This window comes from Pinus tabuliformis, chromosome 1_2 (assembly GCF_031772625.1).
Source record: "Pinus tabuliformis cultivar Carrire ecotype Pingquan chromosome 1_2, CPIR1, whole genome shotgun sequence".
Lineage (NCBI taxonomy): Eukaryota > Viridiplantae > Streptophyta > Pinopsida > Pinales > Pinaceae > Pinus > Pinus tabuliformis.
In genome coordinates, this window is record NC_142298.1 from 70,544,901 (window position 1) to 70,833,258 (window position 288,358).

A 288,358-nucleotide genomic window follows, 5' to 3' on the forward strand; every position below is an offset into this window, starting at 1 on the left:
TAAGTTATGTTATATTTTACACATGTTGTAGAGGTGTGGGATTTGTGACCATAGGCGGTATATAGATCCAAGGTTTCCACGAGCTTCTTTGTCTAGCTTATGTAGGTAGTAATAGGTAAGGTATATCCTTCAATGGCTTTTATCGGAAGGGAAAACTAGTTAGGTGCCTACTAATATTTGCACTTGCTTGTAGTGATCCTTAATGGCTACATTGGTCTGGCTTTTGTCAAGAATTATGTTTTAGATTAACGCCACATATTGAAATTTAAATGAGGCCCATGCATTTTCCTAGACATGTACATTATCATTTTAAATAGTTTAATGGCTTACTAAAAATATGCTAAAACTCTTACTGTAATTTAATATATAAAAATAAATCATCGTGACTCACCTAGAGCCTGGAGGTATAAGTTTAGGTAAAATTGATTACCATATTAAAAATATCTTATTTTTCTATGACCACTCTACAATAGTGGTTAACATAGTGTTCAATTAACGTGCCATCAATTTCTTTGCATCCCTGCACCACAACGTGTCAATGAATTTAGCAAACATAATTTGAATTGAAATTGACTATAATAGGTTTAATGTAGCTCAATCCTAAAAATAAATCTAGATGCATTACAAAATTATAGAAATTTAAATTGCTTTGTTTTCAAAGAGGGAGGTTATCGGATTTCATTTAAATAAATTATCCTATGTAACAAAGCCTTTATAAAAGGCTAATAACAATTGTATTAATAATCTTAATTAAAATGATGATAGCATTGTTTACTTATTTTGTAATAGAATAGGCCAATGTCAAATAATTCATATGATATAATTAACATATACAAGTCAGCATCTTGGAACCTACCTCCTTTGAAACATACTAGGATTCAAGCTCACAGGAAGACATTGAAAACATATAAGACAATTGCCTTCTCTAGATCATCAATAATAGAGGAATTTGATTTTTAATCTCGAATAAACTCAATGCTGATATAATTACAACTAACAACATGTACTCACCTACAAAAATGGGTTTTTCCACGACTTATTCCCTTTGTAACAATGTATTTATAATGGTTTCCATATGGATTATGGTATTTATTACTGAAAAGAAGATGCGACCACATTCTATAGGAGGAGAAAACAGTGTGTGTCAGTGCACTACTACACCAATAATTATACAGGTGGTAAACACTACATGATTTTAAAGAATAAGTTGTATATGTGTATAATATTAAGGTTCAATTTATCCACACAAATGTAGATGAATACTTGAGAGCTAACTAACTCATAATTATTGGTATAAAGATATGTTGATTGATTTTATAAGAATATATTTAGAAATTTGTGACTTTGGTTAAACTCTAACTTTGCATTAGATTATCTCTGAAACAAGAAGGATCTTTGTTATTAAATAAAAGAGCTTCATAATCTAATTTGACTTTGCCCTCAAGCTAAACGAAAAGGGTATTTTATAATAATAAAGTGAAATACAAAATTAAATTAACGTAAAATATAAAATGTATATTATAGTGGGTGCAGTACTTGTTTATTTGCAACATTTGATACCGGACCAATTTGTTTACATAGCTCATTGGTGTTAGTGGACTTCAGTGTTCACTTGAAGTTAGTGCTCACTTTATATTCCTTCTCTTACTACAACAGTTAGAGTTATATAATGTATTTTTTTTAAACAATTTGAAATAACAATAACTATTTTTACTTTTATAATAATAATTAGAATTTATAAAAAAAATTAAGAATTTTTTTATATATATATATATATATATATATATTCACATTCAGAATATTTTGTTTTTCAAAACTACATTAATTATAATTACATTAATGAACTATTTAAGAAAGGATATCTAATCTAAATTTTAAGGTTTGCATACAAATTTTTAGGATAAAATTTAATGGAGATAGTTTTTTCAGATAGTTTATGAAAATAAAATTAATGCATAAAATTATTTAGTGTATCTAATTATGGATAAAGATAATGTATATGTAGCTTTGAGGGTTAGGTTAATTGGTCAAGTACCTATTATATAAGCACCTCACTATGAGAGGTCATGAGGTCAATTCTCTTTGACACCCTTGGGGTTAGGCTCCAAAATGAGCTAGAGAGACTGATCCCTTCGACGATCTATCCATGGCCCTTTCCAAGGACATAGTGGTCACCAATCCCTAGTGTAGCCTATTTTTCCCATGGTAGTCTTAACTCATGGTAATCTTCTCTAATAGCCTATTTAAAGGCTAATAATTAAACCAACCTAGATCTAGAATTAAGATAGGATCTACCCATGGCCCTTTCCAAAGACATAGTGGTCACCAATCCCTAGTGTAGCCTATTTTTCCCATGATATTTTTAACTCATGGTAATCTTCTCTAATAACCTATTTAAAAGCTAATAATTAAACCAACCTAGATCTAGAATTAAGATAGATCTATACTAGCATTAATATAATTAAAATTTCATATATAATTAAATATAGTTTATATAAATAAAATTTACTCATTTATATTTATAAATGAATTCTACACAGTGAAAAAACTTATTATATAAATAAATATAAATGAAATATATTTACGTATAAATGAAATACTTAAATTAATATAATTTAATATTTTATAAAATTTAAAATATATAATTCAAGTTTTCATAATATTATAATAATAGTATGTTTGATTTAAAAAAAAACAAAAAAAAATCAAATTTTGTACATTATAATTAATACCAAAAATTACTTAATTATTCTAAATTATGTTTGATTTTCATTGCAAAAAATCAACATTTTTAACCTATTTTACAGAAAGATTTTTTAATGGTTACTAATTAGCAACTCTTTTGCCAAGATGTTTGGTTCATGATAGAGTTTCATATAATATTTATATACAAATTTTGGATAAATATAATCACTATTTGCATCAATATTATTAATTCATTACCATTATGATTTTGATGTCACTTTGATGATCGTATGTGGAGTAAGAAATACTTTCTCATTCCTTGATGGATTATTAAAAACTGCCAATAGCATTTAATTCGCGTCTTTTTAAGAAAGCACATGATACAAATGCTCTTATATTTCTTATTACTTATCATTTGCATTATATGCAATCTAGACATTAGATATATAGATAATTTATATATTGAAAGAAAAAATATTTGATATATATTAGATAAATAGGTATCTAATATATATTTTTAGGGGATTTTTAGAATCACAATTTTTTTGTTTTTTTAGAGTTGTTGTTTTATCTTTGTTATGTTTCCAGAAACTTTGCTTATGTAGGCACGTTTGTGCTTTCTCTAGTCATGCATCACCAAAATGCTTTTCATAGATGGTAAGATTAATTCTGCTAGGTCTCTATAATACTAGTGTATCCTCTTTATTGTTATTATTAGTGTATCCCCTTACTGTTATTGTTGTGCCCATGTATCCCCCATATTGTTATTGTTGTGCCCTATAGAAGCCCATTATTTTTATTGTTTTGCCCTTATATTATTATGCTTATGTAGGCTCTAATTATATTGTGACCCCTTAGACTCCTATATATGCCAAGAGGTCTTATCATTTGTATCATCCAAGAATTGTTCATTTATGTAATATAAAGAAGGTTGCCCCCTTGAAGAGGATAATTTTTAAGTCGTTGATATATCTTTTGTTTTGTTTTGTGAGTTGGTTGGATAACATTTGGTATCAAAGGAAAGTATTTACAAAAACCTATTTATGAGAAAGAAATGTTGGCAATACTACACGCACTAAAGCAGTGGCGGATTTATCTAATGGGAAGACACTTCAAGGTAAAAACATATCATGATAGTCTTAGGTACTTTTTGGAACAAATATTATCTTCAGAAGAGTAGCAAAAATGGGTCACAAAGATGTTGGGTTATGACTTTGAAATCATCTACAAAAAAGGGAAGCAAAATGTTGTTACAGATGCACTCTTAAGAAAGGATGAGGAGGTGGAAGCATTTCTTTGTGCCATTTCTATTATCCAACCCGATTGATTAACTTAAGCAAGGGATTAATCGAAGAATGATGAAGTGGTGTGGACACTCATTCAAAAGTTGTAGCAAGATCCCAGTACATATGATACATTCAGCTGGAAAAATGATTCATTATGGTACAAAGATAACTTATATATTTGTAAGAATTTCCAACTCAAACAAATGATTCTTTTGGAATTGCACACCTCCCCCTTAGGAGGGAACTCAGGGTTTTTAAAAACTTACCACATGGTCAAGAAAGGATTTTTTTGGGATGACCTTAAATCTGATATTTAGAAGTTTGTGGCAGAATGTTTGGTTTGCCAACAAAATAAAGTTGAGACAATTAAGACCTCAGGTCTGTTACAACCTTTATCCATTCTAAGTCAGTGTTGGGAGCAGGTCATAGGTTTACCCAAGTCTAAAATAAAGAGTGTCATCATGGTGGTAGTTGATAGACTTACCAAGTATGCACACTTTTTTGCATTATCTCATCCTTTTAAAGCGAGTATAGTTGCTACTGCATTTCTTTAAACAATTCAAAAGCTACATGGAAACCCAAAGATTATTGTAAGTGACAGAGATGCCATTTTCACTGGAAATTTTTGGATGAAATTATTTTCTTTTCTTGGTACTCAATTAGCTCATAGCTCATCTTATCATCCTCAATCTGACGGGAAAATTGAGATACTGAAAAAATGTTTGGAAGGATATCTCCATTTCTTTTTATCTTATAAACAAAACCAATGGGTCAAGTGGCTACCTCTAGCTGAATAGTGGTATAACACTTCCTTCCATACTGCAGCAAAAATTACCCCATTTATGGAACTTTATGGATATCATCTAGCATCCATCACATTGTTTTTAAGAGAAAACTCTAAGGTTCAAACAATGAAAAATCACATCGAGCATCAACAACAAGTCCTCCAACTCTTAAAGGATAACCCCACTCTAGCGCAGAATCGAATGAAACAACAGGCATATCAACATCGCAGTGAAAGAAGTTTTGATGTAGGGGACTGGGTATTTTTACGGTTACAACAATGCAAAAAATTTCCCTCAAGCAAGCTAAGAAGGATAATAAATGATCACTCAAGTATTATGGTCCTTACAAGGTGTTGCAAAAGATTGGTACTATGGCATACAAATTGGAGTTGCATGCATCTTCCCAAGTACACCCAGTTTTCCATGTTTCATGCTTAAAGAAGGTTATTAGTGACAAGCTCCCAGTTCAAACAATGTTTCCAGGACTTGATGAATAAGGAAAAATCATATTTGAGCCTAAAGAATTCATGGAAACAAGAACCAAAAATCTACAGAATCGATTAATTTCAGAGTATCTCATTAAGTGGAAGAACTTACCCGCTGAAGATTCCACATGGGAGGATGATAATTTTATACAAAAACATCCAAAACTACTCAAGCATTGAGGACAACACTTTTTTGAAGGACAGGGACATGTTAGGTCCCTATAATATTAGTGTATCCCCCTTATTGTTATTGCTAGTGTAACCCCTATTGTTATTGTTGTGCCCCATAGAAGCACACTATTGTTATTGTTGTGTCATTACATTATTATTATTATGTAGGCTCTGATTATATTTTGACCCCTTAGACTCCTATATATATCAAGGAGGTCTTATAATGTGTATCATCCAAGTATTGTTAATTTATTTAATGTAAAAGAAGTTTTCCCCTTGAAGAGGATAATTTTTAAGTTGTTGATCTATATTTTCTTTTGTTTTGTGAGCTGGATGCATAACAAAATTGGTTTTAATTTACCTAAATTACATCTCATAATTTTAACACTTAGAATTATTTGTCTTAGTTAATTTATATAGTGGAAATAATCCTTAACCAAAACCAAGTGCACCATTGTCCATCAAATTTCATAATTAACATCCTCATATACTTAGACCAAATTTACAATTGATAAAAGAATTAAGAGACTCATACCACACATATATAACATATGAAAACCCAATTTAGGTGGAGTAGACCATGGCTTAACACTCTATGGAAACATTTTACACATGCTCAAAATACAATACAATGATCCATAAGGTTTTAGGGCACTGTACAACCCTCCCTTTCCTCAAACACCAAAATCAAATCCTACCTGGGTCAAGCTACCCAATTGTAGCAACCCGCATGGTATGTGAAGGCTTGCGACTCTTCAGATCACTCAAGTTGAAGTGTGGTGTAGATATGGTCAGGCTTACCATTCCTATGCCAGGTCAACACTCATAAGATGTCATTGCACCATAATCGAGGTCTTGTTCCATGTGGTGGGGGCACACCAATAATCAATCATGGTTGTCGCGAGGGATAATGCCAATAAATGATCACTTCCAATATCTTCTCGAGCAAATTCCAATAATCAATCATGCCCAATGCCTTATCAAGAACACACCAATAATCAAACTCGCTTATTCCAGTCATGCTAATGCATGCACTCATCTAGGAGTGATGATGCATTGTGACACTTTGTAGTCTAGTCAATCATGTTATGTTCAGGTGCATGTGGTGCTCGGTTGGGTTGAAGAGGTGCATCATGTGAGAAGTGCGCACACCTGAGCACTTAGAGGCATTACATCATCCCCCACCATTTATGTTCTAATATAGAGTTAATGAATCGGGGGTTTATGAATGCTTCGACATGTATAAAATGTATTGTAACATTAAAAAGAATAACAATGAAAAATCAATTTGGTTTTCTCGGTTTTGGGTTCAAGGAGAAAAATATATGTGTGTATTTTTTGTTCTTTCCATTGTATAATTTCTATTTTTTAAGAATTCGTTTGTAGGTATTATCTTTACAGGTTTAAAACCTACAATTCTCCCATCTCCATATTGACGTTTGTGTCTCATGATCCATTCTCCTCTTATGCAGCATCTTTCCATAAAATAAAATACTCTCTCTTCCCATTTTTCCGATCCTCTGAACTATGTAAGCCAAGATCTCACCTAGCTCCCCTCTGGATGATCAACAAACAAGGTTGGTGCATGTAATGGGTCAAATTTTCTTGAGTCATCTGTGTCCAACCAACAAGAATTTAATTGACTAATATGAAAGACAAGGTGGTGAGCCCACAAGTGGAAATTCAACTCCAATCTATAGGTGACATCATTGGTTCTCTCAAGAATCCTCAATGGCCCCTCAAACCTTCGTACTAGAAATCTAGAAATCCCAATCAATGGTGGGAATTTCTCCTCGTTCATCTTGATGAAGGCCAAATCACCACATTGAACTCTACATCTCTCTTTTCCTGGTCTACCCACTTCTTCATCTTGTTTGTGACTTTTGTCAAATGCACTCGAACAAATGCACCTATCTCTTGCCAAGTAGTCATGAATGTAAAATCATAGGGACTCCCCCATAATAGCCTCGCATCATTAAATATGGCACGATGGGAATATTATCATTGGTAAGCTTGAATGGATTGTATCCTATAGTTTTTCTCTTATTTAGATTATAGCTGCATTGTGTTGCGTCTAACAAATCTAGCCAATTATCTTAATTGCCTGCCAAAAAATGTCTCAAGTAGTCCTCCAACGAAGAGGTGATACTCTTTGTCTATCCATTTATTTGCAGATGAAATATTAAACTAGTAAGAACAATGTCCCCACAAGCTTGAACAACGAATTGCAAAAACTTCTGTGTAAACCTCATATCTTTATTTGATACAATACTTATTGGAAGACCCCTGTTGAGAGATTTAATAGGTGTATTAATTCTCCTGCATCTATATGTCAATTCGAGATCGTAAACACAAGTTGTACTGCGCTTTCTAAATTTGGCTCTTAGTCAGAGTTCTAATGGTTTCCTTTATGAAATGAATTAGCTGAATCTAGCACACAATTCATCAAACCCTAGCTAGCAAAATCAATAATCAAATTCTAACTTGAAACTCTTAATGAATCTATACTTAAATGAAATCCCAATCTAAATCACAAGATATATGCTAAGCAAAAACTTCCAATTAAAACACTTTATCAAATAACTCAGATCTCATGAAAACCCTAAGAAACCCTAATTCTGTTACCTATGCTACTCTTGAATGAAAAGTTGCAAATTCTAATCTACTTCAAGCATGTTCGGAAGGCAAGTAAACTTGAAACTAAACTTTCCAAAGGTAACTTCAAATTTGTGATAAGCTTCACTCTTGGACACAACTCAGAAGAATCTCTAACTAAAAACCTATTCAATCCTCTTGCTTGTTTAACTAAGTACAAATCTAAATCCTGTGCCTAAAATTAAAAAGACACAATAACTTCAAATCAAAATATAATCTTATAGCATTTAACCATCATGAAAGGAAAACTTAACTCAATGAAATACCAACTCTCCTTGTCAAACCAATGAAAGCTTGTATGTAAACTGATAAACTTAAACCTATACTCTATTTCACACCCTTAACCAGGCAACTTGATCTCTCACACTAATACATATTCCTAATCTATCATAACCTTAAGAACAAGATTCAAGGCTTAACTCTATTCTTAAGGATGGCAACAAATAAAACAACTATAAATTGGTATCGGGAACACAAAACTGTACTCTGGAAACTTTCCTACAGTTGCATAAATCTCAAATTAAACTCAAGAAAACTTATTCAAAATCTTAGCAAACCAACACTCTGCAACCTAACTTCAAAATCAAATCAAGCACACCTTTGATGGAAACTATCTTAGGTTGGAAGCTCAACACTCAAAACGAAGTAAAGGAAATTGCACTTGAAACTAAAACTAAATTGTTTACCAAAATCGATCTGTGATTTTATTAAGGAACTGAGAATCTATTTGAGAAACAAGACAAGATCAAATGATGTTAAGCTAACTTAATCAATCAATCTGGAAAGCAATATTTCTATGGCACACACATCTATGAAAATAATTCGGCAGGAAACCAACCAATTTGATCACTGAAAGAAATAAGCAAATGTGATTTATTCAGAATCAAATGAAATCCACTTCAATGCATAATTAAACTCACACCAGATCAATCCCGATTACTCAATGAATTATCTCAACTTATGTTCGAGGGTTTCTCTGCATTTTCATCAGATGGACCGACTTACCACAAGCATTTAGTTTCTGATATGATTAAAACAAGTTTTGATATAACTACGACAGCACATTCAGAGTAATACGGTTTGTGGTTTTAGAGAACAGAGTATGAATTTGCCTTAGAAGTAGGAGCGCCAATCACACGAGAACCATACATTCAAATTGTTGGAGTAAAGGATCTGAAAACGCATCACATAGTTAGCATACTAAAATCATTTCAAATTCAATAGAAACCTCACGCAGCATATAAACAATTGAAAAACCAGAGATAAACGAAAAGCAGTTATGACTATCACACAGCTATGTTCCTAAGAAATGATACAAAGCTGATCCCAGATAGTGGTGGGCCCGACCACACCTGGGGAGCTTACTTACCTACAGGAAACGAAAAGCTTCAATCACAGCTAATTCATGAATTCACAGTGAACCATCCAACAAATTGATCTAAACTCAATACATCGCCATCATAACAGTCTTTTAATTAAAAATATATGTCTGGAGATAAAAGATACAAATGACAATATATCCTTCTGTTCGCTACCTTCCTAACTATTACAGAGCAGCCTTTATAGGCATCGACTTGGTTAAAAACAAACTGAACCATACATAGCAAATTCTAAAAGCTTGGTTAGATCAAACTTCCAGATTAGATCGCTGGAACAACCCATTCGATTTAGCATAACAACCCTCAACTAACCCCAAGATTGGTACCAGTTGAATTCACTGAGGATAGTGGAGATCTTTATTGTGGTAGAAGTTGAACTTGTTCAAGCATAGCTGGAGGTGGCTCGCTCATCTAGAAGTATGCGACCTATCCATCCTTTGCATTGTTAAGTACTGATCCCGAAATGGTTGTTGAGTACAAAAATGGGGGAACATGGTTCATGGACCAGCACTCTCCTAATTTCATCCTGCTCAGCTACTATAATATCCACACTCGACCATATTGATTAGTTAGTTCCTTGGTAACAACTCAAATTCACTTAAATTTAACTAATAAACAACAAAATGACACAATGAAATGCTTTACCTCTTAATAGGATTTTGATAGTTTTGGAGCAATAAAAATGGCAGTAGAGTAGGTATAGGAGTACAAAAAAGACAAGAATGGAGGTGGAAAATAGTGGCAGTGGGGACAAAACAGGGTACCAACATCCTCCCACGCCAATTTTGATGCATGTCCCCATGCATCTATTACATCTGCCAAAAAGGAAAATTGTGCTAAAAAAAAAGAGACTATGGTTAGAGACCAACAGTCTTAATCAATACTTCTATCCCATGTTTTATTGGTGGGGAGCACTTCTGGAACTGGAGAGCTAACCCTTTCGCATTCAACATTTTAACAGGTCTATACCTTGCTGCTTTCCACCGCATCAGCTGCTTGTTCTTTCTCTTCAAGGCATCGTTATGAGCATATAACTTTAGGTTGGAATCTCTCACCTGATGATTTACTTCTTTGACAAAATGAAATAATACCTTATACTTGTTAGCCTATTCTCTGAGCCTGGCAATCATCTTTTGTAGCTTGATGAGTCGGATATTTAGATTTTCCTCTGCATCATCAGTGGGAGCCTTGGTAGGTGTCGTTGACTGATGGGATGCATTGCCTTTGGGTGATCTCCCTATGCGTCCTCTTGGTGAAGAAAGGTGCTAACTGGCCTTGGTAACACTCCTACTTACTGAAGGTCAGACGGGAGATAAAGTTTCCATGTCTCGTGCAATATCCGCAGGGATATTTTCTTCGGATGTGGCCATGGGGGCTCTCTCAAGGGATACTTCAAATTGCTGAGCATCAATATCATGAGATGAAAAAATGTGGATGCGCTCTGAGCTTGCGCCCTCAACCTTGGACCGTTGGACTTCAACCATGCTCCGAGTTTGTCGTCGGCTGTGGGAAGAGGTCTTGGCAGGAGAAGCTAGGGGTTTACTGATGGGAAAAATGGGTCGCTTACATTTTGACTTTGGCGTTGTGCTCTCGGGGATCTGGGAAGGCTCCGATAGGGGTTCTAATGCTTCACCCTTTGTTATGGGGCTCAACTTAGGTTGGTTTGGCTCGGCCTTTTCTCTTTTCCTTTTTTGTTTTGTGGCCACCTGGGTTTCCACAAAAACTGCTTCTTTGCTATCCTTCAAGATGTTATCAGCTATCTAAGGGAGTTCATGAATAGGAGTGTGGGAGTGGGTAGGAGAGGCCAATGTGGATTCATATTTAGACATGGGAGTGACGTCATTTAGTTTCAGTGAGCGGCCTACTAATCGTTGCCTTCCTTTGGTTTGGGTTTCCTGCCTAGGAAACTCCGCAACTAGGAAATATTCCCACGACCTTTTCCTCTTCTTAAGCTCAATGACCAACAAGATTTTGATGAGGCTATGGTGATACAACGTGGTCTCAGGTTTCCTGCCCTGTGACTGCACCCCTCGAGCCATCTTATGCAAACTCATTTTTAAGAAGTGAGGAAAGTTCAATTGTCTGTCCTCTGTAAAATGAGTCATTAACCGAATATGGTAAAGGAACACGGCAGCATACCTCCCCTCACAAGTTATAAAATGCTGCAGCATCGTGAGCAATGGGTGCCATCGCTCCTCGATACAATTTCTTAACACTCCTTTTGCCCAATTGATAGATCTATAGGCAGGCTTTAAAAACATGGCACAATTCGGAATGTCCAATTACCCTCCTTTAAAGAAATGTTCATCCTCGGCTGGTAGCCTGATGGCTCTGCTCACGCACTCTTATGTGACTCTAAAATTCAAGTTGCTCACTTGGACATGCTCTCCATCAAAACTCCGCGTGAATGCCAGGGCAACCTCATCGTTGAAACCTTGGAATTTTTGAAGAAAGGTTGTCCAACCTTTCTCCTCCAATACACCACTACACTGTTGATATTTCGGGCTACGTGCGAACTGGCCGAAGGTGGGTTCGTGGCGATCAGCCCCCATTCTTCTCGGTGCCTGTGTTCAACTGAAATTTTTCTCCTCCCAACTCTTTGCTGCCCTTTAGTCGCTGATTGATTTTATAACCATGGTCTTGGACACCCCTCGTATTAAAATTTGGATGAATGATCACCCAATCATCATGATGAATTGGGAGTGTGATACTGATCATCATCATGATGATCATCCTATCCATATTTGGTGTAGAGTGCGAGCATCTGATGTAGAGTGCGAACATCATGTTGTAGAGTGCGAGCATCATGGCCGAGAGTTGACACACCCATCTCATGATTGTTGCGAGGTGTCATGAAGCGATGACTAGGGCAGATATCAACACACAACAAGTAGGAATTATGAGCGGATCTCATTGGTGATTGTGGTTCGTGTCTCATCGAACATGCCAGGATGTAGTCGATGTGGGATTGGGAATAGACAGGTTAGGAGGATATGGCATAGGATTATGAGCGAAATTTAGAATGAAGGATAGGTTCAGAGGCGCATTTTCACAGTGTACATTTTAACCATTCACTAATCAAATTCAAGAAAAATAAGAGTGCATACCTGAACCACTTAAGATATTAGTGATTTCATGTCGATCTCCTGATTCTGATGTAGCCTCCAAGAACCTGAATAAAAACGATGGTGGTAGGAATAACGCTGAGGCTGTAACTATGCTCTGTGATCCAAATTCTGGAAATGAAATTCAAATGACAAGAACTTTGACCTCTACAAGTTAAGTACGGTTCTTGTGGATCTGTACTTGTGCAAATCAATTAGTAAACATGATCACCCTTGACTACTAGTAAAGATGAGTACTGATTAGGAAACATTCTTATAGAGGAAAATATAATCCCTTCATGATTCCAGAAAGGCTTCTTCACACACAACTGTGACAATTTTTTTTCAATTTGACAGAGTATGGGACACAGAGTGTTTGGCCATAATTTCTGAATCCTCTTACTTGATGCCATATGTCATGTTGCTTACTTCTCTTCAGGAAAACTATTTATCAATCCATGGATTTTTAACCAGGTCTGGAATGATGACTGCCTAGGTCATTTCTTATTTAGGGAGTTGTAAATGTCCGGAAAGAGAGCTCCAAGGGGGCTTCTTTTCCGTACTTATTCCCTTGGGCCCGGAAAATAATAATTCAATGCCGAAAGGATCCCTAAACTACCACTACTTTATTGTTTTAATGAGCCTAAAGTAGTTGGTGCTCAAGGCATTCATGTTTAGAGAGTATGAATTGCCCATAGTAGACTCCAGGGGGTTTCCTTTCTGTAATCATTTCCTTGAGCCCGGAAAATAACAACCCTTTACTCAAGGAATCCCTAGACTAATACTGGTCCATTTCATTTTGCGAGCCTGGATCAGTCAATGCTCGGGAGTTTCATATTTAGAGAGTCTGAAGGCCTCCAAAGAAGACTCCACAGGTTCCTTTTCCATTAGTAATCCACCAAGCCTAGATAAAGGAATAAACTTTCTCCTGGTAAATTCCTCCTTTATTCTACATGGGCTATGGGGAGAACCAATTGTAGATATGAAAAATAACAGCCCATATATATATATATATATATATATATATATATATATATATATATCAGTTGAACCAGCAAGGGGTTGGTCATTTGCATGAATTAGCTCCAACCTTGGATCTTTCGTACTTCCTGCAAAAATTGATCACGTGAAAGTGGTTTGTGATAAACTTTAAGCCGATGACCATTTACTACAAAAGAAGTCTTATCATCATCGATAGTACAAATATGAACTGAACCGTTATCAAATACTTCAATTACTTCATATGGTCCTAACCATCTGGTAGAGAATTTACCTTTAAAATGCTTAAACTTACTATCATATAACAAGGCCCAATCACCTGGGCGAAAGACTCTCTTCTTGATAAATTTGTCATGCCATCGGGCTCTTTGGTTCTGCACCAACGCAGTTCTATGGTTGGCATCTTGTCGGATTTTATCAAGCTCATTCAATTGCATTTAGTCACATTTATCCAATTGATCCAGTAATTATAGAAATTAGCACTGCACTGCACTATATTATGCTTCTCTCCGACCGACATGTTTTGAGGTAGTTTTCTTGATACCAGATAATTGGCGACATCAATGAACCAAGGAGTAATTGTGAAATGGAAAATAATGCTTCATCTGGAAATTCATCAGGCACTGGTGTTGGCATGCTTCCTTGCGCAAGATTCAAACAAGATAAGAAATTAGCTACCAAGTTATCCCTTCCAAACCTATCAATTACAGTTATATTGAATTCTTGTAGAGGCAACAACCATCTAGTTATCCTACTATTAGTAATAGGTTTATTCATTAAAAATATAACAGCAAAATGGTCGGTATGGACAAATGTCTCATAACCAAAAATATAATGCCTAAACTTTCCTATAGCATGCACAACTACTAACAGCTCTTTTTCAGTAACCATATAATTTAATTCAGCGGGAGAGATATTTTTGCTGACAAAATAAATGGCATAGGGAAATTTATCCTCCCTTTGTCCCAAAACCGCTCCTAGTGTAGTATCCGAAGCATCTGTACAAATATGAAAAGGTAAGGACCAATTTGGCCCTCTTAGTACCGGAGTTGTGGATAACTTTTCCTTCAGTACTTGGAAAGCTTGTTGACAGTCAACATTCCATACAAAGTTAGCATCTTTAGTTAACAATTTAAATAATGGTGCTGCAATTCTAGTGAAATTCTCAATAAATCGCCGATAATATCTTGCGTGCCCTAAAAAAATTCTTACCTCTTTTTGCGATCTAGGAATAAGGATACGCGAGATTACCTCGATTTTTTTTTGGTTAACTTGAATCCCTTCAAATGACACATGGTGGTCTAGAACAATTCCCTTAGTTTGCATCATCCTACATTTATTGCTACTAAGGGCTAGATCAACTTCTTGACAACGAATCAATACCTTCTCTAGATTTGCCAAGGCCTGTGAAAATCCATCCCCATAAACTGTGAAGTCATCCACATAGACTTCCACACAGTCATGGATCAGATTAGAGAAAATGGCAAGTATAGCTCTCTGAAAAGTGGCGGGAGCGTTACAAAGACCAAAGGGGAGGAATCTATATGCATAAGTACCACAAGGGCATGTAAAGGTAGTCTTAACTTTGTCTTATTAGGCTATTTGTATTTGATTGTAACTGTTGTACCCATCTAGAAAAGAAAAATATTTCTTACCTGAAAGCGTGTCGAGGACTTGATCAATGAAGGGCAGTGGAAAATAGTCACGCAATGTGGCCTTGTTTAATTCTTTGTAGTCAACACAGATCCACCACTTGCTGTTCTTATTTGGAACCACTACCAAAGGTGACACCCACTTACTGTTAGAAATGGGGTAAATGAAATCTGCAGCCAAAAGTTTCTGAAGCTCATCTTTGACAATGTCTTTTAATGCTAGGTTCATACGCCTTTGTGGCTGCCGAACAGGTCTCATTTCTTCATTTGTATAGATATGGTGGATGCAGGTGTCTAGATGTATGCCCCTCATATCCAAGTAATCCCAGGCGAAAGCTCCAGTTTGTTCGCGAATCATACTCATCAACTATTGCCTTTGTTCTGCAGTCAATCTTGTACCGATATGTAAGATTTTTCCTTCAAAAATTTCCACAGGTTCTGTGGTGAGCTCATGGCTTTCCTCCATTGCTGCAAAAGAGGCGAAGACAGCTGGGTGGCAGGTTTCCTGAAACTCATCACTAAACACATGTTGATAACCATTAAAAGAGATGGGATAATCGATACAAGAGCTATCAGCTAAAAACTGCTGCAAAACATGTTCATCAGAATGCTCCTAGAGACCTCTAGACTGATCTAATGACAACAGAGGAAACATATAGTCTTCGTCTCCATATGGGTTTTCGAGCCATAATGGTACTTCAGCAGTTGTCTGAGCAGGTGGAAAAATAGACAAAGTTTGATTGTGGGGACCATTAGAAATAATCATTTCTCCATTTCTGCATCCTATGACAGCATCAACAGTTGCTAACCATGGTCACCCTAGAACCACAGGGTGTCTAGGCCTAGAGGTTTTTGGAGAAATAACTACAAAGTCTATGGGATATTGCCAAGAGGCAATAATGAATACTATTTCCTTTAGGGTTCCCAATGGTCTGACAACGGATTTGTCTGCCATTTCTAAAAGGATAGGGATGGATTTAAGTCTAGGTAGCTATAATGATGTCATTATTTCATAGGTCATTGCATTTATTGTTTCCCCAAGATCCACGAGGGTGTTTGGCAGAAGTACTCTGTTTATCTCAATGGTGACAATGGGGTTCCCAGGGTCGTTGTATTTTGCAGGAAAAGCAGAAATCATAGTGGACATTTGGATTATGATTTTGACTTTCTGTTTCATATGCCCCTTCCTTCCCATTTCTTAATGCATATATTTTTGACAATTTTGGTGTAAATGGGAATCTCTCTAATTGCTTGTAAGAGGAGTATTTTAATGTAGAAAATCATAAGTTCATTTTCCAAATCATATTCAAGCGGGTTCTCTTCTTTCTTTACAATTAGTCTTTCTGGGTACGGTGGTTCATCTGATTTTTCTTTTTGTGATTGTTGTTTTTCGTTTCGCAAATGGTTTTCGGATGATGTGGAGGGCACCTCTTCTTGGATAACAACAACCGGTTTTCCTTTATCAATTGTCTTCCTTGATCATAATTGAATTTCGTTCATAGGAACAAAAATGATCATGTATGTAGGAAAAGGCTGAATATCAATGTTTTGCACTGGTTAAGGTAGCCTATTTTGACTTGGGTTAGGTACATGTTGTGCAGGAACACTGTAGATTGGGATGGGTTCAAGGTAGCAAGTGCCTGCGAAGATGATAGGTTAGCAGGTGCAAGTAACAACTGATGCAAAGGAGGTGGTGGTAGCATAGGTTGTTGATACATGTTGGGGTTATACCCTTGTTGATAGGATTGCATGGTTGGATTATATGAGGTACTTGGCATATTTGGGTAAGGCGCATAGAATTGGGGTTGGGGTTGATATGTGTTGGTATAGGGGTTTGTCCTCCAATTCTGGCTCCAGGAAGTGTTTTGTGGTTGCTGAGCAGCCCAAGGAGGGTAAGATGCAGGGAAGGTCCAAGGCTGAGTCTGGCCATAACCTTGGGAATTTGGGTCTGAAAACATATTCTGATTCTGGCCTCTCCAGGTGGGTCTTTTGGTGGCTTGAGATTGGTCAATGGTTTCAACGCTCCCCTTGTAGATGGCCTGTAAGCCGGGAAGTGATGGGCACTTCTTGGTTGGGTGTTCTAGAGTGCAGATTCCACAGATCTCAATGGAATTTAAAGGACATTCCCTTTCTGCATGTTTGTGCCTACACTTGGAACAAAAGACTGCCATGGCTGCTTTTTCGGCCTCTTGTTTTTGTTTGATTTTCATAGTGTCTAGCTGGTCACTGATTATGTTGAGTATATCAATTTTAAAGTTTTCTAATAGGTTTCCCAGCTCGACTCTGGTAACAACATTAGCCACAATTTTCTTTTGCACATAGTCTCTAGAATTTTCTTTAAGTTCACGAAGATTTTTGCCTACTTTAGCTTGGCTCCTAGAATAGGTACGACAAAGCTCGATTACTTCAGCAAATGGCTTCTTATAGATGTCTCCACCACTAAGAAGGTTTAATGTTTCAATGCAATCATCTCTCAACCCTTTTAGGAACACAGTTCTGATAATATTTTCATCTAAGTTTGACCCACGAGATTTGTGAAAATTGTATAGGAATCGTTCAAGATACTCCTCTAGGTTTTTGTCTTCTATTTGTTGCATCCTAAGGATATCATTGATGTCCCTACTTTTACAAAAATCTTGATACTTTTTAAGGAAGACTGATTTCATGTCATCCCATGAGTATATCGTGTGTTGCCCTAGACTCATGAACCACCTAAGGGTTGCATCTTTTAATGTGGTGGGAAACAATTTAAGTTTATGTGCATCCTCATAGTAATTATAACTGTGACATAAAATATCGAATTCAAAAAGAAATGCATCGGGGTCCTCAGATGATTTACCGTAGAACAACAGAAGAGATGCCATCAGAATGTTTTTCATGTTGATGTCACGAGTCACATCTAGGATAGGGAACCCGAAGGTAACTTCCTCTTTGTCTTCCTGGTTGTTTCCTCCAAAGAGGTTACCATTGCGTCGAGGGCCTTCTCCCTCTTCCTGGCGTTCTTCGTTGTGTCTGTCCTCCCCATCTTGGTGATCCATATCTGCAACGGGCACCCGAAGGGGTTTTTTGATTATGGTGTGAACAGGAGGTATTGGAACACAGTTGATATTAGTTGATTGCTCGTCCACGTTGTCTTGTAGTTTTACTGGTTCTTCTACAGGGTTGTCAAAGACAACCTATCGAATGGTCTTTCCCCTTTGATCTAAGAATTCTTGATCCGAAACCAAGTTGGTATCAACACTTCCTCCTTCTTGTCTCAGTCCTGCATATCGATTAGCCGCCATAAGAATGGGTATATTAACTGATCCAAAAGTTGCAGGGAATTTAGAACTGGAAATAAATCTACCCCTGCTATCTCTAAGTCTACCTGTACGCCTACGCATAAAGATAAAGGAAATAAAAACTCAATAACAAGCAATGATTGGTCAGACTTTGGAGCAACCCCACAAAAGTGGATGTGTGGATCTTCACTCATGTCTTACCGTATACTCTCCACCCTTTGACAGTCCTGCGAGATCCTGAAACTCAAATAATAATAGTTGCCTGAATAAGATATTACAACTTCCCTGGCAACGACGCCAAAATGTTGAGAGATTTAATAGGTGTATTAATTCTCCTACATCTATATGTCAATTCGGGCTCATAAACACGAGTTGTACTGCGCTTTCTAAATTCAGTTCTTGGTCAGAGTTCTAATGGTTTCCTTTATGAAATGAGTTAGTTGAATCTAGCACACAATTCATCAAACCCTAGCTAGCAGAATCAATAATCAAATTCTAACTTGAAACTCTTAATGAATCTATACTTAAATGAAATCCCAATCTGAATCACAAGATATATGCTAAGAAAAAACTTCCAATTAAAACACTTTATCAAATAACTCAGATCTCATGAAAACCCTAAGAAACCCTAATTCTATTACCTATGCTACTCTTGAATGAAAAGTTGCAAATTCTAATATACTTCAAGCATGTTCGGAAGGTAAGTAAACTTGAAACTAAACTTTCCAAAGGTAACTTCAAATTTGTGATAAGCTTCACTCTTAGACACAACTCAGAAGAATCTCTGACTAAAAACCTATTCAATCCTCTTGCTTGTTTAATTAAGTACGAATCTAAATCCTGTACCTGAAATTAAAAAGACACAATAACTTCAAATCAAAATACAATCTTCTAGCATTCAACCATCATGAAAGGAAAACTTAACTCAATGAAATACCAACTCTCCTTGTCAAACCAATGAAAGCTTGTTTGTAAACTGATAAACTTAAACCTATACTCTATTTCACACCCTTAACCGAGCAACTTGATCTCTCACACTAATACATATTCCTAATCTATCATAACCTTAAGAACAAGCTTCAAGCCTTAACTCTATTCTTAAGAATGACAACAAATAAAACAACTATAAATTGGTATCAGGCACACAAAACTGTACTCAGGAAACTATCCTATAGTTGCATAAATCTCAAATTAAACTCAAGCAAACTTATTCAAAATCTCAGCAAACCAACACTCTACAACCTAACTTCAAAATCAAATCAAGCACACCTTTGATGGAAACTATCTTAGGCTGGAAGCTCAACACTCAAAACGAAGTAAGGGAAATCACACTGGAAACTAAAACTAAATCGTTTACTAAAATTGATCTGTGATTTTATTAAGGAACTGAGAATCTATTTGAGAAACAAGACAAGATCAAACGATGTTAAGCTAACTTAATCGATCAATCTAGAATGCAATCTTTCTATGGCACACGCATCTATGAAAATAATTTGGCAGGAAACCAACCAATTTGATCACTGAAAGAAATAAGCAAATGCGATTTATTCGGAATCAAATGAAATCCACTTCAATGCATAATTAAACTCACACCAGATCAATCTTGATTACTCAATGAATTATCTCGACTTATGTTCGAGGGTTGCTCTGTGTTTTCATCAGATGGACCAACTTACCACAAGCATTCAGTTTATAATATGATTAAAACAAGTTTTTATATAACTACGACAACACAGTCAGGGCAATACGGTTTGTGGCTTTAGAGAACAGAGTATGACTCTGCCTTAGAAGTAGGAGCACTAATCACACGAGAACCATACATTCAAATTGCTGGAGTAAAGGATCTGAAAACGCATCACATAGTCAACATACTAAAATTGTTTCAAATTCAATAGAAACCTCACACAACATATAAACAATTGAAAAACCAAAGATAAACGAAAAGCAGTTATGATTAGCACACAACTATGTTCCTAATAAATTATATAATGCTGATCCCAGATAGTGGTGGGCCCAGCCACACCCGGGGAGCTTACTTACCTACAGGAAACAAAAAGCTTCAATCACAACTAATTCATGAATTCACAGTGAGCCATACAACAAATTGATCTGAACTCAATACATTGCCATCATAACAGTCTTCTAATTAAAAATATATGTTTGGAGATAAAATATACAAATGACAGTATATCCTTCTGTTTGCTACTTCCTAACTATTACAGAGCAACCTTTATAGGCATAGACCTGGTTAAAAACAAACTGAACCATACATAGCAAATTCTAACAGCTCGGCTAAATCGAACTTCCAGATTAGATCATTGGAACAACCTATTCGATTTAGCATAACCCTCAACTAACCCCAGGATTGGTACCAGCTAAATTCAGTGAGGATAGTGGAGATCTTTATCGTGGTAGAAGTTGAACTTGTTCGAGCATAGCTGGAGGTGGCTCGCTCATCTAGAAGTATGCGGCCTATCCATCCTTTGCATTGTTAAGTACTGATCCCGAAATGGTTGTTGAGTACAAAAATGGGGGAACATGGTTCATGGACCAGCACTCTCCTAATTTCATCCTGCTTAGTTGCTGCAATATCCACACTCGACCATATTGATTAGTTAGTTCCTTGGTAACAACTCAAATTCACTTAAATTTAACTAATAAACAACAAAATGACATAATGAAATGCTTCACCTCTTAATAGGATTTTGACAATTTTGGAGCAATAAAAATGGCAGTATAGGAGTACAAAAAGGACAAGATTGGAGGTGGAAAATAGTGGCAGTGGGAACAAAACGGGGTACCAACAACCCCAATACTCCACCATATTCTTGAAGAAATTCTCTACCACCTCTTCCCCTTTGCATGGTACCTTTTTCAGCATGAATACATCATACTTGCAAAATTGGTCAACAATAACCAAAATCCCATTATGTCCCTGCACCATAGGACCTTGTGATATCAAATCCATCAAGGCACTTGACCATAGTTTATCTGGAATTGGTAAAGCTTGTAATAGGCCTACCTATAATATAGTATTTGACTTGTCTTTTGAAAAATAATACAATGTTGAACGTAATTTTCCATGTATCACCTCATACACTCACAAAAGTATCCTCTCACAAATAATGCCAATGTCCTACATTGTCCTAGGTGGCTAGTCCAAGACGAGTCATGAAATTCCTTTAAGAGATCCCTTCAAAGACAACTCATATTAGGAACATAGATACACTCACCAAAAATTGAGAGACCATCACACATCAAGAATCTTCTTGTCTTTCCTTCCTTGACTTGTTTCATAATGCTCTTTGTTATTATATCATTTTACAAGCCCTCTTGGATCCTCCTATAAAACTCCTTAATCACACTAATTTTATTCTCACCTAGCATAGGTAGGTACTCTTCCTCCTTAAGTGTAGCTAATTGTGCCATTCTGCTCAAGGAATCTACCACAACAATGATTTTCCCTGGCCTATACTCAATGGCCATGTTAAATTCCACCAAGAAATCCTACCACCGAGCTTGCTTCAAAGACAACTTCAAATGAGTCGCAAAGTAACTCGTCGCAATGTTATCCATCTTGACCACAAATGGATTGCTCACCAAGTAATGTCTCCAAACCTGTAGACTATGTACGACTTCAATCATCTCCTTCTCATGCATGGGATATATCCTTTCTCGATCATGTAACTTCCTACTTTTGAAAGGTACGAGATGCCCATCCTACATCAAAATTCCTCCAAAGAATACACAAACTCCAATGCATAAAAGAGCTCTAAGTCTACTTTTTTTTCGGGGGAAAAAGGACGTAATTTTATTCATATGAAGAAAATTACATGTTGTAGATGCAAAAAGCATATGCAGATTGGTTGTCCATAAAGAGGACAAAAATTACAATAAAATGAAAAATAAACTTCAACAGGCCTATGCTTTTCTACCCTTCTTCTTCTCCACCCTCCTCCAACCTTCTGAGTCGGGCGAGGGTGTAATAGTGGTCAGCTGGATTTTCAGTGCGTTTGATGGAAGTTCCTTATCGGATTCAGATCCTTCAAATCCATGTGTTCTTTTTATGCCGCTTACTTCCATCAGAGGTTCTTGATGCTGTTGTATATTGTCTGGCCCCAGATGAGAGACTAGGGTAATTTCCTCCTGAGTATTTTTCTGCTCTGGATATATATCAGTTTGTGTTTGGTTCTCTGTAGGTTCTGTCTGCATGTCCTCTTCTTCCATCAAGTTGGTCTGCTGCCACCCTTTTGGCCTTTTTTGTTGTTTCTTTTTTCCTTTTGGGTCCTTTCTGGACAGTGGATAGTTGAATTGGAGATGACCAGTTTGCATGCAATTGCGGCATCTGAATGCAATGTTCTCATAGTTGAGTGGTTGTGTCCTCAGTGTATTGTTGTAGTTCAATATGATGTGTTCAGGCAGTCCCTGACTCAGGTCCACTTCAACGCAAACCCTGGCAAAAGTGAAAATTCCCCTGCTTACTCTATCTTCATCAATTTTTAGGAATTTTCCCAAAGTATTTCCAATGGCTGATAAAACTTTTTGATGCCAAAAATGTAGAGGGAGATTATGGAGTTTCACCCATACAAGCATAGTATAAATTTTCATAATGTTTGTATCAAATTCAACAAACCAAGGAGTGATGAAGAGGCCAACATTTCCCCAAAACCATGGCCCCTGATTGATAATACTGTCACGTTCTTGTTCTGTGTAGAAGCTAACTATAAAAAATCATTTTGAGCATAGGTGTATATCACAGTCTGGTGTCCATGAGGAGTAAATCCATTGATGCAGAGCATCGGATTTTGGCCAGTATCCATTAAATCTACAGATGACAACAGTTTTTGATAGATCTGTGTGTAGTTCAGTTACCTCTGTTAGAGATACTTGGATCGTTGGGGATTCCAGTTTTTGTTCCACTATATAGGGGCCTGGAACCTCTGGTGCTGGTGTTGGTTTATGCTGCATTTTTTCTTTTCCCTTGACTGCGTCTCTAAAGGAGCCTGTGTTTTTTGAGCTGTCTCCATTACACCCTCCACGCAGTCTCAAATTTAGAAAAATGGTTGAATCATTGCTGATGCCATATTCCTGAAGAGAGAGGAGATCCTGTAGACTACGACCAGAGAATATCAGGTTTTGATATTTCGTGGGTGTTCCAAGTTGATTATGTATTTCCTTCTTTACCTCTTGAATATTCAGCCCCTTTCTGATTCTCATGTAATGATGGATGCCCTCTGTCTTTTTGATGAAGATTTGAATCAGTTCTTCACCCACGCAGTTAGTATCAGTCATTTTGGTACCACAGTCCGATGATTTGGGCTGGTTCTCTGCAAACCTTGATTCACCCCTCATGTTTATTTTTTCCCCCATCCTAGTGCCTCTAGATTTGGATTATGAGGGCCATATTTTGAGTACTCTGTCATTGCGCCAGGATAAATTGGGTCCGCTGTATTCCGTCCTCTTTCATTTACTTGGGCTTTCTCCAGTTCAGATGTGAACCAGGACACTCAAAGCCCCAGTTCACTTTTCCACACACGCGGCGGCTTGTTAGTGGCGGGACTGTAGCCAGGGGTTGTCGTAGGTCTGACAGAAAGAGTTATAATGACGACCTCGCGCAACAAGTCAGGAGCCCAAGCCACTGCTACTCCGACCAGAGGCAAGAGAGGTTGAGGTTCATGCCCAGGAGCAGTAATCAGGTATATTTTGTCGCCACCGAGGAGATCAGGAGCGTGCAGGTGTGGTTGTAATAAAAGAAACCCATTTTGCAAAAATAAGAACTGTAATGTTACCTCTTCCGAGCATGTTTCCTTTCTCAGATGAGTGAAGACACCATCCGGCTCGTGCACGCCCTCAACCGGTCTGTTTTGAACCTGTGGGAAGGTCCCTGCATGATGAAGAAGAGAGATCGCCATTGGAGTTGCAGAGCACAGTTCCCGCCTTTCACTTCTCTTCAATGCAACAGTCGAGCTCTAAGTCTACTTATATAAACGAATACTCTGATTTCTATAATTTAAAGAACAAACACATACACACAATTTATAATAATAAAGAACAAATTGATTTTGTAATTACTTTAAGTACGCCTATAAATGTGTCTATTTTGGAATAGGGCTTCCAAAATTTTAATATAATTATCTATATGAGTAGGTGGATGATAGGGATTTAACCTTCATATAACATTATAGAATGTTCTCAGTAGTAGTCACATATCAAAGGTTGAAATTTATTTTAAAGGTAGTTGTGCCCTTTTTGCTTCTTTTTTTTCCTTTTAGTGGAATACAATTTTTATTTCCTTCAGAACAAGAAATTACATGATAAAAATGAAGGTTTTAGATTGGTCAATCACTAAGGAAACCCGCCCATATCCAAAAATGTACTCTCCAAAGAGAGGAAGAAGGCACAAAGTTGCCCAGAAGTTCAAAATATACCAACATATGCTTGAATATACGAGTCTTTGAGGCCACGAGAGAAAACCAAGTAAACATGAAATTGAGAAACTAAGGCATAATAGCAACACAACCCTTTCTGCCTTTTTAGTTAAATTTATTAATTAAAAAATGATGCATATGAACATGAGTTATGGTTTTTTGGGTATGTGGTATTAGTAAGCCATGATCTTGTAACAAATCCTATTAAATGAGGATGAATCTCCATGGTAAAGTGGGAATGTATCTCCAACAGTGAAAAAACTTGTTACATGTTTTTTTAAATGTGTGTGAGTGAGCCTCGAAGGTTAGCTGAATTGGTTGAGTCCCCATCATTAAAACATCTTTGCTATTGAGAGGTCATGGGTTCAATTCTCTTGACACCCTCGGGGTCAAGCTCCGCGATTGAGCCAGTAGGAAGTGATCCCTCCGGGTAGATCTGCCTAGTACAAATATTTGGTGGACGTAGTGGTCACTGATCTCTAGGGCCCTCCGGGCAGATTTGCATGGTACAAATATTTAGTGGACGTAATGGTCATCGATCTCTAGGGCCATCCGGGCAAATTTTCCTAGTACAAATATTTGGTGGACGTAGTGGTCACCGATCTCTAGGGCCCTCCAGGCAGATCTGCCTAGTACAAATATTTGGTGGCATAGTGTTCACCAATCTCTAGGGTCCATGAAACGCATAGAAATATATGTATGTGTGTGCTTAATTCATACATTAATTCTTTTTATAATTAATAATAATAATAATAATTTATAATTAAGTATAGAAATATCGTGCAAGACTAAAACAACAAATTTCTCTAAGTAGAAGAATGGTGTTGAATATGACATCTATAGTTTTGGGTTTTTGCATCTGCATCTGTCCACGAGTCGAATGTTCTCTCTGTACAACTTCGGTGACTTCACTCCCCTACATCATTAAGAGTAACCTTCAAAACCAACTCTAGTAGCAACAAACTCGAGCTTCTAGAAATCCTACAAGATAGAGGTGGTTTTCCAATAGATTGATGGTGTTACAGGTATCATTCTTTATACGGGATCTCCTCACGACCTCGCCCAACTACCAACACGATTTTGTTGGCTTTGATGTTGTGCCACCAGTGTTAGGTGGACTCTAAAGCACATGCGAGCTAATAGGGATGTCAAACACAAGAATGCAAAGGATACTCATGAAGTGTTTGACCTTGAATCTCCTCACAACCTCGTCCACCTACTTGTGCAAGTTCATAGGCTCCGATGTTGTGCCACCGATATCAAGTGGACTCTAGAGTATGCACCTGCTAATAGGGATTCCAAATGCGAGAATGAAAAGGATGCTCATTAAGTGTTTGATGATTTGCATGAATGAGATATACGCCTATGGATGGTGATAAATGCAACTTATGGAGGTAGAATAGAAAGAGCAAGCGAATTGTTTGAAAAATTGCACCATCAAAGCATGGAATCTTGGATTGTAAGTATTACAGTCGATACTCAGAATGGGTAGAATCCTGTAGTTGTCGTCTCCCTTCACAAAGAAGGGATTGCATGGCTACATGAACCCGTAATCAATCATACTACTATAATCTCCACAAGTTACAATCATATTGTCCACACAGACTCGAGGAATTACAATAAAATAGAAATCTAAATAGAAATAGCCCACCAAGCAAGGGCATCAACAAAAAACATCTAATAACAATTTTTCTAAGAACCAAAAAGATTCAAGTTATAGACAAGCTTTGAAGGAAGCAAGGTCCCCAGACTCAAAGGATACCAAAAAATAGAAGGCTCCCACAAAGACCTTTTAACGAGATCAACAACATGCCAAGAATAGACAGAAACTTAGGGAATTAATACAATAAGCCATGAAAAAAGTTACTCATTTATAACAGTAAAGAAGATCCAAGACTTAGCAAGTCAGAGAGCTAGAGCCTAAATTCTACCCTGCACAACTCCACAATCCACCCAATGAATTGCTACCATTTCCATCTTTTGCCTTGTTGTCTCCACATCTCCTATCTAAAACCCACCTCCCACAATCAGCCAAAGAACCAGGGAACTGGTGCCACAATGAATCACAACTCCCACTATCAGCGAGAGAACCAGGGAACTGGTGCCACAATGAATCACAATTGTTACAGAACCTTCGACATGCCAATTTGAATCCAGAAAAACCCACTTTTCATTCAATTTCATTATGTAATTGTCAAAGCAGCTCAAAACTACCAAATTCTGAAGGGGAAGGAAAATCCCACTTGCTACATGGAAATTCCACACGGGGCACAAAAGTAAGCGACTATGCAGAGAAAAAACACAAGAATACTCCAAAATGCAGCCAACCATAACAGATAAAATAATCCTTCACACACTTCATGCATGAGGCCATGCCACGCCCCTCTTAATTACTTTGTTGTTCAGGTGGTGGGCAGCCCTCCGCCCCTGATTTCAATTTCCAAGTGTTTGAAAACCACCATTAGGGAGAGATTTATCTCAAATATAGTTATATTTTTTCAATATAATTAAATAATTGTCATATTCATAAGTGTTATTGAACTTAATTTTTAATGGGAGCGATTTGTTTTAGAGAATTAGTAGCTTTTAAAGATCCGCTGCCACTATTACACTGGATACAACTATTTCATAAAATACTACAAATGAGTCAATTAAACATGTCTCTAGAGATTTGAACACCAAATCACTCAAGCTAAGACCCTTCGACCACAAGTGTTACTTAACTTTTATTACTTAATGTTGCTTTACTATATTTTTCTTGTTACATGTTTTTTTAAATGTATATATATGTTTAATTCATGTATTAATTTTTTTTAATAATAATAATAATAATATAGTTAAATTTTGTGATTTTTTCAATTTTGGTAATATGAGATGTATTGATTCATGCTTATTGACATTTACTAGGCATTTAATTTATATCAATGCTCTAGTATAATAATTGATTGATTGTGGTTTGAATTGTCAAAGAAATAATAATTCCTATTAATCATGGTTAGTTGATTAGGATGTAAGAATAATTGATGTTTGACTTTCTAACTTTTAATTAAACTCATTTAAAAATACTCAATTTTAATAATCAACTTCAAATACAACCAAAACATAATCACACAAATTTTGAGGAAATGTTTGCACCTAGAGATATTTGATCCCTCTTAGTACTTGTTAGAAAGTAACTTTACAACATCTCTTCCATATTCCATATTAAGATGGAGAACGCATATCAATACAAAGAAATGTGAAAATAAGAATAAAATAAAAACATGTGAAAATAAGAATTAAATAAAAACAAGTGCAATTGTCATTAAGAAATGAGAGTAATGTAAAATACAAATAAGAATAAATAAAAACCAGTACAAATTGCCATTAAGAAATGAAAGTAAATGTAAAAATATGGTAAAAGAGTTATTGATAACATTCTTGAGACTTGTTGTTCCAAATATTATGAACCTTGACTTGCAACTTGGTAGTTTCACCTCTTAAGTTTGAGCCCATGAACTCTTTTGTGAATTCTCCAAACATAGATTGCATTATGCAACATTGCTTACAATTCACCATTTAAAAACTTACTTGACTTGCAACTTGGTAATTTCACCTCTTAAGTTTGAGCCCATGAACTCTTTTGTGAATTCTCCAAACATAGATTGCATTATGCAACATTGCTTACAATTCACCATTTAAAAACTTACTTATTCTGTAATTTAAAGTGTTAAGTGGCATTGAAGTTAAAAGGTTTATGAGTTCAGCATTGTTGAGCACGATCAATGTTAAATTTTTTTATTACCAATGCTAATATTTGTTTAAAAAATCTTTAAAAAAAATTCGCCTAAATCATAAAAATTCTTAATAAAACACATTTCCCAAAAACAATAATCACTAATTAATTAAATACGATCTAATGAAAGGTTTATGCTTTCATTTTCTTTACGCATATTCCAAAGATAAGGATCACATATTGGTTCAATACAATACAATGCGATGAAATACCTCTTCCAAAGACAAGAAATAACTAACTGATTCAATAGTTAATATCCGTTGCATTTTTTTCTCCTTTCCAAATAGTGTTTCTAATTTTAATTAATAAAATTCAAAATTATGTATAATTTTTTTTATAATCAATTGTTGAATATCTATTTTTAAATAATATATTTTTTTATTAGATTATATTAATCGTAAACTATTTTTATAAAAAAATATAAGATAATTATATTTATTAGTAATAATTTTATCACTTTTTCAATTGTATTATAAATGTTTATTCTACACTTTGATGTGATCTATGTACTTTTGATTAATTAATAAAGGTAATGGGCAAATTCATAGAGGCAAAAGGCAATAACATGTTCAATTTGATAGCCAGTTAAATGAACATAAATAAATTAAATTATTCTTAAAAAACCATATATTTTAACATGCAATGTTATATTATAGAATTTTTTGCAATTTTTTTTTATCAAACCCAAACTAATATGGATTTGACCAAAAAACCATTACAATATCTACTTCTTTGGGGCAAGGATAATAAGATGCGATGACACTAACCCTTAGTTCAATTGGGCCACAATTTTACTTATTTTTTGCTATGAGAAATATTTTTTCCAAATTTTTACAAAAATTTTGGAAAATCTAAATTACAATTAAAAGCCTCAAAGATTAATCTCAAAATATTATCAAGATTTTAATCCTGAATTTATTTGCATCATTAAAAAAAATCAAACAATCTCACGTTCAGTATTTTTTGAAAAACAAAAAAAAACTCAAAAAGACAAGGACACTGGAACAACGCCAAATTTAAATACAGCCATCTCTTGTGTTTTTTTGGCTTTACGTCACCATTCTATATGTAGTTTTTAGAACGACAGCGGCCTGGAATATTTCAACTCGGTAATAGTAATAGATTCTTTAAAAAAACAAAATAGTAAATAGATTAAGTCTTCTGGTTTCCGCAAGCAAATTTATATCCTACCTATACTGATGAAGCCGGCTTCACATATTTTTCCATCTTCATTTGATTGTGCATAATTCACATGCACAACAATATACACAAGTATAAACATAATTTCTGATATCATTAGCCCCCAAAATATAGAAAATCTAACTTTCAGTGCTGTGACATATTTAAAGGAATTATGCATTCAACAATGTTCATGTACAACCATATACAAGATTTCGAAGCCTTGCGTTCGCTTCATATACCATGCTGCTTACTGAATCTGTTCTCCCATTTAGCTTAGAATGTAAAAAAATAAACAGAAAACCAAAAGCGGGAACACGGAAAGAAATAAGAAAAAGAGTTCCCAGTAATCCAGCGAACAGATTATTAATAAGTGAGTGTATGTTTTTAAGAAAAAGGGTTCCCAGCAATCCAACGAACAGACTATTAATGAGTGAGTGTATATTTTTTTTAGCGTGGTTCACGGGAAGGCACGGTTTTTAACCAACTGAGCTAACCCTTGGAGCTGTGAGTGAGTGTATGTTATATGTTGAAGCTGACATTTAATCAAATTATGTTTTTTTTAAAGAGGTCTAACCTCTAAAGTCTAGACATCTCCTTTATAGCCTAGACATCTCTTCTATACTAAAGCTTAAAGCCTAGACATAGAGCCTCTTAGGCACAATAACTTATTTAAAGTGAAACAAATGATAAAAATGACAATGTTCGTATTAATAAAATGAAACCCAGTGGTCAGCTCTACAAAAGAGAGTCTGACCCATGAGAGCCTGGCTCTGCAGAACGCTCTACATTGTTCATGCACATTACACATTAAATAGAAAACATGGTTTTAGGGAGGTTAGAACAACATCCTAAGAAATAGAAACTAATTCCTATCCTGAGGTTACGTGAACCAACTCTAATTATTCTAGGATATTCTCCACTATCTTCAACACTCCCCCTTAATGGAGATTGGGTTCACAAATATGCCTAACATCTCCCTAAACATTTGAAACTTAATTGTTTCAATAGGCTTAGTGAAAATGTCTGCAACATTATCACATGTATTACAATACTCCAAATGGATTTCTTTAGATTGCACTTTCTCCCTGACAAAGTGGAATTGTGTATCAATATGTTTAGTGTTTTTGTGAAACACCGGATTATTGGCAAGTTTGATTGAACTCTTAGACATAAATTGGCTTAGCACACTAACTGCATAAGCCAAATCAGGTCTAGTGGTGGTTAGGTAGATTAGACTCCCAACCAACTGTGTAAAGTGTTGCATCCGCCGCTTTTGAGCCATCCTCACATTGCAATTTGATGTTCTGTTGTAATGGTACCGCTGCAAGCTTACACTGATCCATTCTAAACTTTTCTAACAGGATTTTAACATACTTTGCTTGGGACATAAATGTTTGACCTGAATCTCTCCAGATCTCAAGACCTAAACAGTATCTGAGTTCACCGAGGTGCTTCATTTCAAACACCTGTGACATCTGTTGCTTGATTTCATCGATTAGATATGTAGCATCACCTGTAATTATCAAATCATCTACATATAATGAAATCAACACTACGCACCCTTGTTCATCTTTCATGGTGTAAAGATTAGGGTCATTCTTACTTCTATTGTAGCTAGCTTGCAGAAAAAATGAATCAATCTTTTCATACCACGACTTGGGAGCTTGTTTTAGTCCATAAAGTGCTTTCTTCAACCTACAGACTAAATGTTCTTTTCCTTTCTGGACAAACCCTTCTAGTTGCTCTAGATAAACCTCTTCTTTTAGTTCTCCATTAAAAAATGCAGACTTTACATCTAGTTGGTGCATCATCTAATGTTTCTTAGTAGCTAAAGCGATTAACATTCTAATAGTGTTCAATTTAGCTACAGGGGCAAAGGTTTATTCATAGTCTATCCCTTCCTTTTGTGAATACCCCTTTGCTACCAACCTAGCTTTTATTTTTTCTATGGTTCCATCTGCATTAATCTTCGGTTTATATAACCATTTACAACCTATGGTTTGTATTCCTCTAGAAAGTTCAACCAATTCCCAAGTGTTATTTCTGATTATTGAATCATATCCCTGTTCCATGGCTATTTTCCATTGACTACTTTCATTTGCTTCTTTATAACTAGACGAAGCAACCACATTCATCACTAGTTATAAAAGGATTTTTCCTATATCTTGCATGCATTTGAGCTTTCTTATCTAATCTCCTGAGTGGTGGGGTGGTGGTTTCAAACCTTATTTGATCATCATTTATTTCTCCTTGCTACTGTTGTTGTTGCTGTTGTTACTACTGCTGCTGCTGTTGTTGTTGTTGCCGCTGTTGTTGTTCATCCTCTGCCTTTGTCTGTTGCTGATCCTGATTGTTCTCTGCTTCTTCTTCCACAAAGTACGGAATGTCCCATTCCTCATAGTGCTCATCAGGTTCTTCATGATCCTGCTCATGGAATTTAACATCTCTACTGACAAAAATCTTGTGAGTAGAGGGATTAAATAATCTGTATGCTTTATATGATGAACAATACCCTATAAAAGTACATCTGATGGCTTTTGAATCTAATTTTCTTCTATATTCCTTTGGAATGTGGGCAAATGCTTTAGATTCAAATATTCTTAAGTGTTTCATTGCATGCTTATATCCATATAATGTTTCAAAAGGAGTTTTAGACTCAAGACTTTTTGTAGGACTCCTATTTTTCAAATAAATTGCAGTATTCACTGCTTCAGCCCAAAAACCATTCGAAAGATTCTTACCTTTCAGCATACTTCTAGCACATTCCACCAGTGTTCTGTTCTTTCTTTCTGTTACTCCATTCTGCTATGGAGTATGGAGTAATGTGAATCGCTGCACAATTCCATGATCTTTAGAATATCTGATAAGCTCATCCTTCCTATATTCTCCCCTTTGATTAGAACGGAGAATTTTTATCTGTTTCCCTGTTTGTCTTTCAATCATATTTTTAAATTGCTTAAAGTATTCGAATGTATGGCTCTTCTTACTTAAGAAATACACCCAAGAAAACTTCGTACAGTCATCAATAAACAATAGAAAATATAGTGCACCTCCTAATGATTTTGTCTGCATGGGTCCACAAAGGTCTGTGTGCACTAATTCCAGTATATCTCTCTGTTTCTTTTCTACTCGAACATGGAATTCTTCTCTATGCATTTTTCCTAATGTACAGGCACCACAATCATTATGAACTTGCTTTAGCATAGGAAGATCTCTTACCATGTCCTTCTTTTGTAGTAACAGCAAATCATTATAGTTGATGTGGCCAAATCTCTGATGCCAAAGCTCTTTTGTAGTCAGGCTCGCTGTTGTCAATGCTCGAACTGGTGCAGGTCTCACATCCAACTTGTACAGTCCTCCTATTCGGATTCCTATAGCAATTGTCTTCATGCCATCTAACAGATCTTTAATATAACACTTAGATTTTAAAAATTCAACTTTCAAATCTTGATCTGTAATCATGGATACAGAAATCAAGTTCTTTGTTATACCATGCACATACATAACATTATAAATTTGTTTGATATTACCATTAGGTAGAATGACAAAAACTTTCCCACATCTTTTGATTTGACAACTTCTGCCCTCACCTAAGTAAATCTGGGTGCCTTCGTTGATTTATTTAAAATCTTTGAACCAGTGCTTATTCCCTGTCATGTGTGTTAATGCTCCTGAATTTACACACTAGATGTCTGCATCAACATTTTCATCACGATCTGCGATGAACAATCTGAAATTCTGCACCTGATCACCATTCGCGAGATGACCTGCATGTCTTTTCGGCTTCTGCTGTTCTTCATGATATTTATTTTTTCTACACTCCCTGACAATATAACCCAATTTTCCGAAATAAAAACATTTAGTTTCAGAGTAGTTTTTATTCGGATGCATACCTTGGGTCTGATTTGGCTGTTTCTGTGAACTTGCTCCGTTTTGTTGTTGTGAACTTCCTCTCCCTTTGAAGAAGTTTTTCTTCGCCATCAATGCAAGATCGACACTTTGGGGCTTCAGAGTCTATCTTCTTTCTTCTTCCCGCATCAATATTCCTATCAGCTCTTCGAATTTCGGGATCTTCTCTCTGGCATTTATCCCAGTGATAAACATTTGGTAATCATTAGTGACACCATTCATTGTAATGGTTACAAGATCTGTATCGTCAATTGTATGACCAATGTCTGCTAATTTGTTCTTCAGATCCTTGATCCTTGCTACGAATGAAGCAATTGTTTCATTCTCCTCCATCTTCAGGGATAGGATCTTACTCTTGAGAAACAAAAGACGATTTGAATTCCTGATCTCATACAACTCCTTCAGAATTCCTCAGATCTCGTTAGCTGTCTTACATTCTCTAATGTGAGGTATGATGTAGTCTTTCACTGACATCTTCAATAGTGTCCTTGCTCTACCTTCTCGCTTCTCCCAATCTAGGATCGATGTTGATCCAGCCGTGGGCCTCGGCTCATCCCCATTCGCGATCGTCCAAGCACTCTGCACTTCTAGCAGAGTCTGCATCTTGAATTTCCAATTTGCATAATTGGAACCATCGAGCTTGTTATGCTCATTCAAGCATGCTTCAAACATATTGTTATTCATCTTGGCAATTTAGAAGAAAAAAATTCGACAGGTAAAAGATGTTAAATTTACCCCAAATTTGTGACAGAGACAGATCACTGTTCTTCCATGTTGTTTGATCTCGCAGCACACCCGCTGATCACTGTGGCTTCTTCTCAGCCTCCAGACAACCTTTTGTTGTCAGCTACAGCCTTGCTCTTGGCTTCCCCACGCAGCTTCTCTGACAGCTACAACCTTGTTCTTGGCTTCCCCACACAACTTCTTTGATTTACACGATCGTCGCAGATATACGCCCAATATCCGAGACTGTCGCAGATATACATCAATTTTCTGAGACGTCATCGCAGATGTACGCCCAATATCTGAGACTGTTGCAGATATACATCAATTTTCTGAGATTGTCGCAGATGTACACTTAAAACTTGCGACGGTTGAAAAATAAAATTCGCGAGAAGTGTAGTAGTGCTATCATCACGCTTATCCACTCAAAACCTGCAACGATTTCGGTTTAATAGCACCCACCAAACAGCATATAGGTTCCTCAGCCCTGATGCTCTAATACCATGAAAAAAATGACAATGTTTGTATTAATAAAATGAAATCCACTGGTCAACTCTACGAAAGAGAGTCTGAACCAGGAGAGTTTGACTCTGCATAACGCTCTACATTGTTCATGCACAATACACATTAAATAGAAAACATGGTTTTAGGGAAATTAGCACAACATTCTAAGAAATAGAAACTAATTCCTATCTTGAGATTACGTGAACCAACTCTACCTGTTCTAGGATATTCTCCATTATCTTCAACAACAAAACATTATGCAAAACATAATAATGTATTGCAATATAATATCTTGAATATAACCTGTTTGATCTTGAATAATAAACTAATATACCATCAAAATGTTTCTCTAACATAAATAAAACTGTAAGACTCTTAACTCCACTGTATGTAAGTCACGAAAATGTAAGACTCTTAACTTCACTGTTTGTAAGGCATGAAAACGTTAGTCACCATAACAGTAAGACTCATATCATTACCCCATTCTAAAGATAGTTTGATGAAGGAATGCACCCCATTCTAAAGATAGTTTGATGAAGGAATGCATAACTCTATCAAAACAGAATATGGAGACAAATAAAATATGATTCAGCTTGCCCTAAGAGACAATTGATGAAACATATAAATATATGAGGGATAAACATGCATAAGAGACAATTGATGAACATACAAATATATAAGGGATTTCATTTTTAGAAAAGATAACTGTATTATCCTGTTAAAATTGTCCAGGACTTCGTAAATGTGAAGAAACCGACAGTTGGTGATACAGTATCATTCTTATCCATGAACATACTTGAACAAATTACTCTCGAGACAAACATTAAGTTTCAAAAAACACAAAGAAAGTTTTCAACTTGTCCTCTTCAAAGTGACCAATCTAGGTCGTTAACTTCAATTTTCGATTGTTGTTTAGGTCCTGAACTGGACTGTGACTTCCATAACCTACCATGGAACGACTTGGGTTTACTACAGAAGTCTTAATTTTCTCATGTGACACCGAAACATGTGCACTTTTTACATTTCTTTCTTTCGTTTATATCCACGGTCGTTATGGAGTCCACGCTTAATGACATGGACCTCAAATTTGTACGGTAGCTCATCTAACAACTTAAAAACACATGTATCTCCTTTTTGCAGTCCATTACTAATAACAAAGGCTTTCCACCCAGACAAAAATCCGCGGAATCGCTGATACGTTGCAAACCTAACCTGCCAACTTTCGTATTTCTTCTCATACAAAAGTCTTACTTGAAACGATGTTTCCACGTTTTCTTTCCTCATCCAACGATCAGCAAATGCTTTTGGAACGCTCTGCAAACGTATCATAAAGGAATCCATTAACTTGTTTCAAAACTTTGTAATTTCTGACTGACCAGCAAAAACTATAGAATGGAAGGGAAAGTACGCATACATTAGTTAGAAGTATATGAAAAGAACCAAAAGGTTATAAGCCTAAGCTTTGAAGGTTACAACATACTAAAGAAAGGATTATCATTCATTGGCATAAAAGCATAAAAGGGTCTAAATCAAAATCATTAAAAACATTAAGAACAAATGCACCGCTACAAACCATTAGACATAATAAGTCTTGAGTTCCAGTCTCAGAGCCACTTATTATTGTTGTGGTAATCCATATCCCTAGCTTTTATCACATGCCTAAGACCAATAGTTATTATTTAAGACTTTGCGATTGGGCTACTGTATATGTATCTAGTTATGGATACAGCCTGTGCTTTGTACTGTAAACAGAACTTTCAACAAAAACTTAAAAATAACTTTCTACAAAAACGTAATAATTAGTGAGGTTAAATGCAATAATGAATCAAAGTTAATTATCCATAAATCATGTGCACAAACTGTCCTTGAATAGGAAAGCAAAGTTTACATGATGAAAAAAAATTAAATTAAGATAAGGGATTGCAAAACACTGAAAACAAATGGATGAATATTAAATATCCATAAATCATGTGCACAAACTATCGTTGAATAGGAAAACAAAGTGTACAGGATGAAGAAAATTATATTAAGATAAGGGATTGCAAAACACTGAAAACAAATGGATGAATATACGCAAGAAGATATTGACAAAATCAAAATGCTTGTGATAAACAGACTGTTTAAATAAATAGAGATGCCAATTATGTGTAATTTAAATAGTGATTAAATTAGGTGTAATTTAAATAGTAAGTTGTTATCTTCTTTTTTTCGAATTTAAATATCCTTAGAATTCAAAGATCACTTGAGAGGAGGTCTACTTTCTTATTCAACTAATTATGGCTTATTTTTCATATTAATATACAAATAGAAAAAAAATCAAAACAAACATTATATCAATTATTATTATTTTATGATACATTTCAAATTGTTAAAATTAAAAAATCATAAAAACTAATTAAATTATATTTTTATTTTAAATTATTATTATTCTTATTAATTATCATATATATATATATATATAACATGGAACAAGATTCATGAAGATTTATTTCCACTTTATATTTTACTATGGAGATTTTTAATATGAGCATGCCGAAAAAACCAGAGTTCACTTCATATGATATTTTTTAATTAATAAATTTAATTAAAATATTAAAAAGAGCATGACTACTTTGGAAATAAATCTCAACCATTATGTATACTATTAATGTTTCATGGAGGTTAAATTCCAATCATCCGCCTAATAATTATTGATAATTAAATTAAAATTCTGGAAACCAATGTTACACGACTCATACTCGTATAAGACTCGTCTGGTGATTCGTATAAGACTCGGGAATGACCCATATAAGACTCGTCAAAATACAAAAAACCTTAAAATATGGTAAATTTTAAGCACAAAAAAGAAACTAATGACAATTTCAATACTTATAAAAACCACAATATATGCAATAATTCATAACATAGTCTCATATCTATAAAAGCACAACATAACATATTTGATTTTTGTAAGAAAAACATTTAGATAGTGAATAAGAAAAAGACTCATGATTCCATAATTAAAATAAAAAATGTTAGCAAGTTCAAAATTCAAATACATATGTCATAAATGATAAATGGTTGTCTCATAACAATCTTGAGTCTCATCACTCATGGATGACTACGCTTACAATAAGCCCTCGTGGAGCTAGTGCTAACATCGGAAGTCTAAAGCAATTGCGAGGTAGATATATTTGGAGTCTCCATTTGATATGACAAACTAGAGAGATCCTCGGTCTCTTCATCAAGCCAACTCAAATCAGGGGACTCCTCCTCCACAACCCAATTAGACTCTAAATCAATAGTATCCAATAAAATTGTATCTGTATCCTTTGATTGCACTTGTTTCGTGACCATTCGAAGGTTGTAGTAGATGAAAACCAACTTCTCCAACCTCTCATGCTCCAACTTGTTTCTCTTTTTGTTGTGGATATGCTCAAACATTGATCAATTGTGCTCACAAGAAGAAGCATTGCAGGGTTGACTCAGAATTATGATGGCGAATTCTTGTAATTGTGGTACCTCAGTGCCACAATCTAACCACCAATGAGCTGTAAAAAATAGCAACAAAGATTATCAGTTTGCAATGCCAAACATATAAAAGAGAACTAGCAAAATTACAAGCTAAGTTCTAACAATTTTCACTTACAAGGCATTTTCTTGTTCTTGGGATATTGGCTTGAGTTGAATCCAAACATGCCAGATGCTTCCTTGTACATAACTTGTTGCATGTTGATTTTGTCTTGAATATCTTGATTTGGCAACATCTTCTCAATGCATATCATGACACCTCTCATCACCTCAGGGTCTATTTGAATGTTAGACCCCTTATTATAGAATAAGCTCGAATTGAGATATGCTCCTGCTGCATGCAATGGTGAATGTAGTTGCATGTCCCACCCGGAATCAATAATTTTTCATATAAGGAGATATTTAGATTCATTTCCCTTATAGAAAGTCTTGATGGCCTCTTGTCCTTGTCCATGCCCTCATAAATATATCCCATTGCAGGTTTCTCTCCATACATCAATCTCAATACTTTCACAAGGGGCTCAATGAATCTGACAATCTCAATGACTTTGTCCCACAAACTATCACCAAAGACAGATGCTTCACAGACAATGCTTCTGGTTTTGTGCTATCTTTCCAAAATACCCATTGCAGGCTACAAAACATTCTTCTCAAAGCTTGGTACTCATACAAAAGGCTTTGGAGGGAAAGAAAATTTGTAGCAAACCATGTGACAGCAGGGTGACTAAGCTCACCCTGTGTGAATTCCCTCATAAGGTTCAACACCCAAGCATGATTATAAATATAGTTGGTAATTTTCTTGCATTCTTGCACAACATCTTGCACCCACTCCAACTTCCCAATGTCCTCTAGTATCAAGTCTATGTAATGGGTAGCGCATGGAGTCCAAAAAATGGTGGGATATTTAGCACCAAGCAACCTTCCAACTTGTTGACGGTGTTGGACCTACTAACAAAGGGGATCTCCCCGGTATGAGGTCCCAACTAGACCTCACACCATTTAGTGTAGGAGTCTCATCCTGTATGATGACCCAGTTTCCATTATCTTAAAAATCTACCTTGGCTCTAGTTGTCATCACATGAGAGTGTTACACTGGTATCTTCAAACAACAAGGTACGTGTTCCTAGTGAGTGTGTAATGTAACTCGTGTCTAGGTTCTCTTACTGTAAAAGGGGAGAGTGAAGTGAGCCTCTTGATGAGAGGGAGTAGTCCCAACCCATGAAGAAACACACGCAAAAACAAGGGTTTGTCTAGCATCCAGAGGAATAGACCAGAGCAGATGCAACAGTTGTTAAAACCAAAGTTCAAGGGAAAACACGTATGTCGTCTAGCAGAATAGTCCACACGAAGGTGACGCTCGTTCAAATAAAGAAAACACAAGGATGGTTTGTCTAATGTCTAGCAGAGTAGTCCACACAGACGGGACAATAGTGATAAATAATACAACACATCTTCAACAATGTAATTACTAAAATAACCGAAGTAGTTCAACTATCTTAGTACAATTTAAGCAAACATGCATTACAAACGTTTAAATAATAGTCTTACAAATGGATAAAAAAAATGCGTGAAAACGTGTTGGCCTGAGATAACCTTTTGAATTAAGCAAAAGATCCAAGACACATCTGTACTCCATACATCACTAGTCATAGTAGTGGGAAATTGGAGCTACTCCTCGCTCCTCAAAGAATAGACTACAGACTCTCAAGGCTATGTGGGAGGAGCCAAGGTGAAAAGTCCCTTGCTCATACAATGAGGGGGTATATATAGCCAAGGGGGGATAACTGACCCTTGTGACTCTTCGACTTCCCTCATGACTGTTTGACTTCTTATGAATTTTTGACTTTACATGACTCTTCAACTTCATATGTGGGTCTCTTGGACTTCCACTTTACATTACATTGATTACAACAAGTATGGCCCATAGTAGTGATGTGGTCGAGACAACTCATGACACAATTCGACATGACACTGCTGACATGTACTGGCTGACTGTGGTGTCCGTGTCGAGCTGCTGTTGTTAATTTTAGGTCTGTTCTATGCTAGAGCAATTTAATTCAATTTTCGAATATCTTTTCTAGATTAGCAATCACATCAGCATTAAAGTAAACTATAGATAGAACATACATATAAATCGCAGAAGACAAGTCAAGACAAGAGGAAACAAGATGTGGCGCTAGCCAGGGACAAACCCTAATGTGGGGAAACCCTTGATCAATTCTTCTTTTATGTTCTTCAAAGTTCAGCAGAGAAAGAGAGAGAGATAGTACATTTACAATAGAAGTCAATATATTGACTTTTGATATCGCATGAGATCAGTTGAAGACATATTGTTTCAACTGATTCTCTAAGGTGACTCCTTCACCTATCCTAGTGCTGCCTTTCATCCATTTGCTGCACATAACCGTGTGACACCATGCTGTACTGCCACAGTGTTGAACCTTGATGACTGAGTTGCTCTCATCATCATGTTGCTCATTATTTATCATGCCCATTGTGCTGCACCTTTTATCATTATGTAGCCCTATTCATCATCATTCATCACTGCTTTGATGAGAGGATTATACACCATGATTGTTCCTAGAGGTTGAGATGATCTTTGTACCTTGAGATCATAACTGCACCTTACTGTACTGTAAGATTATGATCCTGTCTCTTACCTTTGATGAGACTGACACACTTTGCAGAGGTGATCACTATCACTGCATATAGGAACATCATCTAATACTTCAAGTCACTGTTGTACAAGATGTATGTCACTGAGATCTTCTTCATCCAACCGAAACCAAAATCAGTTGTGATCATAGCACATCAAGACTGCTGCAAGTATGCCGAGGGTTTCTATTATCATGTAGACTACCAACGTGAAGATAGATGTGCCTAGATCACATACATTCTTCTCTGCTACACAGGTATGCTGAGTCTGTGGCTAAGCTTGACTGCAGTTATGACTGCGTATAAATATCTCTATATTGTGCATATAAATGTCTTTATGAACAGCATATAAAGTGTCATATGAACAGCGTATAAAGGTAACCATGACTGCGTATGATTATAGCGTTTAGGGCCACGTGGCTGTAGTTTAGGGCTGCATAATGGTGACACCTTCACCCTACGTTTGGCAGCTACAGGTCTCCTCTTAACTGCGGCTAGATCTCCTTGACATTATTGCGGCTTCTTCCATGCTTGACTGTTGTTATGTTTGCGGCTCTTCCATATGACAATGGAGCAAATTAGGGCATCACGCTGACTATGTATGAATGTCTTTCTGAACTGCGTGTAAGTTCTATGCCCTGCGTATAAAAGTCTTCAGGACAGTGAGTGAGTGCATGTAGACTGCGACTTCCTTCATATCACTGCAGCTACCCTTTATGACTGCATTACAGGAGCCTCCTTGAATGCATAGATTAGGGCCTGCGTATAAGGCTTTTTGGACAGCATAATAGGTCTCTGTTTGCTGCGTAGATCATCCTCATATGCCTACGGCTTACTGCGGTTAGGGCATCACCTTTGGGCCAGCGTATATTCATTGTGTCTCTCCTTCACCAGAACCCAAAGACATGGAGAGGAAGAGACCACACATGAAGAGGATGTGTCTCCAAATGATTTCAAGTCCTCTATATTTATACTAAAACGTAAATGATGAATAGACATGACTATTGGGCTTCTGAGCCTACATAGGACGCTGGCTGACTTGACAATATGTCTTATAATACAAATAAATTCATAACTCCATGAATACTTATCGAAATCGGATGATCTTTAAATCAATCTTACACCTCTTGATGAGAGGGATCCAATAAAAATATCAGTTGCCATAAATAGATGACCCACATGGATTTTGGCCCTAGTTTCCAATTTAACACTCCCTCTCAACTAGAGAGAACTCCATCTGCTGATCCATGTGTCCGAATGTACTATCTCTGTCATTAGTGCTTTGCACTACTCTGCTCAGCTTAGCACTGCTCTGATGATCTTTAGATCAATCCTACACCTCTCGATGAGAGGGATCCAATAAAAATATCAGCTACCATAAATAAGATGACCCACATGGAGTTTGGCCCTAGTTGCCAATTTAACACTCCCTCTCAACTAGGGAGAACTCCATCCATTGATCCATATGTCCGACTATACTATCTCTGCCATCAGTGCCCTGCAATACATTGCTCTGAACCAAGAAGAAGAAGAATTGATCGAGAATGTCTCATACCATTCTCCACTGACCCGAAGTCAGTCTCAGAGTGCGTACCACTGGTCCCAGACCAGTCTCAACCGACCCAAGTCAGTGTCATAGTGGGTACCACTCCTGCTACGGATCCCAGACCAGTATCATCAGTCTCAGAGAGTGTACCACTGGTCCCAGATCAGTCTCAACCGACCCGAAGTCAGCGTCATAGTATGTACCACTCTCACTAGTCCCAGACCAGTCCTCCACTAACCCAAAGTCAGTCTTAGAGTATGTACCACTGGTCCCAGACCAGTCTCAACCGACCCGAAGTCAGTGTCATAGTGGGTACAACTCCTACAACTGGTCCCAGACCAGTATCATTGATCCCAGATCAATGAAGGTCATCCTAGCATAGGGAGTACGATAGATACAACGATGCGTCCATCGGTACTACTATGGTCCCTATCCTCATTTCCCTGCTCATTGATCAAATGAGAGGTACTTCCCATGAGTCCCAGACTGCATGGGTAGGATGCCTCGACAGGAGAACTAATCAATCATGTCCTCACAAGAGAACTAATCATCCTGCTACACAATCGTCATGGAGAACACATCATCCAGACCTCACAGGAGAACTAATCATTCTGCTACAAAGTCGTCATGGAGAACACATCATCCAGACCTCACAAGAGAACTAATCATCTTGCTACATAGTCGTCATGGAGAACACATCATCCAGACCTCACAGGTGGCCATGCTAGCAGCAATATACTCTGCCTCGACGGTGCTCAAAGCCACCAACTTCTGCTTCCTGCTCATCCAGGATATCGACGCAGATCCCAAGGAGAACCAGCACTGAGAAGTGCTCTAGCGACCCTCCACACTGTCTGCCCACTCAACATTCGAATAATCATGTGGTTTCATACTTTCGGCAGTGTATCTCAATCCACGAGAGATTGTGCCTCGAAGATATCTCAAAAGATTCTTAGCACCAATCTAGTGAGGCTCAACCAAATATGAGCTCATCATGCTAGCTGCAATACATATGTCCGGACAGAAGTTTACCAAGAACATCAACATAAATGACTTTATGAAACTCAGAGGCATTTCCCAAATCTGGTCTGACATCACTACCATATAACTTCTGAAAGTTAAGATTCCCGAGGTAGTCACAGGCTTGCAGTTTATTATTCCACATCCAGAATCCAACTCCCTCTTACTTTTGCAAATGAGAGGATCTGCACGTCAGAAATTGGTCATCCTCATAAGGTGTTGGTATGAGATGTCTATCATCCACAACCTTCGGATGGTTTGGAACAGTTTCACCCCTAGTGAATCTCAGCTTCATCAGACAGCTATTGATCCTCTCATACTACGCCCGAGGTGTTTTGCTTCAAGCCATAAAGGGCACTCTTCCATCTGCATACGTGAGATTCCTAATTATCAATCTCAAACCCCTCAGGTTGTTCTACACCTATGGACTTGCCCATTGATGAGTGCCACCCTGTACCTTTCGACTTCCATTGCTGAAATGGAAACCAGGTTCTTCTTGCGATTAGGTACATAAAAGAGATTCTGTAAATGAATCGAGTTACCCTCATCCAATTGAGGGGTAACATTCCCTACACCCTTTCCAGGATAGGTGGCATCGGCTCCAAGTATGATCCCACGATTGTTTCTATCTCTACCAAATTAGAGAGTGCACCCTACTATCTGATGAAGTGCCTTGAAGCACTACAATCAATAAGCCAGATTCCCAAATAATTTGAAGGAGAGGGCCAATACAAGATAATGCTACTTTATCTTATCAGAAACAACATTAGATTCTTCATACTTGGGGTTCCTTGCTTCCTTTGAAGAGTCGGCCTTTTCCTTGATGACCTGCATTACCTCTCATTCCATCCCAGGAATGATTGTTATCTTTATCAAGTGATGTGTCCCTTCCATTTGGACACTCCTTCGCATAATGGCTAAACTTATTGCAACCAAGGCATCCACCTTTTCTTCCACCCTTAGATCAGAACTTCCCAATGAAGTGATCTTTAGGTAGGCCATCAGAAACTTCTGCTGCGTTATTCTAATAATATTCTCTGCTTCGGCTTCACCCTTGGTGAATTGGAAAAGGGATGAGGAACCCATTGATCATTTTGTCATGTCCCAACTGTCTTCGGTGATTTCTCTTTCACTCTTGCTTGGGCATTGTCTTCACCTCAGCTCTGATACCATGTTAATTTCAGGTATGTTCTATGCTAGAGCAATTTAATTCAATTTTCAAATATCTTTTCTAGATTAGCAATCACTTAAGCATTAAAGTAAACTGCAGATAGAACATAAATATAAATCACAGAAAACAAGCCAAGACAAGAGTTAACAAGATGTGGCGCTAGCCAGGGACAAACCCCAATGTGGGGAAACCCTTGATCAATTCTTCTTTTATGTTCTTCAAAGTTCAGCAGAGAAAGAGAGAGAGATAGTACATTTACAATAGAAGTCAATACTTTGACTTTTGATATCGCATGAGATCAGTTGAAGACATATTGCTTCCACTGATTCTCTAAGGTGACTCCTTCACCTATCCTAGTGCTGCCTTTCGTCCATTTGCTGCACATAACCGTGTGACACCATGCTATACTGTCACAATGTTGAACCTTGATGACTAAGCTACTCTCATATGCTCCCATCATCATGCTACTCATTATTTATCATGCCCATTGTGCTGCACCTTCTATCATTATGCAACCCTATTCATCATCATTCATCACTGCTTTGATGAGAGGATTATACACCATGACTGTTCCTAGAGGTTGAGATGATCTTTGTACCTTGAGATCATAACTGCACCTTACTGTATTGTAAGATTATGATCCTGTCTCTTACCTTTGATGAGACTAACACTCTTTGCAGAGGTGATCACTATCACTGCATATAGGAACATCATCTAATACTTCAAGTCACTGTTGTACAAGATGTATGTCTCTGAGATCTTCTTCATCCAACCGAAACCAAAATCTGTTGTGATCATAGCACATCAACACTGCTGCAAGTACGCTGAGGGTTTCTATTATCATGTACACTACCAACGTGAAGATAGATGTGCCCAAATCACATACATTCTTCTCTGCTACATAGGTATGCTGAGTCTGCGGCTAAGCTTGACTGCAGTTATGATTGCGTATAAATATCTCTGTATTCTGCATATAAATGTCTTTATGAACAACCTATAAAGTGTCATATGAGCAACGTATAAAGGTAACCATGACTGCGTATGATTACAACGTTTAGGGCCACATGGCTGTAGTTTAAGGCCGCGTAATGGTGACACCTTCACCCTACGTTTGGCAGCGACATGTCTCCTTTTAACTGCAACCAGATCTCCTTGCGGCTTCTTCCATGCTTGACTGCTGTTATGTCTACGGCTCTTCCATATGACAACGGAGCAGATTATGGCATCACGTTGATTGTGTATGAATGTATTTATGAACTACGAGTAAGGTCTATGCCCTGCGTATAAAAGTCTTCAAGACTGCGAATTCCTTCATATCACTGCGGCTACCCTTTATGATTGCGTTATAGGAGCCTCCTTGACTGCGTAGATTAGGCCCTGCGTATAAGGATTTTTGGACAGCATATTAGGTCTTTGTTTTCTATGTAGATCATCCTCATATGCCTACGACTTACTGCGGTTAGGGCATCACCTTTGGGCCAACGTATCTTCATTGTGTCTCTCCTTTACCAGAACCCAAAGACGTGGAGAGGAGGAGACCACACATGAAGAGGATGTGTCTCCAAATGATTTCAAGTCCTCTATATTTATACTAAAACGTAGATGATGAATATACACGACTATTGGGCTTCTAAGCCTACATAGGATGCTGGCTGACTTGACAATATGTCTTATAATACAAATAAATTCATAACTCCATGAATACTTATCGGAATCGGATGATCTTTAGATCAATCCTACACCTCTCAATGAGAGGGATCCAATAAAAATATTAGCTTCCATAAATAAGATGACCCACATGGAGTTTGGCCCTAGTTTCCAATTTAACAGTTGTGCTACTAAGTGATGGTGTGCTCTCGGTGTAACATGTCTTTACCTCTGCATGGCAAAGTGCGTGGGGTGTTCGATGGTCTTGGTCTTCGCTTGATGGTGCATCTGTATGTGTCCCTTTCGCTCGCTGCTCGATGTGCTTCATGTGTTTGTTCAATTGCGAGCAAGTCTTCTAGCATGCGTTCCTTCTCCATCTCGTTTGTCGCCGCGCCATGTTTCATTGGTGTACCTGTTCCTGCAATCACTCATGACAAGACGACATCAAATCTAAAAATATCCTAGTCTAACATGATGCATTGTCTTCTATATCAGTGTAGGTGACCTGGAGAGGGGCAAGGCACTGAAACTGCACAAAGCACAACTCAGGCTGGGATGTGAGGCTTTAGAGCATTGTCGGGAAAAACTACACAAATGTCACTAGGAGACAGATTTGCGCAATCTAGGACAATAGTGACAACTGCGGGAAAAAACCTAGCTGGGAGGCAAAATTGTGTTGTTTCCGGGATTAAGGCCAGGTGGAGTGTCAGGGAACCACTGGGCCAATCTGCACAATTTTCAAGGGATGAAATGGGCAGGTCATCCAATTGGGATTTGTGTAGTTTCTCCGGGGAAGACAGTGCGGGTAGCAGGAAGCACTAGCAAGAAAATTTGCGCAATTTTCCAAAGGAGGAAAGTATCGAGCTGCAGGAGTTGTTGATCAACATGGTGCAATTCTAGGAGACAATCCAAGCCCGGACATCGCTGTGCAATTTCTGAGTTGATTGCAGAGCAGGACAGAAGGGCAGGTGACAGACAAAACTGTGCAATTTTTTGAGCGAGACCAGGGCAGGCCGACAGGGAAGCCTGCTTGTCAGATCTGTGCAATTTCTGGGTTGATTGCAAAGCAGGGTAGTAGGGCAGGTGACAGACAACTCTACGCAATTTTTGAGCAGATGACAGAGTAGACCAACCGGGAAGCCTTCCTGTCAGATCTGTGCAATTTCCCAGGACAATGCAGTGACATGCATCAGAGGCTTGTCCCACGTGTCTGCAGGTAGTTCAAGGCAGTCAAGCTGGACAAGTTCTGCATAGTTTTGGAGATCAGTGCAACCCTCAACTCAATTCATTTTTCCAGTTGACCAGCGGGAGGCTTGATGGAAGGCCTTGCGGGAAGCACAGACTGGATCGGGGTCTGGGACATCTTCTGCACAGTTCTAGGAGACAATCCGCTGGCTCATTTCCGAAATTGCGCAGTGCAAGCTGCCCAGAGGATAACCTCAAGCTCTGCGCAGTTCTGGGCAGCAGTGCAAGGTCACTGAGATCGGGGTTCGGTTGAAGGAGGGTTGTTCGATCGACATATTTTCAGGAAAATGACTAAGTGTGAAAGAAAGTGTACTTGTGCATACATGACAATGTGATCACACACTTAGCACGACTCGACAACAAGACACCTCAAACCAACAAGACAACATGTGCTTAGTGAGATTGACTCAAAGGTTAAGAGCGACAAGTGTGACAGTTGAGATATGTCTTCGAACGACCGTGACGACACTTGCGCGACAGTGTTTATAACTTTGTGTGCGAGTGCGACCGATGCCGAAAGAGTGAAAGCAATTCATACACACAAAGACAAACCTCAAAATGCTAGAACAAACTTGCAAGCATGACATAGAGATCAACATGCCAAAAGACAACTAGTGGTCAATCAAGTGAAAAGGGTGTGAGGACTCGACAAGAGCTCGAGTGTTTGTGACCATCAAGGGGAAAAACCAAGGCTTTGAAATTTGGATGCAGGCAAAAATTTTGGAGGGTGTTGCTGCCGCTACAACACTTGACAACACACTGGTAGAATACTAACTTCTTTGTTTCGGTTCATTTACATCATAGTAGCTCGGTGGAGTTGCCTACTTCACCTCTTTGTGCAGGAAGCCTTTCCCTTCTTTTGCCTTTTTAATTTTTTGAAAGAGGACTGTGCATAGGAACTTATTATTTTTGGGGCGGAAGAGGGATCCCGACTTATTGAGAGCAGAAGAGGTTGTTCCTTCAGAGAAGCATGTAAGACCTCTGATTCAGGTTTGCTTGTTTAGATTTTTCCCCTTCTCCATTTCTACTAGTTGGATTAAGCTTGAACACATAGAGCAAAAGACTGAGTACAAGCATGGGGTTTCTGAGTTTGGACACAAGTTCATGGTTTGACCAGAGCTTCCCTTACAGACGGATCGTGTTTCCCGTCCAAGCTTCATCAACCAACAGTTACAACCAAACACAGAGAAGACGGACACAAGACTGGCCAACAGCTGCAATGTCACAAGACTCTTTAAAGTCAACCGCATACTTATTCAAAAGCCAGAACACAATATAGGACAACACTTATGCGCGTAGCAAAAACAAAAGGAAAACTCAACACAAAAGGGAAAAACAAGACAAGGAAATGAGTACACAACAAGTAAACAAAACCAGAAGACAAGAAAGAAAAATGACTAAAGAAAACATAATGAAAATAAGAAAACCATGACGGACTACGAGTGCAAGACGAGTGCAAGGAAGGAAAACTAAGATGCAACTAATCCTACTCCTATCCTAACAGCTAAACAGTCGGGATTATGTGACATGAAATTTCTAGTGAAGCCACCGTAGTCGTTCCCGACCTGCAACCACAAAGATACAAGCGATTAAAACAAATAACAAATAGTGTGCAACAGAAAATACAAAAGCTTGAAAATCTTGCACACAGAAAGGAAGGTCTTGCCTATGGGCAGAAAAATGTGTCACAACCACCCAATACACATGCTTACCTTTTCGATGGATACTATTATTCAACAAACCTCGAAAGCCTCTTGCGAGTGTGTGTTCATCTACAACGAGCTTCTTAGCGAGCGTGAGGAAGGATTGAAGCTTGTTTCCTGCAACATGGCTCACCAAGTAAGATTGTTCCAGCCATTGAGTGATTGGATCGTGAAATTCATAATGGTTGTTTGGAAGGTCTTGTGACCTGTGAAAAGATGGCTTTCTAATTGGAGAGACGAGATCATGATGGGAATCTTGTACAAAAAAATAAATCTGATCATTCTCATCAGTCATGCCAAGACAGTGAGGACCTGTCATAACCATCAGTGCAGGCTAAAGTGCCTCACCCGCTTGACAGAAATCTGAGGAGAAAGATGCTAAACAATGAAGATCAGAGAGCACGAAGTAACTGTCATTGAATGTACTGTTGGGAAAATGATAAGCTGCATGATAGTCACCCGAGATGGGGAAATGATCAGATGAGTTTGTTAAAATATCAGATTCCCAGTTTGAAATGAACAAAGACAAATTCATTTGAACAATCTTGCGAACGCTCTGATCAATGGAACCAAGTTTGCCGTGAGCTAGACATGACGGACCACCCCCCTGCAACTGGTGAAAAATTGCGTAGGCATCATGGTCATCACAGGAATGTAAAAGGGATGCCAACATTGTGAATGCGTGAAACCAGTTGGGGTGTGGTGAAATGAAAGGAACTTGATTCACATGATAGCTTGTGCGCTCATCATCACACAGGGGGATTGTTGGTGTGATGAGCAAGCAGATTTGAAGTACAAGGTTCGCAAGGAGACTGAGGAGTTGATCATGAGATGGAAAATCCGATAAGTATGATCGCGGACAAAGACAGTATTTGAGATGATCAACTTCATAATTCCATGATTTCATGAGGGACGAACATTCCCACCCCGAGTTTGATGCAAGAGATGTGCATGAAGACATATGCACTGCGATAGATTTGTGAATTCGACCATCAGTGAAATTTTGCAAATTTGAGAGATCACATCCGGAACACCAAACATTTTTTATACGTGAATTCACATTGAGTGCAACCATGTATATCGATGGATTATGTGTGAGAAACCAGATCTGATTGGGTTCTAGAGGCTTACCAGAGTCGCGAGGTCTTGAAATAACCATCGACATACGTTGAAGTGCCTCGAATCCATGGCATGTCCCGGAACTTTCCAGAATTGCAGAATCATATTTTGAAGTTTGAACCAGATCATGCATGTGTTGAAGATGGCTTTGGTTGCTGATTTCAAAATTTCTCTCAGGATGGCAACCATCTCTGTCACAGGTTGCACTAGATTTTTCAGCTTCAGCAAGCTGACTTGAAGAGTTGTCTTCATGCAAGAGAAGATATGATGGGGAATGGGAAGTACGCTCTATGATTAAACTGTTTTCAACTTCATCATGGAAAACCTCACTGCCTTGTGTCAATTGAGGAGATAACTCATTGGATGAAGAAGTAAGAGAACATGGAGTATCTCTGATGCATGTGGGTGCGTTGTGAATGGTAGGACACACGGGCGAGTGAGGTGAAGAGGAAGTTTCGATATGAACGTCTTCTTTGACCGAAGGAAATTCTAGATCTGAGTTAGAGTATTCATGATAAAATGGAAGATCACATGATGTGCTTGGGTGTTCGTCACGGTATATGGAAGCATGGGAGTGATGACTTCCCAAGACTGGGGGTTGATCAAAAGGATTAATTATACAAGATGTTTCACCGAGATTAGCAGATTGAGAATTGTTAGAGAATAGAATGGAGTGAGTCTTGGCTATAAGCTCTCTGAGCCATTCTGGAACTTCCTCCATGGAAGTGGGAGACAAATGAGAAGATGGGTTGGGGACATGTTGCGTAAATTCCTCAGCTTTGCAATCACCGCAAGGGGGCACCCACATCGGGACCAGAAAAGGAGGAGGACAAGGAACAAACAGGGTGTTGGGCTCCTCCTCTACAATCTGAGGTGCCTCATGATCCGCAAGAGTTGGGGAAGCAAAAAATCGGGAGGTTCAGGTTCACCGTATGAAGAGACACAAACCAAGTGCTTGAACTCTTGTTTCAAGAAATCCTAGTTCAAATCTTCTTCTGGAATTTCATAGCAAAGGTGAAGAAATCGATCAGAAAATTTCTCAACTGATTCATTAGGCTCCATTCTTAATAGGTTGATTCTTCCACAAACATCTCGGTAGTTATACTTATCGAAGGCTTGATGGAGCTCCTTGAGGAAAGGGAGAAGGGAATGGACAAAAGTAGGTGGCAAGGTATGACACCACCGATTAGCACAACCTTCAAGGGTGAGGAAGAAAAACACACAAGAAGACTCTTCATTATCGATTTCATAAGGTTGGAAAATTTGAAGAAAATCAGAAATGTGCTTGGATATGGATGTTCCGTCCTCACCATCAAACTTTAACTGGGACAAGTGATTGAGAAGCTCATCGGGGAGTGAAATTTGATCAAGGGAAAAATTGGAGAAACACCCCGGGAGCACGATTGGTGTATGAGCCATTTTAGATAAGAGATTCAAACCAGATGCAACGGGCTCAACTTGTCATCTGGCCCTCCTTCTAGCGCCATTTTGTTGACGGTGCTGGACCCGCCAACAAAGGGGATCTCCCCAGTATGAAGTCCCAACTAGACCTCACATCGTTTGTTGTCGGAGTCCCATCCGATACGATGGCCCTGTTGGCCTTATCTTAAATATCTGCCTTGGCTCTAGCTGTCAGCGCATGAGAGTGTTACGTTGGTATCTTCAAACAACAAGGTATGTGCGCCTAGTGAGTACGTAATGTAACTTGTGTCTAGGTTCTCTTTCTGTAAAAGGGGAGAGTAAAGTGAGTCTCTTGATGAGAGGGAGTAGTCCCAACCCAAGAAGAAACACATGCAAAAACAACAAGGATTTGTCCAGCATCCAACGGAATAGTCCACAGCGGATGCTACAATCGTTAAAACCAAATTTCAAGGGAAAAAACGTACACAATCCAGCGGAATAGTCCACACGGGGGTGACGGTTGTTAAAACCAAGAAAAAACAAGGATGGTTTGTCTAATGTCCAACTGAGTAGTCCACATAGATGGGACAACAGTGATAAACAATACAACACATCTTCAACAATGTAAGTACTAAAATAGCCGAAGTGGTTCAAATATCTTAGTACAGGTTAAGAAAACATGCATTACATGTTGAAGAATCTAGGGCAATTCATGACTTAGTGATTCTTCTCAAACTTATTAATAACAATTTGTGTTGTCTTCTTCGATTAGCTTTATTATATTAGTGTGTTCTTCAATCTTCAAACAGTTATCAAAATGGACAATAAACAATAAAAACGAGCACACAAGATGTTGGATCCAAGCCAGGGAAAATCCTCTCCTCTTGAGAGTAAAACCCTTGAATCTCTTCTTATAGATATTTAGATGAATACCAAGGCACCCTTGAAAAAATAGACACAAGGTTACCTCCAAGATGTTTGTCACTATTCTCTGCACAGCTTGGTATACAACTTACTGCCTTGATATCACTATACTCCTTCTCCTTTTGTCTTCTCTATCACTGTCTTCGACACCTTCTTCTATCGATTTTCCATAGTCCTTTGGTTCTTCATTTGTTGCAATAGATATGAGAGGGATCACACCTTAGTGTTGCACTTCGTACTATCACTGTGTGTATATATATATATATATATAGTCCCTTAATTGGTTCTGAGATTTATATTCCGGTGAGTAATCCCTTGAGTCATATCACTGTGTACAGACTTCCCAAATATATATTATCAGATTATTTTGAGCTCCTTACAGACTTCTGAGAGATGCATATGATTGACCTTCTTACTGTCTTGCGAGGACTGTATCACTGAGCTTCTCTTTACAGTCTTGCGAGGACTGTATCACCTATCTTTGCTTCTAGATTTGCGAGGTATGGAACACTTGTTTATATATCGAGACCAGACTTCCGAGACCGAGATGCTTCTGAGATAACCACAATGTATGCGTTCCTTTTATTGATGACTGTGATGCGTAGACTGTTCCAAAGATGATCCTTTTGACCTTACGTTAACTCCTATATATATGAGTCAACGATCATGTATCAAGCCGACAGGAGTGCCTTAGTTTTGGGCTGACATATCAAGGAGATTTACTGCGTATTATAGAGCGGTTTTGCATGATAATAGTGACACTTCTCTTGGAGCTTAACCTTTGATCTTATGACTTTCATAACATTTATGATGAAACATAAAATTCCTAAAGACATCAAGAAAACGCCTTTGTCCTATGATAAACACATCTTGCTCATGAAACCCATGATGCAAGGAATAACAATTTTCTTCATAATATTATAGATACAAGTCATAATGAAAACTGAATCTAGTTACTTTTCCTTCAACATTACAAACGTTTAAAGAATAGTTTTACAAACGGATACAAAACATGCGTGAAAACATGCTAGCCTGAGACAAGCTTCTGAATTAAGCAAAAGATCCAAGACACATTTGTACACCATACATCACTAGTCCTAGTAGTGGGACATTGGAGCCACTCCTTGCTCCTCAAAGAACATACTATAGACTCTCAAGGCTATGTGGGAGGAGCCAAGGTGAAAATTCCTTTGCTCATACAATGAGGGGGTATATATAGCCAAGGGGGGATAATTGACCCTTATGACTCTTCGACTTCCCTCATGACTGTTTGACTTCCTATGACTTTTCGACTTTACATGACTCTTCAACTTCATATGTGGGTCTCTTGGACTTCCACTTTACATTACATTGATTACAACAAGTATGGCCCATAGTAGTGATGTGGTCGAGACAACTCATGACACAACTCGACATGACATTGTTGACATGTACTAGCTGATTGTGGTGTCCGTGTCGAGTTGATGTGTTGTTGAGTGATGGTGTGCTCTCGGTGTAACATGTATTCACCTCTGCATGGCAAAGTGCGTGGGGTCTTTGAAGGTATTTTTCTTTGCTTGATGGTGCATGTGTATGTGTCCCTTTAGCTCGATGCTCGCTGTGCTTCGTGCATTTGTTCAACTGCGAGCAAGTCTTCTAGCATGTGTTCCTTCTCCATCTCGTTCGTCACCGCGCCATGTTTCATTGATATAATTGTTCTTGCAATCACTCATGACAAGACAACATCAAATCCAAAAATATCCTAGTCTAACATGATGCATTGTTTTCTATTTCAATGTAGGTGACTGGGAGAGGGGCAAGGCACTAAAACTGCGTACATCACAACTCAGGGCGTACATCACAACTCATGCCGGGATGCGAGGCTCCGAAGCATTGTCGGGAAAAAATGCGCAGATGTCACTAGGAGGAAGATTTGCGCAATCCAGGACAACAGTGACAACTGCAGGGAAAAACCCAACTAGGAGGCAAAATTGCACACTTTCCAGGATGAAGGCTAGGCAGGGTGTTGGGGAACTACTAGGCCAATCTGCGTAATTTTCAAGGGGAGCATTGGGCAGGTCATCCAACTGGGATCTGTGCAGTTTCTCTAGGGGAGACAATGCGGGCAACAAGAAGCACTGGCAGGAAAATCTACACAGTTTTCCAGAGGAGGCCATGATCAGGTTGCAGTAGCTGTTGATCAACATTGCGCAATTCTAGGAGATAGTCCGAGCCCAGACATCACTGTGCAATTTCTGGGCTGATTACAGAGCTGGACATAAGGGCAAGTGATAGACAAATCTGGGCAATTTTCTGAGCAAGAGAAAAGCAGGCTAGTAGGGAAGCTTGCCTGCCAGATTTGTGCAATTTCTGGGCTGATTACAAAGCTGGACATAAGGGCAAGTGATAGACCAATCTGGGCAATTTTCTGAGCAAGAGAAAAGCAGGCTAGTAGGGAAGCTTGCCTGCCAGATTTGTGCAATTTTTGGGCTAATTGCAGAGTGGGGCAAAAAGGCAGGTGACAGAAAACTCTGCGCAATTTTTGGGTTGATGACAGAGTAGGCCAGCAGGGAAGCCTGCCTGTCAAATCTGTGCAATTTCTTGGGACAGTGCAGTGACAGGCAACAGAGGCCTGTCCCACATGTTTGTGCAGTTTCTGCAGGCAGTGCAAGGCAGTCAGGTTGGACAAGTTCTACACAATTTTGGAGATCATTGCAGCCCTGGATCACAACTCAAGTCATTTTTTCAGTTGACCAGTGGGAGTCTTGGTGGGAGGCCTTGCGGGAAGCACAGACTGGATCGGGTTCTGAGATAGCTTCTGTGCAGTTCTGAGAGACAATCAGCTGGCTCATTTCTGAAATTATGTAGTAGGCTGCCCGAAGGACAGCCTCAAGCTCTGCACAGTTCTGGGCAGCAGTGCAAGGTCATTGAGATCGAGGTCCAGTTGAAGGAGGGTTGTCGGTCGACATATTTTCAGGAAAATGACTAAGTGTGAAAGCAAGTGTACTTGTGCATATATGACAATGTGATCACACACTTAGCACGACTTGATGACAAGACACCTCAAACCAACATGACAACATGTTCTCGGTGAGACTGACTCAAAGGTTAAGAGCGACAAGTGCGACAATTAAGATATGTCTTCGAACGATCATGATGACACTTACACGACAATGTTTACAACTTTGTTTGCAAGTGCAACTGAGGTCGACAAAGAAAAAAAACTCATACACAAAGATAAACCTTCAAAAATACCAAAACAAACTCGCAAGCATGACATAGCAATCAACATGCCAAAAGACGACCGATGGTTGATCAAGCAAAAAGGGTGCGAAGACTCGAAAAGAGCTCATGGGATGAGGCCGAGTATTTTCAACCATCAAGGGGAAAAACCAAGGAAGGCTCCAAAATTTGAATGCAGGCCAAAATTTTGGAGGGCATTGCAACTGCTACAACACAACTGCCACATAATTTGCTGCATTTTCCGCAATTACTTGGACAACATTTACAACTCCAACTTCCTCAACCACATCAGCCAACAATGTAAAAATCAAATGTGCATATTTGACATTTGTAGATGCATCAATGGATTTTAGGAACATGGTTTTTTTAGGGCAAGATACAACAAAATTTATTATTATTCTACCCCTCTAATCTGTCCACCCATCACACATACTTGTACAACCTATAAGTTTCCATGAGCTTTTAATGCTCTCCAATTGTTCCTTGACACACTCAAGCTCCTCATCTAGCTCTTTTCCCCTTAGTACATTATAAGATGAGACTTTGTATCTAGGGTCAACACTTTCAATGTCATCCACCATAGGCTGATAAAAATATGACTTTGCATAGTTGAATGAAACACTGTTATGGTACCAAAACCTCCTGATTGACATATCTGTCTCCTTCCTCTTCTTTTCATTAAAACTATCCAAGGTTGGTTGAGATCCTGGAGTTGTATGAACATTGAAGAAAGAAGAGGTTATACTCCTGTTTTCCACAACACTTGAACATGAGCTACCAATACATGGACTTTGAATATGTGTTTCACTCCGAGATGAAGATCTACCTATCCCAACAATCTCATCCTTCCTTTTTGTTCTCTCATAACTTTCTTCTTTAATGGCTTCCAAAGCAGGTGCCATTTCAGTAGTGACTTCAACAAGGCAATTCTAACAACATACCACACCATTCCCAGGAATTCTAGCTAGGTGGTATTTTAGCCTGTTTATGCATGCATGCATTGTGGCATTGCAATAATTTCACTTGACATGGTGGTAATTACCGACAATGATTCATTGACCATGTGTCCATGCCGGATCACGAGACTTTCTAGAACTCTTTGGTGGAATGGTGACGGAATCTGGATTTTTTTTTTTTAATTGATATTTTTTTTTGTTTTTGAATTCAGGCTTCTGTGATCCATAATGAATTAAGAAAAGTCTTTCGGTAGAAATCACATAAGGGAAATTTTTGGCTAACGCGTTTCGAACCAAATAGTGTTGTTCATCATCAAGACCAGATGAAGAGGTAGACCATGGAAAAGGCTTAAATAGAGAGCAATGTAGCCTTTACTTGAAATTATGGTCTCTACATTGCTCTCTATTTAAGCCTTTGCCATGGTCTGCCTCTTCATCTGGTCCTGATGATGAACCACACTGGTTGGTTCAAAATGCGTCGACCAAAAATTTCTCTTATGTGACTTCTACTGAAAGACTTCTCTTAATTTTTTTTGTTTTTATTTTTATTTTTAATTTACAATTTTTTTTCGTCCTTGTCAATGAGTTTCTCAGCGACACAGGGCCCATGTGTGGCTAAGAAACTCATCCACATGGCCTGTGGGCTGAGGAGGTAGTCCTCTTCAGCGCGCAGTCCCTGTGGCTAAGTTTCTCAGCCACACAGGGTCGTTTTGTGGTTGAGAAACATAGCCACAGGGCCTTGCGCGTTGAGGAGGATTATCTGTTTCTCAACCATAGGGCCCATGCGGGTTGAGGAGGATTGTCTGTTTCTTAGCCACAGGGCCCTCAGCCACACAGGGCCGTTGTGTGGTTGAGAAACTCAGCCACACGACCCTGCGGGCTGAGCCGTGTGGATGAAAAACACAGCCACAGGGCCCTGCAGGGTGAGGAGAATTGCTTCCTCAACCCGCAGGGCCTTGTGGCTAAGTTTCTCAACCACACAACGACCCTGTGTGTCTGAGAAACTCAGCCACAGGGCCATGCGGGCTAAGGAGGCAGTCCTCCTCAACCCAAAAAAAATTACAAATAAAAAAAAAATTGAAAACCAAAAAAAAATTGAATACAATTTTTTTTTTTTTTAATTTACATGGAAAACATTCAAACAAGGTTCATGAAGCCTATCTGAGGCAATGGAGTCACTCAACACTCATCGCAATGAGCCAAACACTCAAATGACAAGTGAATGACAAATGGAAGGGGGAGAGGTGCTTATAAATAATTTTCTTGCCTCCAATTTCCCTTTTCCTCCACCTCATTTCCAAAAAAAAGGAGAAAAATAAAAAATAAATTGCAATCTGAGGCTCAACGGGTCTTATAGGGATCCGATGTGGGTCTTATGCCAAACCCGCAGGTATTATACAAGTACATGAGTTTAATGTGAGTTTGGTCGAGTAAGGGTCTTAAGCGCAGGTTCTATGCGAGTGAACGGACTCGCTATAGAACCTGCCAAGACCCGCGTGTACTCGTAGGTCTTATGCGGGTGGTGCTTCACTGCTGAAAACTCTATTCCAAAATATACATGCCTACCCACTTAACTATCTTGATAATAATATAAAAACCAAAAATTAAAATCATTTGTATAATTAAGAAAGACAAATCAATGATAAATATGAAGATTGTGAAAGAATGTTAAATGATCAAAGGGAAAGCACGAACTTATAAGGAAATAATCAAAGGGAAAGAACATACATCTGAACATGAAATAATCAAAGGGAAAGAACATACATTTGAACATGTTTTAAAGAGTGAAATAAAATGTTTAATATTTTCATCTTAAAACCATATTGGCACCAACTAGTATAAGGAGATGTGTAATTTATTCCATGCTCAATCTTGAGTTGACATGTGTCCTTTTTAAGACTTGAAAAAAAATTATCTATAAATAAAAATATGGTGTCAGCTATAACAAAAAAATAAAAACGAATATACATGTTTAGTTAGTTTTATAATCCCATTTTCATTGTGATGTTGGTTATTGATATTACAAGAAAATATGAAGTGAGATGTAAAAATATTTCACATTCACTCTCTAAAATATAAAAAAAATAAAGAAAATATTTGGATATCCATTTGGAGTAACATAATTTTATATCAACCTTAAAGAAAGTAATTAAAAGTAAAAAGATTCTTATTTCTCATAAATATTAAAAATGTATAATTCTACTTTTGCAAAAATATTTAAATAAATTATATATGTGTGTGTGTGAGAGAGAGAGAGAGAGAGAAAGAGCAAAAAAAAATGTTAAGTATAATAAAATATTTTAATCCAAAAAAGAGTGATTGAAAATAAAAGAATTCAACTACAAAAAAAAAGTGGCTGAAAATAAAGAATTCAATTACTAATAAAAGATAGATATGTGATTCATTCAAATTCTTAATATAAAATTAATATGTAACATTTAAAATATTATTAATAATAATAAAATCAATGTATGTCATAAACAAAACATACTTGTTTTTAAAAAATATATTAATAATCAAAAAGACATTTTAATGTACACAATGATTATAAATTAGATATTTTAGTGACCATGTTAAGTAATAAATTCAGTTTAAATATATAGTTAAAAAAATATGTATAAGTTATCCAAAATAAATTTTTATGGTTAAAACATTTCAAATAGTTTCACTATTCTACATTTTAGCTTTTTCATTGTATGTTAATATTGTCTAAAATCCACCTAAAATTTGTTGGAATTGCAAATTTAAGTGATACACTTTATACAATCCAAGTACCCAAGGGAATTTTCAAAGCATTGAATCCATTTATACATTTAAAAATGCAATTTAAACAATGTTATACACATGCATACATACATAGATACATACATATATACATACATACATATGATCTAGCAAGTGTCAAGAGAGATTAAATCTATTGAGGTCCAAACTACTTTTAAAGTAAAAAAAAATGTGCCTTATAATGTAAATGCTATGTAATTAATGGTAATGTTAAATTCTTAAAATAAAAATAACCTTCTCCTTTATTTTAATTTTCATAATTTCTTTTACTTAACTTTTTAACATTAGCATTAATTGACTTAGGATGCTTGAAAGTGGTTTTGACCACATTGTATTTTATATAGAGAAAGTAGAATTCTAGATCATAATCCAACAAACTTAATATTTTTCAAGATTTCAAAATGTGAGGGATTGCCACATTTACATTGGATACTATCATGTATGAGGGTATGGAATTAGCATTTAATCAAGAGCACCTAATCCTCTGTGTACCTCAATGTTGGTGGCATTGATTATTGGACTCCTTTATTATGACCCTAGTAAAATTGTACCTATCACTCAAACCAAATCCCGACTTAACATGTTGAGATTTTTCTACATTATTTTAATGCTTAGAGGGTGATATTGATGATGAGGATCCTAATATATGTAATGTTTTTAATGACAAATAGGTATTTGTTGTAGCATGAATTGCTTTGGACTGTAGAGGTCATCCAGATCCTCTTTGTTGATGTAATTTTGGTTCAAATATGGATTACACTTGGGCTATTCCGATTATATGAACCCTTGCAATATATATGAAATTTTTTGTATAATGGTTTGGACTAGCATGTATGCACATGAATATTTACCTATTTATTTCAAAATTTGAGTATTTATGTATTTTTTTGGCCTCTTAGTCTTTTGGTGCAGTTTTTTTTTTCTAGTTCCCAGTTTGGGGTCAACTAGTTTGATCCTTAGCCTAGTTCTTATAACATTGGGTCTAGTTCTAATAACATTGGTTCACTGGACACTGTTTAATTTTAATTTAACTTTTGAATCTTGACTTTAAATACTGATGACCTTAGATCAAATCTTTGACTTATTGTTTTTTACTGTTTTAATAATTTCAATTTACTATTCCAACCTTCATACTTTAATATATATTATTTTACATAATACTAATCAAATTTTAGAATAATAAATAATAAATTTAAAATAAACTATTTCTATTCTATTGAATTATTTATGATGTATGAATTAATGTGTTTTCGGCGTCCTCATCTCAAAAACTGGGTGGAACATTGATTTGATCTAGAAATGCTTATAGAGTAGAAAATCTCTCAATCTCATTTCCAAAAGTTAACATTGGCCTGGCATTGGTTTCAACACCCATGTATAGCCTCCAACAACTACTCTGAATGTTTGACTTGTGCAATGTCCTCATTTAATCCTTTTTTTTCACTTAATCTTCTTTTCGTGGATGTTACTTTTAGAACTACTTAATAAAGTATGGGATACAGTATACTCTTTCATGATGAATCAAATAGGTTCTCATGGTAACACCTTGGGTCAAACCATCCCCTAATTTAAGAAGTCCCTTTTGAAGTCATAAAATGGGTTTAAAAACCGCCAGCCAACAAAGTGGAGATAGTAGTCCTCCTTCCGCCTACGAGTGGGTCATGGTCTTGAAAGATTTTGTGGAAGAAAGTGACGTCCGAAGATATTTTACTCAAACCATACCTACATCATCCGATAGTGAGACGTCACATAAATCATCGATATCATTTTTCATGTCATCCCAAGAACCTCACAACTATCATAACTGCATATCGGACCACCACATCAGCTCATAAATTGACCAATAATACAACGTTTAAGATTCCTCCATGTGCCATGTCATGGTGTCCATGCATGGAAAATATATCCAGCAGTGCCTGAACTGTGATCAATTCCTTGGGATACGTGCACTGCCTTGGGAACTGTAAAGATGACCCAAAATCAGAATGCAACCAGACTCCTCTTCTCATCAAAATGCTTGTGCAAATGAAAATTTATATTATAGGCACCCCTACAAAAACAAGGGTTAACAGTTAACTCCAACTGCGAGACATGCATTTTCTAAGAAGCGCATGAGAACCTCAGAATCTCGTCCCCGCACATGTAATATCAACGATTCAACATCAACACTTCAACAAGAAAATGCCATGCTACTGTCCAAGTGAACTTATTCTGCTTTCTACCTAGCTATAGTATCCTTCGGAGTGGGCTGCTAGATGAAGTCGGTGATCCAATGCAGCTAACTCATCATTTCCAAGGTACAGTGACCTCTCCACTGGTTCCAAATCAACATGTCAAATAGTAAACCATCGAAAACCAAGAGTTGATAGGCCGGAATTTCCACCACTATTGAACTGAAAGTATCCCTGGGAACTTGTACAAAAATGAGGACATGGACTAGTACATGCTCTCTCTATCCAGTCCTGAAGTGGAGTGCTGTAACCATCCCTGATCCATGATTGCTACTGTAGCTGTGGCAACTCTATATCGTGTGATGAGAAAATGCATGTTGTCTTATCGATAAGATTTCATTTCACGGGCCGTATCCACACCTACTCAAGCTTTCTGAACACTAGTTAAAAAGTTCGCTCATGACTGACATCTGACAATTGCATGCCAGGAAAAAAACACTCACCGGCATGGCCCAATTCTGTGTTTTGTGGTGTAACGATGAGATAATATGGTTCCATTTGAGGAAACGTTGGGGAACAAAAACCAATGTTGGAATTTTTTTAACAAACCTGGTGCTAGAAAAAGCAGTTGTCTAAGATTTTGTGGAAGAAAGTGACGTCCGAAGATATTTTACTCAAACCATACCTACATCATCCGATAGTGAGACGTCACATAAATCATCGATATCATTTTTCATGTCATCCCAAGAACCTCACAACTATCATAACTGCATATCGGACCACCACATCAGCTCATAAATTGACCAATAATACAACGTTTAAGATTCCTCCATGTGCCATGTCATGAAGGTGTCCATGGGAAAGAGCTAACCAGCCATATATTGGGTATTTAATGCCGTCATAGCAGCACGCGACTTAGCGCGATAACACGGGAGGGCAAATTCAGCATTAAATAATATTTGCCCGCTCCCGTGTTATCCGGCTAAGTGGCGTGCTGCTCTGAAGACATTAAATACCCAATATATCGCTGGTTAGCTCCAGCCGTGTCCATGCATGGAAAATAGATCCAGCAGTACCTGAACTGTGATCAATTCCTTGGGATACGTGCACTGCCTTGGGAAGTGTAAAGATGACCCAAAATCAGAATGCAACCAGACTCCTCTTCTCATCAAAATGGTTGTGCAAATGAAAATTTTTATTATAGGCACCCCTACAAAAACAAGGGTTAACAGTTAACTCCAACTGCGAGACATGCATTTTCTAAGGAGGGCATGAGAACCTCAGAATCTCGTCCCCGCACATGTAATATCAACGATTCAACATCAACACTTCAACAAGAAAATGCCATGCTACTGTCCAAGTGAACTTATTCTGCTTTCTACCTTAGCTATAGTATCCTTCGGAGTGGGCTGCCAGATGAAGTCGGTAATCCAATGCAGCTAACTCATCATTTCCAAGGTACAGTGACCTCTCCACTGGTTCCAAATCAACATGTCAAATAGTAAAACATCGAAAACCAAGAGTTGATAGGCCGGAATTTCCACCACTATTGAACTGAAAGTATCCCTGGGAACTTGTACAAAAATGAGGACATGGACTAGTACATGCTCTCTCTATCCAGTCCTGAAGTGGAGTGCTGTAACCATCCCTGATCCATGATTGCTACTGTAGCTGTGGCAACTCTATATCGTGTGATGAGAAAATTCATGTTGTCTTATCGATAAGATTTCATTTCACGGGCCGTATCCACACCTACTCAAGCTTTCTGAACACTAGTTAAAAAGTTCGATCATGACTGACATCTGACAATTGCATGCCAGGAAAAAAACACTCAACGGCATGGCCCAATTCTGTGTTTTGCGGTGTAACAATAAGATAATATGGTTCCATTTGAGGAAACGTTGGGGAACAAAAACCAATGTTGGAATTTTTTTAACAAACCTGGTGCTAGAAAAATTGAATGCCGACTGGCTTGATGATGCCTCTTCCGCAGCATTTCGTGCTTTACTTTGCACAACATACTAAGTGACTTTTCGAGTTGTGACAGGCAGACACACCAAAGGAACATGCGTGGCTCTCTTTGTTTACAATAATACCCAAACAGAGTCGGGCATCATCACTTACCTGGAGTTCGTAAGCACTTAGAACATAAGTTTGCCTGTTGTTTCTTCCGCGGAAAGTGGAAACCATAACCAGCCGACTACCATCATATTTTAGGTTGTTCCCAGGCCATGCGGAAGCGCACCTCTTGTTTTGGATTCGAGGTTTAACCCATGGACCAAACAGAAGTCCTATCACGAGAGAAGGGTGCCTAGTTCAAGAGGGCAGTTTAATTGATATGTTACGTAAATTATGAGATTTAAAGATTTAAATTAGTCATAGTTAATCACTAAAAATAATATTATACTTCAGTTAATTTATTAAAAAAAATTACGGTTGAAAAACATAGGTTTCTCTAAACTATAAGATTTAAAAGTTCAAATTCACCTTGGGTTAACCCAGGAAAATAATAATTATAATTTAGTTAGTTTATTAAAACAAAATTATGGTCTAAAAAACCTATATTTCTTCATAGGTGGTTGCGTTGCCCAGATCACTCCAACCAGTTACCAATGTCGCCCAAGAAAATCTATTATCATGAATTCCTATCCAAGGTAAGGTTCCTCAATTTGAGCGAATGCTTCATCTGTGTCAAACAGGTTTTCGAAAACCGACATGCAACCAGATCGGCCCCACGTTTTTTTATGGAGATACTCAGGAACTGTTGTCATCAACAAACCTGGGGGAGCCATATAAAATGTAAAATTTACTTGCGGCCCGTCCAAAATCGATGGCTTGTTTATCACTGTCATTCCCACAAGGTTTATTCATTAAATCAGATGAGTGTCGATTAGCACAGATTTGTTCCTCAGGGTCTGTCATATTACTTAAAACCACATTGAGCAGTCCACAAAGTATCAAGTCTATGAGACTTACAATGAGAAAATCATCCATTTTTAACTCTTGGGTTTCAAATATTTTCTTGCTTGGTTACAGGACTGTCCTCATCCTTTTCGGGTAGAGAACTGGAAATATCCTCCGTGTTCTGGACCTCACCATGCCAACCATGTGGCTCTTCTTATAGGTCAGCAACATTGCCTTCATATCTCAAGAAAGCAAAATCTGCAATTCCTATACCTGAGGTGCATTGCTTTTCGGGTAAAGGACTGAACATATCCTCTGTTTTCTGGACCTCACCATGCCAACCATGTGGCTCTTCCTATAGGGCAGCAACATTGCCTTCATATATCAAGAAAGAAAAATCTGCAATTCCTATACCTGAGGTACATTGCTTTTTGGGTAGAGGACTGAAATAATCTGTGCGTTTTGGACCTTACCACACCCACCATGTGGCTCTTCTTCTAGGGCAGTAACATTGCCTTCATATCTCAAGGAAGCAAAATCTGCAATTCCTATACCTGAGGTGAATTGCTTTGAGTAAAAAATAGAAACACATTCATTCAGATCTGCGTCCTCCTCCTGTTTATCAATTTTATTTTTCTCCGAAATTGGAAAAAGATGCTTGGGTTTGGACAGAGATCATTTCAATGGTTTGATGAAACCCTTTTGTCAGTAGAAATAGGATCACTCTACTCTTCTTTTGACAACAGTTTAAAAGGCAGATCAGACCTATACTCTTTTTTCAAATCTGGGCTGGAAACTCCTTCAGAAATGGTTTAATGTTTGAGAAGTGGACCATGACTTCTTCCTCTAAGAAGATCTCTTTCTAACCTCTTTTTCATTTTCCATGATAGTACTAAAAGATTCACTTTCTTGGTCAGTCTTATCATCTTAATAATTGTCTTTTCCTTTTCCAGGGAATTGGAAATGCTAATTTTTTTAATGGAAGGACCTGGGACCTTCTGTTAAAATTGGCAACTAGGGTCAAATTCCACCTTAGAAAAGCTCATATGATGGAGATGATTATTGCATTGAATCTCTTTTCGAGAGGTCCAATTTTGATATAAAGATCATCTCATTCCGACAAGCAGAACTGAAATTTTGAATTTATTCTCTCTCATGCACAGATTGTCAAGGTCGGGCTCAGTGAAATGTAGGTTCATGAAGCCCAATGGATGTCACATGTGTCTCCTCACCCTCAACGAAGTGTATAAATAGGAGTGACCTCCTGGTCAGTCCTATCATCTTAATAATTGTCTTTTCCTTTTCCAGGGAATTGGAAATGCTAATTTCTTTAATGGAAGGACCTGGGCCCTGCTGTTAAAATTGGCAACTAGGGTCAAATTCCACCTTAGAAAAGCTCATATGATGGAGATGATTATTGCATTGAATTCCTCTTTTCGAGAGGTCCAATTTTGATATAAAGATCATCTCATTCTGACAAGCAGAACTGGAATTTTGAATTTATTCTCTCTCATGCACAAATTGTCAAGGTCAGCCTCAGTGAAATGTAGGTTCATGAAGCCCAATGGATGTCACATGTGTCTCCTCACCCTCAACGAAGTGTATAAATATGAGTGACCTCTCTCTCATTTCAACATCACTCATCTCATCACATATCTCTCTCTGTCCTCTCTTGATTGGTTCGTACAGATTGGAAGCAGCGTCTTCCTACTTCGCACGTGTGAGAAAAGAACGATTTTCTGAGTTACGCTGCTAGCAGAAAATTTCAGAAAACAGGTCAGCATTGACCAGGATTGTTTCACCCAGTGTTGACTTCGATCTTGAGGGCAGAAATCTGATTTTTGAAGGCCGCATTGATTGGCACGGTTTTCAAGGTGATTGGGACAGTGTGACTAGTTTGACTTCTGCATTGACTTCAGCCTTTGACCGCATAAATTACAGCAGTGTTTGACTAGGTTGACAGAACTGTTTTTGGACTGAATTTGACCCACTTGAAAGGCCAAATTATTTTGCTATTGACCAAGCTGCTTTGAGGACATTTTGGCGCTGCTTTGACCATCGTTGACTTTCTGGTTAGGGTTGCAGTGGACTATTGTTGACTGCTATTTGACTCTCTATTGAACTATTGAAGAATAATAAGAAGATTTGATAAAAAAGTTTCCCCACATTGGGGTTTGTCCTTGGCATCCGCCGTATCTTGTGTCCTCTTGTCTTGGCTTGTCTTCTGCACATGTTTTTATGTTTTATCTGCGTTTACTATCAATGTGTTTAAGGTAATGTGATTGCTACTCAATATAATTGGAAATTGTCATTGGGCTGATAAGGAACATTGAAGTAAATTGTGCTAAAGCATAGAATATACCATTGTTATCTAAAATTAACATGGTATCGGAGCTCAGGTGAAGACAAAGCCCAAGCAAGAGTGAAGCAAAGCAATCACTAAGGGAAGTTGTTGGACAAGGACTTGGAACTAGTCCCAATGACAACTACATCTTACTTCAAATCCGAGGACAAGCTTAAGGACAAATTCAACTATCATGCATGGAAGATGTCTCTAGATTTGACATTGGAAGAAAATGATGTTGCGGACTATGTCAAAGGAAGAGTAGTGGAACCTCCTTCAAATGCATCTGCAACTGCACAAACAAAGTACAAGAAAGGTGAGGTTAAAGCTAAGAAAATTATTGTTGATTCTATTCACAAGCCTTTGGTTGCCTATATTTTTAATTTGGAAACATCTAAGGAGTTGTACGATACACTGGTTGGGATGTTAAGTAAATAATGCTAATCAAGTTCTCTTTCTCAAGAACGAGTTGAAAGACATCAAGATGGATAGAGGAGAATCCATCAAATCCTACTTCATAAGGATTACCGAGATCAAGAATGATCTCCTATCTATTGGAGAAGTCATTGGTGACAGGGAGCTTACTCTTATTGCACTTGGAGGCCTTACAAGAGAATGAGATGGGTTCAACCAGTGTTACTTGAGAGCGGGAGCGAAAGCGGGGAGCGGGAGCGACATTTTGAAAAGTTCCCGGTTTGGAAGCGAATCTCAAAGCAATTTTTATATAATATATATATATTTTATATTTTTTATATTTTGATACATATATGTCAACAAAAACATGTAGAATGATGAATTAGATATAAAAAACATAAAAAAACATAAATTGATCATTGAACCATATAACATCAATCATCTAGAAGTTATAATCTTCATCAACCACATCCACAAGTTAGTAACATACAACATATTGAGTCTCGTGAATCATGATTCATCAATCTTAAAGTTTCAACTTCAAGCTTTCAAAATTGAAAATTCAATATATAACATTTATCATCATTGATCACCAAAGTTGTACTTGTAAGCTAAGTTTAACCATTACAAGAAATAATATCTAACATGAAATGAAATGTTATAAAATGAAATGAAACAACTTTCACGAAGCATCATATTCATAATTCAAAATCATTACCAATGAGTTATAATTGCCAACTTCAAACTTCAAACATAAATTGTCATATATTGTTTACAAAAAATATCATAATAAATATGAAAGAGTCAAGACTCAAGAGTTATCAAAACTAATAGAAACTAGAAAAGAAAGTAAACTGTAAATCTATTATCCACTACTTCATGTGGCCTTTTCCACGAGAAGTGTCTGATGTATGAGCAGGTCGTGGTGGTCTTCTAGGAGTCTCCTCCCGCACAAACCAACGACCATAACGAGAGGGCACATGCCCTCCACGTGAGGGTGTAGATGGAGGCAGTGATAACAAAGGAACAAGACTTGGATTAACATCACTGCTACTGGATGGTGGAGGTGGCATGGTTATTGCTTCATCTTCCTCTCTCATAAGTTCCGCTTCTAGTTCTTCAAGATGTATAGTGCCATCCTCCAAATTATCATCCTCTGGGTGGTTGTCCCAAATTTTATATGTTTGATCCTCATAAGCTCGATCACAGTAATGACTCAACAACCTCAAGTTGTAGTGCACATAAACCAAGCTTTCTGCCCGGTTTTCATTGAGTCCGTTTCTTTTCACATTATGTATGAAGCTATAGGTGCTCCAACACCTCTTTGCAGAAGAAGTATTTACAACCTGTGAGAGAACTTTTTTTACCAATTTTGGCGAAAGTCCTTGGCCACCATATGATTCCCACCATGTGAGAGCATCAAATCTGTCTCTATCTTCCCTTGCATGAAAGGTACCAAACAAACCATTGCAACTGAAGTATCTGCCTAATTCAAGACGCACACTAGCACATTCCTCCCTGTCAGGTATCAACTTTTCTAATGCTTGCAAATATCCTGTAGATACCTCTACATCTATATGGGGTTTGACCCTAACCCCACCCCCTGGTGCAGGTTGGCCCAACCAAGATGCAGAGTAGTATTTTGGCATAAGGAGATACGCCAAGCAATATAGTGGAACATTAAGTTTATCCCACTGTATACACACACAATCGTGAATCAGTGTATAGAAGTTGGGATCATTGTTATGAACAATATATTTTATTTGCCCCAACATGGTATCCATCTTCTCATACACTTCGCCAATCATTGGTTTATCTATATCTACAAACCGAATCATGTGATAAACGGGCTTGGTGAAATCCAATACTTGCCTCACATGTGCCCAAAACATACCATCAAGAGCGGCCTCCTCCACCTGTTCAAAACCTTGTCTGTCAGTTGCATTTGTAGCCCTTTCCTTTAATCCCCGCCAGTGTGGACTTGATACCATGCTAGAAAATGACTTTCTTACCTTCAAAAGGCGCTTGAAGGTGAGGTAATAGCTACCAAATCTAGTCCTCGCAATCTTCAACAACTCCAATCTTGAGTGACTGTGGAAAAAGCCATGGGTATTGCTATGATTTGTAATAAATTTTATCATTTATGTGCCTCTCTTGTACAAATCACCAATCCATTTGTATTGTTCATTTTTGTTCTTAACAATATCATGCATCAAAAGGTTCATTGTGTGAACCAAACACCCAGAACAAAAACACAATGAACAATATTGCTCCCGTTGCCTTACAATTAGGAGCATTATCAGTGATGACTTGGATGACATTGTATGGCCCAATACGCTCAATTGTTTCAAGTAATAGTTCTGCAATGTTGATGCCGTTCTTGAACTTGTCTGATATGCTGAAAGAAAGATGGCACCACTAACAGACACAACAAGAACATTTATCAATGGCTTGCCTTTTACATTTGTCCATCCATCAAACACAATGGACACCCCATGGTCAGTCCAAGAACTTGTCATTCTATTCAAAGAATGTGATATTTTTGCTTTTTCATGATCAAATCCAACAGTCCTTGCCTTGTCATACGCGGGGCTCTTGTATCCTTTAGGGGCATGATTTTATGGCAAAAACCATTTCGTGCCAATAAGGTGAACGAAGAACATTGAATGGTATTCCACATGCATAGAGAAACCTGTAAACTTTTGAATCCACATCATTCCTACACCCTTCATCAAGGAAATCTGATATGTTTCTACGCCTTAAACTTGGTGACCCCGTGCTTCCATATGCACTGCCTTGGAAGGTTGTTGAAGGAGTTCTTTGTGATTGTGAGCTTGGTTCAAAGAAACCCTTTGATTTTTTAGATTTGTACTGGGCTTCCTCCTCTTCCCTTATGTATTTGGCTCTATCTGCTGCTGACACACCTGTACAAGTTTTGATTCCTATTTGTTTATCTCCATCCCATGGCTTTTTCCCGCAGAGGTGCTTTTTGGCACGGGTGTTTGAACCTGTGTAATTATTGTTGCAATGGGGGCAATGAAATTTAGTGGTTCCACCTCCTTTACCTGCTTCAGGCCTATTAACATATTTCTACAAAGGGGTTTGGTCTTATTTAGTTTTTTGAGTTGACTCTTGTTCACTCTCCTCCAGCTCCTCACCGGGGTTTTCATCAAATCCACTATGACCCCCTTCTTCATCCCCTTCTTCATTTTCAACCCTCCTATTTCTACTCTTCAACACCATAATAACCAAAAAAAGAACCAAGAAAAAGAAAATGCCAAGAAATATAACCACCATGTTTGAATCTGCAAAAAAATGGAATGGGAATGGGAATGAGAATGGGAGAAAAAAATTATTTATTTATTTAGTAATGAACATTAAAAAAAAATTGCTAGAATAGCGCCTACCTCTTTGGCCTTCAATCTCCCCTTGCTCCTCGCTCCTTGGCACTTGCTCTCTCCATGCACCTTGCTCCTTGCTCTCACTCTCACTTGCTCTCTCTTGCCCCTCACTCTGTCTTGCTCCTCATCCTCTCTTACTCTCCTCTTGCTCCCACTCTCACTCTCACTCACAATTTATAAAATAATGAAATTGATTGGAGAGAGGGTTTATTTATAATCCCCCCTTCCCTCCCTTTTCCCCCCAAACCGGCGACCTTTTTTATTTTCTCCACGCATTTTTTTTGCGTCTCTCACCGGCAGGGAGCGGTTGGGAGCGATTGCTCTCCGACTGCTCCTGGAGCGACGGAGCGATCGCTCCCTAATTCAGTACGGCAATAGGCAGGGAGTGGAAATTTTTTTCTAGGAGCACGCCCCCGACCTGCTCCCACCCGGAACGCGGATTGGAAGCGGGATCGGGGGGGGCATTCCCCCGCAACACTGGGTTCAACACTACCAACCTCAACAATGACAGGATTCCAAGATTTGATGAATTATTGGCTATATTCACTCAAGAAGCAATAAAGATGATGGAAAGAGACAAGCCCTCAAATGGAAACAATCCTACCGCCCTCTCCGCTCATTCTAGGAGGAAGAACAATGTTGGTACAAGAAACCAAGGTCAAGGGTTCAAGCCAAGATTCAAATAAGGAAGAAAAGGAAGATGCTTCAATTTTAACAGGTTTGGCCACTTCGCTAGAGAGTGTCCTCACAAGAAGGATACTCCAAGAGATGATGACAATAATAACAACAACTTTAAGGGAAATGGCAATCAAAGGAACAATAGGTTCAAAAACAAAGGAAAAAGGAATGCTCTCGCTGCTCGAAATGGAAATAGTCATCCTCCCAAGAATTCGAGAAACTCCAGGTATGAAGAAGTTAATATTGTAAAGCAAAAGGAATTTTATCTTATTTCTGCTCTCACCATTGCCTTTCCTCCAAGTACATTTGATCGTTGGTTGATTGATAGTGGTGTCTCAAGGCACTTCACTGGGTACAAAGAAGCTCTCTCTAACTTGATTGAAAAGAAGACGAATATGGAAATTATACCCACTTATGCTGTAAAAGGAATTGAGACTATTACTCAACTTAAATCAAAGTCAAACTCTTCATTTACAAGAAGTACAATATATACCTGATCTGAAAAATAACTTGGTCTCTATTTCTACGATGGAAGATAAAGGTTTCAGGTGACATTCGTTGATAGGAAGGTTTGTGTTTGGTAAAGGAACTCAAGAGGTGCATTCACTCTTGGATTCAGGGTTGAAAGTCTCTATCAGGTTGGAGGAAGTCCGTTGGGAGCAATGACTTGTGATACTTCTCTTCAATCCGAATTATGGCACTGGAGATTTTCTCACCTTCATTTCAAAGCCTTACATGATGTAACAAAGATGGTCATAGGTATGCCTAAATTCAACTTAAACCTTGAAGGTATTTGTCAGGGGTGTGAAGCTAGAAAACATATAATGGGACTATTCCCCTCGAGTGAAACTCAAACCACCAATATTCTTCAATTGGTCCATTATGATCTATCATGTATCTTGCCCGTGACATCTTTGGGTGGATATTCATGGCTCAATCAAGGGTAGCAGGGAAGGGGCAAAGGAAGGGGAAGAATGTCCCCATTTGAGATGTCCCTCCTATTCTAATTTCATCAGGGCCTACTGCAAGTGTTCCCTCTATTGCAAGTGGGGTTGCAACAACAGCTTCAAATGTTGAGGCAAAACAAAATCCTCAAGATAACAAATATCCCTTATGGAAATATGTCACAAGAAAGCAAGGGTTGGGCAACAAGATGAAGGGAGGAGGCAATGTTGCTTGGAAACACAGTTATTGCAACATTAATTTCATGAGCACATATCACCGTGTGAAAGCTCATTTGTTGGCTTTACCAATTTGTGGAATTATAGCTTGTACAAAGGTGCCTTTACCAAAGAGGAAAGAAATGGAAAGAGAGGCCAATTTTGGTATGGAAAATGTCGTTGCAAAAACTAAAAAAAACAAGAATGATGACCCCCTTCCATTCTTGAGGAAAAGCAACAACAAATTCCCATTTGAGAGTTCTGGTGGAGGACAAGCAGCAAAAAGAAAGGCAATTGCACTTTGTCCAATAGACAAGATTTTTTAGAAAGAGAAACTGGAAGAGCTTGATCTCACCATTGCCTTTTTTTCTATCATAACTTCATATCCTTTAATGTTGCACGCTCACCTCTATTTATTGAGATGTGTCGAGCTCTAACTCAAGGGGTTCCATCAAAGTATGTGCCTCCTAGGTCGAAGAAGCTTAGAACCACATTGTTGACGAAGGCAAAGAAAGAGGTGGACAAAATGCTTGAGCCTGTTAAATCAACATGGCCAACATTTTGGGTTAGCATTGTTTCTGATGGATGGACAGATCTAGCACGACACCCACTCATCAACTTCATGGTGTCTTCCTTGAATGGTCCAGTTTTCTTGAAATCAGTGGATGCACTTAGACAATACAAGGATGCACAATATATGGGTGAGTTGTTTATTAAAGTTATTGAAGATATAGATGTTGATTATTGTGTGCACATCATTACAAATAATACACCTGTTTGCAAATGTTATCAGAACCAAACCGGTCATCGAACCGGAAAATCTTGTGGACTGGGAACTGATCAAAATCGGGAAAAACCGGGAAAAAAACACCGGTTTACCAAAAACACATAAAATATTGATATTTTAAAGAAAAAACAGATATATTCATGTGCATCCATATGAATCCAAACCATTTATACACAAATATGCAAAATTTCTCATTCATATAGCAAGTAATAGTGCATATAACCAAAATAGCACTTAGTGCAAAACATCACTGAACCAAAAATGTCACAAACATTAAGAAGCAGGGTCTAAAAGGCCTTTATAGTCCAAAATAACATGATAGATCATAGTATTATACTACAACCTACAACACTACAAGCTACAACTACAGCGAATCAATGATCAAATCATTAATCATCATCTGGTTCCTAATCATTCTCCTCATCCTCCTCTGAAGAATGAGTAGCATCCAAGTCTGCAATGGGATTATGGCTTGATTCCCCTATCCCTGAAGCTCCTATTGGGGCTTCTGATATATCTGCCTCTGCATCCTGTGGAGGTGGGTCCAAGTCTAACCAAGAAAGGTCTTCATTGTCAAATGTTGGTGCTTAACTCTCCACAACCCATTCTAATGTTGGATCAAAGTCACCCAAGACAACGTTGCTTAATTCAGATGTTTTATTCAACAATTGGTAGTGCCTCAACCTAAGGTTGTACTGAACAAAAATCATGTCATTTAACTGATTTTTCTCTAAACAGTTCCTCTTTCTAGCGTGTATATGCTCAAACATACTCTACAACAGCTCTCCAAGGCTCCAATAAACTCTTCAAATCTGCAAAAAATCTCCCTTAGAACAACCTTGCAAAAAACTCTCTGAAGTCTCCTCATCGAACTCAACTCAAGAATTGCAAGAGACTCGAATGAATAGTGTGAGTGAAGTAGAGGGGGTGGGGGTGTTTAAATAGCTTTAGGGGGCGATAGAGTAGCGTTAGATGAAAAAAAAAAAAAAAATGTTTTTTTAATGCACATGCCGCGAGCCTTGTGAACCGATGGAACCGGTCTAGACCGGTTTAGTGGCGAAACCGATCGGTTCCAATAACACTAGTTTGCAAGGCTGTTGGCATGCTTGTTGAAGCTAAATATCCACAAATGTTTTGGACACCTTGCATTGTCCATTCATTGAACTTAACACTTAAATCTATTGCTTCTGATGTGCTTTGGATTGGAAGCATTATTGGGGATGCACGGCATATCCACAACTTTGTACAATATCATAAAAATGCCCTCATATCTACAAGGAGTACACCAATCTATCATTGTTAGAGATTGCGGATACATGGTTTGCATCTTCATTCATCATGTTGAAGAGGTTGAGGGAGGTCAAGATTGCTCTTGGGGCCATGGTTATTTCGGAGTTTTGGTCTTTTTGGAGAAAGACAGATCAAACAACCTCAAAAAGAATGAAGGACACAGTGTTAGATGATGCTTGGTGGGAGAGGGTAGATCTACTTATTAAAATCATGGACCATATCATTTCTTTGCTTCGATTTGCAGATACAGACCAACCGATCCTAGAAGAGGTTTATGAGGGATGGGATTCCATGATTGAGTCTGTGAGGAGCATTATTTTACAGAGTGAGTGCCCCAAATGTTGATAGGATATTCTTGTCAACGGATGAGACAATATTTGCACACCTTTACATTGTTTGGCTCACTCATTGAACCCAAAATACCACAGCCATGAGTGGCTAAATGGTGGGCCTTCCAGCAGATTACCTCCTCACATGGATGGTGAAATCTCACAGAGGAGGAAAGATGCATTCAGGAGGATTTTTCAAGATAGAGCATCCCTTGATGAGGTGGAGGATGCCTTTGCAGATTTTTCCACTGGCATTGGTTGATTTGCAGGATGTGATGTGATTAGAGACAGGGTGCTAAGAAGGCTCTATTCTTGGTGGGAAAACTCATGGGGAAACAAGCCCTCCTCTATAGCAGTTAGCCATGAGGCTCCTCTCTCAAGTAACTTCATACTCTTGTTGCGAGAGTAATTGGAGCACATATGGGAATTTGTATAGTGTCAAGAAGAGCAAGCTTGAGTAGTCCAAGGCAGAGACAATGGTGTATGTGCACACCAAACTTCGTCTTATTTACAGACAGAGGGATGGGTGGTTGAAGGGAAAGACAAAGATGTGGGATGTCTTTCCTAATGATATGGGTCTGGACAACAATGTTGAGTTGGCATTGGCCAACTTGGATCTCAATGACCCAATGCTAAAGCTCGTCACATTTGATGATGGTGATACTGTAGAGGGGTCATCCTCCACACCAGCAGATGCGAAGTTGACTTTGGATATAAAGGAGGAGGATGCAGCAGAGGAGAGCAGTGGTGACCATGATGATGAGTACAATGATGTTGGATTTGATGATGAGGATTGATGACTCATGAGCTACCTACTGCATTGAGGCTTGTAGACGTGTAGTTTTTTTGTATTTGTTATTTCTATTTTCCATTGGCATTGTACTACCTATGTAACACATTTTGATTTTGATGATTTAATGAGAAAACTATGGTATCTTGTATTTCTCCTATTAAATCATTGATGATTTGAATATGTATTATTATTCATCATTTATGTCATAATTGCATTTGTATGCATAATGTTACTTTGTAAAACTTACATCTCAATGAAGATCTATGTTTGAATCAATGAATTTGTATCATGAATGAGAATTTGTGTAAGAAATATCTAATTTTTAATATATATATAACGTGTCCTAATGTGTCATGTTCCGGGGGGTCAACGTGTCTATGTCCAACACTCGAATCCCCGTGTCCTTCGTGTCCCCGTGTTAGGTGACATAGGTTGATCTGTGGTGTGTGTTACCTATGTGTTTATCCCATATTGTGCTAAATAATTTTAAACTGTTGTTTTATTTGACGGTGATAAAAACATTCTATTGGTACGAGTTATCTTAGGTGATCTAATTCACTATATGAATTAATAGTTTATCTTGAGAAAATTGTATAGAGATTGTTGTGGAAATTAAATGTGTTATAATTCCAACATTAAATTATCAATCCGGGGTCATAAGGCTTAGAGGCACAAGTGCAGGTAATGCAGGATCAGAGAATCTAATCTAAATTAACATCATGAAATCTAAAATCGATTCCTATTCCTATTCTTGAATTAAGTACATAATACAAATCATTGTTCTAAGTAAATCTTAATTTTAATCAAAACTTAATTCCAATGCAAGTAAAATCTAATTGCAATCCAAACAATAAAATTTATTTAATCTAATTAATAGAAATCTGATATCAAACTTATGCTAATTTCGATCCAAGCGAATTCTATTTTAAAGAAAATGGACAATTCAAACAAGATTGAATCTAATTCCCGGGATGAAAGCCAACAAGAATTCAACTAATTTCTTTATCTTTCCTAGCACTCAATTCTGCAAACACTTCAAAGGAAACTCAACATTCTCATGCTGGCTATATTGACACATTCAAGTTTAAAAGGATTCTAAAGATAGAAATTCATTCTAATTTGAAACCACTGCAATCAAACTCAGAAAATCTATTTTATGGAAAGCATTAACCTACAACTCTAAATTCAACCACACTTCGACTCTATTGGATCTCAGAACTGAACTACATCCATCAATATGTCGTCATGTCATCGCTGGTCATTTATATAAACGTGATATTACAGGACCTATTAAGTATGGAATCACTCTGTTTAAGTACAAAATGATTCTGTATAAGTACATAATGCAGAATTATATAATTGATCCAAGCCTAGTCCCGGGATGCATGCAATAAATCGATATGAATTTCAATCCTGCAAACGTATCAACACATCCAAAAAGGATCGAGACTTCAATTCTCAATTAAATCATGCTTTTATTATGCCAATGGCTCGAAGCAATGCTACAAGTTTAATTAATAATTAACACAACCAATATCGTGTTCTGTTGTTTCTGAGAATTCTTATACAGACATGACACTACAAGATAATCGTGCTAAAAACCAAGAAGACTTCTAATTGAATGAATTCTGGAATTTTTAATCTTAAATCTACAAGACAGAGTTTTAAGTACAGAATGATGCTAGATTTCACACAACAATCTCTTGATGAAATTCACACTTCGAATGTAAATCCTATGATCTAAATAGGCTAAAGGACTTGTTTCCAGTTGTGGTGGGCCCTTGCCACTCCTGGAGCAAGCCCAGATTAACTCAAATCACTTAAAACTTAAAAACAAAAATCACTTACAAAACTTTAAGTATGGAATCAGAATTTTGTGTTACAGTTCAGCAAAACATGAATTCTAATAGCAAATGCATCAAAGTCTCCATTGTATTCATAACATAAGAAAGATTACATCTGCTTGCTACTTCCTGCTGCCATCTATTGCTCCTCCTGCTCTACCACACCATGATTCCATTGTTCATATGCTTGCTGCCCTCCTCATATTGCAGAGCATCGAGCTTTATATAATGCAACCAATGCACAACCAATATAACTAAACAAAGAAAATACAATCTCAAGGCTAAAGTAAGCCATATGAGATCTTCTAGAACAGTCTTAAGAAGGGTCATGGTTAGCTCGTTTTGATCATGGAGAAACTGAAGGAACTATTTCCATTTAAAGCACGAAGTCGTTTAGCAAAATCGTTCAGAACCGAACCCGACCTGACCCGACCCTTTCAAACCGAACCCAAGTCATTCAATGCGATTCTATACTTAACTTTGCACTGGAATATTCCCCTGATCATAACTTCTTCTCAATGACAAATTTTTCCAAAACAGTTTCAGGATTACTTGAATGAGGGTTCTCTGAACAAAACCCGCATGTCAAAATTTCAAGATTCTTCACCATTTGATCACAAATTTGATATTTTAAACTTAAGGATTTTATTCCGTACTCAACCTGTAGGAACTAGTTTAATTGACTCGTGAAGAATTTTGGCAATGGAACCTTGCAACAAATGAACTTGGCAAAAACCGTCCTTAGTAAATCATGACAAAATCAGCCCTAATCATAGAAAAGCTAAGAAAACTAATGATAATCAACCACAAGGTGTAAGATGTGATTTGGTGACAAGTTGAGGAATTATGGTACGAAATGAGTGTAAACATATAGGAATTTATGTTATGAATGGCAGTAATATATAGTGGAAAATTGGACATATTTGAGGCCCAACAGAGATTTACAAGCACACTAGCCCTTGGGCTCTGTTGTCGCTTGGATTGTACAAACACCGCGACAACTGCTCAGGGTGAGGGTTGTCACTCTGATCCCTGCCCACTCTGTTCTAGATGTCTCCTAACAACAGGCTATGGGGGGTAGTCCCTATGTAAATGAGATGAAAGAAAACAAGTTGGGAACCAAATTGTTTGGGAGACACAAATGAGTGACCTAGCTACTTGGTTAAATTTAGCAAGATTAATGATTATATTAGATTTTAAGTATGAGACCAGTGCCTTATGGAGTCACAATTCTTTCTTAATGTGAATTAATACTAAGTAACCAGATGGACACCCGCTGCTTGAATGATAGACTAGCCTATATGATGTGCAAGTCCTAGGGTCTATGTGTGATGTAGTGATCTTGGTTAATTTTAATTATATGCCTAGTCTAAGTAGAACCTTTCCCCTAACTGTTTTGAGAAACAATCCTCAAAGTAAGTTGTGAAATGGAAGCCAACGGGAAGCAGGCAAAGGCTTGATTAACGATACTTCCCCGTGTTCCACTCACCCAGTGCCTCTGACGCTGTAGAGACTCTGGCTTTGATGACTGCAAGGTCACTGTGTTAACCACTAGGAAGACTTGAATCTCTCAAGCTAGTTTGAAAAGGGTTGCCCTAAGAGTCTATCAACCTAGCTTATGCTAGGAGGTAAGTTTTTAATATAGGCTAGATCTTAGAATGCTTATGCAAGAAGATGAATGAAATTATCCGGAGTTAAAAATTTTTATTTTACTTAAGTACTTAGTAGTGTGAATCGTCTTATAGCAAGAGTACTTAACAATATTGAGATGGAAATCTTAAACAAGATAAATGCTAACATATACAAGTGCAAAATTCAACCAGAGATTAATCTACGAGATGCTAGACCAAAAAAATTAAAACACTTATCCAGTAATGACTATCCACAAAATGTAAAATGTCAATATTTCAACAATGTTCAATACCACTTAGGATAAACCAAACACCACTTTTAAGATAACCAATGAAAAACTTAGATGCCAAGTGCTTAAGATGATCAACCCAAATGCCAAAGACTTAGAGCAATTATTCAATTATATGCCAAACACAATGATGCCAGTTAGATTTCAGGTATTGGATCAACTTATACCAATCACAAGATCAAATCTTTAGAGCTTAAGTGTAAGAGTGTTTTAGGTGCCAAATTCAGAAAATTTTTGCAAACTTAGAACAAGACACACAAATGTTAGATCTCAATAATCAAATCAGCAGTAGCACTTCAGAAAATTTCAGCACTTATTAGTGTTGTGACAATAGTAGAAAAGTCACTCTAGATTATAGAATTTGTCCAACACATGAAGCATAAAACTTTCCAATGACCAACAAATGTAAATCTAAGAGTTTAACTTACTTTATGATGATGTATTCAGCAATATTTCAGATATGTAATAAGTTATTACAACAGTAAATAAACTATAGATCAACAAGCTAGTAATGCTAAAGACAATGCTCAGAACACCCAAAAATAGGAAAATTTCACTGAAACTGAAAATTTTAAGTTTTTGACCCTTTTTAGGTGTATGCTTCAGAAATTTCAGATCTAAAATCTCCAGTTATGTAGTAAATTCTAGCAAACAGAAAAATGGTTCTAGGCTAGATCTAGGGTGCCCAAGTGGCAAAAATTTTAGGAAAATGAAAATTTTGCAATTTTAAACAATTTTGACCAATTTATATGTGATTTTAGGGCCTAATTCTCACTGATTTAACTGCTGTAATAAAACAGAGAGAAAACAAATGTTTAGAGGTCAAACCCTAGGCCAAAGGCCTTGTAGATGCACTTGCCCAAATGGCCCAAAATTTTAGGATGAAGATGCAACCTGAAAATCAATATTTTGGAGACCAAACACCTGCAAAACCACCAAGGGACCAGTCTTGAAAAATCAGATGAGGGTTTAGGGCAGAAAAGGGCCAAGAAAAGCCAACTAGGCCAAGGAAGGCCAGTTTTGAGGAAGGACAGGCTTAGAAGGGTAGATCAAGGGTCAAGAAGGTGAGAGTGTTAGGAGAAACACTGAGGGGGGCGAGGGGGCGGTGAATCAGTATCTTAAACTACTTAAACTTTTCTTTTCTTATTCAAATTTCTGTATGCCACTGTTATGAAGTAAACCTGCGTATGTACGCACTGTGATGAAGACAAGTAGCGCATATCCCGTTCACTAACTTCAGCCCAAATAATACTGTCAAACACATATAATTATAAGAGACTTCATCGACGGACAACATCAAACATAAAAAAATAAATCAACCATTATCATCAGTTCATAATGCAAAACCCTAGCAGATGTACACGACCCTTATACATCATTTTGCATATGTACGTGCTCTTCATACTTGATACCCGCATACAGATTTGTCCATACTGCAGAATATATACGTGACTACCCAGAAGAATATTCGCGTACGTATGCGACTTGTCTGAAGAAAACCTACGTACAAATCTATAATCACTGAATCAAACCTTTGTTGCACATTAGAACACCTATCAAACCCAAATCTCAACATAGACCATAAAAGATATACATCATAAAATCATCATCATAGATCTATCAAACCATAAGAAGATTATTCAATATATAGTCATTTCAGATCTAATAAATCTGATCCATTATGATACTCCTTGGTGCACACCTATTTCATATCAAATGAATCGTCAATAACCCAATACATGCACCCTTAGCACTTTGATCTCCATCTCCTTATATAGCTTAGGCCTTAGACAATACTTTAGGCCAATTTCGTAGTTATGCCGATGGTATTCATTGACGAGATCAAATATTCATTGTCGCGCTCATTACTATGGGCAAATACCATGGTAAAGACCCTTGGTATTGAGAATACTATCGTGCGGAAACTGTACGTGACTTTGCTTCACCATACCTGCGTATGTACATGGCTTTGCTTCATAGAACCTGCAATATACTTCCTCAAATTGCATCTTTATCATTCTTCTGTCTCTGAACCGATATTCCTTTGTCCAATCTTTCTACCACATCTGTACTTCCCTATATACTCATTCTGCTACCATCATCTTAACATCCTTATCAAGTAGGTTGCCATCAAGAACAACACATTAATCGTAATGCCAACAATCTCCCCCTTTGGACTTGATGGAAACCACTTTGGTGTTTGGTCACCAACACCTATAGATACTTGTAACCACATCTGTAGAGATACCAAGCTTCTCTCCCCCTTTGACATCAAGGGAAAAAGCCTCTTGTTGTAGACATGAGCACCGCAAATGTTGCTGCATATGAGCACTGACCATACTCCCCCTGAGCATATGTCGAAACTTATAGAAGATATACAAAGAAGTACATGATGCTATGACTCAACCAAATCTAACCTTTCCTATCACCAAGGACTCATGCTTACATTAATTACCCAACATAGTGGGGTTACATATTTGACTCAACATTACATTAAATGCCCAAAATAATGGGATTACATACATAATGAACTTGACTCCAATAGTTCAATCATGACTGAATATAACAATTTTACATCATGGGTCTTTACATGACCATTACATCAAGAGACAAATATGGCATTTATAACTAATACCAAGGACCTCAATAGTGAGGTAGAAATACCATGATAGTCATCAGTAACCATTATTTCCCATATAAGGATGAGCATTTGTCAACATCAATATGAGCATCATTATTCAACAAGGAATACTCAAGAAATCAACAATGTGCACTATTAGAGATATAACAAATGCTCCCGTTGAATCTGTGCCATTTGTTCACTGTCAGGGCTAATCATATTCACCAGTAAAGTCATCAAAGCAACTTCATCAATCAGTAAAGTCATCAAAGCAACAATGTCACTTAGTAACCATCATAAGCTAATATCACTTGTAAGTAGCATCTCAGCATTAATAGATTATTACCAATCAACATCAGGACCAGAATGCCAAATAATAATTGTCTGAAGCATATCAGAGCCTTTCCCTGAGTCTATCCCACTATTTCTTCATCATAGAGAAACATATGCGACTATCTAGATCAAAACTCGCGTATATACGCATCTGTCCTTCATAATATCTGCGTACAGAAAGTAAAATGTTGATTTTATTTATTTATTTTATAACCACAGCTCCCCTGAGCCTGTATTGTTCGTACCTGTTCAAAATTACTACATCAGATGTATTGTTATTAATATAAGCAACATGAATATCAAAACAACCATGGGAGTCATCATCAAAACAACATATGTATTGCTCCCCCTGAATATGAAAGATCTATCAGAATAATTAATGAAGTGATGAAGCAGAGACCACTCCTAGTTTCTGTCTGAGATATTCAAAGGAATCACGTGGAAGAGGCTTTGTAAATATATCTGCAACTTGTTCCTTTGAGGGAACATACTCCAGTTTGACCTTTTTTTCATGTACTTGTTCTCTCAGAAAGTGATATTTGATTGGAATATGCTTGGTTTTTGAGTGCATGACAGGATTTTTAGAAATACTTATGGCACTAGTATTATCACATAGAATGGGTATAGTTTGAGGAAAATTTATTTGAATATCCTGCAATGTTTGCATCATCCAGAGAAGTTGTGTGCAACAAGATGCAACAACAACATATTCTGCCTCAGCAATGGATAAAACAATAGAGCTTTGTTTTTTGTTAAACCATGATACCAAGCGGGGTCCCAAATACAATGCTCCTCCACAAGTACTTTTCCGATCATCAACATTACCTGCTCAATTTGCATCTGTGTAAGCATGAAGAGAAAAATCTGCAATTTTGGAATACCATAGACCAACCTTGAGTTCCTTGTAGGTACTTGAATATTCTATCGACTGCATGGAGATGAGTTTCTTTAGGATTTGCTTGAAACCATCCAACAATCCCAACTGCATGCACTATGTCTGGTCTTGTGCCTGTAATGTAGATCAAGCTCCCAATCATAAATCTGTATTCTGGTTGATTTACTGAGGGAGAATCATCATGTGAACTGAGGTTACAACCTATTACCATTGGTGTGCATACAGGTTTGCAATCTTCCATTCCATACTTCTTTAAAATCTGCTTGAGGTACTTAGTCTGCGAGAGAAAGATACCATTCTTTGCTTGCTGAACTTGAAGACCAAGAAAGTATGTTAGTTCACCAAGTAATGACATTTCAAATTCTTGCTGCATGACTGAGGCAAAACTTTGACTCATAGAATCTTCATTGCTTCCAAATATGATGTCATCTACGTAATAAACAACTATTAAAAGTTTATCATCATCCATATTTATATATATATTTCTATCTGCAAACCCCTTAGTGAAACCTCGTTGTTGAAGATACTTTTCAAGGCGATAATGTTGGAAAATGTAACTATGTTCAGTCTTCAATAATGTACTTGAGTCATTATGTAATGTACTTGTCAAAAGAATAAAGAAAATATTTTTTATTATTATTGTTGTGACTTATTAAAGCATGGGTTTCATGCTTGGGTCACCATGTTTTAGGTCAAAGTCCCCATTGAGGACTTCTAGGATTTATTTTGCATCTATAGAATTATTGTACATTTAAAGAAACCCTTCTTGGGCTTTTGAATCATGTAAAAAGGTTAAGTATTGAGTCAAATATGAATTATGTAACCTCCACACCATGTCGGCCTAAGAGAAGATCAAGTCGGCCTAAGGACCCATTCGACCCCACAAGAAGCCTATAAAAGGAAGCACATCGAATTCATTTGTAGCATCACTTCTCATTTTCTCTCTATTGGGAAGAAGTGCGAAAATATGTTTGCTGGGCAGAAGTGTGAAGTAGGAAGTTGGGAAAGTCTATTGCCGGGAAGCCGAAGTGAATGCGAGTTTGGGGGAGTCTAAGGAGTCAAGGAAAATCGAAATTTTGGTGGTGGTATCTCTCTATTTCGTGTTTTGGATTGGGAGAATGAAGTCTTCCAAGTTCGAATACTATTGGACGCTGTGAGCTACTGCATAGTCGAAGTTGTCGGAAAGAGGTCAATCTTTTGGAGGCTAACTTAGTGTGGAGGGATGGTCTGGTCTTGGTATAGGGTAAAGAGTCTCAAAGAATACTACTAAAAGGAAGAATTACTTTGACTGGGTTTTCCCCTCGAGGGGGTTTTGCCCTAGCATGTGCCTACATCTTGTGTCCATTGTTTTATGTACTATTGCTTTTGGCAATTGCTTGATGAACTAAAGAAAGAAGATATAAAGAATTGCAATAATAAGAAACATCACAAGTAATTATCAAGATCACGAAAATCTTTACTTTCTTTATGATTTTCCAACATGGTATCAAAGCTTTGGTGAAGAAAGAAGAAAAAGGCAGATCCATTCATAGGCACTATCTCAGGGAAGGAGTCTATCATATTCAAGGAAGATATCTAACTCTATCAAGCGGGAGATCAAGTTTGAAGGAGCATCTAACTTCAGATCCTAGAAGAAGAGGATTGACCTAATCCTTGAGAAGAACAAGGTGCTAGTCTTGGTTAAAGGAAATGTAAAGAAGCCTACAGAGGAAGCCAGTGATGCCGACAAAGCAAAATTCAGGGATCTATAATTGGTGGCTATGACTCTAATGGTAGAAGGAATAAAATACAATCTTGTTCCATTCATAGCTAACATCGATCATGCTTAGGAGATGTATGAAGCCTTGTCGAAGCTATTCACTATTAAGAACATTGGTCAAGTAGAAAGTTTGAAGAATGAGCTGAGGACTACGAAGATGACTAAAGAAGATACTGTGGAAACCTTCTTTGAAGTTGTTCACTATTAAGAACATTGGTCAAGTAGCAAGTTTTAAGAATGAGCTGAGGACTACGAAGATGACTAAAGAAGATACCATGGAAACCTTCTTTGTGAAGATAGCTAGACTCAAGGATGATCTCTTGGCCATTAATGAGATTGTTCCGGAAAAAGATAAGTATCTCATGTATTTTCAGTTTTGGGCTCATGCATTCATTTAGTTTTGATTATGTTAAATACTAATCACCATTCTCCCTCTATTGTCTTGATTAGGGAAAACATCCGCAAGAAGGAGGATCTCTCAAGACAAGGTTAGTCAAGAAACAAAGGTATGCTTTGAATTCATTGATTGAAAATATTATTCATTTGATGATCTATTACTAACCTTGTTATGAATAGCAGTATTGAATCCTAGTGATTCTTGTTTGGGTGATTCATCTCTTGATAAATCTACCCACCCCACTCTTATCTGATTTGGTAGAACCCTAGACAGGTTTTGAAAACCCTAACCGAAGGGTACGCTGTTATTAATGTCTAAAACCCTAAACTAATTAGGGATATTGTAAAATGCTAGTTGAAGTATTTATTGATGATTTCATATTTGGGATTTTGGTATGATCAGGAAATCCTAACTTGTTAGGATGGAATGATAAGATCTAAAATCCCGGAACCTTTGAAATTTTGGTAATATCATTGTTTTACAACCAGGCCGAGTTGACTCGGAAACGGCCTGGTCAAACCGAGCCGATAAAAAAAATTACGACCAGGCCAAGTAACCAGCTAGGTTGGCCGAGTCAACTATGACTCGGCCTAGTCATCCAATGACCAGGCCGAGTCATAGTTGACTCGGTCAACCAGGCCGAGTACGTATTGACCAGGCCTCGTCATTGGAAAACAGCTGGGCAGCGTAAAAAATAAATTTTATTCACTTTTTTTTGGATTTGTGGTGTGAAATTAATCTGTTTGGATGTCTGTAATTTTATTATGAAGTACACAATGCATAAAGTATGCCATGAACCATTGCAAAACTATTTGTAATCAAGTTAATAAGAAGGCGCCTTGCTTATAAAAGGTAACCTCTCCCTCGTAATAGAATGGTGATATTCTTTTCAGAATCTTGCTGTTTATCTCTCTGATGTTTTCATTATGTCAGGTATGACTAATTTTTTTCAGATCTGCAAGTAGATCAAAGATCCTCTTCATACTTTCGAATCCAAAAGTCCAAGTACCTGTAAGATATGTGAGGCTGTTTTCCCTGCAATATACTGATAACATCTCCAAAGGCAGAAAGTGACAAGTTTATAGCTTTTGCTTCTTCCATAGTTTGGCCACTAGCCTGTGTCTTAAGAATTTGTTCGCTTCCACCTAAATTAACCATCCACAACTTACCTGTTATGGCGTATGTCTCATCAACTCTCAAACCCCTGGTGACAATCCTGATCAAGCTGAAAAGAGGAACAACTTTCTTCAGGAAAAGCTTTCTAATATGCATTTTCTGAAAAACCAAATTTCCCAGTAAGCAAAATTATGCTGAAAGGTGTATTTACTATTAACACATCTAACCTTTAGTGTTGTATCTAGATGTCTACCTGTAATACATATCTTCTTGCTTACAGAGACAAAAGGATGTCATGAATCCACTGGACTTGAGGTTTTTCATTCTTTAAGATTTTGCTGAGGACCTCAATCAGGAAAAAACAGAGCACAAAATTTAGTAAACCCCACTGCCACAGTGCAACTCTCACCTATGTGACCTGCTTGAAGCCTCATTGACATTGGTCCACACAGTAGATCTTGTCCATCTGCCAATAAGGTACCATAGAAATGCTTGTTTGAAATCCATCGCTACAGCTTCAATCAAATTTTTAATCTCCATACCACTTGGTGCATCCATTTGAATTAAAAGGCTATACCAATATTAGAAAGTTCTTCAATCTATTCAAATCTTTAAATCAAGCTCTGTGAGAGAATAGAAGCACATTTCAAAATCTTGATTTGAGAGGCAAATCAATCCCAACACTTAAATAACCAAAATTTTCCTTATGCAGAATATAAAATGGCATTATGTAATTACTACCACAATCCAGAATTACTATTGCAGCACCGCAAACATATTAATAAATCCATTTAGAAACATGTAAGACCTGGTAAAAACAAGCAAAATTTGTAAATATGAAGAGCATTTTAACACAGAAGAATTAAATAGAAACACATATCTATATATGTTTAGTTTTCAAGGTTAAAATGTGTATACTATAATCTAGAACCTGAATTAAAAGTGTTCGAACCAAAGTGTAAATACATAAGACCCTCCGGTATAAACCCCCCTAGTCAAGTTAAAAAGTTTGATCATATGTTGTCTTCCATCTATATTATAATGCTATGTGTTTGGAAACATGAATGAAAATCTTTAAAATTATGTTTAAAATATTTAAAAATTATGTTTTTTTATAAAAAAAATAAATATTTAATGTATTTTTTACAACGACCGAGTCATTGAAATCGACTAGGCCGAGTCATTACCGAATCCTGGTCGGAGTCGGAGTCGATCCTCGGCCTGGTCGGAGTCCTGGTCCTGGTTGTAAAACACTGGGTAATATAGGGTCCGCTATTTTCCCACATTGGAACCCTAGCTCATTAGGGTTTGGTGGAATGTGTGAGCAAGACCCTTATATTGTTTTAGAATTGATTTACTTGGTATGTTGTCGGATCAAACCCTAGTATAATCAATATGTTTGTGTGTCTAACTCTTGTTGATATTTGTGAAGTTGGCTTTGACTATCTCATGATATGAAATGTATTTGAATGGTGATGAAATCGGGGCAGATAAAGATATGTCCTTTTGGTTGAATCCCTAGCTTGGTCTAGGTTAGATGTATTAATGTTACTGGACATATTATATGCTTATGAATGGTTATGAATTCCTAGATATGTGTTGACCTAGTCATTAATGGTCATGAGTTTTAGGATTTAATGAAGTCCTTGTCCGAGATTCTAGGATGTTGATCTTTGGAAATCTAGGGTGTTATAGCTAAACCCTAGTGAAGTTAAAAGTAGTTTAGTATGTATGATATAAAAACCTGAAATCTATTAGATGATTGTTGAAAAAAATTAAAATCTAGGGTTTGGTAGTTAAACCCTAATAGTGACATTGTCTAGTGTGAAATATAACAATCTAAGATTTATGCATGTAATGATTGTTGAGATTGGAAATCTAAGGTTTTGGAATTAAACCTTAGTCAAAGTAAAATCTCTAGAATATGATGATTTGAGATTTGTATAAGATTGTTGAATTTGTGAAAATGGAATTCTAGGTTTTTGGAGTTGAACCTTAGTCGGAGTAGAAATCTCTGATGAATATTGACTATATGATAATTTAAGATTTGTGAAAAAATTGTTGAAATTTGAATTTTCAGTTGAGCATGATGATTGCTAAAAAATCTAGGGTTTGCAACTAACCTTAGTAGTAGTTGGTCATGTTAGTGACTGATTGGTGGTTGATTGAAAATCTAGGGGTTTGGAACTAACCCTAGTGGAAGCTAGCCAGGTTAATGACTAAGCTGTGGTTGACTTTGATTGATTCCTTCGTATGAAATATAGGATTTGTGTGAATCCCTAGTGAGAAGTCTAACACATGTATTTTGGAAGGTTGTTAGATGATTTGTAGATCCATATTTGTGTGAATGGTTTCTAGGGTTTCCTATATGTTGTAGTAAGGTATGTCATACTTTGGAAGACATATTCAAACCCTAGATGGAATGAGTGTTGTTATGAAGTAGTCTAGGGTGTATGACAAAGTCCCTAGCAAGATGTTGAAGAGTATGTCTCTTGTTCATAATTAAGTCTAGGTATCTGATGTGAACAAAGTTGAAATGCTTCCGTGTTTTTGATATGGCTAACATTATGCTTCTATAGTTTTGGTTGTACTTGCTATCTAAGCTATGTAGGTACACAATCTTCAACTTGGTGAATATGCTTGATGTGACAAGCACGCTGTGCAGGTACACAATCTTCAACTTGGTGAAGATGCTCGATGTGACAAGCAAGTTGTGCTAGTACACAATCTTAAACTTGGCGAAGATGCTCGATGTGACAAGCATGATGAGGTTGATGATAACTCTGATGAAATGGTTGGAAGCCATGAAAATATTCTCCTATGTTGAAAAAGAAGAAGTTGATCTCCTAGAAGAAGCATGAATAGAAGAGATCTCCTTAAGATTAAGAGGGAGTCTGGATAAAGAGGTGGTTGCTAGTTAAGAGGGAGTGTCAAATATGGTTCTCTGCTTCATGTGTGATGCACTAGACTAGGACTAACCACTGTAACTCTGACTGAAGACCATAAACAAGAAAAGGAAATTGGAGAATGCATTTTGAAGTGCTGCTAAAAGAAGAAAAGAAGGAACTGATTGAAGAATATGTTGCTACATATGAAGTAGGAAGAAAATGTATGACTAAGAAATCTTTTGTCAAAGATTCGGTTGATAGTCCTGTTAGCCTCACTGACAAAAGGCCCAAAATTGGATCCACATATTCTCTTAAAGTCTCCAAATTTGCTTAAAATCATCTCATGGGATCCATATATGCTCTTGAAATCTTTAGCATTTTCTCAAAATCATCAAAGGGTCAAAATTGGCACAAGAGGAGAGCCCATGGAAGGGCAGAAATGCATTATCGGGAGGTAAAAAAAACGCTTGAAAACCATGAAAACCCCACAATCGTAGGCTTGAATAGAGGAATGAACAGCAACCATTAGATCGGGCCGATCAACGACCTAGATCTAAGTGGCTAATCGCAATCGACCAAGAAGAAAGGACAACTTAAAGTTGGGCGCATGACACCGTCGATCAGCGATCGCCGATGATCAGATCAGTGGGTCGCATCGGCGATTTAACTAAAGGCCCAGGCATTGAGCGATTAGCGATTGCGATCAGATCGCATCGCTATATCGCATTGGCACTATACCATGGGGCGGGGCCTATGCATAGGCATATGTGTGACCCGATGAGCCGGACCCGACAGCATTATAAATGATTTTTCATAAGATTTCAGGTCCACGCCAAAGCCATTTTTAATGCATTTTAATGTATTTCGTTATATAATGAAATACAACGAGAAACAGGGCAACGCCGATTGCGATGAAGCCCGGACCCGAAAGGGTCCAGGAAGGGAAATACATAAAATTTGAAGTCCACGGAAGGCCCATTTTCAATGCATTTTGTGTATTTTCATTGTTTAAATGAAATACAAAGGGAACCTTGGGGCATTGCTATAGCGATAAGGCCCGGGCCTGAAAGGGTTCGAGAATCGAATATATAAGGTTTGAAGTCCGGGGGAAGCCATTTCTCATGTAGTTTCACTGTTTTTACGTATTCTAGAATACAAAGAAAACACACAGGGAACGGGCCAAATGTGACTTGCGATAGCGACCCAGAGGGTGGACCCGAAGGGAGAATAGGCCATATCTGAGGACTTTTGAAGTCCGAAATGAACAGTGATGGGCGAGATTTATCAGTGTTGCAACGTTTTCGCTGTTTATAACAGAAACAGTCATTGTTTGCAGTTTAAAGGAAAAACAAAGGCCCGAAGATCCATTCCACCATATAACAGAGCCCAAGAGATAGTTTGCTGGGAAACAGACGCTGGAAAAGGAAAGAGAAGGGCCATAGCACACTGTAGCCTGACAAAGATACATCATGGTGCATCAATAGCGCGACACAACCGAAAACAACAGAAGTGATTGTGGGCATCTCTGGCAAGAGAGAGCTCCCTGCGAGCGCACCCAAAATATCAGAAAGCGGTTACTCTTTTGTCAGAAGAAGAAACCTTCGAAGCCATGCTTGCCTAAAGGGTATCAAAGTTGTTGAAGAGACAAGGAGGATGGATTAAGACACTTTGAGCCTTTGAGAGCTTACGAGCATTGTAAAGGCCTATAAAACGCTAAAAGCTAGATGTAACAAAGGTTCAACTTTTGGAGATTATTACTACTCTGTTCCTTCAAGCTTCTCATCTTCATTCTAGCAATATAAGCTTCTTTTGTTGTTACATGTTCAATTCCATTTTCTCTACTGTTCTATGCTTGCACATGAATAGGTTATTCATGTTTTCTGTTGTGTCTAATGCTAGATAACTGCCATCTTATCTCTACATTGATAAACTAGATTTGCAAGTTTCATTTGCTTCCTGTAGCTGACCATTCATATATGTTTATGTATGCATCTGTTGGTACAGTAAGTATTCTCCATCCTTCCATTGAATCTATAAACTATTGAGCATTAGTAGTCTAAAGCCTTGTATTGTTGAGGGTGTTCATGCATGTCTTGAGTGAGAATAGAGCTGAAATGATTCTCTGACTTGATCCAAACCATCATTCATTCCAATAGTTCAGAGAACAATATTGAAGATTATATGTTACCAGGCATCTCCGATCTGCAACCTATGAGAGTTTCCTGGAGTGATAACAAGTCCTAATATGGAAAGTTGAGAAGCAACATTTGTTGCCTGGAAGACCCTAGAGGTTTGTGTTTGATTGTTTACATGTGAAAGTATATTATTTATTGGGGTTGTGTTTGTACAGGTGAATCTCTCGAAGGATTTGATAGCATGTTGGCTACCAATCAGTTTGATTGGGAGGAGTGTTAAGGCTTTGCGAGTGAAGCATTGCCTGGGAAGACATATGACTAACACTTTGTGTTAATGTCTGGGTCCCGAAGTTGGAAAGGTGGAGTTGGTCATTGAGCTCTGACATGCACCTGGATTTTGGGTTGATGGTTAGCAAGTAACCCTGATGGTACCTAGAGGGGCTAAAATCTTGAGTCCATCTTAGTCCCACTTCGATAGATTGCCCTGGTTAGGAATCTAGTCCATGGCATTGTGGTACCTAAATTGTTGAATGACTAGTTGGTGTAATTTCCCCATTTTTATTCTTCTTCATAGTACAACCAGGGTGGATTTCCAGGGTAGGGGATGGCCAGGTCAGTGGAGCAGGTTTATGTCATCAGGGGTTCCGATGGAGTTTTGAGGAGTTTTCATGGGGTCCGATGGAATTCCCCTGGCATATTCATCATTATGATCAGTGCCGCACATCTTGTTTTTAGTTCTGTGACTTTCTGATAATTCCCGTAAAACAAGGTTATTATTGGCATAACTTAATTAATTATGCTCGAGGTGGCATTCCGATGAGATTAATTGATGGAACACCTCAGTGTAATAGGTCATTGGAACCGGAACGAGAAGATCTACAGGATGGTATGCTGGGAAGTGACTTCCAGTGGTCGAAGAGAGTATGGTGGGCGATTTTCCATTTTCCTTAGTTAAAAATTACTTTAATTAGTCATTTAATTAAGGAAAATTAATTAATTGGGGAAAATGGGCCAAAGTGACTTAAGTGGAATAAAATAAAATTAAAAGGTCAATTGATAAAATCAATGGAGGAGCTTCCAGAATAATAATAAAATAATAAAATAAGATGCTTCTAGAGGCTTGGGATCTATAAAAGAGGAGGAGAAGGTCATTTGGAGACATCTTGGATTTGAGATTTCTTCTTGTGGAGAGGTTTGGGAATGTGGTTCTCTACTTTAGCAATAGCCCCAGGACAGAAACCCTTAGGTGATTCAGTGAGAGTGGGAGAGCACTCATCTCTTCCCTTGGTGGATCCATTCAGGGTTCACGGGTAGCAGTGTATTGTTTTTTAATTTGTTTTACAGGCTGATTTTCCGCACTATTGTAGATCTGTTTGAGGCCATATTATCTCAGCTATATGGGTTGTATGTGCATGTAAACCCCAGTTCATTTAATATAATAAAGCTAAGTATTTTCTTGTTCATCGTGTTATGTGATTGCATGCTCTATTTGTTTAATTTTTACATGACAATCTTCTGTTTATTAATGAAATTTTTATCTGGAGATTTTCCTAAGTGAAAAATTTGAGTTGTTCTAAATTTATTTCAATTGGGACATTACAGTTGGATGGATTGCCCTGGTCAGGAATCTAGTCCATGGCATTGCGGTGCCTAAAGTTATTCATGGTTCATATAGTTTGAGATTTTCCATTGTATATGTACATTATGAATACCTCCCTAGTTAAGAGGGAGTGTTGGAAAAAGTAACTATTTTCGGTCTTCAATAATGTACTTGAGTCATTATGTAATGTACTTGTCAAAAGAATAAAGAAAAGAATTTTTATTATTATCATTGTGACTTATTAAAGTAAGGGTTTCATGCTTGGGTCACCATGTTTTAGGTCAAAGTCCCCATTGAGGACTTCTAGGATTTATTCTGAGTCTATAAAATTATTGTACATTTAAAGAGACCCTTCTTGGGCTTTTGAATCATGTAAAAAGGTTAAGTATTGAGTCAAATATGAATTATGTAACCTCCACACCATGTCGGCCTAAGAGAATATCAAGTCGGCCTACGAAACCATTCGACCCCAAAAGAAGCCTATAAAAGGAAGCACATCGAATTCATTTGTGGCATCACTTCTCATTCTCTCTCTACTAGGCAGAAGTGCGAAAATATGTTTGTTGGGCAGAAATGTGAAGTAGGAAGCTGGGAAAGTTTGTTGTCGAGATGCCGAAGTGAATGCGAGTTTGAGAGAGTCTAAGGATTCAAATAAACTCGAAATTTTGGTGTTGGTCTCACTCTATTTCGTGCTCTGGATTGGGAGAACGAATTCTTCCAAGTTGGACCGCTGTCGGAAGCTGTTAGTTGTTGCATGTTGCTACATAGTCGAAGTTGCTGGGAAGAGGTCAATCTTCTGGAGGACGACTTGGTGTGGAGGGAAGGTCTGGTCTTGGTCTAAGGTGAAGAGTCTCAAATAATACTATTGGAAGGAATAATTAATTTCACTGGGTTTTCCCCTCAAGGGGGGTTTTGCTCTGGCATGTGCCTACATCTTGTGTCCATTGTCTTATGTGTTGTTGCTTTTCATAATTGCTTGATGAACTAAAGAAAGAAGATATAAAGAATTGTAATAATAAGAAACATCACAAGTAATTATCAAGATCACGAAAATCTTTACTTCCTTTCTGATTTTCCAACAGATAATACCATGCACAAGGATCTTGTTTTAGCCCATATAATGCCTTATTGAGTTTGCAAACAAGGTTTTTATCATTTCCTAGAATGAACCATTCAGGTTGTTCAATATAAACTTCTTCTTCTAAGTCTCCATTTAGAAATGCAGATTTAACATCCATTTGATATACTTTAAAGTTATGAAAGCTTGAAAATGCAAGGAACATTCTTATGGCTTTAAATCCGGCTACAGATGCAAATGTTTCTTCAAAGTTTATTCCTTCTTGTTGCACATAGCCTTGGAATACAAGTCTTGCTTTGTTTCTAATTACCTCTCCATTTCCATTTAGTTTGTTTTTGAATACCCATTTTGTCCCAATAACATTTTTTTCATGAGGTCTTCGTACTAATTCCCATGTATGGTCCTTTTCTATTTGATCAAGTTCTTCATCCATATCCTTAACCCAACATTCATCTTTTCTAGCTTGATTTACATTTTGTGGTTCAATTGTGGATTATAAAGCTAGATAACTCGTAGATAACTCGAAGTTCAACAAGAGTTCTTATACTTTGTACTCCAACTTCCTTATCACCTAGAATTTGAGATCTTGGGTGATTTTTCTGAACATGCCTTGATGGATTCTTTTCTGATGCTTATGTACTGTCAATTACTTCTTCTGATGTCTACAACATCCTTTTGGCTTGTTGTATGAGTATCTTCATCATTTGTTGGTGTTTCCTTTTTGGTCCCCGTGCATGCTTCATCAATGCATTCAACAAGCTCTTGAAGTCTTTTATTGTAGTATTTATATCCTTTGCTTCTAGAGGAGTATCCAAGGAGAATTCCTTCATTAGCTCTAGCTTCAAACTTTCCAAGTTTATCATCATTATTCTTTATGTAATATTTGCTTTCAAAGACTCTAAAATGCTTGACAGTTGCATGCTTGTCAAACCATATTTCATGAGGAGTTTTGTCACTGTTTACCCGAACATGAGCTTTGTTGAGGATATTTATTGTTGTATGTGTTGCTTCCCCCCATAAGGTATGAAGCGTTTTGGACTCATCAAGCATAACACATGCCATTTGTTGGATTGTTCTGTTCATTCTTTCTGCCACTCCGCTTTGTTGAGGAGTTTTAGCTATAGAAAACTGCCTCTTGATACCATGGTGTTCACAAAAGTCGGAAAACTCATCTGATATAAATTCTTCTCCTCTATCAGATCTAAGACATTTGATTTTCAAATCTAACTCATTCTCTACTAGAGCTTGGAGGACTTCAAATTTATCAAATGCTTCATCTTTATGGTATAATAAGCCAATCCAACACATACGAGTAAAATCATCAATGAATAATATGAAGTATTGTCCCCCCGAGGAAATTCTTTCTTATAGGACCACACAAATCAGTATGAATAAGGTCAAGTGGACTTGAAGTACTTTATGTGGCATTAAACCAGTGTTGTGAAAATCGCAATAATATCACGATAAAATGAAATAATCGCGATTCTTTCGTTGTTCCGATAATATCACGATAACTATATGAATTTATCGCCGGAATTTTTCTTGCCGATTTTTATTGAAATTATCGCGATAATTTCGATTTTATCGCGATAAAAACAGAAAAAATTGCGGGGCTTCGCGGCAGCGAGGTTTTATAACATGTTTTTGGTTTTTTGTTATGAATTCATTTGGACAGTGCAAAGAAGAGCTGGAGACCAAGCTGGAGAGGGTTTTTTGCTGAATCTAAGTGCTTAGAGGAGAAAATCAAGAGGAGACCACCGATTTCTCCATAGAAACGGTATGTGGATTATTATTTTTTTTTTTTCATTGTTTAAAAACATTGTTTTTGTATGTTTTTCATTGTTTTTGGTTGGGTAACTTGGTATGGGCACCATTTTTCTTTTGTTTTCATTGTTTTTAAATATTTTTTTGTATTTCTTCATTGTTTTTGGTTGGGTAACTTGGTATGACTATGGGAACCATTTTTTTTTTTTTTTGTTTTCATTGTTTTTAAATATTGTTTATGTATTTTTCATTGTTGCCAATTGGTTGGGTAACTTGGGTTTGGAATGGTTGGGTAACTTGTGTTTGAAACTTTGAACTTTGGAATGGTTGTTTTAGGTTGGGTAACTTGGATTTTCAATGTACAATGTCAAAAATTAAAAATTAAAATACTAAATTGTAAATTTGTAAGTTGTAATTTTGTAAATGCTAAATTGTAATCCTTATTTAACTTTTCCCATAGGTTCACAACTGCACCAAAACACCATTCAAGAGTCAAGACTTCAAGTTTGCAACTTCAAAGTTCAAAAACAAACATGCCAAAGAAATTGGATCCTTTCTGGGAATATGGTGTACCTGATTCTCCGAATGATAGACTAAACTTGAGTTGCAAGTTGTGTGGCCACCCTGTGTCCGGGGGGTGTACAAGTTGAAGTTTCACCTTGCAAAAATCCCTAGAAAAGACGTGGGGCCTTATACAAATACAAATCCTGAACTTATCCAAGAGCCATGAGAGAATTGGAAGAATTAGAGCAGACTAGAGAGGCCAAAGAAGAACTCAAAAGGCAACTAAAAAGGTCAGCTGAAGGAAGTGGGCCAAGTGGCACTAGTTCTACTGCAGCATCAACCAATCCGGTAGCTGCCACATCATTTTTTGTTCCTCGAACCACACCTGGTTCACAGCGATCTATCGGTTCAATGCTAAAAAGAACTGAGAAAGAACAAGCTAACAAGTTGCTAGCAAAATTTCTCCTCTAGAGTGATATAGCTTTCAGCATTGTAAGGAATAATCCATTTTTCCAACCTACTGTTGATGTTATTGCCAGTGTTGGCCCAGGGTACAAAATCCCTTCTTATCATGATTTCAGAGGCCGAATTCTTCAAAATGAAAAGCGTGACTGCACCCAAAGATTGGAGGAATTTAGGGCATAATGGGCACAAACAGGGTGCACTGTTATGTCAGATGGTTGGATTGACCAAAAGGGGAGAACCCTTATAAACTTCTTGGTTAGTTGTCCCAAGGGGACTATGTTTATCAAATCTGTTGATGTATCTGCACAAATCAAAGATGCAAGAACTTTATGTGATTTGTTGGATGTATTTATTTTGGAGGTGGGTGAAAAACATGTTTTCCAAGTCATAACGGACAATGCAGCAAATTATGTTGCTGCTGGTAGGATGCTTATGGACAGGCATCCTACTTTATTTTGGACACCTTGTGCTGCCCAGTGTATTGATTTGATGTTAGAGGACATAGGGAAAATTCCCTTTGTCAAAGATATTGTTGACTCATCAAAAAGCATTACAAAATTTATATATAATCATACATCTGTGCTTAGCTTGATGAGAAGATTCACCAACAACAAAGAGTTGGTGCGCCCCGCCATTACACGGTTTGCCACCAGTTTCATATTTCTTCAATCCCTCTTGAATTCTATGTGGGATGTGAAGAGAATGTTTCTTTCAGAGGAGTGGCGTGCTTTGCCAATGAGCCGCAAACCAGAAGGAGAGGCCGTATGCAGACTAGTTTCATACCAGGAAGACTTCTAGGCGAGAGTGCAGGAGGTGTGCGCCGTTACTGAACCTTTGGTAAAGGTTCTTCGGTTGGTTGATGGTGAGAAGCCCGCAATGGGCTATTTGTATGAGGCCATGGACAAGGCCAAAGAAGCCATTCGAGCCTACTATGATGGTAAGGGAGATGATGGGTTTCAGAGACAACTCCTCCTATGGGAGTGATTGATGAGCGATGGAACAACACACTCCATCGTCCCATTCATGTTGCTGGGCTTTTCCTGAACCCTGCATTTTCTTACGCATGTGGGTTTGATTTTGATGCTGAGATCATAGATGGATTCTTATCCTGTGTCTAGAAGATGGTGCGATCTCCAGAACAACGTATAGAGATCTATAAACAAATTGAGACATATAGGATGGCAAGTGGCACATTTGGCTTTGAGATGGCTGTCACTGATAGAACGATTAAAATGCCACGTATTTTTTAGTTTGTAACTTCGTTTCAAATTTCCTTGTCTCTTCAAATTCCCTTTTTTCTTATGTTTATTTAAAATTTTATTTGTAATTTTGTTGTAGATGCATGGTGGAAAATGTATGGTGGCAGGGTACCCCTTCTGCAAAAGCTTGCCATTCACATCCTCAGCCAAACATGCAGCTCCTCAGGATGTGAGCGCAACTGGAGTGTATTTGAAAAAATACACAACAATAAGCGCAACAGGTTAACACTTAAACATTTAAAATATTGCAAATTTCCAAATAAATTTTTGAATTCATTAAACAATTTTTTTTTTATAATTATTAATTATTATTTCATGATCTTTGTACAAGTTGGAGTCCCAGCGACTTAATGACATGGTTTACGTCTACTACAATCTTCGATTGTGGGTGAGGCAACTTGAGAGGACACCTGATGTGGATGCCATCTCATTGGATGGGATTGACACCATTGTTGCATGGAGGGTTGAGGCCGAGAGGCCTCTCATGGAGTCCGCTGATGTTTGGTTAGTGCAGGATGTAGTGGAGGGGGAGGAGGAGCAGGAGGAGCAGGAGTTGGAGGAGGAGGAGGTGACACCACCTGCCCGGGCTACCACTGCCACCAGTAGAGGACGTGGTCTACCTCCTATAGCTCCTACTTCTAGTTCTTCAGCTTCTAGAGCACATCAGACTCCACTGCCATCTCCACCAGCACAGGCACCAGTAGCTACATCTAAAGGGAAAGGGAAAGCTGTGGCATTTTCCCGCAAGAGGGGCAGAGGAAATCAATAGGATTAGACTTTAGTTATTTTCTTCATTTTATTGTATATGACATTATGACATGATGAGATACATTATCATATTTTTTGTTGATATTTTGAGGCTGAGTTGGGACTCAGGAGTCAGGACTTACTATTCAGGACATGTTTCAATGTTATGCATGATTTTAGCACTAGAAATGATATTAAACATCTTATATATTAGTTCTTTTATCATATTTATGTGTCTATGTATTTATTTTATGTTGTAGATGGTTTAGATATTAAAAATTTGAAAAAAAATGAATTTTTTTGTACCAAACGATAATTTCCTGATAATTCTGATTTTTTTCGATTTTTTCCTCGCGTCGATGTTATCCTGATAACGATTAATGTAACATTGCATTAAACTGCACCTTGGTTTGCTTACCGAATTGACATGATTTGCATATAGTACTTTCTAGTAGAGAGATGTTAGGCAAGTCACAAATTTCTCCCATTCTGCTTGACTTATGTAGTTGACTGAAGCTTAGGTGTCCCAATCTTTTGTTCCAGAGCCAACTTTCTTCTGATTTTCTCAAGTAACAATGTTCTAAACCACCTTCCAAGACATAGACATTACCTAGAGTTCTCATTCCCTTTATTATGATCTTACCTATATTGAGATTTCGTACCACACAATTCTTTGATCTGAAAACCACCTCATGCCCTTGATCACACATCTGACTAACACTCAATAAGTTATGTTTTAATCCATCAACAAACAAAACATTTCCAACTTTAACCTTTTCTTTCAGCAAAACAATTTGTTTTCCTTTGATACTAGCAAGTGAATTATTTCCAAATGTTACATTCTTTTCTTTCTTTATCTCAAAGAAGGACATAAAATTTTCTTTATCACATGTCATATGTTTTGAACATCCATTGTCAATGTACCACAAATTTTCTTGATCTCCTGCATATAAAGCTAAACCACAATAATCAGATCCTATGGTTTTCTTTTTCCATACGTTAGATGTTGTTGTTTTTTGTTCATTCTGAAGAGTAAATCGTTGTTAAATTGGCAACTAGGGCAAAACTCCATGTGGGTCAGCTTATTTATGGCAGCTGATAATTTTATTGGATCCCTCTCATCGAGAGGTGTAGGATTGATCCAAATATCATCCGATTCCGATAAGTATTTATGGAGATATGAATTTATTTTGTTTATGTAATTATTATCAAGCCGACCAGCTCTTATGTAGGCTCTAGAAGCCCAACCGACGTGTCTATTCATCATCCTCATTGTGGTATAAATAGATGAGGATTTGATATCATTCACACACTTATTCTTGATGTGATCTCCTCTCCACGTGTTGGGTTTTTGGAGAAGGAGAGTCACAAAAAGAATACGCTGTCCTTGTTTGATGATGCCCTAGCCAACGTATGCTGATCCAACACAGGGACAAGGAGACTCCTTCAACGTAGTCATGAAGACACATATACACAGTCAAATGATGCTCTAACTCATTGCTAAGAAGAGGACTATTACGCTGCACACAGAAACTCTCTTATATGCTATTGATGGTAACGTTGTTCATGGAGCCCTAGCCGCAGTAAGCCACAGGCTTATGGGGATGCAAACAGTAATCTTTTTGGAACACTGTCTCATATGCAACCCGCAGTTATATCTGGTAACTATACGCAGCTCATACACGCAGTTCAGGAAGCATGATATGTTGTTCATACACGCAGTTCAAGAAGCATGATACGCTGTTCATGCAACCCTATACGCTGTTAATAGAGACACATATACAGTAGCAAACAATGAGGATATTACGCTGTCCAGGAAGCAGTTTATACGCAGGTCATGAAGGTCCCTATCCGCTGTAAGTGGAGACACCTTATCCACCGTAAATGAAGACACCATATACGCAGACAAATGGAGATGTATGAGGTGCAGTCATCTACGAATTGGGCCAAGGTAACAAAGCCACAGTCATGATAACCTAGCCGCAGTAAGCAGCAGGAAGATGATCTACATACGCTGTAATGGGAGTCAATCATACGCTGTAATAAAGAATCTATACACACAGCGTGGACAGTCTATACGTTGTCATTACACGCAGCAATGGAAACTCTTTATACACAGCCGCAGTGAGAAAGAGGAATCACTGTAAAGGCATGAAGCCGCAGTCAGGCAAAGTCATAGTCAAATGGAGTTACAATCAAGGTCATGGAGCCATAGAGAGTTCAATCTCCTCGGATGGATTAAGGAACTAAAGCCTATCCATTCTCGGCATGGCAATCTTGATATGAGAAGGAGCAGTTCTGATTTTGGTGGCAGTCGTATAGCAGACTTGTTACAGTCTTCCTATAAGAATTCAATGAGAAGATCCTTGGCATACGTATCATCACTGCAATCAGATCTAGCTCAACATGTTTCGAAGAAGTGGCAAGGACAACATGATGATGAATGAGATCATGATGTATGGGCAACATAATCATGGGCAGCATGATGTATGGGCTGCACAGTGATGCATGAGATCAAGAGCAGCATGATGATGCATGATGCAGCATGATGCATATGCAGTGGTGCAGCTTGAGAACCTGATGTAGGATGATGATAGGTGAAGGAGTCACCTTGGAGGATCAGTTGAAGCAGAATGTCTTCAACTGATCTCATCGTTATAGGAGATGATCTATGCTCAGATCTAGACAAGTCAAAGTGTTGACTTCTGTTGTAAATGTACTCTCTCTCTCTTTCTCTGCTGAACTTTGAAGATAAAAGAAGAATTGATCAAGGGTTTCCCCACACATTGTGGGGTTTGTCCCTGGCTTGCGCCATATCTTGTGTCCTCTTGTCTTGGCTTGTCTTCTGCATATTATATTTATGTTCTATCTGCAGTTTATCGTAATGCTGATGTGATTGCTAACTGTGAAAATTTAAATAAATTGCTCTAGCATAGAACATACCTAATCTTAACAATCGTATTTTGCTTCTACATTCAGTTTCTCTATGCCCAAAGTTATTGCAAAAGGAACATTCATATTCATCTTGAAGAGGTGAGAAGGTATTGTAAGAGTATATCTTTAACCCAACCACATTCTTTTGTTTTCTTGTTTCTCTATTCATGATAGTTTTATAAGCAACACACTGACCAACCTTATCACCTAAATTATGACAAGTGAAGCACTGACCATTAAAGTAAAAGTTCCTGGGAGCGTAGTACCTTTTTGTGTAGATTTCCCTTTGGTTGTGATAAGGGTGATTCACCTGAGAAACATTTGATCCCTTATTCCTTTGCCGAGAGCTGGAATTTTGTTGACTACTTCCTTTTACTGCATTGAGATAACTTCCTGAACCTATTTCAGAAGATTTTACAGTCTTTGATGATTCTCCATTGCATCCAAGACCTATTTTGATAAGAGGAGAGCATTGTACTTTGATGATTCCTTCTAAGGTCTCAAATCCTTTAGCAAATCTAAGGTTTATACTTTTTTCTTTCTCAAATTCCTTCCTTGGACTTACAACTTCTAGTTATAACTTTTCATTACACCTCTTGTTTTCTAGGATTTGTTTCTTCAAAGCATCTTTTGCTAATTTAGCTTATTCTAAACGAACTTTAAGGAGTTATTTCTTCTATGAGATTATCCTTTTCTTCTAGGGCATCCATAAAAACATCATCAAATTCATCAATACATTTACCTTCAAATGCCATAAGTAATTGATATTCTTGATCAAACTCACCTTCTTCTCCATTTGAAAGACCATCACTATCTTCATGTGTGTAGAAGCTTCTCTTTTTTTCGAACCTTCTTCTAACCTTCATTTTTGTAGCATCCTTTCCTTTCTCATGGTTTTCTCTATAAGGGAATTTAGCAACATAATGACCAACTCTTCCACAAGCAAAACATTTGAAAGGAAGCTTACCTCTAAATATGCCAGTACCTACTTGGAGTTTCTTTACGAAATTTGCCTCTTCTTCATCTGATACATAACCTGATTCCTTGAGCTCCTCCTTTTCCTTTCCTTTAGAAGTAGCTTTGAATGCATCTTCTTTGATATCTGAGGGACCCCATTTTCTCATTTCATAGGCTATTAAAATCCCATGAAGTTGTTCAATAGTAAGGTTCTTCAAATCCTGCATTTCTTTAATGGCAGAGACTTTCAAATCGAATTTTTGGGTTAGAGATCTTAAGATTTTCTCAACCAATGATGATTCTTTTATTTCATCACCAAGATTTCTCATAGAATTCACGATCTCGTCTACCCTAAGAAAGAAACTTGCAATAATTTCATCATTATACATTTTGAGAGTTTCATATTGAATTCTAAGAGTTTGAAGTTTGGCACTTTTTACCTTGGTGTCACCTTGACAACTTTAGATGATCTTGCCCATAGCCTTTGCGGTATTCAACTGCATGAATTTGACAAATTATGATTCTACCAAGCTTCCTAACAGAGCATTGACAGCCTTTGCATTGGTCTCATGTTTTTTCTTTATTGTTTCATCTATGGGAATAGAGGATGGATATTGATAGCCTCCTTTAATGATTCCCCAAACATCTGCACCAAGTGATTGTAGGTAAGCTCTTGTTCTAACTTTCTAGAAAACCAAATTGGAACAATTGAACAATGGTGGCCTGATAGATGCTGATCTTTCTTGGTTGTTCATCTTGATGAATCTTCCTTCAAGCAATCAAGCTGCTTTTGAAGGACCTGCTCTGATACTAATTGTTAGGAAAAATACTGGGGAGGGGGGGGGGTGAATCAATATTTTAAAATATTTAAACTTTTCTTTTCTTATTCAAATTTTTGTACGCAATTGTTATGAAGTAAACCTGCGCATGTATGTGAATGTGATGAATACAAGTAGCGTATATCCAATTCACTAACTTTTTTTAGTTAATTCATCATTTGTTTAACTTGAACCAGTATATCAGTACTTCATTAAACATTAATTAAATAGTAATCATGTGCAATAAGAACAGAATAAGCCATCACACACAAGCAACACATGAACAACAACATTTTTAGGTGGAAACCCAATGTGGAAAAAAAACCACCGTTGTTGTCGTCTCTGTCTTCTTCTTTTATTATAAAGAGAAATTTCTTACAAACTTGTACTAGCGCAGACTCATACCAGTATGCAGGCACGCACCTACAGAAGGCTACAACCTTCTCTCATTTTCTAGCTTCTACTGGAAGGGAGCTACAACCCCCTTATCCTCTGTTCTTTGTGGATCATTTTTCAGAATATTTCAAACTAGAACCATTCCAAATATCAAACAACAATACCAACATTGTACCAAGTCACTTAATCACTGAACCAACTGCGTATGTACGCGTTTCCCCTTAAGCATACTCATGTACAGATCTCAAAATATTGATAGGTTAATCTATATCACTGTACCACTGAATCAATCACCCAAATAGATACTGAAGCCAACGTAAATTACAGATTATCACCTGGTAGCATCATCACAAGTCAATACTTTACTTCATAATCAATTCCACCCAAACAATACTGTCAAATGCAGATAATTATAAGAGACTTCATCGAAAGACAAAAACAAACATAACATAATAGATCAACCATTATCATCAGCTCATACTGCAAAACCCTAACAGATGTACGCAACCCTTATACAACATTTTCGCGTACGTACGCGCCCTTCATACTTGATACCCACGTACAGATTTGTCCATACTGCAGAATATATACGTGACTACCCAAAAGAATATTTGCGTATGTACGCGACTTTTCCGAAGCAAACCTGCGTACAGATCTGTAATTACTAAACCAAACCTTTGTTGAACACCAAAACACCTGTCAAAGCCAAATCCCGGCATACACCATAACAAATATACATCATAAAATCATCATCACAGATCTATCAAACCATAAGCAGATTATTCAATATATAGTCATTTCAGATCTAATAGATCTGATCCATTATCATACTCCTTGGTGCACATCTATTTAAAATCAAATCAATCGTCAATAACCCAATACATGCACCCTTAGAACTTTGATCTCTATCTCCTTATATAAATTAGGCCTTAGTTAATAACTTAAGCCAATTTCTTAGTTATGTCAATGGTATTCTTTGACGGGACCAAATATCCGTTGTCACGCTCATTACTACGGGCAACTACCATGGTAAAGACCCCTGGTATTGAGAATACTATGGTGCGGAAATTGCACGTGACTTTGCTTCACTATATCCGCGTATGTATGCGGCTTTGCTTGACAGAACCCGTGTATACTTCCTCAAACTACACCTTTATCATCTCTCTCTCTCTGAATTGATATTCCTTTGTCCAATCTTTCTGTCACATCTATATTGGCTTGTATACTCATTTTGCTACCATCATGTTGACATCCTTATCAAATAGGTTGCCATCAAGGACAACACATTAATGCCAACAGAGAGAAGGCCAGAAAAGGACAATGCTAGAGGAGGAAGAGGCTCAAGGGCTAGATGTTGGGGTTTGAAAGGCCTAAAAGGCCACAACAAGCTCTCTAGGGCTTCCATCTAGGTTTCCATAGGGAGGTTGAGGCCCCTTTAGGCCACAGCTAGCACTGAAAAGGGCTTAAGCCCTCTACGGAGGGAGGAAGGCAAGAGGTTGAGGCCTTAAGGACTCACGACCAGCCTTAGAGAGGCCTAAAACTTGGACGCAGTAGGAGAAAACGTTGATGCAGAGAGGAGAGAGGGAAACGCTGGCCCTAGGAGAGCTATATCTGGTCTTGAGAGGGCTAAAAAGCAAAACCCTCAAAAAAAAATCTTCTAAATCTGAATTATGCTGCAAAATCTTCAATGGGTAGCCCTGCAAATTTTCGAAAATACTAGATTTTACCCTCAAGGGCCTAGATCTAGTTCTTCTTCCACTTGATCTCTTGATCCAACTTGCAAAAATGAAAATAAAAACACCCAAACCCTAAATATATACAAAATACTTTAAAACCCCAAAACCCAAGTTAGAAAAAATAATTACAAATTAGATTTACAAATTTTTTTACAAGATCTATAAATATACAAAAGTATTGAAAATTTTCAATTTTGAGAAAAATATTTTTATGTAGTTTTTTCCTTTGATGAATGGATAAAAATACTTTAGAAACCCCAATGTATACTATAGCCTTAGCGAAGGTTTAATCCACCATACAAATATTTGGTATCCAAACAACAATGGTTTCTGCCTAAGTCTGTGAACTTGGAGGCCAAGGACTGAAGTAACTATAAGCACTATGTATTTATTTCAAAAATAATCTATTAAATCACACGGGGAATCAAACCACCTAAGATTAGCCCAAAATTATCAATAGTATGATTTTATCTCCATCTAATGAAAAAAATAGATCTTACCCATATTCAACACAACATAGAGATGTCGTAGTCAGCATATACCAGAAATCAATAAGCAAGAACACCTTGAATTGCACCCCAAAGTTTTTATTATGATAGAAAAATGGTTCCTAGCGGGACAATAGTTACAAAGATGGTTCAACAACAATTTTCTAGCCAAAGATCAAGATGCTAGAGATTCAAATGACTCTCTAATTTATAGCTAAATCCTCCAAGTGGAAAATTAACGGTTAGTTTCTTTGATTCTTGTCAAAATAATCTTGGCCATTGATAAACACTTCAAGATCTTTTAATCGTGGCCCTTGATTTTTTTATTTTTGAGGAATTTTCAAATTTATCATTTAATTCCATTTTTATTAGCTCAAATTAATTATTTTGAGCTAATTTCCTCAAACATTTGACTTTGACTTAACCACTGAGGTCCAAGGGTCCAAATTTTCTTGAAATATACAATATTCCCTTGGTGGAGAACCTTTAAAAATTGGTTCCTTTAAGACCCCTAAATTTTTCCACTTGGAGAATCAATTTTCCTAAGACAACTTAATTTGACTCTAATTAATTAATTTTCTGGCTTAGGATTTAATTTAATTTTGCCAAAAAAATTAATTACTTTACACATGAGCAGATTTAATTATTTTTCCATCCTCTAATACATAAGATTTTACATTTACAACCCTCAAATGGGGAATACACATTTGGCTTAGACCCTCAAGACACATAAACCATCTGTGACAATATGATCTAGTAAACCAAATGATTTGTAATAAAATAATTAAGCCAACAAGCTTAAATTATCTCCAAATCACTTTTACATCAGACTCAACTAAAAACACTAGGACTCACCTAAGATTTCAACAATAGATTTCACCCTAGCTTCAGAGTTTAAGATGGAGGGAAAAAAACTCTTACGATTAGTCATGATTAGAAACACAGGTAATCAACGAGGTTAAAAAACCTCCTAGGATGAAATTCGTCATCAAACTCTTATGTTTACTTAGGTTGTTACATATATTCAAGGTTTTACTTGTTGATTTCTGGTAGCATTGAATGTGCTCTAAGCCTCAAAATTTGCAGGGAAGCTAGGACACATGTATTCCAGAATACCCAGAAATCATTTTGGAAAATTCCACCTGGAGAAGGTTTTATTAAAATAATTAATTATTTTCAATGGATACCTAAATCTAAACTTAGGAGATTAAAATAATTAAAGAGTATTAATTAAATTAGGGGTGAAATTTCTAGAAGAGGACGAGGATCAAGCCAAAATGATCTGATCCATTGATTAGAATCTAATTTGGGCCATCGGTTACTCAACAAGAAGATTATAAGAAGAGGCTTGATGGACATTTGGAAGACACATCGAATTAGAGATTAAGAGATCTTTCTAAAGAGCGCAGTGCAATAGTTGTCGAAGAAGTGATCGAGGTGATTTCTTGCAATGAGGGGCAGGGATAGTTTCTAGAGGAAGGTTTCCTAATCCGGGGATACATTATAGAGGAGGTAGAGGGAGATCCAGAAGAGGCAGCACAAAGCCACGTTGGGTAGTGTAGAGCCACGTTGAGGCAGCGCAAAGCCTAAGAGGAGATTCGAAATTTGTTGGAGGATCGAGTTCTAGAGCCAAGAGCTAGGGTGTGAGACCGGGAAGGCAAAAATTCGAAGTTCTAAAGGCAAATCGATCAACAAGAAGGGTGACGCAGAGCCTAGTAGCTGTGATGTTGAGTTGACGTAGAGGTAGCGCAGAAGCAGTGTGGGGCTTGCCATCTAGAGTCTGGTTCAGTATTGAATCTCCATTGATAGTGTGAGGTATCTCTCACTCATCTCTCTACCAGTCAGATTCTTTGTATTGGATAACCAGTAAGGCATCCAAAGATTGTATTTATAAATTACTGCTTAATAATACAAACCCTCAGCGGCTACACCAGTTTTACCACATTGGGTTTTTCCGAGGACATTGGTCCAAAAACAACATGTCAGTTGTGTGTGTTATTTATTTCTTGCTCAGATTCTTGTTTGCGCATATTATTTAAAGTTGTGAATGCTACAGTTGTATTTACTTTGATATTTACAGTAGAACGTAGTAAATAACTTGCATCGATTAACAAGTAGGAGAAGTAGTATCAATTTGTTGTAGTAGTCATTCGGGTGGATTCTCGAATTTTCACATGGTAACAGAGTGCAAGTGCAAAAAGAGAGAAGATTGGAAGAGCCCAATGTTGAAGAGAAGGAGGGCAAGATTCTCAAGGAAAATCTTGCTCTAAGTGAGTCGACAGAGAGGTATGATTTCTAGATCGAGATTTGTCAGTGGCAAAGGGAGCAGTGCAGCAGCAGATTCAGCGCAAAGCAGTTTTCTAGTGAGACGCAGTTTTTCTGCAACAATTGTTGAGGTAGAAAAATGTCAGAAGAGGGAAGGAGACACTATTTGAGGGAATTTCTTCCTCAGAGAATTCCTAGCCAAGGAATTTGATTTCTCATTTTCTTAGCAGTAGGAGAGAGGAGGCAGTTCAACATTTTGTTGGCAGAGATGGCAGTTAACAAGCTGAGAGATCAAGATTGGTTCGATGTAGCATCCAACTATGTGAACTGGAAGGCTAGGATCTCATGGCTTCTGGATGAGCATGATCTCAAGATGTATTTCGATAGTTTGGTAGTTGTACCCGGTGATGCAGATCCACTCAAAAGTACAAGGTTGAAATGGTGAAGTCCAAGCGGTTGATCCTCGATGGAGTGAGGGATCACATTGTATGTCACATTGTTGGCAAAGGGACGACCAAAGAGATGTGGGATGTCATGGCTATGCTATATCAAGGATCTTCCGAGTAGTGGAAGATGTACTTGGAGGAGAAGATGAGATCAGCGAAGATGGAGAAAGGAGAACGCATTGATCCGTTCCTATCAAAGCTTTATGAAGTCCGAGATCAGTTGGCAGCGATAGGATCAACACCTCAACCTACAAAGATGGTGAGGTTGGCCCTGAATTCAGTCTAAGAAGAATGACAATTATTTGTCCAAAGTACCCTGGGTAGGGAGAAATTATCAAATTGGGAAGGGATGTGGGTCGCTCTTTAGCAAGAAGAGATAAGGCGAGGCTTAGTCAAGTGCAAACTTGATGGCAGTAGAAACAGTGGGACGAAGCCCAAAGAGGAGGAAGAGAATGCAACCCTTACATCAAAGGGACGGCAGGAGCAACGGAAAAAGAAGAAAGATGTCTCAAAGATCAAATGTTTTCGGTGTGGTGAATTTGGTCACTACGCTACGTAGTGTCTTCTCAAGAAGAAGGACAAGGACAAGAAACATGATCCACAGGCTGCAACCACAAAGCTCGAGGAAGAGAGTTCGCCATGATTGCCCAGATACCTCCAAGGGAGAGGTGGGGTGATCTAGTACTGTAGTTCAAAAGAACTGCAGATGGGAAGGATCCTTGAGGAGTCCACCTCTTGGATCAATTGCTACAGGAACCCATATCAGAAGTAGAAAAATGGACCGGGGTCAGTTGGTGCAAAGGAGTGTCAAAGTGACAGTTGCAGTAGCGAGGAGCGCCAAAATCTGAGCAGTGCAAAGCTAGTGTTGGCAACAGTGCAGTTGGCATAGAGCAAAGTTAGCAGCAGTGCAGTGGCTTCAATGACAACATAGAGACTAGCAGCAATCAGACCTCCAGCAGCGGATGCATCACGCTTAACAACTTTGGCTCAGTATTTTGGATGCTCTTCTATTGTTGTTGTTGCAGCAGCAACAACAGTTGGAGAGAGTTGCAATGCAAATGTAGTGTTGGCAGTGGCAGGGCTAGCAGCAGCACGGATGCAGCATTTCCGCAGTAATTGGTGGGTTGTGATGTTAGACATCAGCAACGCAGAGGGAAATGTTGCAGAGAAGGATGATGCTTCAGTAGGTTGCATTACTAGAGCACATTCCTCGCTAAGAGGGAGTGTTAATTTCTGGTAGCATCAGATGTGCTCTAAGCCTCAAAATTTGCAAAGAGGCTAGGACACATGTATTCTAGAATGCCCAGAAATCGTTTTGGGAAATTCCACCCAGAGAAGGTTTTATTAAAATAATTAATTATTTTTAATGGATGCCTAAGCCTAAACTTAGGAAATTAAAATAATTAAAGGGTATTAATTAAACTGGGGGTGAAACTTCTAGAAGAAGACAAGGATCAAGCCAAAATGTTCTGAGCCATTGATTAAAATCTAATCTGGGTTGTTGATGTAATATTCCTAATTAGCCATGGCTAATTGGAATATTTGATTTTGCCTAATTTTTGCCTTCTATAGTTATCTGTAAATAAAAAGTGAGGACGGGGGACATAACTCACTTTAAGAATAAAAAGTCACTTCCTAGTAGCACAACGTTGTGACTTAAAGGGGAGCCAAGGGGGCCAAAGGGGGACGCAGGAATGGGACCCACGCAGACACATAGAGGGACTGCGCAGGAGGAAGAACACATGGAAAGAGGGGAATCACGCAGGAGGAAGTGAGCCTAGGGATTGTGGGAGGCAGAGGCTATAAAATAGAGAGGAGCCCCCTCATTTTGGATCATTCAGTTATCTGCATTTTGAGCTAGTCGTTGCGACTTCTAAGCACGCTCGCTGTTTAGCTAGTCTGCAGCAATGTTTAGTGCATTGAGTGTCTCCGTTCGGAGATCTCACCCTTAACCCCGGGGGACTTTGAGTGCCTGCTCGGGCAAGGTATTCCCGCAGTAGTTTTATCAGCATTTCAGCAGCAATTTCATCGGCATTTTGGAGGACTGCGCAGCACTTGGAGAGGGACGCAGTTCTTTTTGGTTGTAGTGCTGGATTGGGGTTTTGCAGGTGGATTTATGCTGGGTGATTGAGCAGGGGTCCAGCTCTTGTCTCATTGGAGAATTTTTGGCAGGGTTTCAGGCAGAGTTTAGAGGGTTTTCTTCAATGGCAGTGTAGGGCATTGAGGAACTGCGCAGAACCCCAAGGAGGTGTTTTTCGAGGGTCGGCCATTCCAGGAAAGCTTTCTGGGTTTTCTAGGTTTCTTGAGTAGAGCCCTAATCCAGAGTTTCAGCTTTTTCCAAGGAGGGGAGCAGCCCCAAATTATCATTTGTTTCCTAGCAGCAGCAGCAGCACAGCAGCAACATCCACGCAAAGAGGCCATTCTTCTCATTCTGAGAGTATTTCTTCACTTGCCTTGTGCAAGTCGACGTGCCATCTGTCTTATCACCTCTTGTACTCATTTTATTCTTCAGTATAATAAAATGGCTTAGCATTTTCTCGCTGCATTTCTTGTGTATCTGCTTATATTTCTGGTTTACATTATTATATGTTGTTCCACTGTTATTTTATCACTTATGGGTTATTATATCATTTGCACATATTTGGTTGGAGTTTTGCTGGGGTTTGAGGAATATTCCGGGTTAGGAATATTACAGTGGTATCAGAGCATAGATCTGACTCAGCCTGTGGAGCTAACAATCTATGACACCAGGGGAAAAACCCTACATTTGTTACAGAGGTAGGAGATACAGAGACACTGGACATAGGTTGGAGAATACCTACGGGGAGGGAGACTGTGTTCCTGTGGTGGACGCAGAACAGGAGGAGCCTGTGGTAGACGCAGAACAGAGAGAACCAGTAGTGGACGTAGAATAGATGGCCGACGAGGACGGGAAGAGATTTGCAGATATGCTCCTCAAACCAGTACAGGATCTGTCGAGGCAGATTGAGGTGATGGGGCAGAGATTCACGACAGTAGAGGCCAGACAGCGTGAGAGCCCACGAGTCTTTCAGATTGGTGAGGGATCAGGTGCATCCCATCATTTGCCAGACCAATGTGATACTGCGCAGCAGGTGGCCTCGCATGCCCCTACACGCTCTACCATGCCCATGTTCTTAGGAGCAAACACGGGGGTCGAAGCCCAGCAAGAGGCAAAGCCCGGCCATATGGGCGATTATTTTGCAGAGTACCAGGCATATGGGCAGGAGTTCAAGGATGCCCTTTCATTTAGAGACTTTGTTCAGTTCCAGCGGGATAGTAGGCCCCGCGATCATCACAGAGGAAACCGACATTACCATGATGGTTACACCCACCGTGCAGCGAGTAGATTCCACTTGCCTATTTTGATGGTTCATCAAACAGTTCGGCAAGGTCTTGGGTGGAGAAGCTGGACATTTATTTCCAGCTTAACCAGATGTCGGAGGCAGAGGCCATCAAGGTGGCAACATTGCATTCGGATGGCGAAGCCCAGGATTGGTGGTTTCACGGAATGGTTACACTCGGGCACTCTACAGTGACGACATATGCAGAGTTTACCAGGAGATTGATGGAGCGATTTGATCGAAGGGATCCAGAGCAACATTTTGTTGAGCTGATGAGACTCAAACAGACAGGGAGCCCAGAGACCTACATTGCAGATTTCTTGAGGGTCTCTGTGATGGTGCCAGACCTATCCACGACACGGAGGGTCTATATGTATGTTGAGGGGTTAGCAAAGCCACTTCGGGGTCTAGTCTGATCCGCTAGACCAACCACGCTCCAGGACACTATCAGCAGCCCTGGGACTTACAGGATGTCTTACCCAGGACCTGGACACCTTACCCCCAAAGACAGCCTTTTCAGTTTAAGGGGAAGGATGTGAGGATTCCACCTCCAAAGGGGAATCCAGGACGAGTGCAGATCGAGGACGATGTCAAGAGGGAGCTGAAAAAGAAGTGATTGTGCTGCACATGTCAGGAGCCGTGGGCACCAAGGCATAGATGTGCTGCTGGTAAAGCACATTTTATTGAGGTCTTCTCCGAGATTAGTGGAGAAGAGGATGACGAGGATGATGTGGAGGCATGAGATGGCCACGCCATACAGGGACCTTTGCCACCTCCACCGCCAACAGCAAGTGGTGCATCTTTTGCACCTACCAGAGAGGCCCTTGCAGCATTGCGAGGAGTTCCCAAGTGGGACAGTACGTGGCCAACGGGTATCAGTTTTGGTTGACAGTGGGGCAACCCACAACTTCATCGATGCACAGATGGTTGAGCAGAGAGGTATTCAGAGAGAGAGCTTCGATGGGTTTTCAATCTTGGTCCCAAGAGATCAGACCATGACGTGTGCTCGATATGTTCCAGAGCTTTCAGTGACGATGGGCACCTACACATTGACTAACCACTTTTTCATGGTCGATATCCCGGACACCAACATGATACTAGGTGTTCAGTGGCTTATCACTCTAGGGAAGGTCACGACGGATTGGAAGACCCTAGAGATGGAGTGGGATGATGAGCAGACAAGGAGGCATGAGAATATACGGGGGCAGCACACATATCCGCCTCAGACTGTGTCGGCTCATCGGATGGAGGTAGTCTTCCGGAAGGGAGACACAGAGTGGGCAGTGGAGCTGCGGGCATCAGAGGCAGGGACTACAGGGCAGACGATACATCCTGAGATCCAGTCCATCCTTGATCGGTATGCCATAGTGTTTGGAGAGATTCCACCAGGACAGCCACCGGATCGGGGGTTTGAGCACATTATCGAGCTTGCGCAGGGCATCCAGGCAGTGATCACCACCCACTATAGGCACCCCAAGGCCTATCGGGATGAAATTGAGCAGGCTATCCAGGAGTTGCTGGCTCTTGGGCACATTCGACCGAGCACGAGTCCTTTTGCTTCTTCTGTGGTGTTGGTGAAGAAGAAGGACAGCACATTGAGGATGTGCATTAACTACAGGGCCCTGAACAAGAAGACCCTGAAGAACAGGTACCCCATACCCAGGATCGATGAGTTGATGGACGAGTTGAGGGGAGCACGATTCTTCTCAAAGATTGATTTGAGATCTGGGTACCATCAGATTCGCGTGAGGGAGCAGGACATTCCCAAGACCGCCTTCAGGTGCCACTATGGGCACTTTGAGTTCTTGGTGATGCCTTTTGGGCTAACCAATGCCCCCGCTACATTTCAGTCCTGCATGAATCACATCTTCCGTAGTCACTTGAGGAAGTTTGTGTTGGTATTCTTTGATGACATTCTCATTTACAGCAGGACTTGGGAGGAGCATCTCCAGCACATTGAGACGGTATTGCGTATCTTACAAGAGCTGCAGTTCTATGCCAAACTCTCCAAGTGCGAGTTTGGGTTGACGAAGATGTTGTATCTGGGACACATCATAGGGGTGGACGGAGTGAGAGTCCACGAGGAGAAGATTAGGGCCATCAGAGAATGGCTAGAGCCGAGAAATGTGATGGAACTTCGAGGGTTCATTGGCATTTGTACTTACTACAAGAAGTTCGTCAAAGGTTTCTCGCAGCTTGATGCACCCCTAACAGATTTGACGAGGAAGGGGGCATTCAGTTGGTCAGATATGGCGCAGCGAGCCTTTGATAGGCTCAAAGAGGTTATGAGCAGTTTCCCAGTGCTTGCGTTGCCAGATTTTACGCAGCCATTTGTTTTGGAATGTGATGTGTCGGGAGAGGGGATCGGCGCAGTGTTGATGTAGGGAGGTCACCCTACAGCCTTTGAGAGCCGGAAGCTCCTTCCGCACGAGAGGTTGTATTCTATATACGACAAGGAGATGCTGGCCATCATGCATGCATTTGCTAAGTACCGACAGTATTTGGTGGGTAACAAGTTCAGGGTGAGGACTGGTCACAACAGCCTCAAGTTCTTTTTGGAGCATAAGCAACTATAGGAGAGGCAGCAAAAGTGGCGCAGCAAGATCCAAGCATATGACTTTGACATTGAGTATGTCAAGGGTAAGAACAACGTGGTAGCAGATGCCCTTTCACGTAGACCAGCCACGTTGTCTCTTATGAGCTTGGATACACACTGGAGGGCTCGACTCTTAGTAGAGTACTCCAAGGACAGGTTTGTAAGTGAGGTTCTAGATGGGAAAGTGGCAGATGACAGGTACAGGGTGGTCGATGAGATCATCTATTACAGGGACCGGATCTTCTTGACTGAGGGGTCTCAGCTCAAGAAGAAGATACTCCAGGCATCACATGATTCACCATTGGCAGGACATCAGGGGTTTACCAAAACCTACAGGGCCATTAGGGAGAGGTTCTCATGGAAGGGCCTCAAGGAGGACGTACTCCAGCACATCCGGGAGTGCGATGTTTGCTAGAGGAACAAGGGAGAGATGAGCCATCCCGCGGGATTATTGCAGCCTCTTCCCATTCCGGAGGGGAAATGGGAGAGTATTTCGATGGACTTCATCACAGGGTTGCCCATGGTACAGGGCAAGGATTGCATCTTTGTCGTCGTTGACCGACTGACGAAGTACGCACATTTTTTTGCCATATCTGCACACTATACAGTAGCACAGGTGGCCAAGCTGTTCTTTAGAGAGATCTTCAGGCTACATGGTCTTCCTAAGACCATTGTCAGTGATAGGGACAACCGTTTCATGGGCGGATTTTGGCAGGAGCTTTTCCGGTTGGTGGGGACGGAATTGACATCGAGTACCAGTTATCACCCACATACGGATGGGCAGACAGAGATAGTTAACAAGTGGTTAGAGGGCTACTTGTGTAACTATGTCAGTGGGCAACAACAAGCATGGTTGAGGTGGCTACATCTAGGGGAGTACTGCCACAATACTTCACATCACATGTCCATTGGTATGTCACCATTCTATGCCTTACATGGGTATCATCCTTTATCTTTTGCTGACGTGATGTTTGGTGATAGCAAGGCTCCCAGAGCCAAGATTTGAATCCAAGAGAGTCAGGATATTCTCCGAGCTCTCAAGGATAACATGTCTACAACGCAAAACCAGCAGAAGCTGTATGCCGACAAGGGTCGGGTGGAGAGACAGTTCGAGGTAGGGGACATGGTCTACCTACAATTACAGCCATATCGACAGTCATCACTAAATTAGAAGGGGGCTGAGAAGCTCAAGCCCCGCTTTTATGGGCCATATAGGGTGATACGCAGGGTTGGACAGGATGCATATGAGTTGGAGCTGCCCCAAGGCAACAAGATTCATAATGTTTTTCATGTATCATGCCTGAAAAAGGCATTGGGGCAGCAGGTGACAATGACAGATGAGCTACCACCCATGGATGACGAGGGGCATTTAGTATTGCAGCCGTAGGCTATCATTGATACCAGGAAGAGGCAGCTGCAGAGCAGGACGGTCCGAGAATTCTTGGTGAGGTGGAAGAATTTGCCGGATAAGGATGCCACTTGGGAGAGTGAGAAGATCTTGCAGCATCCGTTACTTCAGTTGCTTGAGGACAAGCAACATTTTTCCAGGGGAGACTGTAATATTCCTAATTAGCCATGGCTAATTGGAATATTTGATTTTGCCTAATTTTTGCCTTCTATAGTTATCTGTAAATAAAAAGTGAGGACAGGAGACATAACTCACTTTAAGAATAAAAAATCACTTCCTAGTAGCACAACATTGTGACTTAAAGGGGAGCCAGGGGGCCAAAGGGGGACGCAGGAATGGGACCCATGCACACACATGGAGGGACTCCGCAGGAGGGAAGAACACGTGGCAAGAGGAGAATCACGCAGGAGGAAATGAGCCTAGGGATTGTGGGAGGCAGAGGCTATAAAATAGAGAGGAGCCCCCTCATTTTGGATCATTCAGTTATGTGCATTTTGAGCTAGTCGTTGCGACTTTTGAACACGCTGGCTGTTTAGCTAGTCTGCAACACTGTTTAGTGCATTGAGTGTCTCCGTTTGGAGATCTCACCCTTAGCCCCAGGGGACTTCGAGTGCCTGCTCGAGCAAGGTATTTCCATCAGTATTTCAGCAGTAGTTTTATCAGCATTTCAGCAGCAGTTTCATCAGCGTTTTGGAAGACTGCACAGCACTTGGAGAGGGACGTAGTTCTTTTTGGTTGTAGTGTTGGATTGGGGTTTTGCACGTGGATTTATGCTGGGTGATTGAGCAGGGATCCAGCTCTTGTCTCATTGGAGGATTTTTGGCAGGGTTTCAGGTAGAGTTTAGGGGGGTTTCTTCAGTGGCAGTGCAGGGAATTGAGGAACTGAGTAGAACCCCAAGGGGGCGTTTTTCGAGGGTCGGCCATTCCAGGAAAGCTTTCTAGGTTTTTCTGGGTTTCTTGAGTAGAGCCCGAATCCAGAGTTTCAGCTTTTTCCGAGGAGGGGAGCAGCCCCAAATCATCATTTGTTTCCTAGCAACAGCAGCAACATCCACGCAGAGAGGCCATTCTTGTCATTCTGAGATTATTTCTTCACTTGCCTTGTGCAAGTCGACATGCCATCTGTCTGATCACCTCTTGTACTCATTTTATTGCTTAGTATAATAAAATGGCTTAGCATTTTCTCGCTGCATTTCTTGTGTATCTGCTTATATTTCCGGTTTACTTTATTATATGTTGTTCCACTGTTATTTTATCACTTCTCGGTTATTATATCATTTGCACATATTTGGTTGGAGTTTTGCTGGGGTTTGAGGAATATTCCGGGTTAGGAATATTACAGTTGATTACTCAACGAGAAGATTATAAGAAGAGGCTTGATGGGCATTTGGAAGACACATTGAGTTAGAGATCAGGAGATCAATTTCTAAAGAGAGCAGCGCAGTAGTTGCTCGAGAAGCGATCGAGGTGATTTCTTGTAGTGAGGGGCAAAGATAGTTAACGGAGGAAGGTTTCCTGATCCGGGGATGCATCGCAGAGGAGGTAGAGAGAGATCCAGAAGAGGAAATGCAGAGCCACTCTAAGGCAACGCAGAGCTTGAGAGGAGATTTGAAATTTGTTGGAGGAACGAGTTCTAGAGCCAGGAGTCGGGGTGTGAGACCAGGAAGGAAGAAATTTGAAGTTCTAGAGGCAAATCGATCAGCAAGAAGGGTGATGCAGAGCTTAGTAGCCATGACGTTGATTTGTGTAGGCTGACACAGAGGCAACGCAGAAGTAGTGTGAGGCTTGCCATCCAGAGTCCGGTTCAGTATTGAATCTCCAGTGATAGTGTGAGGTATCTCTCACTCATTTCTCTGCCAGTCAGATTCTCTGTATTGGATACCTAGTAAGGCATCCAAATATCGTATTCAGAAATTATTGCTTCATAATACAAACCCTCAGCTATTGCACCGGTTTTCCCACATTGGGTTTTTCCGAGGACATTGGTCCAAAAACAACGGTGTCACTTATGTGTGTTATTTCTTTCTTGATCAGATTCTTGTTTCCGCATATTATTTAAATTTTTGAAGGCTGCAATTGTATTTACTTCGATATTTACAATAGAACACCATAAATAACTTGCATCGATTAACAACTAGTAGTATCAGTTTGCTGCAGTAGTCAATCGGGTGGATTCTCGAATTTTCACATTACTAGGATCATTTACATTACATAACTTGCATAATGGTTTTACAATGACATGTAGACTGTTGGTAGATGACCTGATCTTGTTGAAAAAATTTGGCACTTCTGCTTCCTTGCAACATTGACAAAATGTGTGCAACAGGCTCCAAGTTCACAAACTGTGGGGAAGAGTCGAATTTGGTTGGGCTCTAAGCTTTCATTGTGGTAATTTTTTTTGCAGGAGGGTTTTGGCTGATCTATCTTTCAAAAGTATTCATCCAAAATCCTTATTTCCAAAATTCTCAAATAAGAATTATTTCATCTTGGGCTAAAATGAATTAATTTGTTAATGAGAACTTGTAATTTTTATTTGTAAACATTGTAAATATTTGTATATTATTTTCTAACCCTTGTTTTATTTTGCAGCACTCTGGTTCTTTGGAAATTTTTGTATATATATGGGGTTTTGGGATTTATTTGAAATTTTTGTATATTAGGGATTTGGGTTTCTATTCAAAAATTGTTTTGCAGGTGAAATCTTTCAAGGATAAATGAATAAATTGGCATTGGAGACCTCAGAAACCCTAGACGTCTATGGTTTTAGGAACATTTTTACCTTTTCAAAAAGATTGCAAATACTTTTCTCAAGGGCTGTAGAGAATTCGGGCCAATTATAGGCTTCTAAAAGGACAATTTTCGCATTTTGTAGCCCTTTTCCGTCAACAAAATCTCCCTCTTGGGCAGCCACAAGCCTAAATTGGCTTATTGGCCTTAGTCGCAGGCCTGTAGTGGCCCCTCAAAACCTAGTGTGGGCTTTGGAAGGTCTGATTATTGGGCTAAAGGCCTGAGTTGAGGCAACCACATATTGTTGATTTTTGGTAGCATCGGTTGTTCTCTAAGCCTCTAAATTTGATGGGAGGCTTGGACACATGTATTCCACAATACCCATAAATCATTTTGGGAAATTCCACCCAAAGACAGTTTCATTAAAATAATTATTTATTTTTAATGGAGGCCTAAGTCTAAACTTAGGAAATTAAAATAATTAAAGGGTATTAATCAAACTGTGGGTGAAACTTCCAGAAGAAGATGAGGATCAAGCCAAAATGATCTGAGCCATTGATTAGCATCTAATATGAGTCGTTGGTTCTCAACTGAAGGATTATAAGAGGAGGCTTGATGGGCATTTGGAAATGACATCGGAGAGAGATCAAGAGATCGAATTTCTCAGAGAGGGCAGCGCAGTAGTTGCTAGAGAATTGGTTGAGGAGATTTCTCTCAGTGAGGGGCACGGATAGTTTCAGGGGGGGTTTTCTTAAGCCATCCTTTCCTAGCCCCAACTTTAAAGGGCTCAAAAACTCCATTTTATCTGATTATAGACTAATCTATTTGTCTTGCAAGCCTGATCTCAATTTTTGGCAAAGGGTTTGGCATTAGTTTTGGGTTAGGAAACCCATTGGAGGATTAATAGACTAACCCTTTATGTTTTGCAAGGGTTTCACACTTGTTTGAGGCCAAGCTTCTCAGGCTTTCAAAGTCCAATTCCCATCTCCAAAGTAGCCTATTTATTGACTGTACATTAGTTCTGAAATAAATTCACTATAGTGGCTTTGATCATCAGAAGTTGACTCATAACACTGTTAAAAATATGCAACTGTGGTCAAATTCCACTTTGGACAACTCACCTGATGGAGATAATGATTACATTGAATTCCTCTTTTTGGGAGGACCAAAATCGACTTAAATATCACTCAAATCGAATAAGGGAAAGTGTACTTATGAAGAAAAGCCCACATGTGCATATTTGATAAGGTCGGCCCTAAAGCAAAGTGGACCACCTTGAAAGGCTATAAATACAAGTGACCTATACCTCATTTGGACACAACAATGAGATACTCTTCTATCTTGTTTTTGGCTTGCAAAGGTCTGAGGCTCATCCGCGGAGGATCAAGATCGCTTTGAGGTGAAATTAGAGGGCCTGAGGCTCACATCTCAGAATTAGGATTTTGGGCCCTAGTGGCAAGCACAAAACAGTAGGATCTCGACCACATTTGCTCCCACATGCTAAAATTGGAAACCAGGGAAAAACTTCATGTGGGTCATCTTATTCATGGCTGATAATATTTTTATTAGATTCCTCTCGTCGAGAGGTGTAGGATTGATATAAACATCATCCGATTCCGATAAATATTCATGGAGATATGAATTTATTTTGATTATGGAATTATTATCAAGCCGACTTACAACTCATGTAGGCTCAGAAGCCCAACAGTCGCATCTATTCAAACACCAACTTTGTGTATAAATACAGGAGGACTTTTCCTCATTTTGACTCACTCATCTCATCACATCTCTCTCTCTCTCTACTGCGCAGAAAAGAGTCTCTTCTCTACTACGCAAAAAAGGGTCTCTCTCTCACACATGTGAAGCCAGAAACTGCCGAAACTGAAGCTGCAACTACAGAAGTAAAGATTGACCTGGGTGGACTAGAAGATCTCCTCATCTGAACTACGCTGTAGGTTCATCTGAACCTTCTCTGAAAGCCGCAACTTTTGGTGATGGAATCGAGTCAATCCGACGGAAGGTTTGCAAGATATCGACCACCCTAGTTTGAAGCCGGAAGCTGCCGAAACTAAAGCTACAACTACAGAAGTAAAGATTGACCTGCGTGGACTAGAAGATCTCTTCATTTGAACTACGCTATAGGTTCATCTGAACCTCCTCTGAAAGCTACAACTTTTGGTGGTGGAATCAAGTCAATCTGACGAACATTATGCAAGATATCCACTGCCCTAGTTTGAAACCGGAAGCTGCCGAAACTGAAGCTGCAACTGCAGAAGTAAAGATTGACCTGTGTGGACTAGAAGATCTCTTCATCTGAACTGCGTTGTAGGTTCATCTGAACCTCCTCTGAAAGCCGCAACTTTTGGTGGTGGAATCAAGTCAATCCGACGGACGGTTTGCAAAATATGTGGTAAAGATATTGGAAAGATTGGTATGATGGACTGCGAGCCTGTGACTACCTCGAGGATCTTAACTTTTAGAAGTTATATGGTAGTGATGTCGAACCAGATTTGGGAAATGCCTCTGAGTTTCAAAAACTCATTCGCGTTGATGTTCTTGGTGAACCTCCGTCCGAACATATGTTTTCCAGTTAGCATTGTGAGCTCATATTTGGTTGAGCTTCACTAGATTGGTGCCAAGAATCTTCTGAGATGTCTTCATGACAAAATCTCTCATGGATTGAGATACACTGCCGAAAATATGAAACTGCATGATTATTCGAATGCTGATTAGGCAGGTAGTGTGGAGGATCACTGGAGCACTTTTAATGCTATTTCTCTTTGGATTCTGCTTCAATATAATGGATGAGCAAGAAGCAGAAGTCGGTTGCCATAAGCACCGCCGAGACCGGATACATATCTACGAGTATGAACTCGTATGAAGCTGCCTGGTTGGGGAAGCTCTTCAGTGATCTGTTTGAACACATACCATTGTGATTCTCTGTAACAACCAGAGGTGGGATTCAATTATTGAGGAATCCTGTATTCGTCAATTGCTCCAGCAGATAGACATCATCTGGGATATGGTAAGTCGATGAGCAAGGAGGCTCCATCGCATTAAGATGATGTACACATCGATACACCTTGTCAAAGCCCGAGAAAAGATCTAATCTGTGATTTTCCCAAACGACTTGGAGTCATCAAGAAACCCTTGTACAAGGATCCTGCATGTTGCATACATTGAACTCTGGGAGTTCTGAGGGCTTGCGGTTCTTACTGGAGCAACATACGACCACAAGGTGACTCACCCTCCCCTGGTGGTGCACACTGGAACAAGATGATTCGCTCTCTCGTGGGACAAGATGATTCGCTCTCTTGTGGAACAGGATGATTCGCTCTCCTATGTAGCAGGATGATTAGTTCTCCTGTGAGGCCTAGATTGATGTGCTCTCCATGGCGATTGTAGCAGGATTGATTTGTTCCCCTGTGAGGCCTGGATTGATGTGCTCTCCATGGCGATTGTAGCAGGATTGATGCGTTCTCCTGCGAGGCCTAGATTGATGTGTTCTCCATGGCGATTGTAGCAGGATTGATGTGTTCTCCTGTGAGGCCTGGATTGATGTGTTCCCCATGGCGACTGTAGCGGGATTGATGTGTTCTCCTGTGAGACCTGGATTGATGTGTTCTCCATGGCAGCCTGGATTGATGTGTTCTCCATGGCGATTGTAGCAGGATTGATGTGTTCTCCTGTGAGGACAAGATTGATTAGTTCTCTTGTCGAGGCATCCTACCCATGCAGTCTGGGAAACATGGGAAGTACCTCTCATCTGATCAATGAGCAGGGAAATGAAGTTAGGGACCATAGTAGTACCAATGGATGCATCGTTGTATCTACTGTACTCCCTATGCTAGGATGACCTCCATTCATTTGGGATCAATGATACTGGTCTAGGACCAGTGGTAGGAGTTGTACCATACTATGACGCTGACTTCGGGTCGGTTGAGACTAGTCTAGGACCAGTGGTACATACTCCGAGACTGACTTCGTGTCAGTGCAGTACTGGTCTGGGACCAGTGAGAGTGGTACATACTATGACGCTGACTTCGGGTTGGTTGACACTGGTCTGGGACCAGTGGTACACTCTCTGAGACTGCGATACTAGTCTGGGACCAGTGGTAGGAGTGGTACCTACTATGAAGCTGACTTCGGGTCGGTTGAGACTGGTCTGGGACCAGTGGTACGCACTCCGAGACTGACCTTGAGTCAGTGGAGGATGACACTGGTCTGAGACCAGTGGAGTTGTACTCACTATGACGCTGAATTCCGTTTGGTTGAGACTGGTCTGGGACTAGTGGTGCATACTCTGAGACTAACTTTGAGTCGGTATGATACATCCTCGATCATTTCTTCTTCTTCATAATTCGGACAAAAGCAAAGCAGAATAGAAAAACGCAAGAGTAGAGCAAAACAGTACAGATCAGTACAGGGCAAAACAAGACAAAGCAGAACAGGCAGAATAGAGCAGAGCAAGGCAAGGGTCAGGCTGTACAGGGCAGTGCATTTGATGGATGAATAGTAATGACCGATAGACAGATTACAGATGAAGTTCTCCCTAGTTGAGAGGGAGTGTTAAAATTGGCAACCAGGGAAAAACTTCATGTGGGTCATCTTATTCATCGCTGATAATGTTTTTATTAGATTCCTCTCGTCGAGAGGTGTAGGATTGATATAAATATCATCCGATTCCAATAAGTATTCATGGAGATATGAATTTATTTTGATTATGAAATTATTATCAAGCCGACCTACAACTCATGTAGGCTCAGAAGCCCAACAGTCGCATCTATTCAAACACCAACGTTGTGTATAAATACAGGAGGAATTTTCCTCATTTGGACTCACTCATCTCATCACATCTCTCTCTCTCTCTCTCTATTGCGCAAAAAGAGTCTCTTCTCTACTGCGCAAAAAAGGGTCTCTCTCTCACACATGTGAAGCCGGAAGCTGCTGAAACTAAAGCTGCAACTGCAGAAGTAAAGATTGACCTGCGTGGACTAGAAGATCTCCTCATCTGAACTGCGTTGTAAGTTCATCTGAACCTCCTCTGAAAGCCGCAACTTTTGGTGGTGGAATCAAGTCAATCCGACGGACGATTTGCAAGATTACCCTAGTTTGAAGCTGCCAAAACTGAAGCTACAACTGCAGAAGTAAAGATTGACCTGCGTGGACTAGAAGATCTCTTCATCTGAACTGTGTTGTAGGTTCATCTGAACCTCCTCTGAAAGCTGCAACTTTTGGTGGTGGAATCAAGTCAATCCGACAGACGGTTTGCAAGATAACGACTACCCTAGTTTGAAGCCGGAAGCTGCCGAAACTGAAGCTGCAACTGCAAAATTAAAGATTGACCTGTGTGGACTAGAAGATCTCTTCATCTGAACTGCGTTGTAGGTTCATCTGAACCTCCTCTGAAAGCCGCAACTTTTGGTGGTGGAATCAAGTCAATCCGACGGACGGTTTGCAAGATATCGACTGCCCTAGTTTGAAGCCGGACGCTGCCGAAATTGAAGCTGCAACTGCAGAAGTAAAGATTGACCTGTGTGGACTAGAAGATCTCTTCATCTGAACTACGCTGTAGGTTCATCTGAACCTCCTCTGGAAGCCGCAACTTTTGGTGGTGGAATCATGCCGATCCGACGGTTGGTTTCTGAGATATCGTCTGCCCTAGTTTGATGATGAAGCCGCTAATAGGGTTTGCTATTGTTGATATAAATCAGATTTATTGTACTATTTCTCTCTGCTGAATTATTGAAGATAAAAGAAGATTTGATCAAAGGGTTTCCCCACACATTGTGGGGTTTGTCCCTGGCTAGGCGCCACATCTTGTGTCTCTTGTCTTGGCTTGTTTTCTGTCGATCGTTTAATGTTCTATCTGCACTTTACTTAATGTACATGTGATTGCTAATCTATGGAATATAATAAGAAAAAGAAGTACACTGTTATAAGCATAGAACATACCATAACTTAACACCACAAAGGCTCATGCATGCGACTGGAGCCTTCCATTCGCACAGACATCTCACTGTGCATGTGACTGGAGGTTAGGGTTTTTGCAGTTCAGTTCTGACCCCAGTCGCTCACTTGCCAGGCTTAAGGGTGCGATTGGGAAGCCATATTCTCTCACACAGCTCCTTCGTGTGACCGAGATCCAAAAAATGAAATCTCAGTATTCTAAAGATTTCACACAGTGACTGTCGAATTCGGCAATTGACTACAGACAATGATAGTTCAGTATAGCCTTTAGAGTCAAATTTCTAAGTATATACATTGTTGGGTTCATTTCATGGACCTTGTAGTTGTTTTGTTGGTTAGTTGCATAGATGAAGATATGGATCTTTGTACTCTCTTTCGCTAAATCATTTGATGACAATCTAAGAAGAAGAATTTGCAAGCATTTTCCTCACAGTGGGTTTTGCGCTGGTCTCCAACCAATCCTGGTGTCTCTATGTGTGAATGTTTTTCTTCTATTGTTCCTTTATATTCCACTGCATTGATGATGATGATATTGTTCTTTCTACATAGTTGCATATGATGATGAATAATGAGGTAAATCTGAATAATGTTATGATGTTATGAGGTGAACTTAATATGTTAATGAAGAAATGCAATTATCAAAGCAAAGAATAATATAGCCCTATGAAAAATTAACATGGAATCAGAGCTTGGTTGAAGAAAAGTCACAGAGATCACCCTTATTATGACACCTTTAATGGAAGCAAGAGAAGATGGAGGAGACCTAAAAGAATTTTATGGTTTGAAGATAACCTTAGGCAATTTGTGTATTAGGGTTTGATGGATATTATGAGGTTATGGTTTGAGAGAAACCCTAGTTTATGGAAAATATATGAAATATGAAATCTAGTATGGTCAATGTGAAGATGCTCAAGCACTTGTGACGGATTCAATGAAGCCCTAAATAGGATAGTCTCTAGTAGGCCTAGTTGTTGATCAAGTTGATTGAAATATTGAAGGTAACATTGTTATATGGAAAATAGATAGTGATGGCTCTTGAAGGTTGGTTCAAGAGGGAGAGGATCACCTCTCATTGAAGATAAGTATCTCTTGACTTATGATGCTCCTTTATGTCCTTACTTTTGTTTATACTTATAGATTTGATTATTGTTTTGATCATTACTTATACTTCCTGCATGTAAATTCGAGTATTTGGATGTTTCTAACCTCCTTGATGAGATGTAATAAGAGGATCCTTCTTAAGGATCATTTGAGATGTAGGAAAGAAGAGCTAGAGCTGGAAAAGATAAGCAGTCCCCTGATAAAAATATTACAAAGTACTACAAGCTGCCTATGTCAAATGAAATGATTCACGAGTATTTGAATACTACGAGGTATGCTATTTCAATATTGGATGGCAAGGTAAGCCCTAAGGTATGTTCATAATATCTCCTTCTCAAATGGCTCATGCATGCATATGAAAGTGATTTGAATTCACGATCCTTAGGATGAAATGGTGCACTTGGTATTGAACAAGTATTTTACTTCTTGATTGAACTTCTTGATTCTATAAGGCTATATTGGTATGCTTGATGTTTGGCTATCATCTATCATTTTTGTATATCTTGAGAAGAAGGCTAGCTCCTTGATTCTAATAGATGGTAACTTGATGCTACTAATTTTGTGGAGAGCATGATAGCCATAATGATAGAAGTATAACAATCATATTGATATTCAAGATCTTTTTGTTGACCATGGTTATGCTTTGATGTGCTTAGTAATTATGGCATATGGTAAAATTGAATGCTCTGTCTTGATGAAATGGGTTATGTGACAAAGAAGTAATGTTGTGATCATGACTCTTGAAGTATGCTCCTATTAGCTATTTGATACCAACCCTTGATGAAAGACTGATGCCATGATGTAATGGTGAAGCAACTAATGCTAAAATATATGACCATGATGAATGTGTCTAACTTTATGATCTAACAGATATGTTGATGTATGACAGTATTATAGACAAGATGATGGCATGAATGAAGATGACTGAAGTGGATTCCCATTCAGAGGGAGAATCTCTCCATAAGATCTCTTCTCCTATTGTCATTTACATTATATGTATATTCTTTATTGTTGAAGTATGATTTATGGGCATGAATAGACAAATATCTGACATTGTTGATCTACAACAAAGTTCTAATCTGAGAAGATCCCTTGCTCTAAGCCTTAGTTGCACGGAATCAGGTTCACAGGTGTGACTGTAGCCTTTCATCCGCACAGAAGTAAGGTTAAGGGTGCGAATGTAGTCTCCCAATAGCTCGCAGAGAAGGCATATGGGTGAAACTATGCCTTCTGGACACAAAAATGAAGTTTTGTGCATGAAATCAGAGGTTCACTTGAAGGATGTCAGTCCTACAGATGTGGAGAAGACATCAAGAAGATTTGTGAGATGGAAAGTTTGAATGTTTTCTATAATATGATATATATACTGAACTTGTGCTTTCAGGTGACCAGAACATGCATACACATATGTCATTATGTTTAAAGTTTGTGCTATAAGAGTTTGACATGATTTGGCTGATTGGTATAGATGAGCAGTGTTTGGAGTTTTTACATGATGCTTTATAATGACTTAGAACTTTGACTTGATGTTGAGATATGATTTGGACTATAGATCTCTATGATAGCAAATTTGGATTTGACATGATGATTAATGATTTGACTTAACGACTGATGATTCGCATTGATAACAATGATATATGGGCATAGTGACCTTCGGTGACTAATATTGGTATTCGATAATGGTTTTGTATTGGCCTCCTCATTCTTATCACATTGTTTGGAGTATTGACAGTTGCGATTCAGTATGAAGTAATCTCTCAATGAATGGATGGAACCTGCATAACTTGTTCTTGGTGTATGCATTTGCATCTAGTGACTTATATTATGATCATGAGGATGACTTGATGAAATTTGGATTGATATTTCTTATGAAAACTTGTTGGCATGATAATAGATGAAGTCATGACTTGATGAGAGCTCTACCTATCACCTGGTCTAAAGAATATGATACTGTGATATTGTGATGATCTTGATATTGGTTCTGATCTGGCATCTAAACTTTGATAAGTTGACTTAGTTGATTTGATTGTACAATATTGTGAGTCTGAGCATATTGGTTTGGAAAAGTATTATGTTTGCAGAGAGCACTATATGAAGCAAGCTCCTCGATCCAGATATGTCCGCATTGACAGTTATCTAGTGAAGCCAAGATGATGTGTTGATCCAAACCTCTACTTCAGAAGTGTTCCAAGGTATGACTTTGATTTTGAATTTGGTTTTATATATTGATGATATACTCTTGATAGGAAATGAGCTTTTGATGATGATCTAGGTGGATATTGGTGGCCACCCACCAATTCCACTTGGACACCCACCATTGCTTCTTTCAATTTTTCAGTTTCCTTAATTGTAGCACAATTTACTATTTTTAGCAATTTTTCAGGTCCTAAACTCCGAATCTGTTTTGAGGCCTTAAACGACATTTTTTTGGAAATCTATCGCCAACAAATTTTTAATAAAATTGTCTTTTCGTCGTAGTCGTCGGAGAGATCTTTCCAACAGGGTATCATGCGCGTCAAACGGAGATAATATGACCAAGTCAGGACCCCGGGAAGTTGGTTGTCCAACTAACCCCAACGGAGCCCATAAACTCTTGGTGTTACATCTCTTCGAGTTAGGGTTTTGGTTGTTTAGGGTTTTCTCTTATTTTTCAATAATAAAAAGGCCCTTGAGCCTCATTGTAAGGCAGTTCAGAGGCATGTAGCTGCCACATCTCTTCTCAGAGATAAGCTGCAATCGCTCGAGCTAATTTATTGCCACTTCTGTTTGTAAGCATATTTCAGTATTTTACATTAATGAAATGAAGTATTATTTTTGCTACATCTTTGTATTTATGGTTATCTCTATAACTTGTTGCGTCCCTGTTTAAATCTGAATCAGTGGTATCAGAGCGGTCAGCACTTTTTCTATTTTTTCTTTGCATGTCCCCAACGAGGTCAGGATATAAGGAGTTAGAGCTTGAACTAGTCGAACCTTTGCAAGACCAACGTCGCAAATCCCGACAGCCTCCCATGGCAGATGAAAATAAAGACAAAGGGGTAGGAGATCCTATCAAAATCTTGCTCAAAGAGGCCCTCGAGTGACAAAGGAACGCGATGACGGACAACTTTGCCCAAATCCTTCAGCGGCTACTAAGGGGCAACACATCTACTTCCAGCAGCTACTCTGGAAGCGCCACACCCTTTAACATTCCCATATTTGAGGGTCAGATAGATACAAACGCTGTTAAATGGTTAAATCTGCTAGAAGGGTATTTTTCTATTCATGATTTTTTCAGGTGGGAAAAGATTACTTTCGCTCTTCTCAAAGTCGCCCCCCACGTCAAGGACTAGTGGGAAACCTATTGGGAGCAGAAGGATGAAAGTACGACCTCACTGTTTTCAGCCGCACCCACTTTGAATTCATTCTGGGATGCCATTAAGGAGCAATACTACCCTATCGGAAACTATGAGAATAAATACATAAAGTGGACCACACTGTGGCAGGGAAGAGACCAAGACGTGCCAGAGTTTACCAATATTTTTCATACCCTTTGCACAAAATTGGGTATCAAGGATTCTGAGCAGCATTTGGTACTCAAATACCGCGGCTGCCTACACAGGTACATCCAGGATGGGATGGAGTTCCTGGACATCTCCTCGCTCGGCACGGCGTACCGATACGTTGTCAAGATTGAGCAAAAGTTTAAATAGAAGAAGCGAGACTTTGGATCTGTGAATTCGAAGAAAGGGAAAGTTGCCTCCAAACTGCAGAACAAAGGACAAAGCCAAGGCGGGGTGGCCGAGGACATCCTGCCAAAGCCGCAAGCAAAGAACAACACCGCGAAGCCGAAGGAGGACACGGGAAAGTGGTGTGAGTTCCGTAAGAGCTCCACTCACAACACAAGTGAGTGTCGCGCCAAGCAGTCACTGGTGGCCAACCAAAGGCTTCGAAATCAGATGCATGTTCCGACTTTGAGTCAAAACCTGACAAGGGGAATGACAGGGAAACAGATTATCGATGCCGAGCCCAATGCCACCATCGCCACAACGAAGATCCAGAAGGAGGAACCTGAATATCCAGAGGAGGAGCGTCTCTTCCACTCCCGGATGTGGGTAAAGGGTTCCATGCTACAGTTCATTGTCGATAGTGAGAGCCAAAATAACCTCATTTAGGCAAAGGTCGTGAAGAGGCTAAGCTTACCGACCACAACACATCCCCAACCATACACTATCGGGTGGCTTCACCAAGGACGGGATCTTCGCGTGAGCCAGCAGTGTCGCTTTCCATACAACATCAAGCCCTTCACATGTTGCTCCCCTTGATGTTTGTGATGTATTATTAGGCCAACCATATTTGTGGAAGCGACATGTTGTGTATGAGTCAAGGCCTTGTGCTGTTATTGTTACTTTGGGAAATAAGTGGTACAAGATACCGGAGGTAGCACCGCCTACCACCATCTCTTTGGTTACTGCAAAACAATGCAGTAAGCTCATTTCCAACATTGGGAAATTTGTTTTCCTAATGATACGCCCTTAGGGAAAGAAAAAGACGGTGGCCATGACCTCCAGACAAGGCCCCTCTGCACGACAACAATAGATGGACAAGGTCATGGAGGAGTACGAGGACATCTTCACCTCCCCCGCAGGGGTGCCTTTGCACTGTCAGGTCAAGCATTCCATCGATCTAACCCCAGGTGCGTCGCTGCCCAATGGACCAATCTATCGACGCTCCATTCTGGAGAACGACGAAATCAAGAGGCAGATTCAGGAGCTGCTGCAGAAAGGTCACATCCGATCGAGTTCATCACCCTGTGGGAGGCCGATCGTGTTGGTACAGAAGAAGGATGGGACTTGGAGACTCTACATTGACTATCGGGCGCTGAACAAGATCACTGTCCAGAATAGGTACCTGATCCCACAGATTGATGACCTTCTGGACCAACTGAAGGGGGCAAAATATTTCAGTAAGATCGACTTGAAGTCAGGATATCATTAGGTACCAATTGAACCCTCCGATGTGTGAAACACTGCCTTCAAAGCCAAGGAGGGCCTTTCCGAATGGTTGGTTATGCCTTTCGGGTTGACGAATGCTCCTACAACCTTCATGAGGCTGATGGATGACATCTTGCGGCCATTCACCAACTCATTTGTAGTGGTATACTTGGATGACATCCTGATCTTCAACCAAAGTTGGGAAGAGCACCTCCACCACATCCGACAGGTTCTCTAAACACTTCGGCAACACAAGATATGTGCCAATTTGGAGAAATGCACTTTTGGCATGACCCAAGTTCAGTATCTGGGATACATTATTGATGAACAGGGGTTCATGTGGTTCCAGCCAAGATCCAAGTCATGCGGGATTGGCCATCTCCAACCACTCTAACAGAGCTCCACAACTTTCTAGGTCTTGCCAATTTCTACCGTAGATTCGTGTTGGGATTCTCTCATATCACTTGGCCCTTGAGTCAAGTCACCAAGGGAGGAGCAAAAGCAAAATTCTTTTAGTCTAAATCTCAACAAAATGCATTCACAGAGTTGAAACATCACCTCTGCTCGGCACCAGTTCTCGCATTACAAGACTTGCAACAACCATTTAAGATTGAGACAGATGCCTCTGACTATACTATTAGGGCAGTCCTTACTCAACACGAGCATCTAGTGGCATATCACAGTGAGACACTTTCAAACACAGTCCGGAAGTATCCCACTTATGACAAAGAGATGTATTCCATTGTGCAGGCCTGCTGACAATGGAAACATTACATTTTGGGGAAGGAAACGGTCATCCACACTAACCACCGGCCCCTGCAGTTCATACAGACATAAGGGAAGTTGCAGAATGATTGCCATCAGAAGTGGTCTACATACCTACAACAGTTCCATTTGAATATCAAGTATAAGAAGGGCAACACCAATAATGTTGCAAATTGCCTCAATCGACCACCGATCATGGCGTTCACCACTGTGCTCAACTCTTGTGGGCGCGATACTTCTGATTGGCCACTTCTCTACAAAAGCAACCCAGAATTTGGCTACACATACTAGACACTCTTGGAGGGTCATCATGTTCCAGATTTTCACCTCTAGGATGCCATGTTATGCCACCTGGGTCACCTTTGTGTTCCTTCAAGCGAGCATGCCAAGATGATTTGGGAAGCGCACTACAGTTGGGCTACTGGGCATTTTGGGGTCGCAAAAACGGTGGCAATACTGCATAAGTATTTCTATTGGCCGAATCTTTGACAAGATGTCGAGAAGTACATCAGACCCTGCACTCCCTGTGCCATTGCCAAACCGACCATCAAGAAGCAAAGCCTCTATACTCTGTTGCCTACCCGAGTCGACCTTGGGAATCCATCTCCATGGGTTACATGTCGGGCCTTACTTCTACTAAGCATGGAAACGACTGTGTTTTTGTGGTCGTCGACAGATTCTTGAAGATGGCCATTATGGCAGCCTACAAGAAGAATATCACAGCAGAAGCCACTGCTAAACTCTTCTTTGAACGAGTGTGGGTACACTTTGGGATCCCACAGTCTATCATCTCAGATCAGGATAGCAGGTTCCTCGGTACATTTTGGTCCAGTCTCTGGTCGATGCTGGACACCAAACTCACTAATTCCACAGCTTTCCATCCCCAAACTGATGGCCAAACAGAGGTCGTCAACAGGATGATCGTACACATTCTGCACATGTACAACTCAAAGCATCCACTCACATGGGATAAGAGCCTCCCCTATGTTCAGTACAGCTATAACCGGGCTCTCCACAGCTCGACAAGCCACAACTCTTTTTAGGTGGGCTTGGGATTCTAGACACTATGTCCCATTGATGTGGCCATGCCATTTGCAGCCACTCAGGCAGATTCGGCTCATGTCCAGTCCGAAACCGATAAGGCAAACAACTTCATTGAGCACATCCAACATATCCGCCAGCAGGTCCACAACATTTTGGAGAAATCAAATGCCAAGTACAAGCAACGACATGATCAACATCGGGTGCCACACAAGCTTCAGGTGGGTGACAAAGTCTGGTTGCATTTGCGCAAGGAACGTCTTACGAAGCCTATCGGAAACTCAGACCACTTCAATATGGTCCTTACACCATTACCAAGGTTGTGGGAGACAATGCATTTGAGCTCAACATTCCCCCATTCCTTGGCCTACACCCAGTGTTCAATGTGGACCGCCTTCGGCCATACTTTCCACCATTACTAGACACATCCGACATTGCAGAACAACTCACACCAACAGAGTTAAATCCAGATTGCATGGAACAAGCTGCAACTGATCGGATCATGGACACGCAGATCAAGCACACTCGCCAACAGAAGATCCAACTGTATCGAGTTGTCAAAGCAAGCCAACTCCTTCACCAGGGCAAGTGGCTCACTAGGGACCAAGTTCAGCAGAAGTTTCCTCATCTCATGGAGGAACTCAACGCAATGGGGACTGTTGCTTCCTAAGGGGGGAGGAATGGTCCAAGTGGATATTGGTGGCCACCCACCAATTCCACTTGGACCCCCACCATTGTTTCTTTCAGTTTTTCAATTTCCTTAATTGTAGCACAGTTTACTATTTTTAGTAGTTTTTTCGGATCCTAAACTTCCTGAGCCATTTTGAGGCCCTAAACCACATTTTTTTGGAAATCTACCGCCAACAATTTTCTGATAAAATCGTCTTTTTCGTCATAGTCCTTGGAGAGATCTTTCCAACGGGGCATCATGCACGTCAAACGGAGATAATATGACCAAGTCACGACCCCGAGAAGTTGGTTATCCAACTAACCCCAACGGGGCCCATAAACTCTTGGTGTTACATCTGCTCGGGTTAGGGTTTTGGTTGTTTAGGGTTTTCTCTTATTGTTTAATAATGAAAAGGCCCTTGAGCTTCATTGTAAGGCAGTTCAGAGGCAGGTAGTCGCCACATCTCTTCTCAAAGATAAGCTACCATTGCCCAAGCTAGTTTATTTCCACTTCTGTTTGTAAGCATATTTTAGTATTTTACATTAATGAAATGAAGTATTATTTATGTTGCATCTCTATATTTATGGTTATGTCTGTAATTTGTTGCGTTCCTGTTTAAATCTGGATCAAGGTGAAATCTCAACGGGACCCTTTTTCTAAAAATCCAACTTTAGAAGCTCAAGTGATTTGAATATACTCCTGGAATCATAAGTAAGGTAGGTATGAGCAAGGGCCATATCAATCCTATCATTGTTGGTATCAAAGATAGGGTCTTCCCAAAAAAGAGAATCAATCATCTCCAATTGCTACTTTTCATGTAGGGGAAAATGATAATTCTCCTTCCCAAGGGTATCGATGGATATGTCCTCATAAATGATGCCCGGGAGAAAGGGAGGATCCCTCTCAACCTCATCTTCCTCGTCGATGTCATAAATGGGAGCACAGTCAAATTGAGGACCAACAATTTCACATTTCTCCTTTTCAATATGGAAATAATCTCCAATGTCATCTGCTAAGGGGCTAATGGGATCACCTTCCTCAAGGTTCTCAAAAGGAGAATGATCGAGAGTACTATCCTTGAGAAAGGTAAGGTTAGTCTCAACTTCACTTTCCATAGTCTCATTCTTCCCAACATGATTCAAAATCATCCTTTTCACCATGTGGACCCAAGGAGGACTCGTCTTCCTGCTCATTACTTAGATTCTGAATGTCTTGATGATGCTCGATGAAGGCTTCCTCTTGGATGCTTAATGCGGGGTATACTTGAAAATGTCTAAGAAATCCATCAACGAACTCTTCAATAGATGAGATGCTCTTAGGTTCGTGATTATGCAACCATGAGTTATGACCACAGAGAGATCTCATGAACAACAACATGAGGACATCTTGGTGAACCACTTTCTCTTTCGAAGTATGTGCATTAAATCTTTCTACATGGTCAATTGCAGAGAGTGGATCACCATCAAACATGGGTACCCCACGTACCATCCTTCCTGTGACATGACTACGGTGCCTAGGGACGCTAGTGATGTCCAAAGAGGGAAAATCATCAAAGAAAGACACCCTACTTTGGGTATACATGTAAATTTTGTATGAGTCACCATGGTGAATTTAAAGATGCCTAGAAAAAATGCTTGCTACACCCTACAAGCATCGACCTTAAAGTTCAACGAAGAACTAGGGCTTCATTCTTCTAATGGAGTCGCCAATAATGATATGTAAATATGTCATATGAGGAACAAAACAAACATCTCGTGTCCCCGACAACGATGCCAGAAATGTTACCACTCAAACTAGCAAGGGTCCTAGGAGGGTGTCCTATAGGGCAACTAGTAGGTCAAGGGAAACAATGGAGCTATAGCCCACTGTCACCTCAACTAAGGCTCCTTGCTCTTTACGGACTTTCACCGATGGGAGGAGACCCAGTATAATGAGGATCACAAAGATGAATGGATCAATGATAGGGTGAAAGGTGATCCTAGAAGCCTATTCACAAGAGAGGCTCAAATATATGGCTAGCTTGCTTGGAAAGCAAGATGAAAGGCTCTCTAGGAAGGGCTTGGGAGAATTCCAAGGGCTAGGGTTTGAGTATATGACTTATCAAGGAGATTCCTAGACCCTAAGATCCTTGTGGAAACTTGGATACCAAGTGGTCTTTGTGGAATTATCTTCAAAAGGTTGTGGGACCACACGGGACCAAGTGGACCCAAAATTAGGTCAAGGGGATGGAATTTATCAACCAAGGGTGTGCTTGACCTAATTGAGGGGGGGAGAAAGGGATTAAAGGAGAATTTTTCTTTGAATTTGATGCAATAATCCCAATGAGGTCACTAGCCAAGGGAAACCTAGGGCAAGAAACGGTCCTCAAGCTAGGGCTTGCAATATCTCGAGATCCCACCGTCGGATTTGCTTCAAATTTGGAAGGCCTCTAGAGAAAACTCCAACGCAGTTGTGGACCAAAAATCGAAGTATTTAGATGGCTAGATTGTGAGATAAGTGATGCCCTAGGTGACCTATGTAGGCTAGGCCTAAAACGAAAGAGAGAAGGTGCAAAAAAATATTATTTAAGGCAATCACCTATGCAAGACCAATGCCTAATCCTTTGGGAGAGATGGATTCATGGAAGATCAAGAGTTTGGATGTATTTCCACTTGTCAAGGAGGCCTAAAACGCAACTTCGTTGGGCATTAGGGCTTAACGGAAGGAGCTTCAAGGTCTTTATACTTCGTTCAATAATATTTGGTGACTTATCATGACAAAATGTCTCTAGGAATGGCCCATACATGATATGTCACTATTTAGAGATTCAATTTCCACAATTTTGTTCTAAGAAAAGTAGCAAATTAACCCTAGAATAGCGAAAATCCAAATATCATGAATGAAGCAACATAAAGAATCAAAATAGCATTAACATAGTACTTACATGTGAGAAGAATGTATCCAATCACCAAGATATGCCAATCATAGAAGCTCCAAGACAAAGAAGATTAACCAAACCTCGAAATTCATCCATTCATCCCAAAAATCTCATCCTCAAAAGATAATGAAATGTCACGATTAGATATGATCCAATCCAAGTTATGATGCTAAAATGAAATCACATCACTTGTATTTATACACTTCTAATGAGTTTGATTTAGCTAATTAGGCCTAATTAGACCCTAAAATAACATAATGTACAAAATAACTAACTTTTGGTGACAAGCCCACCAAATTAGCTCATAAACAAAAGAATAATCCTCTCAAGAGGTCGAATGACCAATAGTATATGTAGTGGCCTTATAATAGGCCTGGTGAAGTCCATAGGTGCCATAATGAGAAATAGGACTCCCAAAAGTAGTGGGCAAGTGGTTGGCCCCTTAATAAACCTGTGGAACCCCAAATGTGTGTGGGGACACACAAGTAACCTCATGGGTCTACAAATAAATTGAAGATGCCTGTAGACCATCTGTAAGGGCTTGGATGATGGTGTAAGTGATGCCACATCAACATATAGTTTCTAGGTCATCTGCTAAGTGCATGGTACAACTGTGGGGCCAATTGGGCATGGTGAACCAACTACATCTTCTTCGTCTAAGATGTGAATCATGAGCAATCTATGAATGTCCCGGGGGACCCATGGAATGTTGTCTACTACTGTGGAGGCCCACGGCTCTCTACACACATCCTACATGTGCCAATGTAGTCCTCTGGAGGGTTAGGACCTCGTATAGGGAGACCAAACCCAAAATGGAGACAATCTACAATCCTGCATAAGATCCAGCATGTCCCCTTGCCTTCTAGTACAACAAGTCATTTAAAGAAATCGAGTTAAAGAGCTTACAAGCCATGGACAACAGGTGGGCACTTCATAATGGCATGCCCTTCCATAGCAGGCTTTGGCATGTGCTAATGTCTCCAAGCTCCAAGGGGAGTTAACCAAGTACCCTATTAGGTGGTTTCTACCTTTAAAGGGCGCAATATGTCGAAGGTACATCCTTCAAATCGTGGTGGCGTGTGTTAAAGAGATGAATGGGATAAGGAATGAAAGGGGCAATCCTAGGCCACATGTCGGAGTACAAAGGTAGCTAATAAAGGGAAGCCGACAATTGGGTATATAATGTATAGGAGGGAGAAATCGTGGTAAATGAGTTATCCCGGCCTTGATTTTTCCACCATTCTTCATATGTCTTTTGCCTTTTATGATTTTTTCTTTGTTTAATTGCTCGGGGCTCAAGGAACAAGAGCATGATGTGTAAATTATAGCAGTGGATACCCCCTTGAAGGTGGGGCGGTTCATTGCCCACCAGGGGTTGCGACAATCATGGGTTCCTTAATGATAGAGGAGGCTCATCTAGGGCCTATAAGAACCATGGCGGTGGCCATGGGAATGGGGTATAGCTCACACATTGGCTTTTTCCCGCGTGCTAAATGTGTTTGTACTGACCATCTTGGCATTTTGTTGTAGATTTTCCTATTGGATGTGGCCAATTATGATTTTACCTTTCTTTTTAACTGCATCAACCTCCGTGGCATCATTCCATGCCTGACCCAAGGTTTGGGTAAGGGGAAGAGGAGGCTAACCCTATGTGGACCTAGTGAAGGAATCTGGACCTAGGTGGGAAGAATGATAAAATAGGGTTATAATGAATGGAGGGGGAGTGATATATGTGGATGAGGGAGCGGAACCACACAACCAAAATCATGGTTTCCCATGAAGTATCATCCCTAGAACCCAAAGGTCAATAAAAGAGATCCCACAGGACTAAGGTCCAAGGGTAACATACAAAAGAGGTCTAGGGGACAAGAGCACAGACCTAGCGCACTCTTTCCGCCGAATCCCCCCATTAATTCATGCCCAAAAGTTTCCATGATAAGTAAACCACAATATTCAATTACCAAATGACAGGGCATACTTTTAGGTTTGGGAGGCCTACTTTCAAACATAAGATCATGATAGATGGGTGAGGGACCACATGGATGGCTCAGGTGGCAGAGAAGTGGCACAACGAGCTGCAAGGGGCCGCTGGTTTCCGGCTGAGGACCATCTTGGAGAAAATTTTCTCCTAAGGATATCACCCACAAAATGGTGGGTAACAGGCCTGTAGTGGCCCCTCAAAACCTAGCGTGGGCATTGAAAGGTCTGATTATTGGGCTCAAGGCCTTAGTTGAGGCAGCCGGATACGATCTTAAGCCATCCTTGCCTAGCCCCAGCCTTAAACGGCTCAAAAAGCTCCATTTCATCTGATTTCAGACTAATTTGTTTGTCTTGCAGGCCTTATCTCAATTTTTGACAGAGGGTTTGGTGTTAGTTTTGCATTGGGGAACCCATTGGAGGATTGATAGACTAAACCTTCTTGTTTTGCAGGGGTTTCACATTTGTTTGAGGCCTAGCTTCTGAGGCTTTCTAAGTCTAATTGCTATCTCCACAGTAGCCTATTTTTTGACTGTACACCAGTTCTGAAATCAATTCACCACAGTGGCTTTGATCATCAGAAGTTGACTCATAACACTAATCTCTAAGGCATTCTGACTAGCATATAATAATTTCAGGATTGATCTAAGGTTTTGTAGCTATCATTTCTTGAACTTCTGATCACTAAAGTGTTGATATCATTGCTTCATGAAATCTGATCTTAATATGGTAGAGGACTGATATAATTGTTTGCAGTAGTCTGATCTCTTTACAATGGCGTCATATTGACTTCTTGCCTTGCATCCAAGCATCAAAGTACGTCTTCAAGATTTGAGTTTATTCCTAACATATCGTTGACTAATTTCTCACTATTTAGTAGTCACAGTAGACTGTTTCCATATTTGCTGCGGGCTGATGTACATTACAACGTGGTCTGATGCATCCTTTATAACTGACTACCATGCATTGACCAGCTAAAAGGTGAGCAAATTGATAATTGCATTTATTAACCTTTCATCTTACTGCTTTCTTATCAATTATTTGGTCCTTGTTGCATCTTCTTGCTAAAATCACTGATAGCAATCTCTCTTAAGATATAAGTGCTCTAAGGATAATTCGCAAAGATAATTTTGCTGCTCTTGTTCTCTCAAACTATCATAAGCTAAAGAGTATCATTGTTGAGTAGTTATCTTTCTCTCATTGATACCTAGCATCTATTGTGACATTGGATTCTAAGCAAATTTTTCACTTGTCAAGTGTTATCATTGCTAGAGGAAATTGGTTATTGGATAAGTGGTTATATTGGTTTTCAAAGTACGAACATCATGTTTTGCAAGTAAGCATCATATCTCGGTTTATAATCTTGCAAATCAATTCACTCTTAAAAGCACTTATCTAATCATTACATTGAGACGAAGGTAATCTTGTTATCTAAAGAATTTCTAATTGAAGCTTCCCCCTTTTCTCTAATTAGCACATTGTCATTGTCATTTCATGAGAAATTGATCACCATCGTAATCTTGGATAATATAAGTAATCTCAACAAGTTACTAAAGGTTATCATTTTCTAATATCACTAAGGAACATTGGACTTGGGCTCTTTACATTTATTGCCATTTCATAACCAATTGTTCATTGTAAGATTGTTAATCTTGAATTTCTTTACATTGGCATTGGATATCTAATTGGTCCATCTAGCATTGCTTTTGGTGAAGATTGTCCTCATGATTGTTAAGTACTTTTCTTTTATCATTCTATATCAAATATTTTTGGGATAATTTGTCTTGAAGTACTTAAAGCATCTAACAAACTTCACCTAAAAGATAAATCAACCATCTTACACTTCCATCCTAGGCCTAGTCTTGATTTAATTAACTTACTTCCAAGCATAAGCTTCATAGAAAGAAAGATAGGAACACCTTTCTCATTTAGCTTGCGAAGGATAAACCCACTTTAGTGGTTAACACAGTGACCTTGCAGTCGTAAAAGCCACAACCTCTGCATTTCCAAAGGCATAGAGGGGTAAGATCTCAAGGGGGGGTATCGTTAACCAAGCCATAGCTTGCTTCCCCTTGGTTTCTCTCCACAACCTACACTAGACACTAGCCTCAAAAAAACTAGGCGGAGGGATTCACCTAGTTAGGCATATAATTTAAAATAAACCAAGATCTTGCATTTCAATTAGTTTTTATGTGTTGCATTTCATATAGGATAGTGAAGCATCCTATAGCAACAACTATTCATCTGGTAGCTTGATAGATAATTCAATTAAGCAAGTGTTTTGACTCCATTAAGGCACTGGTCTCTCAAGATAATCTAATCTAATCATTAATCTTGCTAAATTAACCAAGTTTCTAGGCCATTCGGTTGTGTCTCCCGGACTTGTTGGTTGTCAACGGGGGTTTTCATCTTCACATTTCATAGGGAATACCCCCATATCCTGTTGTTGGGAGACAACTAAAATGGAGAGGGCGGGGATCAGGGTGATAGCCTCCGCCCTAATCGTTGTCGCAACGTGAACGTACAATTTGAGCGACAACACAGAAGTAGCAGCAAAGGATCAAAGGGTGTGAAGGAGGAAGAAAATGTGGCCTTTACATCAAAAGGGAAAGCAAAAGGTCACAGTTAGGGACAAGGCTCACAGGGAGAGAAAAATAAGAATAAGGATCAATCCAAGATCAAGTGATTTAGTTGTGGTGAGTTTGGCAACTACAATACCCAATGTCCTTAAAGGAAGAAGGACAAGGAAAAGTAGGATCAAGCGGTAGCATCCGTAGAGATCGATAATCTTTCCTCTAGGGTTAAGGAAAATCTTGCTATGTATGTATACCTCAAGGGGAGAGTTGGGGCGATATAGAGATTTAGTCCCAGAGTTACAGATGTCTGGGTAAGTTCTAGCACATATGTAACAAGGAGATCAATTCCATATTGTTGCAACAGGAACATACCTTTGCTAAAGGGGCCCACAGTATTTAGTAGCAAGAGGATCACTGTCAGTTGGTGTAGTTTAATGTCCCAAAGGAAAAAAAAATGGAAAAAACCCTTCACATAAAATTTCCACTCATAAACAGAAGATTTCCATGTAAAATTTAACAACATAGAACATGCAAATAACGATGATGAGCAAAAGGAAATCTTAGCTATATTAAATTAACCAAAAATAGGAGTACATAGCAATATGAAACAGAAGATTACCATGTAAAATTTAACAACATAGAACATGCAAATAACGATGATGAGTAGAAGGAAATCTCAGCTTTATTAAATTAACCAAAAATAGGAGTAAATAGCAATATGAAATAGCTGGTAATAGCTGAGAAACTCAAACAACTACCACAAACTAGATCCGGCGTCAAAATGTGTCTGCTATAGCACTGGATATGGCCTCTCAAAATGAAACTGCAAACAATAAGAGCTCCTATGAATTATGAATGAATTCACCAAGGGAGATGGGTACTCACCCAATCTCACTAAATCACCCAAGGGTTTCTGTCCTGGAGCTACCAATGGAGTAGAGAACCAGGTTCTCAACCTCTCATACTAGAAACAATATCAAATCTCAGATGTCTCCAAATGACCTCCTCCTCTTTTATACATTTGATGGATAGATCTCCTAGCCTCTAGAAGCATATTATTTTATTATTCTAGAAGCTCCTCCATTGACATTATCTTAAGTGACTTTTTAATTTATTTTATTTCACTTAAGTCACTTTTGGCCCATTTCCTCTGATTAATTATTTTTCCTTAATTAAATGAGTAACTAAAGTCATTTTTAATTAGGGACAATGGTAAATCAGTCACCATACTCTATTCGGCCACTAGAAGTCACTTATCAGTATCCCATCTTGTAGATCTTCTCATTTTGGTTCTAACGAGCTATTACACTGAGGTGTTCCATCAATTAATCTCCCTGGAATGCCACCTCGAGCATAATTAATTAAGTTAGGCTCTATTGTCGCACGGATTGTCACGACAACGCTCAGATTGGGGGCTGTCACCCTGATCCCCGATCTCTCCGTTTAACCCTCTCTCCCACGGCTAAGGGGGGTAGACCCTATGGGAAAATGAATGACCGGTTGGAGACACGAGGGGGAACAAGCACTTAATTGATTTTTATTAAGTTGATAGACCAGTGCCTTATGAAATGAATGATGAAACGATTATTTATCAAATGCTGCAAAGATATGAGCTCGTTAACAACCATTTACTAGCAATGCTTAACTTTTTACCAAACATGAGATAATCAATAAATGCTTAATGGTTTAATGATACTCCAGCAATTTAAAACTTCGAAAGATAAAGTGCTTTAAACAATCACGTAAAATATTAACCAAAGATCACATTCATGAAAAGCATGTTAAACATTCATTCCCACATCAAAATTTTAGCCTCAGCAGAAAAGATGAAACCTAAGAAATTCCTGAGCCAAGACTCAAACTGGCAAAAACTTTCTCAAAAAAAATATTTTTTATTTTTCAGATAAAACTAAATGAAACTTTTAAATCAAAAAAAATCTAAATGATATTAAATCTAAACTAAATTAAATCAAAATCTATACTATAAGAAAACAATTTCTTTATGCTTTTTTAAAGTTTTATAATTTTTATGAATTTTTTATTGTTATATTTTTTAAAACAAAACTTAAAAATAAAATCTAAACTAAAACTAAAACAAAACTTGAAATTAAAATCTAATCTAAATCTAAACTAAAGTCTAATAAATAGTGACTTTTTATGCCTTTTTATATTTATATATTTTTTTATGATTTTTTTATTTTTATAATTTTTAAAATTATAATTTTAAAATGAAACAGAACTAAACTAAAAAAAAAAAATCTAATCTAATCTAATTTGAACTATAAAAATAAAATCAAATCAAATCTAAATTAAAATCTAAAGGTAGCAAGAAAACTTTTAACTTTTTATGAATTTTTTTATTTTTATAGAAAAAAAAAAAAAATTATTATTTTATTTATTTATTTATTATTATTATTATTATTATTATTATTATTATTATTTTGAATGGAATTCTAAAAATCTAAAATTAAATTAAGATTTAAACTAAAATCTATTAAAGGAATTTTTTTTTTTTAAATATATATATAAAGTCCTAATTTAAATATACATTAACCTGAATAAACAAAAAGAGAATCAAACAAACTAAACTTTATTTAAAATCCAATCTAAATCTAGCTTTAAAATTAGAACTCTCTTACCAAAATTTAAAATGGAATAAATCAAAAATGAAATCGGAAAATCTTTGAACTATAATAAAAATTAACTCTAAAATCTAAAAATACTAACCCTAAACTAAAATATAATGAAAATCTGAAATGAGCGTAACCTTTTATTTTTCCATCATATGAAAACAAAACTTGAAATAAAACTAAAAAAAAAAAAAAACATATTTACACTGCACAAATCGAATCTTACCCAGACACAAATATAAACCAGCCCGTAAAAATAAAAACGTGGTCTTGTTGTCTTTGCAGGTGACGGCGGAGAAGGGAACGTTTGCAGGTTGAAGATCCAGGCGGATGGTGGCTCGACGGGCAAAGGACAGCAATGCTGGAAGTGGCAGCGTGAAGAAGCAAACGCACAGGTGATGGACGCGCTGAAATTTTTTTTTCAAATGGCAATTCGATTTTTGGAGTGATTGGATAAAAAAAATGTACAGCAATGGGAGAAGATGTAGGTCGAAGAGTGATGGATTTGTTGAGAAGTCAAAAGGGCTTCAGAAAAAAATGCAGATGGAAATGCATAGAATGATGCGGATTTGATGAGGTTGGCTGGGTGGAGCAACAGCTGCTGCACTGCGTGCAAGCTTGGACGGCAGCTGAAGGAAATCGATGCAAGGTTATGGTGGCAGGTGGAGCTTTTGGGAACAGTGTAATAGTCTTGCAGACTTTGGCAGCGTACAAGCAAAGTGGAGCTGCGTGAAGGGTAGAAACGATGGACGCAAGAAAATGCCAACGTAATTTCGAGAATTTCTTCCTGCAAATAAAAATAAATCTTGAGCAGTAAAATAGCGCTAAACCCTCGGAATTCTTCAAAAAACCTACAAACTGGAATGAAAAATCACCCAAAAATGATATGTACATAAAACAAAATTAAAACCCTATATCAGCTAAACAACATTTACAGCTTTTGACTCTTAAAAAGCTAGATTTATCAATGACAGCAGTAATATTATCAAAATTCCAGATTTACTATGAAATAATTCAGAAATTTCTCGTGCAAATCAAAAAAACAAACTTAAATGATAAACCCAGGATCGAAACTGGCTGGGCTCTGCAAAAAAAATGCTTGCAGGTGTTGGCTGGTTCAGCTGAGAACTTCCCCAAACGCCCACTGATTTTCTTCAATAAGGGTTTCCTGCATAGCTCACTTCAACCATCAATAAAGAGAGAAAAACAGTACTAGATCTCAGATGAAATGGAGATACCTGCCATTATTTCAGAAATTCTAATACCATTCAAACCCTAGCAAGTGAACAAGATACCTGTGTTCAACAAGACTCTACAATAAGCTGTTACTAATGGCTGAAAACTAAAATATGCAGAAAATAAAATAGCTCACAGCACTTCCAGAGAGTAACACCAGCAAAATTTCAACCCCAAAGTCTTTCTTTATTCGCACCAGAAAAAGTTTACAAGAGAGCTTCTTCAGCACAAGACTTATAGATCGAATCTCATCTCAAATGACCCCTAGCACCCTATTTAAAGGAAAAGTTCCCAACAGCTAGTTCGAGTGATCCATGTCAAAATGATCTCGATCGTCGATGAGGATCAAGATATGTCTTAATCTCATCCGTCGAATTTTTTAATGCATTAAAAATTGAAATTCTGCATTTATTTACTCAAAAATTTGACTTATTATTATTTTATTATTAGGCTTTTACTTTATTTTATTATTTTATTATTTTTATTTAAATTTTTATTTATTTTTTTATTTTTATTTTTTATTATTTTTTTAAATTTTTATTTTTCAGTTTTTTTTTTTTTAATTTTTAATTTATTTTTAAATGGATCCTCGAACTTAGCCTTTGGAAAAATCACCTAGGACCTAGGACTTAGGACTTATGAGGGGATTAAAACATTTTCTAACCCTCAAGACACTTTACATCATGACTTTTACAACTTTACATCTCAAGGGGGAGAACCCATTTGACATAGACCCTCATAAACCACCTAGTTCTGCAACACAACTATAATCTAGCAAATTAACACACTAGGATTCTCCTAAGATTCTAATGACAAAATCCATTCCGGCTTTGGGGTTAGGCTGAAGGAAAACTCTGCCGATCATGGATCGGTGAGACAAAAAACCTTCCGGAACGTAGATTATCACTAGAAAATTAGGTCCACCTAGGCAATTTACATGCATGACTCATATCTGCTAAGATTATTTACAATTCACACATGCAGACTGGGTTTACAACATAATATGATCAAGTCAATGATCACTGTGGAATGGCACGAACATGTCGATCAAGCGCTATCCCTTTTGCGAAAAAAGGGGGTGTACTGCTATGGGAAGTTGACACGTAGTGGTCAACAGGCTCCATAATAATGCTAATTTTTGCAAGTTGCCAGAATGCGACGGAATGAAAGAAAAATTGTGCAGATGATGAAATATGCCAAGCGAATTCCATCAGATGCCATAAAATCTCCTCAAAACTCCATCGAAACCCCTGATGACATAAAGTTGCTCCACTGACCTGGGCATCCCCTGCCCTGGAAATCCACCCTAGCTATACTATGGAGGAAAACAAAAATGGGGACATTACAGTCCTCCCACCCCAAGTTTTCTTACCCTCGAGCAATCCAAATATGTGGACCAATCTGGTGGCCCAATGCAATTGAGACCCAATGCTTGGCTCCCATATGAACCATTGGGTGATGCTTTGCTCCTGTGTCAACCCACCATGAACGGACTCCTCAATACCCGATCCCAAACCAATCTCTAACTGATCTTGTCATCAACAAATCCTCCTAGATCCTAATGCCACCAAGAACAAGTATCAAGGCTACAAGACTCTTGTTGTGCTATAACTCCAACCATGAATGCTGCTCCATCCCCCACGTACCAACTCATCACCCCTCTCCAATCCAACCCTTGGCATAGACCAAGGTCAATCTCATCACGCTGATGTTGTGCTGAAATATTGATGAGTGGCCAACCCACATCCCGCTGCCAACTGAAGTATGTAATATCTCTTACCTCTAAGGGCTCTTGCAATAGAATGCTACTAACTAAAAATGATATTCCATCAATAGGGTACCTGCTCATGATCTATCGTCAAACCAATACATGGACACCTGTGTAAGAAACAAGTCCATTGGGTTGATATGGGTCCCTTCTCAACCGATGATGCTCTATCTAGTCAATCAACCAAATTTGTCTAAGGAAACCTGCCCCTCTCTATAATAGGCAAAAATGGGCACGATGTGCTACAAACCCTATCTATGTACTCCTAGAGAGGGTTGCTCCCCGAAAGTCTTGCAGCTCTGCCAGCTACCTGTGCATCTACCTGCACCTCATCAGTGGGTCGATGCAAAGATGGATGCACCGCCATCTCCAACAGCTCCTACCGTCTACTAGCCTCTTGCAAAACTGCCCTGTCAATCTCCAACACCTTCTGAGGACAAGTGTTTGCAAATACTGCCTCCCTGGAGGCTTCTTGCACATTTGTCCGCTCCACTCCAATGGCTGGCCCCCATGGGTGACTACTCATCCTCCATCATGGGCTCGACATGAGCCACTAGTTGACTCTCCAAAAATGGCCCATCCCCCACACTGTGTGTATCATCTGTCTCATGCTCCTCTATGTGCTCTCTATGTTGAATCACCACTGGCGACTCATCATCCTCAATGTCTCTCCTAGGGACCACTGACTGCTCATCTTATAAATTTGGCCTGCTGTCAACGACTCTACATGACTCATGCTCCTCGGAGGCGTCCTCGTATGAACCCATGGACTCACCCAAAGAAACATCCTCACCCTGATGGTCAGAAGCAATCTCCATCTACTCTACCTCTGTCATCTCCTCAATGTCACTCAAGCATGAGTGGTCAAGTCCCCAAGGTCCCCTGCAAATGAAGCAAAGTCCCTTCCTCCTCAGCTCGTTCCTACTGCATATCCCCCCCAACCTGAGTAGCTCCTCCCTGGTCAATTGTCGCCTGAACAACCCAATGTTCTACTCAACCAACCTTTCGGCTAGCACATAAGCAGAAGGTGAGACCAACTGTTTTCTCCTCCAGATGGACAACAATCGAGACTGCAACTCTTGGCAAATGGCATCACGACCTATCATACATGATGACAAGATGGTATGCATGTGTGCTATGACTGGGTCAGAATGATGTTTCCTAATGTCGAAGAAGCATTGGAACATCTGCAAGATAAGATCATCATACTCAAGATCAAACATGACTTTGTAAGTCCTAGTCATGGCCATAACTACTAAAATCTCAAGCTTCTTCCCAAGGGTAGAGCCTGCACTGTTGTCGAAGTCTTGCAAAGTTTCTATCAGTAGTCTGAAAACTCCCCTCATAATAGCATCATTGTAAGGAGCTATAGGGGCGGTTAGTCTCATGATGTTACTGATACAAGATGCAACTGGAAGTCTAACCCCTTCACAAGGTTCCTCCAAGAACTTATGTTGTATGAGAGCAAGCATAGCAGGTTTTAGAGCCCAAATTAGTTTCTTCCCTTCTAACTGGCTCATTTTGGAAAGGAGGGCATCTAGTTCATTAAGTTTGAAGAGAACTTTCCATGTGACCCTAATGTTCTTCAAATCTGTCCCAAGTGCAAAGACCTTGTGTCCTATTTCCTGCCCCTTACGCAACTCCTTTGGAGGTTCTTGCTGGAGAAAATTGTGGATCCCCTTTGAGAATAGTTTGTTGTTCTGTGTGGGTTTTTGGTCCAAATTTCAGTCCATTGATGTTCTATTGTGTTGATTTAGGAGGTGTTTTAAGAACTCCATTGTTAAACAATATATATGGAAATAATGGTACTGGTAGCTTAGCTACAATCAGCCAATGATACATGACAATACAAGGTTGTTACAACACCTCCAATGACCCTTACAGAAGTATACTCACTCAATCAAACTTGACACGGCTTAGCAACTATACAAGGCATTAATATGGGCATGCAACCAACTCTACCAATAGCATCAAACCCTAGGACTCAAAAGGGGAATTACATTCAAAGTCATACTTAGCTTAATGTGGTATTGGCATCCATCAGTGAATTTACAAGGCCGGTAAACATATGACAAGATCACTATGTATGCAAGCCTTAATGATTACCAACTTCTGAATGGTTTGCATGCAAGTGACTTTTTGGTGTTTGTTTCTAAATGTATAATACGCCCAAATTGGTCCCAGAAATATATATAATGTTGGTACAAATTGTTGGCATTATGATACAAGTGTTGTCCTTGATGGAAACTCACTCACAGGTCAGTTCAGTTTTGATGAAAGGCAACCCACAATGTAACAGATCCATTCAGATGTAACAGGGCATTGGTACAAAAGAATAGGAAGATGGAACTAAAGTCTACTAATCAAAATGAAGAAGTTGAAGGTAAAGGATGGTGAAAAGTAGTTTAAGATGTATATGCAGGTCCACTTAGTCAAAACAGCGTATACACGCAGGTCCACAGAACAAAAAGCACGTATATGTATACACACACTCCCGCAAGAGGAAAAGCACGTACATGTTGGAAAATCAAGGAATTTCAAGAGTAGAGAATACTAGGGGTCAATACCATGGCATTAGCCCACAATCTTGAGCGGAGTAGCGACTATTTGATCCCACCCAAGAATACCACGGGTCCTAAGTGGTTTTGGTCCGAGGTATTGAGAAAAGCCTAAAACTATATAAGGAGGAAAAAGATTATAAGGCCACAGTGTGCAAGTGAAAGGTTTCCATGGAATACTTCTATCTGAAGTATATTTTATGTTGCAGGGGCTATGTTGGTGATTTGATCTAAAATATTTTGTGCACCTTGAATTCAATGTTGGATTAGGATCATGAGACCTTAAATGACTTATCATTGAATGATCTGATATTGGTTGGGCCAGATCTGATTGTGTATAACTGTTTTATTCTTTGAATGTCATGATCTGGGTTTGTCTGAAGTCTGGAATAGTAGCGAAGTTATGAGTTAATATTTGCAGATCTGTACGTTGGTTCGCTTTGGTGAAGTTGTGTATACACGTCGGTTCGGCTCTTCCAAGTAGCGTATGCAAAAGAAAAGTATGTTGTTCAGAGATGACTGATCTATTTGATCAGTACTGTTGTTTTACTGTTGTCTGTCAATGAAGTCTTCTTAGATCTGAATGTAAAACTGAATGCATAAGGAGTTTGATATCTTATTGATTGATTGTATAAGTGAGAAGGGTGATCTCTGCTACTGCCTGTGTAAGGCTCTGTAAATTGGCAGTAGATGTTCAGTATATTGCTGGTTGGTACAGAGTTGATTCAAAAGTTTTATGTTTCAGTAATTTTGAAGGTATACGCAGGTTTGATTAAAGGAAGTAGTGTATAGACGCAGGTTGGGTTCAATAAAGTAGCGTATACATTATGATGCATGAATTTTGAGGTTGCAACTGGTTCTGAATGATGATGCAGGTTTCTGGGTTCAACACAGTGTTCTGGTGATAGTGATCTGATTATTCATATTAACTGGTTGTTGGTTGATGCAGTTTGAGTTTCAAAGTTTCTGAAAGGTCCAGTATGAAAATTTGATGAAACGAGGCCTTCATGTGTATTGTTGTGTACCAAGAGCATCTAGTCTGAAAATTTATGAAACGTGATCCCTAGAGGAAGAGAGAAGGTCGTAGCCTTCTGTAGGCCGGCACCTACATACTAGTAAACACATTGGCTAATACAAGAGCTAGGGGGTTGTAGCTCCCTTCCAGCAGAAGATGGATAACAAGAGAAGGTTGTAGTCTTCTGCAAGTGGGTGCCTGCATGCTGGTATGAGTCTGCACCAGTACAAGATTGTAAACAAATTTTCTTATTATTAAAAGAAGACAGAGACGACAGCAGTAGGTGCTTTTCACCCACATTGGGTTTCCACCTTAAATCTTGGTGTTCATGTATGTTTCTTATGTGTGATGGTTTATTCTGTTTTTACTGCATTGTTTAATAAGTTACTGATGCAGTGGTTATAGATCAACACATGATAAATTAACTACATCACAAGTTATCTCGGTATGCATTGGTTTCACTAATCACAGTAGCGTGTACACGCTAGTTCACTTCACAGAAGTAGCATATATAAATCTGTTTAGGAAATGAAAAATTATTGATCTGATAACACTGATTCACCCCACACCCCCCCTCTCAGTATTATTTCCAACACAAATTTATGTGGAAATAAAGATGATCATGAACGACCTTTGTAATGAAATTATACGGTGAACAACAAGAGTAGAGGAAACCTGGTTACAAGTAGTCTGATCAGCAAAGATAATTGAATGCCTTCAGCTTCTTCCAATTCTAGTTCACATTCGCACAGGTTATGGTAGATTATTATGCGGCACAGCGAGCTGATATAGTTCCATCCTTCTGGAACTCGTCCCTCAGCTCCTGAAATATATGCTAACACGCCTAGCAAACAAAACTACAAAGGACCATTGTTAAGCTGACGGGGATACGACCATGTCGTGTTTCAATTCGGCCCTTCAATAGAATTTGTCCTTGGCACCAAACTTGTTCCTGGCACTTGGAAATTTCTGAGCATAAATCAGATCTGGGATTTTAATTCGAGTAGCTCAAACATGTTTGGCCTTTGGATCACTATTGACACTTAAATTAATATGGCCCTTTACTCTGTATAAACCTAGCCTCTAATTTCTGGAAATCCTTGTGGAACTTGGGCATAAACCCTTGATACAGATATGAACACAACCACCATCGATTTATCATGTAAATTCGGCTTCTAATGGCTGCTCCATATCGAAATTAACTGCCAAAATTGGTCTTCAATCGGCGCAGAAATACAGGGCTCTCTGCCTTGCATATGGTGATAACCAAACTCAAAAAAGAAAACAAGTTCTCGACTTCCTTCAATGACAAACTGTGGTCATCGTAATGCAAATCATCCTGCACTGGGAAATTTTGAAGTGGTTCCACTGTTCCAAAAAAGGTAATTCGGCCCTAAGAAATTACGTGCCAATGATTCTGACAAATGCTCAGTGACCAATTCGGTCCTCTTGATTTCTTGTTGAGAGCTTGTGTACACTCACAGTTCTGATCACCCAACGTCCTCTGAACATTCTAAAACCATTGGCTTCTCAATATTCCACCGTGTACCGACTGTGTCCTTCTCTACAAAATTTCTCCTTAAATGCCTTCATTCTCTCAATGCTCAAAATGCACAATCTCCAACCAATTTGAACGCCCAATGCTACTCAGGTATACCATTTGGCCCTCAATTAAGCCGCTACAGGGAGATACGGTGGCTCAATAGGAAGTTCGTCTCTCTGTTTCAGAACACCTCTCATATTCAATTTTTGCAACCGTCCCTTACTAAGCAGTGGAGTGTGACGCTAAAATAATTCAATACCGCCCAAGGATTTTGAAAAAAAACATCACGGCCCACTATACAATAACATGCCACAACTTCATGAAACTTATAAATAAATTTTGTCCCGTAATAATTTATTCACTTTAATAATACTCCATCTTTTATTTAAATCCACGACTCTTACAACTTTGGCGCTTTGCAAAAAGAAAACAAATTTTGATATATGTGGGCCACTTGCAATAGACAATATGTTGCACACTCGTGAAATGGGATGGCCAAAACAATTTTTTCCCAGAACTGTCGAAATAAGCAAGCAAGTTAAAAAAAATCGACACTTTGCGGAGTCACTGCAAATAATCCCGAAACCCTCAATCTTCTTTTAAAATACCCTCAGGTTGTGCCAAGACCAAGGCTCTAATACCACTGTAATGTCCCAAATGAAAAAAAATTGGAACAAACCCTTACATAAAATTTTCACTCATAAATAGAAGATTGCCATGTAAAATTTAACAACATAGAACACGCAAACAATGATGATGAGCAAAAGGAAATCTAAGCTTTATTAAATTAACCAAAAATAAGAGTACATAGCAATATGAAATAGCTGGTAATAGCTAAGAAACTCAAACAACTACTGCAAACTAGATCTGGCCTCAAAATTTGTCTGCTATAGCACTAGGTCTGGCCTCGCAAAATAAAACTGCAAACAATAAGAGCTCTTGTGAACTCTAAATTGAATTCACCAAGAGAGATGGGTACTCGCCCAATCTCATTGAATCACTCGAAGGTTTCCCTCCTGGGGCTATCAGTGGAGTAGAGAACCAGGTTCTCAACCTCATACCATAAATAATATCAAATCTAAGATGTCTCCACATGACCTCCTTTACCTCTTTTATAGATCTGATGGATAGATCTCCGAGCCTCTAGAAGAATCTTATTTTCTTATTTTATTATTATTCTAGAAGATCCTGCATTGACATTATCTTAAGTGACTTTTTAATTTAATTTTATTTCACTTAAATCACTTTTCGCCCATTTCCTCTAATTAATTATTTTTCCTTAATTAAATGACTAATTAAAGTCATTTTTAATTAAATCTCTCACCATACTCCCTTTGGCCACTAGAAGTCACTTCTAAGCATCCCATCCTGTAGATCTCCTCGTTCCAGTTTCAATGAGCTATTACACTGAGGTGTTCCATCAATTAATCTCCCCAGAACGCCACCTCGAGCATAATTAATAAAGCTAGGATCCACAATAATGCTAATTTTTGCAAGTTGCCGGAATGCGACGGAACAAAAGGAAAACTTTGTGGATGATGAAATATGCCAAGAAAATGCCATCAAATCCCATAAATCTCCTCAAAACTCCATTGGAACCCTTGATGACATAAACCTACTCCACTGACCTGGGTATCCCCTGCCCTGGAAATCCACCCTCGCTGTAGTATGGAGGCAAACAAAAATGGGGACATTACATGTAGTCAGTTCCAGAGTGACATTTGCAAACTAGATGTAGTCAGATGTTGAGGGGCGCAGAGTAGTGGTTATAGCCGTGCAGGCGGCACAGTGCAGAGTCAACAACGACGCATATTTCCTAGTAAACATTGTAGAAGCTAGTAGCAATCAGAGACTCAGAAGATAGTTGCAGCATAGAGACACTGTTGATTCAGATACTTCTCAGTTGTAGCAGCAACAACAACAGTAAGAGGGAGTGTTAGTTGGGTTGCAGTGCAGATGCAGAGTTGGCAGTAGTACAGGTTGTATAGTGCAGTGTCAGCAGCGACACAAATGCAACACAGTTCAGCTACATCCAATAGCAGATGAAGCAATTAGCACGGTGGTTGATCGACAGTGGGAAGCAACAATTGTCAGACATCAACAGCGTGTATGGAAAATGATACAGAGACAGGGTGTTGTAGCAGTGCAGCCCTAAAACACGTTCCTCGGTAAGAGAGAGTGTTAATTTTTGTAACATTGGATGGTGTTCTAGTCTCAAATTTTATGGAAAGGCTAAAACACATGAGTTCTTCAAAACCCAGAAATCGTTTTTGGAAATTCCACATAGATATATCTCAATTAAATTAATTAGCTGATAATTAATTATTCCCTGTTATGCTCTTAACCTGAAAAAAGATACCCAAATACAGAATATGCGAAGAAAGATACCCAGAACATAGAATAGTGAGAGACAACAGCAAATATTTTATTATTCAGAAAGCAATGTTCATTGGCCTCTTCGAGGGGCAACCTCCAATAGAGCAGAGCTCAATTCAAAAATAAGACACGATGCCCCTCGCAGGGAGTCTCTATCCTTTATATATGACTCATACATGCAATACCATGGATTAATACCATGGGTTTTATTAATACCATCTATCTAATACTACGGCCCATTTGCAACTAACTGTGGTCCCGTCATTAATTGCGGGTTAACCACTTACAATTATTAATATGGGCTTTATTGACTCTTGACTATGACTCGATCCCATTACATAAATAAGGGGGTTAGGGTGGGACCCTAACATGCCCTCCCCCTTAAGACTAGCCTTGTCCTCAAGGCTGAAGCTGCGGAAACTGCTGAAGAATAGTGGCTGGTTCCCAAGTTGCATCTTCCGAAGAGGTGTCTTTCCACTTGACGAGGACTTCCCTAATCATGCGGCCCCGCAGGTGCCTGTCTCGTGTGTCTAGGACCTGTTCAAGTTGGAGCCAGATTGACCCTTCTTCGTCCAATTCAGGTAGACTGGTTTGAATTATGCAATTGTTCCCAATCACTTTTTTGAGGCATGATACATGGAAAACTGGATGGATTTTTGCAGTAGGTGGCAAAGCCAACTTGTAAGCCACTTCTCCAATGCGCTGAAGTACTTGATATGGTCAGTAGAATTTTGGAGATAGTTTCTGACAACCCTTGTCTTTGAGTGATGTTTGCTTATATGGTTGCAGCCTCAAAAAGACCTGATCCCCTTCTTGAAATTGGCGCTCTGAGCGACGCTGGTCTACCTGTTGCTTCATGCAGTTTTGAGCTTGATGAAGATTCTCTCTAAGATGGGCAAGCATGGTTGCGTGGTGTTGTAGGAGTTGATCCACTGCTTGTACTTTCAGCACCCCTTGATATAAGAAGTAGGGGAAGGAGGGAGTTGACCATATACTGCTTCATAGGGAGTCATTTGGGTGGTGGCATGATAGTTGTGTTATACCAACATTCAGCCCAAGGTAACCACTGTACCCAAAGATGTTGCTTTTCTGAAGTGAAACATCTAATGTAGCTTTCTAGACATTTGTTGACGGCTTCAGTTTGACCATCCGTTTGTGGATGATAGGAAGTACTGAGTTTTAGTTGAGTGCCTTGTAGCCTGAAGAGTTCCTGCCAAAAATTACTGGTGAAGATCGGGTCGCGATCGGACACAATAGAAGTGGGCATGCCATGCAATTTGAAGATCTGATCCATGAAAGATTGAGCGACCAAAGTCGATGTAAACGGGTGAGGTAGGGCGCAGAAATGAGCATACTTCGAAAGTCTGTCCACAACCACCATGATGACTGACTTGTTTCCTGACTTTGGAAGACCTGTAATGAAATCCATAGAAACCTCCGTCCATATTGATGTCGGGATGGGCAATGGTTGTAATGTGCCTGGTGTGTTGATGGTCTCCCCTTTGTGGCGTTGACAGACATCGCATTCTGCTATGAAAGTAAGGATGTCCTTTTTCATGCCTGTCCAAAAAAATGATCTTCTGGTGCGAGCATACGTCTTCTGAAACCCTGAATGTCCTGCAATGGGGGATGAGTGCAATTCTGCCAAAATGTGACTTTTGAGGGTGGATGTTGGTGATATTACGACTCTATCCCTGTAGCGAAGAATCTCATCCTGCCACGAGTAGCCCTTGGTGGAATTTGGATCCGCCTGTAATTGAGAAATGAGTTGGGAGAGCCCGGGATGTGAAAACCATTCCCTGCGAGCCTCTTCAATCCATTCTGGAAGGGGAGGGAAATTGCTAGCAGAGTAATTTCCTCCTCAAATTGGCGAGATAATGCATATGCCACACTATTGTCTTGCCCTTTCTTGTAAATGATCTCATAATCATATCCCAGCATTTTGGCGAGCCATTTATTTTGTTGTGGGGGGGATAGGCGTTGCTCCAAAAAATATTTAAGATTGTGATGGTCTGTGCGGATTTGGAAACGTCGCCCCAATAAGTAAGGTCGCCAGGTCTCTACTGCATGTAAGATGGCCATCATTTCCTTCTTGTAGGTAGATTGGCCCAAATTCTTCCCACTTAGTTGTTGGCTTGTGAAGGCCAAAGGTCACCCTTCCTGCATTAAGACCGCCCCAATACCCGTACCCGAAGCATCACATTCAATGACAAAAGATTTGGTGAAGTTAGGTAGTGCTAAGACTGGAGTGGAACACATGGCATTTTTGAGAGCTATAAATGTCTGTTGTGCGTCCTCATTCCAGAAGAATGAATTTTTCTTCAGGAGTTGAGTGAGGGGCTTCGCTATGTGACCAGAATTGCGGACAAATTTACGATAATAGCCTGTGAGACCCAAAAATCCTCTCAAGCTCTTCAAGGTCTTAGGTTGAGGCCAATCTTGCATTGCCTGGATCTTTTTGGGGTCCACCTTGACACCTTCACGCCCCACAATGTGGCCCAAATACTCAACTTCTTCCATGCCAAACGAACAGTTGGACATCTTCACAAATAATTTATGCTTGCGGAGCAGTTGCAAGAGTAGATCTACATGCTGAAGATGTGTGGCCCAAGTGCAACTACAGATGAGGATGTCATCGAAGAAGACAAGGACAAATTTCCTGAGATATGGTTTGAGTAGGTGGTTCATAAGGCTTTGAAAAGTAGAGGGGGCATTACAAAGACCAAATGGCATGACAAGGAACTCATAATGGCCTTCATGAGTTCTGAAAGCAGTCTTTGGAATGTCGACTTCCTTCATGCGAATTTGGGGTAGCCCGAGCGAAGATCCAGCTTAGTGAAGAATTGAGCCCCATTGAGTTCATCCAGCAAATCGTCAACCACCGGGATGGGAAATTTATCTTTGGCTATCAACTTATTGAGGGCCCTGAAGTCTGGACACATCCGCCACTCCCCATCTTTCTTGAGCACCATGACCATCGGTGATGAACAAGGACTAACGCTGGGACGAATGACACTTGCTTCCAAAAGTTCCTTGATTATTTTTTCTATTTCATTCTTTTGGGTGAACAGATATCTGTATGGGCGCACATTTGGGGGTTGGGCCCCTGGAACCAAGGTGATGCTATGATCATGTTCCCTTCTCGAGGGTGGAAGCTCATGAGGCTTGCCAAAGACTGGCAGATGGTTATTTAAAATCTGTTGCATCTCAGGATGAATTGGCAGAGACTTGGTTTCGACTCCCTGGATGGCATTAAATTGAGCTATAACTCCATGACGGCCCTTTTTTAGCAATTTTCCATCCTATGCGCGCTGATGATAGAGGGAGCTCCTGCCTGGAGTCCACGGAGGGTATGTGTGGAGTTGTTCCGCTTAAAACTCATATATAACTCCTGGAAATCCATTGTGATTGGCCCAAGAGTGCGAAGCCATTCAACACCGAGGATAATGTCGCACCCTCCCATGTGTATGGCAAACATGTGGGTTTTCAACTGATAATCCCCCGTTTGAAGTTTGACATTTTCACAGCGGCCTTCACATTTCATTGTGCCCCCATCCGCAATTTGGGCTTGGAAGTTAGAAACTACTCGTACAAAACAATGCACTGCTTCCACGACTTTTTGATGGATGAAATTATGTGTACTTCCACTATCAATCAAGACTACTACTGGGCGATGTTTAATAAAACCTCTAATTTTGAGAGTTTGAGGTGAAGAAATCCCTACCAAAGCATGCAGCGAAATAACTGGTTCATCAAGGACATTGTCCTTTTGGTTGTCCTCTTCTACCGCCTCATGTTCCTCCAGTGGTGGATCTTCCTCCGATGAGCTGTAATCAGTGGCATATATTTGAAAAAATTTGGGCTCCTTGCATTTATGACCTGGGGAGTATTTTTCATCATAGTAGTAACATAATCCTTGCTTTCTTCTTTCGGCCATTTCTGTAGGTGACACCTTTTGAACCTTAAGTGTTTGAGACGTGCTGTGAGCCTGTGGGGGGCGACCCTTAGCGGTGAAATTTGGGCGACTGTACTGGGCTGCTAACGCACGTTCCACGTTACGAGCTACCTTACAAGCCTCCGTCCATGTGGGAGGGTGGTGCAGTAAGACGTGGGCTTTTATGGCTTCTTTAAGACCGTTGATAAAACATTCCATGTAGAACACATCTGAGAGACCCCTAGTGCAGAAGGCTAAGGCTTCAAAGGCTGTAATATATTCATCCATTGTGCCAGTCTGTCGGAGCTTAGTAAGACGACCCAAAAAAGAAGATTCTGGGTCAAAGCGTTCTGTAACAGCTTTTTTGAAGGAGTTCCAAGTCCTAAAAGGTCCATTGCACATTGATGCCATTCCCACCATTGCCACCTTTCATTGTCCAAGTACATGCTCCCCACCATAAGCTCAGTCTCATTATCTTAGATGTTATTTAGATTGAAATACTGCTCCATTTGTGCTATCCATGCTGCCGGGTGAGAACCATCAAATTTATGCATATCCAACTTGGGAGGTCGCGGACGGGATTGTTGGTGGGGGCCCTCGAGGTGAAGAGAGTGGCTAGACTCACCCTCACTGTGTCGATTGCCAATATATGCCTCCTCATGGGCTTCCTCCTTGCCCGTCGGAATTATGCTCGGGATCATGCTATTTAGTCGGTCAAGCTGAATTTGGAGGGATTGCAAGGATTCTTCAAGTTTGTCCATCCTTTCATTGGCCATTGCTTGAGCTCTAGTTTCTACCATGCACCGACCTGATGTTATTGAAAATTGGGACCGCCCAAAAAAAATTATTTTCACTAAGAATTGAATGGTACCACCGTGCTCAGCTCGTCGTCCTGATTCTGATGGGCTAGATCACCAATAAGCGCCCCGGTTTTTTTTTTTTTTTTCTCCTCTGAAAACTCCTAACGGAGTTTTACTCCTTCCTTATGAATACTGCAGTCCCCAAATCCTCAAAATGTCAATGCTACCAAAAGTCCTGCGAAAATCATGCCCCGGTATAGGAACCCCACACAGCTACTCAGATCAGGTGGATCTGAGAGATCTGAATGGCGGATCGGATAGCTCTGAGCGGCGAAACAAATTGTTGCTCCGGATCTGATGGATCTAATAGATTGGAATGGCTGGTCTACTAACTCGGAACTGCGGGACTGATGTTTGCTGCTGCTGCACCCCTTTGCACGAGCGGATCTGGCAGAGATGATGCGTGATCCCAAGATAGAAAAGGGAACTATGGTCTCGAGGAGTGTCAAGTGCTACAGATCACAATATACATAAGGGTCTGACAGTAGTACTCGGCCCAATGTTTCAGGGCTCTAACTGAGGATCAACCGTACCCTTAGTCGTACAACCCGACTACCCTATCGTATGGGCGAGTCATCTCTCCGAGTGCTGTTCTCGGTGTACTGTAGCAGCAAGACGGCCGACGGTTTATCTATGGCGAGGTTGCAGAAGAGCTAAGGGGCTTCCGATATACCCAGAAGGTACTTGGAAGACAGTCCGTACGCGATTCTGTCTAATGCGCTACTACTCGAAGGGGTACCCACAGGGGTTACAAGGGAGTCCAACAAGCGTGACCACCTCTTGTATTTCCTGCGTGCATGCCTCCCCAAATCCGCAAGTTTATGCGTTCAACGACAAATCTCGTGGTTTAAAGATGCCGGAACACGTCTCTAGCCAAAAAAAAAAAATTCTAAGAAATGGAGATCCCACCAGCCCTGGAAAGTGCTCTGATACCACTTGTTATGCTCTTACCCTGCAAAAAGATACCCAAATACAGAATATGCGAAGAAAGATACCCAGAACATAGAATAGTGAGAGACAACAGCAAATATTTTATTATTCAGAAAGCAATGTTCACTGGCCTCTTCGAGGGGGCAACCTCCAATAGAACAGAGCTCGATTCAAAAATAAGACACAATGCCCCTTGCAGGGAGTCTCTATCCTTTATATATGACTCATACATGCAATACCATGGGTTTTATTAATACCATCTATCTAATACTACGGCCCATTTGCAACTCACTGTGGTCCCGTCATTAATTGCGGGTTAACCACTTACAATTATTAACATGGGCTTTATTGACTCTTGACTATGACTCGATCCCATTACATAAATAAGGGGGTTAGGGTGGGACCCTAACATTTCCTAAGTCTAACTTAGGAAAGTATTAATTAATAGGAATTAATTGAGAAATGTGAGAATTCTCTAGAAACTCAGATGGATCAACTTAGAGATGATCTAAGTCATTGATGAGAATTTAATCATGGTCGTTGGTTCCCCAACCAGAGATTATAAGAGGAGTTCGATGGGGTAGATGGAAGACATACAGTGCAGATACTCAGTGATCTATGTAGATCGATTTTCTAGTAGCAAGGCAATTCAACGGGAGGATTCAAGCCAGAGATTGAGTAGCAGGTGGCAGAGGAGTAAGGCAATATTCTGGTGGGGGGTTTCAATGCCCAAAGAGTCAGATTGAGGCAAAGCGATTCAACGGGAGGATTCGAGCCAGAGATTGAGTAGCAATTGGTAGAGTAAGGCAATATTCTGGTGGGGGGTTTCAATGCACAAAGAGTCAGATTGAGGGAGAGCGATTTTTCCCAGAGGGACTGCACAAGGACTGCAAAGGTAGCAACAATAGAGCAATTTGATCTAGCTTGAAGAGAAGTCCATTTAGTAGCTGGTAGTCGAGATTTTGATCAGGAGATCTAGTGAATCAGTTTTGGAGCCAGAGAGAAGCAGAGCTGCAGATTTCAGGAGTTTCCAAAGGCAGCAACAACAAAGCCTGTGCAAGCACTGCATAGAGGTTGACGCATAAGGAAGTGTGATTTGATGAGAGCCAGTTTCGAGAGCTGGGATCAACTCTGGGGTGAGAAAAAATCCTCACAAGAAATTTTCCAGTGATTCTCTTGAATTGGATTTCTAGTTTGGCATCCAAATTATTGTACTTAGATTTGCTGCTACGTAATAATAAAACCCTCATTTGCTGCACTGATTTTCCCACATTGGGTTTTTCTAGGCACAATTGTCCAAAAATAACGGTGTCAATTTGTGTGTGTGATTGCTCTAAATTTCTTAGTTTCGCATATTTTATTTCTGCAACGTAACTTTTATTTGTGAAAAATTGTAGTTTGCATTATTCGTTGTTTGTCGTAGCAAATCAACTGCCTATAATAACCAGTTAGAAGAATAATTTCCAGTTGCTGAATTTCAAGGAATTTTCACACAATCCCCTCAGTGTATGTTTAAACTAGCTCTTCCAAGTGACTTTGATCCCTTACAAAAGTAATAGCTATGGTTTTGAGCTAGGGCTTCAAAATTGCCTTACTCCCTACCAAGATTTAGGTAAATTTTCACTCCCTTAGACTCCATCACAAGGATTACACATTTCCCTTTTCATTTGGTTGATCACACACAAATCTTACCCTAAACTCATTTTTTCTCTCTTTATCTCTTATTTGTCCCTCTTAAGGTAAAGTCACTAAATAGGGCTAGGGCACAAGTAAACCTATTGTTGGAATTTTGGCTCATGGAAGAATTCAACATTAGTAGCCTTGATTGCCTCAAAATCAATTCCCTTTAGTGGCCAATCCATCCATTCTTAGGCTAAATTCTTCTACCCTAGGTAGATTATTCCCTAGGAAACCCTAGATTGCCCTAGTTTTCAACTTAGGGGCCTATTGAAGGTTTCTTGTTCTATTTAATTACCAATATTCATTGTTAGGAAACCTTTTATTGGCCTCTTGTTTCTAGGATGATCCATTTAGCTTGATATTTCTCAAGCCCTAGATCATTTTTGCCCTAAATAGGCCTTATTAGAGTATGTGAATTGCCTTTTCTAGCTTATTAATCCTTGTCCTTAAGAAGAATTGTCCTCTATAAGCTTTTCTTGTCACTTTGATCCTTGAATTTGATATATCCTTCGATGACACATCTAAAAGGAAGCCTCCCATTGGTGAGAGTCCACAAAGAGAAGGAAGTTGTCAATATGATGACAATGGGCCACACCTCAATGCTGTCCCTTAGTCTAGTTTTCTCCTTGTAGGTTACCTCTCACAAAGGCCTACTAGATTTTGAGGCAATAGTGCCTGATCGGTACAAATGGTGGAGGAATATGGCATATCATCACATACTGAGGAAATCTAGGGCTTTTAATTAGCTGGTTGTCCAAAGTAGGAAAAAAAATTCCCCTATGGGGTTACCCACTTCTTTTGTGGTTAACACTCCACTAAATGGCTAAAAAAAGCCAAAACCGAGAGTCCAAAATGGGTCAAACCACTTATATTATCATAAATACAATAGATATTGCTGACATGTATGAAAACGATATACAAAGTGGGGGTTAATCTTAAGGATAAATTCCCTTCATTGGACATTATTCCTCATTCAGAGAGACCCAAAACAACCCCTTGAAGCACTCAATTTGGTCAAGGAAAAAATTATTTTTGGTGAGAAAACACACATTGGCACAAAAGTTAAGGTCAACCTAAGAGGCTAATTAGCCCTTCTATAATGCCTATAAATACAAGTTAAGGGTCACCTCATTTCGCATCTCATCAACGCATCATTCTTCTCTCTCCTCTTCTCATTGGGTCATACACATTGTAAGGATCTCTTCACATGTGCGAGTAGAAGGAAGGATAAATTGCAGGCGGCCGAAAATCTAATCTGACCAGCACTTTGACCTACATTGACCTTGGTGTTTTGGGATGACTTTGACTTCAATCTTTTGGGCATATCTCTGTCTTGTTAAGCCACATTTCTTGGCACAAAAATCGAGGCATTCCAGGCACTTTGACCTATGCTGACCGCAGGCATAATTACAGACATTGACCATAGGATATCTCTCTTTGTTGACCAAGTTTGACCGATCAAATTGGGACAGTTTTGACCTTTGTTTGACCAACATTCAAGGCCAAGTTAGTAGACTATTGACCGAGCTCTTGAAGGACTTTGACAATTGATTAAAGTTGACTTTTGAGGTTCATCATGTGAAAATTTCAACACTGAAATCCTATTGCAGCAACTGGAATTATTTATTCTAACTGTAAATTAATTTAACAATTTATTTCTACAGCAACAATGAAATAATCACACTGCAATCTTCAAAAAAATATTGCGGAAAATAATAGCACTGGAAGCTCAGAAATACTAGCACACAAAATAAATTTGACACAGTTATTTTTTAACAAATGTCCCTAGAAAAACCCAACTTGGGAAAACTAGAGCAACTACTAAGGGTTTTAATTATTAAGCAGCAGTGAAATAATTTAAGTACAATCTATGGATGCCCAGCTAGCTATCCAATCCGTGAGTATCTAACAAAATGAATTAGAGAGAAACTTCTCTCACTCCACAAGCAATCTCGGTGCTAGCTCCTCCAGAAAATTTGGCCATCCAAACCCTTGCGCAGGCCCTCTATGCAGTCCTTATGCTGCCTCTCACACATGTGGCTTAGTTCAGCCTCTGATCAAGCCTTCCTGCCTGTCTCTTACTCTCCAGGCCTCTAGAAGACTTTTCAGGCCACTGGAAGCTGAATTGACTTCCTCTCCAGCTAAATTGAACTTCTCTGTTGAAGCTTCTGAAAGGAATACTTCTGCCACTTGTTGCGGCCTCACTGGATTTGGAAAACTTCCTCTGAATCATTGTCCCTTCTCCTCTCTGTCGCTGCTTCCCTTCTTTTGATCGAACTCTTCCGGCAACTACTGCTACTCTCTGTAAAATCGAACTGTCCAAGGAAAATTATCTCATGTATGTGTCCTCCATCTACCCATCGACCTCCTCTTATAATCTCTAGTTGGGACTCCAATGGCCAAGAATAAAACATAACCGATGGTTGAGATCATTCTGGATCAATTCGTGTGAGTTTCTAGATGATTCACACCTTTCTCAATTAATATTGATTAATTAACCATATTTCCTAAGTTTAGACTTAGGAAATATTTAAAAATAGTCTACTAATCTAATTGATACACTTCTGGGTGGAATTTCCAGAAACAATTTCTAGGTTATGGAGAACTCATGTGTTTTAACCTCTCTAAAAGTTTCGAGACAAGAACACCTCCGATGCTACAAAAACTAACACATCATTGGTTGAATATTGGTTTGTCTTTTTGGAGAGTCAAAGGTTGACTTTGACTTACTATTGAAATTGGATTATTGTACTCTCTACTGAACATTTTATGACAATCTAATAAGAAGAAGAATTTTAAAGGGTTTTCCCCCTTAAGATGTTTTTCCCTACTCTTTGACCAATCTTGGTGTCTCTTGTCATTGCTTCTGATTGTCTCTTATTGCTCATTTTCATTTTCTGTTCTATCTACAATTTCTATTGTTTATTGGAAAATTGAATTGATTGTTGATTGACTTTAAGAATTAGGATAAATTAATTGTAACAACATAGAGCAGTGAAAAATTAACATGGTTTCAGAGCTAAGGTGGAGAGCAAAGACCAAAGAGACAAGAGACAAGAGAAATCATACTTGAAAGAAGCTAAAGGAGCCTGCTTGATTTCGACAAGATGACTATCTCTTTCTTCAAGGACAATGAGAAGTTGGGTGACTCATCAAACTTTGTTGCATGGAAGATCAGGTTAGAAGTTATATTGGATGACAACGATGTCTTGGAATATGTGCAAAGAAAGATTCCCGAGCCTTCGAAGAATGCTCCCACTGCCACCAAGTCCAAGTATAAGAAAGGTGAGATCAAAGCTAAAAATATTATTATTGATGGTTTGCAAGATCATTTACTTGTTTATGTTGGTAACTTGAAGAATTCCAAGGACATGTTTGATAAGTTGGTAGGGATGTATCAAGTCAACAACTTGAACCACATCCTCTCCTTGAAGAACAAGCTCAAAGAAATGAAGATGAACAAGGGGGAATCTGTACAATCTTACATCATGAGGGTGTCTCAATTAAGAGATCAATTGCAAACTACTAGTGAGCCTGTATCTGATAGAGAGTTGGTGATGATCACTCTTCAAGGTCTTCCTCCTATGTGGGAAACCTTCATTACCACCATAAGCAACAATAACAAACTCCCAACATTTGATGAGCTTGTTGGACAATGCACTCAAGAAGAAGCCAGGATGATTGCCCGTGGAAGAATTCAAAAGAATGAAGAAGGAGAGCCAATTGCCTTTGTTGCTCAAGACAAGAAGAGGAAAGGTAGAGGAGGACCATCTAATTCAAGGAAGTTTGCTCCAACACCCCAAGACTCCCGTAGAAGGAAACCAAGAAGAGACAAGGACATGTTAAAGATTCAGTGTTACAAATGTCATAGGTTTGGTGTATATGCTCAAGATTGTTGAGAAAGAATGGATGCTCCAAGGTCAAGATACAACAACAATCATGGCTTCAACAATAGCAAGTTCAATAATAGAAGAAGAGATGATCAAAGAGGAAGAGATGATAGACAAAGAAGGGATGATTTGAATGATTGTGAAGAAGGCCATCGTCCTCAAAATAAGTCCAGAAATTCCAAGTATGAAAGCAATGCAACTGCTAGTCAATTTGAGTATATCTTTACTTATGAACTCTCTATCTCTTCTCTTCCGGATTCGTATGATAGTTTTCTAGTATATAGTGGGGCTTGTAGACACTTCACTAGGTATAAGGAGGTCCTCTCAAATCTGGTTGAGAGGGAGACAAGTTTGAAGATCATTCTTAGAGACAATACTGAATATCTTGTGAAGGGCTTTAGATCAGTCAAATTTGATTTGGACACTCAGCAATCTGCTCTTCTTCATAAAGTGATGTATATTCTGGAACTAAAGAAGAACATGGTAGCTATTTCTACTTTAGAAGACAAAGGGATGAAAGTAGCCTTCATAAACGGAAAATTCCTCACCTGGCCAAAGGAATCCCGAATGAAAGATGCCTTTACTTTGGGATCTAGAGTAGGACTCTATAGTCACTGCAAGACCTCTGCTGGCAACGGTCCACGACACTAATCATCAAAGCGAGCTATGGCACCAAAGATTGGCACATCTACATTATGAAGCTCTTCTGAAATTGAAGAAGTTAGTCTATAGGATTCCCAATGTTCAAGATACACACGATGGAGTATGTTCAGGGTGTGCCAGTGGGAAGAAGACAAGGGGACCATTCCCCTCTAGCAAAAATAAAACTAATGACATCCTCCAACTTCTTCATTTTGACCTGTGTTGACCTATGCCTATGCATTCTCTTGGTGGACTTCTCTACTACATAACTTTTATTAATGATTTCTCTAGGAAGACATGGATATATTACTTGTAGCATAAGGATGGTGCCTTTGATATGTTCAAAGACTTCAAGGCATTGATCGAAAATCAAACAGGGAAGAAAATTAAGGTCTTCGGGTCTGAAAACAGTGGAGTACATTTCAAATGAATTCATAGACTTTTGCAAGAAGGAAGGTATCAAGAAAGAGACTATTGTGCCTTATAATCCCAAACAAAATGGAGTGGTTGAAATAAAGAACAGGTCCACTGCGGAAGCTTTCTGAGCCATGCTCCGAAGTTCATTTGGGGAGAAGCAACAAATACAGTATTATATGTTCAAAATAGGGTTCCTCATCTAAGCATTGGACAACAAGACTCCCGAAGAAGTATTCACACGTGTGAAGCCCAACATTGGTCATCTTAGGATATTTGGTTTCCCCATATATTTCCATGTGCCGAAAGACGAGGAACAAATTGGAAGCCACCAGAAGGAAAGGCATGTTGGGTATTGTGAAGTTCTAAATCATTTAGAATATACATACCTAGTCAAAGGAAGATTGAGTTTAGCAAGAACATAACATTCAATGAAGATGTTTCCCTTGGAAAAGAAAGTGACCTTCCTCTGCCTCCTCCTGAGAAGAAAGATAATGATATGGATCTTCTAGAGGGTCGTTCCGTGCCTAAATCTGAGAAGGAGATTGTTGATGATCCCATGGAGCCCATGGATCCTTTCGCCCTTCTCCAAGTGATCCTCCTTCCAGTAAAAGACCATTGTGGCTTCGATATACATTATAGGATGCTAAGAAACACATTCCTGCCAGAGGGACTTTTAGAGAGAACAAGAAGCCACCACGATATCAGGGATACCTTGTAGCCATGAGTACTACACGTGTGGAAGGGTACCATGGCCGAAGAATATGAATTTATTATGAAGAATGACATATGGGATGTCATTCCAAGACCAAAAGGGAAATCAATGGTGACTTCAAAATGACTATATAAAATCAAGCATGGAGTTGATGGAAGCATCGCAAAATACAAGGCAAGGTTCGTGGCCCGAGGTTTATCCTAGAAAGAGGGAGAAGATTATGATGATATATTTTCTCCAATTGCTCACTATATAACCATTAGATCGATCATTGCCCTTATATATAGTCAAGGATGGACTCTTCACCAGATGAATGTAAAGACGACATTCCTTCATGGCATGTTACAAGAAGAAGTTTACATTGAGCAGCCACAAGTATTTGAAGTGCAGGACCAAAAGAGGACCGAAAGAGACATGTTTGTAGGTTGAAGAACGCATTATATGGCTTGAAGCAAGCTCCCATAGCATGGTATGCCCGTATTGACAGGTACGTGGTGAAGCTTGGATTCACAAGAAGCAACGTCGATCCCAACCTCTACTTCAAGGTGATCCAAGGTATGCCTTTGATTTTGGCTCTATATGTTGATGATGTATTCTTGATAGGTAGTGAGACCCTAATGATCAAGTGTAAGAGGGAGTTGACCTCTGAGTTCAGGATGAAGGATCTCAGTATGATGCACTATTTCTTGGGACTAGAAGTTTGGTAGAAACCTGAAGAGATTTTCCTTTCTCAAGCAAAATATGTTGTGAAACTATTAGAGAAATTTGGAAAGACAAAATGTAAATCCTTGGCCACCCCGATGGAGCTGAAGTTCAAAAAGTTGTGCGAAGATGTTGCTGGATCTGACCTAGCTAATACTTCTAAGTATAGAAAACTGATTAGGGCATCGATGTTTCTTGTGAATAATCATCCAAACATATGCTTTATGTGAAATTTTCCTTGAAATGGAGCAACTGGAAATTATTCTTCTAACTGGTTAATTATTAAGCAGTTTATTTGCTATGGAAAACAACGAATAATTCACACTGCAATTTCTTCACAAATACAAATGTTGTTGAAATGAATAGGAACTGAGAAATATAGATGCACACATAAAAATTTGACAATTATTTTTGGACAATTGTTCCCAGGAAAACCCAATGTGGGAAAACCACTATAGCAAATTAGTGTTTTATTATTATGCAACAATGAAAATGAGTACAATCTATGGATGCCCAACTGAATATCCAATCAACAAGTATCTGAAAAAAATAATTAGAGAGAAAGTTCACACTCCACAATCAATCCTGACCTTTGGCTCCCTCTGAAAATTGCTCGTCCAACCCTTGCACAGGCTCATCTGTGCTACCTCTATGCAGACCCTCACATGTGTGGCTCAGATCAGCCATGGATCAAGCCATCCTTCCTATCTCTATTGCTGGAAGTGACTCTCCAACCCTCTGGGAAATTTTCTCGGCCTATGGAAGTTGAATCAACCTCCCTCATATAAACGGAACTGCCTTCTAAAGCTACTGCGTAGCCCCTGCATAGCTTCATATTGGAATACTTCTGTCACTTCTTGCTGCTTTCCGAAACTAGAATATCCTCCAGAATCATTGTCTCTACCCCTCACTGACTTTGCGTCCCCTTTGGATCAAACTCTTCTTCCCAGATCAGCGGCTGCTACTGGAAAGCTCGATTTCTGCAGGAACTTTACCTCAAGTGTCTCCAATGTATCTTGCTCAGACCCCATCAGCCTCCTCTTATAATCTCTCGTTGGCTCACCAATGACCATGATTAAATCTTCATCAACAACTAAGATCATATTTGATTCAATACATTTCAGTTTCCAGAGGAATCTCACCTTTCTCAATTAATTCCTGTTAATTAATCATTTTTCCTAAGTTAGACTTAAGGAATATTTAATTATTGACTAATTAACTTAATTGAGACATCTCTAGGTGTTTTCTCTTGAAACTTTTTTTGAGTTATGGTGTGAAAATTCCTAAACCCAGAATCCCTGCTGCAGCAAACTGATGTTACTTCTCCTACTTGTTAATCCATACAAGTTATTCACTATGTTCTATGGTAAATATTGAAGTAAATACAACTACGGTATTCACTATTTAAAATAATATGCCGAAACAAGAAATTGAAGAGGAAAAAGATACAACACAATGACAGTTATTTTTGGACAAATGTCCCTAGAAAAACCCAATGCGGGAAAATAGGTGCAACAACTTTGAGGGTTTTATTATTATGCAGTGGAATTTCTGAATACAACTTCTAGATGCCTTCCCAACAATCTAGTTATAGAGAAAATCACTGACACAGAGATCTGTGAGATTACCTCACACTATCACTGGAAATCGTCGCTGATCTAGCCCCGGAATGACTGCCCCAGGCTGCCTCTACGTTGCCTTTGCGCCAACCTAATGTGAAACCCCCCAAGGACAACGTCAATCCTCCAACTAGTCGATTTGTTGCCTAGGAACTTCGATTTTTGCCTCCCGATGTCACATCCCGACTCCTAGCTTCTGCAATTGATTCCTTCAACAAATTTTCGGACTTCCTCTCGGCTTTTGCGGTGTCTCCACATGGATTTGCAACAACCCCTTTGGCTTTGCACTACCACCACTGGATCTCCATGTGCCTTCTCTGCTGAGTATTCTCTGACCCGAAAATATTTCCCTTCGAATACTATCCTTGCCCCTCATTGCAAAAGATCACCATCAAAGATCTCTCTAGCAACTACTCTACTTCAGAAAATTGAACTTGTGATTGTGAAAATTCCTCAACAGGAATCCCTACTGCAACAATTGATGATATTACTCTCATTTGTTAAATTCCTTTAAACAAATTACTTGCAGTTTCCTATGGCAAATATCGTAATACATACATTGCAGCCTTCACTTAATTAAATTATATGCAGAAACAAGAGGTTGAGCAAGAAAGAAAATACAACACAATAGACACTATTATTTTTGGAGTTTGGACAAATCTCCCCGAAAAAACCCAATGCGGGAAATCTGGTGCAACAGTTCTGAGGGTTTATTATTATTAAGCAGTAGTTTCTGAATACAAATCTGGATGCCCTCCCAGCAATGCAGTTACATAGAAATACAACTGGAAGAGAAGAATTGTAAGATTACCTCACTCTACCAAGGAAATCCTGGTTGTTCCGGTAGTTGAATCAACTATCCCCGGCTACAACTACGCTGCCCTTACGCAGTAACTGTGTGGGATTGCGTGGATCTCTTTAAAGCTCTACGTTAGCTCAACTAGGAAAGGTCTTGCCTCTTGGAGCAGTTTCCAGCCCTTTCGGCTCAGAAATGTTAGCTCCTCTGCAAAACTCAGACTTTTGTGTGGGCGATTGAGCTGCCTCTACATGAGCCATTTTGCCTCAACGTCAACCCCTATGGTGTCTCTCTGCCTCTCTATGTTACGTATCCTGGGCTCTAGAGAAGATACTCCAACCCAACTATCCCTCCCCTCATTTGTAATAGGCTCATCATTGTAAAGTTGTAAAGAGTCATTTGTAAAAGAGTCATGATTGTAAAGATTGGAAAAGAGTCATTTTGCATAGTGTTGAAGAGGCAATTTTGTGAGGTCTCGGAGCCACTGTTATGATGTCATGGTTGGATTGCAGGTCATAGAGTGATTGGGTATTTGGTCAAGTATACGAAAATCACTCTACATGTTAGGATATTCCGACACATAGGATATAGTTAAGTTCAACTTGGTCTAGTGTAGAGTTAGGTAAAGTGTGTTTCTTTACCGTTGTACATTTTGTAACTTACAATCCGACGGTCACGATATGTAGTGATCCGACGGTTCATTCTCTCCTCGGTATTACCGACACTTGATCCGTGGCTTGACACCCGATTGGTCCATGAGTTCTATTTAAAGCGCATGGAGGGTCATTGTTCGGGTAATCCGTGCATGAGAGAAACTTATGTAAATTTTCATTCTTTGATTAATAAATTGCCTGTAGTAGCCACGTTGGCGCAGGCCATGGACTGTTTCCCTCTTTGAGGGTTTTAAGTTTTAACCACGTCAAAAATACTAGTGTATTGATCTGTGATCTGGTTGTGAGCGGTGTCCTTTTGGTATTCTTTCTGAGGAACCTACCCTGTAAATTCCTACATGGTATCAGAGCTATTTGAGGGCCGCGTCCGTTGGTGATCCAAATCCGAAGCCGGTAGAACTGCATGCGGATGTCGTTTCCTAGATCTGCTGTTTCTGACTGCTTTCGGGCCGAGAGGACTGCTCTGTTGCGTTCGGAGCATCTGTTCCAGTGAGGAACCCCTTTCGTTTCACGCAAAAAGGTTTCCGGTAGCCCTAGCTGCGTCATTTTTTAGATCGGGAGGTATACAGTGTTTTTGCAGTTTACTGTTATTTTCTCTCTGCTTATTTCGGTTTCGGTTTATTTAGCCTTTTTTTAACCGGATCTATACCTTTCATTTCTGCGTATGCTCTTTGCCCTGCGACTCTGTGTGATCTGGGCAAATCAGAAACAGAAAGGAAAGATTTTTCTCATGCGTATGCTCTTTTCCCTGCACCTTAGTGTGATCTCGGAAAATCAGAAACTTTGAGAAAAATCTTTAGTTTTTCAGCTAAAGCTAACTTTGAGCCGCAAGGTTCATTTTTTTTTAAAATATCTAGTTTTTTGGCTAAAGCTAACTTCAAGCCGAAAGGTTCGTTTTTCTTTACATATTCGTGTTGGGTTTTGTGTTTTGTAGGGAAAAAGAGCTTTCTCAAGGCAAGCACGCAAACCAAGCCCCCCCCCCCCCTCTCTCTCTCTCTCTCTCAAATTTTTTGTATAGATCAATTGGTTCAAAGCCATTTTAAGAGAGTAGAGGTCTTGGGTTCAAGTCTCCATTTTGTGGGGGCGGATTTTTTCATTCCCGCACATTTGCGCACTTTGCCGGCAACGTCAACAATTTTTTTTTTCAAAAAGCCATAACTTCTTCATCCGGAAGCCTTTTTCAGAGCCGTTTTTTTTAAAACCGCCTATTTTTTCGAGATCTATCCATTGGAACACTTACTTTCAGCATCTTCAGCTTCAGTTTTTTTTAAAAAAAATGGAAAGTCCATGCCAAGTCATTCTTGACAACACTAACTACTTCCAATGGGTAGCCTACATGGAAGATTTACTTAGAAGTAAAGGTCTCTACAGAATAGCCACAGACCAAGAGAAGAAACCAAAAGATGAAAACAAGGCTGCAAAATGGGAAAATAGACAAGATCAAGCACGTGGTTTGATAAGGATGTCTATTTCTCCTGATCTTAGATTCCACATTGCAGAACTTGAAACTCCTCATGAAGCATTAGAAAAACTCGCTAAAGTTTTTGGGATTAAAAATGAAATTAGAGCCCATCAACTTGAAAATGAGTTGCTTACTTTGGATCCTAATAATTTTTCTTGCATTGAAGATTTCTTGTCCAAATTCAAGACCCTTAGATATCTCTTGGAAGGTGTTAAGGTTAAGAAAGAAGATGGTAACCTTATTTATTCCATCCTTACTAAGTTGGGACCAGCCTACTCTGTATTTGTTTCCACTTTCCATTCTACAAGGGAAGCTTTCATTTGTCAAGGAAAAGACTACAAGGCCCCTTCCTTTGACTCCTTTTGTGATTCCTTAATAAGAGAACAAGAAAAACTCTTACACCTTGGTCTTCTTAATCTTGGAAACTCTTCCACGAAAGCGTTAGCCGCCCAGCAGCAACCAAATTCAAAGAATCCTAAGAAGTCATATCCTCAAAAGAATGGTCCTAAACCAACTCAGCCTCAAAATGAAATATCATTTCAGCAAAATGATAAGACCAATAAAAACAAATGGAAGAACACTGATAGACATTGTAACTTTTGTAATCGAGATGGCCACTTAGAATCTAAATGCTTTAAGAAGATGGAAGCCTTGGAAGCCGCAATGAAGAAACATAACATCCATGTGGAGCATACTTCAACTTCAACTTCCGGAATGGCACTTTCTGCATGTCGTTGTCAATCATCTCAGTCTGGTTATGCATTAAATGTATCTTCTTCTTCTCCTTCTCATGAGTGGCTCATTGATTCTGGAGCCTCTTATCACATGGCCAAAAACCAAGCCATGTTTTCTTCTTTAAATGATTGTAACACCAAAAATATATATGTTGGTGATGATAGATCTCTTAATGTTGTAGGGACTGGAACTGTTCATCTAGACAATGGTCAGTTTAATGATGTATTATGTGTTCCAACCTTATCCTGCAACCTTCTATCTGTATATCAGATAACTCATTCAGGTGAAGGTAAAATTGTTGAATTTTCAGCTCATGATGTTGTAATCAAGGATCTAAAAGATCCTAAACAGATTCTAGCTATTGGTCTTGCTGATGATTCCACAAGGTTGTATAAGTTTCACAACTTTGGGTCATCAAATCTTCCCTCAGTATTTGTTGCTCATAATGATGAAGTGAGCAAACTTTGGCATGAGCGATTTGGTCACTTAAACTATCGCTCCCTTCAGCATCTATGTAAAGAAAATATGGTGACAGGTCTTCCTATGGTATCTTGCAGAGATGGTGTTTGTTTCGGATGTGTACTCGGAAAACATCATCGGGACAGTTTTGACAAACGTGCCTCTTGGCACGCCTCAGCCCCTTTACAGCTTGTGCACAGTGATTTATGTGGTCCACTTCCTGTTGCTTCATTCTCTGGCTGCAAGTATTTCTTAACTTTCATTGATGATTTCTCCAGACGCACTTGGGTATACTTCTTAAAACTCAAGAGCGAAGTATTTAACACATTTTTGGCCTTCAAAGCCTTTGTTGAAAAACAATCTGGACATCAAATTCTTAAGCTAAGAACAGATAATGGTGGAGAATATGTTAAAAACACATTCATCAACTTTTGCACCGAAAATGAAATTCAAATGCAACATACTAATCCATACACTCCACAACAAAATGGTGTAGCTGAAAGGAAAAATCGCACCTTAAAGGAAATGGCTAATTGTATGCTGCAATCTAAAGGACTCAGTCTTAGTTTTTGGGCCGAAGCAATTAATTGTGCAAATTATATAATCAATCGCACTCCTACTAAGGTTCTACAGAATATCACTCCAGAAGAAGCTTGGAGTTCCATTAAACCAGATGTAAGTCACTTTCGTGTGTTTGGAAGTGAAGCATGGGCCCATATTCCAAATGAAAAGCATAAAGCTTTAGAACCTAAGAGTGAGAAATGTACTTTTGTTGGATATTCTGAAGATGTAAAAGGTTATAGACTTATTCCATTTAAGTCCAAAAATGTTATCATTAGAAGAGATGTAAAATTTGATGAAAATAAATCGGCCTGCGAGCCTAGTCCGGCGGATGTGCCACCTCTTCCTATCTCTTCTACTTTTGAAAACATTTCTTCTTCAGATGATGAAAGCGAGGATGATAATCCTCCCCCACCTTCTCAGGATCCTCAACTTCCAAGATGGGTCTGTGCTACTCGGGATGCAGCAGGTGATCTTGCCGGTGATCCTACAGATCAGCGACGTACACGTTCTCAGTTTGAAAGAGCCTCTTCTTTACTGGCTCAAGCTCCAGTAAATCATGATCTTGACACTTTTGCAGAAGGTTCAGGCCATCCACATTGGGAAGCAGCTATGAATGAAGAATATCATTCATTGTTGACAAATGATACATGGGATCTTATTCCTCTACCAAAGGGACGCAAACTTGTTAGATGTAAATGGGTTTACAGAACCAAGTATGGACCAGATGGGAAAGTTGATAAACATAAAGCTCGTCTTGTTGCTAAGGGTTTTTCACAGGTTGAAGGCATTGACTACACTGAAACCTTCTCCCCTGTTGCCAAAATGAACTCTATCCGCCTTGTTCTTTCCCTTGCTGCCTCTTTAAAATGGGAAGTCCATCAGATGGATGTTAAATCTGCCTTCTTGCATGGGGACTTGCATGAAGAAATCTATATGGAACAACCCATTGGCTTCATCCAAATAGACTCCAGCCTTGTATGTCGACTTAAGAAATCTCTCTATGGTCTCAAGCAAGCTCCTCGGGCTTGGTATGCCAAAATGGATAGCTTTCTTTTAGAATCTGGCTTTTCTCGGTGTTATTCTGACAATACTGTCTACACCAAGAAAGTGGGCAACTCTCTTATCATCCTTGTTCTTTATGTTGATGATCTTATTCTTACTGGTAGTGATCCCAACCTTATCAACCATGTGAAGTCCAGCCTTAAAAAGAAATTTGAAATGACAGACTTAGGACACTTACACTATTTTCTCGGTTTTCAAGTCTTGCAATCCAAGGAGGGTATTTCCCTTTCCCAGTCCAAGTATGCTCGTGATATTCTTCGTCATTTTCACATGGAAGACTGTAAGCCAGCCCCTTCTCCCTTTCAGTCTGGAGTCAAACTTTCAGTCTCTTGTACTTCTCCTGAAGTTGATGCTACCTTATACCGTCAACTTGTAGGAAAACTCTTGTATTTAACCCATACTCGTCCTGATCTTTCCTTTGCTGTTGGCCTTGTTGCTCGTTTTATGCAAAACCCCCGTGAAAGTCATTGGAAAGCAGCTAAAAGAATACTTCGTTATGTTCGAGGTACAGTACAGTTTGGGATTCATTACAGTGCCAAAGCAGCTCCTCTGTAAGTTGGTTTCACTGATTCTGATTGGGCTGGTGACCCTGATGATCGGAAGTCTACTGCCGGTTATGTCTTCACTCTTGGTTCAGGACCTATTACATGGGCTTGTAAGAAACAGGCTACCATTTCTCTTCCGTCAGCAGAAGCAGAGTATCGTGGTGTCGTGGAAGCTAGTAAGGAAGCCTTGTGGCTTCGTCAGATCCTATTAGAGTTTGGCTTTGAGCAGCAGCATCCAACCACACTTTGGTGTGATAATCAAAGTGCCATTCAGCTATGCAAAGATCCAGTCCAGCATCAGCGTAGCAAACACATTGAACTACACATGCACTTCATCAGAAAGCTCATTCATGACCATGTTCTTGAAGTGCAATATTGTTCAACAGATGATCAGGTTGCAGACATCTTCACAAAGGCTCTCACAGAGGCGAAGTTCACTAAACTTCGATATATGCTTGGAGTTCAGGAAGTTGTCACTAAGGGGGGATAGGCTCTAGTGCCTCCTTCCTTCTCCTATTGTGTCATATTTGTAAATCCTTCAATCCTATCCCAAGTTGTTCTTAAGGGGGGATGTTAGAATATTCCGACACATAGGATATAGTTAAGTTCAACTTGGTCTAGTGTAGAGTTAGGTAAAGTGTGTTTCTTTACCGTTGTACATTTTGTAACTTACAATCCGACGGTCACGACATGTAGTGATCCGACGGTTCATTCTCTCCTCGGTATTACCGACACTTGATCCGTGGCTTGACACCCGATTGGTCCATGAGTTCTATTTAAAGCACATGGAGGGTCATTGTTCGGGTAATCCGTGCATGAGAGAAACTTATGTAAATTTTCATTCTTTGATTAATAAATTGCCTGTAGTAGCCATGTTGGCGCAGGCCGTGGACTGTTTCCCTCTTTGAGGGTTTTAACCACGTCAAAAATACTGGTGTATTGATCTGTGATCTGGTTGTGAGCGGTGTCCTTTTGGTATTCTTTCTGAGGAACTTACCCTGTAAATTCCTACACTACATCTTATTGTATCATGGATTGTTGTCCCTAGTTTGGGAATCCATAGTCTTGTCTTATGTCAGTCATTATAGGGTGGCAGGAAGGTGTTGAGCAGGGGTATGAAGTGACCTACAAGTTGGGGCCTGTGTACACTTCAGGGTGGTAGGGTGGTGCTAGGGCGAATTGTGGCTCGCTAGGGTGTTGGGGCATCCATTCAGTTCATTACTGAATAAACCAGGGCGTTGGGGCGTCCTTCCAGTAGGAGCTGTAGAAGAATGCTTTTCTAGAATTCTAGAAAGTTGTTGCTTTCATTTAGTTGGGGTTGAAGATTAAAGAATTTATTACAAAAGCGTTTGGTGGTTTTTGACCCAGAGGGGGTTTTCCACCTAAAATTCTTGTGCCTACTATTTTGTTTTATTTACTGTTATTACTGCATAAACATTAAAAATAATTGGAGACTAACTAATACTCTGAAAAGATTTAAAAGTGCTAATTGCTAAGGAATATTGATTCACCCCCCCTCTCAGTATTTCCAACAAAGCACATCCGATGCTACCCCAAATCAACATTGATCTCCCCTCTGTGTGTTCTTCAAGTGCCTATCAAGCCTTCTCCTATGATCCTCTCGTTGATCAATCAACGACCCAGATTAGATTCTAGTCAATGGCTAGGATCATATTAACTTGATCTTCGCCTATTTCTAGAAGTTTCACCCACAGTTTAGATTAATACCCTTTAATTATTTTAATTTCCTAAGTTTAGACTTAGGGCCCCATTAAAAATAATTAATTATTTTAATAAAATTGACTCCGGGTGGAATTTCCCAAAACAATTTTTGGGTATTGGAGAATACATCTGTCCAAGTCTCCCTGCAAAATTTGAGTCTTAAAGCACATTCGATGCTACCAAAAATCAACACTCCCTCTTAGCGAGGAACGTGCTCTAGCAATGCAATCTACTGAAGCATCACTCTATTATGTAACATCTCCTTCTGCGTTGCTGATGTCTAACACCCTGTCGACCAACTACTGCGCAAATGTTGCATCTGTACTGTTGTTGACCCTGCTACTGACAACATTGCATCCATACTGCAACTCCCTCTTAATTATGCATTCATGCTTCTACTAGTGTTGTCATTCTGTATTTTTGAGGTTGAGGGAGTAAACACATAAGACAACATCAAAACCACTTTGGAAGCTGGGATCTAGCCCTGCCAGCTTTAGAGAGGGATCTCTTTATAAAATTTAGCTATATTTGATGTGAATTTTCGGCTAGTTATGATTGTACTGATTGTTTTTTATTGGATTGCTTGGTTGATTAAATTGTTATAATTCCATTGGGCTATGGAGTCTAAATATTAACTGGATCTGCATCAAATTTTGGAGTTTCACAGGGCAAGCTAGGTTGAACTAGTTGTATTTTTCAGAATTTTAAATGGATTATGAAACAGAAGAAATGTAAAATTCAGTAGAAACTAAGGAGCAATGAAGAATTTCTTAATTTGACTTCAACAGAAAACATATAAATTACTAATAGCTAGAATAGGGTGTTCTATATAACATATCCTATTCATCACAGTTTCTGTTATGTAATTAAGCTTTTCAGAAATAATAGAGAAAGGAGACAATGATTAAACACATAAACTGAAAAAAAAAATCACTAGTTCATACACCACATGAATCTTGTCAAAATGTCCTTGAATTATTGATGCTTCCAACAACTTCGAAAATTACAATTCACAGAGGAAATTATATTCAACAATCAACATCTCTTACTTCAAACTATTTATACAAATTCTAAACTAAAATATCTTGAAAAAATATCAAGATTTGTTTACAAATATCTCAAACTATATTACATAAATAGAACTAAAATATAGAACATTCAAAACTAATGAATCTATTTGGCACTATCTTTTTGGATTTCTAGTGACAAAGAAGAGCAATTCGAATTTGATTGCAACTCTTATTTGATGAGGTGACATCCAAGTCACTAACTATCTTCGAGATTTTTCCTCCTGAAATTCTGAAAAATAAGGTCCTGTAATACCTTTGTATATCCCAAACCATAATTGATGTTAGAAAATTGAAAGAGGTTTTTGTAAACAACGATGTTGGAAACAAAAAAGTCTTTCATTTTTTGAAAATTCATTTCCACCTGCTCGAAAACTGCATTTGAAAACACTGGCTGAAAACAGGAAAATTCGGGAAAATATACCTGCAAAGATTCATCCGAATCTCCCAAACCATAACAGCTGTTACAAAACGGAGAGAGGTTTTTGTACAAGAGGATGTTAGAAACAAAAAATCTTTCCGTTTTTGAAAATGCGTTCTCAGTTGTTTGTAAACCATGTTTGAAATTACTGTGTTGTATAGGGAAAAACATAATTTTACTTGACCATGAAACGAACATATGACGTGGAGGCGGGAGGTGACATGGAGGCACATGGTTGGCGGAAATATGATTAGGTGGCAGAATAGGAGTGGAAGATGAGGAGGGACATGGCGGGTGGATGTTGGCGCGGGAGTAATAGGCGGAGGATACGTGGCGGTTGACGTAACCGGGAAGGTGGTTTGCGGCAAGGAGCAGATACAACATTCAGAGGGGGGTAGAGGTGGATTGTGGTATTGAGGGGTAGAGGTGGATTGCGGTGTTGGTGAAGGGGGGTCTCAAATGTTTAGGAGTGGATACGTAAGGGTGGGGCCAACGGTGAGGAAACCATTTTTCGAACCCCCCCCCCCCCACTAATAAAGGTAGGATGGCAAGGGGGGGGCAAAAAACCCTGTTGACCATTGATCTGATGGAGTGACGATCAGGCGGCTGGATGGTGCACGGGACTTAACCACAAGCGACAAACTCCTTTTTTCATTTTTGACCCTTATGACATGAGCGGAAAACTTTGGTTATAATACATAATGCCTCTGAACTTTGGATAGAGTCATAATGAACTCAAATATTAAAATCGCATGTAAAATAAACCACATTTTATAATTTGAAGGATGAAATATTATTTACAACATTTCAAATATAATAATCATCAACTATAATCAAGAAACCCTATAAAAATTATAGGACCCTAACAACTGGCACTGCCATTGCCAGCTGCATATGCACTGTGTTGACCACTTCATGTCAACGACCCATAGCAGTACACCCCTTTTTTTCAAAAAAGGGATAGCGCTTGATCAACGTGTCCGTTCCATTCGATTATCATCATCAGCCTGAGGATCATCTTATAATGTAAACCCAGTCTGCATGTGTATAATGTAAATAATCTCAGCAGATCCGTGTCGTGTATGTAATCACCTAGGTAAACCTACTTTTCTGGTGACGATCTACGTTCTGGGAGGTTTTTTCTCTCACCAATCTATTATCGGATGGTCGGCAGAGTTTTCCTTCAGCCTTACCCCAAAGCCAGAATGGATTTTGTCACTAGGATTTTAAGGGAGTCCTAGTGTTTTAGATCGAGTCTATGTAAAAGTGATTTGGGAATAATCATAACTATTTGGTTGGGTTATTTTATTACAAATTGCTTGATCTGCTAGATTATATTTGTGTCACAGAACTGGGTAGTTTGTGAGGGTCTTTTGCAAATGGGTTTTTCCCCTTGAGAAGTAAAAATGTAAAAAATCATGATGTAAAGTGTCTTGAGGGTTAGAAAAATAATTTATCCCCTCATATGTCCTAGGTCTTAGGTAAATTTAAGTTTTCTAGAGGTAAAATTCGTGGATCCTTTAAAAAATTAAATCTTAACGAGTCCAAGGACTAAGGTTAATTGATTATTTTGCTAAATTGCCTTGGGTCCATGGGGTTAAGTTAAAGTCAAAATTTTGAGGAAATAAATGCAAAAATTTAATTTTTGAAATGCATTTAATTGAAAAATTCGAAATTTCCTCAATATTCAAAATTTTGACGGATGAAATTAAAAGAAATTTTGATCCTCATCAACGATCGAGATCACTTTGACAAGGATCACTCGAACTAGCCATTGGGAAATTTATCTTTAAATAGGGGGTCAATTGTTAGTTGAGATCATCCGATCTTTTGATCGTGTACTAAGTGAAAAGCTCTCTTGTAATCTTTTTTATGAGCAATAACGAAAGACTTTGGGGTTAACTTTTGTTGGTGTTACTCTTCATGGAAATGTTGTAAGATGTATTATTTTCATGCATATGTTTCTTTTTGGCCATTGATATAGCTTTATGAACAACGATTTGAGTACAGATATCTTGCTTAGTCGCTGGGGTTTGAATGATAATTTAAGTTTTGAATATAATAGCAGGTATCTCTATTAAATCTGAATTTTATTATCGTTTTCTCGCTCTATGTTGATGGTTGAATCGAGTTTTGTAGGAAAATCCTTGATTATTTGATCATCGGGCGTTCGGGGAAGTTCTCGGCGGAACCAGCCAACTCCCGATCTGCGTTTTCTGAAGAGCCCAGCTTGCTTTTGATCCCAGGCTTATCATAAGATTTTTTTATGGGTGATGCATGAAAGGTTTCAAGCTTAGTACCTCCTCTAAAATCCAAAAAAAAATAATTTTTTTGTGCTAAATCATTAGATCTGGCTGTTGAGAGCCACAGATCATCAGATCTGGGAGCGGAGTCAGACTCACACTCCCTAGATCTGATAGATCTGCCATTTTTGTACATAGATCTGTAATTAATTTTGGTTTTCTGACTTTGGTTTCAGGGTTTTTTGGGTCATTGTGCATATCGTTTGGGTGTTTTCTGTTGTATTGCAGTTACAGATCTGAAGCTGAAGCTGTGCAGAGTCCAGATCTAGGCCCTGGAGGGTAAGATCTGGATCTCTGGAGGTCCATCAGCATCAATTTCATAGGGAATCATTTTAGTTTTTCAGATCTGGAATTTCAGTGAGGGTTTCAGGTTCAAATCTAAAGCAGATGGATTTGATATTTTAATTCAATCTGGAAAAATTTTAAAATTTTTAGGGTTTGACTAGTGATTTTTAAGCTGAGGTATTTCAATTTTTTCTTGGAAATTCTGTCTTCTATTCGCCGCCATCCTCTGCATCTTCATTCCTGAACGTTGTCAAAAAACCTACACGCTGCTATCAAACCCCTGCCATCTCCACGTTGCCAAAGCCTGCAAAAAATAAAATAAAACTTGAAACCCTCACGCAATCCTATTTTGCTCCTAATCCGCAGCCTGTTCGGCCTTTGCTCCTGCGTACTTCATCCTCTCACTGCCTACACTGCCCTGGACTTGCACGTATCCCTCACGCAGCCAACTTTGTCCCTTACCTCCAGATCCACTACCTCATTAAAATTTCTATCCCTCTTTGCAACAGATCTTCCCCTATACGCTGCTCCTTCCCATCTTTCCCTACATTGCTGCTATTGCTCCATCCATCCATTGCCCAGCCTTCTCTAAATCAATCTAACCCTCACAGAGTCCACCGTCATCCCCATCAACACGCAGACCCTCACGCAGTCTCCCTCTGCGGCTACGATCCCTTTCCCTCACTCTCCCTTCACCTGCATGTTGCCACTAGCTCTCCCTCCTTCCGCAGCCTTTACATCGCTCCTCCAGCTCTTTGCCTGCTGCCACACCTGCTCCATATGCAACCTTCCCCACTGATCCGCTGCATATTCTTTCCTTTCCCTTGCCGCAGATCTCTCCCTCGCTGGCAGTTCATCCCTGTCTGCATCCAAACTCATCATCCGTCATCTCCATCGAGTTCTCTTCACTGTAGTCGAACCTACAGAACAACAAACAAATTCGATTTTTTTTTTTAATGACCGGTTAGGGTTTTCATTGTGATAGGCACGTTGGTTTTGTTTTAGGCTAGGTTGTGATTCTTCATTTGATTAATTTTCTTATGACTTTTGAATTTTAACTTTTGATTAGATTTTCCTTGGTTTCGATTTTTGATTTGTTTTGGATTTGATTCTCATTTTATTAAGATTAGGTTCGATTTTTTTTGGTTTTATTAATTTGGCTTTGTCATGAACCATTTTAACTTAGTATAAAAAATCATAAAAATTTAAATTTCTAAAATTAAAAATCTAAAACATCTAAAAAAAGAAATTTTAAAAAATCTAAAAACATTTAAAAATCTTTAAAAAATTCTAAACATTTTAAATTTTGTGATTAAGGATTTAAATTAAGGGGTGTTGAACTTAAACGTTTTAAAAATTTTAATGTGGCCTATGGCCCATTAAAATTTCAATTTTTGACCCGTTGATTAATTTTAAATTCCTTGGTATTTCTGATGTTAAACGCTAAATCTTAAATTCTCACGACTCTTCTATAGTCTAGTGCGATAAATCATATTGGCTTTTGGAAAAGATTGACTAATTCTTGGTCATTAACGATAATCATTTTAAATCTGGAATTCTTTGCATGCCACAGTGTTATTGTCACTTTTTCATCACATGTTGAAAATTGATCTGGATAGCTTGTTTTATTGATGGTTGATTCAAATATCTAGGCACTGGTCTAAAATTACTTATATCTTGTGGTCATGTCTTGTTTAATTTGGCATTTAATCTATCAATCTGATTTAATCATTTAAATTCATCAAGTTATCCATCTCCTAGAGTCTGTTTTTCACAGGCTATCCTCATCTATTTACCTAGGGACTACCCCCCTTGACTTGTCTAGGAGAGAGTCTAAAGAGTAAGGATTTAAGAGTGACAACCCTTACTCTGAGCATTGTCGCGCTGCCTAGACATTCTGTGCGACAACATTTTCTACCGCCGTTGCCGGGGATATTTTATTCTCGGCATTTCAACGACTTTTCATTTCTCATCTTTTCATTTGGGCTGGAAACGACAACATTTTTTGGCGTTGTTGCAGGGACCAATTTATTGGGCCTTGGCCCTACGAAATTTCCTCATCATTTCTTCTCATTTCTAATCTTTTCATTTTAGCCGACAGCGACAACAATTTTTGGCGCCGTTGTCGGGGACATTTTATTCTCGGCGTTTTAACGACATTTCCTCATCATTCTTCTCCATCTCATCTTTTCCGCTATTCATTAGCCTATCAAGCAACACAACATTTCCTAGCGTCATTTGATCTTTCGTCATCTCATTAATTGTTTCAGCGCACCTTTAGCACCTGGACACTTCAGTTCGTTTCTTATTTGGGTGGCGACTCCGCTTCTTCCATTTATTATTTCTCAGACAAGAAGCCCCCCCTATATCCAGCTATTTGTTTCCTTTTGGATCCTAGAGTTAGATGAAGTGGTGACTCCACTTCTTTCATTTCTTACAAGAATTTCTACTAGAAGCTCGCTTCTTGTGGATCTCTTGATTTTCTTGAACAAGGGTCTCTCTCTATCATCCATTTCATCCCTCATTATTCATCATGGATGATTCTTTTACCCCGTGTCATTTTACTGATGTTCTCAATGATATTTCGGAGGTGGCCATTCGTAAATTGTCTTTGTTCTTGGGTGGTGATTCAATCGCTGTTAGAAAGCATCTATGCAGGTTTTCTCATATAATGCTCATATATTGTAGTTCTCCCCAGTATGATCATGAAGATGTCAAAATGCGTTTATTTGCCTTTTCTTTAGAGGGTGATACTTTGAATTGGTTTAATAATTGTCATGAAGATTCTTTCGCTTCTTTACAAGACATCATCAATGCTTTAAAAGATAAATATGGTTATCGAGATAGCTCGCCTTCTGCCCCTAAAATTATGCAATGGAATGAAAGTGATCTTGTGAAGGGTCCAACTGTTGATGAAATATTTCAAGAAAATTCTCCATATTAGAATGTGCCATCCACCTATACCGTTGCAGATCAAGTCCATGATAGTGGAAAAGCAGGAACGAGTTATCAAATCAAAGTCAACAATGAAAGCAAAAATGAGAAGCAAATTATAGAAGAACTAATGCGGCTGGTAAAAAATATGGAGCTTAATCAAGAAAATTCTGTAACTGATTACGTCAAGGATATGAGAACTTTATACACCCACTTGGTAAAGCAAGATAAGGAGATGGAAACCATGAAAGCTAATCATGACAGGGAAATTATTCTATGCAAAACAAGTTATTAACTATGGATGAAGAAATGACCATCATGACATTCGACTATAATAATCAGTTGGCTACCATGCAAGCAAATCATAAAAAAGAGATAAACTCTATGGAACATCGCTTGATGACCACAAAGGCAAAGAATGACAAAGTAATAAAAGATATGGAAGCTAGTCAGATATGTTTTCAAAATAAGTTATTGAGCATGGAGGAAGACCATGCCAGGGAAATCAGTGCTATGAAGGTTGAACACTCTAGCCAGATGGATGCCATTACAATACAGGTACGGATATTTCAACAGCGATCAGAGGATGAAAGAAACAAGGAGACGTCGACAGACTAGAAGCCTCCTTATCTGCTACAACAAGCTCCATCTTATTATGAGGAGGTCATTGGTTCCATTGAAAAGTGGTTAATTGAAGGTGACCCAGATAAAATTGAAAACGATAAAAATCAGATGCAAAATGAAGAAAGACATGTCACGCATATCTTACATACTTCATCTAAGAGTTTTGAAGCAGATTGTTCCACATCATCAGTGATACAGCCCGCCACAAAGAAAAAACGCAAAAGAAAGAGAATTAGAAAGTGATTTGATGCATTAGATGGTCATAAGCATCTTGATTTTCGGATAGGAAAAAGTCCTACTTTATGCAGGATTGGACATGCCACATCCAAGAAACAACCGACAGATTTGCCTGAAAGCAAGGAATGCTCAGTATGCACTATATTGAACGCATCTGATGCCATGGGGCATCTTTGTATTGTATTTCTAACCTTATGCCCTGTTATTTCAGTATTTCATTTTTCATGTAGATTTGTGTTTTTCATGTTATTAGACTAGTTAATAAATGAAGAGCTTATATATTTCCTGTGCTTAACATTATATGATGATTTTTGGATGGACGCTACTTATGTTATGTTGTGTGTTGCATGGATGCAACTTCTGGATTCTCACATTCCTACGGTGCAGCAACGTGTCCCCAAGTAGAGCCAAATTTTTCGCAAAAGGGATAGTGCTTGATCAACGTGTCCATGCTGTTCGATTATCATCATCAACGTGATCATGTTATATTGTAAACCCTTTATACATCTGTAAATTGTAAATAATCTCAGCAGATCCGTGTCGTGTATGTAATTGCCTAGGTAAACCTAAATTTTTTATGGCGATCTACATTCCAAAAGGTTTTTGTCTCACCGATCCATGGTCAGCAGATTTTTCCTTCAGCCTTACCCCAAAGCCGGAATGGATTTTGTCACCAGAATGTTAGGGGAGTCCTAGTGTGCTAGATCGAGTCTATGTAAAAATGATTTGGGAATATTCCTAACTATTTGGTTAGGTTATTTTATTACAAATCGCTTGATTTGCTAGATTATATTTGTGTCGCAGAACTGGGTAGTCTGTGAGGGTCTTTTGCAAATGGGTTTTCCCCCTTGAGATGTAAAAATGTAAAAAATCATGATGTAAATTGTCTTGAGGGTTAGAAAAATAATTTATCCCCTCATAGGTCCTAGGTCCTAGGTAAATTTAAGTTTTCCAAAGGTACAATTCGTGGATCCTTTAAAAAATTAAATCTTAACAGGCCCAGGGACTAAGGTTAATTGATTATTTTGCTAAATTTACTTGGGACCCTAGGGTTAAGTCAAAGTCAAAATTTTAAGGAAATAAATGCAAAATTTTAATTTTTGAAATGCATTTAATTGAAAAATTCGAAATTTCCTCAATATTTAAAATTTCAACGGATGAAATTAAAAGAAATTTTGATCCTCATCAATGATCGAGATCACTTTGACAAGGATCACTCGAACTAGCAATTGGGAAATTTATCTTTAAATAGGGAGTCAGTTGTCAGTTGAGATCATCTGATCTTTTGATCATGTACTAAGTGAAAAACTCTCTTGTAATCTTTTTTATGAGCAATAAAGAAAGACTTTGGGGTTAACTTCTGTTGGTGTTACTCTTCATGGAAATGTTGTAAGATGTATTATTTTCATGCATATGTTTCTTTTTGGCCATTGATATAGCTTTCTGAACAGCGATTTGAGTACAAGTATCTTGCTCAGTCGCTGGGGTTTGAATGATAATTTAAGTTTTGAATATAATAGCAGGTATCACTATTAAATCTGAATTTTATTATCATTTTCTCGCTCTATGTTGACGACTGAATTGAGTTTTGCAAGAAAATCCTTGCTTATTAGATCATCGAGCATTCGAGGAAGTTCTCGGCTGAACCAACCAACTCCCGATCCACATTTTCTGAAGAGCCCAGCTTGATTTTGATCCCGGGCTTATCATAAGATATTTTTATGGGTGATGCATGAAGGGTTTCAAGCTTAGTACCTCCTCTAAAATTAAAAAAAAAAAAATTTTCCTGTGCTAAACCATTAGATCTCGCTGTTGAGAACCACAGATCATCAAATTTGGGAGCGTAGTCGGACTCACACTCCTTAGATCTGATAGATTTGCCATTTTTGTACATAGATCTGTAATTAATTTTGGTTTTCTAACTTTGGTTTCAGGGTTTTTTGGGTCATTGTGTATATCATTTGGGTGTTTTTTGTTGTATTGCAGTTGTATTGCAGTTGCAGATCTGACGATGAAGCTGTGCAGAGTCCATATCTAGGCCCTTGAGGGTAAGATCTGGATCTCTGGAGGTCCATCAGCATCATTTTTACAGGGAATCAATTTAGCTTTTCAGATATGGAATTTCAGAGAGGGTTTCAAGGTCAAATCTAAAGCAAATGGATTTGATATTTTAATTAAATCTGGAAAAAATTTTAAATTTTTAGGGTTTGACTGGTGATTTTTAAGCTGAGGTTTTTCGATTTTTTCTTGGAAAGTCCATCTTCTATTCGCCACCATCCTCTTCATATTCATTCCTGAACATTGTCAAAAAACCTGCACGCTGCTATCAAACCCTTGCCATCTCCACGCTGCCAAAGCCTGCAAAAAATATAAAATAAAAATAAAATATTTTGCTCCTAATCCGTACCCTGTCCAACCTTTGCTCATGCATACTTCATCCTCTCACTGCCTATGCTGCCCTGGACTTGCATGTATCCCTCACACAGCCAACGTTGTCCCTTACCTCCAGATCCGCTACCACATTAAAATTTCTATCCCTCTTTGCAGCAGATCTTCCCCTATACACTGCTCCTCCCCATCTTTCCCTACACTGCTACTATTGCTCCATCCATCCAGCAATCCATTCGCTGCCCATCCTTCTCTAAATCAATCTAACCCTCATGCAGTCCACCGTCCTCCCCATCAACATGCAGACCCTCACGCAGTCTCCCTCTGCGGCTACGATCCCTTTCCCTCACTCTCCCTTCACCTGTGTGCTGCCACCAGCTCTCCCTCCTTCCGCGACCTTTATGTCGCTCCTCTAGCTCTTTGCCTGCTGCCACACCTGCTCCATACGCAGCCTTCCCCACTGATCCACTGCGTATTCTTTCCTTTCCCTTGCCGCAGATCTCTCCCTCACTGTCAGTTCATCCCTGTCTGCATCCAAACTCATCATCCATCTTCTCTGTCGAGTTCTCTTCACTATAGTCGAACCTACGGAGCAACAAACAAATTCGATTTTTTTTTTATGATGGGTTAGGGTTTTCATTGTGATATGCACGTTGGTTTAGTTTTAGGCTAGGTTGTGATTCTTCATTTGATTAATTTTCTTATGACTTTTGACTTTTAACTTTTGATTAGATTTTCCTTAGTTTCAATTTTTGATTTGTTTTGGATTTGATTCTCATTTTATTAAGATTAGGTTCGATTTTTTTTGGTTTTATTAATTTGGCTTTGTCATGAACCATTTTAACTTAGTATAAAAAATCATAAAAATTAAAAATAAAAAAAATAAAATTTCTAAAATAAAAAAATTAAAACTTCAAAAAATAAGAAGAAATTTTAAAAAATCTATAAACATTTAAAAATCTTTAAAAAATTCTAAAAATTTTAAATTTTGTGATTAAGGATTTAAATTAAGGGGTTTTTCACTTAAACGTTTAAAAATTTTTAATGTGGCCTATGGCCCATTAAAATTTCAATTTTTGACCCGTTGATTAGTTTTAAATTCCTTGGTGTTTCTGATGTTAAACGCTAAATCTTAAATTCTCACGATTCTTCTATAGTCTAGTGCGATAAATCATATTGCTTTTGGAAAAGATTGATTAATTCTTGGTCATTAACGATAATCATTTTAGATCTGGAATTCTTTGCATGCCGCAGTGTTATTGTCACTTTTTCATCACATATTGAAAATTGATATGGATGGCTTCTTTTATTGATGGTTGATTCAAATATCTAGGCACTGGTCTAAAATTATTTCTATCTTGTGGTCGTGTCTTGTTTACTATGGCGTTTAATCTATCAATCTGATTTAATCATTTAAATTCATCAAGTTATCCATCTCCTAGAGTATGTTTTTCACAGGCTATCCTCATCTATTTACCTAGGGACTACCCCCCTTGACTTGTCTAGGAGAGAGTCTAAATGGAGTGAGTAAGGATTTAAGAGTGACAGCCCTTACTTTGACCGTTGGCGCGCTGCCTAGATATTCTGTGCGACAACACACTGCAACCTTTTCCAACTGTTGCTGCTACTGCATCAACAACGGAAAAGCATCCCAAATTACTGAACTGGTGTTTAGTATGATGCATCTCGCTGCTGGATTCTGACTGCTTCTAATCTCTGTGTTGACCCTCTAAAGCCTTTGTGCCGCTGCTGACCTCTACTCTGTGCCATCTACATTGCTTCCAACTCTGCTCTACATTGCCCAATCTTTGGCGCTATTAGCCACTGCAACTGTCACTCTGACACTCCTCTGCATCAACTGGCCCGGGCCATCCTGCTACCTCTATTCTGGTCTCCCGTAGCAAGGAATTGATCCAAGAGGTGGGCTCCTCAAGGATCCTACCCATCTATAGCTCTTTCGAACTACAACTCTAAATCAAATCACCTCCCTCCTGAGGTATCTCGACTGTCATGGGAAACTCATCCTCCTCGATCTCCGTGGCTACAACCTTCGGATCATGCTTCTCATCTTTTTCCTTCTTCTTGAGAGGACACTGTGTTGCATAATGACCGATTTTACTACACCTGAATCATTTGATCTTTGAAACATCTTTCTTCTTCTTCCATTGCTCCTGCTACCCCTTGGATGCGAGGGCTGCATTCTCATCCTCCTCCATGGGCTTCGACCCACTGTTGGTGCTTCTGTCAAGTTTACACTTGACCAAGTCCCTCCCTAGCTCCTCTTTCTTAAGAGATGCCCACATCTCATCGCAGTTTGTCAAAGTTGCCCTACCCAAGATGATCTGGACAAAGACTTCCCACTCCTCAGATACTGAATTTTGGGCCAGTTTTACCATCTCGGAACGTTGAGGTGTTGACCCCACAGCTGCCAGTTCATCTTGGGTCTCCTGAACCTTCATGAGGAACGGATCAATGTGTTCCCCCTTCTACATCTACGTAGATCTCATCTTCTGCTCCAAGTACATCTTCCGTTGCTCGGAAGATCCTTAATACAACGTCAACAATGTGTTGGAAATACTAAGAGAGGTGGTGAATCAGTGTTCCTTAGCAATTAGCACTTTTAAATATTTTCAAAGCATTAGTTAATATTCAATTATTATTAATGTTTATGCAGTAATGACAATGAATAAAACAACACAGTAGGCACAAAAATGAAAGCATCGAACGCTTTTCTAATAAATTCTTCAATCTTCAGCCCCAACTGAAATGAAAGCAACAACTTCCTAGAATTCTAGAAAAGCATTCTTCTCCAACTCCCACTGGAAGGACGCCCCAATGCTCTGGTTTCTTCAGTAATCAACTGAATGGATGCCCCAACACCCTAGCGAGCCACAACTCGCCCTAGGACCACCCTACCACCCTGAAGTGTTCACAGGCCCCAACCTGTAGGCGACTTCATACACCTGCCTAACACCTCCCTATTGTTGGAAATAATACTGAGAGGGGGGGTGAATCAGTATTATCAAATTCTTTTCAATATATCTTCCAGATTTATACTTTAATTTATTCTTCAGATATTGATCATTAATTTGTTAGTCAGTATCATATAATAATGAACAAGAATAAGAAAAACAGATAGTCACACCAAAGAACACCAGATATAAGGTGGAAACCCAATGTGGTTGAAAACCACCTGCTGCAATATGTCTCTATCTTCTTTCAATTAGAAACTTCTTTTATAATGATTTTGTACTGGTGCAGTCCTTTACCAGTACGCAGGCTGCAACCTGCTGAGAGCTACAACCCTCTCTCGTTTTCCAGTCTCTCCTGGAAGGGAGCTACAACCCCTTAGCTCTTGTACTAGCTGATCTACTAGTACGTAGGTGCTGACCTACTTCTTTTCTTCCAAGGACCACGTTTCATAAATTTTCAGACTGGATCCATGAACATCAAATAATCATCAAGTACATGTGAATCAACCAAACTCCTTTTACAATCACCCAATGAGTCAACCAATAACTTCTCAGAATGCAGTAATCAAAAAAGCAATACCACTAATCTAAACCCAGAACTCTGCAGCAATAGATGAAAGGCAGCCAACAAATATTTTAAGAAAAGTTCGCAACTTCACCAATAGAAACCTACGAATACCCGCAGTTCTTCTGTGTCTGGACTGCGCAGCTCTGCACCTGCGCCTTCTGTTGCGCTGCGGACCCCCGCACCTGCGCCTTCTGCTTCGCTGCGTACCTCCACTCCTACACCTTCTGCTGCACTGCGGACCCCGCACCTGCGCCTTCTGCTGCTCTGCGTACCTCCGCACCTGCACCTTTTGCTGCGCTGCGAACCCCCGCACCTACGCCTTCTGCTGCGCTGCGTACCCCCGCACCTGCGCCTTCTGCTGCACTGCATACCCTCGCACCTGCGCTGTGGATCGCCTGCGGACCTCTGAATAGAGCCAAATTAACAGTCCTTCAATGTGCCACAAACAGTCAGATCCACAGATCTAATCATGCGCCAGAGAGATCACGACCTATCGATAGATCCGCCTTACAATTTATAGATTTTACCTTGATTTACATCTAGCTTTTCAAACCGATTACCCAACATTTCAGATCTTAAGATATTCAAATTTCACAAGTGAGTAGCCAAATGATCTCCTTTCCTTTTTATAGGCACGCCCTTACTCAAACCATGGATCAAAACCATAGAAAACCAATACAAGGGAGCCAAAACCGGGGTTCAATAATTTAGATGTTATACCACGGACCAAAACCATATGATCATATACGTCAGACTAAATACCATGGACCACCATAGGATTTCCCACGTGCGTGCGCTTTTCTCTGCATGAAAGTGCATGTACTGGGGCTCTGCACCTTCTGTTCGGATAACCTGTGGACATGACCGCACTTTGTGAATGGTGTGCCTGTGGGCCCGCACCTTTTGAACGGTGTACTTGCGAACCCCTTATTTTCTATCATTTTGAGAGCTTGGACAGAGATTTGCCACTTGAGTGAGTTTCCATCAAGTACAACACCTGTGCCATAGCGCCAAACCTGAATCATAATGCCAACAATCTCCCCCTTTGGACTTGATGGCAACCCCAAGATCCTCAAAGTCATTCTCCCCCTTTGTCATCAAGGGCAAAGGGTTATGCTCCCCCTGAGAACATGCTGAAAATTCTACTCTGCTGTGCTGATCATGCTCCCCCTGACTGTAGGCCAAATCTGTAAAAGAAAATTTCTTCAAGAAGAACCATAATCCACCATACACCATAAATGACCTTGAGAAAAGAGATATAAGACATAGAGACAAAACATTAGCAGCAATATTCAAATCAGCATCCTTCTGAACTTTCTCCTCCAAGATCTTCTATAATAATGCCAACAATGTATTATTAGAAGAATAAATGCTCCCCCTGAACCTGTGCCAGATGGTCTTTGGCCAATCCATAAACCAGCGAATGTATGCGTATACCCCATATGAAACTCGCGTACAACCAACAATTTCTGAAACAGATAAGATTCAACAATAAGATGATGCATCAACTACCCCCAGCTTTTGCCTGAGGTATTCAAAGGTCTCCCGGGGCAGTGGTTTGGTGAGTATATCAGCAACTTGTTCCTTAGAAGGAACATACTCCAACTTGACTTTTTGTTCAAGCACTTGTTCCCAAATAAAATGATATTTGATAGGTATATGCTTGGTCTTTGAATGCATGACTGGGTTCTTTGAAATGCTGATAGCACTTGTATTATCACATAGGATGGAGATAGGTGGAGTACAAGTGATTTGAAAGTCCTGCAAGGTTTGCATCATCCAAAGAAGTTGTGTGCAACAAGATGCAGCAGCCACATACTCTGCTTCAGCTGTAGATAAAGCAATTGAACTCTGTTTCTTGCTGAACCAAGATACTAATCTGGAACCCATGAAGAATGCACCCCCACTAGTGCTTTTCCTGTCATCCACGCTTCCAACCCAATCTGCATCTGTATAAGCATGAAGTGTGAGATCTGTATCTCTAGGATACCATAAGCCATAGTTTTGAGTTCCTTGAAGGTACTTGAAGATTCTCTTAACTGCCTGAAGATGAGTTTCCTTTGGATTTGCCTGAAATCTTCCAACTATTCCCACTGCGTGCATGATATCTGGTCGGGTACCTGTCAAATAAAGCAGACTTCCAATCATGGATCTATAGGTTGGTTGATGCACTGCTGCAGATTCATCATTTGCACTGAGGCTACATCCTGTAACCATAGGTGTACATACTGGTCTTGAATCTTCCATGCCATAATTCTTCAAAATCTGCTTGAGGTACTTGGTTTGAGACAAAAAGATACCACCTTCATTTTGTTGGATTTGCAATCCAAGAAAATATGTCAGTTCTCCAAGCAAAGACATTTCGAATTCTTTCTGCATCACCAAGGCAAAGCTTTGACTCATAGCTTCTTCATTGCTGCCAAAGATAATATCATCTGCATACACAACAAGTATTAGCAATTTGTCATTTTCAATTTTTATATAAAGATTGCTATCTGCTGATCCTTTTGAAAAACCTTGTTGATGAAGATATTTGTCCAAACGGTAGTACCAAGCCCTTGGAGCCTGTTTAAGACCATAGAGAGCCTTTTTTAGTCTACATACAAGATTTGGATCATTCCCAAGAATGAAACCATCTGGTTGCTCAATGTACACTTCTTCTTCTAAGTCTCCATTCAGAAAGGCTGATTTCACGTCCATTTGAAATACTTTGAACTTCTGAAAGCTTGAGAGAGCAAGGAACATTCGGATGGCCTCAAGTCTAGCAACGGGAGCAAAATTTTCTTCAAAGTCTATTCCTTCTTGTTGAGCATACCATTTACAAACAAGTCTGCCCTTGTTTCTAATCACTTCCCCATTTTCATTCAACTTGTTTTTAAAGATCCATTTTGTCCCTATAACATTCTTATCTTTTGGTCTAGGAACCAACTCCCAAGTGTTATTCTTTTCGATCTGCTCAATTTCTTCATCCATTGCCTTGACCCAGCATTCATCTTTGCATGCCTCTTTTACATTTTGTGGTTCAGTGGAGGAGAGCAATGCCAAATAGCTTGAGGCTTCTGCAATTGTTCTTCTTGTTTGTATACCTGCCTCTTTCTGCCCCAAAATTTGAGATTCTGGATGATTCTTCTGAACGTACCTGGATGGAGTCTTCTCTTCTATCCTTATCTGTTCCTCTGGTGCCTCTTGAGGTTCTTTTTCATCATCAGTCTGATTTGAAGGATGGACTTCATCCTCTTCGATATTTTCATAATTTACTTGCCTAGGAATGTTTCCTTCTTCATCAACCACTACATCAATGCTGTCAACAATTCTTCCAAGTCTTTTATTGTAACACTTGTATGCTTTGCTGTGGGGAGAATAACCAAGGAGAATGCCTTCATCTGCTCTAGGTTCAAATTTTCCAAGATGTTCATCATTATTCTTAATATAGCATTTGCTTCCAAAAATTTTGAAATGTTTTATCGGAGGAGTTTGAGTGCTATTCACCCGGACATTTGTTTTGTTGAGAATAATAATCGCAGCAAATGCAGCTTCACCCCAGAAGCTTGCGTGAGTTCCAGACTCATCAAGCATAACACGAGCCATTTGTTGAACCATTCTGTTCATCCTTTCCACTACTCCATTTTGCTGAGTCGTCCTCGCTGTAGAGAATTCCCTTCTTATTCCATGTTCTTCACAGAAGTCGAAAAATTCATTCGAGGTAAACTCCCCACCTCTATCAGACCTAAGGAATTTGATTTTGTGATCTGATTCATTCTCCACCAAGGCTTTGAATGATTTGAACTTTTCAAAGGCTTCATCTTTGTGCTTCATAAGTCCTATCCAACACATCCTGGAAAAGTCATCAATGAATAATATGAAATATTCTTCTCCTCGAGGTGACCTTTTCCTAGATGGGCCACATACATCAGTATGGACAAGTTCAAGTGGCCTGCTAGCTGATCCTTCCTTCTCAGGGAAGTTAGTTCTGGTTTGCTTACCAAACTGACATGATTTGCATATTGTGTTGTCTGGAATTCTGATGTCTGGAAGACCATGAACTGCCTAGTACTTGCATGCTTTCCTTATCTGTGAAAAGCTTAGATGCCCCAACCTCCAGTGCCATAACCAGTGTTCATCATTTTTTCTCAAATAGCATTGTTGTTGTCCTTCTTCAAATATGTATAAATTATTTGGAGTTCTTATGCCTTTGATCACTGTTTTTCCTGTATCAAGATCACGAACACTACATCCATTTGATCAAAATATTACCTCAGTTCCTTGATCGCACATCTGACTGACACTCAGTAGATTATGCTTCAAGCCATCAACATACAAAACATTTCCAGCTTTGACTTTTTCTTTCAACTGAACAGTGCCTTTTCCTTTTATGACCGCAGGGGTATCATTTCCAAAAGAAACTTTCTTTCCCTTTTCTAAAGCACTATATGATTGAAGTTTTTCTTTATCACCTATCATATGCTTCAAACATCCACTGTCGATGTACCATTGATTTTCCTGTCCTTCTGCATATAAAGCTATCCCACATCTTTCTGGTTGCGGTTCCTTCATTCTCCATGTTCTGGCATTTGAGGTTTGTTCCTTCTGAGTTGTCTTCCGAAACCTGCTCCTGCATTCAGAATCTTCATGACCGAAGTTATTACAAATAGAACATTCAATTTCACTTTCAAGGGCGGAAAAGTTGTTATAGGTCCTTTTCGTGATTCCAATCATACTTTTGTTTTTGAGCTTCTCTAGTCATGATTGTCTTATAGGCAACACATTGAGCTGCTTTGTGACCAAAGTTATGGCAAGAGAAACATTGGCCATTGAAGAAACTCTTGCGATTATCAAATCTATCAACCAACCGATTGTAGTTTCTACTGACATCCATTCTTGAGGCAAATTGGGAAGCTTTTACCTGTGGCTGGTTGTAGCTTCTGTTTTTCCTTAAGGTAGATTGCCCCCGATTTTCTTGATAGTCTTTGTTCATTCTTGAGGTAAACTGTCCCTGATGATTTCTATTAGGCCTTTGCTCGCTCCTTCTTGCTGCATCAAGATAGCTTTTGGAGGTGGATGCTTGATATGCTTCTCCATTATATCCCAGACCTGTCTTGATTAATGGAGAACGCTGCACATTGATAATCTCATCCAGAGTTTCAGATCCTTTAACAAATTTAAGATTAAGAGCTTTTGTTTTCTCAAATCTCTTTTCTAAGACCAACAATTTCACATTCCAATTTTTCATGATGTTTTTCCCTTTCAGCCAGTTGACATTGCAGAGAATCAATAATCACATTTTTCTCTTCTAAACAAATTTTGAGTTTAGAAATCTCTTCATAAGACCTTCTTCATCTATAGCATCCATGTAATCATCATCTTCAAAAGCCATTAAAAGTTTATAATTATTACCTCGTTCATCTTCGTCACTATTTGAAAGTCCATCACTATCTTCATGAGTGTAATAGCTTTTCTTATTTGCATTCTATTTTTTGTTCCATCTAACAGGTTCCTTCCCCTTGTCAATCTTATCCTTATGAGGACATTTGGCAACATAGTGACCGACTCTTCCACAAGCAAAGCAATTGAAAGGTAACTTACCTCGGAATCGTCCAACACCCCGTTGAAGGTTTTTGACAAAATTTGATTCTTCTTCTTCTTTTGACATGTATCCTGACTCATAGTAATCTCCTTTGCCTGAAGCCTTGAAGGCAGCTTCTCTCCTGTCTGATGGTCCTCCTTTCCTCATTTGAATTCCATGCAGCTGTGACATGGTAAGGTTTCGTAGATTCTCTTTCTCTTCTATTGCAGAAACTTTAGATTCAAACCTAGGGGACAAAGATCTTAGAACCTTTTTAACCACAATAGCCTCTTTTATTTCTTCACCCAAATTTTTCATACAATTAACAATCTCATCTACACGAAGGAAATAGTTAGCCACACTTTCATCATTGTGCATTCTGAGATTTTCATACTAAATTCTGAGGGTTTGAAGTTTTGCTCGTTTTACCTGTTCATCTCCTTCATAGCTCAGAACAATCTTGTCCCATCTTTCTTTTGCGGATTTACACTGCATAACCTTCACGAATTCTGATTGAGATAGACATCCTAACAGAGTATTGACAGCCTTTGCATTTGTTTCATATTTCTTCTTCTCAGCCGGATCTATAGGAGTTTCTGATGGAAAAGTGTACCCTGTATCTATGATGTCCCAGACCATTGTACCAAGAGATTGAAGATAGGCAGTAAATCTTACCTTCCAATATACGAAGTTTGTCCCGTCAAAAATTGGTGGCCTGATAGATGCTTCTCTCTCGTAGTTGCTCATGATGATGGATCTTCCTTCAAGCGATCAAGCTTCTTCAGAAGGACCTGCTTTGATACCAATTGTTGGAAATAATACTACCGGATCTGTAGGAGTTGCTGCTGGAAAAGTGTACCCTGTATCTATGATGTCCCAGACTTCTGTACCAAGAGATTGAAGATAGGCAATAAATCTTACCTTCCAATATACGAAGTTTGTCCTGTCAAAAATTGGTGGCTGATAGATGCTTCTCTCTCGTAGTTGTTCATGATGATGGATCTTCCTTCAAGCGATCAAGCTTCTTCAAAAGGACCTGCTCTGATACCAATTGTTGGAAATAATACTGAGAAGGGGGGGGGGTGAATCAGTGTTATCAAATTCTTTTCAATATATCTTCCAGATTTATACTTTAATTTATTCTTCAGATATTGATCATTAATTTGTATGTCAGTATCATATAATAATGAGCAAGAACAAGAAAAACAGATAGTCACACCAAAGAACACCAGATATAAGGTGGAAACCCAATGTGGGTGAAAACGACCTGCTGCAATATGTCTCTATCTTCTTTCAATTAGAAACTTCTTTTACAATGATTTCGTACTGGTGCAGTCCTTTACCAGTATGTAGGCTGCAACCTACTGAGAGCTACAACCCTCTCTCATTTTCCAGTCTCTCCTGGAAGGTAGCTACAACCCCCTTAGCTCTTGTACTAGTTGATCTACTAGTACGTAGGCGTTGAACTACTTCTTTTCTTCCAAGGACCATGTTTCATAAATTTTCAGACTGGATCCATGAACATCAAATAATCATCAAGTACATGTGAATCAACCAATCTCCTTTTACAATCACCCAATGAGTCAACCAATAACTTCTCAGAATGCAGTAACCAGAAAAGTAATACCAGTAATCTAAACCCAGAACTCTGCAGCAATAGATAAAAGGCAGCCAACAAATATTTTAAGAAAAGTCCGCAACTTCACCAATAGAAACCTGCGAATATCCGCAGTTCTTCTGTGTCTGGACTGCGCAGCTCCGCACCTGCGCCTTCTGTTGCGCTGCCGACCCCCGCACCTGCCCCTTTTGCTTCGTTGCGTACCTCCGCTCCTGCACCTTCTGCTGCGCTGCGGACCTCGCACCTGCGCCTTCTGCTGCTCTGCGTACCTCCGCACCTGCACCTTCTGCTGCGCTGCGGACCCCCGCACCTGCACCTTCTGCTGCGCTGCATACCCCCGCACCTGCGCCTTCTGCTGCACTGCGTACCCCCGCACCTGTGCTGTGGATTGCCTGCGGACCTCCGAATAGAGCCAAATTAACAGTCCTCCAATGTGCCACAGACAGTCAGATCCACAGATCTAATCATGCGCCAGAGAGATCACGACCTATCAATAAATCCGCCTTACAATTTATAGATTTTACCTTGATTTAGATCTAGCTTTTCAAACCGATCACCCAACATTTCAGATCTTAAGATATTCAAATTTCACAAGTGAGTAGCCAAATGATCTCCTTTCCTTTTTATAGACACGCCCTTACTCAAACCATGGATCAAAACCATAGAAAACCAATACAAGGGAGCCAAAACCGGAGTTCAATAATTTAGATGCTATACCACGGACCAAAACCATATGATCATATACGTCGGACTAAATACCATGGACCACCATAGGATTTCCCACGTGCATGACCTTTTCTCTGCATGAAAGTGCGTGTACTGGGGGTCCGCACCTTCTGTTCGGATAACCTGCGGACATGACCGCACTTTGTGAATGGCGTGCCTGCGGGCCCGCACCTTTTGAACAGTGTACCTGCGAACCCCTTATTTTCTATCATTTTGAGAGCTTGAACAGAGATTTGCCACTTGAGTGAGTTGCCATCAAGTACAACACCTGTGCCATAGCGCCAAACCTAAATCATAATGCCAACACCTACCACCCTATAATGACTGAAATAAGACAAGACTATGGATTCCCAAACCAGGGACAACAATCCATGATACTTTAAGATGTACAATAATTTTCGTGTACTTGACCAAATACCCAATCACTCTATGACCTAGAACTCAACCATGACATCATCCCAACAGTGACTCCTATACCTCCCAACACTGCCTATTCGACTCTAGGCAAAATGACTCTTTTACAAATGAATCTTTTACAATCTTTACAATGATGACTCTTTTACAAATGACTCTTGGCCTTGATACTTCTTCACAATATGCAGATGGTTGTCATGTCTTCAAAGGATGTCCCGTTGATTCTTAGCCTTGATACTTCTTCACAATATGCAAATGGTTGTCATGTCTTCAAAGGATGTCCCATTGCAATGCTTCCTTTGATTTGATACTTCAGCTCTTGAATACTTGCTTGATGTTGTGCTTGAATCTAAGCAAAATTTGCCCAGCTGCTGCCGAGACTACTCTTGACTAAAGCAAGTCACATTTCCTCCAACATGAAATCTGCCCACAATCGATCCCAACCCGATAGCTGATCTCGTCCAATAATGCCTTGGACGAAAGTAGCCTGCTCCTCGATGAAATTGTTTATAACTACACGCACCAACTCAACTTCTTAAGGTGTCTCTTCAACTGCGACAAGTTCATTCTGAATATCCTAAATCCTGGTGATAACTCCTTCTCCCTTTTGAATCCTAGTGGTTCTCATACTTTCCTTCAGGAACATCTTCCGATTCTCGGAAAGATTCTAGTATAGTGCTATGAGAGAATCCCACATCTTTTTGGCTATATTCTTGACCGTAATGTGTGAGACTACATGATCTTGAACTACATTGAGAATCAACTGCTTCGCTTTGGCCATCCCCTTATTATAGTTCTCTGGCTGCTACGGACTGTCAGTATAGCCACAACTCTCTGTGTACATCCTCAAACATGCTCATCTAGCAGGAAAGTGTTCATGGCTTTCTAGATATAATAATTCGAGGCTCCATCTAGCCTATCTTAATATCAAAATCCAGTTGAGGCCATTTTTTGCAAAACTCACATCTGGGAAATAAACAGTTATCTCCTTCCTACTCGCCTTCTAACAATGGTACCTGCACTCCCTCCTGGAATGTGTGGCTCTGCCTATTGCTACTGCCACCTGCAATTGGAAATCACAAATTTCCTGGATTTGAAAACCCTCTGAGAAATTCCTCCAATGTGTGCCTTTTCTCTTTCCTTCCTAGTCGATCCTGCTCTGTGAATCTGCTACAAAATAAACTGTGCCTAGATCAAGAATCTTCTCTATGAAAAATGTTGATCTGTTCACCTACTTCCTGCTTGAATATCTCCTGGGCAATTCAATTTTTTCTTGCAACCTGCCACTGGAAAATCGAACCCTCTGCGCAGCAACTCGATCTGCTTGCCTAGCTCTATGGAAATCTGGAAATTGATCTACCAAACTCCTTATGTATCTGCACAAATTCTTCCTTTCACCTATGAGCTCCTAATCTTATCAACTTTGCTCTGATACCATGTGAAATTTTCCTTGAAATGTAGCAACTAGAAATTATTCTTTTAACTGGTTAATTATTAAGAAGTTTATTTGCTACGACAAACATTGGACAATTCACAATGCAATTTCTTCACAAATAAAAGCGTTGCGGAAATCAACAGGAACTGAGAAATATAGATACACATACACATAAAAAATTGACAGTTATTTTTGGACAATTGCCCCTGGAAAAACCCAATGCGGGAAAACTAATGCAACAGATGAGGGTTTTATTATTATGCAGCAGTGAAAATATGAGGACAATCTATGAATGCCCAGTTGTCTATCCAATCATCAAGTATCTAACAAAAATAATTAGAGAGAAAATTCTCTCTCCACAAGTAATCTCGACCTCTGGCTGCCTCTGAAAATTGGTCGCCCAACCCTTGCACGGGCCCTTTTGCATTGACTTTGCGCAAACCCTCACAAGTGTGGCTCAGATCAGCCACGGATCAAGCCATATTGTCTGTCTCTACTGCTGGAAGTGACTCTCTGGCCATATGGAAAATTTTCCTAACCTTTGGAAGCTTAATCAACCTCCCTCTCAACTAAATTGAACTACCTTCTGAAGCTACTATGCAATCCCTACGCAGCGTCACTGTGGAATAATTTTGTCACTTGTTGCTGCCTAACTAGAATCTCCTTCGGAATCACTGTCTCTACCTCTCACAGACTTTGCGTCCCCTCTGGCTCAAACTCTTCTTCCGGGATCGGCTGCTACTACTGGATAGCTCGATTTTTGCCAAAGAACTTGACCTCAAGTGTCTCCAATGTATCTTGCTCCAACCCCATCGAAGTCCTTTTATAATCTCTTGTTAGCTCACCAACGACCATGATTAAATCCTCATCAACAACTAAGATCATCTCTGAGTCGAGCCATGTGAGTTTCTAGAGAAATCTCACCTTTCTCAATTAATTCCTATTAATTAATCACTTTTCCTAAATTAGACTTAGGAAATATTTAACTATTGACTAATTAACTTAATTAAGGCATCTCTCTAGGTGTTTTATCCTTAAATTTTTTTTGGATTCTGGAGCTCTAGTGTTTGTTAGCCTCTCTGACCAAAGTCGAGACTAGAACACCTGTCGGATGCTACTCGACCATCAAAAACCAACACTTTGCAATGAACACCTTGAGTCAATTTATTACTGAGCCCGTCCATGCACATTGGGTTGCTACCAAACACATTCTTAGATACTTGCTTGGGACTATTAACCCTGGTCTGATATATTCTGCTGGAAATGTACAACTGCATGGATATACTAATGTTGACTAGGCTGGAAACATTATTGACAAGAAAAGCACATTAGGGTGTTGCTTTAACTTGGGATCCGCTATGATATCCTGGATGAGAAGGAAACAAAAGTCTGTAGCTTTAAGCACGGCTGAGGCAAAATACATAACTGCTAGCATGGCTAGCTGTGAGGCAATTTGGTTGAGAAATATCTTTGGAGAGCTATTTGAACAGGTCCTGGATACTATTGTGATACATTCCAACAACAAGAGTGGGATTTTATTGGTAGGGAATCCTATATTTCATGACAAATACAAGCATATAGAAATCAGGTACCACTACATTCGAGACATGGTACAAAGAGGAGCCATAAGACCATCAAATATCAACATATGAGAAAATAGCAAATATACTCACTAAGGCTTTGCCGAAAAGGAAGTTCTTAGTCTTTAGAGAGTAGCTTGGACTGATGGATGTGACCCTCCAAGGTAAGGGTCCTAACTGATTGAGAACATTGAGCTATGCTCTTCCACCTTGTTTGAGTTCATAGGGAGAGGAATTGAGCCTGAGAGCTCCTGGGGTTGAGGTATCTGTGGACAATAGGATGGTTGTGATCCTTACCCTCTACGGTAAGTAGATCTCGCCTATTGTCACCATAAGGTGTGCATGATCCTTGTCACTTATGACAAGATGGGTATCTCCCCCTATCATGATTAATAGAGTATACCCTAGTATGCATCATACCCATGAGTGGGGTTTGTTGGGATTGCCTCCCCATCTAACCAATGGGTTGAGATGACTTGAGTAGGCGTGATCCTTGCATAGCAAGTGGGTCTCCCTCAAGTATGACTTGAGTAGGTTTGATCCTTGCATAACAAGCGGATCTCCCTCAAGTATAAAGGATGCAAGTGTTCTACCCCTTGACTCTTCAAGGTCAACTTCGGAAGGTCAACAAACATTGGGATGATTGTGATCTATACCCTATATATAGCAAGTTGATCTCGCCTATTGACTAGACAACAGGGTGGAAGTGATCATTTATGGTAGATGCATCTCGCCCAATTGTCATTGGATAGAGGGTTGTAGCTTGAGCTCCCCTATGATATCTAATTCTTATTCTTTTATATTTGAGAGTGTTCAACAGATAAAGTACATATAAGTAGAGATAAGAAGAGATGAACAGAGATGACATTTGATTTGAAGATGACAAGACATTTGTGATGGTACATATTTTGTAGTTGGAATTTTATCCCTAGCTAAGAGAGTGTTAATTTGGCAACTCGGGGATAAATTCCCTTCATTAGACATTATTCCTCATTTAGAGAGACCCAAAAGTTCCCCTAGAAGAACTCAATTTGGTTAAGGAAAAATATATTTTTGGTGAGAAAACCCATAGTGGCACAAAAATTAATGCCATCTTAAGAGGCTAATTAGCCCTCCTCCAACGCCAATAGATGTAAGTTAAGTGTCACCTCATTTGGCATCTCATCAACACATCATTCTTCTTTCTCCTCTTCTCATTGGTATGAACAAATTGCAAGGATCTCTTCACATGTGCGAGTAGGAGGAACGACAAATTGCAGGAGGCTGAAAATATGATCTGACCAGAAGTTTGACAAATGTTGACCTTGGTGGTTTGAGCTGACTTTGACTTCGATCTTTTGGGCATATCTTTGTCTTGTTATGCCACATTTCTTGGCACAAAAACTGAGGCATTATGAGCACTTTGACCTGCATTGACCACAGGCATAATTGCAAACTTTGACCGCGGGGTACCTCTCTCCTTTGACCAGGTTTGACCACTCATATTGGGATTGTTTTTACCTTTGTTTGATCAGCATTAAAGGATGAGTTAGTGGACTATTGACCGAGCTCTTGAAGGACTGATTTGACCATTGAATTTGACTAGTTAGGGCACACTTTGACTGTTGTTGACTCAGACAAAAAATGCAGACTTTGACAATTGATCAGAGTTGACTTTTGAGGCTCATCATTGGTTGAATATTGGTTTGTCTATTTGGATAGTCAAAGGTTGACTTTAACTCAATGTTGAAATTGGATTATTGTACTCTCTGCTGAACATTTAATGAAAATCTAATAAGAAGAATAATTTGAAAGAGTTTTCCCCTTCTGGGGTTTTTCCCTTTGACCAATCTTGGGGTCTCTTGTCATTGCTTTTGATTGTCTCTTATTGCTCATTGCCATTTATTCTTCTATCTACAATTGTTATTGTTTATTGGAAGATTGAACTGATTGCTAGTTGATGTTAAGAATTGGGCTAACGTAATTGTAACAGCGTAGAGTAGTGAAAAATTAACACTTTTCTAGAAGAGTCTAGATCTAGTGAGATTGACTTGGTTGAACAAGTCATACAAAACTCTTTATAACTCTCTACACTCATGTGACAATATCCATAATAGACTAGTACTCACACATGTATGACACACTTGCTCGATAATACATATATGACAAAGCACTCAATTGTGAAATGGGTTCAATAACAAGGGGGTAAGCCCTCATATATGCTAGAAATTAATGTGATACAAACTCCATGTAATGTTGTGAAATGATGTGGAATGCATGTCATAGATATCAAGGCAATGTGTATGAATTTCAATGTGTAGAGGGACTTAGTGTGGTCGGTAAACTAAGGTCTTCGGTAAGCTAGAGACCGTCTCCGAAGCGCGGTACCATGAAGCTACGTTACGTTACGCCACTCCCTAACAGACGAAGAGAAGAAGGATATTTCTTACCAACCATTATATCCCCTTTGGGCCGATCTAGTGATTTTCTTTCTTCTCCCACAGACACTCTTCTACCACTCCCACTGAAAGGTTCTCTTCTACTGCACGGGAGCTCTCCAACCCTGACACCCCCAAGCCATCATGACGAATCAAACTCCAAACAAGATGTAAGGTGCAACAACATAGACAATTTGAGTTGGCAAAAATAACATGAGCTAGTCTTACCAACTTGCCTAAGAAAACCATGGTGTTACAACTCCATCCCCTTTACATGTTCTTTGGGGTAGGACATAAGGAATCTTCATACATGGTTAAGGATAGGTAAGGATGTTGTCAAATTGTTAAAAGGGGACTAGGAAAACTTATAAAATAAATTTTGAAGTCGCAAAGTCAAGTACGAAGTCTATTTTTGGCCCAATTAGTATTTTTTTGACTAGGAATCTTCATTTGGAAACCTTTGAGAGGGAGTTTTTTATTCAACATTTTACCACTTTTGGACCATTTTCTCCCCCCTTGCTATTTTTTTATTAATGTTTTAATCTTTATTTCCTTTTATTGCATTTAGGACTTTAGGGGTGGGCCTTTTATTGAAGTAGTATGCACCTTTTTTTTTTCTCTTTACCTCTCAGCGTATTATTTTGGCTTGATTTGACTAAGGCTTGCATGAATTTTTCCTTTCTTCACTCGGAATTTCATTATGACATTTGACAAGCCACTTACAAGTTGGGAAATGTAAATGCATGTGGAAAAAATGGAAATGTAAAGGGAATTATGAATTTTTTTAAGAATGGAGGTGGTATGGTTTTGCTCTACCTTGATACCTAGTAGCACCTAGTGACCTAGGCTAAGATGCATTTGTTTGAGAACAACTGTTTTCCCCACGGTTAGACAAGGCAAGAAGGTGTGACTTTAACTCAAATATAGATAATAAAGGTTCATATCTATGTTGTGGCACACTTTACAAACAAGTCAGAATCATCAACAACATTTTAAGCTAAGAAACAACATATGGAATCATAACTAGAGTAAATGATCATGAAGTAATGTCTGCTAGAACAAATGAAATAATGTGTCCAGGGATCAGGAATCGATATACCACTATACAATGAATCTAAGCATAGGTATATGATGGAGTGTAGGAGAGAAATAAGCCAAGATTTGAGGAATTGGAATATGATTATCCTACAAAAAGAAACATCACTCGACAATGTGTCTCTAAGGTTGTTAGATTGGAGGGGAAACATTATACACATTAATCATATGGAAACTATGAAATGTGTCTCAAGTGAAATTTTCCTTTTCGAGGATTGAATATTTTGATGCACTAGACTACATCAATATTGTTTCAGACACCTTTTGTGGTCCATGGTTCTAACATAAAGCCAATATTTATCCCATTTTTTCTTCCATGAACAAGGAGAGGAACAACATTCAATTGGGAAAATGGATAATGCTCATGGAAGAGGAATGCTCCCAATTTGAATGGAGTGTAGGAATGGTCCAGAATGAGGATGAATAATGGTTTCCCCCCAAGGGTTTGCATAAGACATCATCCTAAGGACCACCCTAAGTCAAAGATTGATGGGAAAAATTTGTAAGAAAATATGGACAAGGAAAGTTGTATTCATAGTATAATTGCTAAGTTAAACCACCCATGCACCCTCTTTCCTATTCCCCTCCTGTGGCATCATGATCCCTTTGTTGCTTCTCAAACAACCTTTTGATGGATATTATATTAATATCTATGTCCTTTTATTCATGCATTTACAGACATAAATACATCTGGGAAAACTTAATAGCCACAGTATAATCCTACCTTGTTACCAAGACTCATATGCATTCACTAGTTAGGAATTGGCCTTGAGGTACACAAAAGGAATGTTTACAATGCATTTTCATTGCTTACATATGGAGCAATTTAATTCTACCCACATGGCTCGACTCCCATCAAGTAACCTCATCATTCTAATAATAGATGTCGTAATGTATTATCATTCAATGGTTGAAACTGGAGTTCTACACTTCTCTAACTAAAGAATGTTATTCTAGGCAAAGAACTCATGCAGGAAGGTGCACTACTAGGTGATCTACATTCATTGTATCTCATGTTCTCTCCTAGTCTATACAAGAGAGACATGTCACATCTTTGTTATCATGGATTAAATAAAAATTTATAAAAGATGGACATGTTGCACCATTTTTATCATGAATTAGAAGTTTGCTTTGTTTTTTTTCTATCATAAATAACAGAGGCTTCATGTGCGAATAAGTGTAGTAAATCTATTTGTTGTCATAATAGTCAGGTAAGAGTTTTATGCAGAATTAGTAAAAACAGCCCATTGTTCTAAACAGTTATAATTTGTTATCCATACATTTCAGTTCACTTACATGTGTTCAAATCTAGCAACAATAGTAATTTGGTGGGCTCATTAAGTTTCCAACACGCGAGGTGTTTTTTTTTGTGCTAGTATAATCAACATGTACAAAAATTTTAACAACAATATGCTAAGATACCAGGATTCAAATACGATGGGAAATGACAAGTACAAACAATATAAATATATTTATATATCTTTTTAAAAATAAAATTTACATAACGAATATATATATTTATATTTATATATATATATATATATATATATACATTTTAAATACATAACTTCTATATATATAATTTTTATAACACTCATAATTAATGTTTTCTAATATAAATTATATATAATTATGTTGACGCATTTCAACAATATTGAATCGAATCATGAGGAAACCGCAACAAGGAAATGTTAATGGCTTTGAACAATGATGAATAAGATTGGTTGTAGTTATATAGAATAACATATTTATTTTAATATATATATTAATGTTAATGTGTGGTTCATTGTGAAGTTTTCACTCTATTGCAGCAACTAGAATTTATTCTTCTAACTGAATTTTATGCACTGCGGAAACAAAAAATGGAACAGAGAAAATAATGCACACAAACAATAGAATTAACACCATTATTGTTATCAACCTATTTTGCTCCCTAGGGTTTCTGACTTTGAGACACTATGTCGGTTGACCTTTCACTTGCGCCTTGGACCTTCTTCCAGTCATGACACCTAGTCGCACGGATTATGACTCTATGAGAGCGACTGGAATCTTTCAATCGCTCGCAGGACTACCTTATGGGAGCGACTAAAGTCTTTTCCCTTTTGTTTTGTGCCTGCGACTGAGACTCCTTCTAGAGTTTCATGGTTCTTGGGAGATCAGTTTGACTCATCACTTAATCGAGCTAGCCAGGGCTTATCATGAAGAAGTTTCCATAACTTCTCGTCATCCTAAGTGTCCACATTCATCCTCTTAGGAGCTCTCTTCATCCTATTTATACTAGACCACTTGAGAGGGTTAGGCTAGACACAAAGAGCTAGAGTCTTGGGTATACTGAGTTTATGCTTCAGATTTAGATTCTTGCTGAGTGAGATAAAGCTTATGAGGGTTATGCTGCTGGAGTCCATATTTTTCCTTTTGTAGTGGGGAGACTCTACCAGTTTTTGGAGAGGAGGCCTTGAGCGAAAATATATTTGTACTTTTCTTTTGAGTTAATAGAAATTCATGTTCCTTCTCTATATCTACATATTTGCAGTAATATTTCTTATTATATCTATGATGTTTTGAGCTAATGATCTTCCAAGGAAGATCGCTTGTCGTCTTTGCATGTTTGTGATTGTGTGCAGGTATTGAGATCAGGTGTAGACAAAGTAGATCGTTCGAGTAGAGCGTTGGGATTCTGCATCGAGCTCAAAACCCTTCACCGATCTGCGAGGAGGCCAGGTGCACACTTTTTCCTCATAACATCTAGATCTGTTTGTATGCTGCATGTGTGAGCATTGGGTTGGGACTTTTCTATCGATCCATTAGCCATCTTCCTTTTGTTGTCTGGTAATCCTTTCGGACAAAGGATTGTGAAGCAATAAATCCTTGCATAATTAAATGCAACAGAACTGGTGCTTTCAATGAGAGCATTCTTGTTCTTGTTTGCTTCGTCTTGGGTTTTTGACGATTTCTCTCCTATTCCGATTTTATGATCTTCTATGAATTTTTTCAACTCTTTGAGACTATTTTTAGGGCTTAATTACCTGAATATTTGGTATTTTTCTCTATTTGAGCATGAGTCTTTCAGAATTTTTAGGTTTTTTGCCCAGTCACTTGCACAACACTACATCCAAGCGACTGCAGCTTTCCAATCGCTCTCTTTCCTTTACATCCTAGCGATCAGTCGCTCCCTTGCCCTTATATCCGAGTGACTGGCCTTCCAGCGCCAGAAAACTGAGATTTACCCACTGAATTTTTTTTTATCTGTTGTGGATCTAAGTTGGCTTTTTGTCTACTTATTGGTTCTGACACAGATCTGTTTTCTTGTGCCTCATTTCATTGTCTTGGATTTGCTTTGTTTGAAACAAGTTTTTGTCTTGTTTTGAGCATTGATTCCTTGATCTTTTTCTGGTCGATTGGAGATTTGTTAGATCTATGGTTTTTTGTTGTTGATCGGCGACTATTTAGGTCTATTTGGATCCTTCTTTGATCAGTCTATATGGGGTTTTCCATCACTCTTGTCTTTCAAGGTGTTCTTAAAGTTTTTCTTGGGTGCTTTGGATTGAGGCTTGGCTTTTGCCTCTAGATCTCATTTTCAGATCTGTTTGGCTTCTTTCAGTGATTGTTTAGACCTTTTTCATGTTTCACTTTCAGATCCATTTGGCCTTTGTGTGATTTTGTCACTTGTTTTCAAGTGATATATTTCTTCTCTTGTTTTCTTGTGTCACAATTGGTAGTGTTGTGATTGGTTGTGCAGTTGTCATCTAGAAAAGTTCTTGCGAGTGTGCTTCCATTACTTTTTATCACTCTCATTTGATCTTGTTTAGGCCTTCCTGCCTCTAGGGCCTAACTTTGACATTTGTAGAAAACTGGTCTTTGTTGAGCCATTGTGCTACAGCCCTAGCTTGCTGACATTGCCTCCCTTTTTCACTTTTGGCTTTCTTTTGGATTGCTTGAGTTTGTTTGCTTCTTTGGCTTTGTTTTCCTAGCTTTGACACTTTTGAAGTGCTTGGTGTTCTAGCTTGGGGACTCTTTTTTGGCCTCTTTTCGGTTTTCTTCCTTTTTGGTTTGATTCTTGGGTCAACAATGTTATAAATTTGGGGTATTTTCATTTAAGAATTTAGTGAGAGGTGCATTATCATAGGCATTGGTGTGTTGTGAAAAAAATCTTACCCTCCTGTAGTTAGAATTCATTGAAGTGAAAAGCAAAATTTGCATATAGCCACATAAGGGTTACTAACAAGAGTCATTCACACCATCTAAGTTTCACACCGCATCAAATTATGTAAACAACAACCACTTAAAATTAAGCAATAATAAAAGCAGCTAGACTCGTCTTTTTCTTTTACTAGTAGTACACCAACACTAGCTTAGGCTAGAGTCTTGTAGATAGGTGTGTGAGTCAACTGCTCCAAGACTAAAAAACAAACTTAACAGCTTGCGGTAGGGATTTAAATCAATTTGCAGTAGTGCGGTATAGGAATCCCTTCTAACAAGAGAGTTAAGCACGCGGTCGCACTTGGGCTAGGTGGGGTGACATGACCCATTTCGCCTAGTTTCGGGTGGTGCGATATAGCAGAATTTGCACGCATAAAAACAATGTTATTAGAATTTGTTGTAGCACTTGGGGACCACTTGGGAGGAAACTCTCAAGGGGGTTTCAGTCTTAGCTCTCTGAGTTAAGTGTCATGCCCTTGTGTGTGGATTTGTCCTGCGACTGTCCCCCCAGGTCGTGTTATTGTCAGTGGTGACCATAGTGGCCTATCTTTTAGGGTTCATAGACAGGTGCAAGGTCGGGGTCATCTTCTCTGTACCTAGGACATATATTAGTCATACTCTCTCAGTCCTCTCGGGGGGTGTTCCACGGATAGTGAGGGCACTTGGACCAAGTTCATAGCTAAAAGGGTTGGGAAGCAGGTCGCTAGTATAACTGTTCCAGCGCCAGCTTCTATGCATTTTGGTTTGTTTGTGACTATATTTTACGACGTTTCTAGTGTGTGTTGTTTGGTCTGAGTCAACAGTTTTGGCCTTAGGGTGTTTGCACTAACATAATTGTGTTAATTTATAATTTTTCACCCTGGCTGAATTTATTCGCCCTCAGTCACATCGTATTCACAGTTACCTCCTGAACAAGGTGGGCTTGTCACTCCTGCACGAAGAGTGTTTGTCGGTTCTCAATACTTAGATCAACACATAGTTTTGGATTCTATACTTGGTCCTTTTGGTAGTGACTTGATTTTTATTGAAATTTTGGCAGACAATTATGATGCTCCTGCCAATCCACCCTTGACTAATCCACTAGGACCTGACTTGTTACAGTTGAACACCGACGGTTCCACACCTGCTTATACTTTTTTACCATTTTCAGTTGTTTGTCTTTTGGTGGAGTCTAAGACTTTTTTACGTTCTCCATCGGTAGTGTCAGCTGCGTGTCATTATTGTCGCCTCTTAGTGGGGCCATACCTACTCCTCCATCTACACCTCTCACATCTTCTTGGGGCATCCCACCAATTTCATCTATAGATCCCACAAATTTCCCGAATGTTTCCATGCCTACTCTAGCCTCTACGCTGACCATGGTTATTCCTCCTAGTCAGCCGGTAGGCTCAGGAGTCTTTTCACCTAGCTTTGTTCGACCAACGATTCTTGTTCCTCATTTAGGTGTTGTAACTTTTCGAAATATGTGGGGGGGAACATCAGTTGTTCCTAGCCAGCCTGGGGGTAACGTTACTTCTAGCATGTCACAAGGCTGGTATAGATCGTTGTTTGAGGGACGCCACCTACTAGTACTTTTCCTGAGGGGGCTAGTTTACCTAGAAGCAATCCTGTTGCCAGTGTCATCACCCACACTGGTTATTCTCCTAATGTCGGTCTTGTTACCACTTGAAACAGTAGGGAACTAAAGGGGTTCCTAAGAGAGCAACTGCTAGGTTAAGGGCAACGGTGGAGGCTTAGCCCACTGTCACCACAGTGAAGTCTCCCTGCTCTTTACGGACTTTCACCGATGGGAGGAGTCTCGGTAATGTAGGTATCACTTGTAAAGTATATGTCAATGGATAAGTGAGAAGTGACCCTAAAAACTTGTTCCTGAGGATGGAGTGAAAAATGGAACTTGCTTGCTCTTTAAGCAAGGGACTTGGTCCACAAGGGGTAAGGGGTGAGGATTGGAGGGTTGAGGGAGCAAGGATAGGCTTATAAACAAGGTTCTCAATCCCTATAATCCTTGGGAAACTTAGATTCCAAAATGGTCCTTGACAAATAATCTTTATTGAGAAGTGGGACCACACGAGGCCAAGGGGACCCAGCCTAGGTTCAGGGATGGAATGCAGCAACCAATGATGTTCCTATCCTGGACAAGGTGAGGGGAAAGGACCAAACAAGAATATTTACTGCAAAAGGTTGAATTGATCCTATTGAGGTCTAGCCTTGGAGATGCCTAGGCAGAATTCGATCCTAGGGCTAGGGCTTGGGATTCCCAGAGATTCCACCGTTAGAATTGCCTTAAATTTGGAGGAGAGTTAGGGGACCCACCAGCCTAGTAGCCTATAGGAGATCAAAGGTTTTTCTTGAGTCAATTCCTGGGAAATTGATGCCCTAGGTGACCTAATGGGGCTAGACCTGGGGAAAATTGTAAAAAGAGGGTTAAAATGATCACCCCTTTAAGGGACCAGTGCCTAATTCACTTGGGGATATGGATTCAAGGATGATGATGAGTAAGAACTTGGTTTCTTGATCAAGGAGGCCCAGAAAGTCAACTTCATCCGATGTTGAAAGAAAGAAAAGAAAAGTGACCTTCAAACATATATACTTCAAAGCAAACGATGCAAGATTATCGAGACAAATAATCTCTAGGATATTTCGTTCATATAACATTGGCCCATACATTAAATTAGCTAAAACATGTTCAATTCCACATTTCGATTATGCAACAACTAGCCCCAATTTTAGCAGGATGCAGCAACAAGAATAATAACATCAAAATTCACTTACAATGTTATAGAGTATACCCAACCAACATTTCGTTCACAAAACAAAGTTCCAAGACAAGAAAAATAGCCCAAATCCATATGTCATAATTCATCCATCTTCAGAAAATATCCTCCAAGGAAAAAGTGTGAAGTTCTCTATGATTAGAGAGATCCCAAATCAAGTGATGATACAAATGAATGTATCTAACATCAATATATAGCCTCCTAAGGAGTTCGAATTAGCCTATGGGCCTACATTAGCCCCTAATGATAAAATAACCTGCAAATAAAACCCCTATTGGTGACAAGCCCACCAAACTAGCTCACAAGTGTAAAAATAAGCCTCACAAGGGGCCAAATGATAATATGTACATGTCCTGGGGCCCTCCAAAGGCCTAATAATGTCCTGAAATGCCATACTGAGGAATAAATTCCTCAGAATATGATGGACAAGGGGGTGGCCCCTTGTTCTCCAAGTAGTAGACTTGTGGTGCTCCCAATGGGTCTGAGGGCACATAAATGACCCCATGGGTTTCCATATGAATCGAAGATGCCTGTAGATCCTCTGCAAGGGTCCGAGTGATGGAATGAATGCTGCCACAATGTCGTACAAGTCCTGGGATGCCTGCCAAGAGTGTGGGACTCCTGTAGGGGCATGCTGGGCATAATGTACCAAGCATATCACCATCATCCCAAAAGTGGATCGCTAGTAGTCTTTGAGCATCGATGAAGATCCGTGGAGTGTTGTATGTTGTTGTGGAGGCCAATGGCTCTTTATGCACACATTATATGTGCCAATGTATACCTCTAGGGTTTGAATCCCGTAGAGGGAGACCAAACCCAAATGGAAACCACCTGTAATCTTGCATAAAATCCAATGTGTCCCCTAGGCTTCCAATACAACCAGTCATTAAAATAATCGATTAAAAGAGTTTACGAATAATGGATAACAAAGTGAGCACTTCATAATGGCATGCCCATCCGTGGTGGCCTTTGGCATGTGCTAGTGTCTCCAAGCTCCAAAGCGGGTTAACCAAGTACCTTATTAGGTGGTTTCAACCCTTAAAGGGGACAGTATGTCCAAGGTACATCCCTCTAGTGGGGGTAGCAAGTGATAAATAAGTGGAATAGAGTAGGAAATACAAGGGGAAATCCTAGGCCACATATTGTGTCTTAGAGGTAGCTAGATAAGGGGAAGCCCATACCTGGGTATGTAATGTGTAGGAGGGAGAAATCGTGGTACATGAGGTGCGTCGGCCTTTATTTTTCCACCCTTATTTATATGCCTTTTTCATTTTATGAATTTTCTTTAATTAACTACTTGGGACTCAAAGGACAAGAGAATGATGTGTAAGATATAACAATGATTACCCCTTTTAGGTATGGCAGTTCATTGCCCTCCAAGGGTTGGGACAATCACGGGTTTCTGAATGATAAAGGAGACTCATCTAGGGCTCAAGGAACCAGGGTGATGGCCATGGTTTAGGGTAGAGATCATGCATTATCTTTTGCCACGTGCTAATTATTTTGTCCCGACCATATTTTGCATTTTGTGGTACAATTTCCTGTTAAAGTTGCCAATTATGCTTTTTTCTTTTTCTTTTCATTGCTTCAACCTCCAGGGCATCATTCTAGGTCTGACCCACGGTGGGGGCAAGGGGATAGGGAGGCTAGCCCTATGTGGACCCAAAATGGAACTGCAGACCCAGGTGGGAGAAGTGATGAATCGAGTATAGCGAGTGGAAAGGGTGTAATATATGCGGGTAAAGGTACGGGACCACGCACCCAAAGTCGAGGTTTCCTCAGTAGTACCACCCTAGAACCAAATGGTGAATAAAGGAGATCCCACAGGACTAAGATCCAAGGTAACAACCAAAAGATTTCAAGGGGACGAGCACAAACTAAGCCCACCCTTTCCGCCAAATCCCCCCATCAATCCATACCCAGAAGTATCCATGATAAGTAAGCCCAATACTCAATTACCAAATGTCAAGGCACACCTTTAGATTCAGGATGCCCACCTTAAAACATACAATCAATACAGGGGGGTGAGGGACCACATGGATGGCTCAAGTGGGAGAGAAACGGCACAACAAGCTAATAGGAGGCTGCAAGGGGCTACTGGCTGCCTACTGAAGCTCATGGAGAAACATTTCTCCTAGGGATATCATCCACAAAGTGGCAGATAACAGGCCCTATTGCACAAGTTGGTCAATCTTATCCTCCTGGCTACAACCCTATGAGGAGTCATGCTCTTAGGGGTCCTTTGCTCTCTGGGACCACATACCTTGGAGGGAAAATTCCTTTCACCAATTACTCTGACTCACAGCAGTGATATGCAGGGTTGAACCCATACCTTCACCAACAATCCATGCATCATAATCCCTATATGGGGGGACTGCAAGGTTGGTCAGGGGCTTCTCCTGCCTATGATCCGTTTATCCAACTTCACAATTTGTTTTTATCTTCTCTTGATCTACCGGATTTGGCTAAGTTGACTAACGACCCCATCAGACATGATCCCTGATGGCCACCTATGCCCGCCAAACCCAAATTCGAAGGAATGCCTAGAGAGAAATTGTCCACTCATATCACTACGTATCATATGTGGTGTTCATCCAACTCTCTCGTGGACAATTCAATTAAGCTTCGCTTGTTCCAATGTACATTAATCGTGGATGCTGCAAAATGGTACATTGAATTGGATACAACATCCTACGGTGACTTTTCCTCTTTAGCTCAGACATTCTTGACACACTTCCAGCTGCCCACATGGTATGATATCGATTTTGACCTCTTGTCAAACTTTAAACAAGATGATGCCACATTGATTTTTGACCATATTCATGAGTGGCGTCATCGCAAGAGGTTGGTTAGAACCAAGCTTCCTGATGAGATCTTGCGTAAATGGTTCATTTAATCTCTAAGACCTCAAATTGCCAAGGATGTGTCGATGTTCTGAGCCGTTACTAAGAAGCAAGCTATTTTAGTTGCCCAACAACTCGATTTAATTTATTCACAATCAGGCACGCTATATGAAGTTTTCGCAATACTCCTAGGCCTTCCATTAACCCACCAAAACCTACTCCGGGCCCACACGTTGATGGTGTGATTGGGTCTGTTTCTGATTCTGTGAACCAACTTGTTGCCCAGCTTGGGCATTTGATCGTTACATCTCAATACTCAACAAGTGTGTCTGGCTCTACTAAAGCACCCTCTTCTTAGCAATCCACCGATGTACTGACGATGAAGTCCACAGCACCTAAGAACAACCAACAACCTGGTGGTAAAAAGAATAATAAGAATAATAAACAAGAGTGAAATTGCTCAAGAATCTCAACCAGATCCCCAGAATCAGGGAGGGGGCACCAGTAGGTGTCATCGAAAGATAAAATTCTCTTTTAAAAATTTTCAACGTGAACATCTTGCTCACAAATGCCCTGGAATGGATGAAGTTCATAGGCTCCTTGCACCACCACAGTCTACCCAATAACCTGTTGTTTTAACTCATCCATTTCTTGCACAACCTCAACAACAAATGGTTTCCCAGCCTCCTCCACCTCCGCAAGGGGGCAACGAGGGGCCATTTTCCTATCCTACCCACTATTCATTTGTCTTTATGTGCAAATAATATGTGAATGTGACCACGCGAGCCAAGTCCTATGATGTTCCTGAGTCAAGTTCTTCTCCTAAGGACTCACCTGCTCCACCTCCTTCCATTGGACCTCTCACGTTAGATAAGCCTTTGGAACCATTTTATCGACCCCCAAGGGTGTCATCCATAAGGAAACACACAATCCCTCTGCCGGAGCCACTCAGCATTACAGTATTGTTGAAGATCTTGCCCATGCTCCTTGTGCCATTTCTGCCCTAGAGGTTTTGCAAAGTTGTCCTCAACAACGCAAGGCCTTCTCTGCTATTAGTGAAGTAGATATCTGACTCAAACATCATTATGTTCAATGCTGACAAGGCTTTTATTCGACTTGACCACCTGATCGCTTTTCAGATTATCGTGCATGTATTCCATAAGAATATTCATCACACTTTGGTGGATGAAAGCTCTTCTACTTGTGTCATGTCAGCATCATGCTAGAAGGCTCTTCTCTCTCCAGCACTCGCTACGTCCAACATTACCCTTCAAGCCTTTCATGGACACAATTTTGTGCCTCATGGGGTTCTTCCCAAGTTTGCAATTGAGATAGGGGGGGAAATTATTTATGTCGATGTTGAAGTTGTTGATGCTCCTTTGGATTATAACCCGATCCTTGGTCATAGCTGGTTCTATGCCATGACTGCAGTTGTCTCATCGGTATTCCGTGTCCTTTGCTTTCCTCATGATGGAAATATTTTTACCATTGATCAACTTGATTATTGTGTGCCATTGGCCCAAATTTCCAATAAGGGAATTCAGTCCCACTTGTGGGAGATAACCCTGGTTAGTTTCAGAGTGTTGGCACGTGATTGTTCAAAAGCTCATCTCTTATGGGTGTTTTTCCTCAATTGCCACTGCCCAACATTCCTTAATCCTCTTCGAAATCTCCTATGCATATGATCTCTTCTAACACCTGTGGACACCATAGGCCTCTTGATCCTTGGGTGGTGTCACTTGTTACTATTGAAGTTGATCGAGCTAGTGAGCACCCACCACCACCTATTGTGGAAGAGATTGCAGGAGATGGAAGAGATTGCCTCTCCGGCAATCCCATCAGTACCTCCTGACGCTAGTCAGAAACTCCAACTTAATATGGAATATGACCAGGTTCCCTTGCCCACATGGGCCATCCCTCCACCTATTCCACATGAATCTCTCCATGACAAACCACATTTTTCAATCAACTTGAAAGTCTTGGATATACCCACTAAACATCCTAGGAAGATTGTGCCCCTTCATGCCTCTATTCTTCCTGAATTGGACAAGGTAGAGCTTGGAAAAAAAAAATCTTGAATCGACCCATGGGGCATCTCCATGGCCCTCCTTGGAAGTGCCACCCCTGGGCCGAGTCAAATCTTGGGTTTCTAATGTTGAACTTGCCAATGAATTGTCCAACTCCTCTCCACCTATCGACAAGTGCCTTGTACCCCATTTATGTCTTGATCCTCCCTTATGTTCTCAAGTTAATTTTGAGAGCATGACTATGTTTAGAATGTCCCTGGCATGGTCAACCTTTCCAGATTGGGAAGTTTGACTTCCTTTGGCATGGCTTTGTTACCGCTCAAACTCGCAGGGGGGCTAAAGGGGATTCCTAAAGGAGACAACAATTAGGCCAAGGGCAACAATGGAGACTTAGCCCACTATCACCTCAACTAAGATTCCCAATTTTTTCGGACTTTCACCGATAGGAGGAGACCAGGTATATGGAAGTCACTTATGAAGGATGAATCAATAAATGGATGTGAAGTGACCCTGATGATCCTTTTCCTAGAAGTGGGGTTAAAGAATGGACCTTACTTTCTCTTCAAGCAAGGTACAAAGATTTCTAGGGTAAGGAGGCAAGGATTTGAGGGTTCAGTTAGAGAAAAATGCCTTGTAAAGGAGTTTCCCAATCTTAAAATCCTTATTGAACATTGCTTCCCGAATGATTCTTAAAGAATTGACCAGTGTGGAAAAAGTCGGGAAAAAATCGAGATTAAATCCCTAAAACACGATTCTTTTGGCTCACCGATTAAATCGGCCGATTTTTTGTCGATTTTTTCCCAGTTGAAAAAGTCGGGATTAAATCGAGACTTTTTCCAAAAAATCGTGAAAGAGGTAGTTTATTTAATAATTTTTTTTTTTTAAGTGGGATTTTATTGAAAAAGTCGGGATTTAAAAAAAAAATGAATATTTTTGTATTTTTTTAATTTTGCCGACTTTTTCAAAAAACTCCAGACTTTAATGACTTTTTCAATTTCTGGACCCTTGCCGATTTAATCCCGACTTCGACTTTTTCCACATTGGAATTGACCTTTCAAAGGTATGGCACCACACAGCACTAAGTGGACCCATCCTAGGTTAAGGAGAGAAAATTTAGCAAACAATTATGTTCTTAACCCAAACAAGGAACGGGAAAGGATCAAAGCAAGAACTTTCAACTAAAAGTGTCAAATTGATCCTATGAGGTGCTAGCCTAGGGAATACCAAGGAAAAATTTCATCTCAAAGCTAGGGCTTGGGTTATCTCACAAATCCAGCGTCGGAATGGCTTCAAAATTGGAGGCCTTGAGGACACACCAGCGCAGTAGAGGTTAGGAGATCGAACTTTTTCTTTGGCTATTTTCTCATGAAAGTGATGCCCTAGGTGACCCAACTTGGCTAGACCTAGAAGAGAAAGGGAGAGGTGGAGAAAAAATGTTTCGAGTAATCACCTATTGGTGGACGAGTGCCTAATCCCTTGGGGAGAATGGAGTCTAGGAGAACGATGAGAAAGGAATTTGTATTTCAGTCGAGGCCATAAGGGCTACTTCGCTTGGCCTTTAGGGCAAAAAGAAGAGACCTCAAAGCTTTTATACTTCGCTTTGCAAAAGGAGATGGCTTATCAAAATAAATTCACCGATGCAATTATCCCTAGGATATTTCATTCATATACATGGCCCAAACATTGGAAGATGTTATATAGAAACAATAATTCCACAATTTTTCAATTATGCAATGCAACAATTAGCCCTAGTATAGTGAAAATCAAATTCAATGCATATGAAAAAAGTAAAACAAGAATAGCATTAAATGTGTGTACTTACATGTAATATAATATATCCAACCATCAACAATTTAAAAATAAAGAAGCTCCAAGATAAAATACTCCAATCCAAAAATCAAAATTCATCCATGCTCCAATTCATCATCATAGAAAAAGTGTGAAATTCTCTAAAGAAAGTCCAATCCAAAGTGATGATACAAATGAATTTATGTCTCTCCTATTTATACACTCATTAGGGGTTCGAATTACCTAAATTGAGCCTACATTAGCCCATCAACTAAAATAATGTGCAAATAACTATCTATTGGTGACAAACCCACCAAACTAACTCATAAATAAAATAATAAGCCTCCCAAGAGGTCGAATGATCAATAATGCATGTTGTTGGGCTCTCTCGGAGGCCTCATGAAGTCCATAAGTCCCAAAATGATGAGTTGGACTTTCAAAAGTAATGGACATGGGGTTGACTCGTTCTCCACATAATGAACCTATGGCCTCGAGATACTAAGTATCTGCCCAATGTATCTCCAAATAACTCTCAAGTCTTCTCTTATACTTTTCCTGTTGATAAATCAACGGCCGAGATTAAGTCTTTAATCAACGGCTATTAAGATTAAAACAGAGTTGATCCTCGTCTCTTAGAAGCTTCTCACGCATATCTTTATTAATACCCATTAATATTTTTATTTTCCTAAGTTTAAACTTAGGAACCCATTAAAAATATTAATTATTTTAATAACTCTTCTATCTAAGTAGAATTTCTCCAAATGATTTATGGGTCTTGAAGATCTCATAGCGCCTCCACAAAATTTTGGAGCTAGAGCACATCTGATGCTACCCAAAATCAACAGTTGCTTCTTATGGATGCAAATTCCATGAACATATCTCAGAAGAATTTGACTGTCAAGAATACAATAAACCACAAAAAAAAAAAATTATCTCTAAAATTTTGCAATGTAGTTTAAATTTTTAGATTTTTTTAGAATTTTTTTATAATATTTTTTACAAGTCAATAGATATAAAAGACACTATTGATTGTACTTTATCGGTATTTCAGTCAAATTTCAGGCTGCTCTTGAATTTCCTTGCAGCAATATAGCAAGAATCTTGCTACTATGCATTCCGCATAATCATCCGGTAACGAACTCTATATGCATTCTCAAAAATGAGTGCGTGCGTTTAGCCTGACTTCAAATGCTATTAACTATTGCATTCACCAAATAACTCATTTGTTTTGGGATAATGACTGAAGAATATTGTCAAATTCGTAATAACTGTTGGATTTCTTGACCATAAAAGCACAAAACAGGAAGAACATTTTTTTCACCATAATAGTACAAAGCACAGAAAGAAAGCATTCTATTCTATTTCTGGAGGCATGATGTACACAAAATACATGTTTTTCTATGCATTTTTATCCATATTCTGCAATATAATGAGAATTGGAATGAAACTTACCAGCCTATATCCGTAGGTAACCGCACTATTCCGCAAAACCGCAGAAAATTCAGGCAAATTCTTCAGCGAATTACACTGACCAGAATTAATGCCTTCAAGAACCTCAGCAAAAAACATACATATAAGTATCAGATAAACAATGACATAAGACTAAAAGTCCTCGGAGCGTTCAGCTTAAAAATATTTGCTTACTTGCGCGAGTGTGATGTTTTTTCAAACCTTTCACTGCAATGTTTTCATCGATATCGGTCAAGAGAGAAAATCGGACTGCTGGACAATTCTGTCTGTGATTACACCTCGTCTTTTTGCAGATAGAGGAGAGGTTCATGTTTCCCTTTCTCAAAGAACAAGATGAGGTGTGGCATTGGAAAGAAAAAACACACTGTTTTTCACAACCACTTGGTTCAAATACTTGCACTGCAAAATGTACATTATCAACGTGTCTAAAAACTAAAATATCTCCAACTTCAATAAACTGATCAGAAACAAAACTTTCCCAACCATCTGTGAAAGATAACTTTGTGTTAGCACAACACAGATTCACATGCCACAAGTGCCCACTTGGACCTTGTAGAATTGCATCTTTATACACCCCAAGTTGCATTCTCTTCACAAAATCAGTGGGAATATCCTGCAAGAAACAAAATACACTAGAATAATAGTTATTACCATCCAAGGATTTATATAGATTTCTCCATAATTTTACAAGGGCATCCTCAAAACAACAACTGACTTGTTTTTGGACAAACCACAACAACTATATTTGGCAGATCTAATACACAGTGTTAGCATTCTACAAAAATCTGAATTATGTTTTCACTAATTAAGTTTTTCTCATAGCATGCAAGGGACAAATCTAGTCATATCAGTGAAGAGTAATATAATACTTTCACCTACCAAAGAGGAAGAGGAGTTGATTTCCATGACTTTGTAAAAAGATGAAATGCCCAGCTCGAAAGGCCTGTGAAACGATGCAATACATTTTTCAATGCATGCTGTGCATGTCCTCGGGGTGTCTGTGAATTTTTCCATATGCATTTTCACTGCAAAAAGTCTAGTCTTTCAAAACTTCGTGCCTATTTATAATATAGCTGCAAGTTCACCACATACTTGAATCTAAAATATGCACCGTCTAGCAAAATTCTGTGATTATGATGTCTTGACAATTCGAGTACTTATATCTATGATGGCCGCGATGCGACTTGGCAAAGGGACTTTGCTTCATACTCCGTGGGTGCCGTTTGATAGTCCTTCCCACATTGCCCTGTCAATGATTACCCGTCCCCGTCACATTACATGATACCACAGATGGAGCATTTGCCCTGTCCGTTATCATCACCTCACACGATTTTACAGATGACTCCTGTTGTAGCACCAATTGCTGGCAGTCCATCCCCTCTACATTGGAGCCTATGTTTGATTATGATCACGTTACCATTGTTATGTGGGGGGGGGAATTTGCCATCCCTTCGTCCTCTTTCTTCCACGGTTCCACCAGGGGGAGTTGCTTAGCAAATTCCAAAGTTCTTATCCGGAAATTCATTTTTGGTAACTAATTCCTTTGAAACGCCCCTGCAAGTTAAAGAAATTGTCATAGCTACTCTATTGATGGAAAGTTTAATGACACAGAAATGCTTACTAAATCATCAGCGTCAGCGTACGATGAAAAGAATAAGCATGCTCGTCTTGGCATGGGGATTGTCCATGTCAATGTGAAAGACGGGTGCCATGTGAGTATTTTAACTGTCAGTACATTCTCCCACGCATTTAAATAGTGAATCCATATCTCCCAGACACCAATCAGTACCCGACATGATAACTATACAATCATTTTCCAGGTGTTAATGTAGAGTGGAGTACACGTTTCGTATTAAGTGAGATCGACTTTAAATACACTGTATAGCTTGCTTTTGATTGATTTCCGGTGGTGTTTCACACCATGACAACTGATGTGATGTTTGCAACCAATATTCCCAACGGCAACCCATAAATCCCAAGCTATAGGGATTTTAATGCCTTATAGTACGCCCTTTTATGTATTCCCTATAGTACGCTCTTTTATGTATTTTAATGCCCTATAGTACGCCCTTTTATGTATTCCCTATAGTACGCTCTTTTATGTATGACTATAGTCATTTCATCCCATGGTTACGGCATATGCACATTACTGGTTTCGTGCGATGGGTTGGTACGGTAAATTGATGTATTTTCCCGTGTACAGTGGGACCCTGTTACGACCCTTGTCAGATTGCAGCTTCAGGTTCCGAGGCTTATGCGCTGCCGTATTTTCGGGCGTCGGACTAACTCGACTAACTCCCAGAACCACGTTTTTAATCCCAGAACCACGTTTTTAATCGACTAACTCGGAATTCTTCGGATATAATTTCTTATAATCAAATTCAAATTGTTACTAATGTATTAATGCATAAATGCAATGTAGGTTTGTTTATTATTTACTCTGTCGTTGAAAATAAATAATAAGTTATTGGTTTAACATTCTTTTATTTAATTTTTATTGAAAATAAATAATATAATAAGGTATGTTTCTAAGATTAATTTTTTTGTTAATATTATTAATATATTAAAACAATAACCAATGTTTATATTATAATATTTATTTTAACATAAAGCGTAGAGGATAATAAAATATGATTTGTGAATTTGTAATTTGAAATAAACATCAATTTCGAAATAATTTTTATAATTATATATATATAATATTTATTTTAACATAAAGTGTAGAGGATAATAAAATATGATTTGTGAATTTGTAATTTGAAATAAACATTAATTTCCAAATAATTTTTATAATATATATATATATAATTGGTTAAAAATGTTAATAGAATAAAATAGATTAAAACAGTGATAGAATTATTTTCAATTAAATTTGAACATAATAATAATATATTAAAATTTTATTTATTTATTTTTTATAAGGAAATTAAGTGTATATATATATATATATATATATATATATTTTATGAGTGGTTCACGGACACCCTGATCAACGGTCAACGGGTGGCCTTACGTATGACCATAGCCATTCCATGCCATGGTAATCGGCCACAATAAATGTGGTTACGGCATCTACACATCACTGGTTTCGTGCGATGAGATCAACCAAAACGGCAAGAACATCATACGGAAAGGCTTTTCGATACGACCATTATATTACATTGAATGCAATAGCATTAAATATTACATTCCGATCGTACGACCATTATATTACATTGAATGCAATAGCATTAAATATTACATTCCGATCGTACGTGTCAATTCAATCGGAATTTGGTTTTTGTTTGTATCATATTTGTTAAACTTTTATGTTTTTAAATGTTTTTAAAAATAATATGTTATAAAATATAATTTATATTTAATAAAAAATAATTATTTTTACAATTACTTAAAGTATTTTAAAATACATATTTATGAATTAAAGATTATAAGTTAATTAAAATGTTATAATAATTTAAATTTTTATTTTTTTTATAAATAATAATTATTGACATATGGATATGATATAATTTTATATAAAAAAATCTATATATAATTTATAAAAAAATTGACAAAATTCAACATAGACATCAAACTTATTATTTAAATCTCATTTATTATTATCATTTTTTTTCAAAGAAGAAATACATTGAATATAAAGAATAGATTTTAATCATGGAAATAATGGTATCTATATTAATACCAATGTTTATGTTAATGTGATTATAATAATGATAATTCATGTTCATTGAGATCAAAAATAGTTTATCTCATTTTTAAAAACCAAGATTATTTAAATTTTTTAAAAATTTTGTTTTTAAAAGGGAAAGTTTATTTAAATTCATTGAAATCTCGTTTTTATGCCTTAAAAGTTGTAAGAGAAGCATTCCAAGATTATCATAGTTTTTTAGATTTGGGAGGTTAGAAAGGTAAATGAGTTTTAATTTGAGAAATTGATTTTCATCTTCAACCATCACAAAGGTGACAAATTTTTACATCCCACGGTTTTAGGAATTTTCCCAATGACCATTGTAGTTATGTAGTTCATGGGAGTTGGTTCTTGTTTTAGTAATGGTGATTTCTTTTTTATACTAGTTAGAACTAAAAGATATTTTTGATCTTTTAGAATCCGAGTTACTCCCTCTTAATATCTTGGCTTCCTTTTAATGTCTAACTCTTCTTTGCACCACAAATCCTCTTTAAATTTAGATACAATTATATTTTTAATATTGTCTGTATGGGTAGGATGATATCCTGCTATATTCCCTAATGATTTAACCAACACATCATCTTGATGCCATCTTTGCTTAAGGTGTTGATAGAATGAGATAGAGTTCAATTTTTTTTTGGGGATTCTCTTATCATCCATGTTGTTTATCGTGTTCATGTACATTAGGTCCTTAACCATAGTTGATCTATAAACTATCACGGATATTCCACTAGATAGTCCATCAAAACATATATGTTACTTAAATATAAATCTATACTATGAAGGGTTAATTCCTTTAGATTCTAGATCCCTTATTACCAATTTTGTTGTTTATGTATGCAATAAATTAAATGTGAAAAATAAAGAAAAGTATTCACAATCACTCACAAACCACAATGAATGCCAATTATTTTCTGGAAAACCCTTTCAAAAGAAAATTCATTCGAAAGGTGAATCTACTATGTCCTCTTTTATATCGAATTGAAATAATGCAAGTGCAAAGGAGAAGACATTATCTATGTAGTTACCTGAGACATGTGGTCCATGGGCTATTACAAAATGTAAACCCTCTCAATTGTGCTCTCTTTGTCTCTATCCACTCTGAGCTACCTAAACTTGACATGTGGCACATATTCTATAAGGTATTGTAAAGTTCAATAGGATACTTAATTTGATCTACCTAATGGAATTTAGGTAAGACATTATGTTGCATTGAGTTGCGTACATTATGTTACAGGGCTCCAAAGATAAATAAAGGAATTGTTAATATATATATATATATAACTTAAATAATACTACACCACTTATCAATAAAGTTTTCATCTCTAAATGTTAGTAGTTAAGTGGTAAAGGCTCAAATCATTATCTATTTTTGCAGATTTTCTTATATGGCATGTATAGTGTACTTTTCTTTTTCATAAATTCAACTTTAGTTTTCTTTTTCATAAATAAAAAATTAAAATAAATCTAAATCCATATATATGCTCTCTTCATGTACATGATACATCTATTATTATAACTAAGCAAAGTTCCTTGGTAATGATATGTTTTTTCATGTGTGCAACATTGAGTAAGATATAAATATAAAAGTAACTTAACTTGCAAACTTGATAACTTGTACATGAAACAAATAAATCCATTCTAACTACATTCCTCAAAACTAATGTAACATTGATAGAATATAACATCAAATCCACATCATGAATTTAAAAGTCAATGAAGACATTGTCATACACACAAGTTCAAATTCATGTATTTGTATTCCAAATTTGTCTAGTTATACATTTTTCTTTTCTACAAAATGGAACTTCATTCCCAACATAGATAATGGAAGTTCATGCCCATGAATGACATTATGGAAATGCCGCCTCACGACTGATCTAGAAATTGGGTGTATAAGTCACCATCGCCACTCTTGGCACTCCCAAGTGCATTTCCAAAGTGATATTGCTGCAAAAATTCAATAACCAATTAGTTGTAAAATCCAAAATGCATATAATCAATTTCATGAATTAATGATAAGTTTTTGATCAACTACTCATTCTCACCATGAAGATCTAAGGCAATGGAGAAGACTGCCCTTCCTGGGTAGATGGTGGAGCACTTGGTGATGGATATAGGCATGGTTCAGGGGTGATGGATAAAGGCATGGTGGGAGAAAAATTGGAAAAATGTAGTGGGTTGGGGCGATGATACATCCCCATTGGTTGTACGATAGTGGGAATAACCCTAGGGCGAGCGATCACCCTAGGGGGGGAAATTGGAATGTTAAGGGTGGATGATTGGAACAATGAGAAGAGCGGATGGTTAAAGGGGAGGGGTGGGAATTGGGAAGGGTTTGGGGAGTCGGTTATAGGCATGGGAGAATTTATGAAGGAAAAAGGTGGTGGGTGTGGCCGACAATACATCCCCATTGGTTGTACAATAGGGGGAAGCACCCTCGGGGAGGGAATAAGGATAGTACTGATTGGAGAAGTGCTCCCAATGCTATAGTTCCTTTCATCGACATGCTCATCAAATAATTGGAGTCGACAAGTTGGCCCGTCAACTGTAACAACAAAAAAAGTTCATATAGTTATGCCTATGCATTGCAAATGATAGTATATCATATTTCACATGAAAAAATGCATAACATCAGATTTACCATTTTTGTGTATAATAGAATGTTGCACTAACTCAGGCATGTGGTCCACAGTTCTTCGTCGTTGAGAAGACAACTCCAGCTGTTCATTCATGCTCTTTTCTTTTGCACGAACTCGTCCAACCCTTTCAAATTGTAGTTTATCTTTCCCTGCATTTGACTTGTGACCACAACACCTTTTCTTATTGACTGGGCTCAAGAAACTATGTTTTCTCTTGGTAGTGATCTTGGATGGAGTTATAGTATTGAAAAACATTTTGTTGTATTCTTGACATACTTTGTCTACCAAGTTGTTTAATGCATATGCTTGTTCCAAATTTGTAGGTATTATGGATCTCAATTTCTCATGAGTTGATGAGTTAACACGTTTCATCTCATCATCTTCAAATAATGCACTATCTGGTCGTACATTGGTCGTTTCAACATTATATGAGAAATTATCTAAATCATCATTGCTTGTTTCATTATGATAATTTAGAATGGGAGGAGAATCAAAGCATGGTAGAAGCTCTGTTTGGATTTATGGGCCCAATATAGGTGACTCATTCAAATCAAATAAAATTCTAGGAATTTCTGTAGTAGGATTAGTGACATTAGGTAATACATTTTCACCCAAGCTAATGTTACTTGCCAACATCTCAACTTTCAATACATGTTTACAGATGTTTCCATTTAAGGCCCACTTGCAATTACAAAAGTGTAGAGTGGAATCTTTATATATGACATTGTACCAAATATCACGAGTATTGTTATTTTGGCTACGAACCCAATAATCGTTGTTACTCTTTTCATCAGGCACACAATCTTCATTTGGGATTTGGTTAGCTCTACACCTGGATGAATTCAACTGTTCCTCAATTTTTCTGGGTCGTACAAAACCAACTTCTTTTAAACGTTGCATATGATTGTAATATAATACAACCTTTGTCAACAACACATAAATCAACCAATCAACCCGCCTATGGCATGCATTGTTTTTCTCACTTAGGTACCTCTGCTTGATATACCGATGGTAAGACTCAATTGCATTATTTGTATTTTGATTGGAATGTGGAAAATTTCTGTACGCTTTTGCCCACATATCTGTAGAAAGAAATTTATTGGTTATGAATTAATAACTATACATATGACATGCAAAAAAGAGTCATTAAAGCCACTTATAAGAAACTTACATATTTTGTTGTTGGCTAACCAAGTTGCTTTAAAATATTCCAAAAACTTTGTATGGTCACTGAATCCTTCAAATAAATTTTCAACTGCCTTTTTTACAGATTCATCATCTGCACATGTGTTGTTAGGGTCCCACCCTAACCCCCTTATTTATGTCTTGGGATCACGTCATAGTCAAGAGTCAATAAAGCCCATATTAATATTTGTAAGTGGTTAACCCGCAATTAATGACGGGACCAATGTTAGGGTCCCACCCTAACCCCCTTATTTATGTCTTGGGATCACGTCATAGTCAAGAGTCAATAAAGCCCATATTAATATTTGTAAGTGGTTAACCCGCAATTAATGACGGGACCACAGTTAGTTGCAAATGGGCGGAAGTATTAGATAGATGGTATTAATAAAACCCACGATATTGGCCCGTGGTATTGCATGTATGAGTCATATATAAAGGATAGAGACTCCCTGCGAGGAGCATCGTGTCTTGTTTTGTAATCGAGCTCTGCTCTATTGGAGGTTGCCCCCTCGAAGAGGCCTGTGAACATTTCTCTCTGAATAATAAAATCATTGCTATTCTGTGCTCTGGGTATATTTTCTTCGCATATTTTGTGTTCTCGGTATCTTTTCTTCGCATATTCTATGTTTGGGTATTACTTTGCAGGTTAAGAGCATAACAAGTGGTATTAGAGCACTTTCCAGGGCTCGGTGGGATCTCCAAATTTTAGCAATTTTTTTTTTTTTTGCTAGAGACGTGTTCCGGCGTCTTTAAACCACGGGATCTGTTGTTAAGCGCATAAACCTGCGGATTTGGGGAGGCATGCACGCAGGAAATACAAGAGGTGGTCACGTCTGTTGGAATCCCTTGTAACCCCTGTGGGTACCCCTTCGAGTAGTAGCGCATTAGACAGAACCGCGCACGGACTGTCTTCCACGTACCCTCTGGGTATATAGGAAGCCCCCTAGCTCCCTTGAAACCTCGCCATAGATAAACCTTCGGCCGTCTTGTGGCTACAGTACACCGAGAACAGCACTCGGAGAGATTACTCGCCCGTACGATAGGGTAGTCGGGTTGTACGGCTAAGGGTACGGTCGATCCTCCTTAGTTAGAGCCCTGAAACATTGGGCTGAGTACTACTGTCAGACCCTTATGTATATTGCGATCTGTAGCACTTGACACTCCTCAAGACCATAGTTCCCTTTCTATCGGGGGATCACGCGTCACCTATTCCAGATCAGCAAGGGCAGCAGTAGCAGACATCAGTCCCGCAGCTCCATCAGATCAGCAGCAGCAGTTGTTCCACCATTCAGATCTCTCAGATCCACCAGATCGGAGTAGTTGTGAAGGGTTCCTGTCACTGGATCTAATTTTCGCAGGACTTTTGGCGGCATTGACATTCTGAGGATTTGGCGAGTGCAGTATTGAATAGGAAGGAGTAAAACTCCGTTAGGAGTTTTCCAAAAAAAAAAAGAAGTCTGAGATCTTCCGGGGCGCTTATTGGTGACCTAGCCCATCAGAATCAGGACGACGAGCTGAGCAAGGTGGTACCATTCAATTTCTTAGTAAAAAAATTTTAGGCGGTCCCAATTTTTGTCCTCAGGTTGGTGTATGGTAGAAACTCACGCCCAAGCGATGGCCAATGAAAGGATCGACAAAATTGAAGAGCATGTGCACCCCCTCCAATCGGCGGTGAAGTTTATCGAACTTGAGCTTAAAGGAATAAGTAACCAGCTAAATGATGCACTCCCAAAGGGCAAGGAGCCAGCCCACGAGGAGGCGTATTATGGCCATGAATACCATGAGGGTGAGTCTAGCCACTCTCATCAAGTCTGGCACACCCATCCACCACCTAGTTAGCGACCTCCCAAGTTGGATATGCATAAATTTGACGGTTCTCACGCGTCCGCATGGCTAGCACAAATGGAGCAGTATTTCCAATTGAATCATATCATAGATGAGGGGACTAAGCTTATGGTGGGCACCATGTACTTGGACAATGAACGATGGCAATGGAAGGAATGGCATCAGCGTTGCAATGGACAGTTTCGGGATTGGGCCCAATTTGCCAAAACTCTTCGCAGTCGCTTTGAACAGGAAGACTCTTTCTTGGGGCGTCTCACTAAGCTCCAACAGACGGGTACAGTGGAGGAATATATTACTGCTTTTGAAACCTTAGCCTTCCGCACTAGGGGTCTCACAGATGAGTTCTACATGGAATGCTTTATCAGCGGTCTTAAAGAAGCCATCAAAGCTCAGGTTCTACTCCACCACCCTCCCACATGGACAGAGGCTTGCCAGGTAGCCCGTAAGGTGGAACGTGCATTAACAGCCCAATCCAACCGACCCAACTTCCCCGCTAAAGGTCGTCCCTCACAGGCTCCCAATACGACTCAGACACTTAAGATTCAAAAGGTGTCACCTGCGGAAATGGCCGAAAGAAGGAAGCAAGGACTATGTTACTACTGTGATGAAAAATATTCCCCGGGTCATAAATGCAAAGAGCACAAGTTTTTTCAAATAGATGCCATTGCCTACAGCTCCACCGAGGAAGATCCACCACTTGAGGAACCGGAGGAGATCGAAGAAGATAACCAAAAGGAAATTGTATCTGATGAACCAATTATTTCGCTAAATGCATTGGCAGGAATTTCTTCCCCTCAAACTCTCAAAATCAGGGGTTTTCTTAAACATCGCCCAGTAGTAGTCTTGATTGATAGTGGAAGTACCCATAATTTCATCCATCAAAAGATCACTGAAGCAACACATTGTTTCGTCCGGGTAGTTTCTAACTTCCAAGTCCAGATTGCAGATGGGGGCACAATGAAATGTGAAGGTCGCTGTGAAAATGTCAAAATTCAAATGGGGGATTATCAATTGAAAACCCACATGTTTGCAATACACATGGGGGGTTGCGACATTGTCCTAGGCGCGGAATGGCTCCGCACTCTTGGGCCAATCACAATGGATTTCCAGGAGTTATATATGAGTTTTAAGTAGAACAACTCCACACATACCCTCCGTGGACTACAGGCGGGAGCCCCCTCTATCATCAGCTCGCATAGGATGGAAAAATTGTTAAAAAAGGGCCATCATGGAGTGGTAGCTCAATTTAATGCCATCCAGGTAGTAGACACCATGTCTCCTCCAATTCATCCTGAGATGTAACAGATTTTAAATAAACATCGGACGGTCTTTGAAAAGCCTCATGAGCTTCCACCCTCGCGAGGGGAACATGATCATAGCATCACATTGGTTCCAGGGGCCCAACCCCCAAATGTGCGGCCATACAGATATCTGTTCACCCAAAAGAATGAAATAGAAAAAATCATCAAGGAATTGTTGGAAGCAAGTGTCATTCGTCCCAGAATTAGTCCTTATTCATCCCCAGTGGTCATGGTCCTCAAGAAAGATGGGGAGTGGCGGATGTGTCCCGACTTCAGGGCCCTCAATAAGTTAACAGTCAAAGATAAATTTCCCATCCCAGTGGTTGACGATTTGCTGGACGAACTCAATGGGGCTCAATTCTTCACTAAGTTGGATCTTCGCTCAGGCTATCACCAAATTCGCATGAAGGAAGTCGACATTCCCAAGACAACTTTCAGAACTCATGAAGGCCATTATGAGTTCCTCGTCATGCCATTTGGTCTCTGCAATGCCCCCTCTACTTTTCAGAGCCTTATGAATCACCTCCTCAAACCATATCTCAGAAAATTTGTCCTTGTCTTCTTCGATGACATCCTCATCTATAGTGGCACTTGGGCGGCACACCTTCAGCATGTAGATCTACTCTTACAACTGCTCCGAACGCATAAATTATTTGTCAAGATGTCTAAGTGTTCGTTTGGCATGGAAGAAGTTGAGTATTTGGGCCACATTGTGGGGCGTGAAGGTGTCAAGGTGGACCCCAAAAAGATCCAGGCAATGCAAGAATGGCCTCAACCTAAGACCTTGAAAAGCTTGAGAGGATTTTTGGGTCTCACAGGCTATTATCGTAAATTTGTCTGCAACTATGGCCGCATAGCGAAGCCCCTAACGCAACTCCTAAAGAAAAATTCCTTCTTCTGGAACGAGGAAGCACAACAGGCATTTACCGCTCTCAAAACCGCCATGTGTTCCACTCCTGTCTTAGCACTACCGGACTTCACCAAATCATTTGTCATTGAAAGTGATGCTTCGGGAACAGGTATTGGAGCGGTCTTAATGCAGGAAGGGCGACCATTGGCCTTCACCAGGCAACAACTAAGTGGGAAGAATCTGGGTCAATCTACCTACGAGAAGGAAATGATGGCCATCTTACATGCAGTCGAGACCTGGCGACCTTACTTGTTGGGGCGACGTTTCCAAATCCGCACAGATCATCACAGTCTTAAATATTTTTTGGAGCAACGCCTATCTTCCCCGCAACAAAATAAATGGTTAGCCAAAATGCTGGGATATGATTATGAGATCATTTACAAGAAAGGGAAAGACAACAGGGTAGCAGATGCATTGTCGCGCCAATTTGAGGAGGAAAGTACTCTGCTCGCAATTTCCCTCCCCATTCCCGACTGGATTGAAGAGGCTCGCAGGGAATGGTTTTCACATCTCGGGCTCTCCCAACTCATTTCTCAATTGCAGGTAGATCCTAATTCCTGCAAGGGCTACTCGTGGCAGAATGATATTCTTCGCTACAAGGACAGAGTCGTAATATCGCCAACATCCACCCTCAAAAGTCGCATTTTGGCAGAATTGCACTCATCTCCCATTGCAGGACATTCGGGCTTTCAGAAGACGTATGCTCGCACCAGAAGATCATTTTTTTGGGCCGGCATGAAACAAGACATCCTTACTTTCGTAGCAGAATGTGACGTCTGTCAACGCCACAAAGGGGAAACCGTCAACACACCAGGCACATTACAACCATTGCCCATTCCGACGTCAATTTGGACAGAGGTCTCCATGGATTTCATTACAGGTCTTCCAAAGTCTGGGAACAAGTCAGTCATCATTGTGGTTGTGGACCGACTGTCGAAGTATGCTCATTTCTACGCCCTACCCCACCCATTTACACCAACCTTGGTTGCTCAAACTTTCATGAATCGGATCTTCACATTGCATGGCATGCCCACTTCTATTGTGTCCGACCGTGACCCAATCTTCACCAGTAATTTTTGGCAGGAGCTCTTCAGAATACAAGGAACTCAACTCAAACTCAGTACTTCATATCATCCGCAAACAGATGGTCAAACTGAAGCCGTCAACAAATGTCTAGAAACCTACCTTAGGTGTTTCACTTCAGAAAAGCAACACCTTTGGGTACAGTGGTTACCTCTGGCAGAGTGGTGGTATAACACCAACTATCATGCCACCACCAAAATGACTCCCTATGAAGCAATCTATGGACAACTTCCGCCTTCCCCTACTTCTTATCTCACGGGGTGCTCCAAAGTACAAGTCGTGGATCAACTCCTACAACACCGCGCAACCATGCTTGCCCATCTGCGCGAGAATCTTCATCAAGCTCAGAACCGTATGAAGCAACAGGCTGACCAACATCGCTCAGAGCGCCAATTTCAAGAAGGGGATCAGGTCTTTTTGAGGCTGCAACCATATAAGCAAACATCACTCAAAGACAAGGGTTTTCAAAAGCTCTCCCCAAAATTTTACGGACCATACCAGGTACTTCAGCGCATTGGAGAAGTGGCTTACAAGTTGGCTTTGCCACCTACAGCAAAAATCCACCCAGTTTTCCATGTATCGTGCCTCAAGAAAGTGATTGGGAACAATTGCCAAGTTTAAACCAGTCTACCTGAATTGGACGAAGAAGGGTCAATCTGGCTTCAACCTGAACAAGTTCTAGACACACGAGACAAGCACCTGCGCGGCCGCATGATTAAGGAGGTCCTCGTCAAATGGAAAGACACCTCTCCGGAAGATGCAACTTGGGAACCAGCGACTATTCTTCAGCAGTTTCCGCAGCTTCAGCCTTGAGGACAAGGCTAGTCTTAAGGGGGAGGGCATGTTAGGGTCCCACCCTAACCCCCTTATTTATGTCTTGGGATCACGTCATAGTCAAGAGTCAATAAAGCCCATATTAATATTTGTAAGTGGTTAACCCGCAATTAATGACGGGACCAATGTTAGGGTCCCACCCTAACCCCCTTATTTATGTCTTGGGATCACGTCATAGTCAAGAGTCAATAAAGCCCATATTAATATTTGTAAGTGGTTAACCCGCAATTAATGACGGGACCACAGTTAGTTGCAAATGGGCGGAAGTATTAGATAGATGGTAAATAGGCGGTAGTATTAGATAGATGGTATTAATAAAACCCACGATATTGGCCCGTGGTATTGCATGTATGAGTCATATATAAAGGATAGAGACTCCCTGCGAGGAGCATCGTGTCTTGTTTTGTAATCGAGCTCTGCTCTATTGGAGGTTGCCCCCTCGAAGAGGCCTGTGAACATTTCTCTCTAAATAATAAAATCATTGCTATTTTGTGCTCTGGGTATATTTTCTTCGCATATTTTGTGTTCTCGGTATCTTTTCTTCGCATATTCTATGTTTGGGTATTACTTTGCAGGTTAAGAGCATAACATGTGTGCATGATTTCTCCTAAAGCACGGAAAATTCGCATTTGGTTTTCCCTTCCTTGGACTTTGTTTCCAACATTCTTCAACCATGCACGACGAACATGCCACACACATAATAATATTGTACAATTGATTGAAGACCTGGAATAACATAATTTTTAGAGAGAATATACATTAAGAATATTTTTATGTCTCTTATAAAAAGAATAAACACATCACCTTAATGCTTCAATTTCAGCAGTAGCATCATCTGTAATGAAGGCTTTAACATGCCAATCTGGTTGCTCTTTCTTCCCAATGGCAAAGAGAGTTGACATCCATTTACAAATATCAACTATAGTATTGCGTGATGATATCACCCAAGCTACTGGAACCCCATTGTGATGTTTGTCGAAGACCATTAAAGTGTAAAGTTGATACTACATTACAAAGAAAGTACATAATTATATTTATATAAGATACAAGCATTAAAATGGTGTTGAATAAATGAATTAGATTTAGGGTAATTTTGTACTCACCCCGTACTTATTTGTACCAAATGTTGAATCCATTGAGATTATATTGCTGTGAGAATATTTAAGCATCATTGAACGCATCCACTTTGTCTGTATGCCTATGATAAAAGGGATGTTTTCAACAAGATCTTGTTTCTGGTAGAAGAAAAAGCTCTCAGCGTGTTCCTTATACCAACATTCTACACTGATTGGATCACTTTGATCTTTAACATACTCTAGCCTTATGGTATCATTGTAAATGTTTAATATATCTTGTCTTGTCATGTATGTATCTCGAGATGCCCCTGTGTATAACTCACCGAATCCATCCTTCACATCAGAGATGAACTTATCCCATATCATTGTAACATTAAAACCTCTTTGGATTAAATGTTGGACAATAGATCGCATATCCCTTGTTAAATGTGGTGCATAACTGAATCTCATAGGCCTATCGATTTCATCTTTTCCATGACAAACAACATTGGATTTATCAATATGCCTACATGCAGTATATATTATTACAACATCATCTGGTCTAAGTTGAAGTCGCCGCACAATGAAGTGACATTAGCAACCAGCTTTAATACTTTCATGTTGATTGTGTTTTTTGTTTTGATATGAGGATGCACTCATAATTCTGTTGTTGCACTTCAGACCATATGCACACCAACAACTATATATAAAACATTTACAACAAATTAGATATAAAATTTATGCATATTGAAAAGAATTATACATATATTGAAAAAAGATATAAAGACTCACATCATGTACTCCAGATATGTTGAAAAATATGTTTGTCTGATATCCTCTGCTTTTTTACTTCGTTGAGAAGCAAGAAGAAATTGAGTGGGTGCCCGTTCACTCGATTCCTCTCCTCTTATAAAATCATCAAGTCGACAATATGGAATAATTGCAACTTGGTCCCCATTAATCTCTGTCCATGTTAAATCTTCTGCTGAAAATTCAATCATATCCTCTGGGTCTTCAACTTCCAACTCATTAATCCTCTCCCACTTCTTCATTCTTCAGATACCTATAAAAATTGCATCGAAAATAATTTGGTTTGAGTAGATATTATGGTCTTGATTAATGCATATCACTAAGAATAGCAATCACATTTTTAGGTAACTATTTTATACTTTTCAGGTAAACCACTTTGGTAAAGGTAATATTTGGGTCATTAATCAACTTATAGATTTCATACAAATTTAGACTAACCATGTATGACATATGATGTCTTTGTGGAGGTGGTGTCACCATGTTGGTCTCATGGTACAACTTGTGATGAGTGGTTGAGGTGGAAGGGGTCGAAGGGAAATACAATTATAGATTAGTTGGGTTTTATGTTTTTTTTAAATCTTAATAAAATGAGATATACTAAAGTAGTGTCTATTGTTATTGATTATGAATTGATATCTATTATTTACTAGTCATCTAATTTATATGGTTGCAGTAGTTTCATTAAACTTTTCTAATCAAACATATTGTTTTTCAAAAACACAAGCTTTGGAAGTAATTTTTTTTACTTTGATATATATTGATATAAACTTTGCGGCTAGTTGTAAGAATTAGAATCCTACTTTTGTCAGTACATTTGATGAACTCGGTAGGTTATTTATTTATTCAATATGTGTGTGCTTTTATTAAAATGTGTTAGTTGTATTTCTTTCTCCACTTATAAATAAATGTTAAGAACATTGATTTGGCTCCTAAGACATAAAACTTAATAAACCATAACCGGTTCTATATCATTTGGTAACAAATTTCAAAATCTCAATGACAAATACGTGAATTATTTCCATTTTAGTATAACAAAATTTCCATTTAGATATTAACAAGAGTATTTTCGCAACATATTTCAATTTGTACAAAATAAATTATTTTATGGCCCCTGTGGGGAAATTTAGTTTGTTCAAGTTATGATTGCTTTTAGGTGTCTTCCTTCACTTATGGTGTGAAAAAGTAAGCTCAAATAAACTATGAACAAAAGCTCTTGAAACTTGATGCCCTTTGTTCAAAGTCCCACTGCTAATGAAGTAAAAATGCTTTGGTTAGTAAAAAAATATGTGTGGATTATGGACCACTTACTCCTTTACTAATTAAGTTATGTGACTTGTGAAAAATAAAAAAACAAATTAAAAACGATGTCACACTTCGTTTCTCTTAAGAGGCTAGCTATAAACTTTCATTCACAAATATGTAGTGTTCAATTAAATAAACAAAATTATATCTCATCTCACAGCTATTTTCGAAACCAAAATATGAGTAGATATGCATTTTTGAAACCAAAATCATAACAAATTCATATGTAAAATTATGCCAAATTAAATTAAATTAAATTGAAAAATCATGCAACCCAATATAGTTTTGGTAACCAATTTATTTTAACATTGCAAACTAATAAATAGTAACTAATACAAATAAACCAAATTATATAAACAAATATTATTTTGACTCAAAAGTAAATGTAATTAATTTTTTATAGAAAATAATTTATATTCGATAAAATTTAATTATATGTTAAGAAACTCGAACTAATCCATGCTATTGGGCCATTATTCCTTTCAATTAATGATTTTGACTATTTTGAAGAATGTTGAGGTAAAAAAAAAAAAAGTCTTACATGATTTGAACAAAACACATGTCAACTTTTAACAACATATTTATTTAATCACGAATCAACCTTCCTTTAAAATCAATTAAAAACTAAAAAACTTCAAAAATAGGTGCACATAGTTAGTATTTTATCGAAATTCCTCAAACATTCTCTGACATATGTGGAGGCAAAAAGAGACAGTGATACCACTTTTCTGAAGAATAATAGCGTTAATAGCGTTAGTAAAGTTAATAGCGTTAATAGCGTTAGTGATACCCATTATCATTTTATAAACTAGCGTTAATAGCGTTAGTAAAGTTCCGCCATTTCTCTCCTGTTTAGGGTTGCGCTTGTAGAATAAGGCAGAATAATGGGTTGGCGCATCGCACTCAAAATCAATGGTATGGTAGGGTTTCCGCTTCATCGCTCATACAGTATCAAAGTATGAACAACTAATCACATTATTCTGAACTCTGCGGGGAATAGCAAATCCGCCCTTATATTCCGCTAATCCATGCTATTGGGCTATGCGAAATCGTAATGTTAGCAGAATAAACGTAATGTTAGCAGAATAAACTTACCTGTCAGGGCTGAGAACGCAGCAGTAGGTCTGAGTACACGGTCGGAGTACGCAGCTTCAGCTCTGAGAAAGACTGGTTTCAAAACGCAGAAATGGATACGTCGATTTCGCCCTTCCGCTGTTATTTAAAAGGCGGAATTCATTTATCAGACGGCGGGAAAATTATAAATTGGTAGATACGAGCCGATCCGGTCGTAAATGCTAGCCGCAAATCTATTGGGGTAAGCCGGAAATCTCGGTCGGATCTATACATCAGATCCATTCGCAACATTGCATTTACTGCCGGAGGATGCCATGGGGGCGGGGTATGGTGCTGCATACGATGGCAAGCCATGAATCGCATGCTATAGGCATAAGATGGGGGTAAACATTAATGGCCCAATAGCATGGGATCTATTGGTTGCCTATTTCCAACACGATAGACTAATTAATACTCTTAACGACAGATTCATGTCTTAACCACAATTTCATGTCACGTATATTTATGGGATCATATATCTCTATTTTATTGGTGGTATGATGTATAGTAGTATTTACACACTCAAATTACAGCTTAATCATATTTAATGTGGAAATATTAGTGGATAACGCCGCCGCATTTTCTTTCCAATTTACTCCAACCCATCGTATTCGCCCTCTGTGTGGTTTGCTTTTTTTCGCAATGAAATAGTTTGATGTGTGTTTGAAAGTTTTCAGCTCTATGGTTTGAGCTTCATTGGCAATGAAATCCAGAGTATGCACCTTGAACGTTTTCTCCTCTAGCGGCAGGTACATCTCTCCAAAAATATGTCATATTTCTCAATGTTGATCTTAAGTTATGCAAGGAACAAACTAATTTGGCTATGAGGGATTGGGCTTTATAAGGATGTTTGTTGTGTGAAATTGTGCTTTAAAGGTATTCCAATGGTGTAATCAAATTGTTGTTCAAATTATCTTGTTCCAATTACTTCGCAAGTCTTCGTCTCAGTCGAATGGGTTGGCTTAATTAATTGTTGCTAATGTCTTTAGACGCTTGGCTAATTTCGTAGGAATAGGGTTCATTTTGAATTCCTATGAAAAAAACCAATTGAGGGACCTCGAAAAAAAATAAACAAATAAATAAAAATAAAAACATTCAGTAGCAAAACAAAATTTGAAAGACATGGTTCTTGTGAGACTAGGAGACTTAGACATTCTTATTAGGGTAGTGGAAGAAGTTTTGTTGAGATTCACTGGAGAAGAATTAGTCATCTTGTAAATTTTGGAATATTTTTTAATGATGGATAGAAATGAAATCAAATAACTAAATTTACCCTTATTTTTTAAATTTCAAAATTATTCTAAATTACATTTCCAAAATCTACAATTAGATTAAATCTAGTTGCAATTGCATTTATTAAATTCAAAAGTCGATCAACACCCAAAAAAACAAACAAAAATAATAAAAAATCCGCTCATCATTCCTCTACCACGCAACTTCGAGGGATAACAAATTTCTGGCTATAATAAAAAAGCTCCTAATCAAAGAAACTATGCGAGTAACAACTTTTTCTAGGCATGAGTGAGTGTCATCGAGATAGTTGCAAATCTAATCTAGGGGGTAGATTACGCATTGAATAGAAATCCCTAATAGATAAAGAATTATTATGATAGTTTCAATTTGTTAGTGATTAACGATGACCCCACAAGTAAATTGATGGCGATGGAGAGGAGGCCTCAATTTCTAGAAATCCTTAATAGATAAAACATTATTATGATAGTTTCAATTTGTTATTAACGATGACCCCACATATCAACTAATGGCGATGAAAATCAGGCCGCTTCCTTGACATTTAACTCAAAACATTATTCTTTAGATAAAACATTTTGCCATAACCTAGGATAGGAAACACGATACTTACAGATAGGTTTGAACTTATATTTTTTCATTAGAAGATAGAGAGAATCTTTATCTTGTTGTAGATTTTGGAGATATTTTGAAATCCATAGACACTTGGCTAGTTTCGTAATCATTGTGACAACCATGAGAGCATGCATATCCTTCCTCGTGTAATCGTCGTGACAACCATGTCAACGAACAACACTTCGCGACAATTATTGCATTACATCGTATTCAAACCATTTAGAATTAGTCAATATTGACACATTTTGAATAACGAATGACTTTGGGAGATAAACTCCCCTAAAGAAGCACTTTAGTCATTCATATTTTCCTGTAAACATGTTACAAACTACATGCATTCATATTTTCTTGTAAACATGTTACAAACTAAGGAAACACCTTATCCGTATTTTCTTGCAACAGGGTACAAGCACTAGATTCTTGTAAACATGTTACAAACTAAGGAAATACCTTATTCATATTTTCTTGCAACAGGTTACAAGCACTAGATTCTTGTAAACATGTTACAAACTAAGGAAATACCTTATTCATATTTTCTTGCAACAGGTTACAAGCACTAGATTTTAATGGCTAAAAAGTTCTATAGAATCACCTCGAAACCTAAAGAATTAATTTTGACACCATTAATGAAAAGGATAAGAGTCCTTGCTTATTTTCTGTATTACTATATGGAACCCTGTGTTCTGCCTCCCTCGCTCTTCTTCAGTAATTATCTTTAATCTACTAGGATTCAAATACCATTGTGCCTTGTCCAGTCCTTTCCTAAATGCCAAGAGACAAATACTTCCCACATAACACATCTGGAGATGCCCATTGCTTCCATGGGAGTGAACGATATCAACAAACATGAGTCTATAATTTTCAAAATGAAAGCAACACATACCATCTTTACCATCACTGATAACCATTAGGTAAATTGAAAATGTGATTCTGCAAATTGTATAGTGAATCAATAGTGAATTAACGCATGTTAGGTATAGTAGGTATAACCATATAATCATTTAATTTGGTTGTCTTCTTGTTTGACTTTTGCTTTTATTTTTTGCCAATATATTAACGACCCGTGTAGCATTTAAGGCCAAGGGATTAAGCCATAGGAGAAGCTCCCTAGCGGTTGTGTCAATTATCTCTCTCCTGTAGACTATTTTCTTGATGCTTATATGAACACTCTGGTACTAAGTATGCCTCGAAACTCTTTTTAAAGCATTCAACATGTGCACATTTTTTTTATGAAGGATTTTTTTTACATTTTTACTTTCACTGCAATTACAAGAATTTCCTTACATTTTTACTTTTAGTGCACCTATCATATGGTATTATCATATTGTTATAGAGTAAATTCCGCACCTTTATTTTTGAAGTCTAAGGTTTGTCTTGTTTTAGTTGCAATGAGTAGGAAAGTCTAAGTGTCATGCTCTAATTGGAATGAGTAAAAAACAATAATGTGAAGAAGTAGATTTTGAGTATATATATTTTTTTTTAATTCAAAATTCAATTAGAATTTGGAGAAATGAAAATTTTATATTGTTGAATTGATATAATTTAAATATATTTTTTAAAATTAAATGTATTTTTATATTTAAAATTATAATTCAAATGATAAAACACATAATAATCTTATAAAAAATTATATCACCACATTCCAATTAAAAGAGACCAGTCCATTATTTAAAAAACACCAAATACATTAAGATGCATGTTACTAATAACATACAATTCTTATCATTTTTTATCTCTACATTTGTTTTGCACAATGCTTTGATATTGCTTTCTGCTCTCTCCTTTAATTTCCTTTCACAAGGCTTTATGTTATTTCTTTGAGTGTCATTTAATTTAATTGAATTGTGATAAGGCTATAATTTTTTCAGACAATTCTTCAGTACTAATTTTTTTATTTTTCAATGAAACCAAATTAAAATCCATTTTACTAATTTATTTATTTTTTTAGTTTTGATTTCAATTTTCCAACTTGTAGAATCAACAAAAGTACCACCACTTACACTTCATCAATACCACTGCCTACACTTGCGAATTGAATTTGGCCCATGAATATAATATTTACAATGTTATGCTCCTGCATCAAAAACTCATGCTGCATAGGTAGAGAAGACCACATACCACAACCAAAATGGAACTTTAAATTCACCATATGCTAGATTTATGTCTTCCATTTAGTCAATCCTACACCATATTTGGATCAGTGCATGAACTCGACAACCAATATTTCCAACGCTATAGACTAATTAATACTCCCTAAGGACAGATGCATGGCCATGCATCCATCGGCCCATCCATCTGCATCTTACCCATTCGCATCTTGTACCCTGTACTTACCCATTCAATCACATTCAATGCAGATATATTGAAATATTCGTGAATACGAAACACCACCACATTTTCCTCTCCTCCTTGATTTACTCCTACCCACTATATACTAATGATCTGCTTTCTGTCCAGAGATATGTCGTTGTTGTAGCCCATGTTGCTGTCAAGGAGGTTGTTGTCCGAAGAAGAGCAAGCGTTGATATAGAGTTGGGCTCTCTGTTATTGACAAAAGCCAAGCCAAGTAGGGTGCACATTTTAGGTTTTTTGTCGCTTCTCTTGTCCTTTAGGTAGGCTTGTGCCCACTTTTATATTATCTGGCCATGCATTTTTTTCGTTTATTTAAGCTGTATTTTCCTAAAAAATAAGTTAAACATCAGGAAATTTGCAGAATACCTCTAAGTCAAAAAATTTAGATATGATCTCCAAATAAAATATATTGAATTTAAAAGGAAACCAAATAGCACCATAGTGCACAGGAAATACCTGAACAGGTGGCTTTCCTTTACCACAAAATAGCTAGGGGGTAAGCCTCTTCAAAGCTATATACATGGGTATATTGATCCCTTTCAAACTTGCCAGTCCAGATGCCACATTTGCATTGTAGAAAAGTGAGAGAAGTAGAAGCCCTTTTGTTGTATTCAAGGTTAGAGGCCGGGCTTGAGTGAAACCAAAGGCTCGACCAATGTATATAAGTAAAGTTGTTACCAGTTGCTGCACAGTAATAAGAGTCATTGAATTGTTTCTCCCTCGACCTCCTTGTCTTGTCACCCAACCTATAAATTCCATTCCATTTTTCTCCAGGAGCCCATGATCTCCATGGGTGGTTCCAGGGTCCCCATGAAACACTTCATGGTTTCCATAGAAGGGTACCCAATTGAGCCCTTATGCATTACCCACTTCGGGTCCGGGGAAGGCTTGAGAAAGGCCTTTGATGATCAACTCTTGAAAGGGTTCTCCTGTATTGAATAAGGGTTTAGGATACTAAAAACTAGATGGAATATCTTGAGATGTATGAATGTTCACTTGATTCATACTTCTCAACTTGTAGTGGCCCGTTGTGTGCTTCATAATATATGTCATTTGCGGGAGGAGCCGAATCCACAGGGAATTCAGAGTGACAAACATCCTAGTGGTAATAGATCAATTCTTGTGCTATATAAGCTTGCTCAGGAATCAAGAATTGTCAACAAATAAATCAGAGAAGCTCTGTTCCGGGATTGGGCAAGAAGAACTTTGAAGGGCTCTTCTCTACCTAAGTAGTTGTACGAAATTGAGTCCCTCTCTGTGACAAGAGTATCTATTCTTTCAAAGTCACTTAGGATTCGCACCATGGGTTTTGAATTCAGGTTTCAGGGTGAATACAAGCTCAATACTCCATGAAAATGGAATTGTTAATAAAACCATAGCCATTTATGCAACCACATAAGAAACAACTTCTACCAAACCGAATAATACATACTAAAGTTTGGTACCAAACCCTAACTTTACCAAACATATTGTAAATTTTTTAATGAAGTTCGGTAATGGTATTGAAAAACTGTGAATGCATTTGACAACTAAAATGTTGGAAATTTACTTGTCAAATTTTACAAATTTCATTCCTTTTAGCCACTAAAAGTCAATTTGATTATCAGTACTAATGTGTATTCGAATTCGACAAATAAACAGGCCTGACAGTCTTGTAGGCTCAGTGTTGAGAACCCATAAGTGTTTTTTTGTCTTTGTACATACCCAAAAGCTTATAGGCTTATCAGTATTGGGAACTCATAAGTGCTTCAAACACAACCCTTGTTGGTTCGATCCGACTCTGATTTCATAATGAAGAATGTTGTTGTCTCTATTTTTGGGCACATTCAAACTTAACAAATAAATGTACCCAAAAGTTTAGGGACTTCGTCTGGAGAACCCATAAGTATTTTTACTATGTCACTACATACTCGGAAGTTTCATAGGCTTATCAGTATCAACATCCCATCAGCATTGCAAACGCTAACCTAGTTTTTCTTATCCAAGTTTTATAGGCTTATCAGTCTCAAGAACCCATCAACATTGCAAACACAAACCTCACTTGTCTGTCCAAGTCTGATTTCAAAATGAAGAATGTCATATTTTTGTTTGTGGGAATATTCAAATGTATAACAAATAAGCATTTATTATAGACAACTTGTAATATTTAGCATCAATCGTAATAATTGTGATAGTTCAACCATGATAGACAACTTGCGATATTTAGCATCAATCGTAATAATTGTCATGTTGATAAAGATCACTTTTAGTTGGTAAGGTGTGTATTGGCCAATTATTGTGACTATGCATGTTAGCGAAAAGAAAACAATTAATAAGAATCAAATTACTAAAAATAGCATTATAATTGATAATATATGTTCAAAAATACAAGAAATATTTTAACGTTTTGAGAATGCAGTTATCTTTTTGAATTTGAGTTTCTTTTGGGGTTTGTTGTTCTCATATGGAAATATAAAAGAGGAAAAGCATTGTAAGGATCATTTATTGACAAGCAATCATTAGATAACAAAATTGATGAGAGGTTAAAGTTAGTGAGAGTATTTTTTGATAAATTTTTTATGATTATTCTAATTGAGCCATGATTGTAATATATGCATGGTACAATTTGATTATGATGAGCTTACACATGCATTTTTAATTTTAGTACTGGCATGGAATTTTCACATTTAATTTTAAATTATTTTAAAGTATTCCACAAATTTTAATAGTGGTTGGCCATAGTTATGAAACAACAGTTCAACTAACTAGTTTTCTGAAAGGTTGCTTGAATTTTCCTATTAACTATGCAATATAGTTTGGACAATTTCCATAAAGGTTGCACCATAATTGCCATGTTTCCATATCCTCATTTATGCTTGTCTTCTGCACTAACAACGACTTCCACTTTTGTTACACCATCGCATTTCTAGTGTTGGGAGAAACACCCCACGACAAGATCATTTAGGTTTTTTTTGGGTAGTGCATAAAATAATCTTTTTTTATTCATTGGAAAATAGTTTTAATTGATATCAAAATGATTTTATATATTGGAAAGGGCCATTTTAACTTTTTTCTATAAAAAAATTGTCCATGATAGATAGGTCACCACTAATGCAACTGACAACCATGAAAAGCTTGGCAATATGCAATTTTGAGTAAAATTGCCCTTGAGCTACATTCTTGCCATAAATATCCACTCATTTCCAAAGTTTTGAGAAAAAAATTACAGAAGGCATTTTGGCTAACTAATAGCATATAATTCATATCATTTTTTATCTCTACATTTATTTTACACGATGCTATGATATTGCTTTCTACTCTGCTTTAATTTCCTTTCATAGGGCCTTGTTTTATTACTTAGGCTTCCATTTAATTTAATTTAATTTTTCTCTCAGATCTTCAATACTAGTTTTTTATTGAGATTGTAAATTTTAATTAAATTCTTTATAGTCTAGTATCATTTATAAAATACGTTGTTCCCTAATCATATAAGTTTTAATCTAGAACATTCATAATGCATATTACTTATAATCCTTCTCACTCTTAATCTCTATAATTTTTCTTAACACTTATCGTTTTATCGTAGACAGATGCACGGTCTGTGTGCCTGTGCAGAGGATGACCCGTGCGGTTTACAAAGAGCACAAACAATCGTTGTAATTTTTATTTCCTGGGTGACAGACATCCTTTAGTGAATTGCCTTCACCTCTGCAATTTTTTTTTATTTTTTTTTTAATTTTTTTAATTTTTTTTTTTAGTTCAAATTATTTATTATTTTACTAATCACTATTTGTAGGGTAGTTACTTAGTCTTTACTTTAAAAAAATTGCATTTCACATAGAGATTAGTTAAGGGGAAAAGTAAGTGGTCATAATACACACATCTTTTTCAATTTGTTTTTATATTTTACCCAAGTCACATAGCTTAATTAGCAAATGAGTAAGTGACCCATAATCCACACTTTCTTTCTACTAACCAAAGCATTTTTACTTCATTAGCATTGGGACTAGGAATGGGGTGTTATTAAATAAAGGGAGTAGCACCTACTTCCCTTGCGTCTTTTAGACGATCTTGGGCTTGTATCTGAAAGTTTTCTCAAAGAACTCAGTTTTCCATCTCCCTTTTTAGGCTCAAATAGTGTAATAGGAAGGAAGTAAGTGGTCCATCAACCACACATTATTTTCTTTGCAGGTAAGGAACAAACATAACTTAGTGTAAGTAGGGGATTTTGTAAAGGATCATCACATATCCACATCACTACACACTTTTTATGTTCACTTTTTCACTTACACACACATTGCATTACACACACTAAGCTACTCTAAACTTTGAACAAAGGGCATCAAGTTTCAGGAGCTTTTGTACTTAGGTTATTTGAGCTTACTTTTTCACGTCATAAGTGAACGAGGACGCCTAAAAGCAACCTTAACTTGAACAAACTAAATTTCCCCACAGGGGCCATAAAATAGTTTATAGTTTATTTTAGGATTGTTGGGGGTAAGCATCCATTAAACCGCTATGGTCATGTTATATTTTGAAACATAGAAGTTGTTTTTTAGGGTAATTCAAATCCTTCAATCATCCCACGGAAAAGACTACCTGGGCAGCACTGAGACCTGATTCAGAGGAGGTTCAACTTAGGCTCAGTGTGTGTGGTACTATATTGGGCTACCTGACTTGTATAGTGCTCGATACTGATGACTGATTACCAAGAAGCTAAAGACTCAACTGGCCCCGTGAGTCGAAGGTATGCTATTGGCCAAATTTTAGGGCATCTTTCTCTATAGGTGGAGGTTCGGGAAGCACTAAAGTCTCATTCATTACCTTGGTTGATTCTTTTGGCTGCTGGAAGCATCGCTAGTTCTTTCGGGAGGTAGCCCCAATACCCATCATAAAATATATCTCCACAAGGCCTAGTTACTTTGAGAGTGGAAAGGACGAATAAGTCTTGATAGGATATTTTATCATACGAAAAACAAACTAAAACCATTTTTCTTGTTTGATTGATCACATAACTTAACTTAAAGGGAAAGTAACAATTTATTTTTCGCTTTGTTTTATGTATGTAATTTTTTTATATATACATATCCCTCCCCTCACCACAGAAGTGACACACACTCTATTTTAAGAATACATAAATACCTTACTTTCTCATATTAAGAATAATAAGACAATGATACACAAAACATTCTAATTCATGTTTCACCTGAATATGCATTAAAATAAACTCTACAAATAAAAATTGAAACGAAATATTTAAGTTTATGAAAAACATATTTTTAAATATTAAAAACAATTAATCAAATTATAATTAATTAAGAAAATTGAAACCATTAACTATATTTCATTCAATATTATTATAAATTCTAATTACTTATAAATAATGCTTCTTTTTTGTCCATTAACTATTGTGGAAATGTAATTATGATTATAAAATACTATTATTAATACCAAAACTTAATAATTTAATCAAATTTAAATTATCCATTAAAAAATGAAAAGAAGTGTAAACTTACTTCATAATATATCTGGTATGAATTGAAATATGTTCCCAAAACAATGTTGTTAATATCCAAATGTAAATTTTGTTATACTAAAATGTAAATAATAAACTTACTTGTCATTGAGATTTTGAAATTTGTTACCAAATGATATATAACCTGTTATGGTTTATTAAGTGTTATGTCTTAGGAGCCAAATCAGTGTTCTTAACATTTATTTATAAGTGGAGAAAGAGATATAATTAACACATTTTAAAAAAAGCACAGACATATTGAATAAATAACCTATCAAATTCGTCAAATGAATTGACAAAAGTAGGATTACAATTCTCATAACTAAACAATTTATTTGCAAAGCTTATGTTTTGTAGAAAAGTTCAAAATATTAAAACTAGTGCAACCATATAAATTAGATGGCTAATAAATATTCATAGACATCAATTTGTAATTAATAACAAAACACATCTGCTTTACTAATCTAACATTATTAAGATTAAAAAAAAACATAAAAATTAACTAAATTATAATTTTATTTTAAATTTTTATTATTACTATTAATTATAATGTAAAAAATAATCATTGAGATTTTGAAATTTGTTACTAAATGATATATAACCGGCTATTGTTTATTAAGTTTTATTTCTTATGAGCTAAACCAATGTTCTTAACATTTATTTATAAGTGGAGAAAGAAATATGGTTAAGACCGTTTAAAAAAAGCATAGGTATATCGAATAAATAACGTATTGAACTCATCAAATGTAGTGACAGAAGTAGGACTATAATTTTTAGAAGGAGACATATCTTTCTCTGTATATATATATCAAAGTAAAAAATTTACTTCTAGAGCTTCTATTGTTGAAAAAAAATGATTGATTAAAAAAGTTCAATAAAACTAGTGCAACCATATAAATTAGATGACTAGTTAATATTGATATATGTCAATTCATAATCAATAACAAAACACACTACTTTAGTATATCTCATATTATTAAGATTAAATAAAACATAATAAATAACTAAAATGTAATTTTATTTTATTATTATTATTATTATTATTATTATTAATTACAAAACATAAGTAATACATAAATTAAACTTATATACATTTAGAAAAACATGTAACAAGGTTTTTAGTCATGGAGATTCGCACTCACTTTACTATGGAGATTTGCTAATGTAAATAATCTTTGTTACAATATCAAAACTTTTCAATACCACATGACCAAAAACCATAACTTGTTTTATATGACACTTGGTTATGTGGCAATTTTTTTTAATTAGTCAACTTAATTAAAAAGACAAAAATAACATAAATATTCTAGAATATTCCACGAAAAGTAAATCCCTACCATTAATAATTATTAATGATTCAATTAAAATTCTAAAAACTCTACTAATTTTCTTAACTTACTAATTAGCATGTTATAAAGTGGGGTGGTGGGTGATAGAGGGGTTATTACAAATCCTATAGGATTAATTGAAAGTGCATTTGTTTGGGTTCTTGATATTTCAATAATTAATTATGTTGAATCTTATGCACTATTTAAAGGTTTGAAGGCTTCCATCAACTTTGGTTTTCAAATTTTGAAGGTGGTGATGGATTTTTAGAATGTAACAAGGCATATGGTTCACATTACTCCATTGAACACTCTTTTGTCTTTAATACTAAAGTGGGTGAAGGAGGTATCCAAGACATCTCTAGAGTTAACTTTTTGCATGCTTTAAGGGAGAATAATGCTTTGATCAAGATATATGCAAATCAATCCATTAGTACTAAAAGAGAGGGAGGCTTGATTATCAATGATAAGTTGAGCATTTATCACATCACCTAAGTTTCTCATGAAGGACAAGACATGTATCTCTTATTGATGGAGGCACACAATAAATTTAATAATCATATTGTAGGGAATGTAATGCGAAAATACCCAAATCCCCCCATTTCTTACGTGAGCAACTATTTGGTTCCACACAATTTTGATCTAGTGAGAGGTTCCACCCTTTATTCTTCAAGGATTATGGTTATAGGCTTTGGCTTTTCAGCTAGAGAAACTAGATTGCAAAATGAGGTGTGATTTGGTGAGTCTTGGCTTTCTGAGTTAGTTGATCCTATTCTATCCTAGTCGAGTCCCTATCCTATTCTATAACATTAGTAAGTCACCACCGTTGTGTCTTGTTTTCTCAAAGAAGATTTAATAAAGAGGATTTCCCCTTGTCTTAATTCACAACATTTTTTAGTGGTTTTACTCTCGATATTGGGGGTTTGTTGGGGAGAGGTGTTATGTCTCTCCCTTTCATCCCTATTTGAAGGGCCCCATTATCACACCATCTCATGCGTCAGTGTTAGGCAGTTCCCTTTGACCCCTTCCACCTCAGTGACTCATCACAAGTCATCCCTTGACACTAACATGGTGGCACCACCTCCACAAAGACTTCATATGTCATACATGGTTAGTCTAAATTTGTCAGAAATATTTAAGTTGATTAATGACCCAATCTCTTATGATCTTACTTATTGCACAATGTCATCTAAGATCCCCTCAATATTACTTAATCCCAAAGTGGTTTACCTGAAAAGTATAAAATATTTACCTAAAAATGAGACTTCCATGCTTAGTGATATGCATTAATCAAGACCATAATATTTACTCAAACTAAATTATTTTCAATGCAATTTGTATAGGTATTTGAAGAATGACTAAGTGGGAGAGGATTAATGAGTTGAAAGTTAAAGACCCAGAAGATATGATACTATTTTTAGCAGAAGACTTAACATAGAAAAAGATCGATGGGGACTAAGTTGCAGTTATTCCATATCGTCGACTTAATGATTTTATAATTGGAGAGGAATCAAATGAATGTGCACCCACTCAATTTCTTCTTAAGTCTCATCAAAGTAAAAAAATAGAGGATATCAAACACACATATTTTTCAACATATCTAGAGTACGCTATATGAGTCTCTATATACTTTTTCAATATACGTATAATTTTTTCAATATGCATAAATGTTATATCTAATTTATTTTAATTTTTTACATATAGTTATTGGTATGCATATGGTCTGCAGTCAAAAAGAAAATTAGGAGTGCATCCTCAGATCAAAAGACACTACAATCAAAATGAAAGTATTAAATTTGGTTTCCAATGTCACTTCTTTGTGTGACGACTTCAACTTAGACTGGGTGATGTTGTAATAATATATATTGCATGTAGGCATATTGATAAATCCAATGTTGTTTGTCATGGGAAAGATGCAATTGGTAGGCCTATGAGATTTAATGATGCACCACATTTAACAAGGGATATGCAATCTAGTGTACAGCATTTCATTTAAAGAGGTTTTAATATTTCAATGATATGGGACAAGTTCATCTATGATGTGAATGATGGATCTGGTGAGTTATACACAGAGATATCTCGAGATACATACATGACAAAACAAGATATATTAAACATTTATAATGATACCATGCGACTAGAGTATGTTACAGATCAAAGTTATCCAAACAGTGTAGAATGTTGGTATAAGGAACACCCTAAGAGTTTTTTCTTCTACCAAAAACAAGATCTTGTTGAAAAAATCCCTTTTATCATAGGCATACAAACAAAGTGGTTGTGTTCAATGATGCTAAAATACTCTCACAATAGTATTATCTCAATGGATTCAACATTTAGTGAAAATAAGTATGGGGTGAGTACATATTTATCCTAAATCTTATTCATTTATTCAACCTCATATTAATGCATGTATCTTAAATTAATATAATATGCACATTGTTTGTAATGTAGTATCAAATTTCACCTTAATGGTTTTTGACAAACATCACAATGGGGTTCGAGTAGCTTGGGTGATATCATCACCCAATACTATAGCTGATCTTTCTAAATGGATGTTGTCCTTATTTGCAAGTGGAAACAAAGAGCGACTAGATTGACATGTTTAAGCCTTCATCACAGATGATGCTACTGTTGAAATTGAAGCATTAAGGTTATGTGTTTATTCTTTTTATAAGAGGCATAAAAATCATTCTCTCTAAAAATTATGTTATTTCAAGTCTTCAATCAAGTGTACAATATTATTATGTGTGTAGCATGTCCGTCGTGCATGGTTGAAGAATGTTGGAAATAAGATCCAAGAAATGGAAAACCAAATACACATTTTTTGTGCTTTGGGAGAAATCATGCACACATGTCAAGCTGATGAATCTGTAAAAAATGAAGTTGAAAGATTCTTTGAAGAAGTTAGTGAACATAATTTTTTTTTGGAATATTTTAAAACTACTTGGTTAGCCAACAACAAAATATGTAAGTTTCTTGTTGGTGGTTTTAATGACTCTATTTTGCATTTCATATGTATACTTATTAATATATAACTAATAAATTGATTTCTACAAATATGTGGGCAAAAACATATAGAAATTTTCTACATTCCAATCAAAATAGAAATAATGCAATTGAATATTACCATCGGTATATCAAGGAAAGGTACCTAAGTGAAAAGAACAATGAATTTCATATATGGGTTGATTTATTAATATATGTGTTGTTGACAAAGGTTGTATTATATTACAATCATATGCAATGTTTAAAAGAAGTTGGTTTTGTACGACTCAGAAAAATCCAGGAACAATTGAATTCATCCAAGTGTAGAGCTAAGCAAATCCCAAATGAAGATTGTGTGCCTAATGAAAAGAGTAACATTTATTATTGGGTTCATAGCCAAAATAAGGATACTCATGACATTTGGTACAATGTCATATATAAGGGTTCCAATCTACACTTCTGTAGTTGCAATTGGGCCCTGAATGAAAATATATGTAATTATGTATTGAATGTTGAGATGTTCGTGAGTAACACTATTTTGGGTGAAAATGTACTACCTAGTGTCATTGATCCTACTACAGAAAGGCCTAGAATTTGATTTGATTTGAATGAAACACCTATATTGGGCCCAAAAATCCAAATAGAGCTTCCACCATGCTTTTATTCTCATCCCAATCTGAATTATCATAATGAAAAAAGCATTGATGATTGATAGAATTTCTCATATAATGTTGAATCAACCAATGTACGACAAGATAGTGCATTCTCCGAAGATGATGAGATGAAACGTGTTAACTCATCAACTCATGAGAAATTGAGATCCATAATACCTACAAATTTGGAACAAGCATATGCATTGAACAAATTGGTAGACAAAGTGTGTCAAGAATACAACAAAATGTTTTTCAATACTATAAATCCTTCCAAAATTACTACCAAGAGAAAACATAGTTTCTTGAACCCAGTGAATAAAAAAAGGTGATGTGGTCGCAAGTCAAAATCAGGGAAATATAAATTACAATTTGAAAGGGTTGGACGAGTTCGTGCAAGAAAAAAAGGCATGGATGAACAATTGGAGTTATCTTCTCAAAAACAAAGAAATGTGGACCACATGCCTGAGTTAGTGCAACATTATATTATACACAAAATTGGTATGGAAATTTGATACTATGCATTGTTTTACGTGAAATGTGATATATTATCATTTTCAACACATTTACATAACTATATGGACTTTTTTATTGTTACACTTGAGGGGGCCACATCTCACAATGTTCCAAATTGTCAAATTTGATTATTTGATGAACATGTTACTGAAAAAAGATCTACCATTGGGAACACCGCTCCAACCATTAGCACCCCAATTTCCTCCCCGAAGGTGCTTCCTCCTATTGTACAACCAATGGGGATGTATCGTTTCCCACACCCACCACCTTTTTCCTTCATAAATTCTTCCATTCATGTAACCACCTCTCCAATACCTTCCCAATGCTCAACCCTACCCTTTAGTCATCCATCATTCTCATTGTTTCAATCATTCACCCTTAAAATTCCAATTCCCCCCTAGGGTAATCCCTCACCCTACAGTGATTCCCACTATCGTACAACCGGTGGGGGTGTATCATCGCCCACACCCACTACCTTTTTCATATTTCACTTCCACCATGCCTTTATCCATCACCCCTAAACCATGCCTGTATCCATCACCAAGTGCTCCACCATCTACCCAAGAAGGGCATTCTTCTCCATTGCCCTAAATCCTCACAGTGAGAATGAGTAGTTGATCAAAATCTCATCATAAATTAATGAAATTTATTCTATGCATTTCGTTTTTTACAACTAATTGATTATTGTAATTTTTGTAGAAATATCAATTTGGAAATGCACTTGGGAGTGCCAAGAGGGGTGAGGGTGACTTATAGACCCATATTCTAGATCAATCATGATGCCATTTTTCCATTATGTCATTTATGGGCATGAGCTTCCATTATCTATGTTGGGAATGAAGTTCTATTTTGTAAAAAAGAAAAATGTATAGTTGGACCAATTTTGAATAAAAATACATGAATTTAGACTTGTGTTTATGACAACATCTTCATTGACTTTTAAATTCATGATGTGGATTCAATGTTATATTCTATCAATGTTACATTACTTTTTATGAATGTAGTTAGAATGGATTTATTTTTTTAATTTACAAATTATCAAGTTTGCAAGTTAAGTTACTTTTATATTTATATCTTATTCGATGTTGCATGCATGGACGAACATATCATTACCATGGAACTTTTCTTACTTATAATAATAGATGTATCATGTACATGATATTGATGTAGATGTATCATGTACATGAAATTGATTCTATGCATTTTGTTTTTTACAACTAATTGATTAATTAGTTAATTAATGTAAACTAATTAGATCATTATTTGTACAAAATAAGCAATATGGAAACAAATTATATTGAACCACATAATATATAAAAAAATGGCTCAATCGAGCCTTAATGCTCGATCAAGGGTTAGTTTTTAACCCTTGATTGAGATTTTGTTTTAGTGCCCAAGGAGAATACAAGAAGTATAGGGCACAAAAAGTATGTATAGTGAGAATACAAGAAATGTGTAAGATGTTTTTGAGACATGCGAGAATAAGAGCACAAAAAGTATGTATGGTGAGAATATCGATAAGAAATATGCATAACTAGGTTTCACCAAAGAAAATGTACACTAGTAAAAAGATGAAACATGCATTCTAAGTGTGGTAACAATTGCGATATTGAGCCTTTGTTTTAATGTATAAGAAAACTTAAAAATTAATATCACTCTACCTTAACGCAAATGTATAAAACAATTGTGATATTAAGTCTTTACAAACTGAATTTTAATATGACAATTTTGTTTAGGTGACAAATTGCCTCTATGATCTTCACAAAAACCAATAAGCATGAAATTGACATGTTATGCTTACTTACATGTTATATACTTACTGAAGTTGAGTATATATGAAGTTTGAAGTTATGTCCAACTTTTGTATATGCACATATATGGAAGTTGTGCATATCTTCTGTATATGCACAACTTTTGTATATGTGTATATCTTTTGTATATGCACATATACAAAAGATAAATATATATAAAGTTGTACACAACTTCCGTAATATGCATACACAACAGTTTTTATATATGCACAACATTTGTATACGCATATATATTTCGTGTATGCGCAACTTTTGTATATGTGCATATCCTTGGTATATGCACATATTTAGAAGATATGCACATATACAAAAGAAGTGTATATACAAAAGTTGCGCATATATGGACATGTGGATATCTCCTGTGCATGTGCAACACATATCTTCCATATATGCATATATGACAACTTCTATATGTGCATATCTTCTATGTGTATACTGATGAAGTGAATATATGGAAGCACATATACGAAAGGCATGTGCATATATGGAAGTTGTACATATATGGAAGATGTGCTCATATATGAACCCTGCACATATATAGAGGCTAGAGTTTTGCACAACTTTTGTATATGCACAACTTCCGTAAATGCACATATTTTCCGTATATGTGCATATCTTCTGTATATATGCATATCTTATGTATATGTGCATACCTTTTTTATATGTGCAAATTTTGCATATGTGTATACACAGAAGTTGTATGCATATGGAAAATATTTATATATATGGAAGTTGTGTATATACGAAAGTTGAAGTTGTGCATGGGTATGTGCATATACAAAAAAATATGCGCATATACGGAAATTTACATATATAAAATATATACGCATATACGAAAGATATGCATATATACAGAATTATGCGTATTTATGAAAGAAGCACAACTTTTATATACAGAGGTTGCACAAATTTTATATATGTGCATATTTTTTTTCACATATCTTCCATATATGCACAACTTATGTATATGCGCATATCTTCTCATATGCGTAACTTCCATATATGCACATATATGGACGTTGCTCATATATTGAGGTTGAAGTTGTGCATAACTTTTGTATATGCACATATATAAAATTTGTGCATATACAGATGATTATACAGAACCTACGCATATATAGAGACAAAAGTTTTGCACAACTTCTGTATATGCGCATATCTTACGTATATGCATAACTTCTATATATGTGCATATCTTCTATATATGTGCAACTTTTGTATATACGCAACTTTCGTATATGCACATATACAAAAGTTGTGTATATATGGAAGTAGTGTGCAACCTCCATAATATGCGTATATGACAACCTCCATATATGCATATCTTTCGTATATGTACAACTTTAGTATATGTGCATATTTTCAGTATGTGCACAAATATTTTGTATATGCACAACTTCTGTATATTTGCAACTTTTGTAATATGCATACACAATAGCCTCTATATATGCGCAACTTCTGTATATGCACATATCTTTTGTATAAGTGCAACTTCTGTATATGTGCATATCTTTCGTATATGTGCAACTTTTGTATATGTACATATCCTTCGTATATGCACATATCTTCCGTATATGCGCATATATAGAAAAGATGCACATATACAACAACAAAAAAACAAAACATATGCAAAAGATATGTACATATACAGAAGTTGTGCATATATAGATATGCACATATCTCCTGTATATGCACATATCTCTTGTGCATGTGCAACTTTCGTATACACACATATCTTCCATATATACATATACAACAACATCTATATGTGCATATCTTTTGTGCCTATAAAGAAGAAGTGCATATATGAAATAAATGCTCATATATGGAAGTTGTGCATATATAGAAGATGTGCGCATATATGAACCCTGCAAATATATAAAGGTTGGATTTCTGCAAAACTTTCGTATATGCACAAATTCCATAAATGTACATATCTTTTGTATATGTGCATATCTTCTTTAAATGGGCAACTTCTGTATAAGCATATATGCAGAAGTTGTGCGCATAAGGAAACTATGTATATACAAAAGTTGAAGTTGTGCATGAGTATGTGCATATACAGAAATTTCACATATACAAAAGATATACGCATATATGAAAGATATGCACATATACATAAGATATGCATATTTATGGAAGATATGCACATATACATAAGATATGTATATTTACGAAAGAAGTACAACTTTTATATACTGAGGTTGCATAACTTTTATATATGTGCACCTTTTGTATTGCATATCTTCCATATATGCACAACTTATGTATATGCGCATATCTTCCATATATGCACAACTTATGTATATGCGCATATCTTCTGTATATGTGTAATTTCTATATTTGTACATATTTTTCGTATATGGACATATACGGAAGCTGCGCATATATGGAGGTTGAAGTTGTGCATAGTTTTTGTATATGTGTAACTTTTGTATATGCACATATATGGAAGTTGGGCATATACTGAAGATTAGATGGAATCTGCACATATACAGAAGCTGAAGTTCAACACAACTTCTATATATGCACATATCTTCCGTATATGCACAACTTCTATATATGCGCAACGTTCGTATATGCACATATACGGAAGCTGCGTATATACGGAAGTAGTGTGCAACTTCCATAATATGCATATATAGAAACCTCCATATATGCATATCTTCTGTATATGCGCAATTTTAGTATATGTGCATTGTTGGGTTATGTTATATTCTTTCCAAGACGAACCCCAATAGTTAAGCCAAGGGGTTTGAGGGGGGAGGTAGCACCCTATACAGGGTTCAGAGTAGCACCTCGAGATTTTTTTTTTTTTTTGGGGACCCTATATTAGTTGGGCGAACTTACCTATGGTTTTGTGCATGGATTTCGCACATGGTTTTGGGCGCGATGGTTTTCGGTCAATGGTATTTTGTAGATCTGGTCAAGGGAACTACGGTTATTTTCTAATCCAGGGTTAATGGATTGGATTTTATGGATGCTTCAACATGTATATATATGTATTGTAACATTGAAAGGAACATAATGAAAAATCAATCTGGTAGTCCCGGTTTTGGGATCCAGGGGAAAATCTCTGTGTATATTTGTTTTATGTGTTATGTTCTCGCCATTATTTATTTTCTTTTTTTAGAATTCGTATGTAGGTAATTTTTGTACGGGGTTAAAACCTACATGCATATCTTTTGTATATGCGCAACTTTCGTATATACACAAATCTTTTGTATATGTGCAACTTCTATAATATGCATACACATCAATCTCTATATATGTGCAACTTCTATATATGTGCATATCTTAATAAAGGAAAATAAGACCATGGTTAAGGAAAACTTATTTCAAGTTGAATGTTGGGCAAAGATATCCTAGTGGGCATCATTGGATGTGTTTATGACTAAGGGAAATTGGCAAAGGCAATGGCTAAGGCATTAAAAAGGAAAAAAAAATGTATTTTTGACACATTTATTTATGAAAATAAAGCAAAATAGGAGAAAAGGAAGGTGAAAGGTGAAAGACCATAGGTTGCATGTGAGGAGGAAAATGAAGGAAAATAATAGAAAATGAAGAAAATACAGGCCTCATTGATAAAAAATATTTTGAGGATCAGTTCATGCTTTATGTCAGTTCAGTTTTGGAACTCTCTTATTATTCTCTCTCTCACGCATTCTTGGACACTTAGAGTTCTCTTGGAGAATTATAGCTTTGGAGCAAGGAAGGACAAGGAAAACAAAGATCAAGCAAGGAGGAGCAAGATCAAGCAACTTCAACAAGAATACTTGCAGGTAACATATTGCATGTGGTATTTCCTAGATGGTTTTGATATGCATGGCTTTGCATGTTGGTATATGGTTCTCTTGCTATTGGTGGAATGGTTTTGTTGGGTTATGACAGTGGTTTTTAGCCTTGACTTGCCTTTTTCCAGATATCCATGGTGTGATGGGATTTTTTCCTTGGTTTTGAGCTTTGGAATCGCTGAATGATTTCGAAATATGGGGCAGAGGTGGTCTCAGGAAAATTCCCAAAGGCCTAGGAATTCCTTGACTGGTTTTGACAGGATACACGGTAAATCCTGAGGGGGAGGCCTCGATTTAGGGCTTAGTGATTCTATGTGGATTGCGGTAAACCCTGAGAGATTGGTGTCTCGATTTAGGGCCTAGTGATCCGATGTGGATTGCAGTAAAGCCTGAGAGACAAGGAAACAAAAAATTCTTCAAGGATAGTGATGGATTCTAGAGGCATTCCAAGCTCAGTTTGGTTTTGTGATATCGGTTCCAGTTTTGGTGAGATCATCGTTTGATGAGGGTGGAGGTGGTTTAACCTCTGGATTCCCTTGGTTGTTTTGGATTGGTTTATCCATGATATCAAACATTCATACTTGGAATATGACACAGAGGTGACTAGATGAAAGAAATATTTGGTTCAACCATGTCTACGGTCAGGTGGTACGTGGAAGTCTCGAACATGGTCAACTTTTCCTATGTTTAATAAAAGCTAAGTTCTCTTGCTTTTGTACTTGTTATTATGTGGCCTTAATAGTTGTTATATCATTGTTATTTACATGGTTTAATGTTGGTTATAAGCATGGTTACGTCACTGGTTATAGTCATGGTTATTTTATGTATTTACTTGTAACTAAAAAGATAATGGATGCAAGACCTAATTGATGTCAAAACAGTTAAGGGAAGAGGATAGTAATCCTTCTTGTCAAGTATCATATGAGTTATCAGTCATTGTACTCTGTCTTGTATTCATTTCCTATAAGTTGCATTGATGCCAAGTGATTGACGAAATATCAGTCCCAGTTAGGGATGGCTAGGCCTAGTCGTAGAGTCAATTTTTGATTTGTAGGTCTTGTGATCATGTAATATATGGATTCTGAAAGCTACAGGGGTTTCTGGGCATTGACTTGGATTATGGGCTAAAAAGTGGCACAAATCCTAGAGTCGCGGGCACGAGTTTATGGAGAAAATTCCCTAGATGCATACATACCCATTTTGTGCATGCATCTGGAGGTTTCCATATGCACCCTTACCCTTGTCCATATCAAGGGAGTGTTTAGGGATGTAGTGGTCTAGAACCTAAGTGGGACCAAGGGGGATGGTTAGGGGAATGATTGGGATACATTATGGGAGTCCTTTAGTAGTTGCAGAAGGCATTTTTTGTGGGTTTCCATTGATTCTACTTAATTAACTGACACATAGGGAGTTGAATCATATCATAGTAACTTCTCATCACATGTTTACTACGATTAACCGGTTACTTGGGTAGATGTGGGAGGAGGGAATTATAGTGGTATCAAAGCAGGTTGTGCTCTCTTTGGGTCATATGTGATACCACATAGTGGTATCAAAGCATGGTTCACCCCTCAGACTAGATGGGTTGTGTGTTGGTCATGCATTCATGTGGTATATATGCTTATTGCATATGCATGGTCTCAATCATGGTTGTAGTGATGTCGCCATGTGAAAGAGGATATTTTTGTTTTGAAGTGTGTTGTCATGAGTGTGTGATTGGTTACATTTTGTTTATGCACGTTAGTATTCACATGTAGTCAAGTGGATAGTGATGTAGTTGTTGTTGTCATACATGAGGTCATGGTGTGTATAGTTGATATGGTCATGCATTGATGACTGGACTCCAGCTAGAATGATGGTTATATGGTTATATAGTTATATGCTTATGTGTTATATTCCTATATGTTGTCATGATTATGTTATACATGTTTTACGTTGATCTTTTGATCCTTCAAACAAGTTATCCTCCCCCGAATTATGCTAAGGTACGTTGATATATTGTGATTTGGTTTAGTTGATGATGGGTCTCCAAATTAAACATAAATTAAGGCCCATCTAACCTTTCTTAGGCACATTAATACTATATTAAACCTCTCCTTATACACTTAATAATGTTTTTTAGCTTTAATATGTTCATTAGGAAGGTTTACGTATAATTTCATATTTGTGCCTAATATTATTTATTTTTGTAGAATATTGTGAGAATATTGGGAAGATTATGAAGATTTGGAGGAGGAGATAATTTAGGGACTTGCTCCATACTACATGAGGATCAATATTGAATAATATATCAACAAGATATTATGAAATTATTGCACAAATCCTGGAGCTCCAATGATTGAGAAAATCTAGGAATGTGTTCCCTGTCATTTAATGCAGATTCCTAGTGTTGGGAACCAAATCCACTATTTGACGGATTTTGGAGGGGAAAGCTTCCTCCTTTCATGGGGAATGGTTCTTAATCATTTTGTATAAGTACCATGTCAAATTTTCCTCCAGGGGTTAATTTTTATTAGTCTTCTTGATGATAGAACTCGTATTTTTGTAGCTCCACTTTCATTTCTTGCAGAGATGTAATTGTATTAAAGCAAATAATGAAGACTGGTGTCATATTCAACTTCTAAATCTTGGTCTCTTTCATAGGACCCTGAGTTTCCTTGGGCTTGGCCATCCTAAGAGCCTCAGAGTCCTTTTGTATCATTTATTTTTCTTCCTTTCATTTATTATTCACATGCATCTCTTGTTCTTGTCTTTTTCTATTTCTGCATTTAGTATTGATGATTTCTTGTTGTGGGATTGGGTTAAATGGTTGAAATAAGCTCTTTTGCAGGATCAAAAGAATGATTTCATCCTTTGAACAGATTTGGAAGTTCATAGTAATCGTTGAGCTACTTGGATTAGTTTTCTTATTCCCAAATCTAAATTTCTGGAAGTTCCTTGTGGCAAATAGTAGTAAATTATGCTATTTTTTAGAACATGCTAACTAGTTTCAATCAAGTTTATTCTACTTGCATTAAATCAAAAAACCATTTCAGTTAATAACAAAATTTACCCCATGTCATTCACACTTGATTAGGTTAGGCATTTGATAGATTAACTTTCCCACTAGTTCTCGAATTTCTAGATTTTAGACTAGTAATTCTCTACTATTTTTTAGCATGTGTTAACAGGGGTTATTTTGAGTGATTCCACTTGGAATGGAAACCTAGGACATACTAGTCAATAATAAAATTTGTCCCATCCAATTTGGATTTTATTTTCTTGGTCATTCGGTGATTTATATCTTCTTGTAGCAAACCTGTTTCCTGTAGCACTCTTCCAACATGTATATACTTGCCCAAATTTTCTCAAAAAGGTTGGCTTTTGTCCCTTAGGGTTGAATCATGATCCCTTGCCTCTAAATCAATGGTTGAGGAGGAATAAACACCACTTAGGACTTGCCTTTTTACCCTTGCAAAACATCTCAGCGAATTGGGTTAATGGATAAATTTATGAATTGGATAATACAATAATGATTTTCTTGATTGCCAAATCCAATGAACTTTGTCAATGGATCTAAACTCTTTGAAATATAATGATGGATATTTAGGTAATGATATTTACTTTATGTAATTAGAATAGTTTTTCCTTCCTTGTATTTTATTTCTTGCAATAGGTTAAGGTTTCCATTTCGAGCATTTCCATTTATGCAACTAGTTAGGATTTGATTTCATTACATGCAATCCATTACATCATGACAACAAAGGAATGGCACATTGTATGTTGCACATATAGTGTTGATACCTCTTAATTTTGTACGAACCCTGAGTTGATAATTAAAGTTGGTAGCATTGGGAGTTGCAGCATTCTTGTTGCAACACTGAGGCTCATCACTTTTTAGCGTCGTTGCTGGGGAGGTGTCAAAGTATTCATTGTTTTTTCCCTAGTTGATTCATTTCTTTTTATTTTTTGCAAAAACAAAAAAAATTGCATTAGGCATCTTTCATTTCAAGAACAAAAAATTTCATTGCATTAGCATTCTTATTCAAAAAAAAATCTCCAACACCGACCCCCCCATTTGATCACGTGGTGCAATAAGAGCTACATTTCCATTCATTTTTGCAAATAGAAGAAGAGGTGACAGAGAAGGTAGAAGAAATGGATGGAGATGATGGCAATGAAAATGATCCTCTTGGATTTTCCATTCAAAATATTGATGTTAGTATGCACATGAAGAACATCCCTCCATCTTTTCTTCCGAACTTTCATGGTGTAAGGTCAGATGATCCAGAAACCTTTCTCTTTGAATTTGAAATTTTTTGTAGATCTTATGGTTACTTATTAAAAACTCAAAAATTGAGACTTTTTCCAGAAACATTGAAGGATAGAGCTCTTAAATGATTCATGATTTTAGGAACTAATTCAATAAGATCGTGGAATGATATGCAAAAGACATTTCTAGAAAAATATAAATATCATGATCTTAAAAAGGAAATATTTAGAATGAATAAAAAAGAAGATGAGAGCCTTGGGGATCTAATAGAGAGGTTCATGTATAATGTTAAGAGGGGAAAACTACATCATTTAGGATCTGACACACTAAAAACCCTCTTACTTAGAACAATTAGGGATGAATGGATTGATCTCCTTGATCTCATTAGTAGAGGTGATGTATACCAATTATCATTTGAATAAATTTGTGAAACATCATAGGAATTCATGAAGGAAGAATCACTATGGGAGGGCCTAACGGACCATATTAGAGGGTCGGTCAACTCCTCGCTCACCCCAGCAAGAAAATGAGCTGCCTATGAGGGAATGTACCGGCCAAAGAGTGGACTCGAGCCGAGCTGTAGCATTCTTCAAATGGAGGGGCAAGGAGGAAGAAAGGTCAGACCCAGGTCCGGTGATGGCATTTTCAAGAGGAAGGGAAAGAGTAAGTCAATCAACATCAAGATCGGTAAGTCAAGCTAAACTTGGAAATTTGCTTGATAGATTTAAAACAAAAATTCTTAGAAATTTAAGTGAATAAGTAGAAAATGTTAAGAATACAAAATGAAAAAAATGAAGATGTTGATATTTTTTTTGTCCATGTAAAATCACATGATGTTAAATATTTCCCCTCATTACCAAGGTTGAAGGAAGTTTACCAAGAGGAAAGTGGAGCAAGTCAATTTCCAATGCAACTATGTTATGTAGCTCCAAGAGGACCATGGTAGCCTATTCAACCTGATATGATGCAAGAGCCTAATTCACAATTTCAAGCGTATGCATATCCATCTCAAAGTAATTGGAACACACCCTTTCCTTTCCAACCTTGGCCATCTCAACCCAAAAACCAATCTTGGAAACAAGGTTGGAAAGGAACTTATGGGAGTCATCCACAATATCTTGAATATTTTCCTCAATATCCTCCATACCCAAATCCGTTCTTTCCCTACCATTCACTTCCACCACAACCACAACCCCAACCGCATCCATCTCAAATATCCATTCCCACTCAACTACATTACCATCATTTCCAAACCCACACAAGGAAGTAGCTCAGTCCACTTACAATGTTGAGGCACAACATTTCCAAACATCTCCTCTTGATCTCAATGGTATTCATCTTAGCTCAAGAAGAGCATTGCAAAAAAGAGATTCTCTTGATGTCATTAAAGGACAACATTAACAAAGAAAAAGACCAAAAAATCATGGGTTGCACTTGATGAAGAGAAAACATCAAAATCAGATATTAAGAAAGTTCGCTCATGTGTTCAAGAGAATAATCAACAAAAAGAAGCAGATCCGCACTTCATATAAGAAGAACACGTCCAAGATGATCCAAATCAGGAAGTGGACCATGGGCATCAAAGCTATATTGAAATATGGTTCCAAATAATCAGTAATTTGCAGCCATGCACTCTCCTTCAAAAATTCCTGATCTCATCTCAATCAAAGCATTTGGTCTCTTAAATTCAGGTGCACGTCAAAGCATATATTTCAATCCTACACATTAGTTTATCTGTCTTCTTGATGTGCACATGGCTCCATTGGAATTATTTTTATACTTGAAAGAGATTTTGTTTTTCAAGTAGATAGGATAGAAAAAAAATTTAAAAATGGAAAATAAGAGAAAAAAATCTCAGGTGAAAACCTCCTTTGAGGTGCCTGAGATTGGCTCATTGATTGAAAACCTCCATGAGGCGGTCAATCGATTGGAAAAAAAGAGAAAAAATATCCTAGGTGAAAACCTTCTTTGAGGTGCCAAGGCAAACCTACTAGTTGAAAACCTCATTGAGGCGGCTAGTAAGCCTAGAAGAAAAAAAGGAAAAAAAAAATAAAAATAAAAAAAATTTGCTCCATGTATCTCTCTCATGAATGTAGGCGCTCTCCAACCTCTGCAAGCAACAAAAACAAGTTAGCCACCAAAATAAAAGTTGATCAAAAGCCTAGTCAACGGAATTCAAAGTTCGGCTTTCTCCTCCTTTTCTCAGATGCTACAGAAGGACCAAGGCCATGCCAATCCATCACCCTCATCTATTTCCACCATCCACTCATCATTCCCAAGATTTTACCACTCATTTTCCTTCTTGTCCTAAAATGCTATAGGAAGTAAAAATACACATACTAGAAAATTATTTTTGGCATATCTTGAAAATCGTGCATCCATTTGCTAAGATGTTTTAGGGGGAGATGCATATGGATGATAGTAACATGCCCAAGCAATTTCAGAAAATTCTGGTGCACACTTTTCGATAAATTGACCTCCATCACTTACAACCATTTTTAAATTTTCTCGATATTCGTGCATCCATTTGCCAAGTTATTTCATGGGGCGATGCATATGAGTGATGGTAACATGCCAAAGCAATTTCAGCAAATTCCAGTGCACATTTTTTGAGAATTCGACCCCCATCACCTAAAACCATTTTTAATGTTTCTCGAGATTCGTGCATCCATTGGCCAAGATTGTTTTACGGGGAGGTGTATAAGGGTGATGGAAACATGCCCAAAAAATTCTAGGTCAATCTAGTATACCATTTGGGAGATATAGACAAAACAAGTCTACTACAGGTTTGCTATAGGATGTTGCTACAGGATTCCCTGTACTACTACAGGATGTCCTGAACTGCTACAATAAGTTGGCTAAGGGGTTTTTGAGGAAAATAATGGTGAGATGAAGTGTTGGAAGGGTGTATGATAGTTGTGAAAATTGTGGGGAAGGTGAACATCACCCATGGCCAAGCCCAACACTCCAAGAAGGTCGGATTTGACTAAGACAACTTGCTCATGGTAACTGAAGATATAGGTTTCGAATGTGGGTTGGCATCCATCAACTCCAACAATAGCAGATTGAACGCCAGAAAGAGGCCTGCACACAAAAAAGATTGCATCAGTAAAAAAAAGTATCATGCTGTGAAGACTTATGCATCAACAAACAAAGGAAGTCGACATCTCTAAATTCATCATGTTATGAAGCTCAGCAACAACATTTTAGCCAAGGATGTGAAGTAGCAACAACAACAACAACAAAAAACCTAGGAGACCTCCAGATTCAAGGCTATTAGCAATAGGACCTCCAACAGATTATCACATGCAGCTTCAAGATCATTAGCAACAACTTCAGGACCACCAAAGGAAGCTTCAACATTCATATCAACGACTTCAATATCACCTGCAAAAACACATCAAGGGTAAGGCTTAGGTATGAAATCCTTTAAACCTTTCTTATCAACTTATTTTATCTTGAAAAACATTGCAAGTGTATGAAAGAAAAGCTTTCAGCCAAGATTAGTAGCAGAGCAACCTCGGCCTTATCTAGCAATTAACTTCACTTTTCCACCAAGACACCCGCACATGGGGGAGAGGACAAGACAAAAGTGAAAAGGACTTGAAAAAGTGGGATGTAATCATTTAGTCGTGATGGAAGACAAGGGGTGTGAAGGGTTAGGTGAGGGCCAACCCAGTTAACTTAAAGAACTTTGAGTTTATTTTGCATGCAATGAAAAAATAGAGAAAAGTTGAAAAAGGAGAAAAAATAATGGAAAAAAAATGAAAGAAAAAAGAAAAGAAGAAAAAAGAAAAGAAAAGAAATAAAAGGTAGACCCACCACCTCTTGGCATGCAAAATTTAGTTTCTACAAGGTTCAGGTTGTGTGCAGCTCATTACAGTTGAAGAATCACTTGAGGGAAAGAAGCAGCCTCAACCTACAGTAGGGCTTCATTGGGAAACTGAGATAGAAAAATGCAGTAGCAAGAAGAACAACAGAAAGAGAATCAAATAGACCAGAAAATAAATCATGAAACATGTCAACATACATGAAGAACAACAAGGCGAGCATGATGAATAGGTTGCTTAGAGGATGAGCAATAGTTTCAGTAGGGGGATATGATGGGCCTCCAAATTAGACATAAATTAAGGCCCATCTAACATTTCTTAGGCACATGAAGGTTGTATTAAACCTCTCATTCTACAATTAATAATGTTTTTTGGATTTAATATGTTCATTAGGAAGGTTTATGGATAATTGCATATTTGTGCCTAATATTATTTATTTTTGTAGAATATTGTGAGAATATTGAGCAAATTATGGAGATTTGGAGGAGGAAATAATTTAGGGACTTTCTCCCTACTACAGGAGGATCAATATTGGATAATAAATCAACAAGATATTCTGAAATTATTGCACATATTTTGGAGCTCCAATGATTGAGAAAATCTAGGAATGTGTTCCCTGTCATTTAATGCAGATTCCTAGTGTTGTGAACCAGATCCACTATTTGAGTAATTTTGGAGGGGAAAGTTTTCTCCTTTCATGGGGAATGGTTCCTAATCATTTTGTATAAGTACCCAGTCGAATTTTCAAGAGAGAACTCGTATTTTTTGCAGCTCCACTTTCATTTCTTGCACAAATGTAATTGTATTAATGCAAATAATGAAGATTGGTGCCATGTTCAACTTCTAAATATTGGTCTCCTTCATAGGACTCTGAGTTTCCTTGGGCTTGGCCATCCTAGGAGCCTCAGAGCCCTTTATACTTCCTTTCACTTCTTATTCACATGCATCTCTTGTTCTTGTCTTTTTCTATTTCTGCATTTAGTACTGATGTTTTCTTGTTGTAGGATTGGGTTAAATGGTTGAAGTAAGTTATTTTGCAAGATCAAAAGCATGATTTCGTACTTTGAACAACTTTGGAAGGTCATAGTAATCATTTGGCTATCTCGATTAGTTTTCTTATTCCCAAATCTAAATTTTCGGAAGTCCCTTGTGGCGAATAGTAGTAAATTTCTATTATTTTTTAGAACATTCTAACGAGCTTCAATCAAGTTGATTCCACTTGCTTTAGATCAAAAAAACATTCCAGTTAATAAAAAAAATTACCCCATTTATTTTGCACTTGATTAGGTTAGGCATTTGATGGATTAACTAGCTCACTAGTTCTCGAATTTCTATATTTTAGGCTAGTAATTTTCTGCTATTTTTTAGCATGTGTTAACAGGGTATTTTTGAGTGATTCCACTTGGAATGGAGACCTAATACATACAAGTAAATAACAAATTTTGTCCCATCCAATTTGGATTTTATTTGCTTGGTCATTTGGTGATTTATATCTTCATGTACCAAATTCTTGTAGCACTCTTCCAACATGTATATGCTTGCCTAGATTTTCTCAAAAAGGTTGGGTTTTGTCCCTTAGGTTTGAATCATGACCCCTAGGATCTAAATAAATGGTTTAGGAGGAATAAACACCACTTAGGACATGCCTTTTTACCCATGCAAAACATCTCAGCGAATTGGGTTCATGGACAGATTTATGAATTGGATAATACAATAATGATTTTCTTGATTGCCACATCCAATGAACTCTGTCAATGGATATAAACTCTTTGAAATGTAATGATTAATATTTAGTTGATTATATTTTCCTTATGCAATTAGAATAGTTTTTCCTTCCTTGTATTTTATTTCTTGCAATAGGTTAAGGTTTCCATTTCGAGCATTTCCGTTTTTGTAACTAGTTAGGATTTGAGCTCATTACATGCACTCCATTACGTCATGACAACAAAGGAAGGACACATTGTATGTTTCACATATAGTGCCGATATCTCTTAAGTTTGTATGAACCCTGAGTTGATAATTAAATTTGGTAGCCTTGGGAGTTGCATCATTCTTGTTGCAATACTAAGGCTCATCAGCTGACATGATATACCTTGCAGGAAGAATATCAAATATGACTAACAAGATAGTAGACTATAGTTCTCGAGGCTCTTCCTATGGATCAAATGAGCAGCGTGGTGTTGGCCACTTTTGATTTGGCAGACACATTGAGAAGTTTAAAGGCATAAATAAGGAGTTGTAAGGAAAACAATGACAAAATCATACAGACACATGAGATACAAGAAGAGGTAAATGTAGTGATACTTCATAGTTTGTCAAAATTGCAGTGACAAGGACCACTTTGGATCAGCGATGAGTAGGAGGAAAAAATTAATGGGGTGTATGGTAGCAAGTCTCATGGTGAGTACAAGTAGGATAGAGAGGAGAAGATCAGAGATGGCAGGTCCTAGGATACTCCAGATAGGAGAGGTGATGGATGCAGGTACTATTCTAGTTCTGGATCTGACAGGCATTATGATCGTCATCGTTATCACCCTTATAAGAGGAGTGACAAGGGACATTTTCTGGATGAGTTTAAGAAAGAAAATCCACCTACATTCGATGGAGAGATGAAGAAATCACATGATACAAAGGCATGGTTGCTTGGTATGAAGAAGTTCTTCATATACATGATTATTCAGAGAACATTAAAGCAAAGATATCCACTTTCAATCTTAAAGGTAGAACAGATATCTAGTGGGAGGATGTAAATAATGTCAAAGGTATTTAGGAGGATGACTTAACTTGGAATGAGTTTGAGGGCTCATCCAAAAGAATAATTTTTCAAAAAGGTACTATGATGACAAAGCTAATGATTTTTATGAGTTGCAGATGGGTTCCATGACAAATGATGAGTATACTAGAAGGTTCTTGGAGCTATTGTAATATGTGTCTTACCTCAAGGAGGAAAATGCCAAGGTTCATAGATTCACGAGTGGTCTTCTAGTATCATACAAAGATCAGATTGATTTTAATGGGCCTAGATCATTAGAGGAGGCCATTTGAAAGCTGAAACATTGTTATGAGCAGTCGAAGCACAAAGTTGAGCATAAGCGTGACTTAAAAGGAAATGAGAGTATTAAAGGAAAATGGCCACCAAAGCGAGGAATACCTCAAGATGCAGGTGAGAAAGAAAATATAGTCCTTTACAAGAAGTTTAATACAATTGAGAAGGGACATGGAGAGAAACAGACTAGAGGCGATGGTAGAGCACCGTTGTAGTGTTGGATATGTGGCTAGGATCATTGTAAGAGGGATCATCCACAGTATCAGGGTGGTAGACCCCAAATATATAGTGCTTAGGAGGCGCATACAGTTGGGGATGTTGGTCACAACATTCCTCGTATTTATGTAGTTGTGGACAATAGGCAGGCAGATCATTGGGCATCTATCATTGAGATGGACGGTACTGAAGTTGTTTCTATTTTGATTGATCCTGGATATAATTATAGTTATATTAATCCTGATCTCGTGGATAAGTGTGGTTTGAGAAAAGAAGTGCATGCAGAATCTTGGTTGGTGCAGTTGGATACAAGTATAAAGAAAAGAGTTAACCATTGGGTAAGAGCTTGTGCATTTGAGTTCAATGGTATGCCTATAGGAGCACATTTGAATGTACTTCCATTGGGATTGTATAGCATGTTTTTGGGTATGGATTGGTTGTACCTTCACATGACCAAAGTGAAATGATTTGACAAGGCCACTAAGTGCTTGGATGATAGTGGGGAAAAGAGAATTTTGCAGGGAAAGAAAAATCCTACATCAATTAGGATGGTGACAACTATGAAGGCTAAGTGTAGTCACAGGAAAGGGTGTGTGTTATTTGCAGTGAATATATCTAGTGACAAGGGTAAATATGTTGAGGTTGCAGAAATATTCAAGAGGTACCATTTATTGCAACAATATGAGGACGTGTTTCTAGTTGAGATTCTAGAGTTACCTCCTCACAGGGAAGTAGATTTCTCTATTGAGTTGGTGTCAGGGGTAGCACCAGCATTGAAGACACCTTACCAGATGAGTAACCCAAAGCTAGTAGAGTTGAAATTACATTTAAATGAGATGCTTAACAAGGGATAAAATAGGCAAATTTTATCACCTTGGGGTGCACCAATGTTGTTCATAAAGAAGAAAGATGGTACTCTCATATTGTGCGTTGATTATAGTGATATGAACAAGGTAACTATCAAAAATGGGTACCCATTACTAAGGATTGATGATTTATTTGATCAGTTGAAGGGAGTAGTAGTGTTCTCTAAGATCGAGTTGAGATCATGATATCATTAGGTACGCATCAAGGAAGAGGATATCTACAAGACTTCCTTCAGAACCAGGTATGGGAATTACGAGTTTGTTGTAGTTCCATTCGGTTTGACTAATGCCCCAACTACATTTATGTGTTTGATGAATAGTGTGTTGTGTTCTTATCTGGATAAGTTTGTTATTGTATTCATTAATGGCATCTTGATATACTACAAGAATCAAGAAGAGCTTGTCGAGCATTTAGCATCAGTGTTGAGATTGCTAAGAGAGCATCATTTGTATGCCAATCTTAGCATGTGCAGATTTAGGAATGTGGAGTTAGTTTTGAGTAGTTGAAGCAGTTGTTGACCAATGCTCCAGTCCTTAAGATTGAGGATCTAGATAAAGAGTTTGTAGTGTGTATGGATGCATGTAAAAGAGGACTTGGTGGAGTACTTATGCAGGAGGGATAGGTGGTGTGTTGTGAATCCAGGAAGTTGAATGAGCATGAGAAAAACTACGTGACTCATGATCTTGAGTTGGAATATATTATTCATGCCTTGAATATGTGGAGGCATTATCTTTTTGATAGTCGATTTGTATTTATGAGCGAATCATAGTGGGTTGAGATACTTGTTTGACCAGCTAAATCTAAATGTCAGGCAAGCTAGATGGTTGGCTAACCTTAGTGAGTTTGACTTCAAGATCATATACATTAAGGAAAATGAGAACCGGGTTGTAGATGCTCATAGTAGGAAGGTACAGGTGAATGATATAGCATCTATGAGCTCTTATGGGACAAAGTTATAGGATAGGATCTTGTAGGCAGTGTTGAGAAATGGCAACAAGAAATTCTAGTTTAATTTTTCCTTGATTTAAACTGAGAATTAAAATCAAATTCTATTTACATAACAACTTGTAAATAGTTAATTAGGTTTAATTAACTTAATTATCTTAGGAATTTCGAGTTAGAAGTCTTTCTGAAGTCATGTATATGTTCTCCCTAAGTTTTAGGGGTCTGGTATGAGTTTAAATTGAGATGGAAATTAGATCACTCAGTTTACTGAGTTAAGTTAAGTTAAATTAGTTCCAAACTATTTGAGGAACTAATAGAGAGTTAACAGTCAGTTGGTGCACTAGTGCATCCACTAGTGCTACTCCAGTTAACTGAAGATTCCTTTATTAGAAACTCATGCATGTCGATTCTGAGAAAAACCCAGTTGAGACTAGAGTGCAGGGACAATGTACTATCAGTTGTAATATTTACTGGAGCGTAAATATCATGCATGCATCAGAGATTGATCCTATGTTTGGATTGTACAATTTTGGAAGAATGAATTTCCTTTAAATACAAGCTATTCATCCTAGGAATTACGCAAGAGATTAGGAGCTTGGAGAGATGCATAATTGGCTAAGTGTTGGCCAAGAGCTAGCTTGTGAGTTGAGAGAGTTGAGCATACTCGTGCAGAATTTTTCTAGTGAGAACAAACTTTGTATATTCACTCATATTTTTGATATATGCAATAAAGATAGTGGGGTTTTGAATAATGGATTTCCCCAGATACATCTTGTGTTATGTGCCATTGATTTATCTTCTTCTTGTTCTTATTGTTTTCAACCAATCTATTGGCTTCCACTGGTTGAATGTAGAAGTAGATTCTTGTCTTGTGCTTTAGTACATTGCATGAGCTTGTGAATCAACGTGATTTCCTACATGGTATCGGACCATAGAATAGTATACTAGAGGAGATTTTAAAGTTTTGAGTTTTGGGTTACAAATGAAATTCGAATTTGCAATCCATACTTCAGGATCGGTAGATGGCGTTCTATGGTTTGTGGCTTGAGTATGCCTTGGAAGGAAACTCAAATTTTATACCCTGGAGGGACATAATGGAGGTTGTGTTAGAGGATAATGGCTTGAAGGAATTTGTTGATCAAGAAATTCCTAAGCCAACAACGTCAGATGCACAGAATTTGGTCGAATGAAAGAAGTGTGTGGCGAAGGTGAGGTAGATACTCCTTGAGGGAGTTCGAGACCACATTGTCTCAAGTCTCCGTGGCAAGGAAACTTTGTATGCTATGTGGAACACATTGACGGACTTGTATCAGAACAACAGTGACCAAAGGAAATTGGCATTGAAGGACAAAATTCGAAAAATCAAAATGGAGAAAGGCGAGACAATTCCAAAATACTTGACTAAGTTCACTCAGTGTTGTGATGAAAATGGAAGTGTTGGAATCACGGTTGCCGAGGATGATATGGTGAGTCTTGCTCTTCTAGGACTCCCAAAGAGTTTTAATAGTTATCAAGACTCTGTCAATGGTTGGGAGAAGCTGCCGAATTGGGAACGAATATTGTCGGATTCGATGCAAGAGGAGATCAAGAGGAATACCATGGATGACTCTTCATCAAAGACTGATGATGAAGAGAACTGTGCCTTAATGATTAAGGCGAAGAAATGGAAAGGGAAATCTTGCCATTCCAAATCGGATTATTATCATGGAGGTAAGAAGAAAGACATGACGAAAGGTAAATGTTTTCATTGTCATGAGCTGGGCCATTTTGCTACAAATTTTCTGCTCAAGAAGTCTAAGAAGAAGTCCTCAAGAGGAGCGACGGGTGAGGCTTTTGCCTCTCAATTCAAATTGGACTTTTCCCTCGTTGCATTCATGGTTTCATCAATGATGTGAAGTGTATGGTACTTAGACAGTGGAGCTTCATTCCACATGACTGGTGATAAAGAGTTATTCAGTGACCTAGAGGATAAAGATCTCCAGTTGCATATTGAGATGGGTGACGACAGGAAGTATAGTGTTACTGGATTGGGCACGATTAATTTTCAGAGGGAGCATGGGGCTCCACTCACCTTGAATAATGTTATGTATGTGCCCGGGCCAAAGAAGAACTTGGTATCTGTTGCCATGCTTGAGGATAGAGGCTATGATGTGATCTTCTCGAAAGTAAAGGTATTCCTTCGACACATAGCCATGGGTCAAGTAAAGAAGATAGGGATTTGGGTGAAGAATCTCTATATGCTGGAGGTAGAGGAGTGTTCTACTTTGAGTACAAAATAAGAAAAGGTGTAGATCCAAGACGTTGGCAAGTTGTGGCACAGGCGATTAGGCCACTTGCATCATGGGGTTTTGAAGATATTGTAGCAGATCTCTATTGGTCTTCCAAAAGGTACGCTTGAGAAAGTTGATACATGCAAGTCTTCCTTTCATGACAGAGACAATCGAGCAGAGGCTATTCTAGAGCGATTCCATTCATATGTGTGTGGACCATTCTCGACAGCATGCATGGCCAAACACGGGTATTATGTTATATTTGTTGATGACTATAACTATTCTCGTAAATGCTGGATATTTTTCATGTAGAAAAATGATCAAACTTTCACGAAGTTTTGTGATTTTAAAGCATTGGTGGAGAAAGAGTTAGGTAAGAAGGTTAAAGCTCTACGCAGTGATAATGTTGGTGAGTATGTATCAAACGATTTTAAGAACTTCTATGCAGTGGAAGGGATTAAATGAGAGTCAACGACACCCCATAACCCTCAATAGAATGGGGTGGCCCAGAGGAAGAATAGAATCATAATAGGGGGAGCAAGGGTGATGTTGCATGATCAGGGCCTACCACTACACTTGTGGGCTGAGGCATGCAACACAACAATTTATGTTAAGAACCGTAGCCCACATCGGATACTTGAGATGAATGAACCAAAGGAGGCTTATTCTGGTAAGAGGCCAGATGTTGGTCATGTTGGAAATAATACTGAGAGGGGGGGTGAATCAGTATTATCAGATCAATCAAACTTTTTCAATTTCATGCTCAGAAACATATACGCTACTTCAATTAAGTGAACCCGCGTGTACACGCTACTGTGTCTAATGAAACTCGCGTATATCCAGAGATCTTATAATTCAGTTAGCTTAATCTTCAGTAAATGCATCAGATCATTATTAAGCATATTAACAGTAAACAGGTGCAGAATAACAGAACAGAACATCACACAAGAGCCACACACATGAACACCATGATATAAGGTGGAAACCCAATGTGGGTGAAAACCACCTGCTGCAATTCGTCTCTTTCTTCTTTAATAAGAAACTTCTTTTACAATGCACTGGTGCAGTCATTTACCAGCACGCAGGCTGCAACCTGCAGAGGGCTACAACCCTCATAGCTCTTGTACTAGCCGATCCATTTACAAGTACGTAGGTACCAACCCTACAGAAGGCTACAACCTTCATAGCTCTTGTACTAGCCGATCCATTTACTAGTACGTAGGTGCCAACCCTACAGAAGGCTACAACCTTCACTCGTTTTCCAGCTGCTCCTGGAAGGGAGCTACAATCCCCTTGGCTCTTGTACTGGCTGATATGTTTACCAGTACGTAGGTGCCGGCCTACGATCTTCCCGGGACCACGTTTCATACATTTTCATACTGGATCCATGAAACAATCATCATTGTAGAACAACCTGCATCATCAAACACTGAAACACCCAATTCTGAATCACTGTAACCCTGTCAACAACAACCAGACAACATAACAACAACCAGATCCAACTTCATCTTCAAATATCATACTTCACATTGTATACGCTACTTGGATGAACCCAACCTGCGTGTATACGCTCTTTTACCAAAGCCAACCCGCGTACAGATCTGCAAATTCTAACTTATAACTCTGCAGCTATATCAGACATCAAAACATACCCAGATCATAATAATAAACATGCGTCAGTAGATCTGATCTATCCACAGGCAAACCATATGAAGATAATCATTCCAAGCCTTGAGATCTCGTTCCATCATTCATCATCCTCCACATGAGTGAAACCTTGGTTCAGATCACCAACCCATAACCAACACTTAGATCTCACACTTCCTCAGATCTTCATCACTCACACACTCTTGCACCTTGCTTACCTACATTTGCCTAATGATCTTCTCCTTATATAGCCTTAGGCCCTTTACAATACCACGGTCCAAAACCATAGTAACACAATACCATCAACTTCAAAACTAGGGATCAACACGTCCGTCGAGACGCCATGGTCCAAAACCATAGGCACAACTTCCAAGGACTAACCGCCATGGACCAAAGGTACGTTTTCACATACACGCGCTTTTACTGAAGCCAACCTGCGTGTACACGCGACTTGGGCTTAACGAACCTGCGTGTATGAATTGTCTTGGCCTGCTATACTCAGATCTGTCCTCTGATTAAGTTGCCATCACCTGTACCACCTGTACCAACCTCTGAGCACCTGTACCATGTACACGCGACTTGGGCTTAACGAACCTGCGTGTATGAATTGTCTTGGCCTGCTATACTCAGATCTGTCCTCTGATTAAGTTGCCATCACCTGTACCACCTGTACCAACCTCTGAGCACCTGTACCAGCCTCTGAGTGAGTTGCCATCAAGGACAACACTTGAATCATAATGCCAACAGGTCACTTCATGATTTTTGGGTCATCGGTACTTTTCCATGTGACCAAAAATGCACGGAAGAACCTTGAGCTGACAACAGAGTTGGGGATATTTTTGGGGTACACTGATACACCTCACAACTATCGGGTGTACTTTTTGACCAGCAGGATGATAGTGGTTCGCAGGGATGTCATATTCGATGAGGAGAAGGTCATACGAGTTTCCCTTGAGAGGGAGCTTGAGCTACATGTGGATGAGGAGATTTTAGCTCCTAAGGTTGAGGAGCCTCAGATTGATGTGGAGCAGCCACATGCAGAGGATTCGGGAGTGGAGATATCCACTCAGGCAGAGTCTTCTAGAGAGGGAAGAAATTGCACCAGAGAGGCTAACAGATTGTTGGATGATGCATGGGAGAATGTGGGAGCACCCACTTCTTAGCACAGGTAGAGGAGGCCACCTGAGAGGTACACTGGATACATGGCTCTTATGGGAAAATGTGGGAGCACCCACTTCTTAGCACAGGCAGAGGAGGTCACCTGAGAGGTACACTAGATACATGGCTCTTATGGGCGAATGTGGTGTGATAGAGCCATCTTCCTTTAAGGAAGAAGTGCAACAACCAGTTTGGGTTGATGTCATGGTGGAGGAGTATGACTCCATAGTTCGTAACTTTGTTTGGGATGTGGTCCCGAGACCTGAGGACAAGTCAATGGTGAGATTCGTTGGCTTTACAAGGTAAAGCAAGCGACAGATGGTAGTATGGAGAAGCATAAGGCTAGATTTGTGGCCCGTAGATTTTCATAGGTAGAGGGGATTTACTATGATGAGACCTTTTCTCTTGTTGAAAGGTACTCATCAATCAAATATATATTGGCAGTATCAACACAGATGGGTTGGAAGATACATCATATGGGTGTGAAGACAACCTTCCTTAATGGCATGATTGAGGAAGAGGTGTACATAGAGCAACTTGAATGTTTTGATACCATTGACCATGAGTCGCATGTGTGCCAACTCAAGGGACCATTGTATGGGCTGAAGCAAGCACCCCGTGTTAGGGCCCAAATCTACCTCAGGCTGAGAAATGTAGGATCTAGGTCAACATCAAACCACGCTTAACCTGGTAGCTAGCCCTACCAGGTTGGGAGAGGGCTCTCTCCTGGTCAATCTCAGCCAATTATGATCGATGATGGCTTGAGACGACTGATAGAAATACTGATCTTAGGCTAGGTATGTGTGTAAAAGAGTTTGATTGAAATATAATGATGTTTTTGTTGGCTCTAATGGAAGGAAGGTCTTGGGTGCAGGGAATGAGGCTCAGTCTCGCAGAGATCTAAATGGGGCAAGGTAGGCAACTGATTTTGGCACTTCAAATCGAATGAGGAGGAGGGATTAGAAAGGTGAGGAGCTGAAGAGGGCAAGAAAAGCCATGGATCATCTTCAAACAGCTGAAAACATCAAGAAACTAAAGCAAACCTTAGGTAGAGCACTACGATTTCAATTGATTCTACCTTCACTCTTGTTTGATTTAGTTAAGAAGAAATAAGATAGATAATGACATACATAACACATAAGTAAATTCAAAATTACAGAAGAAAGCACTATACCAAAACAAAATGCCACATGAATCCCAAGGAGTGCTGCAAACCCTGGTCTCAATTCCTTAGCCAAAATGTTGATAAGAGTATATAATGAAGCTCAAGGCTTTCTCAAAAGTCCAACCATGCTAATGACTGAAAAATCACAAGATATAGACAAACCATAGCTCATCCTAACCTCTAGGGGTCGAGCTCACAAGTTTAGGAGCTATTCCAACTAATTCTAAATTAAGAACTAGAAATTAGGCAGTGGAACAACATGCCTCTAGAAACAAGGGAACTGATTCATTCAGTTTCAAACAACTTTTTGATAGATGAATCTACCTCCATAAGTGAAAATTTGACATATTTACATCATGATCCATCAATGTACATTAAATTACATCACAAGTTTGACATCAAGAAGGAGAAAAAGTCAAACTATCAAAAACTAGGCGAAAAACAGAGTATACTTGGTCAAACTGAGCAAAATTTCTCCTATGCGCCGCGCCAATTTCTCTACGCATAGCGCCTGTTTGGAGCCACTTTTGGAGGCCTTTCCAATGTCAAAATTCACTCCAAGTGTTCTTGTTGGAAAGGTCTCCCCGTCGAATTTCCAAGCCAAGTAGAATTTTTGAATTTGGCCTCTAGTTGCCCCTCCAAAATTCAGTTCTCCCAACACTGCTTCCTGTGTGTCAAAATAGGGGCAGTAAGGTCATTTTTTGAGTGTTTTTGACCTTTTTGAGGGCTCAAAACCTGTCAAAATTTCTTGGCCATTGGTAGGAAAGCATATTTTTCCATGCCAAATCCAAAAATGCTGATTTTTTTTCATTTGGAGGCTCCCATCAAAAGCGAGCGCCAGGTGGTGCGGCGCATAGGGCAGAAAACTCTGTTTTTTGTGCCAAAAATTCAAAAAATGCAAAAAGTGCCCCAAATTTTTTGAAATTTGGGCTGAGTCTTCTCCATCAAGCATTGTGTTGGGCCAAGGAAGCCTCAACCAATATTTGAAGTCTATCATGCTCCTTTTGCCTCCTTGATGCCCTCTTAAAATTTTCCTTTAAGATCCTGATCCTTGCCTTGCAAATTTTATTTCTCGCCATGCAATGATAAGCCATATGCCTCAACAATGTCTTCTCCTTGTTGGCCTTCTCTAACAATATCTCTAAGTGGATATTAGTTCTTTCAAGTCAAGTTTCCCGATCGGCATTGATCTCTTGCTCAAGTGAAGTGAGCTTCACCTTCCTCCTTTTGGCTGCTTGGCAGTTTTCCCGAATGTTTTGCAACTCCATAATCGCTTGCTCATCCTCAAGCTGCTTTTTTCTTTGCTCTAGGTACTTAATTATCCACTCAGCTGTTTCCAAGTTGAGGGACAAGGAACTGATGTCAGCCTACTGCTCTTGGATGACTTCTTTGAGATTTGAGCTTTGTGGGCCCACATCAGTATCATCACCCTCAATGAGAATGAACTCAGTATCCTGCTCACCTGATGGTCCCTCATCCTGTAATGGCCTCTTGCCTTTGTCTTAAACTTGTTGTGCTGATGAAGGAAGCGAGACCCCTTCCACCCCGGGTGGAGATAATACTCGCTTTGCTACTGCGAACAACCATCTAGTGCCCTTCTGATAAGTGATAAACACCGACATACTAGCGTTCTGTGTCTCATGACCCTCATGTTGATGAGAAGGTCCACCTATCTCATGCAAAACCTCTGGAGGTCCCTGAGGAGCTGTGAAGAACTCACGAGAAATGAAATCATCCCAAGTGATGCCCTGCAAACCAAGCTGATGGGGGACCACAATCTTAATGAGAGCAAAATGGTAAATACTGTTGAACTGCTGATGAGGAGTATTCTACTGTACTAGGGTGGTCATCTTCTCAATATTTCAGCACATGAAGTAGGGGAGATTCATCATCCTCACCCTGGTAAAATGCATCAGCAACCTGATATGATAAGCATATAAACGAGAAAACCCGCCCTCACAGCTGAAATACTTCGTTATCAATTTCATCAAAGGAGCATAAGAATCTTTCAAGTACCGAAAAGGAAAAACTCTGCTGAGTTGTCTCAAATAACCGGGCTTGATGTATGGTTCATAATATTGCCTATCAATTTGCTGCCTTTTGTTCCATTGCTCTCCAATATTAGGAATACCGGTTTCTAGAGAAATAGATTCTGGTGTTAAAGTAAATGTTACACCAGCTAGAGTGGCTTGACCATCATGTAAATGAAGCACAAAAAAACGGGCCAACTCATGGTGAAACTGGATTCTAGCAACCATCTCACAGAACTCATAGCAGGACTGGTGTTGGAAACAAGTGATGGTGAGAGGGCAGGCCTGTAGCTCAGCAAGAGTAGTAGGTTCTTCTCGAATATGTTTGCCACCTCTATGAGGCCTCCTAGGTGCATGTGCCTCTGTAGGAGAGTCACTGTGTGTTTCTTCTTCATGATCATATGAAGGATCAGACTCCATCTCTGTTAGTAAGTGAGCTTTCTTGATGAAAAGTAGGAAATTGATGGTGTTTTTGATTTTCTACCACCAAGGAAAAAGTAATATGAGGGGCTGTAGAGGGAGGGAAAAATGAGGGATTTTGGGACTGTTAGGACAAGGTTTAGCTTGGGAAACAGGGGATTAGGGAGTGATATGGGAGTTTTAGGGATAGCAACTAGGGTTTAGGAATTTATATTTAGGATTTGGGAAATGGGAATTGGGATAGGGATAGATGATTTTTTGGGGATATGGGAGTTAGGGAATGGGTGAATAAGCATAAGAAAATGAGTAAGGGAGTGGAAAGGTGAGGGAATGGGAGAATGGACTTGGCAGCCAAAATAATCAATGCAAACCCTAGGCAACAGTTTCTTGAGAAATGGAAAGAGTGTAGGGTTTGATTTTTTTCTTTACATAACCACCATAAATTGTATGAAAAACTCCTTCACTGGCCAAGAGGAGAGCTTAACTTACTTGCTCACTGGAGGTTTTGGGCGATTTTGGCGATTTGAAGAAGTTTTTGAGCGAAACGGGCTTGGAAGCTCTATGTGCCACGCGTCAAACCCAACGCGCCGCGCCCTTTGTGTGCGCCGCGCCAGAACAACTTTACATTGGAAATCGCTGCCCTATGCGTCGCGCCACTCACCTTGTGCGCCACGCCTCTGATTTTGCACAATTTCTCTTCAATTTCACTTGTTTGCTCACACACGGCCTTTCTTTGCTCACACTTTGTTCTTTGAATGCAAATGAGCCTTTCAATTGAGAAAAATGATTTATACCCAAGAGCTTTTAATTTTTGTTTCATAAAAATCCACTTTTACAATGTTTGGAATACGACTTTATTTTTTAACTCTGTTTTTTGAGCTTTTGACTTTATTTGAGCTTGTGATGAACTAAATGACTAGTCTTTTGTTTTCTTTGCAGGGGATTGGAGCTACTGAGGCTAGGGAAAGTGACCAGGGTAGCAAGTGAAGTGATTTACATATGAAAGAAATGAAATTACATGAATTTATACAATAAAACCTGAAATACTCTGTTTTTCCTCAAAACAGAGTTTTGAGGAAAAATACATCTCTGATCACTTGATTATGAAATTTATTGGTACTGGAACTTCCTCATGTTCCTGCTGAATGTTATGGGACATTTTGAAAACCTATTTGATGAAACCCTAGACCTAATGACAGTAAAACCCTAGAAGAGTGACTCTTGAAATTTTAAAGACAAAAAGTGATTGCAAATGATCTTGATGAGTAAAAATGGGCCAGCAGGTAAGGGACATGAGGGAAAATGTAGGAGAAGTCACTACTGTCAGATGATCCATGCTCCTAATGGAATGCAGCTGACTGGGCGGGATACCTAATATGCAATGCGACAAGAGGATTTGATCTCTGACGGAGGGATGAAGATACTGACACCAACATTGGCTCCAATGGGGATGGTAGCTCCTTGGAGGTGCCAAGAACTACAGATCTCTGGGAAAGCAGGCAGTGCCTTCGTCCATTGGGCTATGGAGTCAATAACTTCGACAAATCAAAACCAAACTCTTGACTCAATGACTCAATTTCAGGACTGAAATGTGACTCAAAACTGACTCAATTTCAAGACTGAAATCGACCGAAAGACCTAACTCTAACAAACGAAAACAAAACTAAAATCAAATCTCAGTTTTATAGCTTTCACCTCGGGCCCCAAACTGAAGAATGAAAACAATACACACTTGCAATGGAATTTAAACAAACGGTATGTACAATGGTGGGTATAACAGCAGAAAACATTTCACAAATAATACCTTTTGAGTAGCTGATCGTTGACCGGCCCACCAGGATAGTCTTTGCCATTCATTTCTTGCAAAAGAAAAGCATTTTGGCCCCAATATGCAGTGATCCGGTAAGGTCCTTTCCAAAGATTTTCAAACTTGCCATGTTTACCTTTCTCTTCGTTCCTTGCATCCCATTTAAGCACTATGTCTTCTATTTGAAACCTGTCCGCCTTTGCCTTTCGATCATATATCTTTTTGATTCTCTCTTGTAGCTTGAAAGTGTTCTGAAATACCTCCTCTCTAGTTTGTTGCAAATGAATCATTTGATTGATTCTCCGCTGCAAACTATCATCTTCGCTGCCTGCTTCTTGTAGAAGTTTGACCACCGGGACTGCCAGAGAGGTCGGGAAGACTGTGTCCACACCGTACACAAGCTCAAAAGGAGACATGCCTATGGATTTATTTTGACTTACCCTGACTGCCCAAAGTGCATTGACCAACTTTTTGTGCCAACTTTTCTTATTAGTTTCCAGTAGCTTTTTGATAATGTTGACAAGAGATTTATTTGAGGATTCCGCCAATCCATTGCCTTGTGGGTAATAGGCAGTCGAGTGCCCCAAAGTGATTTGATACTTATGACAAAAGTCAATCATTCTTTTAGATTTAAAGGCTGCTGCATTGTCAGTGATCAACTTATTGGGACAGCCAAAACGAGACAAAATGTTGTTTTCAAGAAATGAGATAATTACTGAATCAGTGGCCTGCCTTGTGGGAATCGCCTCAATCCATTTGGTGAAATAATTCGTCGCTGTGAGGATCCACTTATGCTGCGCTGAAGAAGGATGGATCTCACCAATGAAATCCAAACCCCACTGCTGAAATGGAGCACTTACTTCAACGGGCTTTAGTGGTAAAGGCTGCAACTTCCTCTTACCTTGAAAAATCTGACATTCGTGGCAGCTTGCTACTGTTTTGTACACATCAGCAAAAAGAGTTGGCCAATAATACCCCGCTCTCAAGATTTTATTGGCTGTTGTCTTCTAGAAAAGATGGCCTCCGCAATCTCGTTTGTGAAAGTCTTCCATAACTTGTTTTGCCTCCTCTTTGACCAAACAATTGAGCAAGACACCATTGGGATCTTTCCAATAGAGTGCATTATTCATGATACAAAACTTTGTAGCCTTCAATTTCAGTGTCCTACTTTTGTTCTTAGTCATTCCAGGTGGCAATGACAAATTTTGGAGTACATAAACAATGTCCGAATACCAAGGAGAAAGCAGAAAAATTTCTGATACCTGAGCGGGCAGATTCTCTTCATCTTCCTCAGACATAGCAGCAATGAGATTGATGTCCAAGGCATGCAAATTTGACTCAGCCATTAGTTTTGCCAGCCCCTGTCCTTTAATGAGATTTTTTGGTTTGATTTCCACGTCATATTCCAATAAGACAGCAATCCATTTGCCTCTTCTCCCCTGCGGGTCTGTTTGCACTAAGACATCCTTAACAACAGCATTAGGGACATAAACAAGGATGTGAGAATGAAAAATATAAACCCGAAAATCTTTCAATGCTTTTACCAAAGCAAGGGCCTGTTTTTCAATAATATTGTACTTCAATGCCGCATCCCTTATGGTTCTGCTGAAAATTGCAATTGGTTTCTCGAGTTGGTCTCTTTTCTGCATCAAGACCGCTGCCATAGTATGATTCGAGGCAAACAAAAACAAAATGAAATCCTGCGTATATTCCGGGCTGATAAAAAATGGAGCTGAAGAAAGAGCCAATTTCACTAGATTGAAGGACTTAACTGCTTCCTCAGTCCACCTTACTACACTATCTTTTTTGAGCATGTTTGTGATTTCCCTTAAATGTTCTGCAAGATTAGGCACAAAGCGACGTAAGAAATTCATCTTACCATTGAAGGATTGGATTTATTTCTTACATCGTGGAAAATCAATCTTTTGAATGGCTTCCACCCGAGCTGGATCGATACGGATGCCCTCCTTTGATATAATATGACCAAGAAGCTTGCCTTCATCCATGGCAAACAAACTTTTCTTTGGATTGAGAGATATACCATACTTCCTACACCGCTGAAATACAATATTCAAATGATAAAGGTGCTCTTCATCTGAATTAGAGAAAACTATCAAGTCATCAAGATAAACAACTAGAAAGACATCTTTTTCATTAGCAAATGCGATATCCATCACCCGCTGAAAGGTTGCACTAGCATTTTTCAATCCGAAAGGCATCTTTGCATAATGAAAAGTTCCCCACGGAGTGGTGAACGTTGTTTTGTCTCTATCATCCTCATGGACCAGAATTTGGTTATAACCCGAATACCCATCGAGTAGTGACATGCGGGATGCTCCAACTACTCTCTGAAGTATGTGATCCATCTTAGGCAATGGATAGTTGTCTTTCAAAGATACTTTGTTCAGATTTCTAAAATCAATACATAGCCGAATCTCACCTGTTTTCTTGCGCACGAGCACCAAGTTTGAAATCCACTCTGAAAATCTTATGGGGACAATGATACCAGCTTTGTACAACCAATTCACTTCCTTCTCAATTGAGGGCAGCAACTTTGGATTTATTCTTCTTAGCTTCTGACGAAAAGGCTTTTGATTTGGCTTGATTGGGATGATATGCTGAATTATGCTTGTATCATATGACTTCAAATCTGAATAATCCCAAGCAAATACATCAGTAAAAGAGGATAACAAACTGATATACTTTGCTTTTACCTGTGGAGGCAATGCCTTTGATAATTTCACCATTTTAGGATTTTCAGCTGATCCAATGTTCACATCCTCAATTCCTTTCTCAGTTGGCAGCAAGCTCAGTTTTCGAGCCACATCATCCTAATCGAACAACTCCTCTAAAGGTATTAGACCTTTAGGAATGATGTTGTCTTTCAGCTACAAAAAGTTCCATCTGATTGACTTCTATATCTGCCTCACCATCATCATATTCTACATCAATAGAAGTGTCTTTGAATTTATCTTCATTTTGCAGAAATTCATCGATCTCATCATCATCTTGAAACACTTGTCAATACCTTTGATTTTTGGGGACAGCAGGGCAATGCTTCACATGAATCTCAAACTTGTTGTTTGAATTCATCGGAATTTTCAAATTACTTGCTGTTGTTGCAAGTGAATCCACAATGACATTCTGAACACGAGGGACACATGTCAAAGTATAATATGAAAATACTCTCAAAATATCTAGTACCGCATTGCGGTAGGCCCGCATTCGAGGATGTTTAGCTTGGTATTCCCCTTTCACTTGCTTGATAACTAACTCGGAGTCGCCATACACTGAAATCCTTTTAGCATTCAATTTTCTAAGAATTTTCAAACCAACAATTAAAGCCTCATATTCAGCCTCATTATTTGAACAATCAAAAGCTAGTTTATAAGAACAGACCCTTACATTGCTTGGCACTTTGTTTGGGGTGAAAGCAGGGCTGCGTATCCAAATGCCAATTCTAGCACCTTCCCTTCCTACCGCGCCATCAAAATCCATGCTCCACAGGCCTGCTTTGTCCTCTTCCAAATGTTGAAATTCTGTTTGTTTTGTTTCTCTTCCTTGTTGTCCATTGATATGTTGTTGTTGTCGAAAGGCTGATTGCTCAGCGGTACTATCAAGTCTTTGTCTTTCTTGTTTTAAGACCTCTCTGAAATTTTCAGTGATCTCGGGAATGTCTTCTACTTCAACTACTTGGCTGTTTACATCATTAAAGATATTTGAATACAAAACAAATGATTCTAAATCAGTATGTACATAGTTGATTGGATGATTTACCAGTTTCTCCTTGCTAGTGATCATGTACTTCATCTTTTTTTCTCGGTATAGTTTCATCATCTGACCGAACACAGGAATGGTAGCATAGGAGAAATCAAGCTGCATTGTCCCTTTAATCTTTGCTCCCCAAGATCTGGAAAGAAGCATGCCAAATCTAGGAGGTATATCCGCCACAACCACATCCATCAAAACATTTTTAGCCGGAATCTGATCCAAACTGACCACCAAATCCTTGATAAGACCAATGCACCTTACTCTACCAGAATCAAAAGAGTAAAGGTCATGATATTTTCTAGTGATATCCAATCCCAATTTCTCCATGATGGCCTTAGGCATGAGATTATGAGAGGCTCCGAAATCAAACATAGCATTGTGTAACACATAATCATGCACCCTGAGACTAATGTAAAAAGGAGCCACATCACTATCTTGAGACTGACCTTCCAATGCTGGCCCAAAAATCAATTCAGG

General features: G+C 38.6%; 1 protein-coding gene across 2 annotated transcripts; it reads right to left on the minus strand.

The window, feature by feature from the left end:
- Nucleotides 1-35,699: 35,699 nt before the first annotated feature.
- On the minus strand, nt 35,700-223,429 carry LOC149204470 (putative B3 domain-containing protein Os03g0621600). 2 transcript variants are annotated; one of them, XM_089393297.1, is made up of 4 exons: nt 222,779-223,429; nt 222,074-222,512; nt 221,882-221,973; nt 35,700-36,317 (listed from the first exon to the last, which is right to left on the minus strand). In XM_089393297.1, the coding sequence occupies exons 1-4, from the start codon at nt 222,917-222,919 to the stop codon at nt 36,021-36,023; spliced, it is 969 nt and encodes a 322-aa protein (XP_089249423.1). In that variant the 5' UTR covers nt 222,920-223,429; the 3' UTR covers nt 35,700-36,020. The 2 variants fall into 2 exon arrangements, 1 of the variants encoding a protein (XP_089249423.1); XR_016251779.1 differs by lacking the exons at nt 221,882-221,973; nt 222,074-222,512; nt 222,779-223,429 and adding an exon at nt 151,505-152,860 and having other exon boundaries at nt 36,184-36,317.
- Nucleotides 223,430-288,358: the final 64,929 nt, after the last annotated feature.

Bases quoted from the DNA above. Each gene is read 5' to 3' on its own strand.
- LOC149204470 (XM_089393297.1), bottom strand. From the start codon at position 222,919: ATGCATATGGAAAAATTCACAGACACCCCGAGGACATGCACAGCATGC. The intron at 222,513-222,778 runs GTAGGTGAAAGT...TGTTTCTTGCAG, and splicing joins TCAACTCCTCTTCCTCTTTG to GATATTCCCACTGATTTTGT. The intron at 221,974-222,073 runs GTAAGCAAATAT...AGGTTCTTGAAG, and splicing joins AAAACATCACACTCGCGCAA to GCATTAATTCTGGTCAGTGT.